This window comes from Fringilla coelebs (genome assembly GCF_963513975.1).
Source record: "Fringilla coelebs genome assembly, chromosome: 1".
Classification (NCBI taxonomy): Eukaryota; Metazoa; Chordata; class Aves; order Passeriformes; family Fringillidae; genus Fringilla; species Fringilla coelebs.
Window position 1 is genome coordinate 77,040,624 of NC_140028.1, and position 288,358 is coordinate 77,328,981.

The 288,358-nt window shown below is 35.3% G+C and overlaps 1 protein-coding gene across 1 annotated transcript; it reads right to left on the reverse strand.

Annotated features, from left to right (window-relative positions):
* Nucleotides 1-64,082: 64,082 nt before the first annotated feature.
* CDH18 (cadherin 18) lies at nucleotides 64,083-220,949 on the reverse strand (the record flags this gene model as incomplete). The annotated part of the gene is made up of 11 exons (XM_084216973.1): nucleotides 64,083-64,573; nucleotides 65,794-66,045; nucleotides 76,706-76,823; nucleotides 83,332-83,453; nucleotides 95,647-95,783; nucleotides 108,122-108,375; nucleotides 112,216-112,403; nucleotides 123,988-124,155; nucleotides 181,186-181,305; nucleotides 187,779-188,073; nucleotides 220,722-220,949. The coding sequence occupies 11 exons, from the start codon at nucleotides 220,947-220,949 to the stop codon at nucleotides 64,083-64,085; spliced, it is 2,373 nt and encodes a 790-aa protein (XP_084073099.1).
* Nucleotides 220,950-288,358: the final 67,409 nt, after the last annotated feature.

Below are 288,358 nucleotides of genomic sequence, written 5' to 3' on the forward strand. Positions count from 1 at the left end.
CTTCATTTTCTTTTCTTAAAAGTTTGAAAACCTGCTTATTTTTTTCTTCCCTTCAGTGGCTTAACTTCCTAACAAATCTTACCCTTTTGTATAGTTTATCTTTTCTTCCTCATCTTTTTGTTCTCAGCTTTATATCTAACATCTAATGGTGACCTTCATTTAAAGTCTGTACTGTGTTCAGTCCTTCCCTCACAAATAGTGCTGAGAAGTGGATTTTAACAAAGTAAAAGATTTCCTTTGCAGCAATCCATTAACTTTACAAAGGATACAAAAAAAGCTGCTTACACTAATGAATGTCACTAAAGAGATAGAAAGAAAAAGAACTTTTTTCTTCCAATTTATAACATATGTGTAGCTTTGCCATTTCGAGGCCACTAATCAAGTTTCTATCAGAGATACAAAAAAAAGGAAATTGTTTAAAAATGAAAATTTACAGGAAAAACCAGACTTTTTAGAAAGGTGATCTCTCTAAGGATTGGTATGAGGATTACCTGCATGACAATTATTTTGTTAATGAGGTTGTATCTTTTAGTATCACAGGAATCTTTTGTGTGTCAAACCTTTCAATCAGAGACTCATAGAATCATTTAGGTTGGTAAAGACTTCTAGGAGCACCAAGTCTACTGTTAACCCAGCACTGCCAAGTCTACCACTAGGCCATGTCCCTAAACACTACATCTACAATCTTAACTTTTAAATACCTTCACAGCTGGGGACTCAACCACTTCCCTGGACAGTCCATTCTGAAGATTAATCTTTTTGGTTGATTTTTTCCTAGCATCCGACCTAAACATCCACTGTCACAATTAGAGTCTGTTTCCTCTTGTCCTACTGCTTGTTTTTTTGGAAGAAACTGACACTCACCTCTCTACAATCTCATTTCAGGTAGTTGTGGAGATCAATAAGATCTTTCCAACTTTTCTTCAAGTAAATCTTATGTCCTCAGTCACTAAGAGCATTTTGTTTTAAGCTGTTCTGGTGACTTAAGTTGTCAGACAAACCTGTATTATCCTCTAGATTCTTCATTCCTGGAGGACTGAAACAAGGAATCCCTTTTTGGGTTGGGAGTACATAGAAAAGAATGGAGGACATAAAAAAGTATGGATGACATAGTGGTTGCATTATAAGCATGCCTTTCCATAATGAAAAATCTACATCTGTATCAAGCAGTTCCTAGATTTCTTACCCTTATGTAAAACCTGAGGAGATTATACTGTATGGTGCAATTCTTTTTCATGAAGTGAACTCCTAAAACTGCCTTCGGAAAGCCTGGAATGATCCAGACTCCAGGATTATCAGCTTTATCGCTTCAGTTTAAATGTTTAAAACTATTATCAGAATGGGATAATGAGGATTCCATATTGACAACATAATGCCCTGTTATCAGAATGGAACAGGCTCCCCAGGGAAGTGGCCAAAACACTAAACCTGGCTTAAGGAAGTGTTTGGACAATGCTTTTAGGCACATGGTGTGGTTTTTGGGGTATCCTGCAAAAGGTCAGGAGCTGGACTCAGTGATCTTGATGCGTCCCTTCCATTTCAGCATATTTTATAATTTTATGATTCGATGAAATATTTTTCCAATGTTGATTCGTTAAAGTAAATGTGAAATTACTTGTGCCTAAAATATCCACCCAATAGATAAATTCGTTTGATAGTGCTTAGCACAGAAAGAAGCTAAGATAGAAAGAAGCTAAGATAGGGAGATAGAAGCTAAATCTACAATACAAATCCCTACTAACAGAAGCATAAGACAGTGCTTCCTGAGGAAGTGACACTCAGCTTTACAGGAAAACCCACATCCAGCACTTTTCATACATGCTTTAGTTTTGGCTATTTTTCTAATATCTTTTTGAATAGCAAACCAGACAGTGAGATGTAACTTAATCCTCACAGAAGAGAAGCATCAGAGTGACTAGCAAAAGCTGTGAATCTAGAGAAAGCACCTCGTTACCTAAGGACATAATTTAAAAATGGTTTGAAAAAGCAGCATGATCTTTATGCTGGCAGGAAGGGAGGCTTTGGTTCATAGTAATGCTGGACTTGATTGGTTGTATGGCAGTTTCATCTCCTCTTCCACACACTTTGTTCTGCCAGGGTGTGTCTCCGTCTTTCAGCGTCCAAAACTATCAGCAGAAGAAAAAGTAGATGCTCTTTCAGCTCAGACTGCTGCTCGAGTGGTTCCCAGTGATCATCTTAATTGGATGTGAGATAAAGATTTTGAAACTTTCTGGGGGTTCCCTTCCTTTTCTACAAGATCATTAATTTTTTTGGCAAGTACCCATAAAAAACTGTATGGTATCATAAACCATGGGTCCTTCACTCAGATACTGAGTAGAAAATCAAGTTACTTTTCTGAAGATGGTCAGAAAGGAGTGGAAGGTATTTCCCAATAATCCCCTAAATGCAGGCAAAATTGCCTGTGTTTCCATAGGACATTAAAAAGTCTTCAGGTCATCCAGAAAAAGTTGTGTTTTAGTTAGGATTGAAATAAAATGTATCTTATCTCTTGAAGCTACAAATAGACCTGAAATGCGGAATTAAAGGAGGATGGTTCTAAGGAACTTCCTAAAGTATCTGTTATATCATTAAGATGTAGTTCAGATAGAACCACTGGAATTGACAGTGGAAATGGTATTTTCCTACTCTTCTCCTCTATCCCTCTTTGTCTTAAAGTTCATAGCAGGTTTCCATAGGTCCCTACAATCTATAAACTATTTCCAGTCAGTGTCTGTAAAAACTTAAAAGCACCGAGAAATATAGAGTAAGTGAGACAGAATAAGCACCATCTTTGTATTCCTCCCTTACAGAGAAGTAAAGACTGAAGTTGTTCCTGAGGTCCTGACTTCAAGGATAAAGAATAAAATCTCACACTTTCGAGGTCCAGGAACTTTTCTGAAAAGATTGAAAAAAAAAAAAAGTGTTTCATCCACAGAATCTTGACTGAGCAGGTAAAGAGTGAGTGGCTTTTCACCTTCTCTTAAGTATCAGATGGGAATCTAGAGGTAGAGGCAGAGCACTGAGGAAGACAGAATCGCTGTTCTGGTCAAGTTCATTAAGTGCTATTTCTTCATGATTCATATTTTGGAAAATGGATACAAAGAATACTAAAGCATTGAGAATAAAACCTATCCTGTTTTTTCTTGGAAATAATTTTTTGAGGGTACAAATAAAGAAAGCAATTTGCTGAAAAGTAGCTTTATATGGGGTCATGCTGTCAGGCCCCCTATATGTTAAACACCATTGTATCATCTTTAAAGAAGCTTGAAGAAAGGTATCAAAGACACCAGGTACATGTTCATGTCCCAAGACCTCCTTTGGGGATGAGGATAAATGAGAGGTTTTGTGGAGCCCAGCTGGTGTGCCCTGAAAACAGAGCCATAGTCCTGATTAAGTTTCTGTGATCAGGCATGATGCATGCAAGATTGTGAGTAGCAATTCTATTAACAGATGTTTGCTGAGTTCCAATAAAGACTTAAATGTCAACAGATTCTGAAAGATTATAAAGAAATTATTTGCATCATGCTAGGCATCTCAGTCAAAATAATGAATATGTGCTGACATCAGGGCTCATCTATGTCATCTGCAAATGCAGCTCTTACACAGGGCTTCTGTATTTCAAAATCCTCGGCAGTCCAATAGAAACTAATATTTTTTCTGATTTTTTTATTCCTTCTATAGGAAAAAAATTTGGACCATACTCAAACAGGGATCTATGCAGATTATTTATCGCCACAGAGAAAGAAAGAGAAAACCTTAGAGGTTTTCATTTTCCCCAAAATGTTTTTATTCAATTGGTTTTGGTTTGCTGTCTGTTTTCCTTGTATATACAACAAAAGAGATTCTCTTATCCAGTGGTAACTTTATTCTTTCACTAAAGTATGGATTAAAAAAAAAGAAATTCAATTCAGAATATCAGTCTTTTTTTCTTTGTCTCTCTTACAATCACCCCTAGAGCTAATAAGCTAATTTTATAAGAGGAGCCCAAACTATTCACATCCAAAGGAAATTGAATTTCATCCCCATTTACAAAAATATGTATGTACACACTTTGGGCATTTATTGAAGTTATAAGGTGAGTTTCCCTTGCTGAACATCCACCTGTCTCCCATATTTTCCTCAGTTTTTTTTTTTTCTAGAGTATTGTGTACTTTTTCAACTAAGAATACCAGAAAAAAATGTAATAATTATCCTATTTATATTAAATGACAGATGTTCCAAAAGCTCAGTCCTCTCCTGCAGGGTTTGGATCTAGGAAAATGCATCAGCTGCAATACAGCTGCAATTAGGCAGCAAAGATGCTGTATAGAAAAAAATAGGAATCTTGCTTCAATTTCTATATGTTAATTTTAACAAATGTCTTTTTCAGAACTTGTTTTATGACTATAAACAAGTACTTCAGTTGGAAGTGTTAGGTCTTACTTATATTTGTTCTGAGATAGGATGCTTTAAAGTCATCTTTCCAGGAAAACATGTTGGCAGTGTTCAAGGTAAAGAGTAGTGCCTGTAATTCATGAGTGATGAGGTATTTACTTATATTTTGTGGCTCCCCACTAGCAGTGTCATGCCATTGTACTGACTCTAGTCACAAAATGCACAGAGGAAATCATTCTGCTGCTAGAAAAGATTCTGCCAGCTTTGTCACAGGGAATTGCTTACTGCTTTATACCCTCAGGAAGAGGCAGATTCCTCTAAAGGTCTGATGAATCCCACGTGGTCTTTCCAAGCAGGACAAAACTCATTTATGCTTATTGCCTGCTAATTTTGCAGTGAGAACACAGGGCAGTCACCATGGGTCACACAGACCTGCAACAACTCATCACCATGATCCATGAACCTAAAAGAAAATTCTCACACTTGGATTGGAAAAGATACCATATAAAGTGCCTCAGCTCAGTACAGGGAAAAATTCTCTGGGATGTAGTCACACAATTGCAGCAGCAGTTTTGTCTCACATCTCAGCAAAAGCATAAATTTCTATATAAATACTTGCATTCAGGTTAAATAAACTTAGTTACCAGAACTGTTTGTCAATCACCATGTCTAGATTTGTAAAATACTAAGTGGATAGTTGAACTATAGCAAAATTGCCTCAACTAGTGATCTCAAAATGTTTTAAGATCACTATGGCTGGTATCCATCTGGTGTTGATACTGGGACTGTTACTGTTTACCATCTGTATTAATGGTCTGATGGAAAAGAAAACAACCTTAGGAAATATAAAGGTAAATCCAAGTTGAGGGTAGTGAATGATATGCTGAAAAATAGGGCTGTTGTACAGAAAGCCCTTAGAAGCTCAGGGCTGAATGTACATCATACAATCAAACAAACAAAGATATTCTTATTTTTATTAATTACCAATTTGATTTTTCTTTAGCATAATAAAATTCTGAAAATTATTACTCTTTGTTTCCTAACTATAATTATCCTCATAAAGAACCCATTTTATTTCTGTGAGATACAGATTATGTGATCTGCTAATACTTTCCCCAAAAATTGTGAAGCATTTGTCCAATTTCTACCACATTTAGCACAGAAGTAGACAGTTCACAAATATTAGGTTCCAATAAGTCTCATGAAAACCGGCACAGGAATATAAAGATTATTGCCCCTGCTGCAAGAAAAAAAGTTCAGATTCAGCTCAGCAGGGTTGCCAGGCACACAGAACATAAAAGCCTTCATGGAGGAGAAAAAGAGTTGAGGACAAAAGCTAAGGTGCTAGAAGGCAAGATTGGAGACAAAGAAGTAACAGTTTGAGAAACAGCTAAAAAGCCTAAGTATTACATTCACATGAAATTGGACTTAATCAGTTCCGCTCCTCATTAAATATCTTGGAGTTTGGAGTTTGAAATTTGAAAACTTGTAGCACAAAGTGAGGAAAATAACAGAAACAGACTAAGCTTACAGAAAACGTAAATAATTGACAAAGCAGAAACAAAGTATTCTCCCCCATCCACAAAAAAAAAAAAAAAAAAAAGATAAAAAGCCATTGTCATAAATTGGGTATGAATCCTGGTATTTCATGGAATCACAGAATATGATAAGTTAGAAGGGACCCTCATGGATCATCAGTCCAACTCCTGACCCTGCACAGAACACCCCAAGAGTCTCACCATGTGCCTGAGAGTGTTGTCCAAACACTTCTTGAACTCTGTCAAGGTTGGTGCTGTGAACACTTCCCTGGGGAGCCTGTTGCAGTGCCCAAACACCCTCTGGGCAAACTTGCAATGTGTGATGACTGAAGAATCCTGATCCTGGAAAACATATTGGAAGAATAAATAATTGATGTTACTATAGGGGCTCACTATGATAAAATTGTGTGAAATGAAAGTGGCAACACCTACACAATTAAAATGTCAGTATCTTTGAGAAGTTATTACTGACCTTTGAATCAGCCAATATCACCTCTGCCAACCTCCTATAATGGAAATCTTCAGAACTGAAGAACATTTGATTTAAATACAGTATTTCTCCTCTTAAAAGAGCGAAATGATAATCTGTGAAAGGAGTAGAATGCACACCTGATGCATAGGATTCTAGCTTTTACAAGATGCTACTCACGAAAAGAAATTTTAAAAAAACTAAAAAAGTATTCAGAATTTTGAAATTTGAAATCCCTTGCTATTTTTCCAGCACACAGCAGCATAGACTTTTAATCCTTTACATGCATTTCCTTTGCATGTTTCAGTTCTTTAGTCTGACAAGAGCAAACTTTCCTCTTTCTGGTCTGCTAGAAATGACATAGCAGCTATGAAAATGTACTGCAAGTATCAGACACCTTTTCTGATGAAATGAAAGCACAGCTTGATTCTCAAAATCACTGAAGTTTTTTAGCTCTGCCAGTTCTTGTCCTTCGTCCTCGGTAATTTAATTATTTTTCATGAGGAGATTCATCTGTTGTTTCTTTTTTTTAATGGCATTCTTGGTTCAGTGGGCAATTGCAGGGTTAAAGCTGCATCTGCATCTTCATTCTGGCAAATGTCTATCCATTTTGTGCACCCGTAATGAAGCATGCTTATTATTCCATGTTAGAAACACTGCAGCTAGCAAGACAGGAGAAGCAGATGTTTTCAGAAAGGTCTGGGGACAAGTAAAATGAGCAAGATGGAATTAGAGTCTTTGAAGGAGGAACCCAGAATGAAGATCCTCAATTCCTTAAGGCTTTGTTTCAAAAAAATAAATATCAAGGCTGCTTCTTAATTTAATACTGCAGGGTTTGAGCAGCTACCCTTCTCCCAAGATATTTAGTACCATCTTGGCTGATGAGGCCACCACAGCTTGTGATAAGAAAATGTTTAGTGAAGTAATGGGTGAGTATATGATTGGACATAACAGAACATTTAATTGTCTCTCAAAAAAACATTTTCAGCTTTCTCCAATCTAAAAAGTTAACCTTAACTGGTTTGAATTAGTTCTCAAAACTAATGTTTGAGGCAGTCTATATGAATGGGTAGGAAATATATTCAGATGACATAATGGACCACATGATTTAATTTAAAGCTCCTCTTCACTGGACTGGTTTGGATTATCAATATGGAAAATTTCAGGGGAGGTTTCCTAATAAGAATCAACCTTAGACAAATACTTGTCACACTCTCAAGCATTCCTTACAAGCCTATCAGGAATACTTCTGTGCTGAATTCAAACATCATCTGCATTAGTAAGTTCACACTGGTGCAATTTACTTGCTGTTGTTCCACAATGTACCTACAGTGATATATTTTAGGCATGTTTACCTAAGGCTTTCAGTCTTGTTTAACTCCCTCAGAACAGTATCAGAGCAGATTTCTTTAAAGATAGTAACAATTAATATTCTGCCAGGCTAAGCAGAATAAAATAACAGTTAGGGAAAAAAAGTAATCCTTGACAAAACCCCAAACTAAACCAGATGTTCACTGAACCAGATAGTAAAGCATGTTCATAATTCTGTCTTTGTTTCCAACCCATCATGGCAATCTCAGTATCCTGCAGAGGGATGTGTTGTCACTGTACAACAAATGCTCTAATTTTAGACGTCCTCAATGCTCTCTTTGCAGAGTGCATAAAGTCATGAGCCAAAGAAGAGTCAAGGATGTATGGGGACAGCTCCCATGGTCTGTTCTACAGGCATTCAAGTCAGGAACATGAGGCCAGTACTACATGAGGTGCTGGGAACACAGCTCTAGAAGAGGGAGAAGAATGACCTGCCTGGACACAGCCTTCTACAAATCATTCAGTTTGTGGGCTGCTCAAGGACTCAGATGAGTGTACAGACATAATTTATTTATCTCATGCATTTTTAGATGTCTTTTGGGGACGAGATAGCTAACTCAATATTGTTTTTCATGAAATACTCTTAAAGACAGGGAACAGTGATTTTTTTCTGGATTTGTCTTGATAGAGAGAATATCAGATTACATGAAAACATTGAAGACGCTGACTTTAGGGACATAAAGTCAGATATGTTTCTAATATTATTGCACATCAAGGTTTATTTATTGAGACAAAAATTAATCAATCATTTTCCCAATTGTTATCACATACTGGGGGTTTTTATTAAAGTAGTTATTCTGAAGGACAAAAGAATAAAACAGAAACTCCCTAGACAAAAAGGTATCAGAAAGGGAGGTTGTGGTGATGCAGTACAATCCAATACTTGCTTGAAATCTTATGGATGAAGCCCATTAGGGAGTGTCAGACAAGTAAGACCTCAACCAGAGATACATGACCTCTGGGCAATTTTAGTGTCAATCTTGAGTTCTAAATATTAACTTCCAAATTTGTTGTAAAGATAACTGAATTAGTATAAAAAAACTGTAACATCTTCACCCTGTATTCCAAGAGCGAATGATAAAAAGGTTAATTACTATCTACATCAATATTGACAAATGAGAAATAAATGCTTCTAAATGATGTGGCTGACTTTCTGCTTCTCCATTAAGTTGCAAATTATAATTGTGTTAAAATGCATTATTATGCATTAACATGTTTTCATGATTTTTCAAGGTTTCTAAGTAGAGTATGAGAGACTGAGTCCCAAGGAAGAGAATTGAACAGTATTTGTTCAGTCTTGCAGTGACAGAAATGGAAGAAAAGCGCAATCAACACTGAAGGTATCATAGGTATAGATAGGTATAGAGCTTTCAAGGACCTAGAGCAAACACACTGAGGAAACAGTCCTCTACCAAATAGCTGGTTTGGTTTTTTTTTTTAATTTAGTAGTAAGCTTTTTTAATTTAGTAGTAAGTTCCTTCATGGTGTGAAATCATGTTCACTTGATCTGGTCTCACTCAGATTTGGTTGGCTGATTGTTGTACTCATCCAAAGTTCATATCTGTATGACATTGTGATGCAATTCCAGACCAAATGCATTCTGTTGAAGCCATTGAAGGACTGTCAATGTCCCTGTCAGCCTAGGAGATTATTGTGAGAAAAGAAAAAAAGGACAAACAAACAGAAAATACCACTTTTTTACAACACAAGTGTTAGAAGCATTTGCAAAAGGGAGAAAAGCATGAAAAATTGAGACAGTAAAAGTCACTGGTAAGAACGCTAATGAGGACTCAATTAAGGCTCAGTAGTTGTAAATAATTGGAAACATCTACTAGTTTAATTTTGATAGGTACATTGAAGAAAGTATAGAAATATAAGGTAGTTAATGTGATCATCCTTTTTTTGAAGTTACAGGCAGAAAATTGTTTTGCAGGTCTTTCCATATCAGGAAGTTCTGCTTTTGTTTCTAAGAAATTATGCCATCCCTCCTAAAAATTGCAGTTTGGGTCTATTTTTGCTTTCTGCTATGTGGGTGGTACTCTCAAAGGGCTTCCTACAGAATGTGAACTGAAATTGTATGTTTCAGTTGTTTTATATTTGTTTGCTCTAGGTGTGAATTTTATTTAAATATTTACACATTTTCCATAAAAATACTTATATCCAGTTGCACTTGAATTTGAGGGGAAAGTTAAGCAATAGGCTATTTCAGCAATATCAAAGAATGTATAAAATATATAATCAAATATATTTTTAAAATTAAAAAAAAATACAAATAAAATTAATTTTAGACCTTTTAAAGTAGGTAAACTTGGAATTAAATTGCATATGTTTAAACATACCAAGAGAAGGAATCTAAGACATACTTACCTATTTTCAATTTTTACATAAATAATTCTGATGTATTCCTTGAAGTTCTGAAAAAATGACAGGAAGTGTGACTATATATACTCCCCATCATGTTAATTAAGAAAATTTGCAAGGACTGTTAATTTTGCTGCAGAAACACACGGCATTCAGTATTCATCACTATGGGGATTGTTGTTTTAGGAGAATGTATTTGTCCTGCTTGTAACAGTCTGAAAACATCTGAAAGATTGTCCTATAAGTACTGATTAGTTACTTCCCTTATCAGCAGTTACGGTAAAAAAACCCAAACAAACAAACAAAAAAAACTTAACAGAGAAAACAAAAGAAAAGCAAAAAACACCCTCTGATATTAGTGTATAGATACCAGCATATGTAGACATGTTTCTCAATATTGAAAGAGTTCTTTCCAAAGCAGCTGGTAGGAATTGTCCTATCATGACAACTACTGGAATCTGCCAATGTGGATAAAAAACGTGCTGCAAATGGTGCTTAGCAATGTCCAGCAGGCAAAGGATAGCAAGCCTGGCAATGAGGTGGTTTGTTTCATGTTCCTGTGTAAAGCACTGCATATTTGAAGTTACCTACTCCATAGCAAAGAACAGTGTTTTGTCCATTTGCTCATTATAAGTGGAGACACTCTGGCAAAACAAGAGAAAACACAGGGTATTTGGAAAAGAGAACCTTGGTGCTTGACCTCTGGTGCCAGAATTGCTATTGCTTCCAGCTGGCTCTCATTTTTATCACAAAATATATGGCAAGAAAAATCCTACAGTGCATGAAACTGGAGTTAGGGCAAGGAAGATAAAATAACTGCCCATAAGGCTCATCAAGAGAAAATCTTGCTGTGATTTTGAGAGCAGTGTGAGCTGGATGTGCAAGTGAGCACGTTTATGGCTCATTTATCAAGTAATGAACCATCATATGATGTGATGAACCTCCTTCTTCCCATCAACTCCACACAAATTGAAGAAGCTCTATAACAGGTCTTGTTTCTCAATGCTTTTTCTTCTTGCCTAAACTGTCTTTACTTTGAAACATTGCCTACTAAGCAGCACAAGCATCTCCTATGTTAAACATGATTACACTATTCATAAAATGAACCTTTCACAGACAGCTGCCATAGAAATCATATATTTAGATTTGAAATTGCTGCAATCAGACTCAACTGCAGTTTTAAATTCCAACAGAAGATAGATGCATTTTCCTCCTAGTCCTGAAAAACAGAATTCACTGCAGAAGAGCTATCTCAGCGAATGGCCACAATTCTAAGTGGAAAGAACAAGCACGGTTTTGTATACAACACACTTAATTTGCCTTCAAAAACCAGTTGCAAATGTTGCTCTCTGTGATGGGTGGTATCTGATCTGCTCACAGGTAATTTTTTCTAATAAAAAGCATGGCTGGGCAGAAGAACTCCTGTTTTCCTTGCTCTGACTGCTAACCTCTGCATCCAGCAAAACCCTCTAGAGAGCAAGGCTCAGTAATACCTCTGCAGAGCATACCTCACACTGCTCAAATGGGTGACTCTCCTATACATACAGGGAACAGGGAGCAACAGAAAATGAGCAGAAGAAACTGTAAGACCTAAAGAAAGACTTTGGAGAACAACAGAACAAATAAATAGGCAAATGTCAGAAGTGACAGGATGGAAAAACTGCTAGAGAACTGGACAAAGGGTGTGATTTTTGCTGAAACTCAGAAAAAATGGTTAACTGAATATAGGACTAGTTAAAATATTAAGAATGAAGTGAGGAGACAGAATAGGTATTCTCAGGTCATTTTACTGTTAAACTTCCCACTAATTTGTCTAAGTCTCTGTGTTTAGAAAAGTGAAATCCTTTGCTGCAACAAATCTTTATCTCTGGAGATGCAGAGCTGTAGTGCATTCAATTTATGGAAATGTGTATGAAAATTTTCTGCAGAATTCTGGCATAGTTCTAAAACCATGAACTTCGATAGGGACCTATCCCTGATATGTTTAGAAGATTAAGTGACAGGAATATAAAAATCACTTCCCCTTCAAAGGAAAGAGTTAGTGTAAATGCTAATCTTGTTTCTCTCCCATAAACACACCAGGAATAATTGATTATGTCATGCTGCAGTAGTCTCCCTCTCTGTCAGACAAGACAAATATCCCAGTCATTTCTCAAAATTCATTATCAAAACAAACAGGGTGTCTGACAGTAATTTATAATACATGACTGCAGTACTGTGGTTTGGCAGCACATTCACCTTAAGAGTTTCACTTCCTTCCTCTGCTTACCTTTGCAGTTCCCTTCACCCTCATTTTGTTAAAATAGTTGTAATGCAGACACCTGAATTTATCTTGGTTCAAAATACAAACTGAAGAATCAAGGATTGAGGAGGGTTAGTATTACTGTGGTATTCTCACTAAAATATTAACATTCCCTAGGTATCCATTTGGCCTCTGCCAAGAAAGAGTAAAGGGGATGCAAACTCAGTGCAGAGTCAGCACTGAGAAGTAGTAAGAATTTCTTTATTTGGTGCTGCTGTTGAGTCCCTTGGCTCACGGAACTGCACCTTGAGGTGAGAGTCACGGGACACTCACTTTGCAGTTTATGAAGTCGTGATCCAGGGCAACCCTGCTGGAATTCAGTATCATTCACAGTATGGTTGTGTACAACACCTATTCATGCCATCCTGCAGTGACTGATGGCACAAACAGGAGATGGAGGGGGGATTATACACCAAAACATTTAGACAAATTTGAATTTTATGAGAAAAAAGAATGCTTAATTTCCTTATTCCATCTTAAAAAACCCTCAGCTAAATAGCTGAATAGTCTTAAGAAAAGCCACTTCAATCTGATCCGTGATTTCTTTTCAGACAAACATCTGCACTAATAAGCCCCCATATATGTACCATAAGGATGTGGAGCTATGATGAACAGTGAATTTCTTGAATTTTTTTTTCTTTTTTTTTTGTGCAGAATAAAAATACCAGTACAAAGGGGTTTTATATCACCATATTTCTGTAGGGAAAGAATATATCACTAGTAAGGCAATTCTGTTCAGCTTTCCAACAACAAATCCAACAGTCCTTTCATCTTTCTCTCAGCTAATTTTTATGCCCCCTTGGTTAGCAAGGATGTGCTTCAGAGTGTCAATATTTGACCCTCTGTTCTTTTCAATTTAAAACAAGGTTTGGTGCTACGGATCTTGGCTATTTGCCTTCTGTCATTTGTCCTTCTACAGGCAAATCAGGCATCAAGTGTTCTGCCACTGCTCCCCAAGGGAAGGTGAAAATATTGGCATTTTACCTACCTTGGAAGAGGTTATGAGCAGTTAATTGTTCAAGATCCCATGCACGGAAGGCACAGTACAGATATAAATTATGAGTCTAGTTGCAGCAACAGAATGATAAAAGGCAACGGCAGGGAGGGAGCTGCTGCACAGATGTCTAATTGCTTGTATGCAACAGCTGTTGTAATTGAATTCATGACAAGACCCTGGCATTAATGCAATGATTCTAATAACTGGACAGATCAATGAAACATAAAGAAGGAGTTCCCATTGGCAGGACAAACTGAAACAAAAACTGCAATAAAATAACACACCAAAGAAAAGAGAAATACCACATGTACGGCATTATTAAAAAAATAAAAACAAAAAACAAAAACAAGTTTGTGCTATCAGCATCCCAAAATATTAGAATTTTCTTCAGTCTCCTGAGATCTAGAGTACCCTCCCATCTTTCTGAATGAGTGTTCTTACAATTTCTGAAAATCTTAAGTAGAACTCTGTGTTCTGGAACTGCTTTCAGAAGAGGACAAGTCAAGTCCTAGTTATCCTAACTTCACCCATGTTAAATGGAGAAGCAATCAAGAGCTCCTTGCAAAAAATATACATTGTAGATAACTTTCAGAATGCTCTTTGTTATCAATTTTCTTGACAGCTTTGATATAATGACAGTTTAGGTTTATTTTGAATAAAAGTTCTGAAAGTAGTAACTGAAATATAAGAAAAATTATCAAACATACTGTGTATAGAGGTACATAGTCCGATTTTCAGATTGTTTCTAAATGAACACATTTTCTTACTTGATTGTAATTGGAACTGCATTTTCTTAGCATAAAAAAAAAGAAGGAGTCAATAAAATGCAAATAAAGAGGGATTCAGTGAAATGCCAACAAAAAAGTATCAGTGAAAATGAATGAGCTGGAGTGTTCCTCCAGAGATAACATCTAGGATGTACCTAATTCATAATGTAAATTATTGTTGATCATGGATTTCCTAGTAAATACTTGCAATATGCAACTATAATTTTACTTTGGTCCTTGATTTTGCTCATTGTAAAACTTCATTTTCAAACCATATCAATGCCAGAAGCTGCATCTTATGTATTTAAAAGAAAACAGGAAACTGTATTATCTCCCCAAAAAGAAAATCTAGGAATTATAGTTTAATAGTAGCTTTAATATCATACTTTTTTTCCTTTTATTTTAGGAAGGAAATTATATCATTTTTCTGTGAAAATCTTTTATTAGTACTTATACAATAATGCCTTTTCCTCTAGTAGGAGGGTGCAGCCTTACCCCAACGCTCAGTGATGTTGTGCAACCATCAATCTACCAGCTGGCAGTACTGCTACTACACCTAGAGATGAGGTCCAGTTTGTCCAGGTTCCTTCTACAAAATGCTGTGTCTGGCACCTATTTTCTCATGACAATACAAATCTCACTGCAGAAAATACAATTTTGATTACCTAGGCTGTTTGCCTGCCAATGAGTAATTAATGCTGTTATCACCTAATCAGCTGTTGTTTAAATGCAGAATGCAAGCTATGTCCTTGGCTTTGTTCTTTTCACTCTGAACCTTGTAAAGACAATAGGCTCTCCAATAAAAATTTCCCATAGCTCTGACTCCTGAAGTGTCACTACACAGAGATCAGGAAGAGGGTGCCTTTTGGGAATTCACTTCTTGCTGTACCTAAAGAATTAAACGCTTAAGTATTTTGGTGTATGCATTTCCAAAGCTGTTTCTTCAAGACCTGCGTGAGAATATTTTTATTTGGAAGAATATTTTACTTACTGGTAAAGACTCCTTATAATACAAAATTATATTAGTAGACACTTCAAGGAACATTCAGCTCATGCCGGGAGACTGAATTTCTTCTGACATTATGCAGTTAACTTTTATTTTATGCTGCAGTCTTCTCACTTATTTCACTTCGAAGAGCAGCTGATGGATTAGCCATTCCTGTGCCTTTTCTAGAGTAAAACCCAGCACTAACAAAGCTGCAGTCATGAGGTCAGTGATAGCTGGCAGCAGCAGCAGCACTGGGGCAGCACACCCCAGACTGGACACTGGGCTCCCACAACACACTCAAAATATCTCCTCTGCAGCCAAAGACATTGCCTATCAGCTGTCTGCTCGGTTTGCAGCAACACTGGCCAGTTTTTTCACTGTGGATCATCCTCTTGTGCTCTAAGAAGCTTTTTCCACTGACCTGATAAAAAAATGGATAGACAACTCTAAGCTGTTTCTTTTCCTTTTTTTCTCCTAGAAGTAGAAAGAAAATATCTGTACAACAAGGAGTCCTAGTTGGCAGTGTGGAAGACCCTGAGGGAAGATCATATTTTGAAGTTTTCTCACATTTTGTCTTTTATCTATTGATCAGTCAGAATTAGGTCATTCTCAATCTCTCATGCTAGGAAAAAAAAAATACACCAAAATAATGAAAGTAACCTCTGTCATCTGAGAAGATCTGAGGCAGAACTTAGGTCTTCAATAACCACAATGACTAACAAATCTATATGCCTTAGAGATAGTCTGTCTCTCTCTCTCATCTGATCAATTAATTTGGCACATTTGAATAAATGTATTTTTATATAGTTTGAAATTTAATTTATTTATTTATTTGATTTTGGTAGTGGTTTTTGTGGGGGAGGGGGAGAGAGGGTTGTTGGTTTTTTGTTGGTATTTTTTTCTTTTTACAAAATTCTTGACTATTTCCATCCATTTTCCAGGGGGATACAAGCCAGGAGCCTTTTCATCATCAAGCATACAGACAGTTACTGCTGGGAGCCTCAGATCAGATCTGTCTGGATTCTTGGACTACAGAGGTCTTTGACAGCTTTTCACAGTAAGATGCACTTCACCTCATGTTCAAAACCCTACTATGTGCTTCAGTGCAGGTAACTCAGAGGGTCAGCCACCAGCAACAGGGTGAATTTTCATTATGCCTGGCCATAGGATGTGACAGTAAGAGCTGGAAGACAACAGTACCAAACCTGAGATTTAACTGATTAGTTGTATATATACCAGATATTTAATTGAGTTTTTAAATACTGCAGACTTCCTCAGAAAAGAGACAGGAGTACATTTCTGTTTAACTTCATTACTTATGTTGAGTTTATAGCAAAAAAGAGTTTTAATTTAGAAACACAAGTTAAATACCTAAAATCAGAAATATAATCCCCATATCTCACTGCTTCTCTGCACAAATACTTTTACTTAACTCTCTTTATTGAAGTAATGAATAGACTTCAAAATATTGGAAAAATCAGTGCAATTCAACCACTGCAGACTCCAAGAGCTTAAACAAAGCTCTTCGAATGGCATTGACCAAAAGGACAGCCTGTGAATCTTTCTGGGACCCAAGATGATATAATTTTCATTTTTATAATCAGATTCACAATTAGAAGAACTCTTGGTGGTTTATTATTTTGGGTTACAAAAGAAACCAAAATTTTAAAAAACCTAATTTCCCTATGCATGTAAAAAAATGTATCAAGTTAAGTTTCAGTTAAAACTCTGGTGATATTTCTGACACCTTGCTTTTCTCGAAGGTAAGTGTTTAGACTTATGTTTCCACCCCTACAATATTGGAAATTAAAAGTAATTCCTGGTGGTTGGAGACATATTTGGAGGTGTTAACAAGAACCACAGGTTTTTCAGTCTTGAAACTATTGAATCTGAATTCACCCTGATACTGTTTTTTTCACATCAGATCTAGCTTTACATAATTTACATTCTTTCTAGATACATGTTTGAAGCCAGGTATGTAACACTGGGAGTTTCTGATTTCCAAAACCAGTGAAAAAAATGAAAGCATAAAGATAGGAGTGTAAAAGAAAGACTCCACTTGTCCACGTATACAAGATCAACAGTAAGAAAAGCTTCCATCCTACAGGTCTCCTTTCAAATTTCTTCAGGAAGCTCCAGCAGCGCTATATACAACTAGCACTACTTGGAGCATAAAGTAGTCTCTTTTTTTCAGTCAAAAGACCCAGGGAGACAGGATTGTTTCAACAGTTCAAGACACAATCAATTAAAACAATTTGTGCTGCAAAAGACATCACACATTGTAGTGTGGAGGACTGACTAAACACTACTGCCTTCTCTTTCACAGTGTATTTCTTCAGTGTAAATCAGGACATTTGCTTTTATTAACGTGGAATGGATGATAGAAATCCAGATATGATGTTTTAACAGAAAGGGTTACATCATTATTGGGGCTTAGATTCTGTTCTGCAAGCATACATAACGAGTGGTTTGGTAATGATAATATTTGGCCAAATTACTCTTAAATTGCCTAATTTCGATGGGCAATTACTGGAAGAGAAAGTGTTAAGGAACCTTAAAACCATAATTGTGTGGACAAAGAAATAACCCCATAGTACCTCTGTCCTTTCATTTTTTTAATTAGGCTTAGAAATTCATTCAGAGTTCAGTTCCTGATGTCTGTTAATGAGAGAGACTCTATTAATTCTCTCCTCATCATTAATATATTTGCTTCAGACAGAGTTGCTAAATTTGAAGAAAGTCTCATGTCAAAGTTCAACTTCCTGACTTTTTAATTTTTCTCCAGGGAGGAAATGATATGTTCCAGGCTCTTACCAGGCTTGATTGATAACGATCCCTTGGTCAGTGTGCTGGAATGTTTTTGCTGTCACAAACAAGTGGTTATAGAAAACAAGTATTTCTATGAACAGGAGGAATAATGAAGCCTGACTTGATTTAAATTGATGTTTCCAAGGATTTTCTTACACTCACAAGAAGAGTCTCTATTGTGTGTTAGAAAATGTCCATATGCACCAGCATTACTCTTTGGTGAGTTGGGATGGAATATTTCCAGAACAGGGAGAGCTTAGCTCTGTTTAGGGTAACCTCTTGTATCCAGGCATATAGTTTGATAAAGGAATTTTTAACTCCATTTGTTCACTTGTCAAATTTAGGTAAAAGTCATCATCTCATATCTCTGATACCTGGCATGAAAGTTTTTGCGAGGAAAGGAAATATGCATAAATATTTATCTCAGCAAGGGATACAGTCTTGCAGAGACTTGCTTTCTTGTTTACTTGGAGACTCCAGCTTTAACCACCTAGCAGTGGCAAGGCATCTAATGGGATGCAGAAAAATTAACTTTCTAGAATAATCTTCCAACATTTCCTTACCATTAAATTGAATTTTTAAAAATATGTAATGCTTCATTTTTTTAGGTTTTTTTTGAGCTCTTATTTGAAGCTTTCCTGGAGCTGAAAAAAGGAATAACAAATCCTCCAAATCAGTGAGTCAAAGTTTTTTGTACTGTTAAATGGATCAAGCAAGTAACTCATTAAGCTAAAATTAATACTAAATATCAAAGCTAACAATCTAAGATCTAATTTCCTTATCATGGCATTCAGAGAAAAAAGCAAATATATTGAGTCTCCTGTACCTCATTTCCGCTATGTTGCAAAATACTAATTTTCAGTTCTCTAAAAATATGGAGCACATAGACTCTGTTGTCAGGTTTCACTAACTTAACTAAAAATTTACCTAGAAATTTTGCAGTGCGTATACATCCCTAAGATTTCATTTGTGAGACATCCTCAGAGACAGAAAAATAAGGAAATGTCAATTTTTTAAGCAAATGTTTAGAGCTAGCTGTTGTTAGCTGTTTAGGCTGTTCTTCATTGTAAGTTTGTCAGATCTCAGCTGTCAGTTTCTGTCCAAGCCATCCAGATATCTTACTATGCAAAACACAGAATCTGGTACCCTTATGGAGAATATTGCTTTACACGGGCATTGCCATCTATTTCACCATTTATAATTCAGCTACTATTTGATTAAATGAACCAACTCCAATCCTTTATCCCCAGCTTCTCATCTTGTCTAAGAAATAAAAGTTGCAAGTAAAAAAAAAATTGCATCAAGCATTTTAAGAAACATATGTTTGACTAGACGGTATGAGTTGCTCTGGCAGTTTCTGTCCCAAAATCACTAATAAACCAAACCACACAAAACAAAAAATTACCAACAATCCGAACTGATTTTGAAACAAAAGATATAAACTTAGAACTAGAAATTAAAATTCCAAAACAGGAGTATTTCCAACATTCCTTTGACTAACTTGCTTGGAATGTTGTTATTATTCAAGAGTTGTCTGCAGAAGAAGCAATCCATTTAAATCCTTGTTTCTTTAATTTTTTTTCCTTATGTTCTGTTCCTAGTTTCTGCATTTTTCTTTCCTTATAAGCAGTTGTCTGCATGAATGTCAGCAATTATCCTTATTTCTTCAAATAATACGTTTTACAACAGTAGACACAATTTCACATCCTCAGCTTACTTTTTTTTTCAAAAGCTTCTCAGGCTTTCATTAGAGGAGAGTGTGCAGACAGATTTTTTGAAGCAATTGAACTTAATATTTTATAAAAAATACTACAGCCCACAAGAAATGTTGCAAAACACAATTATAAGTTTTATTGTGACAAATCATAATGAAAACATTAGATTGGGGAATAAGAGCTTCACACCACCATATCTGTTCTGCAGACGCAGTATAAGAAAACTGATTTTTGAAACACTAAGCTATTTGACCAACTAATATTTTTGGCAATACTCTTTTGCATGTGCATAAAAGTTCTGCTTCCCATTCCTTCCATTAAATAGTCAAGAGCGGGAATATATAGCTCATTTAAATTTAAAATGCAGTCACTATATCTCCATGTCCCTTAACCACTTCTACCTCCTAACAAAGGCTGTAAATTTCAGGAATATAAATGTATCCTGAAATGGATTAACCACACTCATGAGGAAAAATCAGTAAATTACCATGTCTTTAAGATGGAGGTTATCAATTTTTTATGTGGGAAGAAGGTTACAAAGGAAAAATTAGTGAGGGGAAAAACAATAATTGAGTGGATTTTCCTAAAACTTTTATTTCCTCTTTCACATGTTGCCCAAATAAAGTGGGATAAGAGTATCAGACTTATTCTTCTAACTAGAAACGTTATTATTACCACAAATACCAATGCAGAATTTTTTTAGAATGCTGGAATTTGTTTTAAGCAATTTTTAAAATAATTTGCTTATAAAAGTATTATGAAAGTTGCACTTCATTTCCCTAAAACATCTGGCATAATGCTTAATAATTATTTTAATTTTTAGATTATGTCTGTTCTAATCTGTATTTCCTCAAGAGGGCTTAGAAAGCCAAATTCAGCAAGACCTTGTTATTTCATTTCAACTTATAATTGCAAACTGTTGAGTAAGTATTAGTGTCTGTTATACAGTCACTCAACTAACAAAGTATTAAAATCCTCCAGTTTCATTTCAACATAAAATTTGGGATTATTTTATCAAAAGTTTCTGATTAGTGGAAATAATTTGTTAGCTGTATCTGAATTAACTTCTCTGCTTTAACTGCAATCTTTTCAGTCAGTGACACTGTAAGTATAGAATGAAGATGCTAAAATATAAAAGAAAACAAGTATGTTTCCCCAGGTTTTTTTTTTTGTTTTTTTTTAACTTTATGCTTTCTGAATATGTATTATATAAGACAAATCATTTGGTCTCACAGTAATAAACAGTATGTGACAGATGAAAAGTCTGCATGATCAGACTAAAAGTTGCATCTTACCCAGTTTCATACATGTGAGAGTGAACTATAGTTAGTTAAGGAAAGACCCTTCTCCTGCTTTATCATTCTAACTTCTAGTTTGGGGTCTCCTAGAGCTTTAAATTTCACCTAGAGTTTTAAGTATAAAAGTCACTGTTTGGTCTCTCCTCCATGTACGTTTTTAGTACTTTTCAAAACAGTTTAGACTAAGCTGAAAGTGGGGAAACAAACTTTACAGATTTTTTAATATGTTCAAAAATTATTCCTTACTGCTCTTCTCTAACATGTTGCCTTTTTATATCTAACAAATACTCCATATCCACCTTCCATGCTGGCAACATTTAGACAATGCAGGCTTTCCTCAAAAAAATGTTCATTAAAAATTTATTAATTTTGTTGCTACTTCCTTTTTCCATGCCTAATTGCAATCAATACATATGAGCAGGGAACTGACATGCACATCAGCAGTAAGATAGAATCACAGAATCATTAGGGTTGGAAGGGACCTCTGGAGACCATCTAATCCAATCCCCCTGCCAAGGCTAAATCCCTTCGAGCAGGTTACAACAGAATGTGTTCAGGTTGGTTTTGCATGTCTCTAGAGAGGGAGACTCCACAATCTCCCTGGGCACCCTCTTCCTGCTCTGCCATCCTTAAAGTAAAGAAGTTCTACCTCCTGTTGAGGTGCAACTTGTGTTTTAGTTTATGGCTGTTACTTCTTGTCTTGTCACTGAGCACCACAGAAAAGAATATGGCACCATTCTCTCGGCACCTGCCTTTGAGATATTTGTATGCTCAGTCTTCTCCAGACGAAACAGTCCCACCTCCCTCAGAATCTGCTCATCAGAAAAATGTTTCAGAACCCTCATCTTTGAGGGGGCCCTTCACTTGACCCTCTCCAGTTGCTCCTTGCCTTTCTAATATTGAGGAGCTCAGAACTGGACACAACACTCCAGATGTGGCCTCCTGGCCACAAGGACCTCAAACTGGATTTTACTCTTCTGATCATGACCCTCTGAGCTCTGTATTCTATTAATTCTTGATCCACCACACTGTTCATTCATGTAACCCACTTTTCCTGGCCTTTCCTATGAGGATGTTATGGGAGTAAGTGCCAAAAGCCTTGCTGAAGTCAAGGTAGACAACATCCACTATTCTTCTCTCATTGACCCATTCTGCCATCACAGCCAGCCCAGCAGGCTGGACCTGGTTCCCCTGGCAAGGCCCAGTGATTTAAAACCTTGTCAAAACCCACGGTTGTTTAAACAAAGAGAAATTAAGTGAAATGGGTGCTGAAATTACCTGGAACTGAAGAGGACCTGTGGACAAAGTGACACATAATTGGTGGAGCCATCTACGTGCTTGACCTGAAAGAGAAGAAACATCGGAGCTGTGAATGATCTGGAGGCAAAATCAAAAGCTGAAATGAGCTGGAGACATCCACAAACTGGAGCTGTCCATGACCTGGACCCAAAACAAACAGAGGCTGAAACAACTAACCCAAAGCTAACACCTTGATGCCAGAGTTGATAACCAGAGTTGAATTCACTCTGAAGTCAGTCGTGATCATCATAAAGAAATGGTAGAAGTCAATTGCTCCTTAAATGCTTTTTCTGTTCAGTGAGCATCATGTCAATAGAAAGGTATACCAGTGAGCCAACGGATGAATACAAAAAGCATAGACACTTGTATCTCACAGTCTGGGTTTCTTCCTGTGTAGTGGATGATGTGAAGGAAAGTTCAATAGCATTTATAGAAAAAAATATGGAAACAGGTCATGAATTGTCTTAAAGAGACTGTCAACCCAGAGTAGCTTATGATTCTTCTGTTTGTTCTCTAGGATCAGAATAAGCTACAGACTTGTAAAGTTCAGCCCTTTGTATAACATCTATTTGTGACCTTAGTGAAAAATAGCCTATGATACTGATTCACTAAACAGAAATACTTTACAAGACCATGCATTAAAGGATATCTCATTTTCTTACTAGGAAGTTTCTAAGGGGCTGTTAAATGGTTGCTCGACTTTAAAGCTGACCTTGTTTTGATGGGATTTGGAACAGAGATCAAGGTAAATTGTTTTGCGACATTGTAGAAGACAACTGTTCTGCTAAACCTCCATTTACAAAACTGTTTTTCTAACAACTCCTAAATAAGACAGGAAGCTGTTAGTTTAGTTAAATGCTTCCCACAGTTCATCAATGAATTAGAGTGCCTATGTATAGGAAACTGCATCTGCATATCTATTTGTGAGATAGAGAGTAGTGTTGTATGTTCTCTGTCCACTGAAAGTTTTCTCTTAAAACTATGTTGTTTTCATGGAGAAATAACCCAGAAGATATAGGGTACAGGATTCCTGCACCAGTGGATTGGGGCGCAAATCAGTCTATAAAAATCAAAAAAATTTGGGAAAGATCTTTCAGATGTAATCTTGGTATAAAGAGTTTAAAGAATGATTTTCTTTCATTTCAGTTTCCAACTGTGTTTTTGGAGTATAACATTTATACTCAGCTGTCAAATAAAGGCTAAAATGCCAGACACTCTTGAAGTTGTTCAGTACATTATAGCTGCTGCTTCAACCTGTGACAAAACGTTTAAGGGGCATACAGGATATCATCAGACCAACATTATGTGTAAAAACCACAAAAAACTGAGACTGTCAAATACTGTATGCAGACAGATAGTGAGAATAGCAACTATCTCAGGACAAAAGTTGCTAGAGGCTTTTGATTAGACAAAAAAAAAACCCAAAAAAGAAAAATATTTTAAAAATCAAGAAAAACTGCCAATGCAGATTGAGAATAGAAGTGTTGATATATGTAATGTTATCAACAATGACTACATCTTTCAGAGGCTACAGTAAAAATATATCAGTTCAATATTCTACAGGCAACTTGAATGCTTTCTGCTCATGTTGCAAAACGAGGTGATGCAAAACATTTAGTTTCTGAATATGATAAGACACTCACGCTAACATACCTTGCCTTTCAGCAAGATTGCCTTAGATTTAATGCCATTTTATCTGTCTTTTGAAACTCACACAGAGTTTGTTCAGGCATTTTTGTAATACAATATTTGGACATGTCCTTAATGCCTTTTTCATGAGTAGTCTTCAAAGCAAAAAGAGCAGTCCAAACAAGGAGATGGCTATGGTAAAACAATCAAAGGGAAGAAATATGGAACATAATGTTCTTGATAAGCCAGCAACAAAACACCAGACATAACACAGGGAAGATTCTAATAGGATTACACTGAGACTGAGTTTCCAGTAGGGGAGAGAAACAATGGCACAGAGGAAAGGACACAGATAGGCTTATGCCTTTTATCTTTCATATTTTCCAAATTCTGTACTGCATTAGTATATATCTCTGAGCTTCATATAAAGTGTTAGCAAGTTCTCTTTACAGTTTCCTTAGACAAAACAATCCTTTTCCAGCCTGACAACCAAAGACACCATTGCAGCTTCAGGCTTAAAAAGTATAAACAATGGCAAATTGAGGAGAGCAAACTGGGAAGATGGGACTTCATAACCTGAAGCATTAATTGGACAATTACCCCAATATGTAAACAGAACAAAACTCATTAAAGTGTGAAAATATGTGATCTGTCATTCATCTTGGGTGTAGCCTCAGCTGGGCTCTTGTACTGCCAAGGTGTCCTTTGAAGGCCTTTTAATAAATACCTACTTTATTCTTTAACTCTGTCTAGTCTCTGTTATAGGTAGCCTCTCAAGGCATCAAGGCCAGAGGAGGAATACTTGCCCATTTGCTGCTGATGAAGTGTCAGTTTACAAGGTCTGTGTGGATATTTTCATTAACATTTGGAAATTTCTGAAAAAAAATATTATATATCATGAAATCAGACATACCTTAAAGGAATTTATTTCAGGCAAGGATAAACAGAGAGAAAGCTTTGCTCTTATCCGTGGGTCCTGACAGAGCCCTGTGTCAAGTGATGAGCTGTAGACATCTTGTATGTGTTCTTGCTCCTGCATAAGCCTTTTCCTTTTCCCCTCAATATGTCAGTAGTACAGTTTTTCTGTTGTGCACACAGTAGGCCAGACACGATCTGGGAAAAGTGATACTTTGTGACACCATGTTTCTTGAGATGAAGGAATGAGTTCTGCAGCCAGGTGGAAAAAAAATACCTACCTGCAAAAAAATTGGAGAATGTGATATAATTGAAATACTGCTAAATGTTAGTAATAGTGGGAAAAGCCATTAAAATCTACCTGTTCTGCTTGCAATTAATGGGTACTGAAAGCACAACAGAACATTACAGTTTGTTTGCTTTTGGAAATTTGTCAAAGGTCTTATCTACCAGAGAGCACCAAAGCAGAGACTTTTAGGAGTTTTCAAGAAAAAGAGCTCAACTAGTCCTTTGGGATGCAATGTGATGAGTGGAACTTAATCTGAAATTGGTGCTTTGCTACTATGCTGCAATGTAAAGGCTCTAAGATTTAGAAGACATTCCAAGCTTATCTTTTTTTTAGGTTATTCTTTCAAAAAACCAAAAATAATAAAGTAAATATGAAATTTTTTAATTTCCCCTGCATTTCTTAGTTTAATGAATTTGAGAATGATTTCTCACTCTTGCCTTCTTACTTATTCAATGCTATACAATATATACTAAGTCATTCTCCTATTCTATATTATTCTTTTTATTATGTCGTTGCATCTAAGTCCCCTTTAAAAATTCAGATAGTAAGAAAATTTACAGATTTATTCAGGAAAATAACACAGAAGGAACCAAATTGCATCGTAGCTCTTCCTACAGAGTTAGAAATACCTTCATTACAACAGCCAAAATAAAATATCATGCAGATGAAATTGAACTATGTGGAGTTTTATCAATATTATGAGGAAGAATATTGATAAAACAGGAGAGAAAGAGCAAGAGGATCAGTCAGAACATCTCTGAATGCTTGGTTCCCCAGATGGAGTGAAGAAAATTAGTTCAAGTTCGCAGCTTATGAGGGAGCACAGAGGTATTTGAAGACATTGCCTTCAGACAAAGGAACTAAGAGCTACTGACAAAAGAATAGACAGGCTTCCTTTTGTAGTGTCAATATTATGTTGCCTGCCATGCGTTAATTTAAGAATAGCTAGTCCATGCTTTAGAGTTTTTACTCTCTAACTGATAAATAGAGAGGATCAATAAACCCATATTTACTCTGTTGTTCAAATCTTTTGAACAAAACTAGGGTTTTGAATGATACTTCCTTTTTTTTTCCAGTTTAAATTACATCACAAAAATGAGCCTCCATCTACTGTTTCATACATTGTATAGATTTGAGTGTACCTTAAAAATTTACCAAAGCCTTTAAAAACGGTATTTCAGCAGGACTTTGTAGTTTAACTGCTTAGTTAGAACTGCTTGGTGTAAAATTTTTCAGACTTTTATGAATCTATCTTTTCTGCTTTTACTAGTGCTATTCCTGTGCCTCTAAGCACTGCAAGACAAGGAAATTAAAAATATTAATTACTTAATGATAGTACGTTGTTTCTTTCTTTTCGCCAATCTTAACATTATGACCAAATATTCCAAACTCGTCTATTTCTAGCTGATTACTTTTTCTTCACTGATATTCACCCTTACAAAGAAGCATAATCATCATAGGAGAGAAGCATCCTTTCTGCTTTCATTAAGTACATCTGAGAGCACTCCTCTTTGAAATCCTAGGAGGAAAAATGTCAGTGTTGCAAGGCAAAAAAAAGCATCTTATCTTTCAGAGAAGGCTTTCTTTCAGCTACTGACTGCTTGTTCCAGATTAATCTGAAGAATAAATGAATGAGCATGAGATTTTAAAGTTCTGCAAAATATTGGCTTGTATATATTTATATATATAATGGAACCCTATTTTTTTGTTAATATGTTTTATATAATGCTTAATATTTTCCCAATAAAAATTACCCAAACCCACATATATCCTATGCACCAAAATATTTTTCATTCCTAAGATACGATATAAAGATTTTCTGCAGTTTTTGAGGATTTGGGTGGTGCGTGACAGTATTTTTGTATTCTGGGCTAATATCATTGTACATCAGAATAAGTACCTTCCTAACAGTGGAAGTATACAAATAAACTATTTTTTTGATAGTACTTCATCCTCTTTTGATTATGTAATGATCACATGATTTACATAATTTAAGAAAGAAGAAAACAACCAAAACAACAACAACAAAAAACCAAAACCCAAGAGAATAGCACCATTTTATACGTACAGTACTAGCAGTACAAGCACATTCATTAATAAAAAGTGCCTTTTTTACTAGTATAACAACATCAAAGAACAACCAGAAATTCTGCACAGTTGCTTTAAAAAAAACATATGCACAGAATTTCTGCTTGCAAATTTGGATTACATTTTAAAACAGCTACAGGTTTGATATAAATACATTATTTCTTTCAGCTCCAGACATGTCATCCTCAGCTACCAAGTTCACTTTTGAAGACAATAAATATAAGAGGAAAATTATTATTTTTGGTGGCTGTTTTCAGGTTTCAACAATTATCTCTTAAGTAATGACTAGTTGAGACAGAAAGCAGCTTTAATGTGTTCCCACTAGAGCATCTAGTTCTGACTACTCTGTGATCCACCTCAGTTAAAGCAGACATTCTTAGTCTTTTTCTTCTAACTCAAAATCAGCTGCCAAGACTTCATGACACACGTATTTAGAGAAGACATCTCTTTTCAGAACTTACAAAAGTATTACAAACGGATTCTTTGCCTTCTTGTACCATATTTAAAATTTTTGCCGTTAGTCTATCTCTCTTGAACTCAGAAGACTAATGCTGAGATAAAACAGAGACACAAAATTGGGAGTTCTGACTAATTGCTTGTCAGAATTATTTGTAGCAGAAATGCAGCAGTTCTTGATTGTATAGTTTCATTTTAAAAGATTAATTGAGTTGTCTGACTAGTTGATTTCCCCTAGTGATTTTTTGAGGAAATGTTTTACAAGCAAGATCATGTAGCACAAAAAAGTTAAAACAGGAATGGCAGATGAAGAATAGATTTGTCATGGTCCCAAGAGGTTAATTTAGTTCTGTATAAGAACAAGAAAGTAGCATAAGAAAGTACTTTAATTTCTTGAAGTCTTTTTTAAAAAAATATTTTTAGTTCCCCGAACTATGCCCTTATTTATCTAATGAGATATGGCAGATACAAAATGCATTACCTACTCATAGCTACATTTTTTACAATAGAGCCATTGGCTTTCAAATTCCAGTGGGAATTGCAAAATAGTAAGCTGTAAAATAGTGAGCTAGACAAGTTGGAAAATTTAGATTTAGACTCACCAGAGAAATCTGAGTAAGTGAGTGATCTATATAGTCATTGACTGCAAAACAAATTCTGTTTTTTCCTCTGGTAGATAGTATTTGCTGCAGATGACAAGAATAAAATGCAATCACCCAAGAAAACATGCTGTATATTTTATCAGCTACAAAAATAATACACAAAAAAAAGAGCTTCTCAATAATTTTACTTTGCATTAACTAACTCATGCATCATTGTTGTTTTCTATTCTATAGTCCCAGGTAAAACCCCTAATCACTTCAGAGGCTTCAATTTGAGTCTTTGTCAGCAAATGGAATCATCTGTGAGCCACCCAGGAAGGACCTGCAATACATCTACTGATAGGCTACCTCTGCTCCCTACAAGTTCTGCAAAATGCCATTTGACTGGAACATTCAAAAGATCAATAAAGTGAAATACAAGCAGAGCAAAGAGCTACATTCGTATTAAACTGAAGATTTTCCTTTTCAGCTTAAACTTTTGCCATCTTTAAATTTGTTCTGAATATATAATAATTCAATTTTCTTAGAGAAAGAAAGCTCCTTTTGCAACAGAACTGTTAACATTTTCTAAGAAGACTAAGAAATTTTCTGCATGAAGGTTAGAATTTCAGGATCTAGGGGCTGAAAAAAATAATATACCATGATGAAAAAATTGTAAAGAGTAATATTTCCCACATACACACTCAAAAGGTAAAATTTCCTTAAGCTGATTTTTTTGTTTGATTGCTTTGAAAATACTTGCTTCCCCCTTATGCCCTTGCCATAGCAGAGCCCTGAATCTTCCTCTTCATCCAGTTGTATTAAAAAGTTTTTGCTGCTTTATTGTTTGAGATATTGTATATCCCAAGGCAGTCATATATACAGTCCTACAAATCTAGAGTGTTCAGTTCTATTTGGCTGCCGTGCACAGACTTGTCCTGTTCCTTATGCCTGATGATGATTCCTGATGTGGCAGGAACAGTGGCAGCCAGAACTTGAATTGCAATTACTCAGCCACCTGTAGGCATGTAGGTAGAAAAAAAGAAACCTTATACTACTACAGAGCACAGAGTACAGTTGTCTTTGAGTAGAGGAGGGTTCAGTATGTGGAATCTAATATAAAAAGGGTCAAATTCTTGAATCAAAACTCGTGTATGCCCCGGGTCATGACGGTTGGCTTTAGAGCCAGCTATCTTCAAGATATCTTGTCTAAAAATAATTGAACTCCTTTGTCTATAACTCACTAATATCAATTGATTAAAAAAAAAAGAAAATTAACACCACCATAAAAATCCATTTTTAAATGGATTAGAAACATAAGAATACCTGCTGGAGTTTTGTTAGGATTTTTTCTCTGTTCATTCACCGTTGCAGTGGATCTGCTCCTTTTTTCTTTGTATGAATATATTTTCTGCTTTCTTTGTAACAGTATCTCATCCTACCTCATAAATAAAGGCATCAGGGAAGCATAACAACCCAACCAATTAATATGCCTAGTGGCTAGTCTCTCTAGGACCTATGTATAAATAAGAGAAAGAGCATCATCTAGTGAATGATTTGGGACACATAACTTCAGCTCCTATCTAAAATTACTCCGTAGGGGAGCCTCTCTGCCTTTCAGCAGTATCTATGCATGTCAGGCACCAATCTCACAGTGATTAAAGTGAGCTGGTATGAAACTCCCCTATGCTTCAAGGCAATGCATGAAGCAAAAATCTTCTGCAATCTTAACTCTGCATTTCAGTTTCAAAACTCTGTTTTCTGATTTTTGATCAGTGGCTACCTAGGTTTAAATATGGGGCAGGGAAGTTATTTTGGGGAATTTTATCCAACAACTGCTGAAGTATGACCTGGTGGTTGCCTAATGCTGCTAGGCCAAGAGTGACCAAATGTTATCAGTATATTACCTCCACATGATATGTTGCAAAAAACCCCTTGAAGCAAACCCTGCATTTCTGCTGTCAGTATCAAAAGAACCAATTTCAAAGCAGAATTGCACTTTAACCTGGTTTTGTGAGGTCTTCACTCATGCACAAACATCTAACCTATCATTCCTGTAGTTACTTCTAAGACTCTAAACGCCTGGTGAGCTTCAGATCACGTATATTTAATTATTGAAGAACTGTTTTGTTCATTGACAGAAAAATGCTGCCTTTTCCCTTGATGTACTACAGTCATACTGTGACCTCATACAGAAAATGAGAAGGTGCATGGAAGTTTTACATAAGCCATGAAAAAATCATTATGCAGACACAGTACTGATCTTTTATTCCTTTTTCTGCCTGTTTGTGTCATTGTTTTCTATCTACATTTTTGGCTCAATCTCTTGTTTCTTCTGAATAATTGATTTTATGGTATCACATAATTCCAATGTATCCTCATTTCCTGCTTTTCCATTTAGATGCTCTCTTGTTTTTATTGTTTTCTTTCAAAATACTAAAAAGTCTTTTGCTTGTACTTTTTTTTCTTTTTCCTACAACCTTTAGTACTAGCCAAATAGCACCAACAAGTACTGCTCAGGGATGCTTGGACTAACAGTAAGAAGAGGAAAAGAAATCTTGGAAGAAAGGAGATAAATGCATTTTAATTTTCTGGGTCCTGTAAAGTTTCACCTCTGCTCGCATTTAATGCTCCACAGGCAAATGTATTTTCTTCCCAGAACCTCTACAAGTGTCTCTACACACAGTGAAGTTTCTGTCAAACATTCCAAGTGTCTGGCCTTCCAAACCAGTATGTGAAGGACATTTTCAAAAATTAAGGTCCTTGTCTGCCTACTCATTTCTAAAACATGTTTAGTTTGACTGCAAGAAGGTATTATTCCATCTCTGCCACTGATTGTGGAAATGGCTTATTTCAGACGCAAGTGGTTTGATATTATCAAGAATAGGTAAAGAAAACAGAGATAGTGCAGTGTAATTGTGGGCCAGATGAATTGTTTATACATGTAGTGCTATCACATGAAAAACATTTTAGTGCCTGAGTGCCTCCAGTAGTGCATGAGCCATGCATAAATGTTTTTCATATTTACCCTCTCAGCTTCAAGAGTCTGTCCATAGAAATGTTGCAAATGGGGAAAAGAATAGGTTTGAATTTTTTATGTGAGTGATAGATATCGTGGATTTGTTTGGTTTTTAATTTCATTTTTAAGAAAAATTCAAGGATCTTAAAATTTAAGATTTACAATATTTTAGACTTACTGGATCTGCCAGCCTAAGTTTTGTTTACTATATGCTCTCTTTCACTTCCAAATATTTAGTTAAGCAAAACTGTTGGGATAATGTCTCATTTAGTTTTTCTAGATAACATCAGGTCAGGCTAAAAAAAATCTAGACATAACTTGCATATAAAAGTAATTTTCAAGAAATGCATTCTGGGATTGGTACTATTGTACTGGTCATCTTTTAAGAAAGGAAATGAATTTTTTTGTGTCTTTTCACTGAATTTGGAAAAATACAATGTCACGTGTACATCCGTGTTTTGAATATGAGAGTTCATAACTTAGCTCATGCTGCTCCAAAGCAGAAAGCTCATAGAAAATGTACAATATATTTACTTCTCCTATTTTTTTTAAGTGGGATGATATCTCTCCAGGAACATGACATGCAGCTCAATTGAATCCCTTGTGCTCTGCATAGCTAATGGAGAATAGTCCAAGTGATTAATTAGTAAACATGTCACAGGCCAAGATTTGCAATTCCAGATAAGCCAAATCTGAATATTTAGGTGCTTTCAGCTACATAGGCATTTGAAAATGAGATTTGAAGTCCTGTATCAATTACATGTTGCTGTTTAATTTGTCCTAAATATTTTTAATTCTTTTGCCTGGAAACAGTGTGCAGCTTTTATCAAGTATATATATATTTTTTACTTTCTTCATTAGTATTTCAATATATTTATACAGACATGTTGAAAGAATACTGAACTTCTTCAAAATACGAATAGTTTATTAGAATTCTATGTATTCATTACTTTACATAGGAGGGCTATCTAGTTTAATCAGTAATTGCAGATATTTTTAGTATTTCATATCTGTCACAGTGCTAACATAGTTTCTGTATTATTATTTTTTGTTATGTCTGCTGACTACATCCTGACAAGCATGAATGTCATTTACTCAGTAAAATTAAGAAAAAATAATACAATAGTGTATCATCCCCTATCATTATTTCAATCTTCACACTGAGTTTTTAGGGACTCTCCTAAATGGAAGAGTTTTTATGGTCTTATAAGAGGCTCACAAGTTTTTTTCTGTTCAAAATATCAAATTTTCCTTTGTTGGGAAAAGCAGTGGGAAACACAGGTATGTCAAAAAGTTTTTTATGTTTAATGCTGGATCCTACCACATTATTATGAAACACGTAGCCAAAAAACAGATGAAAACAACAAATTTAACTGCCAGAAAGAAAATAAGTAAATTGTAGTAGAGTTTTTTCTATTTGGAAATATTCTCAAAAGGTCTATATAATGCATCAAATTTCTGAGGTAAAACTGAGTTACACAATAAAAGGTACAACTGATTTCTGGGACACAGAAATGCAAGTATTTGCAGTGACAACACTAGGGAGATTTTTGGAAGGTTTATGTAGTGGGTCCTTTCAGGAGCTTCTTACCACATTATAGTACTGGAACACAACACTGTATGAATTTAGATGTAGTATGACACCATAAAAAATTAGTTTCCCAAGCCTAGTACATTCTGTACTTTCTTAAGAAACAATATGTCTTTAAAAAGGAAATAAATGTTCAATTTTTATGCTTGGTAATCATGACAAAATTGAAACACAGAAATATTTTAGGGCTGGACAATCTCATAAGCATATATTGTTTTCTTTTATCCTGTTTGATCTGCTCCTATTAGAGCATTAACTTGCAGGTGGCTACGTGATGCATATGTAGCTGTTAAAAATTTTGTGTTGGTTTCTATCTTTCAACCAGTGAACCTATGACTGAAATCAAGAGAAGGAGTTTTCTTTTATCCTTCTGTCTTGCTTAAAACTTAGGGCTTGAGAGTCTATTAGAAGTACACAGTAGGTGCACATGGATAGTGATGGGAATTTCACTGCTTTCACTTCCAATATGCCCACTAGCCAAAGGCTGTGGTCTAGCAGAAAGCCAGTCCAGAAGGAAAGGCAAGATAAAACTCCCCCTGCCAGCCAGCAAAAAGGTGAGTCAAGCCTATTAACTTCTAGTGCAGAAACATTATCCTGGAACAACGTTACTGTCTTAGATGACGCAGTCACCTCTCAGCTGAATTCCTCTGCTCAAGTAAGTATGAAAAAGCAGTGACAACTGAATGAAACTAAATTCTGAGCTGCATTGGTGTCCATCATTAGATAACCTGCCCATTTGTTTTTTCATTGCCAGACACAGCTTATGACTCTGAATCATTATGGGTGACCTTTGTCTAGAAACATTTGTGATTTTCTGCATGCATATATATATATATATGTGGGTGTTTGTGTGTGTGTGTGTGTGTGTGTGTATGCATGTATATTATATATCTCGTGTGAATGCAAGTGTGTAGTAGAATAATCTGAAAAAGGAAAAGTCTGCTTGTAAAAGCTGGGAAGAATAATGTAAGAAGCAGCACATGGAAGAATTTTTAATAATTAGAGAAAGCAGAGGAGACTGGGACTCGTTCACTTGAGTCCTAGTACAGCAAAGAATTGATAAAAGAGAATAAAAACTGAAATAGAGAAAGGAGAAAGAAGAGAATGAACAAACATCCTCCAGCTCTGTTTACACAGACTTAGAACCAGTGCATAAACCTTGGATGAGATGATTTTTAGGACAAAAGCTAAACAATGAAACCTCAGCCTCAAGGAGGCTATAATCCTAAGAACATTTTTGTTATTAAAAATCTTGAAGAGGGGAACATTCCCAGATATTTTATGTTTCTTCATGTAGAAAAAAATCACTTTTGCAAATATGTTGGGTTTTGGGGAGTGCCAAACGTTAGAACTTTCCCTCAGCAAGATAAGAACAGTAAGATCAGAATGAGATGTGCACATTAGCACACATAGGTAAAAATATATAATGACATATTCGTGTCTGACTTCTGAAGGTTCAGACAGCTAAGGGGGATAAGGTCAATTCTGCCAGGTAGCTTAGAGAAAGCATCTCACCTCCTCTTCCTCCTCCTAGTCCTCTGAGTTATTCCAGACCTTCAAAATGCTAGGTGCTTCCTCCATGCTCCCTGGATTTATGTTCAAAAGTGTGTTATGAGCAAAAGCAGTGCATATCTCATACACAGAACTATGGATTTACCTGTGATACTGGTGGCATTATTATGGCTCCTATTGCCATATGGCAGCAGTCATTACTTTCTGAGGAAAAGTTGTACCTACACAACGCACCAGTAAGCAAGATTGCTCAACCAAAATAAGAGGAGAAATTAATCACACAGTTAAATTATTAGTAGTGTACTTTACAGATGTCACTATTACCTGAACTTCTTTCTCGCTGTCTGTTCGCAAATGGTTTCGGGATCCCTCAGGCAAGTGCAGGTGAATGGAATCCATAATGGTCTGTTAAACAATGTTTACAGTGGAAACTTCTTCAGGTGACCTTCAAAATTTTTTATTTTTTTCTTCTTTTTTTATGTGGGCATTTGTCAATATGCATCTTTTCCATTTGGTCTGCAATTCTGTAGTGTAAAAAAGCTTTTCTTATCATTGCTTGCTGGACCTTTGAGAGAAATGGTACAGGAAAGTAAAAAGAATGGTACTGTCATACATGCTATTGGTAAGCATTAGCTCAAATAATTAAGCATTGGATAAAGCCATTTAATAAAACAAGTTTGAATAAGTACAGAGATTAACAATAGTGAACAAAGTCCTAGTTTAACAGCAATCACCATTTTGTTTTTTTGAGTCGACTTTAGCCACACAAGTGTTTCATAGCTAGTGCAATAAAATATTAAAACAAGACAATTCCAGACTTCAATTTTACTTTAATATGGTTGGCACCTTCCCACGGGAGTGCAGAGTTTCAGGGAAGAGATTTCATTTTAATTCACTCAGACTTGTGTTCTGCTAGTAATATGCGATATTCTGTCCTAAAAATTAAAAACAAGTGGATGAAACTGTCTAAAGAAATCAAGATTTACTCATAGTCTTTGGTGGGAATTACCATTATAGGGAAGCATTCATGTTCTGGAAAGTTTCTGCAAATATTTCATTTGAGTGTGATATATTGTATCATCATCTGGACTTTAGTAATAATATAATCAAATAAACATTATTTTCTAAAAGGCCACTGCCATCTGGTGATTAATGCCTGTTAAAAGCACAGTGATATTTCTTGTCAAGTGAGCCTTTTCTAAATCAATAACACTTAAGAAAGCCCATCTATTATAAATAACAACCTTTTACTTATTCAGTGTTTTCCTTCCATTGAGTTTGTTGCAACTTTACTTACCATTTTAGCAAAGCTGGTCTGACATTCCTAACATCCTTGCTAGTGCATGCATAATTAATAGTAAGCAAACAAGTTCAGGAAAATTAATAATGACAACCAAAGTGCCAAGACCATTTGCTCATCTCTTTTGCCTGTACACATCCAGAAATCTTTCTTAGAGACTAATGTAAACATATCATGGTATCCGAGAATCTCATAAAAACAGATCTGTCTCCAAGAGAAGAAAAGATTGGAAGGGCTAAATGGAAAGTCTATGCTTTGGGTTTATCTTTACATATTGCAGCTCTGGAATAATTTCAGTATGAACTGTCTAAAAGGTTCCTTCTCTAACTTTCTGGGTCCTAGAAAGATGCCAATGTTGAGATATGCATTTCTTCATTTTTTAAATTCCTTAAATCTTAAAATACATAGAATTTCCACACGTGGGTTTTTGGTTTTTTTTCTGATATGTTTGTCTGTTTTTCTTTGGGATTTTTTTTGTTTGTTTTGAAATATTGATGATTGTATCTTTAGTTCAAAGAGCAGGGAAAAGATGGAGGACAAAATAAAAACAGAAAACATTTCCAAAAATCTCAAGATGCTGTTTAAATGCTTTGTGGTTTTAATGGAGGTCTTAACCCAAAAAAGTTTGGTAAAAAGAGTTCATGTGACAAAATCTACCTGGGTTGCTGGGAAATGGATTTTTGAAATACAAGACAACAGACACAAAGCACCAGACATCCAAGACAGATCAGTGAGCAGCTACACTGGAGGCAGAGAATTTGTAAAGGTGTGAGTAATGAAGTCTCAGTAGTGAGAGTGAGAACTACAGAAGGGAAAAATCTCTTTTCTATGGCCAGACCCTTTTCATGTGTTTTTGCATTGAAATGAGTTATTAAGGAAGGAATGGTGCCAGCAATGTCTGCAGTTTTATATCTAAATTCTCCTTGCCCACAGGTTCAGGTCATTAATCCAGTTAATAATATCAACAATAGCATGGTCTCATAGATCAAAATACTAATCTCTAGTGAATATATGTAAAGTGCTGGATTTATTTCTATTTTATTATGACTTCTGGGCTGCAGCAAACTATTTAAGCTAATATATTTCACCCAGAAGTGTATTCCTAGAAAAGAACAGATGACTGGCAAATTAAAGACTTTAATCCTTCAGAAGTATGCTTCTGTGTATAAAATTATAAGTGCATAAAATTGCAATGTTTTTACTCACTTTCAGTTCTTTGAGTGAAAAGAAAGACATGCCATTATAGCCTGTATGCATATATATGTGCCTGTATTTCACGTGTGATATTTGTAGCTTAAGAAAACAGTTTGAAAAGTGCTTCACTATAATGAAGACGAACAAACAGCAAAACATTCACAAATATCAACCTTAAAAAGAGCTTCTGGGGTTACATACTTGCATTGAAATATCCATCTATTCAGCTGGCTTGTTTGTTCCTTACTTTTGAAAAAAGCAACCAACTTTAACTTGATTTGGATAGCCAAATGAACATTTTATGAATTTTTAGGAAAACACTACTTTCTATAGTACTTCAGAAACTTTCACAAGTATTATGCATTTATTTTCTGATAATTATTTGCATAATTTATAACATAGATGTAATGTCTACATAATCTATAAACAAAACTTATGAGGCATTTTTGCACTTGCATCATTAATCTGACCTTATTCCAGGAAAGCATCACTGCTCATCAAGGCGGTATATCTGTCAGTCATACAGTTTCACTTGAGCTGATGATATTTAAATAAATGCACTTAGCATGTTATAGAAAACATGACATTGCGTTCATGTTGCAGAAAAAAATATTCATTAGAAGTTAGTGCAAACTTCTGGAGTTTAGAAAAAAAGGCAAGTGTAACGGTAAATTTTATCTGAATGAAACTGCTCAGCTCTCATCCCTGACACAGACTCTAGGTTTGATCAGATGCATGTCCTGCAGAAGTAAGCCAGTGCTCCTATCTTGCTTCTTAGGAAAAGATTCAATCTGCTGTGTTAAATAAGAAACAGAAAATATGGCAGCTTTGTCAAGTACAGTTGGTCTTACTATAGAACCATGCTCACTATTTAATATTAATTTTGAGGAAATAGATGACAGCAGACCAATCCATGGCCAGTGACAACTGAAGCAACAAATGTGTCCAAAAGATATGTCAAACTGTTTGTGGTAGTCCGAAAAGGAAAGAGGGAAGCTTGGTGGTAGACCACAATGCAGGGTGAGAAGTAAGAGGGGCAAATGCTTTTTCTGAGGGAGAAGAGTCTTGTTTTACCTTTCCTGCTCAGCTTATCAGCTCCCCTTACTTCCTGCTGGAGGAGTCTTCATCATCTCTGTGTTACAGAGGTACTGTTGCAGATTTTATCTCTTCATATATTTTATCTTCTCCATCGCTACCCCCCACTTTCCATGTAAATTAAATTAATGTCTCTATTGGCTGTGTCAGAGATTTAATAACTGTTCACATTACAAAAGATGCTTTAAAAATTTATTTTTACTTCTTTTTGTTTAACTACCTGTGCTGGAAGCTGAACAAAAGAATGGTTCAATTGATCAATTTTTAAAAAATATCTTGTCACCTGATTTTCAGTGGCAGATCACTGTAGCAGAAATAGTACATAGAGTAATGGGACATAGTCCTAAAGAAAGTATTTTAAATAACTCAGACAAAATTCAATCAGTGACAGCTTAGAAACTGAAGCTTACCAAAATGTGGGTATGTCAGAAGGACAAGAGTGTATATATATCCTTTTTATCCACATAATAAATTGAGCTCTTTGTGATTTGATTAGGTATAAGATATAGGGAGCTTCTTTAAAAGAATATGCTACTGATTTCATTGTACTGTTTAAGAAGTTAAAGGTTAATGATCATCCTCTACTGAGTCTCTCTACTGCTTTGTTTCAGGTAACCTCTGAACCCAAGCAAATAATTCCATAAATGTTTGTTTCTGAGGGAACAGCAAAGTGGGATGTAGGAGACCTAGGTGGAGTATTTTTTGGTTTTGTTTTATATATATTTTTTTAATGAATTAGTTATAAAGATCTTCTGAAAAGAGTTGATTGTCATCAATATTTCTACAGACTTTTTAAACTTAACCCAATGTCAAACTTACATCCTTCATATTCAAATTATTTTACAGAAAACATTTCTACTTCATTTTGCTTTACCTTCTCTTGCAATAAGTATATAGAGATTTGGTAGAAACAATATCCCCTTGCCTTACAGATGGTTCTCAGGGATCAGAAGGGTTGGGTGTGGCTGAGCCTAATTTCTGATTATTGCCTATTCATTACTACCAATCTGGTTGAGTTTAATAAAAATTTCATAATCACTGATTCATAAATCATGCAGTTTACAAATCCATTACATAAGGTCTGGCCAAGTTCCATGAGAGCTTACACAATCCAGATTCATCAGTAGTGCAGTTTATTGAAGCAACAGGGCAGCAAATGTTTCTAATTATTAGGCAGCAGTCAAATTTATTGCTATTGAAAATTCTATATATTAGGTATTCTTTTTCCTTTTGCTGAAATCGTATTTCCCAACAAGTTTCTAAACAAATTTTTTGTACCTCTATGTTCAAGGCTATTTAGTGTTCTTTAAATATTGCTGTATTAATTATCCTGGCTCTCACCCACTGAAGAAGAATTTGCATCACGTAGATATCATACGCTTCAACCAATCTTATAAAAAGTTTCTTTTTAATAATATTCTTAAATTACTCTGGAAGGATTTTCCCCATGATGTAGGCAGTTTCTATCTTGTGACCTGGAGCTCTAGTTTGTCATCTCAGATCTGGGGGGAGTGATGGGGGACTACAGAAGCTGCAAGTTGTTGATGGAAAATACATAAAGGCCGTAGTTATTTTCTACAAATCAAAGAAATTTTCTTTATGCAACAAACCTTTCAAGATCAGCTGGCCACTCAGGAGGTTAAGTGAATTAAATGTCTAGCTGTGAGGGAAATGAGAGTTTTCTATGCCTGTTCCCCCACAACCTCCCACTACACTGAAGGGTCTGCTTTAAATAACAACTGGCAGGGGTTTGGTTGGGTGTTTGCTCATCCACTGAGGCTTCTGTCTGATTTGTTTATGACTGTTTTGCATAACATTGTGTAAAATATCACTTGCACATAATTTTGTTTCTCCTTAGCTGATGCTAAAATAGAAATTAGCATGATAAATAGGATTTACAGAACACTAATATGGAGTCCTGCTGTTTTAGCTGGGTTTTTTTTCATATGAATTCTGAATATGAAGACACATGAAATCACAGTTGAAAAGTAGAGCTCCATGAATTTTGATTTTTTTTTTGTGACACGAAATGAAGAGATGACTATCATTACCATCAGAAAAAAAAAAAAGGGGAAAAAATATTTGGCAATTAATTTCATAAAACAAACAAAACAAGATGCTAGGATTACTGAGTTATTATAGCACTGTAAATCACAGGCATTTTTTGGTTGCGCTACATTTATGAAGGTTTCAAATTATTCAGGCTGTGTAACATAAAATATTTCCAGAAGTATACTCAAAACATAATGGTCCAGTGCTACAAGTAGTTTGATTAGCCATGCATTATAGCTCATTAAATGCAAGACCTAAGATCCTGTAAAACATATAAATCACTTTTTAAAATTATATTATTTATTCATCCATGTTTAAGTGCAAAAGCCCAAAATTTTTGCATTTACCAAAAACAATGACCTATTAGTTTTTCAGCATTAAAGGTGTAATGAGAATTCTCTGCCTACCTGCATGAAAAGTTCTGTCTTCAGATAATAATCAAATCTGCAGAAGTCTGACTGCTTTTATGGAAGAATTTGGTACTGTGTTGCTACACAGCTGCCTTTTGGTCTTTTGGATGTAAACAAAAGTTCCAACTAGGCAGTGATGGTGAGACTGGATCAATCAGAAGTTTGCCTGTGTTCAGTGAAGTTCAGTTTTCTGAACTTATACTACTCTCTTTATCCTAAGAAATAAAATAGCACTAATATTTTGGATAGCTTTATGACTGTATAAAGCTTTTACACAGATGCTTAATCTGATACGGAAGGCGCCCTTTAGTAGAACAGACACATTCATGTTTTTTTAAACAGCAAATTATAGAAACAGCTAAACAAAACCAGTCATATGTCAGAGATATATCTGGCAACAAGCAAAGGCTTCAAAAATAATTCTTGACTTTATTATTTGGACAGTTACAGAATGAATAATCCAAAATTCAAACATTTGACTGACAATATGACAAGTAACTTGTTAACTGTCTTGAGTTTATCAAGTAAATATCAGTTTTTAATTTTAAACAAATAAAAAGAAGCTTTATAATTTGTCCTGAAATCAACCATGGTTAATATTTTCAGTACTAAATGTTTTGGATTTAGTGTCCCATCATAAGTATCTGAGGAAGCAAGGACTTTACATTGTTCTGAACATCCTCTCTACCGAATAACATTACAGTCTTGGCCAGCCGCCCTCCTGCTGATCTGGGCCGAAACCAGGACAAGATTCCAGGTTTTGTCTTCTGAAAGCAAGGTTGGAAGCAGGCTATGAGCTTTGAAAAATGTAGGAAAAGAAAGAAAAGAAGACACCATTCAAATTATAAAAGGAGTGACCAGTGCTGGAACAGATGCCTCATCCACTTCCAATCATGTTTCTTTCCAATACACCTTATATTTTAATCTAAATGTTAAAAAAATTAAAGAATGCATCACCATTCTACTAAGTTATTGAAAAAAATTTAGCTGAAATTCAGGTTTTTGTAGTGAAATTGGGGATCATATCTTGTTGCTGGTGGGTTCTATATGTGTTATCATGTTATGTTGTGAATTCAGTGCTAATATGAATATTAAATTGCTTAGTAATTTACTTGGTGTTTTCTTCAAAAAATATGCCACATTTAAGAAAAAAAATTAAAAGGTAATACTCTGACTTTCTTTTCAATGGTCTATAATAATAAACAATAGGTCTTCAGCTGCAGAATGGGATCTGATGCCATGCTCAAATACTAGTATACAAATAGTATAACATAACAGAAAATGACACATCATAGATTATTGCTGGCTCACTGACTCAAAGAAAGAAAGAGGGGATATTAATTAAAATCAGTGATGGTTTAGACAGGAGAGTTGCCAGGGAGGGGGAAAGGTATACAGATAGATAATGTCGAGAAGAGTTCTAACATTGAAATGATTTCTTTCTGCCTCTAATAAGAAAATTTGGTCTGTGACAAGAACAGTCCATTAACTGACATGACCTGACGGGGCTTCTTCATGCTTCTAGCTGTATTATTAAGACAAATGAGAGGCAGAGAAACTATGACTGCATAGTCAAGCAGATCACACCTGGGTGCATGTGCCAGATTAATAATTTTCACACTGCCTGACTAAAAGAAAGGTTAAAGTTCAAGAAAGTCAGTCAAGCAAATGAGGGGATTATAGCTCAGGATGAAAAGATGGGGGAGAACAGGGAGGTATGATGAGTGCTCTTTTACCAGAGGAATTACAGACAAACGTAGTGTTTTTTATAAAGTATTTAATTTTCCTTCTTGTCTCAGGTAATTTAACAAATGAAAAAAAAAAAAAAAAGAAAAACAAAAGAAAAACAAAGTTTCAAAATTCCACTTCTTACCTCATAATTTAAGGTATTTGTCAAAACAATTACTGAGTTTGCTACATTTCCCTCAGTACATGAAAAAGAATGTATGCTTTAAAATTAGTTGGAGAAATGAGTGGAGGAAAATAAAATCTATATTTCTCTAGGACAGAAAAGAAAAACAATTACAATATAGAAAAACTGTAACTGTTCACACTTTTTTCATTATTGATGCCAAATTAAAATACTATTCACAATATAATGCAAATATTACATTAATTGTTGTGAAAATCAAATGAGATTATTGCTTTCTCCCATTTAGAGATGGAAGCTTAAAACCAGAAAGAAAAAAGCACAAAGAACAGTGTTGTCAACTTATTCATCAAAAGCAACAGACAAGAATCAGTGTATTTCTCTTATGTTGCATGATTTTTGTAGTTGAAGATGTGCTGCAGGGGTGGTGGCTCAGGTGCACACCCTTTTGCATAAAAGTCCAGAATAAAAAAGGAGATTTTTGAAAAGTTCCTTGTAACAAATAAAACTGCTCTAGAGTGAAAAATTATCAGAAACAACCAAGAATTTCTGAAAAGAAACTATATTAAAAGCACAGCTTCAAAGTACCCCTTTTTAAAGAAACATGGGAGCCCTAATGAGAGAGAAGATGTTTTTTTCATGAACTTCAGATGACTATAGACAACTTACAAAGTGGATAATCACATCAACTAAGAAAAAAATCTGCAGGATAGCATGCACATTAGGACCAAAAATCAAAGTAACCTCTTTGTTCCCTTCATTTGTCAAAATATTTATTAGGAAATGCACTGACAACTTTTATGAGATAAATCTCTTCCACAGCTAATGCTTCTAAACATTAATTTGTATTTCAAAATGAATGGAAGATAAGTAATATCTCAGAAAACTAGAAATAGTTCAGCTGGAGGATGAACAAGTTCACAGCAGTCCTCTCAAGAGGGACTTGGGGGTGCTGGTGGGTGAAAAGATGGGCAAGAATCAATCATGTCTTTTTGCAGCCCAGAAAGCCATTGGTGTCCAATCAGTGTGGCCAGCAGGGTGAGGGAGGGGATTCTGCCCCTTTGTTCCATCTTGTATGACCTCACCTGGAACACTGTATCCAGCTCTGGGGTCCTCTGAGCAAGGGAAAATGAGGACCTGTTGGGGAAATCTGGAGGAGAGTGAAAAAAATGGTTAAGGGAATGGAAAACTTCCCATGAAGACAGTCTGGGGGAGTTGGGGTTTCTCATCCTGGAGAAGGGAAGGCACCTGGGAGACCTTTTTGTGGCCTTTCAGATATGAGAGTAGGCTTTAAAGAAACAAAGAGACAAAATTTTAGCAGGGCTTGTTGTGATAGGATAAGATGTAGTGGTTTTAAACTGAAATAGGATCAATTTGAATTAGATATTGAGGGTGGTGAGATGCTGGTGTACGTTGTCTGTATGTGGCAGAAGACCTACCTATCCCTGGAAATGTTCATAGGCAGGGTGGACTGGGCTCTAAGCAACCTGATCTAGTGGAGGATGTCCCTGCCCATAGGAAGAGCACTGGAACTAGATGACTTTTAAAGGCCCCTTCCAACCCAAACCATTCTATGAGTCTATGATTTTGCCCGTCTGAAACAATCAAACAAAAAAATCAAAATATTATGTCTCAATCAGTTGAGGTCCAATTCACGGCAGAACTTTGAAGAAAATAGTCCTACAACTTATTTGTATCAGCCAAAACTCAGCTGGTGAAGATATTCCTCTGTCTATCCAATATTACACTATCTACAATGTATCGACTTTTATAAATAAGACTGGGATGCTCTTTCATGTGATATTTGTGGGCAGGTTAGGGGAACATAACCTGACTGCAGTCTCAATCAAATGCATGCAGAACTTATCAGGAAACTGTTCAGAGAATAGCCATCTGAACATCACAGTCAAAAGTACAAATAATGGATTGAGGGCTTTTATACAGAAATTGGACCATAATCCTTTACTATTCACTGTTTGCAAGCTCCGTAATGATGGAATAGCAGGTACGCTTAGCAAGTAGGCAAACTGCCCCAAAACAGGAGGTACCGAAACCTGTGTTAGACAGTATCCATTTTATTCTGTTGTTTACACAGTTGTTGGATGCTTTGCTTCCAATGCCTTCCATCAATGCTTTATACACAGCCATGCCACAGTCACTGATCTGCAGACTGTAACCCTTCTTTTTCCTCTGCACTTTAGTCACTGAATGCTCTTTCCGTGTAAGTACTACACAGAAAACCTTTCATTCTGCTTCTGTTTCCAGAAAGGAGGGATTTGGTATGCTGCAAATCACTTAACGAGCTTTTACTTTAGTAATACCTTGTTGGGCTTTTTTCATCTGATTCATTTTTAGTTTGTTTTGGGGTTTGGGTTGTTTTTGTTTTTGTTTTTTTTTTTTCATTAAAAGCCTTTAATATGGATTAACCTTTAACTGAAATCCATACTGAGTCACCATTTATTTTTTACTTGCATTCCTATATTAAAAAAATCAATAAAAATTCTAGAATTATAACATAAGCATGTAAAATATATTAAAGTACTAGTATATACATGAAAATTCTGTAACTATACAAAAGAAAAAAACCCTGAAACCTTTTAAAAGAGAAAAACATTGCTTCTGATTTGGTTTAGTATTTAGTTGTTCAAATTGGGTAATGGCCATGAAAAGAGAGGGGAAAAAAGTACCCTGATGACCTGCTAATAAACTCTAGATCCCGAAATCAATGGCAGGCAAAGGGTCACTGTCTAATCAAGCCAACTAAAGGATTTTAAAGCTTTCAGCTACTTTCAAAAACATGAGAGGCCACCAACCACACAGGAACAGAGTTGCAACTCTATTGACATAATGAGCAAAAACACCGTGTCTCCCCTTGGTGAGCACATTTGTAAAACAGCAAGGAAATTAACTGATGTTTCAGCACACAAAAATACTTAAGGAGCTGTAACTTTTCATGACTGTTCTGTGTGTCTATCTGACATCTAATCAATTCACAGTACCAAAGAAGGATATAGCAGGACAGAGGGTTTTTTTCAATTTGGTCTGTGCAAATCTGTACAATTAATTATTTCAAAAGGTACATTTGACAAATTTGTACTCTTTAAGTCAGTTAATATCTGAAAGTGGCTATGTTTTGCAGAAAATGAAGCATGATTTTTCTTAGGAAAATTATCTAAGACATATAAAGCAAGTTTTGAACTTTTATAGCGGGTTATTTTAAAATTTTTTAACAGGTCTGTACATATAACCAAGGCAATTATATCTAATCTACTTTTCCCTTGAAGTTTACTTTTGTCTTCAAGTTTAGTTTTATTACAGTGGTCTTTTCAACAGGGAAGGACAAAAAAGCAAAAAAACCCCAGTCAAATTAACACAAAACTAATTACACTCTAAAAGCACAACTTAAAAATGGACTTGCCCTCACTCAAACCGTAGGTGAATATTTAACACTTTTAAATACTGAGTATTACATCGGTATGGAACTTGAACACTTGACAGGTTAAGAATTTCTGTTGTCCCAGCTGACTGTCCCACACAGTTATCCCAATAATGCCTATAAACAGCCTTAGATACCTGTTACCTAGAGACACTGTTCATTCACAGAGAATGAGCACTGACTATGGACACCTCCCTTAAAGTTCCTAACTGATGTGTGCAATTGTCAGTGTTTTTTCAAGGGAACTAACAGACCTACCAGTCCTTGGAAAGACCATAATCTGAACAACTGCATTCCTTTGTCAGCTGCAGGAATAGATGTGATTTGACAGCACTCAACAGGTCATTTTAATGAGAACCCAAAGACAGGTAACAGTCTTCCCTTTATCACAGACAGTCAGCTAAGGATACAAGGATGAAGTAGGATACAACCTGCTGAATGAACTTTAGAGGTAGGGGGAGGAAAAGTATGTGAGTGATAAATGGATGCATCTGAATGTCACCTAACACTGTCTCTCAGATATAATGTTCTGAAAGTCATTTCCTCTATGGCAGTGGATCAACCCTGTGAACGATGATTTAAGGTACAGAAAGGCAGACTAAATATCTGAAGCTTTTATTTAGCACACTTGCATAGTGAAATTGAACTTATCCTGACAGAAGTACTAACAAATTTGAGTGAACTAAAACATTTTTTTTGAAGTGAAAGTTAGAGAATTTAACTCAAAATCTGAATTTCATCACTCGTGGAGCCACTTTACTATGCATTGTTGACTCTTGACAGTGTTAACATATAAAGCCTTTTCCCATCAGTGCAATACCTGAATTCTATTCAGAGAAGATATTTTTTATTTATGAATCTTGTTCAGAGGGAAAACATGGACTTTTAATTCAAGCTTCAAATGTGTTGCATGACTACTTTGCTAACACAACACATGGGAATAGTAATCTCCATCAAGTGAAGCAAAAATGACTGAAACTATCTGAAAAGTGTTGCAAGAACTTCTTTGAGCCTTGATCACTTCTGTGGAAAATATGAGGTAAAGGAAGCAATGTTTAAAATAGACCAAAGAAAGAATTTTTGATGTCTTGTTCTCTGCACAAAACTACATGTAATTTTATACAATATTCTCAGCAATTAGATTTAAAGGCACAAGAAAATGGTATCTCTTTCTATGCCTGAAATAAAATTTATGTTGTCTTATGGCAAACACCATTACAAATGGTGATGTACAGTAATAACTTACTCAGGAATTACACCATGTCTTATGTTCTTATTTTGTCCTGCACATACTTTGGAAGACAAAGAAATTTTTCAATACAGAGGGGTTTTTCTTGTGGGTCATAGTTTTTGTCATATGTTTTAGAGGCGCCTCTATCTTCATTCACACTGAGAAATGGATCAAACTTCTGTTTGTATTACTTCAGATTCAGTTTGAAGTTTATAGGAATGGCAAAATCTAATGGCAAGGAGAGAATGACTTTTCCTCTCTGCAGTTCTGTTTGGCTTTCCTGCCAAGCAAAAAACCATTGAATATATTCTCTGAGCTAGATGTATTAAATCACATCTGCTGCCCTCAAGCTATGAAAAGCGACAAAATAAGATTAGCTAGGTGTTGGATGCCAGACATCCACCAAAGCATCTCTATCACTCCCCTCTGCATCTGGACAGGGGAGAGAAAATATAAGGAAGGATTCATAAGGTGAAATAAGGACAGAGAAAGATCACTCATGATATACGGTCTTGGAGAAAAAACAGACTTGAATTAACGATATTAATTGAATTTATTACTAGCAAAAATCAGGATAATGAGAAGCAAAATAATACCTTAAATATCTTTCCCCCCACCCACCCTCCCCTCCATCCTCTTCTCAGTGACAGAGTAGTAGTGGAGTAGTGGTTACAGACAGTTCATTGCATGTTGTTTCTTTCTGCTGCTGATGGAGGGGAGTCCTTTCCCTGCTCTGGAAGTTCTTCACAAACTTTTCCAATGCATCCATACCACAGGGAACAGTTCTCAGCAACCTGCTGCAATATGGGTCACACTTCCATGGGATTCAGTTCTCAAGGCACAGTCCTTCAGGTCCATCAGGACCATTAGGTCATAATTTTTACCTGCAAACCTAATCCAGCACAGCCTCCTCTGTCCACAGGTCTGCAGGTCCCTGCCAGGAGCCTGCTCCAGCACAAGTGTCACACATGTGCATAGACTCCTCCCAGGCCTTCCCCTGCTCTGCCCTGGGTTTCCTCCATGGACTGCAGGTGGATCTCTGCATCTATGTGCTCTTCCATGGGCTGCAGGGGGACAGCTTCCTTACCATGGTCTGCACCACAAACCACAGGGGAATCTCAGCTCTGGTGCCTGCAGCACCTCCTCTCTCTCCTTCCCACCGACCTCAGTGTCTGCAGAGGTGTTCGTCTTGCATGTTCTCACCCTGCTTTGCTCCAGCTGCAATTACAACTGCATAATAATTTTTTTTTTCTTCTTAAGTATGTTACCACAGAGGGTTTGCCACCATTTCTAATTAGTCCAGCCTTGCCTGGAAGTGGCTCTGTCCTGGAACTGTCTGGCATTGGCTCTGTTGGACATGGAGGAAGCTTCTAAAAGCTTCTCACAGAAGCCACCACTGTAGCCTCCCTGCAACCAAAACCTGCCCACACAAACCCAGTACACTGGGCAAGTGTTGCATCATCTGAAGCCGTTTCTTGTCTGATCAGTAAACAGGAGGTTCTCATAAGTTTACAGAATGCAAGTTGTAAGCACAGTTAATTCAAAGGGCAGTCCAAAAGGCAGCAACATTCTTATTGGCTTTCATAGAAGTTAGCCTGGACAAGATATGAATGAGATGAGACAGTCTTTCGGAGATCACAAGGAGGTCTCTGAAAAAGGAATGGGAGGCATATTAAAATCCTGGACAAATCATGGCTGCCTTGTGTCCAGAGGTCCAGACTTTGACAGCAAGGGTGGGCTGCAGGGTTGATCCCTGGGTGAAGTGGCCAGGATTTGGGCCCAAGAGTGGCTGCTTAGTGGTGCCTATGGCCAGGAAGTGTGGGGCTGTGGGGAGATGGACACCAGCCCTGCTGCAGCATTTCTGGGACAGGGATGACCCTGTTAAATGTTAAATGTTAAAGGTTGTTAAATGTGCAAGAACACAATAACATAAATCATTATACAACTGTCTGCCCAAACTTGATAGTAAAAATTAATCATTAAATTTTTGAAAGCCTTTGAGTTGCTAATGGTTTATTTTCCACAAACTGAAGAATATAAGAAAAACAGAATTTCAGGAAGTGTTTTTCTGCTCTAGATTTCCTATTTGCTCATATTTCTGCCATGCCTGAGAGTCAAAGCATATGGCAAGTTAAAATCAAGTTTACTTACAAATAAAAAGAAAAACCAGCCAGTGGAATTGTATTAGTGGAGCCTGGACCTTGTCCACCCAGTCTTGAGACTAACAAATGAAATCAAGTCTTCTGTTAGACAGAGGTCTAAGTGCCAAGCAACATAAACAAATACTTCAGCTCCCAGGAGCATGGAAAAGCAGAGCTTCTTATTCCCTCATGCTCATATTCCATGATAAGACATCAACAGCTATGACTCCCAAGTGCTGAACTGTGTGACTTCTTTATACAGAAACCTCTTTCTCAGTGCTATGTCCCTAACAACAGTGTGAATACACTGCAGTTGGATGTGTGACTTACAGCAAAAATTCATTTAGAAAGCCTTCCCTGCTGGGAAGCAGTTTTGCTCCATCCAGCAATATACAAAAGGTAGCTCATCATGTCGAGCTGCACAAAATTTAGACCTCAAAAGAAGAACTATTCTGATGTAGGTCAGGCTTTCACTGTGCTTCTGCAGGACAGAAGACAAAACACTATCTCTTTTCACATAATAGCCTTGATGTATAGGCAGTTATCTACATTTTGTCTCATACAGAGTGGTTAAAATAGAAAATTTTTGAATAAAAAAATGTTTGAATCTCACACATCAGTCATATTTTTCACATAAATTATATTTTGTATGCTCTATAAATCTCTTAGGTAATGTAGAGGCATCAGTCAGGATTTAAACATAGATCAGAACTGTGGCCACCTCATTTATTTTGAAACAGATTAACTGCCTCTGAACACACACCACACACTGCCATTTCTACCCCAATATACCCCCAACATCTTGTAATGCAAAACAAATTTTCTCCAGGAAGGTAACAGGGTAACATCTTTGCACAAAAAAGAAAAATAAATTGAGTCTATTTCAAATGGAAGCGGTGGAGCAAAGGAGCCATCCCAGAACTAAGTGCTCCCTTCAGTCTAGTGATTCATACTAAAAACAGACACATACATATAAACACATCATACAGAAATAATCTAGCTCCAATGTTATTCCAAATGGATGAGAAAGAATGTCCCAATCAGTTAGTATGTATCACCAATCAGAATGACTTTTTTTTTTACGCCTGATGGAAAAAAAAAACCAAACCCACCAACCTTGCTTCTATCAAATAAACAGAATAGTAAAGATGATGTATTGAAACTTTTTAGTACAAGAATAAAACCTGTCTAGTTTGACACGAGTGCACAAAATTTGTTACTCTGCTATGACTCTGCTTCTCTCTTCAGGCCACTGTTTCTTACTCTTTATTCAAACAAAGTTTGTAATTTCACCATCTCTTTAATATGTTTAAAATTAAACAGTATATCAGGGGAATGTATGTGTGGTGTGACTCTGTGGGAGGGGGTATCTGATTTTTTGAGTAAAATTGGATCTGGAAGCAGAACTTTGTAATATAAGGCTCTTACCTTAGAGTACTCAAACTATTCTAAATTAAATAGACAGAGTTATTTATTTATATGATCAATATTTTTGCTTGCATTTTGTGCAAAGCACATTACATGCCTTATGCCTAACTGGGTTTTATGACTGTTTTGGTCAGGATATTGGTATGAGTTCTGTATAAATAAATAAGCTGTTAACCATGGATGATAGCTGTCACATTTGCAAATGACATTGACAGAGCTAATAAAATGCTGTAAGCTAGATACAAGCCTGGGTAGAATGATGAATTTTAAAGACAAGAAACAAATAAATCTTTGACTGATCAAGAAGGAAGGAAAAAATAGCTCACTGGAAAACAATCAATACCCCAAAGTATTTTTGTGTATTAGCAGTTAACTCTTGGTAAGTAAAGAATGCAATTTTCATTCTGCAAGAGGAAATCAGAATTATGTTTTAATGTATTTACTTGATATGTTTACACACAGAGGCCTCCATACAGCCATTTAGAGTCCCAATACCATACATCTATTATACCATAATCAATATGATTATACTGGCTTTTGTTAGATTAAATGCATGCCCTTTTTTTTTTCTCAGTAAGCAACAGGGTCTCTTTATCTACAAAACAGTATATTTTTATATAGGGCCTATAAAATTTTATCAGTGAATATAACTAAGAGTGATTTTTTAAAGAGCTTAGGCACTGGAAAAAAAAGGAATAACTATAATATAATCACTCACTAATTTGCAAGTAAGAAGTAAATGTGCTTTGGCCACACATATCTTTTCCTTCTGCATAATATGAATAATTGATTTGCTTATTACATGGACAATGTGAAATTTTTAAGTTCGTATGCTTCAAATATTAATTTTCTTTCTTTCAATTTGTCATATTTGAAGAAAAAGATTTGATAGTTCAAAGTATTCTTCTAAATTACCACTTTCAACAATAGATGGATTTAAATGGTTAGTTGGGTTTATTCTGAATTTCTCAAGTTTTAACATATATAATTGGAATATATAATTTCAAAGTTGGCTTTGAGGTATCCTAATACCAAAAAAACACATAACTGAGTTATTTTGCCAACAGGTATTTCCCAACAGTCTCATGCATAAAAGGAAAGAACCCCCTGAGTGCCACAGGTGATGTGATTAATAGTTGAGAAACATAGTGGTTCACATTTCTGCTTCTCTTTAAAAATTATTCTCTGAATATTTTATCTGGCTTGTCTGTAATCTCAGCTCTCAGTAATTTAATTAAGCAATGACTCACTTCAGAGCATTTTGAATGGGATAATAGAAGCCTTTGGACTGTACAGGGTGAGTGAAGGCCAGCAGTTCATTGACTTCCATTTCATAACTCACGGGACATTAAATGAACTTGTGGGTTCATTTTCCTGACTGGTATTATCTGTGGATGAACCAAGTCAGCTGGAGAAGGTTCATGAACTACTTCATGAAGAAGGTACATGTAACTGGGTGACTGGCAGATTTAAAAGATGCAGAAGAGGATGGAGGTAAGTATTACAAGGCTGGAAATTAGTTGATGGTTTCTTTGTATTCCAGACTGCTAGGCAGGACAATAGTTCAGGGCAACAACACCATAGCTAAAGAAAAAAATGCAGCTGTGTGACTTCCAAAGTCACATCTGTCATGGAAAAAAGACTGTGTCATCTCTTGACTTTTACCACTTGGTTATATGCCATGTGAAAAGCTATCTTATTTTGTTTATTTCAAATCTGTCAACTAAAAGCTTATTTTATAGTTCCTAGTTTTTTCTTTTCACTTTTCTATTGTAAAAAATAATAATAGTAGCTTTTTATTTATTTCCCACATGTCAGTTGTAATTTTGAAATTTTTAACCTATTAGATATTACTCCCATCACTTATTTCTTTTCCGTATGGGAGAGCCCTAACTTTTAAAAACTCCTGATATACATATTGTTTCACGACTATTAACCATTTTCTTGATTTCTGTGTAGTTTCTCTTGTTTTTTGAATGGGACCAGCCTGTTTTACTGAGTAGTTGAAAGATGGAATCACTCTGAATTTTTGAAATAGCATGACAATTTTAAATGGTTTTCTCTTATTACCTGATACATTTTAATATCAGATTTGTTTATGTTGGTTTTTGTCGCTACCTAGCAGATATTTAGTTAGAAATAGCAACTCAAAATATTCTCCACGAGTAATAAATTTATTCTGAGTTCAAGGAGCAGGTGCCTTTTGGGTAGGTTTTGCATTTGCCCATTACCTTGTATTTTTTCCATTTCAAACACAGCTTCAATTCATGTAGTTATAGTCCACTGATTGCTTTTCAAGTAGTCACAATTGGGTTTTCTAGATTATCTTTGGCTATATCAGACAATTCCCCCCCTAAAAAAATGCCTGACACTACCCTTTACACTGAGAAACCTTACAAAGTAGTCCTGTACTTTTTCCTGTTCTCAAATCTGTCTTTATGATCATGTAGCTATAAGTTTGATGAAATATTTTTGATTTTTATCAAAATCTTATTGGTAATCCAAATTACAAAATCATATTACCTTTATTCAAAGGCTTATTGAGTCCTTCAAGAAAACCTAGAAGATTAACCCTCTCTATAAACTAGGTTTACTCTTAACTTGGATATCCTAGGAATTGCCATGTCCACTAGATTTTGCTGTTTGTGGCAGTTTCTAGACAATTTCTAAGAATATTTTAAAAATAGAATGTGTAGGTTTTGTTCCCCAGGTTCTTAAAGTACCTAACAGAAAAGGATTTTCTAACCTGATGATTAAAGTTGAAATTCTAAATAACTTAGATTTAAGGTTCCAAGTTAGCATATTATGACTTGGAAGCTTCTGCACCTTTTGTTTTAGCATCTTCTGTTTAGAGCACATTTATATATGGAGAGATTGATTTCAAGAAAGCATATATGAACAGTGAGGTCTAATTAATTTTGGACTGGAAAAAAACATCAGCGCTTTAGTAATAGGCATACATTAAGGTATTTTCTTAAGGACAGATAGGGAATCAATGACAGAGACAGGAAAGTATATTTGTTTATAGACGCATCATCATTTCTTTTTATGGAACAGAATTTTGCTTTTAGTATACTTAGCTCAAGAAACAAGCATTCTTCTATTGCATTGTTCTTACATACAAAATATTTGGCCTTGACTCTATATCATTGCTTAAGAGATTTCTTATCAATAAATGAACTGAGGCTTCATGTCCATTATTACTGGATCCTATATGGCTGTTCCTCTTTCCTGTATGCACTGTGTAGTTATCCTTTATCAATTTCAAAAAAGAGTAAGAAGGACTTTTGCTCATCCATATATTTTCCATTGTGATTAACCAGATATATCAAGCCACCCAGAAGCATCAAGTTATTTGTTCGACTTCTCTCAAAAATGTTTCAATCTTATCTTCTCCTTAGTTCATCTGTCTCTTGGCCTTCAATTACAAAACATCCTCTATTTTATTTTTATTCATGTTGTTTCTGTCAACATTTGGATGAAACTGTTTATCAGCCTCTTGTAGATGTTAAGGTTCCTGAGGCAGCAAATTTCAGCTGGTGTTTGTTCAGCAGCAAGAAATTCAGATCCTTATCATCCACAAATTCTTTAGTTACACTGCAATCTGGGAACAACAGCAGTGATATAGCAAGGGTGGAAGCTGGAAATGGAATGTTGAGCTGAATACAGACATAATGCTTTTACCAAAAATTTGGATATGTCTGTTACAGGATTACTTGTCAAATCCCCAGTCAAACAGGAAATTCAGAATATAACTAGGAGCAGACAGGCATATGGTGATCATACTGAGTGACTATTTCTTTGGCACTGCCATCATGGAGGTTTTCTGTACCAACACTGAAGTGAAATTAGAAACAAATTTCCCATAAAGAAGTAGTCATTTACTGCTACCCATGTTACGTTTCCCATTTCCATGTCAAATATGAACTTTTGACCTTGCAATGAAATGCTCAGAGTTTCATGTTAATTTCTTGAAGTTCATTTATCCCCATACTCTTATTAAAAGATCTGTCAAGAATGGGGTGCTCCTGACCAGTACCAGGGACCATGCAGCCTGCACCATCAACAGGAACTGTCCAAGGTGCAAAAATACAGATTGACTATCACAACCCCTCACATTCAGGATAAATCCGTCCAAGCATTGATAATGTCTGTCATAAAATGCCTCAAAAATAAGGAGAGTCTTTTCACTTTCAGAGGCCAAAAGGTTTGTTTTCCACAGTAACACATTATAACAGCATCTTCCTGGCTGTCAGAATCATGTAGAACTCTACAAGACACCAAGTACTCTTTCCACTCACCTAAATTGGGATGTTTCTGTCATCTGACCCATTTTATCAAAAGGTGTTCTTCCTTTCTAAAATATAACTTGAGAACAGACAGTTTGAGTCCAAGTGTAAACTACTGTCCAAAGTCACTCACCTTTCAAATGGCGCACTCCATCTTTGCATGTGCACATTAAAATTGTTATTTCATTGACCTGACAGTTGAGAATCCAGTGTGGAGGTTGAATGTCCAAGATAACCTAAGATTTTTCTCTTTTTCTTTTTAGGAATAAAGCTTGGATAGTAAGCTAAATATAGCATGAGGTCACATATGATGCATTTACATTCTGTGTTTCATGTGATGTGTATATTTTTTGTGTTTTTATTTTTTTCACACAAGCTAAATAAAGTGTGAGCAATGAAGTCATATTAGACTCACCTAACCTTAAATTTTATTAGATTTGAAAGAAATAGAACAGAATCAGCAAAGGTTTTCTTATGTTTATCATGACCACATCTTTCTCCAATGCCTTCTGAGCTCTGAAAATATTTTGTATGTTCACAAATCAGACAAAAAGTAATAGAATCCTGTAAGTAGGCACATAACTCTTTTCACCTGCAGCCATTTGGGTAGCTTTTGTAACTCTTCCTGCAATCTATAAACTTTATCAGAAAAATTAAAATTCTGCTCCAGAAGTGAGGAAGTTGTAGCAGCTTTTCATTAGAAAAGCACAGTCCAAAACTTCCTGCAAAACAAATTAAATACTTTCAAAAATTCATGTTGAATTGACAAGACAAAAGCCTAGGCATACCATTGGGAATCTGCATGTATATGACTGATCCAGTATTGTTATTCACAATATCAGCAAAAAAATTAGCATAACCTGGATAATATAAAGAAAAACAATTAGAAACATATAAATAACTTTTAGTTATGTCCATTTAGTTATGTCCATTTTCCACTGGATTTTTTTCTGTATTTTATAATCTATCCCAATTTTATATCCCATATAACTTATGTTTGTATTAACTTGAAGGGGACTAGTCATAAAATATTTCAATTTTAGTTAATGAAATTTACAATAAAGATTGTAATACCCCACTGAAAAATCTGGCCTGTGTCACTATGTACTTCATTTTGTGATGCATTTCTAAAAATTTCTGGGTAATTGCATCTGTCCTGTGGTGTTTATTGTTTACTCTACTACCCTTCCATTTCTCTTCATACTTCTTATAATTCTCTTTCCTCCCTTATAAGTCTTTACTTTCTAACTCTGAAATCAGAAATCTTGCTTTTAAAGCAAGCAATTACTTAGGGAAATCATATCATTTTCTCTGTGACCACAGACACTAGGGTCTTGGACAATATAAGTGCTAAAACCAGCAAGATTTTGTAAGTTGTAATAAAAAGTTATTTTAATTTTGGAATATCATGCAGGAAAAAATCATAAGGAATTCATCTGTGACAAAGTCCAATCTAAATACTTGCCCCAGGGTACAAAAATGAAGACAGTACATCTGGCATCACATACCATTGAAAAGTATTTCCATTTTTCAGAGAGATAAATTCCTAAATTCTCTAGACATTCTTAACCTGAGTTATTATATTGCAGTGCTCCAAGCACTCAGTGCAAAAAGAGGGCCTTTGAGGAAAAAAAAAAAAACCACAAAAAGGAACAATAAAGCAGGATAGAAAGTGAAAAAATGTGTAAGTCATGTTTTCAGGATCCCTCATCCCCACAAATCTTGACAGAAATCAAGAATGTTGTTTTATTAAAAAATAATTAGTAAAAAAATCAGTAAAAAATATTTGAAACTTGTAATGTGGGATTATGACCAAGAAATAACTGAAGTGGGAGATCCTCATGTAACATCCTGCTTGAAGTCTATCTTGCACATCCATGATAAAGTGCTTTGACCGATTAATTATTGATTAATCATTGCAAGATTTTGGTGAGAAGTTCTATCCTGGACTTGGTCAAAGAACTGTCCTTTTGATAGTATTTCCATCAAATACAACAGAAGTGATTTCATAATATTCTGAGAAAATCAAAAAAAGAAATTTAGTCAAAAAAATGCAGTGAGTCTTACTGAAAAAGTAAAAAAAAAAACCCTATTGATAAATACAGATGAAATGGTCATTTGTAAAGGACAAAATATCAAGTGAGCATTAGAGGACTTTTTTTTAGCACTAAATTGTATGAAATGTGTTTATGAGGTGTTGGTCTCTGATACACTTATATAGCTTGAGTTTCTGCTTCACATACAAGATTTGAGAGTTTTACTTTATATTTCATTTCCTTCTCTCAGAAAATTTCTTGCTATACTCACACTTATATAACCAATTTAGCCAAAACTTAAGGGATACTTTGGCATCCTGAATTTAAAAAACCTACTAAAAACAAGTAAGAAAGGACAGTAACATAATTATTTTTATTGTTATCAATATCATATGGAAGAGACTTGTTTTTCAGAGTTGATAATTCAATTTGTATCATAAAGATATGTTTTCAAGTTTTCCTCTTTTAAATAGTTGGAGCAGCTAGAGATTAAAAAGATTTTGATCTCTCAATTACTATTCTCCATGTTACCATTTCTCAGATGAAAATTTATGTAGCACAAAGCATTGAAACTATCTGGAAAATGCAAGTTTGATTTTTAAAAAAGGTAATATAATTTGCAAGTAGTACAGATAATAAGCTATGTTTACTTCTTTTTGAGAAATACAAATGTGTTTTATATGACATAATCAGGATCATACACTTTTTCACTTCAAGCATAGTTTTTGATCAATAGACCTGAACTAGCAGAAACAAAATAGTTTTAATAAGACTGAGCTTTACTTTTCCTACACAAGCAGTGTTTGATTTTTGCCCAGCTCAATATCCAGTAATGAAGCTAGCTGTTAGATGTGTGTGCTTGAGACTTCAAAACAAGGCTGAATTTTAATTGTAGGTGCTTTGTACCCAGATCAGTTCCAGAAAATAAAGGGAAGAATTGCTTTTAAATCAAGGATATAATTCAGATTTAAAGAAATAATGCATAATCTTAAGAATAAGGTAGAGAGCAATCCAATTTGTTTCAAGACAGTTAATGTGGTAGGTAAAATTGTGTGTAAGAACTGTAGAATATCTCAGAATTATGTTGACACTGTTAGCCTGACAAATATATTAAAACAGACCCACCCCTGCCCAGAATTCTAGCAGAAGATGTGGCAGTTCTGAAATTTGAGCAGTTCACTTATTTACATGTACCTATACAGAGCTTTCTATTGACCTCAGCAGGTATTTGGGCATTGAACATGCATGATGACAAAGTCCAGTATGGTGGGATTTCCTGTGGACCCTGATTGTATTCAGCTTTGGCTAGGAATCTGCCACTTTCCAAGGTCTTTGTGGCCTATGATCCTCTAAGAGTGCTAATCCCAATGTCCATTTTTGCTTTGAGGGTATCCCTGCTGGATGAGTATATTTCTGCAGGTACTGACTGCCTACCAGCTCTGTTGCATGTACTTCCAGAACAGACCAGATTACAAGAAAGATAGTGTGGAAATTCTGTTGGATCTTTAGGATTTCCTTGGTGGACTTGTGAGGAGTTGCAAGAACACAAAATGCTACATGGAAACGTGAAACCCACAGAAGAAGTCTGCTAAATTTACAAGCCAAATGTTCTAGCTTTTGAAGACTCTCTGCACCTAAGTATAAATTATACATTTGCCACATGTGTAGAAGCAGTATAGACTCCAAACAAAAATCTAAATCAATTTCATAATATAGATGATAGAAAGCATTGTTAAGACAAAAAAATCAATCTTGAATATAAAATCTTATCTAAAATAGTTCTCAAAATTATTTCGAAAGTTTTAACACTTCAACTGAGGACTAAAACAAATACCACAAAACCTCCCTGAACTTGCTTTCAGATTCAGGCTGACAATATTTATCTTGCAAATACTATCTTACCAAAATTATTTTTTTTGGTGTTTGTGGTGAGGCACAGGTGAAAATTGCATAGTATGGTGGTACACAATCTAAATTGACTCATGGACAATAAAGTAGAATAAGTAGGGTTCAACAAGAAAATTCTACTTTTGTTTACTGTCCACCCTCACTTCATGCTTGAATTTTATGACAGTCTCATAAAGACAGCCTTGCTTGTAACAAGTTTGTTGTGACCTATGGTGTCATTATTTTCTGAGATGTCATTTGTTGATAAAGCCTGTTAATTCCTTTGAGAAAGAATTATTGATAGTGCACTTTCACTACATGTGCCTGAGCTTGAGCATTGTAAATGTCCTTGTCTACTTTTGCCTTCTGCGTCAACTTGGGATAACAACCACGGCCTTTACCACCAGTTTGGATTCATAGATGTGCAATTCCCCAATTCACTGATGTGGTTAATGTATTCATCCTATAACACTGTATTTCAGTTTCAGGACAGTGATGGTTGGAGAGGAACAGTTGCCACAAGTAAAAGTAATGAACCATTTAGCAGCTATACTGCAGTCTGTTGTAAAGTATCTTATGGTGTCTCTCTCCATCCCTATTCATCTGTAGCAATAATCATGTGAGACAGTCTTTGAAATGGGGCTCAATCAAGGGACAAAACCAGGCACTTCAGATCCAGTTCAAGTTCCCATACTGCTTCTGACATTGTCCTCATTAATACAACTGTGTTACACCTGGGTCATAAAGATGGAGCATCTGTAGATGTTCTGGTTCCTTGGTGAGTGTAGAATACAGGAGTGAAGGCAAAATAACACATTCTGATTGTGATGAGGAATACAATAACCCATCACCATAGCAAAGAGCACATTTTATTTGAAAAATACGAATAAAAGATTTTGTCCCTTTTGTTTATTAAAAGAAAATGTAACAATTTTCTATCAGTAACACTTGCATAAGGAGGTATACTTTACATTACTCTCTTGTTAAAAAAAATATATATATTTTTGGAGACTTTGGAAAAATAAGAATGGCCCAAAACTTGTAACACACTTCTAATGTTCCTTAGAATGCACTGTGCCATTTATATGTACTGGAAGTACAAGGTCTTAGCACTTTATAAACCACAAAGTAACACTAGGCAGCATAATTTCATATCCTTCTTTGCATTCAGAATATTCCCTTTGTCACCCATGTGTGAGTTTATGAGTTTGGTTAATTCCAGACTGGTCCAACACTTATATTTTCTAAAGGATGATTTAAAAAATTTTTAGACCACAAAAATTTTGTAATTCCTTTTAAATACCAGAAATAATACTTTCCCATAGACATTTTCTTTCAGTATTCACAATTTAAACAATTGCATCAATTAGAATTAAAACTCAAAAATGTTTGCAGTTATTTTAGTTTTCTAAAAAGAATGCAAAAAAATAAAGTGCATAACAGAGTGAAGTTACTTTCAACTTTTACAGCATTCTATGTGTATGTAATAAATGGTAACACTGATAAACAAATTAATTTGTTTTCAATGTATGAATCTTAATCTAACGCCAGCTGAATTCAAGCTCTTCTTTGTCTTTAAAGTGCATTAAACTACATTTTGACAGGTTTTAGTTTGACAATTAAGTTTCACACTTTACAATTCTTATACTGACCATTTTTCAGATTATTTTGACTTGTCAAGATTACAGCATACTGAGTGCCCTCACCATTACAAGAAAGAGGGTTTATTTGAAGGAATGTAGCTAATTATTTTGGTGGAAATGTACTATTAGTTGCATGGTTGTTGTAGAAATCAAATTGTAAATAGAAAAGCCCTTAAGTATCACTTTGCATGTGCCATTTAACTTTACTCAGTATTTTCAGTTTAAGTCAAACTGGCAGTTCTCAGCATTTAGTTGTTAAGCAGCAACAGGATTACTATTTAGGCTAATAGGAAAATATTTGAGAATATGAGTACACAAAAGATCCATGAAATCTTTAAGCATAGTCTATATAATCAGACTTAACCATAGACTGAGAAAAATTTTCCCACAATACTTTCACTGAATATATGCTGTGTTTAGATCAGCAATGCTACAAAATTAATTGTGCCATCCAGTGCTAATTTTCTTCCACTTCTATGAAGGTCAACATAGAATCTAGGTCAACAGTAAATTTTTCTAATATAGTTTAAATTTGGTTTTAGGATACAAAGGACCAAAGGAAAAAAAATGTGAAATTGGGATAATAAAATTTCAAACTTGTTATTTCTGCACTGTGAGGCCTTCTTCTGTGGCCCTGAAGATTTAACATTCTGTTATTTGTCATGCAAACAACACGACACTGTGATGTGTATCTGAATAAAACACAGTAAGCATAGCAAGCATGCAGACATAGCATGATAGAAAAGCACATTTGGCGATCACTGTGGATAGGACGTACCAAACAGGACACACCACAGCATCACAGAAGCAGCGTCTCAATAACCCTGCAGCGTTTTAAAGGATTCAGGTTCCCTGGGCTATGATGCATGTGCTGTATAGCAGCAAAGAGAGCACCAGGAATGGGGAAAAGGGAACTATTATTTCCCTTTGGTGAAAAGGGAAAATGGTGAAAAGGGAGATATTATTAACTTAAACTGACCATTAACATAAGGAATGGCTATTTGCTTGTGTCACTGCACTTCTGTTGCCTGTAAGCCTGAACATTCTGTGATGTAAATAAAAAAAAACAATGGCACGAACACTGCTTTAAACACAAAATACAATTGATTTCCCCTGCTTTGGTGTAGGGCCAGAGGGAATAGACATAAAGATGACTAATACCTAGCTCTCAAAACTATAATACAACAATGAATGCAATTTTCATGCAGCTGTGATACAAAGTATTATGGTAGTAGTAATGCTGAAACATTTTGTTTTTAACACGCTACTCATACAATATAAAAATTTAGATGTTGGCATAAAGCAAGTGTGACTCAAATAAAAAGAAAATTGCTCCTAATAAAATCACACAATACTAGTTGCTTTATTTGGGACAAAACTGAAACATATCCTAGTTCTACCCTCACAAAGACAATAAAAGACAACCATTCTCAGCTTGTGTTTAACTCTTACTGCATCTAATGTCACTCTACAGTAAGAATGCCTCCTTAAATGCTTTTCTAAAAGAGTCTGTATTTCATAAAAAGCATATAAAAAATTAACACAAATTATTAAACTACTTTCAAATCAACAGCAGAATATCTTAGGGTTCAGGTATTTTTCCCTATTAAATTTTCATGTGGGTTCAGATTCTGAAAGAGAGAAGAGTAATTACAAATTTTAAACAAAATAGTATACGAAAAAACGTTCTGGAACTACAGTACAACTAATGCTTTTCAGAATGTAAGAGTTGCTTACAAAGCTACTTGCTATTTTTTCCAGAAGGCTGTTTAAACCAAAAGCAGTCAACTACACCTCAGGAGAAAAAAAAAAAACTCTTCAAAGTAAACTGATCAGAAATTTCAGTCATGTCTAGGATCTATCCAACCATAGATTAAAGAAAAGAAGGCTTAATCATCTAGTTCACCTGTGTGGCTCACAGTAGATCAGCAATAAATATAGACCCTTCTTTACTAAGCTGAATATAAGTGGCACCTAAAATGCAGAGGGAGGAATCTAGTGCAGCACACAAATCTGTATCTCTGCACACCAGACCACAGAGTAAGAAAAAAAGTACACAGCTTCTACTCTGGACAGTTTTCCAATTAAATGGATAAACTCAATTTGCCTAAAGTGAAGATAGAATTAGAAGCAGAGGACTGTTGATAGTGATTGTGAGTATTATAGGTCATAATCTCTCATGGGATATTATGAGTTCCTGTTCCTCTCACAGTATTATCACCAGAAAGACAAAGAAAAGGTTAAAACTACAAACAAAGGAAAGGAAAAATCCGAATCTGCTAGATGAGGTGCTAATCAGGCTGCTATGTTAAGCAGAACTCTTTAGCAGTTCTGCTGCTGCAGTGCTAAAAAAAGAAAAAAATAATTGCTGGATTAGGTGTTAAGCAGCTCGCTGTGTTAAGGAGAACTATCATTTCTGCAATGCTACAAAGTTACTAATGTAAGAAATCAATTTGCTTAATCCATAGGAACCACAGTAATGGTATATATTTCCTTCACTGACTTAAAATGCTCTTGTTTCCAGGATGCTTGAAATAGGGAAAAACCATCTTGTTCTGCTGAGGTGGCAAGTGCTCTAAGAGAAATAAATACCAGTAGATTGAATTTAAAGGAAAAAAGCATCACCATCTTATTCTCCTTGCTTCACTTTTTGCTATTCCAATGTCTTACCAGCAGCTCTATTTTGCTTTTAGTCACACACAGAAATAGAAAAACATTGTGATTAAGAACTCTGGGTTTTAAACAGACTGTTGTAACTTCTGGACTCAGACCAGCAAAAGATTTAAAAAGCTTCAGCTCTTGACATAAGTGAAGCACAGTGAACCAAAAAAACACGTAGTTTAATGGTGCTGCCATTGTTGTTTTTATCGAAAAAGCCTATGCTTCATCTGCTTCACTGCATAAAGAGTACTTTGGGCCTATTCCATTTAGATGAATGATGCTCCCATGAAAAGAAAAAAAGAAAAAGCACAACACTGGAAACAACACTTCCTCTAGCACGGAATAACAGAGCAGGTCTGGGGTTATGGGCTAGAGCTGTGTTTGAGCTACAGATAATGATGTCCTCCATCTGTTAGCTGGTTATGGATGACAGGATCATGAAGGACATAATGAAATGACAGCTTCTCAATGCAACCTGCTAAGTCAATAAGATTGAACCAACAAAGGACCATTTATTTAAGAGGACAGGTGTGGCTTATCACCTCTGTAAAGGAAACAGACTGGCAGCATTTCTCACATTGATAGTAAACCTCATTGTCTACCTCATGTTGGGATCACAAAGCCTAGAGCGCAGCTAGAAATGCAACATCACAACTATCTGCAAGAGATTTGATCCTCTTTTAGCTCTCTTCTGAAACAGACATGACCATAAACTTACTGCAGCTTGGAGCTGTTACGCATATTGCAATAAAAATGTCATTTCTTGGCTTTACTTTAGGTATTGTTGCAGATAAAGTACCAGACACTTTAATGAGCAATTAAAAAAAAATACACAAGGGACAATAGATTTTTTTTTCTGTATTTTCCAAAATTTGACTTTCTTTAATTGGAGAACCCAGTTTCAAATATGAAAAGGGCACTTGTTCTACAGTAACTGCATACAACTTACTCAGTTCCAAGTACTGTATTCACTTTTTTTTTGTTACCATTGTTTCATTATCTGTCCAGTTGTTTAGGAACTTCTCTGTTCTGGGAATTACAACTAAGTTGTTCTTTCTGGTTCTATTTCCCCATAGAGTTCAGCTAGCTTCTTGAACTCAGGTCCCCAGTCTCCAAGGTAATTATAATCCTGGTCAGAGTGTGTCGTTGCTGAATCCAGAGAGCTGATAGACCCAGCTTCTGATCTATGACCCTCATAGGCATATGTCTGCAGGGAGTCATACGGGGGCACACTGGGGTCCAGATCAGCCTCTGCCAGTCTTTGATTAAGGAACTCCTGAACATCTATACTGTCAAGGCTTGAGGAGGGATGATGCCTGGACAGAGGCTTCACTTCAGGCCGAACATCCCTCCGGTATTTTAGCTCTTCAGCAGCAGACGGATTCCGCAGTGCTGTGATGTCAAATGCTTCCGTGTCCTCCTCTCCACCTCCCTCATCATCGTATGTCACAACATTTTCCCGGACATCTTCTTCTGAAATGATCAAAGGCTCCTTCTTGCTACGTCTTAGGGTGATGAAAAGGACCACAATTGCTAAAGAGAAAACTGCAGATATTAGAGTAGGTTTAAAGTTTACATCTGAGTATGTTACAGAAATAGCAGACACTAAGTAAAAAATACAGAGGTGTAATATTTTCAGGCTGGTATTTTCGGAACTGGTATTCAGGATCATCTGCTACTTAGTTTATTAGGGATCTCATAAAGGAGATAAATGGAGATAACATTCTTTCAGGTAAATGAAAAATGAGTAACTAAAGTTGGCATTTTTCAGAAGCAAAATCCAGGGCTTTCAGTGCTTCATTAAAACCAATGTTTAGCATATAAATTGAATTATTATGTAAAACATTTCTTTTTTTTCTTATGAATATTCAATTTTATGCAATAAAATACAAAATTACAAGAGAAATGTATAACTATATATTTTAAAACAGCCTTCTGACAAGAAAATACTGAAGCAAGCTGTAAAGAAAGTAGGTCTTAGAAAATGTAGTCTTGGGGGGAAAAGGTCTCAAAATATCCTCTTGCTTACACTGCAATTGCTATTATTTGTTTCCATCTCTGAAAGAATGCAGAAAATCACATGAGTAGCACAGAGTCATGTATGCAGCAAGTTGTGTCTCTGACAAGAAAAAAAAACAAACCAAAACCAACCATAATATCAACTAATGGGTAACATTGGAACTGGCCTGGAAAAATAAAAAAACTGAAAAGAATCAAGAGGAAATGCACTTGCAATGGCATTAATCTTATGAGTCTGCGTATAGTATCCTATGTCCCTTATCCCTGTGGATTATGTTGTGAATTGCTATCAGTTTATTCCACAAAGGTAGATAAGAAATATTCTTTGTAGAGAGCTAATGATGCTTCTTACAGCATAATGCATTTCAAAAAGCTTTGACCATCTATTTTCTATAATTTTTCACACTGTTCAAGACATGGCATTAGAGTTGTCTCTTTCTGAAATCTTTCCAAATTATGGAAAAAAAAGATCTCCAGTGCTAATTACTTGATAACATCTGAAAAAAAAAAAAATTCTACTGGATTCAAGATACTCAAAAATGTACTTTAAAGGCACTCTTCCCCTATTAACTCTAGCTAAACCTGTACCCTCTAATCACAGCCGTGTGTTTCTAATTGCCTCCTACTACCAGGCAACCACTGTTTCAAAAGCATACCATATTGAAACCTTGTGCCCTGCCACGTTCCAAGAGGCACTGGAGGGATAGCATTACTCAGTACTGCAAATGGCTCACCAAGAAGGATGACAATGCAGAGCAGGATCGCAATTAGAGCTCCTGGGCTCAAGCCAGCCGAGGAGAGGAAAGCTTCCGCGTGGCAAGTTCTCACTCGTCCGTCTCTCTCACAGGCACAAACCCGGATGGTGAGGGTGCTGCTGCTGCTGAGAGGGGGCACGCCGCCGTCAGAAATCAAAACTGGGAGGTAATAGATGTCTTGAGTGGTTCGACTGTATCTCCTTCGTCTTGTCAGAATACTGGCTGTATTATCTACAATATCAAAATAAGGATAACACTTCAGTGAAGTAAAAAATGAAAAAAAAAAGAGGTTACTTGCTGTTTTTTTCCCATGAAATGGAAGCATAGGGCTTCCAAAAACTAGCAAGCCCTCATCTATGAAAATGCTCAGTCTAGAATTAAGATTCGCCAGGAAGCCTTTCTGGTCAATAGAAGAAAAACGGGAGGAGTTGAAAAATAGCTAACATTATATAAATGAGAGTATTCAAAATTCTTGTATTTTTATTGGAATCAAGTGAACTTTGACAAACATTTTGGGCCCAATTTGCAAGTCTTTTCATCCTAGGTTATGCTGTCAGTATCATATGAACCCTTGTCAAATTGAATACCTGCAATTGTGAGGATAACTATTGGGAAATTTTTGCACAACACAAAATCCAAAATCCTCTTGACTCTCAGTGGAATATTAAAACTCCTTTAGTAAAAACTAAAAGAAGACTTTCATGTTTTAGTGTTTCTTAAAGGTTTTTAAGTTTTAGTAAGCTTTCAGAAAACATCTGAAAGGACAGTGACCAAAGACACGTGCTTTGAAAAGGTCTGGAGGAAGACAGAAGGCAAAGGAAGGCAAAGGAAGGGCAAATGAGTGGATATTGCATGATCTAAACTATTAGAGTTTAAAGATAAATAAAAAAAGGGGGAAATAGTGACATGAGACATTTTCACCCTTCTGTTATCTATGGTTCCATTTGTCAAAGACAGACAAGGAAAACCTCGTGCTTATTACACACACACTGCAAGAGCATTTGTAGGCACTAAGAAGAGTAGGAAGTTGCCATACATATCCTTCAAGTCGAAGAAACTAAGAGGCATAAAGAGCATGCAGGGGAAGAAATGCAACAATATATAGTTATAGCCAATATTCAAATTTGTAAAATTTATTTTCAGTTTGTTGTCACCACTATTTAATTACTAGCCTCTGAGTAAAAGTCCAAGATAAATTTTTAAAAAAATTGGAAACAGTGAGATTTTGAAACACAAGCAGTTATAGAGAGAGAGAGAGAGAGATGGGGACTGATAAATGCAAAGACACATTAGAAGAAAAAAACTGTCTTCTTGTATTGCTTGTGACATGGTTTCCAAATTGTGGGGTTATGAGATTGGAGTATTTAAGCAAACAATAAAAAGGTGATAAGTACTGAAAAATACATCTGCCAGGTTTATCTTCCTGTTACAAACAAACAAACAAATAAACAAGAAAATGTCTTATTTTTCCTTATTACTGTAGTTGCACTATTTAATGGCTTTCTCATAATCTATGGAAAAATGAAATCCATGCCACTGTGAAAATCTAGTGCAACAATATAGCCAGTGTGGCATATATTTGCCCATTGGACTGCTGCACACACATTTGAGTAAAAGAGTTAAGTTTTTTGTTTAAACTGGATACAAGATCTGTTTCACGTGGTTACTCTTCATACTATACTTTCCATCAAGACCTGTGCAAAATTTTAAAACATTAATTTTAACCAACTTTTGCCAACATTTTATTTTGCATGGCATCTGACAGTGATATTTAGAAAAACTGGTAATATTGTCCCACATCAGCATAATTTCACAATATATTTGGTAATGGGCTTCACACAAGAAATAGATATATGAGCTGGGAAGGGATGCAGTTGCTGATAAGCCAAGAACTCAGCACTGAAGTTCTTTAGCTTTACTTCTGTACATAAGTAGTACCCACAACACACATCCACACTTCCCTCCATTTTCAAAGTATCGAATATCCAGCATGGTGAGTTTGTTATAAATTCATTAAGTGTTCTTTTCACTTGGAGTGGGTACAATATAAGGTATTTATTTATTTACTTATTTGCTGTAGGCCTTGGAGTCCTGCTTCTACTTGTTTACATTATGTTTTGATGACTAATGACACCATTCACTTATTATACTGTTATATATACTGTTTTTTATATATATATATATATATATATATATATATATATATATATATATATATATATGTATATATGTATACATATATATATATATATATATATATATATGTATATATGTATACACTGTTATATATTCATTAAAGTTACGAAATCTTACTGGAACAAGAATGAGATGATAAAATAATTCTTTAATCTGAAAAATTGTGACAGAACATAGTGTTGTGGAAGACTATAAAATGTCCATAATATAACATACTTTGCAAAGTTATTTGCTACATATACATCCTGCCCCAAAAAATATTTTGCATTTTGTTTTTCTGGGCCAACTAGAACTCTCACATAACACCCAAGCACAGTGACTGTTATTAACATATATCAACAACCCTTCTCAGGCAATATGGACAAAAGTGCCATATTTTTTTCCTGCCTCAGCATTATTCCAACAGTCTGCAGATCCTTAAGCATTCCCAGATAGCCTCATGCAGGCACCATGACACACTGTGGCATGTAAATTCTTTTTGCAATATGCTAACAGTATGCTGTGGAGCTGCAATACAGCTTTTACATTATTTTGTAAACTCAAAAGAGAAAAACCCACTGATAATGAAGTCTGGGGTCCGTTGGGTTCTACACAGAGTCAAGAGGAGGTGCATGACCGAGCGCTGTGCTTGTTGCCTGTGACTTAAATTTTAAAAAGAGTGAATGATCCGGTGCACAGCTCCAGTAGCAGTGATGAAAATGATCGCTGACAACAAAAGCATCAGAGACTGAGCATAATGAAGAAAAACTGAGGAGTTCTGATCAGGGATCTTGCAGTAATTTTAGCACAGAGACTATTGGCAAAGATGTAAAGGAAAGAACATTGAGATGTGAGAATGGATGCTACAAGGGTAAATGTGGACAGATGGGAGGAAAATTGTGAGGAAAAAAATATTAAAGCTAAGAGAAAAAAGAAAAGAAGAGAAAAAAATGAAGAAATGGGAAAATGATACAATTCAATGTTACAGTGAAAAAATGTGAAGAAAGCTAAAATTAAACCTCGCTTCTCTGGGAGGAAGGCCTTGTCAAACAAAGAACTGATATTTTTATACTGTAAAGAATAAATATAAATTTAAAAAAGAAGACATTTTCTTCTTTCAGCGTTTTATTTTTTCATTCAATATTAAATTGTTTTTCTTGTGCTATTAACATTATACAAATAAATATAAGATCCAATGAAATATTGGTATAAGACACAATTAAGGAAAAAGGGAACCAGTACAAAATTTTTAATTTCAAAGAATTGCCATGTTGAATTTTTATTTTTTGTATTATCTTAGGTAATAAGTAGATTTCTGTAGAAACAGATGTTACATGACATAACCAGAAGTTTCTGTAATAACATACCCAGTGATAAACATTCTCAAAGAAACAGTTTAAAGTTTTTCCTTCTATGAAATTTCACAAATTTTAACACAAATAAAAAGTATGATCTTTGAGACACAAGCTTGGAAATTTTTAGTTCTCAATATCATCAGAGGTGTTATTTCTCATTATTTCTCTATCACAGATTTAGATACGGTAACTTAGTGCATTATGTGTACATATAAGTAAAATACTGGAAAGTATCTGAACTCTCATGTACTATTTTGTCCCATTAAATTTCTTAAAACATTTTACAAAGATGATGTCTAACATTTTTTCAAAAAAGGAAACTGTGTCTGATTTTCCAAAGGTCACTGAGAATCAAGCATAGCAGAATATTATCAAAGTCAATCATATTGCCATAACTCAGAAATTACATCTCTGATGCTCTAGTCAGAGCTCCATTCTTGAGGACAATCATATGCAAAGCTATGCCAACAAAATGAATGGAGAGAAAAAAAGTTTATTGCAGCCAACCAAACTGCAATATTGAAACTGCAATATTGATTGCATCCTGAAAACCATCCAACATTCTGGTGTTCTGAGCTTTCAAATTTTGATTGCTTTTGTTCCTTGTCAAAAACCATTATAGGAACGTGTTGAGTGAAGAGCTAGAAAGACAGTAACTTTTAAGAGCTTTGCACAGAACAAAAAAATATCTCCATCTGTAAAAGCTATAGGAAGCCAAGTATAGAGTCTGACACTGATGACCTAGAAAAGAGTTTATTGAAAAGGGGAAAAAAGTTATATCAACAGCAGTAGTTTGAAAGGGAGCCAGGGGGTTATGCAGCTCAAAATTTCTTTGGTATCTGAAAAAAAGATACAGCAAATAGCTGGGGAAGGCAAGAGTATAGGATAGCAGCAATAGCAATAGGATGAGGAGCACCAAAGATCTCATTCTTCTAGACCTGGAAGGAAAGACTTTTTTATCTCAATAGATTTAAATGGTGAACTTCACCCCTGAGGAGTATGATAAGAACCAGGACTCACTGGAGATTACAGGACTGAGTGCTAAGGAAAATTAACAACTCCCACATAGGGAAAGAAATATTTATCTGATACCTTGCGTTATACATTGCTCCATTTAATGATCTAAACTTTTGAATGACCTAAACTTACTCCTGTTTGGAGTCAACTAGAAGTTAAATTTTATCCTAAGTGAGTTTGAGGTTACCCACAGGAAATGCTGGATGGTTGTAACACAGCAACTCTTCACACTCTGAAGATGTCATAGTTTACTAATCCAGGCTGCACACTGTATACAAGGCTGTTATCACAGTCTTTTTTCCATCATCTCTGCCTTTTTACATTGAGTTTCTAAGCAAAATAAAGAAATGAGAGCATAGGAAAATCAAGGAAACAAAGATACAATGGTAAGGCCATGGAAGCTGACTGCTGGAGTGCATTGGAGGATGCTCATTTATTATTCACAATTTGAGAATTCTTTTGACGCATTACGCATTAAAAGCAGAGACAAGAGAAATGGAGGTAAAAGAAAAAAAAAGTAAAATCCTATTTATATCTTAAGGCATGTTTCAATTTTCAGTTCTGCTTGTGTCAGCAGTTCAGCTACTATAAATTTTCTGAGAAGTCATAAACTAATTAAAACCAAAGATATATTGGAATGATTTGCATTTCTTACACTTTTAAAGTTGGAGCTGTTAATTTGTTTATGTGAACTACATGATAGGCATTTCTGTTTCATTTCTTTATTGATAACTCTTGTAAATATTTTTTCTCTTTTGCTGTCTTCAAAGCCATTGCCAATGGGCAAGAAGCTATTATAAGTTTCTAGTTCAGTGGGTAGCAAAAACAAAAAGTAGCATAGAACTCATTTTTGGCCTGAAATATAGTTATTTGCTTATAGTTGGTTTTTGAATCACCAACAAGTTGCAGTCCAGACAAGAAATGCAGAACCTCTACACTATGCACTAAAATAACTTTACGATCAAATCTTAGAGCTAGATTTTTAAAAATAAAATATTTCAAAGATGTTCAGAGGCCTGAATAGGGAAAACGTCTTCCCTCTACAGTAGCTGCTCCTGGTTTTCTGTTATAATCATGGCTGAATTCCTTTTTAACTTCCATATGTTGATTCTGTGATAATACCTACTCAGGCATTCAATCCATTTACAGTAACAGTACTTATGTGGACTGTACTTACAGTCACCCTGTGTGATGTCAACTTTGCACTTTCTCAGAGAGCATTTCTCTCCGGTTACAACTTGTCTTCTTTGCAGGATGATATTTTATAGAAGGTCAGCAGTAATTCACAGCATCACATAACCAGAACAAGCATGACTCTGTGATGTAAATGAAAGCTGGAACTATGAGGGCGTTTTCCCCTTGTGATGGATTCCAAAGTGGGGGCTTCAACCCAACCATTTTTAATGCCACTTTAGATGTTCTAGAACAACTAAGTCACGGTCTGGTATCTGGCATACTCATTTGCAACTTGCAAGGCTCTGAAGTTAATTCACAGACACATTGTCCAATATGGTAGGAAATAAGAGGGGCAGAGTGATAAAGAGAAGATTCTGTAAGAAATTCACACTGGGATGGGATCAATTCCTCTCTGGAGGCTGTTCTCTTTCTAAATAACAGCAGTGATGAGAAAAATTGATCTTTTTTTTTTTTTACTATTTTTTGATCTGTGACACAGGGAAAAAGGTTAATATATATCACAGGCATGGGTGGATGAATACATTAAAAATTTCATTTTATACAGATGCCATTGAATTCATCATGCTCTAAATTTTACAGAAAAACACATCTCCACTTCTGTGGGTGTTAATGGATCTTCTGACATAAAATTAAGAAAATGGAATCTCCAGAATTATAGTATCAAAAAAATGGCATACCTTTATTCCAATTCCAGAATATTCTCCATCACTGGGCAATAATCAAAGGGCCAGATCTTTGAGATAAGTGGGCAGAGGGGAAAAATAAATTGCAAATGCTTTTGTGATATGAAACCTTTGTCCTGAAGAAATAAAAGAAGAGGAAAACAAATGCTAAGCATTCTCTAGGGAGGTGTTCTTCACTGAAAGTAAGCTAAACTTAGTCTCCTATCAGAAGTCAGCAATCTCAATTTATTGAAGTAAGAGAATGCACAGATCTCACTGGCAGTGTCGGGTGAATGTGTCCATCATCTGCATAAACCCCTCTTGTCTAGGAAATTTACAATACCACTAAGCATACCTGGAAAGCTGTATATCTACCTTGTGATTAAAAAATAGCACCAGCAAAGCAGTGCTTTACAGTGCAGAAATTTCTTAAATGCTCTAAGTGAACTGTTCTCTGAGGGGTCAATCTTTTTTTAATAGCTTGAAAAATATTATATAAGTTCTGAAAGAGAAGTGACTCTACATATTAATGCTTGGAAATATGATAATAATGACACATCCAGTTGCATTTTCCATCAAACAAACAAAAAAATTTGACAAATATATCCACAATTCCTTAGGCATACAGAAAAATATTATTATTTTTAGGATAAAAAAACCAAAAACAATTCTAGCATTCATAGAAATGGATCTATTGGGAAGAACTTCTGTTGTCCTTATTCTGATTTCCAAACAGAAGTTGGTTTTAGCCCCATATAGTTATGGGAAGTTTTTAATGGGATATGCAAAAGTAGATATTTCTCATTATGCAAAAAGTCTGAGTTTGTGATATTAGAAAAAGGATTACAAAATTATCTATGACAATATCCCAAAAAAGAAAGTGAGGAGAACACAGACAAGAATTAAATGAGTTATGTAGAATCTGATTTACATTATAAAAGCACATCAGGAAAAGTGCTTGGCTTCTCAGGTTTTAATAGAAATTGTAACAATTTTATAGGCAAGAAAATAGCAAACAAACCTGTTTTCATTAAAAGAACTTCATAAGTACAATTCTCAAACAAAAAATAAAGGCTTCTTCTCTGTGTTTGCTCTCTAAAGCTGCAGAAAATTATTACAGCTTAATGCATTTTCTTAGTATAACAAAGAAATTCTATTCCAGCTCTTGTTCTGCCTTGCTTACATAAGCATATACTGCATCACTTTATTGTCTGTTCTCTTGTTCCTACTTGTAAGCTTTTACTCTCTCTGAACAGTACTTTTAAAGTATGTAATAAAACTTAAATAGCAACAAAGAATCTCATGTACCTTAAGAATACAGTAGAGAAAACCTATCATACTCTCTATTTTCCTTTTTCTTATTTTTTCTTTCAAATGAAAATTGCAGCACAAACAGAATACAGAAAGGGGATCCAAGGAACTCTTAATTTTGCTGGATGTTATATTTCATATAGGCCTGTGAATCTGTCCTGACCTACATTTCCCTGAGAGTTTTAAGCTGTGCATTATGAGGGTGAATATTCTACAAATAGAGATTTGATATTGTGGAGATTTTCATTTAGAAAATGCACAAATTCAGGCCCAAGGGGTAAAAGTTTAACTGGTCAAATGATCAATTACAGGGACTGAAGCTTTAATACCTATTAAAAGTTTGCTGAAGCATGGAAGATTATTGAGCTCAATCATACACATGCTGGGATTGTATATTGCAGCAGTCTATACAGGTAGATAGGAACAAACTACAAAATCTTCTGCTTGTACAAGCCCTAGATTTCAGTCAAAGTGCATAGGTATAAGCATACATATTTTAAGATCCAGTGCACTGCTGTGGTGTACACTGATAATAAATGAATAGGGGTACATTCATGCAAAAGTGCATTTAGGGTCCAAGAACAAAACTGTTATTTTGGATTATGAAAACAAAGGGGGGAAAATGTCTATGGGTTTTTTTATGAAATGGAACGCTTTTCCTGAAGAAATAAAAGGAGAGGATGACTGAATTAGAAGGTGACTGCAAGAGAAATATAGTTTTGTAGAGACAGATGCAGCTACTACTAACTACCATTTTCTATGTGAAATTAAGAATTTGGGGTTATCATTCTACATTCTACAAAACATTATTAAAAATTCTCTTAAGGCAAATTTTGTAGGTTTTTTCTTTAAAAAACATAATAAACAAACAAATAAAACACTCCCAAAATACCAGCCTTTATACAATTTGGAAATCCAGAGCAGCTGTCTTCTGTTCAGAGCATTCTGATTATTTTTAATGCCTGATGCTCGAAAACATGAGTTTTCAAAAGTGCAAACTTGTCACAGACATAAAAGAAGCATTTCCTGCCCACCTTCTTTCTGCTATTTCCTATAATAGAAAGCAACAGAAAATCTGTTTCTAAATAGAAGTAGATGAGAAACATGAAAGCTGTAATTGCTAGATAACTGCATATTGTGCATGTACTCCATAGGTATTTCACTAATATTTTATGTATAGATTGTGTCACAAAGAAAAGGTCCCAATTAAAGACAATGTTTAAACAATAGATTCAAATTGCCTTGTGCCAAGCAAAATCATAACTATGTATTTACTTATAAGATACATTTCTTGTTATAATTTAAGTTAAGTAGTATTTTTTTAATTATATGGCCAGTTTGGAAGTTGCATTTTTGGAGTCCCTATATGTGTAAGAATGTTTATGCAAGATACTACAGGAAGTGCATTATTTTGTACTTCCTTAGGTGAAATAAAAATGCACAACAGGCTTTTGTCTTAAAAGACACTTTTTTCAGTTCCTTCCTCTACCTCCCCCCATAAAATCCAATTTATGGTAGTCCAAACGCTGTTTTCTGTTGATTGCTAAGTAATTTCTCACTGATCTTGGGAAAGTAAAAAAAAAAAAAAGCAGCAAGTGCTTTTATCCAAAGTTGAATATTTCTACCCAAAATATGACATTGCTGCATCAAATTTTTGTTAGAAGTTCATGCCCTCATATAAATCTGTGTAGTTAAATAATTTATGTAGCAATGAACAGACATAATACAGACCCAGCTTTAAATATGTTCAAAACCATAAAATATCTACTTTGTCACTAACCACAATTTTAGAAGAGCTATTGAAAAAAATTTCTTGATAGACATATCTTGTATTGAAATGAACATGCACATGTTCTCTTTCACATGAGATCACAGTGTAATACTCAAGGAGTTTATTGGAAACACAGACTAAAATACAGAAATATGTTAGTACCCCTCCTTCATTTGAGAAACAACAGTCTGGCTTTTTCTATAATGTTCCATCACAATCTGAGTGGGATTGATATATTAATCTGGGAAAATGCTGCTGTCTCACTTAGGGAATAGTTTTAATATATTATTTAGCCCTTCAATATTTATGATATTTATTAATATTGATATATATTTATTGATCTCTTTTGGAACTTGAATTTGAAATCCATTTATATATTCCAAATAAATAGAATGATTCTTTTTCTTCTGTAAGTATTATTAAACACTGGAACAAATTATTTAGGAAGATTATGCAATCTCTTTCCCTGACTAATTTTACAAACAGATAAAAAAGTCTGTAAAGAATTGTTTCAACATCACGGTATGTACCAAATGTAACAATGATGGAGCTAATGCATTACAGAGCACTAGTGATCTGCAAGATCTCAGAATGTATTCCACAGCAGTACTACAAATACATGACTGTAAAACAAAGCAAACCCCATACATTTCCACATAGGTGTACAAAGAAAGCCCCACAATACACATACACAAAATCTCAGGAGGAAAATTTAGACAAACATTTAAAGTTTACTCTTATTTTATCAGGTTGCAAAGTGGAGACCACAAGGTAATACTTGATCAAGAGCAAGGCTGATTTAGGTTTGAGTTTTGGTGGTTACACAGTTTTTCACTCAAGAAATGTTCAGAAACACTTGTTTGGGAGAGTCTGAGGGCTGTTTTCTGTCTGGGACTACCTGCTACGAATTTCTGATTGCAGTGTTTAGGAACAATTTCTTAGGAATGGCATGAAGAGATAGACTATCATCCAGGAACCACAGAAGGACCTGCTCTTGATGTCATATCTGTAAAAGTAAGCATGAATTCCAATTTTTATGCCCCTTAATTTTTTTTCTCCTTAAAGCAATAATTAGCAATAACCTTGACAGTACCCAATTAGTGCTATTTACCTAAAAGTAGAACAAATTTACATACTTGTCATTAATCCACTTTTCAAAGAAATTCCTTAAAGTATGAAGCATAAATGCTAAAATAGAGTAAAATATAAATACAAAATGCAATATATTATTATTCATAGTTTCCAATATATTGTGTACACATGTCCTTGATATCCAACAGCTCAGTGATGACATATCACAGTTTCTGTTTCTGTCAGGAAATGCATGGAAATTGTTCTGTTCAACTGAGACAGCCCAGACAAAACAGAAGCCCATTTCTTTGAGATTTATGTATTTGATTTACCTTCATTGTTCCTTAGGGTAAAGTTGGGATTCAAAGAAAGCCCTTCATCGATAGAAAAATGGAATCTTGCACCATTCGCAGAGTTATCTTTGTCAGTAGCAGCGATGGTCTGAATTACCTGAAATGAAAATTAACAGTGAATATGTTGAAATTTGAACTTGACCCATATAGTGTCTGACTTTAGCAGGATGCTCAAGTTTACCTTATTTTAATTTTCTACTTGACTGCTGCTGAATTCAACAGATGAAATGACTGGGTCATTAACTCGATTTCTCTAGCAGGAAATATTTTAGGAAGCACACTTCAGAGCCAAGTAAAAGCATCTAAAGGATCTATACTTCCTGAGGTTTTGATATGGTCAGGGCCTGGTGTAGAGATTATCACCATCCTGCTGACTTCCTGAATTACAGTTTTAGCTAAATGTCTGTTTTTATGGAGCCAAAATAAAGGCTGAACTGGGATGGTCTGTGTGAAGTGTCATCTGCCTGCTGTGCCAATAAGTGAATGTATTTCAATATTGGTAAGGAAAAACAATTAACTAAAATATTTCTGCTAATTGTATCTTTGCTAAAAAATTCCTGGCAAGAATCAGTTTTTAATTGCCAGAGAACAGAACAGGAAGAACAGAAGCCACTCCTGGCTTTAGTTTAGTTTGCCCAAAAACAACAGAACTGGATGTAGCCAGAACCACGTCTGAGAGAGGTATTTTTGAAAGGTAGGACCTTTGCCTTCGAAAGCCCTGGTGATTTTTTAAATTTACTTTCAACTAAAATTGATCTAAGCTCTTGGAATGTGGGACCAAACAGTATTTCTACCTCTGCTTTCATTTCCATGCTGGGTCTTGAAACTCAAGCGCTAAAGTGGAATCCAATAAAAGTTGTTCCTGTGATATAGGCAGTGAAGCCTACACAGACTGCTGCACAGAGCTGATAGATATCCTGAGGGAAACATAAAAGTGGGGAGGGAAAGTGCTCTTTTCATAAGAATTTTTCTGTTCAGTGTTCAACTATAGTCTGTCTGGACTGAACCTGAAACAGCACAGCACAGACTCCAGTGGCTTGGTCTGTTTTAAAACTGAAAGACACCACAGAGATCTCTACCTCCATTCACATAAGAGAGGCAAAACAAATTTATTTTTTTATTTTATAAACTGTCTTCTGGGTTGGGCTGGGGTAGAGTCAATGTTCAGCACAGTAGCTGGTATGAAGCTGTGGTTTTAATTTGTGCTGGAAATGTGTTGATAACACAGAGATGTTTCTGTCATTGCTGAGCAGGGCTTGCACAGCATCAAGGTCTTTTCTGTTTCTTGTGCCATCTCACCAGCAGGGGGGTGATGGTGCAGGAAAAGTTGTGAGAGGGCACAGCCAGGACAGTTGACCCCAGCTGAACAAATGGATTTTCCATACCATATGATGTCATGCTGACTTATAAAGCTGAGGGAAGAAGAAGGAAGGAGGGGACATTTGGAGCGATGGTGTTTGTCTTCCAAAGCCAGCGGTGCTACACATGATGTTGCTCTGCTTTTCCAGAGATGGCTGAACACCTGCCTGCCCATGGGAAGTGGTCTTTTCCTTGTTTTTCTTTGTTTGCATGTGCAGCTTTGGCTATACCCATTACACTGTCTTTATCTCAACCCACGAGCTCTCTCACTTTCACTTTCCTGATTCCATCCCACAGGTGGGGGAGTGAGCAAGTGGCTGTGTGGGGATGAGTTTTCAGCTGGGGTTAAACCATGGCAACTCAATAAGGTATAATGCTTATTCCATTTACCATATGGAATAAAGTATGCTGCATTGACTATACACATCTGAGACAATTAACAGTACTTATGATGGTTGCCAATAATATTTTACTAGTTTGTCATAACATTTTTTGCTGAAGTGGAGCAGAGTAAGATCAATCTGAAAAAAAAATCTAAAATGTCTATCATCATGCATATGACTTTTACCTAAGTCATGGCAATACTGGTTGAAAATTTTGGCAAAAGATAATTTTTCACTATTGAATTGTGCAAAGGTGGCACAACTGTTAGTGAAACTACCATGTAAAACCAGAAAGATAGGATTTTCTTAGTTATACATATTTAGTTCATAATGCTGAAATTATATGTGGCACAGCATGACAAAAAAAGGGGTGATGGAGCACTCTGTTCAAAATAATCGATTTTGGTTATTATTCAAATACTAAAAATGTAATTAAATGCCATACACATCTGTAAAAACTTCAGGTAAGACCATAAGAACAACATATTATTTTATGAAATATTTTTTGTAAATCTCCAGTGTTGTTTCTCAGTAAAATATAAGTCAATTTGCCATGCAGCTTCAGCTTTTATTTGACAGCATGGTGGATAAATTTTCATCCTGTTGCCCTATGCTACATAAAACATTCAGTGACATTTTACAGAATGCTGCTTCAAGAGCATGCCATTCTGCAACAAAAATACCTTTGATCAAGGACTCAGTGACACATGACTTGTGTAAAAATTATGTGGTTTTAAGATTAACTTTATAACTCAAAATATACTGTTGATATCCCCTGATTTCACACATGTAAATTCAAGTATTCCCTGAATTCATGAATGTATGTAAAAAGTATAGCGCCACATGGTAAAAAAGTGCTTGCTTTTTCACATAGAAAATAAATATTTTATGTTTACTAGGATAGGTCAAAACATTTTTAGAGACCTGTTTTTAAAGAAGAAGTTCACTCATTATCAGAAAATGTTTCCAAGACATTCATCCACCAGTGAGAAACAAAAGTACAGGTTACCTTGACACCCAAATGTACTATTAGCCCATTTCTAATTAATTGGCCAAGTACTTAATAGCCTATTAGCAGACCTTAACATGTACCATGCCAAGCCTGATTAAAATAAAAGACATAATCTCAGCTTCAGTAAAGCCCAGCTGACAACACTGACAGGATGAAACTGAAGGGTCATGATATTTTTTTAAAGGCAAGACACGATGAGTAAAAAGAATTTCAAGAACTGAGGAGAACTAATTGAAGAGGACAGAGAGCAGGTGTTAAATTCTACTCAGAATCATTTTAGAATTGAATCAATAAACAAAGAAAAAATATACACATGACAAGCACATAGCAGAGGCTTTCCTTGCCAACTAGCATTGATTTCCTTTTTGAAGATGGCAAAATGTCATTTTCCTACATTGGCTAAATTTCACAGTCATTCACAAAATCAGTATATGTCAAGAAGTCAGTATTCTCCAAGTCTGAGTGTCATTTAAGATCAAATCAGAGCTACTTTGTCTACTTTAATATATAATATCAACCAAGCTTCACTTGGAATCTGTTGCAGATACTTAGTCTATCTTCTCAACTATATGATTACTAAGCGACTAAAGCTGTCACTTCAGCCTGGAAATGATTGTCTTCTCATAAACATTTTCTTTTTGACATGACTTAGGTTTGGTCATTTAGACTTAAGGCTTTAGCATTAAAAACATGAAGCTTTTTTTTTTTTTTCCAAAAAATAGAGCAGAGGAGGGAAAAAAGCAGGAGGCAGACTCTGCAATTAGCTGATACTGTGAATTCACTCTGTAAAAAGTTCTTCTGAAAAAAAACAAGCAAACACAAAAAGTCTTTCAATGACTATCTACAGGTTAGTTTATCTCATACACGAAAATTTAAAAATAGATGTGCTGAGGAAAGCAATAGTGAATCTTACAGGACAGTACGACATGGAAGCCCAAGTCAAGCAGATGTCCCCAACAGTACCAAATTTGTTATTTAGGCATAAATCTTATGAAACGTTCTCACAGGATGATGGATAACTCAAAGTTCTACTGTCTTTTCAGTGATTTAGAACCACCCAGGTCTGAACCCTGTATAGCAAATGGAACACTTGTATTCTTCTGCAATCAGTCTATTTTCCCCTCCTTAATATTTGTTGAATACCATGTTATTTTTGTTGGTTTTTTTTTTCTTAGACTAGATTATAACATCTGAGCAAGACACGTACTTCTGCGTTTTGTTTTGGCTTCTGTTTAGTGTTACAATTTTTCTGAAACCTTGTTGTGAAATGCAAATAAAAAAATACTTCATTACACATATGTAAAAGAGCCCTGTTAGCTGAGGAATACAACGTCACGATGGTCCAGCCTTTGGTATTAAACTACAGCTTGTAGAGTCCCTCATAGTGGCACTAATCTCAGGTGTTAAACTGCAGTGTGGCCGAGGTCAGGAGTCATTCAGACATGCAACAGTAACTCAGGGAAAAGAACAAGGCTGGCCCAAACAGTGAGCAAGGGCTATTCTATCCCTTAAAGATCTTGTCCATGAATTATCATTTGAAAAACTACTATTGGAGAATTAAAACTTGGCTACAAAACATTAGCTACTTACCAGCAACAACAGCCCCAGCAGCCCCAGCAAAGAACATTTCTAAGATAGCTTCAGATTTGCATGATTTATCTTATTATTGGTTATAAGAGTTTAACATTAACTGTTCAATATTATATTTTTAAAATATCAGGAAAAGTTGAATCAGTTGCAACTAATGCTTAAAAGAGATATTTTTTCTCACATTAATTTTTTTACAGGTCCTAATTACTCTATATTTGCATTTATTTGAGGTTTTCAGAACATTATTTTTAATTTAATAAGCATTTAATAAGAGATATTCAATTGACAGACAGACCTACTTGGATTTTCCAGTGTCTCAATAAGAGCACTGAAGAACCCTATACAATCATTAGATAAGAGGGAAGGTTCTTGCACACATAATTGCTCTAAAGACAGGAAATATGATCTCTTCTGTAAATTGTATATTACACAAGGAGAGAAAGCCACAGTGATTTCCTGCTTACACTGGGCCACTTGTTTATCAGTGATCAATAATAAATGTATTTTTATAAAGAGCATGATTATCAGAGCACCAGATCTACTCATGATATTGAATTGTTCAAAGAAGAAAAGGGCTGACTTTAGACCTTGCAATACTCAGTAGCCAGGTAGTACAAAGACAGAGAAAATTCATTATTCGTAGACATAAAGTCTTAACTTCACACACATGATGGTGATCTCTGGTCTGGCTGTTACCTCTAAAGATATTGGTGTTATGGCAGGCATAGTTTTGTGCATTCCATGCTTACTAGTGGTTAAAAAGCAAAGTCATTCTTAGAAATTGCTATGAAAGTACTAAAGATCAAAGCAGAGGTTATCATATACTTTGAAGCATGAAATATCATAAGAATTTTAAACCACTGCATACCTGCATCTTGAATCTTGATTCTATCTCAAGGTGAATAGAGAGAAATTGGAGAAAGTTTAAAGGAGGAAAAGATGAATGATCAAAACTCTGGAAGGGCTTTAACTCCGATTGCCCCAGTTAAGTAGGACTGACTCAGTCTGGACAAGAGACAGCTAAGGGACAATGTGCTAGAGATTTATGCATGTCGCAGCAATAATAAAGAGAGATCAACTGCACTCCCTCTTTCTCTCCCAAGAGAACTGGTAAATATTGAATGAAGACAGTATGGAAAGATTTAAAAAAAAAAGAAAAAAGTTAGGTCTCATTGAAGCATGCAATTAAACTCCAAAATTCTAGGTGCATGAGGTAGCAGATATGAAAAATTTATGGTTTTTTGTAAAAGTTTTACAGGTTCATATGAGATGGTTATTAAAGGATTATTAAAAAATACACAAACCACATTTAGATCAGGAAATGAACTGCAAATTATCTGATACCAGGGAAGAATTTGTGGTAAGTATCATGCACACTAGCTCTTTTCTTATATTGTGCTTTAGGTGCTAGTTTTTGGCTACTGGTGAAGATAACTTTGATCAGGCTGCAGTCAGATGATGTATAGCATTTTTATAATCTCAGCTTTAAAAACAGAAACATGTCACTGTGCATTTGTGTACACTCTTTTTAAGGATTTGATGAAAATAATGTTATTACTATTAATATATTCCTCAGGAAAGATATGAGCTCATAATTGAAACACATAACCTGTGGAATAGTGCAAAGCAAGCACAGTGCTGTGAGCAAAACTCAGGCTATGCAGAAAAGGAAAAGCACTTTGCAAAACTGTCAAACCCTGGGTTGCAATGATATGCATCAATCATTGCAGTGGAGCAGTGGCTGGAGTATGCTATTCAGCTATTCAGTTGCAGTTCTGGCCATTCCCATCCTCATAGTTGTGAAAACCCCATTCAAGATCTTTTGTGTAACGACCCTTTATAGGCAAGGGCAGCAAACAAGCAAAGAGTGAGGATGGGAGCCATGCTCACCAGCCACTTCAGCGAGCTGCATTTTAAACATTGCTACTATGTGGCACTTGAATGAGAGATTTTAAATCTGCTGCATTCACTTTGTTCAGGATGGTGGCTTATAAAATTCTATCCCTTATCTGACAGGATTAAAGTTTTACCTGTCTTTACAGAAGATAGCTTGAGTATTTTTTTTGCAGCAACAAGAAAGAGATATTGAACAAATGCCAAAATTTTCTCCCTTTTGCCTCATGCAATTAAAATTTCAATCAAGTACAAAATGCTAAAGTGAAATCAGAAAAAGTTATGAGACGTTCCAAACTTCTGACATACGTGACATTAACAAAGCAATTGTTCTTTATCACTGGAAGAAATATAGCTGTGAGAGTTACCTGACCAGGCTTTGTATTTTCACAGACGACTACATCATAATCTCTGGCAAGCTCGGGAGGATTGTCATTGACATCCAGGATTCTAACACCAACTGGAACATGGCTCACTAGCTCAGGATTGTCTGCAAAACACACAGGATGGTATTAAGCCTTTTAAAATACTCACCATTGCATGTCATCCTCAATTTAAAAGTGGTTTATTAACACAATAACTAGATGAAAACTGGATGCAGCTACAGAAATTTAGGTAACAACATAATAAAACATCTTTGCTGTGCTTCATTAGCTGTTTTGAAAAAATAGCAATTAAAATGAGTGGGAAGTATGGCATGAGTCTTAAGTCACTTAAATCAAGTATAAGCTACTCTGGAAATGAAGTGGGAGGAAGCTGCTGGACTTATATTGTCACACTGTATGATAAAAAAATGGTCAATTTCTTGGTTATGAATGTTAAACTGTCATCACAGTGTTGAATTAAATCTAATGCAAAAATATTAAAGCATTTTTCTTTTTCCCAGTTCTTCAAAGGGTTTAGAAAGTAAAATGCAAATATAATTTAAAAAAAAATAGGCATATATAAACTTTTCCCAAGATTGAGTTTTGGTTTCTTACAAGTTACTATGGCATTTCACACAGTTGTTAGGAAGTGTAGCTTTAGCAGAAGAAAAGAAAGAAAGTTTAGCAGAAGTGAGCCTGGTTTTTGCACAAGAAAACAATATTTAAATACCAGTGCCTGAGGCTATGATCTGTACTTTCATGACAGCTCACCCTCAGAAAGATTACACCCTCAAAAAAACACAATAAATAGAATCCTTTCTACAAGAATACACTCCATGAGAAAATGGGAAAAACCACCCCCACAAATTCTTTCAGTCTGTAACACCCTTGTTCTTACTTCTAAGTACAAAGATAATTTTATTTTGTTGGAAGAATGATGTATTTAAACTTTTTATGCTTATCTACTACATGCTTTCTGAGTCCATAGAAGTATCAATCCATCAGATGACAAACTTCATCTTACATTCACCAGCTAAATGCAACTATCAGTAGAAGACAGTAAAGTCAATCTTTCAAATGGAATAAAATGGAAGAATGGGGTATTATAGATTGACGTTTTAAAAGTTCAAATATGTGGTCATGAGAAGGAAAAAATCAAAAAATAGAAATGTTAGTAGTCCAAGCTTCATTCATTGGTGAAACTTCATTCAACATGGTTATTTTGATCATAGTTAATCCCTGCCATGTTTCTGTTAAAAATGGTCATTTATAAAATGCCTTATATTTATCACACCTTTAATGATCTCTGCTCAGAATTCTGGAAAGCATTGACTAGACACATACTTGGCTTTAAAACAACCAGTGAAGAAATATTTGAGAATGCTGAAGTTTTTTGACAAATGGAGAGATTTCTCTTTTTCTTTTCTCACATGGTATACTAGCCAAAGGATCTAGGTCTTAGAAGTTCCTTCAGATTTTTCACATCCTCTTTTTAACTAACCTGTATATGTTCACACAATACTTTTGAAACTTAATAGAAAGATAAAAAAGTCAACAGAAGACTAAACTAACAGAGGAATGCTATTCCAAATTACCATTAGCATTAGAAATTAGAAGAACATGCTCAGAAGACATTTATAGGCTTGCAAATGCCATTATCTTGCTGAATCTTTCCTTTACTGTTTTTTTCATCTTTACCCCAAATCTATAAATATCTTTGTAAGAGGTGAACCAAAAGACAAACTGGACTATCTCCACTGTTTTTATGCAAGAATGAGGCTCTCTATTGCCATCTAAAAAACACCTTTAGTAGAAAACTTTGAGGAAAGTTTAAATGCTGGGGATATATAAGTGAGGGAAGAATTACACTTGACTGTCCACTAAGTATTTGGGAGAAGGGAGCCATTTATCTATCTTTGCTGTTTTTTCTGAAGGAAGCAATCTTCTCTCCAGGAGAACATTTGCAGTATGAGTAGTAATACAAAAAGATGCTTGTTCCTTTCCTGGAGGTAGGTCAAAAGATTGTGCAGAACAGCACAGGCAGTATAGATTTAACATTCCTTAGTGCTCACTTAAATGTAGCTTACAACTCTTTTAGGTAAGGTCCTCTGTTAATGCAATCAGACAATAAAATTAAAAAATCTTGCAATTACAATTACAGAATATGGTATCTATGGCTCAAAGAAACTTTGATTTTGAGGCTTTGTTGGGAGGTTCTTGAACATAATTTGTGAGGTGTGTGAACTAGAAAGTGGTCAACATGAAAGGAAGGACACAATGCACACAAAGAGAGAGTACATAAAACTTAATAAGGAGCTAGAGAGCAGGGATTACTGTAAAGGGTTAAAGCTTAATAAATTAATTTTTTACAAGATTCATAAACTATAATGAAGAATTTGAACATTTTAACATTACAGAAAACCGGGAAGAGTTTTAGCAAGAAGGCAACAGAAGTTGTGATTATCAGATAATCATAGGATCACTGAAAAATCTTAGTTGAAAGGGGCTTCTGGAAGTCACTGGTCCAATTTCCAGCTCCAAGGAGGGCCATCTTCAAAGGTATGAGAGGGAATAAAACATCCAAGAGGATGCAGAAAAAAACAGAGAGAGCACAGAGTAGTGGGTACCACAGATAAAGGACAGCTCTGTAAGCCTGGAGTATACTTACTGGGGAAGATCAAAGATTTTAGTCCAGTGCCTGACAAAAGGAGTTAAATATTTTTGTTTCAGTACAGTGCTGCAGACCTCTTTGTCCCACCTTGAATGTGTCCTCTTGTATGTCTGTCACTACTACCCAGAGCAATCTTACTCAGTCAGTTAGATTTGCAGTAGTTTTACAGAGATATTTTATGGAGATTCAGAAAGTTTACCTTTATTTCTTTTGCAGCTGTTTTACAGTATGAAGAATTTATAAATACCTCATCAGTTTGAAAGAGCTCTTTATGCACAAGGTAATATTAGTAACTCTCTGGAAGCCGGTACCTCATGGAATCACTGACATTTGCAGGCAAATTTCCATACTGACAGGATACTCACTGCAAAATGCTAATGGTTCAGTATTAACACCACTTATCAAAACAGTCTTGAACAGTGTGCATACAACCTAAATTTGCATGCAAGGCAACAGAACAATTTATAATGGGGGAAGAGAATGAGAAGGAATTGAAGGAAATGCGTTTATTTTCTTTTTCTTTTTTTAAGTTTTGATTTTGAGAATCAACCTATACTCCAGTCTTTCTCAAGAATACTATTCACCCGCAATCTCCAAACCAATCTAATAACTGGCACTTTTAATAGTACATTTTTCTTAATAAGACAAATTTCTTGCAGCAGTATGGCAGATTTCCAGTTTTAAGATAATCATTGCTGACATACATTCAGGCCTGTGCATCACAAAATATTCTGTGTCCTATTAGCATTATGCCTCAAGAGTATATTTTTCGAAATGAATGCTCTCTGTTTTAAGGGGCAACTGAAGCAGAAACACTGCTCTGACCCACCTATGCTAGGGACTTGCCTTCTTATGCTCAAGACTTTTCCCAGAATAAATAGTTCTTCTTCCAGAATACTAAACATCTGTAAAGTAAATAAATTTCATTATCCAGATCCTCATATTCAGAGTTTCCTTTCGCAAGTCCACTCTAAATACATAGAAGACCCAATTAACAGCCAAAGCCTTGTGAAGTCTTGAATCTTCTCTTCTATTAGTTTCTGTGGGCAAACTTTTAAACCCCTATTTAGGAAGAAAGATTTTTAATACAATTACTGATGTCTGAGAGTTTCTTTTCATGCTAACAAAATTCCCATAGACTTCATAAAAAAATATTCTACCTGAATGACTTTCAGAATAGAAGTCCTGACATCAACAATCTTTTGTGGGTTTATTTGCTTTTTGTTTGTTTTGTTTTCTTGGTTTTTAATTCTTTTTTTTTAGTAAGTAAGTTAGCTGTAGACTGGTTCATAGTGTTTACTATATAAGCCCATTTGACATCTTTTCAAAACCTTACAATGCAAACCAATACTTAGGAAATTCAGCTAGCTCTCTATACCATTACTTCTTAAAGAGAAGTACAAATGTCTCATCACATTCCTCTAATAAAGATTAGTTTAAACACATTAAAAGAATAAACATAGATCAAGGAAGGATAAAATATATTACCAGAAAAAAGCCTAAGTGATGAAAAAACATCCAACATGCAAGTGACAGTGGCAATATCAATAAAATACTGGGTTTAATTCAGGATGATGTATATGTGATAAACTAAATTTTCTGGCAAGGAGAAAATTATGCAGAATCTAAGAATAAGTTTAATGTTCCAGTCTTAATTTTAAGTAAGTGGTTACTTCTAAATAATGCTACCCGAAGATGGATAGCAAATGCTTTTATTTTTCTCTTGTAGCACAATTTAACTTTTAACTGATAAATATAAAGCTGAAGGCACTGCTCACTTCCCTTGTATCACAGTAGTAGTGATAGCAACAGCAACTTCAGAAGCAATAGTAATAATCATAGCACTGTAGTAGACCAAAACCATTTAGAGTTTTCAGGCTGGAAACCTTCTATATCTGTAATTCAAGCAAAATTCTCATAAACTGTGTTGGTGTTGCCTGATTAGAACAGGGCACCACAAAGCATATTGGTTCTGTGGCCAGAAATTACCATTTTGACATTTCTGTCACAAAGTTACAAAAGGGAAGTAAATGCCATATGATTCCAAATTCTATCCCTTCTCTTGAGCCCCTCCTTGGTAGCTAAAAAGAGCCATGCCCTAGCCCACTTTCAGATGATAATGCAGGAATATCTTCATCACTGCTTCTCCCAAAGAAACAGGAGAAGAAAATCCAGCATGCCTAGAAGCCAACGACTAAGCCAATGTAAACAGGGAATAAGCATTGAAATTGGAATTAGAAGCATAATTCCTTGAGCAGGCTGGAGAACTAACTGCTTTTCAACAAGTGTTAGATTTTTTTAAATAGCTTTTTTCTAGGCTTTCTGTATTGCATTGGTAAGCACATTCAAAAGAACAGCAGATGCTGCTACATCCACACGATTTTTGAAAACTTCCAGCAACCGTTATTCCACCACTTCTCTGGGCAGTTTGTTCCAGCACCTGGCTACTCTGTCACTGAAGAAACTTTTCCTAATATCAAGATGGAATCTTCCCTGGTACAACTTTAAACCATTTCCTCTTGTCCTCTCACGTGTTACTTGGTAGAAGATGCCAACCCCCACCTTGCTGAACCTCCTCTCAGGCAGTGGTAGAGAGCAATAGCATTTTCCCCAAGCCTCCTCTTCTCCTGGCTAAATGGTTGGATTCAATGATCCTAGAAGTCTTTTCCACCCTTAATGATTTTATGATGCGATAAGGTCATATTGCTGTGATGCATCAGTAGGCAGCTTGACAAGCTTGAAAGTAAACTGTGTATCATTGGTAAGTTTGGACCAGGTACCAGTACTGTGCCCAGCTCTCACCAGTAAAAAAGTAGCAGATAGTAGTGACAATTGGTGTAGAGACAATTGGTCATTGTCACTACACCATGACCAATACAGTCTCAAAACCCAGTAGTTTTGTTTTTAAAATCTACTTTAATCTCTTTCAGATTTAGGGAAATAGTTTTGTGGCAGATTCTATTTTCTGGGAAAAAAAAAAAATGTTGCCAATACCAAAACTCTTTCTGGGACTAAAGTAGAAGGCAGAATGCAAGTGAGGTCAAAGATAAAGAATGAAAGGGATTTTTTTTTTGCCTTGGTGAAGTCAGGGTTTATGGTAACAATTTTCTTTCTGTTCCTCTATTGTACCTATAGAGATAATCATATATATAAAAAAAACAATACAAAACACAGTATTTCCCTCTAATGAGAGTTAAAAAAAAAAAAAAAGTGAATTTCATTCTTTAAGTCCATTCTCTACTGCTACAAAAAATTACCAGTTTTGAAAAAAAACCAACCTGACAATAAAAATCACTATGAGGACATCTTATATTTATTGCAAGAAAAAATTCATTTCAAAGAAAAACTGAGGCAGGAATCTAGCAACAAACTCACTGGTATTAAACAATCATCCTGCTGTCCACCAGATACAAATGGTTAGGAGTTTATAAAACTGCAATAGCATTTTGTTCTGATTTAGATTATTTTCTTAAAAATATTGTAAAGGAAACATTTTCTAAAAACTGATTATTTGACACAAGCTATTAGAGTCATTCTTGGTTATGCAGAAAAATTAAAAATGAGAAAATAAATTTACTTTTTTTCTTTTTTTTTTTTTTTTTTTTAGTGTTGTATGACAGGAAGGCATTCCTCCAAAGACTTATTTCCTTCAGGCAGTGCATATGTTTCTTTCATGTGTTTCAAAATAAACAAAAAACAATTGTGTATTTTTGTCTTTTGATTTCACTTTTTGTAAAATAAATCAGCTTGCCTCATAATAGTATGAACAGAAATACTATGTATACTTTATATCTCCCCTCTAGCTTCAGTTATCCTTCTCCATATGAGAAGGAGTAATATATTTTAATATCCTACCCAAATCTTAGTAATTTCTTTTCTGCAAATATAAAATGGGAAAAAGAACTGTCAAATTCTTCTCATAACCTTGCTGTTTAATGATGGTAATATGGGTAGCAATATCCCTGTGTTTCTAAAGAACAGATATAACCACACCTCACTATAACTATACACTTTATCTGTTTATTTGTTGTAATTATAGGACTTCCATTATTTAGCAACGCAAGGGAGTTTATATTTCACTGCTGCATATTATTAGGTGTCTCTGTGGAACCTGTCTTCCTCTGAATTATGTGACTGTATGTTTCTGTTATTGTTTTTACCAAGAGTTATTAAAAAAAACTACTTATGTTACAATTAGAAAAGACACTTTAATAGTTTTTACTCTAAGTCTTGTAAAATGTCTGTTCCAAGCTTTTATTCTGGTGAGTTATCCCAACTTTTCACATATTTAAATTCTGATCAGGGTTTGTTGACATTCTATTTAAATGTGTTTAAAAGTTATTTCTTTGAGTAGTTTTTTGCAATTACTTTTTCCCTGTATCCTTTCCATAGAGCAAAGGGTATTGCATAGTTTGTCAATGAAGTACTGCCCTAACTCAACACCTTGGCATTTTTCCCCCTGAAGTTCATAAAGAATACGCATGGCAAAGTAAATACAGAAGATGTATAAACAAAGACAACTATATTTGTTTGTTTGTTTTTTTTTCCAGGAGATTTATGGTGGTTTTTTTCTGTAAAATCGACTGCATAATGATGTCTCTTCAGTAGTTTGATTTCTAATCCATTACAGTGTCAAAGCTCTATAAATACAGGTTCTTTTAATGTGGTAATTTTTTGCTGACTCTTGATTGGATTTCATCAAGTCTGGGCGATCTGACAGAACCTGGCATGAAACACCATTATTTCAGTTCTCCTCTTCTATGCAGCCTCTCCACAGCTTTACAAATTAGGAACTCTTTATTGTCCCTTCAATCACAAGTTTTTACACCTATTGCATTCAAGTTGGTTGTTTAAGCAAACAGTGGAAAATGGTTTGATTTTCCATTTTCAGCCACTGCAGAGCATTTTGGAGACAATCAGGAGCACCATAACTTGATCCCCAAACTGCTGATGGTCTAATAAATCCAGAAATCCATTCTAGACACTGATGTAATAACCAGCTGCATAAGAGAAATATGTGACAAATTCCCAGTTAAAAGGTACCTTTAAAATCTTCAAAATATAATCACTTAACTTGCTTTTTAAAATCACATTTCTAATTAGAAGCACTATTATCCATCTAAATGTCAGCATTTTATGAACTCCAATAACCTTTTGATATTAACATCACCTGAAAAACGTATCAAGAAGCTGGTTTGCTCAGTTTTCTTCTTTTATTTTCTTCTCCATATTAAAAACACAGTTCCCAGTATCAAACAATCACAGAATCATTGATTTTGAAGGTGCCTCCATAGATCTGCAAGTCCAACTCCTTTGCTTAAAGCTGCATCTAGAGTCTACCTTGCACTGGGCCATGTCCAGTTGGGTTCTGAATGTCTCCAAGACAGAGAATCCACAACCTCTCAATGTGACCTGCTCCAATTTTTGATCAATCTTATTGTAAAACCATATTTCTTATTTGGTTTAAATAGAATTTTCTGTGCTTCAATTTATGCACGTTGCCTCCTGTCATTTTACCAGATACTACTCAGATGAGTCTTTCCTGATGTTGATCATCTTTAGTCACCTCTTAGACTCCCCTAACAATTATTTAAACACATTGATAAGCTCCTTCTGAGCCTTCACATCTCCAGGCTGAACAATCTGAGCTTTTTCCGCCTCTCCTCATATGAAAGATACTCCAGTCTTCATGATTTCATGCTCTGCACTGGACTTAATCCAGTATGTCCGTGTCCTTTTTGTACTGAGGAGCCCAGGTCTGGGAGCATTCCTCATGTGGCCTCACCAAGGCCATATAGAGGGGAAGGATCACCTCTCTCAGCCTGCCTACAGCAGGTTTTCTCACCCAGAAAAGAATGATGTTTGCCTCTTTTTCCACAAGAGCACATCACTGGCTCATGCCCAGCTTTATCCACCAGGATCTCCACCATATCCTTCTTTCAAAAGCTGCCAGTTTGCCCTGCATGTGAACTGGTGCATAGGATTATTCCTCTCCAAGTGCTTGACTTTGCATTTCCTCTTATTAAATCTCTCTTCATGATTTAATTTTCCTGTTATTAAATCTCTCCTCTTTCCTGTTCAGCCATTTCTCTAGCCTATTGAGATCTTTCTGCTTGTCAACATGACAGTCTGATGTATCAGCCATTATTCCAGTTTTGTGTCATTTGCAAAGAGAGTGACAGTGGTTGAGAAAGCACTCTGTTCCACATACCACATCATTAATGAAGAGACTATTGCATCCTGCATGAGCCACTTGGAGTACTTCCTAGTGATTGGACTCTACCTGCTGTCTGGGCTGCTCGTTACAGCCCTTTGAACATGCCCTTCCAAACAGGTTTCCATCTACTTCACCCTTCAGCTATCTAGCCCACTCGCCTGTGTGTCTTGTTCTTACATGAATGTCTCTCAATCTTCTTTAATTCTTACCAGCTAGGGAGGTAATTTTGGAATTTGAATCACTTCGCGTCCTATCATTGAGTGCTATCATTATAATGAATTCTAATTGACAGATTCTATGCTAGTCCTTAAAATAGCTCAGCTTTAAGTGTTTCCACTTCCAGAGGGACAGACTGTATTCTTGGTATTATTATGCTATGACTGAATTTTTTCCTCTAAATCAGTCTTTCATGTGTTATAAAACATTGTGCATTTGCTCTGTACTTTTCTATTCTCATTACTCTTGTCAAAGACTTGTTTAAAAACCTTTACTAGAATCAAGCAAATTATATCTTCTCCCTCTTTCAAATAGAATTTTGTAATTTTTTCAACGAATTCTAAGAAGTCAATTAAATGGCAATAATTCTATGTGAATCTGTACTTTAAAGTATTAGTACTACTGTTGGTGTGACGCTCCTTCCCCCTGCCTCAGATTTAGTCACTAGATCCTTCAACATAAACGATAGTATTACTTTATCATCTTATTTCCTAATACTACAAAGAGGTTTCAGGAAGCACCAGTACTGAAACAATCCAAGTGAATTCTTCTGGACATGAAAATGCTGCTGTTTAAGAACAATGCATGTTAAAGAAAGAAAAGGATTGCCCGTTAATTTTTATAGTAATGGTGTAAGAGCACAAACAGAAAAAAGCCTGCAGATTATTACATCAGCATTACTCCCACAGAGCAAAGTGGTAGGGCTTCCTCGGATTTCAGAGAGGACATTTGACCAATGCAGACAGTATATATCACATACAGAGATGAAAAGTGAAAGTAAATATCTTGTGAAAGGTTGAGAAAGAATAAGGTTGAAGCGTGAAGTTATCACACAATTGGGGGTAGAAATGTAATGTCGATTCTAAATTTAATTTCTGTAAAATAAGCCCGGTTACAAATAGTGGCCAAAAGGATGATAGGCGGAAACCAAATTCTATCAGTGAAATATAGCACAAAGTGAAGAGAAGAAAACACTTCAAGAAACTAACTACAATCAACACTTCATACCCACAGAGCACCTCTTGTCATTGAAAGAATACAATCTCTATAGGCCTTGCAGGTTCTGCTGTGTTCTTGGCCAAGCAAATGCTATCTGCTGTGTCAGATAAATTTGAGGAATACTACCCCTACAGCTAAATAACACTCTTTTCATAGCCTTTGACTGATATTTCAGCTTTAGTCTTAGTTTTGCGATACTTTGTGCCTGAACTTAAAAGCAAAAACCATAAGACTAGATATGGGATAGATATCACCTAAAGGAAGAGCTTTGGCCATACACAACACATGCTCCTTGCTCCACCATAAATTCATTATAAGGTTTACAATGGATTTGGAAGAGAACAGTGTCATAATTTCCAAATTATTGCAAAAAACAAAATTGTTGAGGAAGTAGACCCAAGGAAAGGCTGTCATTTAGCTACCTGTCAGTCTGTCTGTCATCAATCTCTTCCTCACTACTATATATTCCTTATTTCATGAATGAATTGTTCTCCAACTGATGCTAGAGATTTACTTATTTTTTCAAACCCAGCTTTAACAGTAACAAAGGCAGTGCAAGGGACAAAAAATCAGATTTGTGTTTTCCTGTAACAAATTGCACCTGAAACAGAGACTTTTAATCAGAGCACCTAAAATTAAAAAAAAAAAAAAAAGGAAAAAAAAGGAAAAAAAGGAGTATAATTCTTATAATTTATTCCATTCTGTTTTAGTTATAAACATAATCCTCCTTCTTCATACTACCCTCAGCATGATACATGTACCAGCATGCTTTTGTTTATGTGAAACAAATAATGCGGAGAAAGCTATGTTTAGGTTTTATGCTATTGAGATTTCTTTCTGGAAAATAATTAAATTTCAATGGTTTCCAAAAAATGACTCATGAATACTTTTTTTTCAGTGTTCCAGTTTTAAATCTTTTTTTTTTTAATTAACAAGATGCCTCTGTTATGATTAGACTTTAATTATATTTTATTTCATGCTGAATTCAGTTTTATGCTGAAGCGAAAGAACATTCTATATATGTCAACACTATCAAGCACACAGGAGTGTTAGTGTTTACTTTTTCAGGGAGTTAATCATAAAATTCTAGATCCTATTATTTACTTTAGGAAAGTACTTAGCTCAAAATGTCAATTTATTTGTGAATGTAGGTACAATAATAGGAAATAATTAGTTGTCTTTATGAAATACATTCATGCTGTTTATTTTGTAGCATGTGCTAGTGCTGTAGTGGCAGAACAGATTAAATTTTAACCAAGAGATGAAACAGATGAAAGCAGACCAGGCTCAATAATGTCAGTGGAACCTGTTAGAGGTAAAACTTGAAAACTTGCATTTAATAACTGCAAAAAAAAAAAAAAAAAAAAGAGAAAAAAAGAATACACATGAAAGCATTTCACAGTTTTGATCAAAATCACTGCCACTGAAATATGGTATCATGAACAGCGCTTAGGAGGATTGAATCTATCAATCCAGAATGGCACTTTTTCTTTCTTCATTTGCCTTTTTGAGTTTTTTAAATTTAAAACGTTGACCATGGAAAAATAAAGACCCTGCAATAAAAAAGCTAAACTGAAAAGTTCTTTAAACTCTCCTTGCCTCAAGAAGAAGTATTTGTCTCAGACTCCTCAGCCAGATGGCTTTTGATCATTGCAGGGCTTATCTGAGGCAATGGAGATTCATCAAAGTTAGAGGACTTTCAAATGCACAGGGAAGTATTATATCTTGGTAATTTTCCTATTAAAAGCCCAGAAACATAATCAGAAACTACTAGGCATCTGTGAAACATAAATTAACATGGGCATACAATTGGCATGCAATTCTCTAAAATAGTTGATAGTTGATACAAGAAGGAAAAATTAATTTCTCAGACAGTACTAAATAGTGTTAACTTCTAAGACAAATGAATTGTGAAACACAAATGGGACAAGCTGAGAAATGTTGCTGGGTAATTTGGCAGCCTTCTGTCCCATGCAGAGAAATTTGGCAAATTCACACAGGTGGGCTCACATACGCATGTGATTTTGTTTAATTGCTCTCTGGAGTTAGAGTATTCACAAACACACAGAAAACTCTCCTTTGTCTGGATTAGTTAAAAATCCACCGGTGTTAAAAAGAACATAACATATTAAGGTAGTCCTTCTCAAAATCTGAGAGCGATTTTTTTCCTTCCTAATTTTTATTTTTCATACCATGTGCCAAATAAATTATTTACCTATCTCAGAAGCAGCCACTGTGATGTTGTACCAAGGTATCTCCTCTCTGTCAAAGATCTTGGCAGTCTTAATGGTTCCAGTACTAGCATCAATGGTGAAATACCTATCTTCTTCTGTGTTATGATCAATGAAATATCTATGAAGAAATATAAAAATAAATATATATTTGTTTCAGTATATATAATCCAAAGTAAAAGAAAGTTATATAAGTATTACTTTCAAGCTTTTAAAATCACAGGCATTTAAAAAAGCAATGTGAAAAAAATCTATAACTTGGAGTAACACCGTATTTAATCTTTTTCATAATCTTTTTTCTCTTTTGATACATAACAATATTTCCACTGTGAGTCACAAAGATATAAATTGCTAACAGGTAGCATTTTGCACAGCAGCATACAACCCTGTCAAAGGTAAGATACACATGTATTTTGACTAAAAATCATGAAATGGAAAAGCAGAAAAGAAAGCAGAAACTAGGATATTATTATTCGGCTTTTTTGCCTGTCACTGCAAGCCAGTGTGATCAGCCTTGGTTCCTGTCTCAAAGCACGCCTCTCTGACATTAACTCGATGACAAAGTGACACATAAGCCATTTGGAACATCACCATTACAGAGAATCAGAAACATCTGGCTCCCAGAGCAGCCATTGACAATACCCTAGAAACAAAACTAAACTTCCCTGCTTTGCTCCCTTGGCTTCTGGGCATTTTGCCTGGCAGGGAAACTAAAAGCCTTGAAGTGGGTAACGGAAGCAGAGGGAAAGAGAAGAGATTGACAAGACTTTTCTCAAAGCTGGAATTATTTACAATGGCTTTTAACAAATGAAGCAATTGCCCAACCTTTACAAGCCTTCCTGACTAACTCCAGAAAAAAATAATTTAAAAAAAGGAAAAAATTTTATTTTAAATATCATAACTACTTTTCCTGATAATTCATCATCCCTGATTTCATTCAGTGAAATTCCATACATATTTAATATATGGAAGGCATATAAAGGTCATAATGATTTATTTGTCCCATCCAATTGCTCTTATTTTTACATCACCAGAATGTAATTCCTTGCTAATAAAAAGTGGCACACATAAAAGTTGCCAAGCACATATTTCTCTCACAATGTACTTATTAATACCAGCTGTGTAAACAAAAAGCAAGAAAACAAACAAGTATTTAATTGAATTATATATTAAAGGCAGAGATGATGTGAAAAATTAAAATAAAAAAAGCACTTAGAAGGGAAAGCAGAAATCTGAGTGAGTCACCTTAGCTGGCCAAAGGATTGGAGACTCAGCAGAAAAGCCAGATAGGATTTGGTGACTTAGGGTAGATCTTCCTTATTGGAGAGAACCCATCTCTCCTACCTGCAAGTATTTACATCTGCCTTACAGCATGCTAACTTACCTTTTGGAACTCTAGATTTTCTTGCCATGCCTTAAGTATTTTCAGCAGCTAAAGAGAGTCTCATCCTACAAACATTAATTACTCTGGACACTCTTTGCTTATTATCAACATCAGGCACTGACTACAGTGACTATTCTGTTAGTCATTACTGTGCCATCCACAGAGCCATAAAAATAAGGCTATGTATTTTTTGTAGACAGTAGCTTAAAAATAGAATTTCATATTGGGCTTCAATGAGAAAAAAACTTAAAGCAATATGAATGTTCAGTTGCTGTTGTGTGTATACGACTTATGACAAAACGTTACCTCTTCTTCTGAGCAAAGTGCAGGAAAAAAAAGAAAAATATCTGTCCCCAAAATGAAGCTTGTGTAGAAAAGCTGATGTTTGACTTTCTGATGAATTGTGATCATCTAAAAATTAATTTTCATAGACATATTGTAAAAGATGGTCTTTTTTCTTTTTTTTTTAATGTGAACCTTTTTTTTCCTAAATCAGTTATTTAAGTGTGTTCCACAGAATCTCAAATCTCCATTTAAAGAATTTAGGATTGGATGAATAACTTCAATTGTATTTTCTGTGTCATTAATGAAAACAAAATAATCCTGCAGCAACTTACTGTACTAACACTTTTACATCCAATTATGCTAATGATTTTTTTTTTGGAATTTTTCCACAGTAGCACTTCCCTTTCATGTGCTAACTTTTACATACAGTTTGAAATATTCACAGATTAAAAATTCTTTTCTTCATCAATTAATGAATAAGGGAGTGGTACTTTCTTAGGTTTTCCCATGATTAAGATATTCAGTTCTCCTCCACTACTCCATATTCTTCCTTAAAACTGTTTTGTTCATCACATCTAAAGCAGGTATTTGCACTTCTGTTCCCCAACTTTCATTATTGTGTCAGTAAAACAAGTTACAGAAGATATTCCCACACAGTAGAAAACCTAGGAATGCTAGTTCTGCTTCCCACTGCTTTAAAAATATTTTGGTTGAGAACTCTCTTGGTAGAGCAACTAATTTTTGTCATTTAGAACAAGTTTCAATGTTTTTACAAAGTGCTGAACAATTTAGACCTTTATAAATATTAGTCACTCATTTTTCTACATGTTGAGAATAGAGACCAGATATATCCATAAATAGAGCACATTTTAGAGCCAAGGATGCTTTACTTAAGCTTTTGAATTTACTTCAGCTGATTAAAAAAATTACTTTCATCTGGATAATAGTGGAAACAGACAGTCTCTCCCTTCTGCTCCTACCCTTCCCTCCACATCTACTGATCTGCTTTTCGATCCTTTTTCTAGACCACAAAAAGATATAGTGCAAGTTTTGAATTTCAATGAGTGATTTCAAAAGAGATTTTTTACCTTAACCCAGTTGATGGTTTCTGCTCACTTAGAATGCATTAATTCAGAAATCAATTTAAAATATCCATTTGAGATAGATATTTATTTATAGACATTTACTCATGACAATGCCACGTGACTTGGCATGCTTATTACCACTGCACATTAAATCTGTACATCAGAGCTGCATGACACATGTTAATAAAGAGACTTAATAACAAGACATGCCTAGATAAACAGCTCTCCAAAAACTGTTTACATGCAAACCAGCAACAGAAACCAATCTGAAATAAACTTCATTAAAAAGAATCATGAATATAGAAAACTTAATAGTCACACTATCTGAAAATAATCTGAAAGAAATTATATACCAAAACTGAATACTGCTTACACTGGGAAATGCAACATGTGCCACGTTTTTATTAGGCAATCTCAGTGAATGAAGGTGCATTCCCAGTTTCATCCGTATCCTTCTGACCAAAGCAAGCCACTGGCTCTTCTGGCTTCATTCCTCACTTCCTGCCTTTTAGTGAAGCAGTGAGTCAGGGATGACAGATATTCCCCCATTTTTGTTGAAAACTAAAAGCATTTGCATTAATTAGGATATAAAGAGAAATACATATGAATGATGACCCTTCAGCAGAAGGTCTCTATGGAACATACAAATCTGATTTCAGTATTCAACCTGTCAGACTCCAATAATGCAGACTGTTTAAAATGGAGAAGAATTTCAAGTGTCCTAAAGTAGTTTAGAAATGTTAATGAACTCCAAATCTTTTTGGAGGGCTTCTGAAGCTAAAAGGCATAAGCATTTTCAGAATCTCTCTACCTAAATTATTGTCTTAGTATTAACATCAGTCTATCCTGGATAGACGCCTGGCATAGGCTGTTACTGTTCTGGAATGGCTCTCCCTAGTTACTGTGGTTTAAGGATGAACCGAGAGTTTGAACTTTTAAAATATTTTTGAGATTTTAAATTGTTTCTTTCTTTTTTAAAATCAAATCTTTAGCTTATCTTTTCATTGTGTTATTTTCATTTATTACCCTATTTATCAACTGCAAAAATGAGATCCGTTACATATTTCTACCTTGGCTGCCAATCTCATATTGATAATAAACTTCCAAAGACAAATTTCAGCCAGATGTGAATTCAAGGATCACAGTACTTCCTTGAACTTTTGAGATATAAGCAAATAGCCAGTTCTCAAATAACAAGTGAAGCTGCTTACAAAGAATTACTAAAAGAAAGTCCATGGGAATGGAACAGAACCTTGTCCAACCAATTATATCTTTAAAGACTTATCAATTAAAGTCAAGTGCTATTGTAAGAAAACCTGTTCAGTTAAAGATTTAAGCAAGAAATTTTACCAGAAAGAGATAAAGTACAGAAATTTTTATTTCATTTTCTAAAATGTCTTAGAAAAGGAAGAGTAAGCAACTGCATGGAATGAGAAAAGGAGGTATACCATGACAAAGGCCAGAGAGAACCAACCAGCTGACACCCTCTGTGTTTGACCAGCTGGTGAACAACAAGAAATGGCCCATGCTGGGACATAACTTGAATGTGTGCCTTTTATCTTCTCTCTGCCTCCTGACAGCAGCACTCATGAGCCTGGGAAGCAGCAGCAAGGCCTTGAAGCCAAATGAGGTGGTGGGGAGACATTCTGTTGCCGTGACTGTCTTGCACTACAATACATCCATTCCAGGGCCAATTTATTTCCCCATAGTTCAAACAAATTCAGCCAGGAGAGAAAAGCAATTGTGAAGTATGAGTCAGAAGTCATGCCAATCAGCAGGTAACCAATTTTCTCCCTGCAGCATGTCTGGTACATTAAGGAGACGGTCGATGTACCAGAGCTCCTTGGCAGAAGGCTGCTACTGAGAACTACAGCCTTCAACTGAGCTTTCCAGGTGTGAAAATTGAGTACATTTGAAGATAGCTTGGAGAAGGTATCCCCTCTGTTTACTGTTCCTTTGCTTTCTTTTCAAACTGACATAGCATAACTTTAAGAAAGATACTGTTCCTCTCACAGCATTTAAAGGAAGCTGATTCAATATGCTGTTCCCGCTGACATCTCTCTGGTGCTGGCTGCCAGCTGACATCCACCAGCTGATCAGCAGCACCTTGTGGTTTCCATACAGGGCTCCTGGCCCACCTCTCATGCTGAAATATCAGCTCTGCCAGAGTGGCAGTGTTCCATGTCCTAGTCCTAGAGATGTGAGTTGCAGGATCCCTGGGGACACAGGGAAATTCACAGCAGTGAAACACTGTCTCTCAGGAAAGTCCCTGAGAGGCAGCCCCTGCAGGTTTGAATTTCATGAAGAAGTCAGCTTCCTGCTCCAGTCCTTATTCCCATCCTCTAGCACACTGCTCACCTTGAACACAGGAAATTTGAAGCACTGTTCATTTGAATGAAATAAATGTCTAGTTCTTTCTAGACACTCATCATTTCTAGCTGGCAGTTTCTGTCTGCATGTGTTAATCAGTGATCATTTTTCCAGCTAATTTTGACAGTCAGTGTAGGCTAAGAACAGGCCACACCCTTCAAAGCATAATTCAGAATTCAAGGCAAGATAAAGGTTTGTCTTCTTTTCATGACTTTATGAATTTCTTCATAGGGTTATGACTGTCCAAAAACATTTCAGGTAGATGTGTTGATGGCAGAACTAGATCTTATTATATCCGAGTTGCTTGTTATTCAAAGAGATTAACATTCAGATGCTGATAAGCAATAAGGTGCAGTCAGTGTTACATGAGAAAAACTTCTTTTCCCCTACAAGCTAACTACAGCTACAGCTACTTCTACAGCTGTGCCTATTTTTGTACCTACCAGCCAAAAGAATGGTACTCTACTGACATACTAGCTTTTTTTTCTCTATATATTATACACTAAAGCAAATAAAACCAAGACTGATAGATTTACGCCTATTTATTGGAGTTGCATGACCCTTTCAAAATGACTATACTCTAGAGATGTTCAGACATGAAGGCTGATTCTAAAACCATAAAAGACTGTTAGTGCTTGAGACATTCTGAAGTCAGTAAAAATTATAGAAACATAAAGATGATGTTCTGGCATGAAAAATCTGTCTTTCTTGGTCAAAAAGTTGATCGGAGAGTGTTTCCTCTCTCCTCCATCAGGGAGAGATGGAGGTCGTTCTGGTTGATGTGGGATTCTGACCACTATCCTAAACTAGATTTTTCCTAGTCAGAAGAGCTGTCAGAACATCTTACCAGTTCCTGCTCGAGGACATGGACATGCATGTTACTGGAAGACCTAGGACACATAATCTGAGAGTATCAAAACTAATTAGAGGCCTCAGGGGACGAAGTAGAAAGAGACCTCTCACCTCAACACTATAAAGAAAGGTTTTAAAATGTTTTCTTGCTGTGAAGAGAGATGGAGAATTAGTGAAGAAATTGAAGAAAAATTGCCATCTCTCTCCAGCCATTCAAAGTAGGGTGTTCTTCTTCTGTCTCAGTTTACTGACAGGTTTAGAGAGAATACTGGAGGATTATGATGGTGTTGTGCTTTGAGGTCTCCTTTGAGGAGGGCAGATTTCTGCCTTTGTCTTCTCCAGTGCAGGCCTGGCAGAATCTGGAAAATCTCACATGTTCTCCCACAGGCATATGAAGGAGGGATGGTCACTCTACATGATAGCACTGATCTCAGCAAGCTACCCTAAGTACAGCCAAGAAAGAGTCCAAAACTCATTTATTCATAGCCTGGGTTGGAAGGGACCAGCCATGGATATCACCTAGTTCTGACCTCTCTGACATGGGCAGTGAGATCTTCTCCTAGACCAGATTGCTCAGAGCCCCATTCAACCAGGCCTTATATATTTCCAAGTATGTGGCATCCACAACTTCTCTGGGCAACCCTTTTCAATATCTTACCATGCTCACAGTGGAGAATTTTTGTTAATATCTAAGCTCTTTCAGTTAGAAGCCATTCCTTTTGTCCTGTCACTACATGCTTTTGTAAATTGTCCCTCCCCATCTCTTGTGTAGGCTCTCTTCAGGTACTGGAAGCCGTAATTATGTCACCCCAAACAGTCTAACAGTCCTCTCACCCAATCCATCTCTTCCCAATTTAGATAAAATTATGTTGTGGGGGATTGTGTCAAAGGCTTTACAGAAGTCCAGATAAATGACATCTGTAACCTTTCCCTTGCCCACTGATACGGTGACTCCATCAAGGCCACTAGACAGGTCAAGCAGGATGTGTCCTGCTGTACACAGAACAGCAGGAAACAAACTCACTTTATTCCTCCTACATGACATTCAAAGAGCAAGTAAGGCAAATTAAAATAACTAGGAGAAGGGACTTCTGTATTTCCAGAAGGGGAACAGCCTTATCCCTTCTCTCTACTGAGAGCACAGAGACTGAATTGATCTCAGAGAATGGGGGTGATGGAGGGGAACCTTAAAAATATAATTTAATTTTCAGTCCCTCCCTTTAATCCTTTCATGCAGTTGTCTTGCACCTCCCTTCAATTTGAATCACAAATTGAAGTTTTATTCTACCTCTAGCAAATTTAAACTTTACATTAGAAAAGAAGTCTAAAACCTGATTTTTTAGCAATACTTTATGTCTTTAAGACTTTGAGAAATAATAATAGGAAAGCATAAAACTTATGGATTATGTTCTTTCATCTATGTATAAGCATGCCTCTTAAAATACTGTTTACTGAAAATTAAGAATACTTTCTAAAGGCTGATGACAAAAATTATTCACCTTCAGGTGAATCTAAAAGATTAATATCTTTTACAATCAATGAAGCCAAAGTTAAAATAAGTTTCTCTACCTAATGGAGGAATTGAAGACAAAATTCCTACACCACATTGATTGTTATAATTATATGCACCTGTAATTGAATAATTTATTATTTTTTTTCTGAAAGAAGGAAAGAGAAGTTTGTCAATTTAAATCAAAGTAGGACAAGGGAAGTATGAATTTATTAGAGCCTCTACATACCAGATGTGGTGTTGGAAAGCAAGTTTTTGTACTCATTAGTATATCCATGTATTAAATCCATTATGATATATCATCCATTTTAAGGCAACAACATAAGACCCTTAGAAAAGTGGGAAGCAGGATCATAGCTGAGATTGTACTATTATTCTTCACCAACTTAGCACAAAATTAAAAGTAAATTTTTAGTACAAAATAAATTTTTAAAAAATTTAAATTAATTTTAGCACAAAATTAAAAAAAAAATAAATAAAACCCAAACCAAAACCAAAGCAACAGGTTTTTTTCTCAGACTTCTGTTCCTATAGCTGATCAATCCTTGTGAATAAAATACATTTTAGCAAGACATATTGCCACCTGGATGGGGGTCCAACAGAAAATTTACTTGAATTTCAAAATAATAGTGTAACAAATCAATCTTCCAAGGACCAAAAAAAAACCCCCCAAAAAACCAAAGTTGCTTTTAGCCAAGCAATTGTAGACCTTCTGAAAAGGGAAGATGCTTATCTTCCTTATCTTTTTGACTCTACTATCACAGGCAGTAGAATCCTGATCAGTACCGGACCTGTACCCCATTCACCAGAAATTTTCCGTTAGATACCAGAAAATGAAAAATTTTTCCCAGAAATGTAAGCAACCTAAGTTAAACATAGTAAGTGGGTGTAAAAAAAATTACTAGAGGGGGCAGAGGTCCTATCATTAATGCTCAAACCAGTGATTTACCTTCTGTATCACTGCATGACAAAGTAGCACTCAAAGGAGTGATCTGATGTTGCCATATATCTTTAATGGGATGTCTTTTTTCTCTAACACTACACTTAAGTGTATAAGGCTTTCAGTTCTTCATAGCCCATTATCAAACTGGGAAGTTATTGTGGGAGGGCTGGTCTGTGTCATGGAACAACTTTCACTATTACATCAGAACTGCAGAAAGTGTCATGGTCTTAAAACTATGTCTTAGCTCTTTTCTGAATCACTGCCTTGGAGGTGGCTTGGGGAACAGCTGAGGCATTATGTTTCCAAAAAACATTCCACTGGCAACAGACCAGAGGCGGTTGGAAAGCTCCAAGGATCATGTGGAGTATGAGCAGTGCCTGGGTGGACTCACCAGGCATGGATCACTACCTACAGGAGGATGTCAGGGTTTCAAGAGGCGCTGCCCTGCCCTGAGGCAGCACTAACAGCTGGGTGCCTTGCCAATTAAAAGCTGTTTGCACCCCTAATCTCCATGCAGGTCTTCTGTGTATGATTTCAAAAAGAAAAAAAGATAATTTCTAAGTAGATATACAGAGATTTAAAATGAATAATGGACTAAAAAAAAATTGTAATTAAAGCATTTAATAGTCATGCTTTCTTCCGTGTTGTGTGGGAAGATACTTTTCAAGATCCACTTGCACATCAGATATTATTATAAGACGTGACTTAACGCTGACCTTTTCAAGCAAAAAAAGATATGAGTATGGAAGCAGAATACTTGACAAAAAGCAATGAAAGGGGATTAGTTTCTCATAAATGTTCCAACAGGGCAGTAGTACCTGTGAATGAATGACAAATAAAGATGTTTTCTGTTGATTTAGAAAATAATTTTTTAGGTAAATTTTTAAGTGATTTTCAAACTACTTAAAACCCTTTTATATTTGAAACTAATACATGATGAAGTTTTACTATATTTATTTCTTATGCTTTCTATTATATCTTGCTTTTCATATTTCAGTAGAATAATAATTTATTCTAAAACAGAGCATTTTAAAAAGTTTCCCTGAAAATGCATTTCTGTCTTTTTAAAGAAAAAAACATCAAGCAACTTGAAAAGAAAAATCCTTTTGAACAGTCCAAATGGCAAATCAGATAAGTACTGAATAAAAAGACCTCACCTCTATTAGCTACATTTGTTATTACAGTTCTGCTGGGATTTAAAGACTAAAGCACTAGTACAAGCACTGGCAAAATGTCAGTGCCTTCTGAAGACTACTCAGCTCAGGAACAGGATGAAATCACTGTGAAGAAATTGCAGTGAGGAAATAAGGACAAAACCCACTTTGTCTCCCTCTATTGATAGCAGTAGATGATGCTATTTATTTTTGTGTTCAGTTCAAATAACTTAAAAAGATTTCAGCACTGTTAATTACCTTAAATACATTTCCAACCATTATTCTCTATACAAGAATTACTCCTGCCATCAAATTAACTGTTACTTAATCGGGCAGCGAACAAATCACAGCACTGTATCTCCTTTAGCAGATGAATAGCAAAGTGATATGGTTTCAACTGTGTGTGCCTAAATGCTTCATCAATCTCATATACAGCAGCAAGTGTCCTCACAAAGTGGAAAAGATGCACAAGTGGATTAGGAAAGACTGATAAGCAAATCGCTGCTCTGTATCTTGCCCTGTAGCCTCACAGTATTTGGAGATCTATCTGAGCCATTTGGATAAGTGCTGTTCTGCTACTCCCCTGCTGCACAGAGATCAGCAGGTCAAATCCTATCTGTACCTATTTTCCCTGGAGATTGTGGTCTGTGCTTTCTATGAAAGTTACACTGAATCTTTCTAATTACAGTTTTATAATCACTATTTTCATTTTCAATTAGCTAGGAATTGTGGGGAAAAAAGAAGAGACATGACCTCGTTACTTCTGACTGGCTTTCAGACCCACCAGGGTTTCAGACAAACAGTGGAGACATATCCTGCAGCACAAAAGGCCATAAGGCACTGCATGAGCACTCCTGAGAAATATAGCCCCCTCTGAGTGGCTCCTTTGCTCATCACTCTCGAGTGGAGCACGGGGCAGGACCCTGCCTCCAAGTGTAGCAGCAGCTCAGCCCATGCCGTCTGTCCCACTTCTCAGGTCACACCTCTTGCAACCCATAGTTTCGCAAGCTGTAGCCAGACCTTGAAACAGTGCAAAGCCCTTCTGTACGACATCAGTGTTTCTGTGTGAAGTTGAGGTAAGGGAAGGGGGATTGGAGCTGTCCATTCTCAGAGCAGCGTTTTCTGTTCCCGCAGCAGGAAGCTCAAGGAAAACTTGAGGGCACACCAACCCAGCCTGGTGTCTGTTTAGAGTCCCACACAGCAAGATGCTGGTTCAGGCCTCAGAGAATCAGCACCTTCATAAAAAAACCCCGCTCTCAAAAATGACATTCACTGTCTGCTCCACCAAGACAGATAAAGCCTGGCTAGGGGGTGGACCTGGTCACAATATAATGCCAAGGATATCTGAGCTGCCACTGCCCTTGCCAAACCCCATCAACATGTAACTGAGTGAGAACTGGCTTCCTTAAGATCTTCCTGGTTTGGTATGTCATATTAGCACTATATATTTTTCTCCATTGAGACATAGAGATATGGAAGGAACAATTCAAAAATATGTGCCAATTAAGGTAAAAACATGATAGACAAAAGTAAGAACAATTTTTTCCCTCAATTATATGAATAACATGGATACTTTGTATTCTGTCCTCAATCCCTGCTTACAAATTCAGGTTTGAGGGGGAAAAAAAAGCAAATACAACAAGCTCAATATTTGAAACTCTTTTTCCTTCTGATCCCTCTATCTTCAGATTACTGCCTGTTTCACCTAGAAAATCTACTTCCGACCTACCCAGGCTTTGTAAAAACTGCTGCTGCTTCCCTTTTGCCAGATTTATCTCTTTCTAGACAAAATTGTTATGGGCAACAGACAGCTGAATTATGGACCAGCAAGTCAAATATGCACTTGCCCTTCCTACTCCAAATTTCCATGACAGTAATTGGTCTGTGTTAATAGCTTCAGAATCACCGTATTAGAGCTACAGGAATTTGGCAGCTATTTTTAGTAAAATTTTATAATGTATGTTACAATTTAGGCACAAATACCATAGTGGAAATTTTTCAAAGGCAATAACTTGCCACTAAGAAATTGTATATATTGATTCTCTGACACAAAACATTTTGAATCTTAGACTATTATCACAAAAGAACCATAAAAATCTGATGTCTTCATTGCTCTGAAAAGATTGTTTCACATTACTATTACACATATGCAGCAGATTTCAACTCAGTCAAGAGACTAAATATTCCTAACTAGCTGAAGAAAAACTTTCCAAGGACATAATAAAATTATTTTTCCAAAGGCTATATCATTATGCCATGGAAAGGAAAAGCATCAAAAATATTTTTGTGGATATTTTTTGGAAACTTTTTAGCTCTACTGCCACCTTTGACACATAAAGTTCATATATTGTTCCACAAAATTCATTATTGCACATATTTGATTCTTTTGATGTTCTACTGAAGCTGAAGCATGTTACAAAACATTGGGCTCATCCTCAACCAAAGTTTTGCCAAAAATGATCCTGCTTGTCTCTAAAATGTATCTAAAGCTGATGTATCTAAACCTGCTGCTGTCTTGCACAAGCACCTGGGACAACTACAGTGCAGCAAGTGTGCAGATTTAGGCCAGCACAATGAAGACAGATGGGGGGAAAACAGTGCTATGATATTTTAAAGATTTACAGTAGTACACCACTGGAAAATCAGTCCTTTGCTCAGACCAATGATGGGAATTATAGTGCATACCAAATAAAAGCTAAGGTTATGTTACTAAATCTAATCTGTACAGACTGATCATCACACTGTTCCGACCTATGTTTCCCTTTAGGTACTAAAATAAACCGTCTTCCTACATTCCAGATCTCATTAACCATTAAGCTTGTGAAATTCAATATCAGGATCGAATAATTAATCCCTATAATTTGGATTTACTATACCTCACTAAACTGTTTGCAGCATCAGGATCATGTGCTGTTACTGTGCCAACAGGAGTCCCAATCTTTGCATTTTCGTAAACTTCCATGACATAGGAAGGCATAGTGAAGAGTGGGGGTTCGTCCACATCGCCAACGATGACCTTCAACATCGTTACATCTTTGAACGGTCCCAAGTGCGAAAAGCGGAAATCCAGGTGAGTATTTGCTCCTTCTATATTAAGTGTATATGATTTCTTTTTTTCATAGTTGAGTGGCTGTTGGAAGGAAAAAAAAAATCTCAGAGACATTCTGTTCTCCAGTTTAGCCTGCTAGCAACTTAACAACATCTTTTCTGTTTAACTTAAACATTTCTTCATGTTACTGGAAAGGGATGATATTCTCTGATATTCTGGCAGCCACTGTCATACCTTGTATGTAGAAGGATATAAATGAAGCAGGATGGTTTCAATTTTTCTCTGCAACAGAATATTGGAAAAGATACTGGTTTTGGAAATAGCTCAGGGTTTAGAATGAGCCTCAGATTCTACTTTCATGATAATGTAGTGTCTGGATTTTGTCACCTTTTGTTCTTAATCAGTAAATTCTAAGTTCTGAGAAAGGTAGAGACTGATGTATCCTGAATTAAAATGACTTCACATCTTAAATAAAAAAGTGTCATAGACAGCGACAGGGACATTAAAATTCTTTTGGGCATCTCTTTTATCCTCAACTGAATAAAAGCAACTTCTTACAGGAAAACACTTACTCAATGTAAGAGAGCAGATGTAGTCTGTCTGTTTCCAACAGTTTAAAAACACAGTCAAATCAGTAAAAGAAGTTGCATATGCGTGGAATTTATTTTTAGAACCAGAATTTTTATTTCCCTTATGGCTTGGCAGAATTCCACTGATACCAGTATCATTCTATGTGGACATGACAGTCTATCTAACAAAAACTCTTCATCCAAGTTTAAAATGGTATTTCCTGCCACCTGAAGGAGCGGCAAAGTAATATGTTAGGAAAGACATATGAGGAACTCAATATATGTGGCTTGTCACTATCAGTGGGAAATTTTTAGATGAAATCTAAAATAAATTTGACTGATGGTGTATAAGAAAAAATGTTCAGGTTTTATATATACTTTATATATTTGTTTGATTTCTCCTTTGCATACTCAAGGACAATTAATTAATTTTCTGAACTCTTACAGTATAAGGCTTTTGTGACTTTCACGTTCTCTGTTTCCCTTACCTGAATGCAAAGATAAAAAGTTCTAAAGACATGAAAATTTACCATAGCCTGGTAAATCTATTACTACTCAAGAAAAAACAGCTAAGTTGCTACTCAAGTCAATTCATAAAGAAATATACATTTAATAAATTTTAACTCAGATATCCATTAATTTACAGGGTTTTTTTGTTATGAGCAGCCAAGTATTGACTAGTGATTTTCATTTCTCTGCAGCATGCACATTCTAAGAATAAACAGGACTGCAACTTTATCTTTGATATCCTTTTGGAAAACTCAGTTTATATTGACAATGACTGAATTAACTCTTTAAGGAAGATTAATTTCTCTCAGAAAACACAGGAGGATTGACACAAACTCTTGTAGTAACACAAACTCAATCTAGTTCTTTGATCAGACAATAACACTTTTTTTTTAAGGGAAAAATCTATTCAGATAATCAGAAAGATCTGACATTTCAAGTATAGTATTTTTGCTTTCATTTGCTTTTTTTTTCTTCCTATAACATCTCAATCATTAGTGGTAGATATAAGGTGAGAGACAGACTTGTCTTGTGTCTCTAAATATGCAAAACATTTCTGTATTTACCTTAAAATGATCATTGTCTAAAGATCATCTTCCCCAGAAAGAAAGCAAAACATTTATATTTTAGATGAATTAAAGAGATTTTTTGTTCATGTTTTCTATTTTCCCAATTAATAATTTCCTTTCATTACAATTACCAACATAATTTCAGTATGTATTCATCGGCCAAACTGAAAATGCCAAATGTAGCTCAAGTGACCAGTTACAAGGCTAACTGGAAAATGCTGCTCTGCACTATACTGCAGTTTGAGTTTCTAATATGAAACTCCCAAAAGGAATCTCATATTAGGGTAACTATAACTCCCAAAAAGAGTTACAGAATTTTATGGGAAATAACTATCTGTTTCTTGAGCATTTCCAGTTTCATTTTACGAAGAGACATGGGATGGGCTGTTAGACACTTTTTCTGGGAAATCTGAATGACACTTGCTGACTTGAAGTCAGGAAAGTTCTAACACATTTTTCTGAGAATCATGACAAAGAGGGAGCATGATGACCATTCTGTTTTTGAAGGACACAGAGGATAATAGCTTTTACTGGCCTATTTTGTTTGGGTTTCCTCCAGTTTCTTTCTCAAAAAAGGAACTGCATAAGAAAAAGTAGAAATATTTCATGACAGTTTGAAATCAACCCTTTGTGGAAGGATCTTTGAGACTGAAGAATGGCTCCACAGGTCTGTCAATAAGAAAGATAAAGAAAGTACTGGAGGTTTTGGGTCAGCCCAGAATGAGACTAAAACAGATTCTAACACTCCTAGCCTTTGCATACAAATGGAGGCACTGAAAAATTTTATTTATCCAGCAGAATCTTACATAAGGGAAGCTTTAATATTTTGATGAGGACTTCAGGTCATTAGACACTAAAATATATTTAGTTCTGGCTTTTCTGATGTGCCTACTGTAAATTCTTCTGGAGAAGTACTAGAAGATAAATCATTCTATTTTACTGTTATGGAAGGCAGTGGTATCTGATATACAAAACCAGAATACTTCTGTTCTTAGTTTAGATTATTTATTTTAGTTGGGCTATCAAAATATTCAGCTTGAAATCCAATCTAAATTAAAAGCAATTACAGCAAACAGCATATAATATACTTATTAAACTGCATACAAGATCTGAGTTAAAAGAAAAAGAAAAAAAGAAAAAAAAGAAAAAAAGAAAACAAAGGAAAAAAACCCCAACATCCTCTTTCTAGTACTGTACAAAGGGATAAGGTATCCGAAGAAATAATGGAGGTATTATACAAAAATTTATGTAATTTTCAAGTGCCGAATTCCTTTCAAATGGAATTTAACATTACTTAAGCAAAACTTAAATCTTCTTGTCTTGATGTAAAAATGACCTAAATTATTTTCATGTGTATGTAAAAGAACAGGCAACATATGCTTTTGTCATTTTCTAAATTGCAGTGAAAAATTTTTTGAGGCTACTTTGGCAAAACCAGTAAGAAATGTTATTTAGCAGATTTTTCTATGTCTTTCATTTTGTTGCAAATTCTTCCTTTCTGCTTCATGTTTTAAATATGCATAAATGTTGTGGGTAATGAAAAGTAGCCATGGTGAGGATACAATACTCATTTTAAAGAAGAAGTAACAGATTACGGTTTCCAGATAAAACCAGGCCATCAGGAAATAAATTCAGTGCTATAAAAAAGACAGTTTACTTTTATATGGTTGGGTGGGTATTACATAACCTTTACAAAAGACACTGAGTTAAAGCTTTTTAAGATACTGGAAGAGGTCTTTTAAATATTTATAAATTATTAAAAAATATTTCCTTGAGGTAGAGCTATTTTTGATATCTTAAATACATATATATCTATTAGGAAGAAAAAAACCCCATGCTTTATGATAGTTTTTTTATTTATTCTCTTCCTTCACATTTTGTCAGTATTTCATTTATCCAACCATTACTCAAGACCAGAATTCATATCAGCAATTTTGAATATATACTCACTTTTAATTTTTAGGGTCTATGGATACATATAATTTATATCTACAAGACTCAATAACAAACCCATATAAGAACTCTCAACTGACTGGGACAAATATGGGAACTACATATAAATGATAACTCTGCGATAGCTTGCCAAGTAGCATTTTAAGTCTTTAGCACAATACTGGGTCATGAAGATACCAGCTGGAAAGTAAATCAAAGAATAAGTCTATGAAAACTGAATTACGCGTTCAGTTCCACAGATAAAATTTCTACGCCAAGATTCAAGCACGTTGAGGACCAAAAAGTATGATTTTCACCCAAATTTTATATCTTCTATGGCTTACCTTCTTCAGAGAGAGAATTCCTTCCCTGGTTTCTTTGTCAGTAGATATGGAGAATACCCCAGCGCCATCACCATTTATAATTGTATACTTCATGTCTGCATTTGAACCAGTGTCTGCATCATTTGCTTTGATTTTGCCAACTGCTGATCCAACTTGAGCCGACTCAGGAACATACAGTTGATAATGTTCTGAGGGGGAAAAAAAACAACATAATAGCTTGGACATTTTTTAGTTAAACTAAATTAGAGAACCATTGTCTACTTGATAGATGTCTGACTCTGGAAGAGTATTTACATATTTTGTTAAGTGACAAATAAACCTATGAATTAATTTAGATCCCTGAAAGAATTCAAAACTGAATTGCATTTTACTTGGAATGCCTTCATTCCCTACTCAAAATCCAAATTGCTTAACGTAGGATTTTAGTTTTCACAGCTCTTTCTGTAGATTGCATAATAAAGAAGTTACTTTTTAACAGTATTTTTACAACAGTATTTTTACAAATGCTCCATAACCAATATATATATATTTCACCAACTTACAATTAAATGCATGGTCAAGTGAGTACTTTTGAATTGAAAAACATGCTGCACTTTTCCCCAAAGTCCAATCATTTTTGCAGCATTGCATCAAAATTTTCAAAACATGATTTTTGCTAAAGAAAATTATAACGAATCTTAATGTTTTACCCTTTGCACAAAAATGTTAACTAGCATCCACAGTAAATGAAAATAAACATAATGGGTACAAAGAAGTACTACACATTTGTGCCCTGAAAAATTTTTCTCTACAACTCTGGCCTCCTTTCAGTGTTTTTGTAACCTGTTAGGTTAATAATTAGTGTCATATTTTTTGAAAGATAATTTTCTTAGCTGTCTCCATGTTTTTGTGTGAAATTTTCTAAAAGGTACAAAGTTTTCTGGTGGACAAGAAGCTGCCACGTGGAAATAAAAGCAGCAAAGAGACATAATGTCATTATGTAAACCTCAATCTCCAGCTGTGACTAGGCCAGAAAAACAGCTTAAAGAAGATTTCTCCAACAATGCTACCCTTATAATACAGCAGGGATGATGAAATCTACCAGAACTGAAAAGAATAATTCACATCCAATAGATGGTGTGCACATACCAACAACATACTAATTTCCCATCTAAAAAAACCTAACCCAAATTCCTTCCTTACAGTCTGCAGAGTTTACATCACAGCCCAACCACCAACGTAGTAAAAAGAGAAAAAAAACTTCTGCCATTACAGATCTTCTGTAACTCTCCCAGGTTCCTCTCATGTTCCTTGAAGGCATTCTGTGGCAGTCAGTGCAAAAGTGCAAAACTGAGTGGCAGGACAGCGGATCAGCGTATTTGAAAGGGGACATATAAAAGTTAACATATTGTTATGGTTCGCTGGGTTGAAGCCAGGTAGCATGACTGCAGAGGTGCCCTGGTTAAGCACGTAGAAAAAGAAAGGCAAAATTTAAATTTTTAAATTCAGAGACTAAACCTGAGGTATGGCAGAAACCCACTACTGGTTAAATGAATTGAGAAGTTCTCAACCTACAGAAGCTGCAACTGGAAAGGGAATAGATATCATCACTAAAATACAATTGCCTTTATAGCCACCTGCTAAAAAAAAATGAAGATTAATTATAAATTTATATAATTTCTTGCACAACAGTTCCTAAACCTATTTTTTGTTTTGAAGTATTTTTTCCATACTAGCCCATAGTACTAGTAAAGAACTAGTGGTGTGATAAGGATAGACAAGTGAACGAATCTTTGTTAGTCTAAAGGAAAAGAGATTTCATAGGAAAAAAAAAAATAGTTACTATTTTTTTGAATATCTTAAGGACAATAAGAAATTTCCAGCAGAGCAAGAGAAAAATTAGAATTTAACATGTAAAAAATAAAAATACCAACATTGCAACAGGACAATTACTTAATTCAATTAAAATTCATAGTTAATACTTTGATGCAATTCTTTGATATGCATGTAAAAGCCACCTACACAAATTTCCAAATAAATGTCCTGCAAAATTTTGTGCTTACAGATGATTTCAACTGACACTTTTGTATTGCAGGTTGCTTTATTTCATACATAAAATTATAATATTGGGATGAGATCAATTTCAAAATTTACTTAGTGTTAAAATAAATGCAAAATATGGGGTTTTGACACTTTTGCTCTTCTAAAAAGGAAAAGGTTAAGGCCATTAAAAATATGTTATATAATCAAGCCACATCAGGAACTGGATGTGCTGTAATTCATATGATCAGGTGAACTAATTGGAGATTTTCAAATAGTTGAGCTTGTTCAAATATGCAAATATTCACACACTATGCTCTGATTTATAAATCCACCCCAAGTGTTAGCCATCTGTTTCAGAAAATTGTTTTACTGATACCTGCTTCAAAGACTCTGAAATACTAAAACTTCAAGCAAAACAAATATTTGAAATACCTCACGAATTATGTCAGTTTTTGTAGAACTGAAATTTTAAAAAATATAGATAGAATTAAAAGAAAGCTGTTCAAAAAATAAAAAACTCCTAGGTCAGAAATGTCTTCCAACAAGTATTTAACCACTGCTTCATAGAGACAGCCTGACAATATCTCATACAGACATGAGCCAAATAGATAAATACAAAAAATACTATCTCAAAAAACCAAACACTCAAGAAGATAAAATTAAGCAACAGGGAGGTTAAACTATATTACAGACCTTTTTTTAGGCTAGCGGTGAAATTGGAAATGTTAAACACTAAATAGCTGTAAGCTATTGCTAGCAAGAAGAACTGACAAAAGGCTCAATCAAGCACTGGAACAGACTTCCCAGAGAAAAGGTCACAGCACCAAGCTTGTCTGAGTCCAAGATGGATTTGGACAATGCTCTCAGGTACACGCTGTGACTCCTTGAGTGCTCTCCATTGGGACTTAATGACTCACATGTGTCCTTTTAAACTCAGCGTAATCTGTGATTCTGATTCTATGAATGTTTCCTTGGGCATTGGATAAAGAAAGTTTGATAGGACACTGTAAAATATGGGATGTGTATACTGTGAATTTACAGTTCTGAATTGCAAACTATGAGTCTGTCTCAATCCTCTAAAACAATCAGTTGGGAAGATAGGAGCCCTGAGGATCAGGTATGATCCTCTAAACTTTTCCACCAAGTCTGACCATGTTGAACAGATTGTTCTTATTCTTTCAGCATTGCAGACTTCCAGGAGCTGTTGTGAAGCAGAAATCTTTTGGGGATGGTCTAATTTTTTATGGAGGAGCTGGCCTGTTTCTTACAGACCAAGAATTTTGGCTGATTCAGTTGTCAGCTTTTATCACATTCACTCACATGCCTTCCCTTTGCTCATGATATGAGGAATTTAATACTCTTTTCCAGGTCATGTACTGTGTAGGATACCACTTTGCAGGACTTTAATCTATGCTAATTGAAACATTTTCCAAATGCAAGTATATGATCTTCATATTTCAATAAACTTTATGGCTTCTCTGTCATTATACTGCAGAAATAATTTATTTATCTTTAGAAAAATATACTTTAATTTCAGCCTACAGGTAACCTCCAAAGCTGTATCTTACTCTCAGAAAAGAAAGTTCTCTCTATCTGAACCTCTCAAAAAAAATGTAACAGTATTTAATGAAAATCAGTTAGCATACTATTGAAATTATTGTATTTATTGATCTATTCTATTTTTTTTGACAATTTTAATTTACTTTTATAGGTTACAATGTCTTCTTGAACAGTAGACATTACCACATTTAACAGGGGGAGGAAGAAATGACAATACAGAACACCAACTTGGGAAAAAAGTGTTTATCACACTGGAGGGCAGGGCTGCTTCTCAGAGGGACCTGGGCATGCTGGAGAAATGTGCTAAAACAAACCTCATGACATTCAGAAATGGAACCAGGGAAGGAATAATGCCATCCATCAGTACATGCTGGGGCCAGCCAGTTGTAAAGCAGTTTTGCAGAAAGGGACCTAAAAAGGACTTTTCAAGGCTTTACTAGACAAGACTCTAAGTGACTTAACCTAACTCAACCTGCTTTAAGCTGGGCTTTGGGTAGGATTACTTTTTCAAGTCTCACGTGAACCTATGATCCTGTCATATCCAAAGGTATGTTTCATGTTTCACTGCCTGCCATCTTTGATAAAACTAAAGCAGAGCTTCAGCTGTGGACTGTGCTCAATCTTCCTTGGTATTTATCTTTGAGAAAGCTATTCTTCATTCACAGAGCTGCTTGTTTTCATTACATGTAATAGATTATTCTGGATTTCTCTTTAATAGCTGCAGTCTTTTTAGAAGCCTATTTGTCACAGTATGTCTTGGACATATGTCACATGTTCCTTTACTATGTTTATCTTTAATTCAATACTTCTAGTTTTATTCCATCATCATTATAAGTACAGAAAATTTTATGATGGCAGAAGTTCAGTCAATTTTATATCTACTAATTTTGATCTGAATATTCTTTTTGATGACATCTCTTTCATAAAACTAAACTAAGAAATTTTCAAGAGGTATGTTTGACTTACTTTTCTTCCCTGCCAAACCCCCCATGCTTTTGCATTTTCTAAATGTATTTGAATTATAAGTGACGGTACTTCTTATTTGCAAGTATGACAATCAAAAAAATTCAAAACTCAAACCCTTCAAACTTTTGCTTGCTTTGAAAATCTGTAGAACATAGAAACCTTGGGTCAATTGAGACAAAAAAAAAAAAACCCAAATGTTCTTCTTTGATGCAAGAGTCTCCTTTGGCTGAAACAAGATTTGTACATCTCAATGGTTCTGCTTTTTTACATCTCAGTGTAAAATAGGAGTTATGATTGCGACTAAGATTTTATTCAGTGATGAGTTTATGTTCCATGACACTTTGCCTTTAGAGACAGTAACTGAAAGTTCTTGAAAACTATCTGACCTCAGAATACTGAACTTTCAATCTTGGAAAACAAAAATATTCTGTCTTCTTGTAAAAATTGTGATGTTATGCTGCTCATAGCTAAAAGCAGAAACATAAAGAAAACTGAGTTTCTCATGGATTTTCAGATTTACTACTTGCTTGTAGGTATTGAATCCCCAAATACATATTTTCTATGCAAATGATACGGGAAAAGCAACATATGCACTCCATAATAATCACTAATGAGGAACTTAATTGTTGGGTGTGATCTGTAGCAGTCTCTAGAGGCTGTGCTCTGTTCAGCATATATTTTGCTATTTAAAGGAGAGCCACAGCTGCATCAGGCAGCCTGGGTAAAGCAGAGAGCAATAGCAATACCTGTAAAAGGGTTAAACTCCATTTGGACTGTTTGTTTTGTGGTTTGTATGCTTGCTTTTTCCTGGCACTAGTACAGCTAGGATTGTGATCACACTGGGGTTTAACTACGTAAAGGACATGAAAATTAAGGCTTTCCAAAAAACACTCCTCAAAATGGAGTGGTCCTGCTCCCATTTCTCTACTCTGAAAGAAAAACAAACAACATTCCCTCATTCCCAAAACCACTACAGTCTTATTCAGAAACCCTTGAAAAAACAAACAAACCAACACAAACCTGTGCGGTTTTTTTTCTGTCTAGAGTGTTTTGAAATTATTTTTATATCTACAATATATGTAATTCCTAACGGATCTGGTACACAAAAATCCTCACAGACAATACTCAGTAAATGAAATAACACTCCATGGTACTGTTATGAGTAGTGCTGATGCACCTAGGTGGTGCTAAAACTTAGTATGCAGATCACATACTTATTGCAAGTATTTAATCTGACTTTGACATACATATATTTTTCCCCCATCAAACTTCCTGTAATATTTGAATTCCATAAACAATTCTGTCACCAAATTTTATTGTCATGAATTTTCATTAAAGGAGACTTTTACTATAAGATATTCAATACTCTTGAAAATATATTTAGTTAATTAAATTTTACAGTCAAAACTGATTACAGAAATCACACTTATTCTGCTCAGGAAAGGGAACATTATGAGATTTCCATTAAATAACTCATGTCAGATTTCACTGACATATGAAATAATTTGGCATACCATTCTTCTTACAAAAACAAAAAGGAAGACAACTAAACGAATCACTGTAGATAACATTTTCCAGTCTATGGAAACATACACTCAAAGGTACATACACTTTAATTTCATATGTCTTAACTCCCTTTTGAACTTAATGAACACATCTCAAGTAACATGTTTCTCATGTGTCCAAGGCATCCCATAGATGAATGATTGTTTCTAGCACATTGCAGAGATACAGTATCTCTCTTACAAACAGAAAAATTTTAGAAAATCACTCAGCAAGTCGGTTTTACTACTCCCTAAAACAGCTTGTTGTTGTTGGGCAGCAGCCTTGCTAAGCAGGTGATTCTAAATACTTCTAGAAAATCAAGACCAAACATAATCCTCTGTTTAAAATTAACATATTCACCAGGTAATATAGGCACACAATAGCAGCTTCCCCCTTTTACCTTCACTCCTGGCTGTCACAGTCAGGGGGAAGTTTCTGAAAACTGACAGAAATAGAAACCTTATCCTGTTCTGATGTAACACTTTAGCCAAAAAAAAAAGTTAGGGGCCTTTGATAATTCTCTGTAAAGTCAGAAAATCAGTATACTGAACACCAGTACACACAGTACACACTGTACACCCAAAGGAAGTGTCACTCACTAGGCATCCACTTTGAAACCTGAGCACTGACCTTTGAAGCCTCTATCAATTCAACATATATCTACCTTTAAGAAGATGTGAAAAGAAAAATACTTTTCAACACCACAGTTATGTTGTTCAACTATTACACCAAAATGCAATAGTCACACAGATGAGAAGTGGTGAGCATGAAATAAGGAAAAGATATTAGTCTAATTATAATGAAAAAATCCTAATAAATAAGCAATGTTTAAAAATAGAATAATTTCTGGCCCGAAATGCTTCCTAATACTCACTGGATACTGGAACATTGCTAGATTCATCCACATGGAGAATCATAGACTCATAGAATGGCTTGAGTTGGAAGGCAGCTTAAAAACAATCTGGTTTTAACTGCTCTGCAATAGACAGGGGCACCTTTCACTACAGCAGTGTGCTCAGAGCCCCATCCAACCCAGCCTTGAACACTTCCAGGTATGGGACATCAAAGCTTTTCTGGGCAACCTGATCCAGTGCCTTCTGATACCTAAACTTACTCTCTTTCCCTTTTAAAAATGTTCTCCCCTTTCTCATATCATTACCTGCCTATGCAAAAAGTTTTTTTCCATCTTTTTTATAAGTCCTTTCTGCGTACTGAAAGGCTGCAATGAGGTCTCTCTAGAGCCTTCTCTTTTCCAGGTTGACAACCTGAGCTCTTTCAGATTGTCTTCATCCAGTCCTCCCTCTACCTTCATGGCCCTCCTCTGGACCCACTCGAGCAGGTCCAAATCATTCTTGTGCTGAGGACTCTGGACCTGGACACAGCACTCCAAGTGGGGCTGTGTCCAGGGTGGAGTAGAGGGGGGCAATCCCCTCCCTTGTCCTGCTGGGTGCAAGTCTTTTGATGTAGCCCAGGATGCAGCTGGCTTTCTGGGCTGCAGGTGCACATTGGCTGTTCATGTCCAACTTTTCACCCACTGGAAGCTCCAAGTCATTCCCCTCAGGGGTGCTCTCTCTGAGTTCTCCTATTCTGTTTTCATGCCCGGGATTGCCCTGACCCAGCTGCAGACCTTGCACTTGGACTTCTTGAGCTGCATTAGGTTCATATGGTCCCACTTCTCAAGTCCATAAATGGCACAATGAACAGTATCTAGATTATACTAGATGTGCAAAAAATCTAATTTAAGAAGGTACAGATGATCAGACGTCAGCAATCTTACGAGAAACCAGTTATTGCGTCCTTATTCTATTTTATATCTGAGTTCCTTAGGAAAAAAAAACTCTTGCAATCTTTTAACTCAATATTCTCCAGTAATTTTTAACCCTTGTCCAATATCAGGCAAATCTAGCAGAAGGACAGAATCATTATGATTCTATAAGCCTCTTAGCAGCTACTGGGTGAAAAAAAGAAGAAAGACCTGCTGAAAAAATAATCAGAATAAATTTTGCTTTCCTCGTTACATTTGGCAGGAGCCAAGTGGTAAAAGAGAAGGCAGATAGCCCTGTACTTGTCACCAGGTAGGACAGGACAGGCTGCAGCACATAGCAGTGGGGAGTGAGAGGGTGCTGACAGGAGACCACAACAATTTTGATGACAGGAAATCATGGGAAGTGGATGTACAACATGGAACTGGGGATTCAGAAAGGACCACACTGGAGTATGAATTTCAAAAGAAAATGAGTAGCAGATACTTTAACACTTAGTTAGCTGATGAGTTATATTAACAAGGCCAAATAGTGGATACCTTACTAGGACTGAACAGAGTTTATGTCTCCTAGGATGTGAGTTTACTTTTACAGAGCTAACAGGAGCATCTTCATTTCACATTCCTATTTAAACATGGCTGTGCACGTTTCATACAATGATATTGTAAAAAGAGAGGCCAAACTAATGCATATACATATGCATATACATGATTTCATGTTATGTTTACTATTGCCATGAAACGATCAAGCCTCAAAAATCAAGCTTTATAAAAATTGTTTTAAGTCATGAGTTGTATTTAAATTCTGCATTATCCTAAGGAACTGAGCTATTTGTATCAAAAACCAAAATCTACAAATTAGAATCTAGACCCAGCAACAACAGATCTTCTGCACACTGGCCAGAATGTAGCCATTAGCACTTGATGTACGAAGCATGACAGTAGAAGCCTCTGCCCAGTGTGATGGTCTTGATGCCATCAGGATCTCTTCATACTGAACCAAACACAAAAAATTTATTCATCTTAAGCAACACCAGAGAGAATTAATGAAAGAGAAGTATACAGAATAAACTAATGCAAGCTCAAAGTCTGATAACAGTGCCATTAGAAGACAGAATATCTTCTATCAAATTATGAAATAAATTTATGACTATGAAATTAGGGCCCTCAGTCATCAACCACATGTATCCATCAATGGTGAAACTAACAAGAACTGAGAGATGCAAAAATCTTCCTATGCAGAGCACTGTCTACGAGCTTACATTGAATAGATAGTTCATTTATTATATGTATCTCAAAAGCAAGGAAATTTATGATGGTGTAGGAAAAATAAGTTAGTATTATACAAAAGGCACAGGAAGTAATTGATAAGCAAAAAAATGTGTGAGGTTTCAGGCTATTCTCCTGCTGAATTCACAACCCCCTTCCTACTTTTGAGACATACTACTGTTTTGCAACCAGAAATTTTCAGCTGTTTCCTATACTAGAAATCAGACTCATAAAATTATCCAGTCCTGTTTCATATTATTCCTCCAAAATTTTCTTCATAAATTGGAAAACTGTTGCTCTTCTGTTAGGACTTTCTTTGAAAGAAAGCCAGGTCTTTTAGAATGAATACAGAAAAAAACACAATAAACCCTTTCAAGCAGATATATTTACAACATTTATTTCTAAGTTTTAAGTAGGGATTTAAGGTGTTTCTTTAAGGGCAAAATTCCTGCATATCTAACTGCATTTTGCATGTCTAATGAACACTGATTTACTAAAGCCAGAAAGCTATATCTTTTAAATATATACAACAAAGTGTATTTATAAATAAAACAAATAATAACAGCATCAATCAGATGTACTTCCCAGCACGCTCTCAAGAAAGGTACTCATACAGTTAGAATTAGATTCAAAACTCACAAGTATGTAACGGAGAAAAGGAAACTAACCAAAAGAAAGTCTGTGGTTTAGCTGAGGCTCAGCCTGTCCCAAGGGTTATGCACTCGATATAGGCAGTTTTGGTTAGCACTTCCCTTGAATTCAATTCTGAATGTGACAAGCCTCAGTAAGTCTCATTTAGCATTCCGTCTAATAAGGAAATTGAAGAGAAATTTAACTGAAAATCATGGCACACAAAGGAAACAGAGGAAAAATAAACAAAGAAGTTATTTTTTTTAGGGCAAGACTCATGTATATAGTTCATGATGGTAAAATGGCCTTTTCAAGATCCACTGCATTTTCATTCTTTATTATTAACATGTAGCTACTGCTCATTTGCATGGGGTGTTCTTGAAAAGGAGTAAAGAAATAATGTCACTCATAACTGTATATAGGAATCTTCTGTAAGGAAAGAAAGCAATGTTTGTATTCTAGAAGACTTGTTTTAGAAATAATATTTTATGTTAAAAAGAGTAAATATGAAAATAACATTTTATTCTGCCTTAATAAGTTTTCATTAAATGTGAAATGTTTTGTCATATTAGAATCCTTTAGAACATATAAATTGTAACATGAACATTTAAAATTTCTTTGATTTGTGAAAAAATATTAATACAGATAAAAAGATATGGCAATGTACATTTCTGCCTGCCTATCAGTTTGCCATCTAAGCCCTTCCATTCAAAATAAAAGAGGCCAGTTCTTGAAACCTGATAGATAGGGATCCATTCCTGCAGTCAATGAGTTTGCAGAAAACTTAGGACATTCTTTCTTTTTAATTTAACTCTTGTTCAGAGATAAGCCTTACCTTTTGCCTTTCCAATAGTTAGGAAGTATTAAATATAATGATAGATGCAATGAAGAATTTGTGGAACATAAAATCAAAAATATTTTACTTAAGGGTATATTTCAAAAGCTTTATGTTTTCAAGTTTTTGTGAGGCACAGAGAAGATACTCATTTCTACAAGACTCCTAATAATCCTACTTGCTGTTTGGCCAGATTTTATACAATGTGTATTACCAGGGAGCTCTGTTTTTCCTTGGAGCTTTGTGATCTCTACTATTGTTTAAAAATCTTTTAATTCAAACAGCTTAAGGCATTTTCAGGTGGATGTACCTTGACCTACCAGCCCATTATGTTCTACAATAGCTCATGCAATGTCTGAGAACAGATTACAACATTCTTGTTGGCCTTGAGCCAATATGTAGAGAAAATGCATTTATGTTCCAGAAGATTTTTAAATAAATTACTGTCTGAATTCAGAATTCCCACAAGATTCCAGCTACTGTGTCAGATCAATGTGTACCCAATGAGCTGGATAGAAATTTACTTCCTATTAGTGGTCACATTAAGATATTCTATTCTGGTATTTACTCTTCATATATTCATGTGATAATATTGTTTGAAATCAATATCAGCAATTCATTTAATTATGATAAAGTCAGGCTCCATCATTGCTCAACAATAATGAAAAACATCTTAGATTTTGACCATCTGAAATGTAATAATCGATCTTAAAAGTTTAGTTTGGTATAGAGAAAGCAGAAGAAAAAAATTTGATAGATACATATGGAAGCAGCCAAAGGCATGTTGGGTTAAATATTTTAATGAATTGCCTTTTGCTGTTATCTACCATAGGAACATCATAATTCCCTCATGGGATCAAAATCACACAATTATTGAAATATGCATTTAACAGTGGCTGGAGAACAACCCACATATGAGAACAGTATAGCTTTGTAAGCCATCTCAATATTATTCAGTGGTTAGACTGAAAGAAATCTTTACTAGTTTCAGTATTTTAGCTATGCCATCTCTGTGGTTTATCTGGAAATGCTGGAAAATTAAAAAATATTGGTGAATCCAAATGCTTTCCAAGCTGCCTTTTCCCCATGAATTTGACTACTAACTGGATTTCGCTAATAAAATCTTACTTCACTGAAAATCAATGTGATTTTCAAATCAGTTATATGTTGAAATTGTACATACTCTGAGGAAACCTGGGTGGATTGTCGTTGACATCTGTGAGTGTGATATTTACAGTTGTAGACCCTGACAGCCCTCCGACCTGCCCAGCCATATCTTTGGCTTGAATGACAACGGAATAATGCTCTCTGGCTTCCCTGTCCATATTGTGCAAGGCAGTCCTGATGACTCCTGTGAGGGAGAGAAAACAAACAAACAAACAAAAGATCAAGATTAGCTTGTTCTGTTCAAGCAAGAGAAAAGGCTGGGCATGACCTTTCTTTACAGGAAAGGTGGAGCTAGGTGGTTTCCAGTTTATGAAATATATATGTATACATGCATATATAAAACACAACTCCGATGCAGCTAGACAATAAACCTACTGGATAATATGAAGAAATTGAAACAATATTTATTAAATCAATTATTCTATTATTCAATAATCAATCCAACTTATAACATTCCTGACCCAAAGTTACATTGACAAAATAACAGTGTTTTCTCATATAACTCTTCAATTAGCTACTTAATAAAAAAACTAATGAATTGGAACCCTTACCCCAAGGAATAAGACGCAAGATGTTTTTTAACAAAAGGTAATTTCTTAATTAATATAACACGTATCTCTTAAAACTGCCCAAAAGCTAGATTTTCCTATTTGAAAAATCTCAAAAAAGTATTTTTGTTTTTGATACATGTCATTCATATAGATTTTTGTTTATGTTTTACTTAATTAATAATTGTAAAGTAAAAGATAAGATTTTTATTGTTATTACTATCTTAGAGAGAGAAAACCAAAATTGAATTATCCTAAAATTGTATTATCTTTTTATCCATTATCATGAGAATTGTTTTTCACATTTAGTTACCTATACATGTAGAAGCAAAGGTTAAAATAAAAATAGGGGGAGACAACGTGATGGGCACAGCTTCAATTAGGAGACATTTTCCACCTATGATGACACTTGTAAATTAAACCCAGCTAATTTCTTTGATCACAGACTGACAGAAAATCATGGAATTCAGTAAAGAGAAATGTCAAGTGGTAGGGAGCTACTACATCCTGTGGACTGACCAGCTGGGAAGGAGCTTTTCAGAAAAGAATCTGGTGTGGTCCTCAGGTTGAACATGAGCCGGCATTGTGTCCTTGTAGCAAACAAGGCCAGCATCTTCCCAGGCTGCATCGTGAAATGCATTGCCAGCCAGTTGAGGGAGGGGATCCTTCCCCTCTGCTCATCAAATCTGGAGTGCTAGGTGCAGTTCTGAGCACACCAGTACGCAAAAGATATTAATGGACTGGAGTAGAGTTACATAAAAATAAATAAAGAAATATGTAAAATGCCCAATTTATTAACATTACATTTTTATAGCACTACAATTTTAGCGTAACTTCTATTGGACTCTGAAAGTGAGCTCTTGCTACTAATAAGTAAATAGCATAGCACCATCAGATGTTGCTTCTGGGAAAATTTTAATCATATAATAATTACTAATGCAAAGAATCTTAAGAAATAGAATGTTACTCTTCAGGAGAACTTTATCTGCAGCACAATTCTCAAGCTTTCTTGACCCCCACAGTTTCAGATCATGTAAAAAAGTATTTTCCAGAGCATTATCTTTCTTGTATTTTAAAAATACTTTCTTTGCATTTCTTCAATAAAACCATTTAACCATTATTACATACAAAATGGAAAGTTTCATGTAGCTTATACCATTGCTTCCATTCATTTCTGAAAGCAAATCACACAAAAACAAAAAGATCTGTGCACAAAGAATATATTTTTTTAAGCATCCACAAAGTTTTAGAATTATTTTAACACAGTTTTGCACTGTACGTTACTTTCCATCAGAAGTGTAGATTGGGACAAACTGGCTAAAAACAGTATACAAGTCTGGTTTAGTTCATCAGTGCTTTTTTCCTCAAAATGATACCGTTTGAAACAGATATTTTTTTCAGAAATTGCAACATGATGTATTGAAAATAACCACAATTTATACACACTATAAATTTAGAAAAGGAAATTTAAAGGGTCATTTAGATAAAAGGAACTGCTGTAATTTAAATATGCATTTTTATAAAAATAAATATGGTTAAAGAAATCTGGTACTACTGTTCTGAAAATATATTTTACTGATAAATAGGAATATGGGAATGTCCTAGAACTGAGAATGTCCTTACTTTTTTGTCTTTTTGACTTTTCAAATGAATTGCTTTATTTTTTTTTTACATTGAAAGTAAATGTATCATGCTTATGCATATGCACATACATGTAAGAAATATAGGATTTTTTAAAAGAACCTCCCATTTCAACTTGTAACAGACCAAATGTAACATAGTAGAACATCCCTTCTACACTATCCTCCCTAGTATTAGCCACTTGCATTTTAAAATTCATTTAAACAAACTGAAATTCCCCTGATTTATGGTTACTTTTCTTTGTTTTCTTCAAGGGGTATGATGCTTAATCAAGGCTTGTAGATAGCTAATAAGGATTATGTGGATGACTAATCATGACTAATCACTTCATCTCTCTCACTTGCAGCAGGTTCCTCTTCTCTGAAAGATGAGACAATGAATTAGGTCAGGCTCTTAGTTTCAAAACCTTGTGTGCAAAGTTTAGAATAAGAAAACTAAAGTTTTGATGGGCTGAAGGCAGGGGTTGAGAGAAAATTTATCTCCCTCTTCTGCCTGGGTTTCAGATCCATTTATACATCCTGAAATCATATCATCAGTATGAGGTATGTAACTACTGTGAGGACTCTAATGCTCTGTCCTTGTCCCTAGCAGCTCCACCAACTCCTGGCAGTGCAGCACTAAAATCATGCATCATCTCAAGTTTCACTATTGATCCCAAAATGTGTAAGGAGAACTTAGTTGTCTTTTTCCCTAGGATAAAATTAAATGATCTGGCAGTTTCTTTTAAAGCAGGAAATGCTCCTGACTATCTTCAGTATGCTTGGCAGGGGCTGGTGTACCTCCCACAAGAAGACAGGAAGTTAATCTTAAGGAAGACATTTTCCTGACTGAAACATTTACCAAAAAAAAAAAAAAAAAACCAACCCTGAAAAAAGAAAGCTGTCACAAGTTTTTTTAAATTTGAACACAGCCCTAATTTTGCCTCATATTTTTTAGGCAGCACTGTGACCCTGTTAACCAAGTACTTCTCAGCTATGCCTTCAGCATTTATCCATCTATGGTAGGAAAGGAAAACAAGAAAATTAAAAAAAACCCAAGATGTAGACATCGTTACAGGTACACCCATACTATTTCTGGTATTAAATAAAGAATTTATACAGAAGTTTGACTGCTATGTCAAAAATCAAATACAACATATGGAAGGGTAAATCTATTGGAATGTTGCTGAGAAAAACACACAGGTTTGGACTTCTGCCCTCACAAATACTCACACCTGTTTCCATCCTAAAATTATGAGAGATGTTTTTTTTTCCCACATGGAAGGCTCTCCCAAGAAAACACATTTTCTTCTAATTTATTTTATAAGTTTATTCACCTCTAAAGCACACCAGTTCTGCTAGGGTTTTTAAATTTTATTCTTAATTTTGTTTGTGAGTGACAATTTCAATAGTTTTGAGAGAGCACATTTTCCAATTTGAATTTATCTTTCTTGACCATGTATGAGGAGAACCCTACTTACTTTCCAATTAAGATTTTAATAGTCTTTTTTCATTGCAACATTTTTATTTTTTATATGGAATACATTACATTGATGATTGATCTTTAATTGACTAATAAACCCATGGCATTTTTCCCCAGTGACAATTCCAAATGAATGAGACCAGAATTTCTGTAGAACCATAGAACCTCTTAATGTGAATAGGACCAATAAGGATAAGTCCTACCACCTGTTACTCACAGGACTAACTAAAATGAAACAATACGTCTTAAAAGTACTTTTACTATTTAATGCTATTAATTTTGATTATACTTTCTTGCTCTTGCCCATAATCACATTAGCCTCCTTCTCAGTACTGACAGTTCTTCACAACCTTTTGCAGTTAAGAAATTTCTTCATGATGGTCCTGTATTTATCCTCAAAGTATCAGATAAAACTGAGGAAAAAGAACTCTGAGATGAAATATTGATATGTCTACTATTGTGGATAGCTCCTTTTCTTTCCTTTTCCCCAACACCATTGGATTTGAGAAAGCCCTGAAAATAACTTCATTTTTGGCAAGTTTTACTTCCCTCTCAGGCTCTCTGAATTCATTCTTATTACTGAATTGCAGTCAATACCTTTTCTTTTATACCAAACTTTCTTAAAGACACTTATATGCTCTGCAGCATCTGACAATGTGTTATCTTTTTTAGCATTCTGTGAAGAACCATTTAACTTACATAAAAGAAAAGCTACAACAGAAGGATCCACTGTAACTGAGACTGCAAAAATCAAGACTTTTCTAACTGCAGACAAATACTAAGAAAATATCTGCCACAGCCAGGTGCATAGCTATGCATTTACTGAAGTATTTTACTATGTACTTACCAATTAGTCCGGTACACTTAAAAGAATTTATCTTATTACTTACATAAAATAAGAACTCATTTACATTCAGTAACCACCTCAGAATTTTTTAGTCATCTTTATTTTACAGCCTACTCCTGCATGATGTCTGAATTGCCCTGGATAAAACATGGTCTATTTTATTTTTTGAGCTCAGAGGTTTTCTATCCAGTGGGGAAAACAAAAAGAAAAAACAGTCACACAACTCCACTTTAATGGCAAACTATTTTGTCATGGGGAAGTAAGTATTTTTTTGATTGGAAAATTTTCATTCTGTTGTTGAAAGTTGAGTGTGGTCACTAGATATTTGATGAAGAGCCAGTAAGTCACATTTGACCTCCTATTTTCTAGTTTCTTCTATATCTGTCTTGTCATGATCATAGACAATTATGATTCAAATGCAATTCTAAATATCTATTTAATAGCCAACTAAATGTGGGAGTTTCCAATTTACTGAGAGATTTGAAGTATTGCAGATGGTAATTTCATTAATATTATTCTTTCTTTTGGAATAAAACCACTATTTTTATCACTGCTTTTTCTAGGGTATGAATTTAGCCTATTTTATTGTAACTTAATATTCTGAACATCTTGTATGTATTAAAACACATTTCAAATTCTAATATTATTCCACCTTAAAAAAGAAACACATTTTTTCCATTTTAAGACAGATACTGAAAAAGTCAGAAAATACATTTTTTTCCTTAAAATTTCAAAGTAAAAATAAAATTTAGAACTCTCAATAGATTGACTTGAATTTGTGATTTACTTCAAAATATAATTGTAAACAGAAATCTGCAATATAAAGCTTATGGTCCAACTCCACATTCTGAATTCTTCTATAGAAAAGATGTTTTTTAATCTAGCCCTTTGACTCAGATCTGCTTTATATAACTAACACTTTGTTCCTTTACAGAGACATACCTACACACTTCATGGATGAAAGTCACAGGATGTAGAAATGACAATTAATGATCGATTTTCTTCTCTGGTCATGACTATAACACTGAAAGACAGTATATCCTTCCTTAAATAAAATTACCATTCAAATTAAACACATTAATCTAAATTTTAAGAATAACTGCTAAAAAAAAAAGTACTGAAAAATATTTTAAAAGGAAAATAGTAAACATTTTGAAGAAGTAGGATAGAATAGCATTCATTTGGCATTAAAAGAAGGGGTGGATCGACCAGGCTGACTGTACTATAATGAATACCCCCAGAATTAAAAAAATCATTTAAATAATTGTTAGTAAAAATAACCTTCTCTAAAATCTTTATGAGTAACACACAGAAATTAAAAAGTGAAAAAAAATATTTTGCTGATACCTCATAAATTAAGGAATCTGAAAAAATTGTCTCTAACTGAGTGAAAAATACACCAATTTATGTGGCAATTGCATGGATACCAAAAGTAATCACACCACCTCTCAGTTTTCATAATGGAACAATCACATTAATTAAATTAAAGTTTGCTGCCGTGAAATCTCCAGAAAGAAGACAATAAATTCCAATGTGCAAGAGGCAAGTGCTGTAATCAAATGGATATCTATTATAGAAATAGTCATCCAAAATTTTTGCCAATGGTTGTTTTTTTGTTTATTTTTGATAGACACAGAAAGAAGTTGAATAGAATTGGTCTTACACGGATCCCTGTAAAGCCCTGGAGGAATCTCTCCCTTTCATGACAATTCCCTACCTCCCAGGTAGCCAGTTCATAGCCATTTAATATAAGCCTTGTTGCTGCTACTAATTGCTATCTATTATTGCTAACTAGAATTGCGTGTGGCATGGCAATTATCTTTTTGATATAACATGGCATTTCACAAAACAAAGAAATCATGTTTGTTTAGCATGGCCTATTTTCCAGAAAAACACATTGAAAGATATTACTGCTATTCCAATCTTTTTAATTGGCTGGATTCTTTCTAGCCTCTCCTTTTTTTTTTTTTAGTCTTTGCCTAAATTTGCCAGCCTCATATTGCAAATTGGTTTTGCTTGGCCTTCCAGAAAACTGACACACATTTAAATTCTGCAAACTTGTTTATCTACTTTGGGAGAATCTACTACCCTACCTAGATCTGGAACTTGAAAACAGTAATAGTTCCCCCATTAATCTAATTCTGTTCCAAAAAGAGTCAACAATTCAGGGTGAAGAAAAGTGGAAGTTCTGCTGGTTGTTTTTTCATGTGCAGATTCTTAAAAGACATCAAAAAATGTCTAATTTCTCAGAAACTATTTATCAATATGCTACGTCCTGAAAATGTGCAAGTAGTTTCTTTTGGAGTACAAAGTGCACATAAATTCCTACGATTTTTCAAACATAAAAATACAGTTAAGCATTCTTTCAAGCAAATTTCTCACCTGAGTGGTTTTGACCTCTTTTAAAACTGCCTTTCCATTTTTGAACAAACATTTTTTCTACACAAAATTGTTGAAGATGTGGTATGAAGAAGCAGAAGAAAGCTTAAAGACAGACTTAGAATAAAAACATTCTTGTGTCTTGGTAACCTGCCACTATATATTAATTCTCTGCATAATTCTGCATGATTAGGTAATTCAATTTTTATAGAAGACATCTTGGTGGTTTTGCACAGACTCATGAATTCTTTGGAACTGAAACCCAAATTACTGGCATTTCTATAGTTCTGAAGAAATATGTGCCTAGGAGCCAAAAGGATAAATGGTCAGTCAGATCCTCCACCTTAACCCATACGATGCTCAAACTCTGATGTGTTCCTGTCAATGGAGTAGGCATGTGTCTCAAATAAAGCCTGCAGAAGTATGATGCTACTGCTCTTCTGAAAATGTTTTCTTTTGAGAATTAAATGTAAAATGTACTAAAAAAAGCAAAGAAGAACCTGAACCTCAAGGGAAGTGGAACAGAATAATTGTTTGCTCAAGCTGGTAACAAGTGATGGCTGATTGTACAACAGAATGAAACGTTAAGGCCAAGATAGCTGTGGAACCTACCTAGATATAGATATACATGAATGGCATTTATCTTAATGCCATTTAGATATTGAGGCATTCTCCACAACAGTTTACATGTCAGATACTCAAGCAGAGGAAGAAAACAAATGATATCACTGTGGAGGCAAGGGCAAAGAATGCTGGAAGAGATTAAATTACTCATTAAGTGCAATTTCTTCAGATATAAACTTCTTAGAGGTGTATTTAATCCTTTGTGAGAAGGAACAACCTAATGACACATGACAAACAAAGCAATTAGGTAAAAAGGGGATGCATTCAGTAACCTCTGAACACAGCAGATTGGAATTAAGTACATGAGTCTTCTCAAAGGAAATCACATTTGACAAGAAAAAGCTTAAAACAACCTGAAAACTAATGACTTATATTCACAAACATGGAAATCCTGCTCTCTTAAAATAGGATAGACCGCTAGACTGCTAATATTGAAATTTTCTTCTTGTAATGTTACATATCTTCTGGCCTACACAAACATATATTTAATCTAAAGCTTGAATGAAAATGAGAAAGGAAGATGCAGATGAAGGTTAAAGCTACTAATATTCCAGTAATAATCCAAAGCTCCTTATTATTCCTTCAAAGTGAAAGAAAACAAAGATGGAGCCCCAGACTTTACTTCATAATTCCCATCTACTATTAGTAAATTAATTTGCTTTAATAGAAATTAATCTTTTTGTCTTAAATAAGTACGTAATAATATATCTAAATAATTGGGGATAATTAACATCATTGCCCATTATTTCAAATAATATTTTGGCTTCTTTTCAAAGTAGATCACCTTGATAAGAGGTCAAGAAGAGAGACAATGACTATAGGCATAAATACTCCCTTTCTAATAGGTTCAAAATGGTGTCCAGCTAATTAAAAAAATCTGAATTCAACATACAGTCTTGAAAAGATTCCACATTGGGACAAAATTTCATCTGTTGAATAATTTAATTACAACTGACTGCCAGGGTCAAGACATAAAATTCAGATTATCTGTTAGTAAGAAAACCTGCTTAGCCAACACACCAAGCATTTATACATAGGTTGTGCTCTTTCCTCCCTGTGATGCTCACTTCTTGCACACCCATGGAGCATTCTACTGAACTGCAGTGCTTCACTGACCTTTGCATAATATGTTAAGGACAGCATGGCATAACATATAATTTTTATAAGTAACTTAGGGTGCAACCTTACTGAGCATTTCAGCATGCTTATCTGCAAAGTGTGAATGAACTACATTGAGACTGGTGTAAATAATGAATGTGAATCATTTTTCCATCTCTCCCAGGTACCTGGATTACAAGGAAAACCATGCAGCTTATGTCCAATGACAGTGGCCATGCAAGCTAATACCTTTTTAAAGAAAAAATTTAATAAATTCAATAACCAGCAGAATTCCATTAATAAAAAAACTTCTTAATTGAGTAAAATGCTTTAGTGCTAGATTTAGTGCATCAGAGTGTAAATATGTATATATGATACAACAGCAACCTTAAAATATGAGTAATTGGTTTCCTTAGAGGTCCTTGAAAGAAAAATTCTAGAAAAAAATATTATCATAATGTTTTCTTGTAAAACAAAGTGAATGACCAAAAATTTTATACATTCTTTGAAGCGTCCATACTTGTATAAAAATCCTTATCTATTCACACAATAAAAAATATTAGTTCAAACTCTGCATAAGAGAAAAAATATCTAAGAACTGTACTCTGGATAAACAGAAGGCTGACCAAGGAACCATGGCAGATAACACACAGATATTTTTGAACACTGAAAATGTGTCTGTGGAAGCCCTAGGTGAACCACAATTTTCAGAATTTTCTTATGGACACAAAAATAATTGTGATATATAAATAAAATTTGAAGTAATCTTATAATAAAAACTGTGAAACGTTCACAAATGTTATTTTCTTCCATAGACCTGACATCCACAAAATCTTTGTGTATTAGGTGACATAATAGGTAGCTATTGACTTTTGTAGAGATTCAATCAGGAATTATTGACCTGAAGTCAGATCGATCCAGTCAGAGAAAAGATAAATCTCTACCTGGAAGTACAATAAATCTTACAATTGGCTGAAAACAGCAGTCTTTGTTGTTCATTTGTTACAGTACACTGCTATCAAGAAAATGATTACTGGATTACTGAATTACTGGTGTAACTTGTTGAAAAGAGGCATTCTCACACTACAATAAGATAAAAAACTTCACAATAAGGTCACACAGAACATAAAATATGACACAAATCAATTTTATACAGCTGTTTCTCTTTCTAATTTGAGTCAATTCATTATTCAATAAGCTCAAACAAAGCTCAACTTCTGCTGTACATATTAGCATTGAACACCTCTTGACTTGAAACAAACATTGCCTTAATTTGAAATTATTCTGAATTTAGAAAAATCAAAAATTTGAAAATACTAGCTCTGACTCTGAGAAACTCTTAGTGGAGCAAGAATTACTCAGGAATAACTGTGCATACATTTTATTATTTTTCCTGGAAAATTCATAACTTTTTCGCCCAGACTGAGAGAAGTTATACAACTTCATGAATCCAATCACAAGTACCATGATTTCAAACACCATATATTATGAATTTCCATGCTGAGTTCTGTAAAAAAAAAAAAAGAAAAGGGAAAAAAAAATCTTTACTTTTCTTCTTCCTACTTACCATTCTCATTTAAAATTACTCAAAAATGCATCAGTCTTTGTTTTGTACCTTCAGGTTTAATTTTCCCTACGAGAAAAGAACCACACCTATCAACCTAAGACTCAACTTACTTGCTCAGTCATCAATAAGCTTAATAAACAAAGTGCAAGAAAACAGATCAATAGCAGTGTCAGATAGGTTTCTTCATTCTTTGGGGTTCTATGTGGTGAAATTTTTTGCCTTCTGAGGACCTGGAATGATTTTAAAAAGTGGACCTCAATAGCCTCAGTCTGTCCTTTCCAAAACAAATAAAATTTTCTAAAATTATTTTCAATTTCTCCATTTCATATTAAAAATTCACAGTAGGACAATACAGATAAGAGGCCTACTTTGGTTTACAATTTGGTACAAAAGGTCAATGATTGCTCTAAGTGTATGTTCTAAATAATGACATGAAGATTCATTGACACTTATTCAAATGTACTTGCAAACCAATCATTAGGAAATAAACTTTCAGTTACAAAAAGCAAAACCATATTCCTTAACATGGCTGACCTTAAATTAATCTATTACTACAGATTTTAAATATAAATGAAAAATTAAAAAAAAAACAAAACCAATTCCCTATTCTACTAACATTTGTGGGGAGTAAGATTATTTTTTAAAGTTCATGAAGGCTGTTTATTTAAGATACAATCACCCACTTTGTTTAACTACCTATTGTAAAGCTAAATTATTATTCCTCGCCTAATTGTTCTTGAACATCACTCCACAAGCTATATAAAAATACCTGTTTCTAATTCTAATGACAAAATGAAACAGCAATTCAGAGCAGTATACAAGTTTTCATTCTGAATTATTTACAGCATTCTACTTTAATTGAATGAAGGACAGAAACATTTTTACCCAGCGTTTTCTTTATATATTTCTCTATAAGTCTATCCTCTAAAAAGAATCTACTATAACAAGTATTTCTCTGAAGGTGTTGCTCCATTTTCTAAATCTCTAGAATGGCCTGAAGTAATATAAAAAAGCATAAGAAATGTACATGTGTCTACATATCTGATATGTAATTGAAAAAAAAATATTTCATGTACTAGGAAAAAAACAGAAAAATCCAGGGTACCACGATGAATGGGGAGCTCCAAACAGAGTGGGCAGGAGGTTTTCAACGGCAGATATTGCACCTGTGATCACCTGCCATGTTTGGAACTGTCAAATACTTTTCTTGTCCATCCTCCTTAAGACCTTCTTGAAGCACATACCCGATGAGGGTGAGCCAGACTTCATATTGTCACTCTTGATAAATCCAGATACTTCATATCAAGGTAATGAAGTTATGCTGATTGACACCAGTAAAGAATCTTATCTGTTATTTTTAGGCAAAAAGCTTCTTAGTACGATTAGGACTAAGTTGTCAATCCATTAACCTAGTTGAGTATTTGCTCTACAGGTGTTACTGGTGATGGAAGCTCATATCAGGGAGGAGTGTCTTATATGAGCAAGCTTGCTGTTACAACTCCTGAGAATCTGGATAATAATCATGTTTTGTTTATATCATAATATTAATAAAACCACAAGCAAAGAACAAAATACATATTTGAATCAATGTTTTGAGGTCAAGAACAGGACACACAGACAGCATACATTTTTGGGCTATTTGCTTCCTCTTTGGAGCAGGCAACTGAATTAAAATCTCTCTACCTCTACTTTCCACCTTACATTTTAGACTCTTCAGAGTCTTTTACCCTCTTGTCTTACTGGAGAAAGTTCAGCATGCAAGTGAAGCACATTATCTGGTACAGAGTCACAGTGATGTTCCAGTATACAGCATCAATAATTTTAGAAAGATTTGCAAGTTGTATACTTCTACCAATGAAACTCTCATGGAGAAATTTGAGAAAAGATTTAAGTAAAACTGTATGAGAGTGAAATAAAATTCTGACCTCCTAAAACTCAGCTATTGTAAATTCAATCAAATACTGTAAATTAAATAAATCTAAGTCAAGAGACAACTACAGAGAACCATGTATTTCCTGAATGTAGGACAGTTATTTGCAAAAAATTAGTTTTGGTAACTTAGGAAATCAATAATTAAAATGGAGCATGAGTATTTTAAGGAATTTCACATTTTTACAAATGTTGTAGATATTTTTCTGCTTCATTTAAGTATCTCTTCTGTTTCTTTAAGAAAACTTCATATATATAATTGTCCGTGATGTGAAAATGGTGCACAGTAGCTGTTTTAGTATGAGCAGACATTGCCCATTTGTGTCAACAATAATTTCTTTATTCTGTTTAGAAACTCTTACGCTTATAAATTTTTTTTAGTGACAAACATTCTCCTGTGTATGGGAAAACCTACAGCTTGACCTCAGAGGATATACTATCCAAAAAATTATTTTAAATACTTCCAAAGACATAACAAAAAGTTGCATTCTGATTTTCAGGAGACGAAAAAGTAAACTTTAAAATTATATCTTGACATGCAGAAAGCTTTCTCATGGTGATCCATAACAGTAATACAATATCACATAGGGTTTCCTGTGAAATGTGTTACAGAAGTCATTTACAGAAAGATTGAAGAACAGAATTTTAGTACCCTTTTTTAAAGATTTCATTTCTCAAAGGAAAATGACACACATATCCTCAGGATCTTAAAATAATTTAATGGCTGATATATGCATACTTTTGAAAAGACATTACTATATTTCTCTGCTTGTAACAAATTCTCTTTTTTCAGGACAAGATATTTGATGTTACTAAAACTTTTCTCAGGGCATTACATCTACTATTTTTGTTCTAATTCTGAAAAAAATTAAAGCCTTAGAAAGATAATTTTCTTTACACAATATCAAGATAATATAGATAAAAGGGGCAATTTTCAATTGTAAATGCCTTAAAAAGGTCATTTAAAAACATGGCCTGCAATTAAGTGTGCCCACTTGTCTCTGAAAAATCAGCCCTAACCCTGGACAATGATGTTTCAAATAATTTTCTTCACACTTAGTTTATTGGACCTATAAAACTGATTTGCAGAAGAATAGAAAGGATTCAGTCTTTCTTTGTAAAGCAGAGGACAGCAATTATGTTAGGGAGAAAGAGGGGTTTGATCATTTATTATGTCCTGGCTAATACCACCGCTTATTTACTACAGAAAATTTATTACTGCCTAAGTGATACTGCCAAATGGCAGAACATTTAGTGCAAAGTTCCAACAGTCCAGTGTTGGTCTATTCTTTGTCAGTCAGTTCATCTTCCCTGTCAGTGCCAGGTGACAGACAAAACCAGGAACTTCCATGTCCAGGGAAATGAATGCACGGCCACGACAAACCCATTGCTGCACAGACCAGAAAATGAACTGACTACTTAGGCACACACTTCTGACCCACAGCTCCTTCCAGTGTTTATGGGCAATACATATCATGAGGCATAACAAATATTTAGGGATGATTAAAAAGCAGTCCAGGCTAGCTCCAGAGCAGCCCCTTTGATCCATAGAAATGGTCCCTTCATATTTTCACGTTTTAGAAAGGTGCTGCTCAGACTATGACTGTTGCATAATGTATGTATATAATTCAAACATAGATTACTATTCAATTTTGATTCCAGGAAAAATGCTGTACTTTAGTGTCCAGAGACACGCAATATCTTCCCTTGCACTCTCTAGGGTTGCAACTCTGTGCCTTTTACAATTTATTTGAGCTTTGCAAATCCAGCACATAGGGAACCTTTTTTGAAGTCATTGCAATTCCACATAAGTTTTTTAAAAAACATTTTTGAAAGCTATTTCTAGTAAAGGACTGAAGATATGTCTGTGTATGACAGTCCTGCATAAACACTATAAATTCTCATAAATCTGTCAAAATGGAATTTTTTTCTTTTCTTTTATAATACTATTGCTATTATACAGGCATATAAAAAGATTGACTTGTCACACCAAGGATTTATGAATTAAAATCATACTTGATAATGACACAAAGGACATCTTGATAATTATGTATCAGTTTACTGAATTTACTGAACACTATATTCAAAGGGACATATTGAGCAAACAATGAAAAAGTATATGAAGAACTTAACCTTTCCTCATACTTCAAAATGTGTTTAATTTTTTTTTTAACTGTCAGCCCTGCAGTTATGAAGTCTGAAAGCTACATAATGCTTTTTTGTATTTGTGCCTCAGTATTAAGGCACCATTTTCTCTGGAGGAAGTATTGTCTCTTTTTAGTGGTGCAAAATAGAAAACAAACAAATATATGAATATACTATGCAGATATATTTTTGAATAATACAAACCAAATGATGATACCTGATGTTCTAAAAGTGCTTATGAAGGTGCCTATGAATTTCCTCCAAATTTCAGTGTCCTTCAGCTTCACACTGAATAGTCTTGAGCGTCACTTAACATGACCTTCTTTAGGAACACATTTCAAGAAATCCTCTGAAATATTCTAAACATTTTAGTACAGATTTTTTCACATAAGAACTCTTATTAAGGTTATTTAAACACTGCGCCCCACCATCAGCTGTGAGTATTTCTGTATGGTTAAAAGGACTGCTTTTTCTTCTTGTTCATTTTATTCTGTGGCTATCTATCTTAGTTGGCAGTGTGGTGATGTTCCCACTTCTCTGTTTATGGACAATAAAATGAGTTTAATACAATAAGCTTTTACTATTGCGAGAACATTGACTATAGCATAGAAATGCAAGAGTTCTCAATAATTTATCCATGCTCCTTTCATGCTGTATATGTGTGTATACCTGCGTAGTGTTTAATTGTTTCCTCCCTCCTTTTGAACTGGGGAAACAAAGGTTATGAAAAGAATACATTTATCATGTGACAACCTAGCCTCTAATGTTCAGATTTACATAAATTAGAATCATAAACAATGATGTAAAACTATGCTAAAAACTTAGACAAAAAATAAGGGCCAATTTCTAATCAATGTTTCTATCCAGTCTGGGATTTTTTCGATGTGCATTCTATATAACCTGTCCAAAACTTTAGCCCAACAGGCTTTAAGAATTCTGTGCATTTTTCCCATACACAGGAAATCTAACTAGCTGATGGTCCCAGTGAAATATATTCCAGTTTAGATTTACTGTTGAGGTACCAAATAGATGATAAGCACCTATACAGCCAGGGAGTAAAGAGATCTTCCACCGTAAATTGAGTCTTTAGATGCTCCATGTTTTGGTGCATCCTGAAAGTAAAGAATTTACTGACAATGCACAGAGCAACTGCAATTTGTACATGTAGGTGTCTAATACAGATGAATATATACTTCTGAAAGTAGCAGATAGAAACAGAAGACTCCTTCCTCTCACTGAATGACATCTGGGTTTATTGCCTCCTAGTATATCTGTGTTTTGTTCTTGAACTGCTTTTCCCAGAAATCCATTCAGCCCATTCGTTAATGATAGCTCAGGAGCAAGTATCTTCTTTCCAGGCTAGGCTAATTCTTGCATCTTGCAAGAATATTTGTTAGTCTCCTCAATAGCTCTTGGCTGATTTTTTTCTGATATGTTATAGACTTAAAAAATATAGAAAAGTTTGAATTTCACATTTTTAATGAAACAGTTACATTTTCCCTGCAAACAAACCCCAAACAAAATAAGTTTCACTTTTCGTCCAAGATGATAAATAATCATTTTACTGTAAAAATCACTCTGGAAGCAATGAAATTATTATAGTCTCCCTTCTCCAATATATTTATGAATTAATCTTTAATTTCTACGTGAATACACTCTACAAGGATACCAGTTTAAAACATTAAATCTTACTTCTGTATAAAGTATAAAGTAAAAGAATCTGCCAAGTATAAAATAAAAGAATCACAGAGAAACAGGACTTCCTCTCCTAAGGAAATTTGAACCATTACTGGCACATGTTGATCTAACAGGTTTTAAAGACATCTTTTAAGAAAATTGGCATTCCTTAACAGGCAATGCATTCCAGTGTTTTAAAAAATCTCATTAAATTTTTTTCTAATGACTAGCCTTAATCTGTCTAGTTACAGTACAAGTTCATTGTCGTCTCTTGTTCTATCTTCCTTGAAACTGAAATTCAGTGAGATACAGATGGGTAAAAATACACATTGCTGACAATAAATATATTTTGTGGGGTTGTTTTTTAAATTTTTTAGTTTTATTTTTTATTTAAAAAGAGATTCAGAAAAATAATTAAGTTTAAGATAAATATCTTGCTAAAAAAATCTATATATAAGAATACTATAATTAGAAAGTTCTACCCTCTTTTTTAAAAGTTATTTAATGAGAAGCAAAGCTACTTTTATATGGTTTTTTTACAGTGCACTATCTATAACTATTTTTCACCCCATTCATGGCTGTGTTAACTGCCAAGAATTTACTGCACCATACACTACAGTGTCACATACAGCTTTTGAGCAACATTGAAATAATTTTCCAGACCATTAGGTGCATTCCCCACTTAAAAGACTGAGATGCTTATAGTAATGCAGAAATAATTCAAACAAGCACACACAGCTGCAAACCCGTCAAATAGCAAAACACCGGAAGGAAAATGAGTTTTCAGTCTTCACTTATAATCCTCTACTTCAATGCAGTGTTTGTGTTTAGGATATGTATTTCCTGATCAGCTGGCATATTATTGCTTGACAACAACAGAGTATTTGCAAAGCCTAAAGAATGGAATCAAATTCTGGTTAAATAAACTGACTTCAGAAGGAATTTTGAAGGGAAGTGAAGGACGAGTCATCACATGTTTCAAGTCTAAATGATTTGTTTTCTGTGGTTTTGTGGAAAATTGTCCTAGTTGCTATGGAATTGCTTTAAGTTAGTGAAGAACTGATAAGGCTTCTTTGAGAAAAACACAAGCTGGACCCCTTGGTGGTCTCACACTAGGCTCAGACCAGGCCTAATGTTGGAAGGATATCTGGGGTGAAGAGGAAGCTGAAAAGCCTCTCAGTGAGGCACAGAAGAGCACCCACATACCTGTTCCAGGTATCAGCCTCCCTCCTTCTCACTGGGCACGACAAGAGTTTGAATCTGGTCCTTCAAGGAGATTAGGATGCTCACAGACACACAGTGGAGAAGGTCAGAGAGCCTTTACTGCTGCTTCAGCAGGTAGAGGAGGAGCAGTGTGTTTGTTTTACCTTTGTATGAACTGTAAATTCTGACTGAAAGTAAATAAGCAAGTAATGAAAACCCTCATTAAGCCCTATTGATATATTAACTTTCACACTCCTAAGAAAGAAAATGAAAAGAGAACATGCCTTACATGTATAAGTCACAGTCACCAAAACCCCACCTATAGCATGTGATTGTTCCATCCCTTTGGTAAGGGTCAAAAATTATCATATAAAAGAAGGAGTTTAGGATAACAAGACAGAGAAGGGGAAAAATATCTCTGCTGCATCAGTATGAATTGATGGACTCTGTCTCTCCCCCTCTTCTAAATGGACACCTTTAGGTGAACTTTATCCCTCCAACTGCCTTGGAATAGACATGGGAATACTTGTAGATATCTATATATATATCTATATCTATATATAGATATAGAGAGATATATATATGTATAGTGCTAATACCTCTGTTTCTATATTTTGTCTCAAAACATATAACACTCTGTTGTAATGCATTTATCACCAGCAATCCACAACCTGCCATTCTGTTGCTTCAATGAACTGCAACATTTGTGAACCTGGATTCTGTAAGTTCTCATTGAACCTGGACGGATCTTTGGCATCAGATTGGCAAACTGCTCTATTTGTGAATCTGTGAATCTGTGATTGCACAAGTTCCTATTGAATACAACCACACCTATAGTGGCAAAACTGCAGTATTTGTGAATCTGTGGTTGTGAAAGCTATTGGCTATAATCAGAAACTAAGCCCAGCTTTATACAGCCCCTCTAATCCCTGAGAACCAGCTGAAATGCAAAGGTTTTATTTTCTGCTACATTTCTTTACCCTTAATGCAGGTATAAATATATACTTTATACCCTTAAAGAGGTATAAAACATATGGCTACTTTTTGTGAATAAATTAATAAGAAAGTAAACTAGAAATGACAATTATTTGTTTCATGAACAATTATGGCTTTTTTGCCATTATCTCCAATCACTTCTGCAGTGATTTAAAACATGAAAAGGAAATGAAATATCTTGCCATTATCTCCAATCACTTCTGCAGTGATTTAAAACATGAAAAGGAAATGAAATATCTTGACATATACACTTATGAAGAAACAAAGAAGCAACACTCAACTTTGTGCATGTCTAAAATTATGATGAGTAAGAAATCCCCAAAAGCATAATTCCTCTGCAGCTTTCTCAGAGAGAACACCTACTTATGCTGCTTTAACACTAGGGGATTTACAGATTCCTCCAAATTTCTGAACACCTAATAGTTCATGTGCAAAACACCCTAATTATTATTTTGCAAGGGCTATACCAAAAGTTGAAACACTGAACATTTTAGGCAGAAACCTTAATTTATGACTTCAAAAGCAATTCCTTAAAAGTTTAAGAAAAAAAAAAAAGTTTTTAATGACTGTAGCCTTTACTCCCTGGTTTCAGACTATGGTTTCTGCTGCCTGTGGGAAGAGGACCTGGGGGTGCTGGTTGACAGACAGCTGAACATGAGCCAGAGTGTGCTCAGGTGGCCAAGAGGGCCAATGGCATCCTGTTCTGGATCAGCAATAGTGTGGCCAGCAGGAGCAGGACAGTGATTATCCCCTGTACTCAGCACTGAGGAGTGCACACATCAAATTCTGTGTCCAGCTCTGGGACCCTCATAGCAAGAAGGACATTGAAGGGTTGCAGCATACCCAGAGAAGCACAACGGAGCTGGTGAAGGGTCTGGAGAGTGAGTCATATGAGGAGCAGCTGAGGCATCTGGGCTTGTTCAGCCTGGAGAAAAGGAGTCCAAGGGGAGCCCTTATCTCTATCTACAACTACCTGAAAGCAGGTTCATCCTTAAACCATAATTACAAAATACAAATGGAGCCACCTTCTATTCAATTTAATTATTTTCTGCTCAGTAGGAAAAAAAAGTTTACTCCCAGATTTGGAGGACTTTCAATCTTCCTTTCTAGTAAAACCTTTATATTACTTCTCAGCTATGCAAATATGTTTGCATGAAGCCGTTAGCTAGATATGTCAGAAGCTGCAAAAACATCAGTTATCTATACTTCAGTTACTGACAACTAATCCTTTGTGGACATTGAGGAAACAGGGAAAAAGTGTCTGGCTAAGACTCTTGATGTCCTGTCTGATATATATCAAGTATATTTTAAAAATATTTTTCAATGTCTATCAAAGTTTGAAACAGCAAAATATTTCCCCATTCATTTCCCCAGTCAGAATGAAAAATAAAACGGCTTCATGAATTTTTATGAGAAGAAAAAATAAATCCTAAAGATTGCTAATATTGAAGATGTTCCTTTTAAGTCCTTTTTTTAAAATTAAATTGGATTCCCACTAAAGAACATAAAAATAAAATATTACATAGACCTTAAAAAAAAAAACCAAAACAAATTATTCACAGAAAGAGTGATTGGAATGGGTTGCCCAGGGAGATGATGGAGTCACTGCTCCTGGAGGTGTTTAAGAAAAGAGTAGACATGGCACTTAGTGCCATGGTCTAGTGGACAAGGTAGTATTAAGTCATTGGCTGGACTCAATCATCTCAAAGGTTTTTTCAAATCTAGTTAATTCTGTGATTCTGTGATTCTGTATGAAATGTTTTGATTTCAGTTATCCAGGATTAAAAAAAAACCAAAAACATATCTTCTAACGTAACCATTGTCAACTGTGACGGAAAATTGTATATACACAAAAGCTTGAAAGGGAATTTTTCTTTCAGAAAATTCTTATTTTTATGTCTTGATGACTTTGTGGGGAAAAAAAAAATGTGTGTGTGCATAACTAAAATGCTTGACTATTGCAATTTCCTGCCAGAGGTGACTGTTGGAAGCTGTAAATTTTTTTTTTTTATCTAGTACAGAATATAGCATGCAGCCTTGAAAAACTGTTCAATCATCATGCCTGTCTTTCAGGCTGACTGCCTAGAATGTGGTAGAATAACTTTATATTGTTCAAGTAATTTTTTTTAAAAGCCTTTGATAGCATAGCCCCTAGCAATCTGTCATACTTCCTTCTTGAGTCGTGTCCTGAGAAGGAACTATGCTTATATAAACTTGCTCTCTACAGATCACAGCTAAATCTTCTTCTGTAAAACAACAGGTGATGTTATCTGTGCTGACACATTTGCTTAGATTTGTCATTCCTATCACTTCCACTTCCACTCACCCTTCCCCATCTTTTAATTATAATAATTTTTCTTACCAACCATAGTATTTTTCAATAAGCCATCTCTGACTCTCTCAAGTGTGCTGATTGGGAGTTTCTCAGTTTTTAAATGGTTTGTTAAAACAGTAAAACCATCGACACATTTGGTTGGAAGTGACATTTATAAATCATATCATCCAATCTCTCTGCAATGAGCAGGAGATTTTAACATAGATCAGTCTGTTCAGAGCCCTGTACAAACTGACCATACAGGTTTCTAAAGGTAGAGCAATCACCACTTCTCTGGGCAACATTTTCCAGTGTTTCTCCACTCTGACTGTACAAAATTTCTTCCTTATAGCCAGCCTGTATCTACCCTCTTTCAGTTCAAAATCATTGCCACTTGTTGGTTTGCAAGAATTTCTGCTAGAAAGTTTCTCTCCCACTTTCTTATTAGCCTTATTTATATACTGGAAGGTTTCCATAAGGTAGCCTTAGACTCTTCTCCTTTCCAGCCTAAACAGCCTTTCCTCACAGGAGAATTGCCCCAGCCCTCTGATCATCCTGACAGTCCTCCTCTGGACTCATCCTAACAGGCCCATGTCCTTCCTGTGCTGGGGATGCCAGAGTTAGATGCAGTACAGCAGCTGGAGTCTCACCAGAGCGAGCAGAGGAGCACTGCCACCCCCTTTCACCTGCTGGACAAGGATGGTTTTTGGGCTGCAAGGGCACGCTGCCAGCTCATGTCCAGATTTTCAACCACCAGCACCCCCAGTAAGGGATACATTGTCAGGACAAAATATTTTTCTTAGAAGAGGTGAGACATAATAGAAGTTGCACTGGAACATGCAATATTTGAGAAATATAAATGTATAACCAGAACTTAGCTTTGCAGCTAGATTCTATTACTGTCTCTGAAAACAAATACTGTTCAAAGCCAGAGGTGCAAGACACAGTTTAAAGCAAGCTGGCCTTTAAAGTGATTCTATCAGGAATAAATTCAGCATAAGTGTAGCAACATAAATCTGGAAAAAATGAAACAAAATGAAAATTCAAGGTCTGCATAAGCTTACTGCTTTCTGCAGAACTGGACATGAAGTGCTTTACAAATGCAAAAGAAAAGACTCTTCTCTGTCAACTTTAATACTATCTGTATAAATTAAAGCATGTACAGGTTTCAAGTGGGAGGGATCAGACTTGAAAAGTCATTTTATCTTGTTTATTCCTTTATACATGTCTTATTTCAGCAACATTTGGGTTTATTTTAACTTTCCTTGGTGATATATGTGTACTTTGTAAAAATCATAAAGATTTTTTTGTCTTTTTTTTTTGTTATTAGCAATGCTCCCATGTTATTTATTAGAATCTGGAAGTATGCTAACAAGAAAATGAATGTGTTGTCCTCCACCCCACCCTTCTTCCCTTCCTCACCACCCCCCACCTATGAGAACTGCATTTACAGAATATGTTTTCTTTTTCATCCATTATAAGGGCAGGGATGAAGAAACTATGGGTATTGGATGCTGTCAAAACACACAGCAAGAGAAGATGATATTTTAAACCAGCAAGATCAGTCCACAGAACTCTGCTCTGTACAGTGCAGCTATTGTATGTTTGTCAGAGAAAAGAAGAAATGAAAAGGGATTGATGAGGGATGTATGAACTTATTCTCCACTAGACCACAAAATACTGGAACTGAGTTTTTGGACAAAACAAATTTGGTATTTGTTTACAGAATACATAGCATCTTAAGCAGGTATTGGATCTTATATAAGCATCATTTGGATAATACACGATATCAGCTACTGGTTGCTAAACAATGCTGACAGAACTTTGCTTAGAAAAAATGGCTTTCATTTTCTAATACCATAGTGATAGTTTCCAACTAATTCTTAGTACTAAAGAACTTTTTTTTTTACTCTTTTCATTTTCTCTCATCTATCCTCTGCTTTTCCTCCTAAGCCAGTAATGCCTTTACTCTAAAATCCAGTAAGTTAACCAAAGGCAGACACTGGCAGATACATTCATCATACTAATTATGTGTTGCAGGCTATGTTTCTCTCATCAAGTGCCTCCCACACATTTGACAAAAACCTTTCAAATGAAGAAGAAGAAAAATGAAAACAAGTCTCAAAGCCAAGCTGTGTGATTGAGAAAATCACTTAACCTAGTGTCACTGAACTACAAAATCAATTAATGTATTCTATCATCTTTAGAAAGTGCTATCTAACAGGAAGACTGCAACAAATTATACCAGATTTCAATGGAAGTAATTTCTTCCATTTAGGATTAGAATGTACATAAATTGACCCACTCTCTATATGCTCACAGCATAAGAAAACAGGTCAGTTTTCTTCTGTAAGCTTTTCAAAAAGGTTTTGAATGGCATGCTAGGACAAACCAAGGTATAATTGGAATTCTGGTTCAGGAATCCACAAAGGAATACTTAACTGAGGTGTAATTTCTATGTAAAGTAACTTCCTTAGATGCACTATTGCTACATATCATTGAAACTGTAGAATTGATCGCACATCTAAACAGATTTAAAGAAAAATTCAACCCACACAGTGTCTTTTCAAGTAAACAAATCTTCACAGTTATTTCATTACCATATTCAGTATCTCTGTTTTTTTTCTGCTTTGGCTTTGCAGATATGAGCAATCATATCAGTATCAATTAGATGTCTGATTCCTTTTTCACACCACTTTGCCAAAATTCCCCTGAAAGTGTATCTAGGCTTCACAGTGTACATACACCACATTGTGTGGTTTATTCCTTGTCCCTTTTCTCTATCAATTTGTAAATACAGTTGTTTTTATGGTAAGCAGAAGCAGATTGCTAATATGGCTTTTTAAAAAATTGTCTAAAAGCCAGGAAAAGAACTTTAATGGACTCTCAGTGGGGGTTTGTGTTAGATGCTTAGCTCCAAATTTTGAACATGATTGCACTTCTATTTTACTTTGAATATTGTTGGAAGGTTTTCTGTTTCTCACTTGTTTCTGAATGGAACTCAAGCAGATAATTTTTAGCTGCAACTCCTCACAGCAAAGATACAGACCATCTAAAGAATACCTGCTTTTATTTACCATTTTAATTTTCTGAATTTTCTAATATAGCGTTTGTCAACTTAAATAAACATATGAAGTTAAAAACTGGTAATTTTCAGTAGGAAATCTTGGCTGAAAGCTACACAAACCAAATGTGGTTTTGCTGATGCATATAAAGTGCTGCAAAGCCACCTGAAATAAACTTTCCTTGGGTGTTAACTTATCTAAGACACTGATATCTAATTTACACTGTGAAGACCAATATTCTGTTGTGCAAAAGAGAAACTACTTGAACACTGACTTCTTTGCATTCCTTTCTTCCAAAAAGGGCCTACACTTTTACCTGTTGCCAGAACCCATTTTCTTCCAGTCACTTCTATATAATATAACTGAGGAGATTGCCATTGACAGGTTTCATTATGTTCTTCAGTCTTCACTCTCTCTTAAATAAAGAGAAAAAAAAAATACCACTGCTCCATACCTTATCTTGGTAGGCAGGGCAAGGAACAGAATATGGATTAATTTCTTCCCCTGGCTCCTTAAGTGCCACACCTGGGGATAGCTTAAATGTATGATCCACTGACATTGTATATGCCTAAATTCATTGCTAAATAAGGAAGTACACCAGTCTGCCTTTGATTAGTTTTAAAGGACAGCTACCTCACTTGGATTATCTAAACTATGAACAGTAAAATCATTCCTAATATAATAAATATGCTAAACATCCCAATACAGATCAAAAATACATCCAAATAAGTACACATTTGGCAGACAGAAAAACACAGAAAAGACAGTAGATTTCAGAAACCTTTGTATAAAAATTTTGAATATGTTATTTGTGCATTTCGTGTAGTTTTCCCTTGTGAAGACAGTACATTACTATCCCAGGAATGGAATATAAGCAGAGCCAAACAACTTAAAAATTCTGACAACATTAGATAGTCTTGAAAAATGTCACAGGGGAGAAAAAAAGAAGACCATATCCAAAGGAAATGTAAAAGTGCAATTTTTTGCTTACATCAAAAATAAGCAATGGTTTATGGAGCTCTGTAATTCCTCCTTCATTCTCCTTTCTTCTATCCCAGAGGCCCCATATTACTGTGACCACCATCCTAGATAAAAGAGCTTTGACACAACTTCAGGTGTCTGCCAGAAAAGAGTATTCCCAAGCATCAAGGATAGATTCAATTTTTCTGCAGTAGTGAATATTTATATGTTCAAAGGGGATTTGCTGCAGTGGAACAAGGAGGGAAATACTGCTATATATATTTTTGTTTTGTTTTGTTTTTTTTGAAAGATTTTTTATATTCTGTCAAAAATAAGGTTCACTAATCTGAATGAATTGGTAAAACAAGCAGTGCATTTCAATTTATGCACAAACTCTGTTCATTCACTTTAGTCCCAATCACTCCTGCATGAAAATCCTGTAATTACATTCCATCCTATTTTGAGCCATTGTATCTATTCTTTACATACATACATACATATTTAGACACAAGTCTCTACACACTTCTTTTCCTTCCTTTTGATACTGTTAAGAAGTACCCTCTATAAACCTTTACATAAGTATGGAAGTGTGAAATGGTAACTGTGAAAAACTATATTAGGATTAAAATCCTTACATCTTTGTGTTTTCTATGTGAACATCTGCAGGAATGCAAAAACAAGGCATATGAAAAGTCTATGTGATTGATTGCTTAGCTGTGAAGTGGATGCCACCCACATCAACAGTTGGCAGTGAATTTATTCTTAGTACGAATAGCTTGCAAGTCACATTTATGTTGGGCTGTTTCCTCTGTAGACAAACACTGTGCAGAGCTGATCTTGTTTACTGAGACCTAATGCCCCAAAATTTGTTTGTTGTTCGTTGTTTGATTTTTGTTGTTGCTGTTCCCATTTGTTTATTTCTCTTCCTTTAATTTTTTAAGCTGTGATAAGATATGAAGTGACACAGCGGGAATCTTTATCTTAAGAAAACACTTTTCCTAGTCAGATGAGGCTCCATCTTTTTGAGAACTAGCTACTTGACACATTCATTGCCAGGAATGAATTCTTTACACACAGGGATGTACACTAGAAAAATCAGGCAATAAATCTAAATGCTCTCCCTTGATACAAAGGAGAAAAAACCTCAGTACTAAAACATTAAAAGTAAATTATTTACTTTTGTGTTTTTATTACTGGTAAATGCATACATCTTGGATAGATTAGCTAAAGAGAACAGTGCAGCTTACTGGTCCTATTCTTTTTGCCAGTGAAGGTCTGGTCTGGAATAAATAATCAACAAACTGACAATGTCATGGTGTAAAACTACTTGATGGATCTTTAATTTTTCCACCATGCTGATGGAAAAGTTATTCCTATGAACAGAAAGCATCACTGAGAAAACAGAAACAAACATAGATTTATGAACTATTTTTAAAATGCCTATTGACAGAATACACTATTTATTTTCTTAAAAGCTATCTATTTATGTGGCCATACCATAGAACTGAAATAAAGATATGCTTGATAGAGACATAAAATATCTCTAATTTCCCTTCCTGTCCTGCCTTTATTGGCATATGGTAAGGTTTTTAACACCATAGGCTGGTGGGATTCTGTGCAGCAGCAGAACTGGGCTTCTGCAAGAAAACTCTCAATATAGAGACATCACTCATACTGTGAGCAGTTTAAATACTTATTCCAAGTAAATTTTTCCTGTATTCTTTATGACAGTTCAGATAAAACTGGAGAAACAATGGCATTACACGTGAGTAGCCTGTTTCACATTTCTAGTGCTGCCATTTCATGTGCTGCCTGATCATTGCAAAAAGCACCCCTACTACCAAGCTATGTAAATTGCATACAACAAATCATGTACTTGTTGAATTATTTTAATTTACTAATCTTTCTATTCTATATTCTGTAACTTTTTTAGAATTTTAATGTATTATTCTCAATTTTTTTCCCATGAATGTTGTTCTTAGTCTGTTTTCTTATCAATGCTGATATTATTGTCATATTTAATGATACATTTTAAAAAGTTTATCTAAATGTCAGTTGAAAATATTTCTGTAAAGAGCATGCCACTTTTACCACAAAACATAAATATATGTAAAGTTCTTCATAGTTTCCTGATTGCTACTGGGGGCTTTTTTATTATTTGTAGCAGAATGCTTCTCAGCTATTCACAAGTACTAAAAAAATTTTGGTTGGAGTAGACCTCTAAGAACATTATGTTCAACCATGAAGCCAGCACTGCCAAGTCCACCAATAAACCATGTCCCAAAGTACCATATCTACATGTTTTTAAAATACATCCAGAGATGGGGAGTTACTGCTTTGTGTCCTATTCAGTGAGGAGATTTTTTCCTAATGTCCAATCTAAACCTCCTCTCATGCAATTTGAGGCCATTTCTGTTTGTTCTATTTTTTTGTTACTTGGAAGAAAAGACTGACCCACACCTTCTACAACCTTCTTTCAGGTAGTTGTAGAGAGTGACAAGGTCTCCCATCCTTTTCTCATGGATAAACTCCAGCACTCCAGCTAAGTAGCTTGCTCTGCAGTTCCCCCTCTAGCATCACTTTGAGTTTGTGTGCTGGTTTTATCTGGGTTCCAAAGCCTTCTAAATAACATGGATAACTTGGATACTGTTTGGCTGAGAGGATTTTCTCTTCCCTGTAAAACCTAAGTTGTTGAAGCCATTGGTTTTGGATTTTTGCTTATTTGATTTTTGTTTTGTATTCTTGCATTGTGGGGTTTTTTTTGTTTGTTTATTTGTGGGTTTGCCTCTTTTAAACTCATGGAGGCATAGAAGAGCTTGGGTTGAAAGGGACTTTTGACAAGCCATCTAGTCCAAACCCCATGCAATGAGCAGGGGCATCTTCATGCAGATACTGTCCAACCTGACCTTGAATGTTTCCAGGGATAGTACATCCAGCACCTGTCTGTGCAACCCGTGTTAGTGTTCTACCAACCTCACTGCAAAAAAAAAAAGAAAAAACAAAAACAAAACAAAACAAAAAAAACCCAAAAACCCCAACTTTCTTATAGCTAATCTAAACAAAATATGACATTTTATGTAATCTGGAAATCCACATTAGTTAACACTTCCATATGTAACAGACACAGAAAGCAATTTACTTTTTGCTACAGTCTTTTTTTGGGTATTTGAGGACTCTTATGATTTATTTTCCCAGTCACTTCCTTCTGCAAAAATAAGGGCAAGGATCTCAATATGTCTTTTCAGGAAATGTTCCCTGAAATATTTATTATGCTTGTCAGCTTTACTGGACCCTTATAGCCACCATGATTTTTTGGGTACCAAGAACCTGGTGCAAGACTCAAGTCAAACAAAATAGAAAGATTATTATAATGTGTCTTCTAGTCATTTAATGAAAGATTTTTGTAAGGGGAGTGTTACAATGTAACACTTGCAAGAGTTCCCTGTACATCTTTCAGTCACCCTTATATTCTAAGTTTCTACTAAATGAATATTTTGTAACCTCTGTGTTAAATACAGTACTGAATACTTTTTTTTTTTTCCAAAAGGAAATTCCAACTAAAATACAGCATATGGGCAGATATTTATGCACGTGTGATGAGAGGTAACTTTTACATTCTCATTCAGATATGCAATTGTGCTATCTTCTAAGCAATGAAATATCTTTTCAACTGATGAAGAGAAACCATGCCTCTGGGATGCTGTAGACTTTCCAATGGGACAAAAAGTGACAGAAGTACCCATTTCCCTCAAAGGGCCATAAAGGAAGTCAAGATCAAATAGCAAAGATGCAGAAGGATATATTTAACTAGAAGAAGATATACAAATAGTAATTTCAGAAGAAAAACTTTCTATAGGAGAAGGAAAAATGGAATTAGAGTAAAAAATGTAAGCCATGATGAAAGACTTATGTTTTTGAGGATTTTAATGTTCCACAGATTCATCTACTTGGGCATGAAAGAGAAAAATTTTAAGCTTTTAAACATTTTTTCCTTTGGCATCTCTAATGGGAATTTTCTAAAGCCTTTCAAAATAGTACATTCTTCTAAGTATAACAAGTAAATGTGGAAGAGACAAGAAGTTCTCCTAGTTAAATTATTAAATTAAATAATTTAATTTGTTTATTATCTAGGTCATATTAAAATTTCTTAAAGTGTAGAAAGCTGAGCTGTAAAGTTCTAGAAAAGCCATGGAAAATAAGAAACTATGAGCTTAATTTGGTAAAAAAGAGCAGGCTGGAGATCAATGTTCCAATGTTACTCATTCATTCCTTCAGCTCCAGTAAAATGTAATCAATAAGGAAGTATTTTTTTTTAAACTCATTCTAGACTGTTAAAGGATAAAAACTGTGGGCTGTTGCATATCTGCAAGGTATTTTTTATAAATAGGGTTTGAATTTCTTCAGCAAATTTTGAAGTGAAAAACATTATACTTCAGTCATTCAAGTGAAAATACAGCTGTCACCCAAACTAGGTTTGGACCAGCGCATTCTAAAGCCTATTGTAATTCTCCCCTCCATGTTAACTGGGCATTTGTGTACTCATCTGCTTTAACTTTAAATACCTTCAATAACTAAGCTTGAGCTGGTTTGTCTAGATTGTCTATCAAACTAAGAGAACTAGATATTCTAGAATTCTTTAGCTGTTTCAATGAAATGAGAACTCACAGAAATTCCCATTTTCCCAAAACATAAAAATATTTGATGCTGACCAGCTCAGACAAAGAAAGGTGGACTTGAACAGTATTTACATTCTGTGGTATTTTAGCATATGGCAATTTCTCAAGTGTTCCAGATAACTCTGTTAGAGTCCATTCTCTCTGTCATTTCCCATACTGTTTGTTAGTATTAAGTAATATGCAATGCTGATTATACAATTCATTCAATCTACTGATAAGTTTTTGTTAATTTACTGCAAAAGGATCATAAAAATATCTAACACCCGAACAAGATTGGACACCATTTTGTCAAACCTACTCGACAACATCTGTTGCTATTGTACCTCCCAGAAACAGCTAAGAAAATCTGAAAGGTGAATAGCTGAGGTTTGCAGGAGTATGGTAGAACAACTTCTCTTCTACAGCAGCAATAGACCAAAGTTCCTACCACAGAGTATAGGAACCTCAATAATTGAGGCTACCCAGCTGAGAAAAAGAGATCAACCCAGTGGTCAAGGTCTACCCTGACACTGAAATTTATTTTCTTTTCTTTCTTGCAGGATGTTCCTTACATAGAGATGCCCTTCAGAGAAACATAAACAGGCACATAGTGGCTGTGGAAAGACTTAAATATTATCAACATATGTAATTACTTCTGTGACATCTGAGAGGTTACAAGTTAACTTGTCTGCTAGGTGTAAATGCTACACTGGTCTACTAATATGTCAAGAGAGCTGGGAGGTGAAAGGGAAGACCCAGTAGGCATACTTCATGTTGTTATCAGGGATGTAGAAAAATGCAAAAGGGATGCTCTGGTGGATTGCTCATGGCTTCACAGCAATGAAACTGAAGCCCAGGGTCTCCATGGAAAACTGTCAGGTTGATATACAAAACCTGAGATTTATGCTCTCACTATGTGGATGATAGTGTAGTGTAGAGAGGAAGAATTTTTGCAAACTGGAAGTGGGGAACCTTTTGAGACAAGAGAAACCTGGGCAAAATCATCAGTCTATACTTTAATAGCAATATAGCCGTGCTGCTGGCACTGGAAACTAAAAAGATCAGAGAACACCAACTCCTGCAAGAAGTTTTATAAAAACTTATAAAAAACTTGGGCAGAAAGGTGAAAGATGAGCCTTAGTGCAGAGAAAAGTATAGTAATAAACTGCAGAAAAATTACCTAAACTCTACCTATGCATACTTGTGGTTAAAACTGAGGAAAGCAAAGGTTTTAGTGTATGTTGATGGGTTTAGATCACAGGAATAATGGCAGCTGAAAAAGAGAATTAAATTTCCAACATATTTGTATATGTATTACGAATAGAAGAGAGGATGACATTGTGCTACTCATTAAATCTTAATGTGTCCATATTTTAAGTACTGAAGAAGTTCTGGCCTTCAAGTACAAAAACACACATCTTACAGTCCAAGGAAAGTCAGGAACAGAAATGAACCAGTGGATTGATTGTTCAGTGTAAGTACTTTACAAAGAGAACTAGAGAGGCTCACATTCTTTGATCTATTGACTGAGAACTGCAGGAAGATATGCTCAAGGCTTATGAATGGGAAAGCTAATGCATTTTGCTGCAAGAAAACTAGGATTGTTATATAATTTTGTTTGCTTTTTTTATTGTGCTATTATTCAGTATTTCTATCAAAGACAAAGGAGTGTTCAGTGAAATCTCAAAGTCAGAAGACAGCACTAAGTTCTGCTGGGTAATAAAATGTAAGAAAATAAACACTAAACTATTGTTCAGAAAATTCAACAACATCATAATTGAAGACAACAAATGAAACTCCTGAGAGAGGCTGGTTTGAAAGAGGTAGAAATTCCTTCTTTAAAATGCAGGTCATGAACTTATCACCACAGAAGGATAGTAGCAAGTTCAGAAATTGCCAAAGTTACAGACAATAGATTCATAAAAAGATATTGTAAAGACTAGGGCAATGTGACAAACCCTTAAAACCCTAACACAACAGCTGTGGATGCTGGGAAAGTATTATAAGAGCAAAAGGTGCCCAAGTTACCCTACACTCAGTTTCATCCCTACTGTCAGAGGCAGAATACTGTGCTAGATGGACCACTAACCCAGAAAGCTTTTATAATACCTTGATTATTTAAGATGGCTTTGTTCTATAAGGTCTTCTATTTTACATTTTCTCAGTCAAGACTGAATTATTCATGCATTCATGGTTCAAGTAAAATAAAATCAAATATATCTAATAAAGTGCAGGCTTAGGTCTGAGAGGTAAGTTCAGTTCTAAGAGATTATGGCAACTTTTGCCACAGGCAGACTTACATAGATTTTCAATTCCACTCACTCAGGAATCAAAAACTCTGTGATGTTTTATAGTAATGTTAAAAATACTAACAAGATACAAGATAAAGGAATACACACATACACCCAGGGAGAAAATAACTGAAGGTTTAAATGTCATGAGTGGGCAAATAAAGAACACTAGAATACTAAAAACAGAGGACAATCTGAAAGAAGATTTGATCTAACTCTTTCCCTTGGGTAGCTACTATGTGTGACATGATAACCCAGGAACTTTGTTTTCCAGAAGCAGCAGAAGCTGGTACAGAAGCATTTGAGAATAAAAACACATCACAAAATTACAGTAAACATGGCAGAGTTATTATATAGGACTTCAACACAGAAAACAGTTATTAATTTTGTTGAATGGATTTGCTTGTTTAGTTCACATGTATTTAAGTCTTCACTCTGCCAATAATCAATGCAAAAGACAGCACCAGTTTAATCAGAAAGAAATTAATTTGGCTGGAGGTGAAAATCAGAGTGTGAAAGGATATTGAATTCAAAATAGAAATAAATTGTACTCTCTCCTTCTCTCTACATGTTTCTATTTACATGATTTAGGGCCATACAATCCTATTATTGGGAACTGAAATTTAAAAACCATGTTTTATAAAAAATGCTTTGATCCTAGGGACCACTAAGTTCATAACTTGAAGTAGCACGTCTTTCATGAAGCAAAATCTTCTAATTTCTTGCCTTCTACTGTTCAGAAAATGAGTTAATGACAAAAGCTAAGAAAATATTGAAAATTTTATATATCAATTTTTGACTGCATTATAAAAAAAAATATTAGATTATTATTATTTATTTTATAGTAAATTACTAATTTAGGATGATTATGACTTTTTTATGGAGTACTGCATCCAGCTGTGGAGGTCTCAGTATAAGACATAGAACTTCTGGTGTGGGTCTAAAAGAAGACCATAAAAACTTCAAGAGGGTTGAAGCACCTCTCCTGTGAGAGCAAGCTTCTAGTGCTGAGATTGTTCAGCCTGGAGCCTTGCTGTGGCCTTTCTTGAAGGAGGCCTAGAAGAAGGGTAGGGGCAGATATTTTAGCCTGTAACAGCAAGCTGTATCTAGCCATGGGAGTTTAACATTTTCACAAATTCAGAAGGAATAGAGGATACAAGAGAATAGATTAGATTATTTCAGATGGAAGGGACTTGAAATGATCATCCAGTCTAATTGCCTGACCAGCTCAGGGTCAACTAAGTTGAAACATGTTATTAAGGTCATCATCCAAATGTGTCTTCAATACTGACAGGCTTGGGGCATTGATCACCTCTTCCAGTCGAAACCTTTCCTTGGCCAGTTTTGAACCATTCCCACACATCCTGTCACTGGTTACCAAGGAGAAGAGCTAAGCACCTACCTCTCTCCTTCAGCTCCTCAGGAAGCTGTAGAGAGCAATAGGGTGACTCCTCACCCACCTTCTCTGCAGACTTGACAGAGTTTAACTGCTCAGCTGCTCTTCACAAGGACATCCCTTCCAGCTCTATCACCAACTTTTGTTTCCTACCTCTGGGCACCTTGAAAGACCTTCACATCCTTCTTAAATGGTGGGGCCCAGAAGTTCACACTGTACTCAAGGTGAGGTCACACCAATGCTGAATAAAGTGGGATAGTCATGGCTTTTACTGGCTGGGGATGACCTTTCTGATGCACCCCTGGATGCAGGATCAGTCACCTCTGGACTGCCAGGGAACACACTGCTGACTCCCAGGTCCCTTTCCACAGAACTGTTCTCCAGAAAATCTTCTTCCAGTTTGTACCTGTGTCCAACATTGCTCCATCCTAGCTGCAGAATCTGATATTTGTACTTGTCAAATTTCATCCCATTACCCACAGCCAAAAGCACCAATCTATCTAGATGACTCTATAAACCTTCCCGTCCCTCAAGAGAGTCAACAGCACCTCTCACTTCGGCAGCAGCGGCAAACTTGCTAAAGGTGCATTCATTGCACATGATTGATAAACAGATCAGACAAGATTGGCCCTAGAATTGCACCTGAGGAACATCACTGGTGACCATCAATGAGTCACCAGACAGATACAACCCCATTTACCACCACCCTTTGAGCTCTGGCCCTTCAGCCTGTTCTTCCCTCAGCACACTGCAAACTCGCTCATCCCACAGCTGGGGACTCCTCCAGAAGGATGCTGTGAAGGACAGTATAAAAAGCCTTACTATGGACACATATACTTGTCAACATTCATTTGATGCAGCTGATCCCTTACAATTTCAGTGTCCACAAATGAACAGTCACTGTCCCACACTTGTCTGCACCTCTCTCTTCTTCCTTTGACTTCCCAGTGTATTTTTCCTTCCGTAGCTTTCATGACCACACTTCCACAAATTTCTGAGGAATGCTGCTTTTCAGCAGAAATGTTTTCTTTAGAGATATATTTTCAAGGAACTATACTTTGAAATGTTAAAGATGTTACTCTTTGGAAAAAAATTCCACTAAGGATACAAAGCAAATGTAGTTACCAAATAAATAACAAATCTTTTTCTGAGGGAAGGCTTTAAAATTATTTTTAAAATTGCAGTTCCTTGTCATAATACTTTTTTTTTAAATTGCATTTAAAAAAGTTTTCCAATTTGCTGTCTGATTATGGTTGTGTCCAATCAATTATTAATAACTCACCACTCATTTTAGTCTTGTTTCAGTAATTTAAAACATTTTCATTAAACAGCTCATTTTAAATGTAAATATTATCAATTTAATTAATATTAGATATTTGGATACTCTTTCTGAATATAGAAAATGTGGCACATACCCACTGTAATAATAACAAATGGTTCTAGAATCAGGACAGTTTCTTATAAATGCCACAAATGTCCTTTGCAGAGAAGAGCTTATTAATGGAGGAGAAAACAAGCCCACCTTTACCCTTCAATATAAAATATTTCATGAATAGAAAGTGGAAAGGGAATCTGAGTTGGGACTTCCATCTCGTGGGTATGTATTAGTTATCAATAACAGAGCATTTTTTTGCTGTTAAAATTCTTCTAGTCTGTATGGAAACCGGCAAATCAATTTAAACAGCAAATAAATTTTAGTAAACAAAGTTTTAGACAAACTAATTTCAAAATGGAGTTTAAAAAATTCTTTCTGAAGGTATCAAAACAATAATATTGCACTGTAGAATATTTTCCTTCATTTCTGGAAAAAACAATCATTGCTGCTTCCATTTTTTTTACCTGAAAGTTTAGTTAACAATAACAGTCTGGTCATTTTAATTATATTCTTCATATGCAAAGCATAGGCTTGAACATCCTAAGCATAGAAAAATACGAAACGCCATCTCCTACCTAATTGTCTACTAGATAAAATGGACAATGAAATCATCATCTTTCCATTGCCAGTGTTGTAAATCCAGTCCTAAATTTCTCAACCTTATCATGAATGAACCAAAAGTAATCATATATTTGGTGCCACAGGCTCTGAACCAATGACTGAACAAAAATATTTGATGGTTTATTTCCACTGAAGAATAGTGTTGGAAAAAAAATGGTTTGACATTAATTTCTTCCATCCTTTTCCCAACTGATTCTGCAATCATACAAAATAAACAAATAACTCCCTTAATGCTAAATTATCAACATTGGAAGGACCAATCTTTTCTCAGGGACACTGCAATGTCTTGCTGTTTCATTGGTGGCTACACTGACTTCTGATGTAATTTGGAGAAGCTAAACCGAGACACATGATCTATGCAAGCATAAAAAGTACTTAATATGTTCTTTTAGAATTAATTGCACAAGATATTTTTCAAAATTAAGCAAAAGTGTAACTAAATGAGAGAACAAATAATGCATTATTGCTTTTGACAAAGCAGTCAAGCCAACAACTATCACAACACAGTCATGACTTCATAGCTGAGAAAAAAGGTTTGGTTCAGCTCCAGCTTGCACTGCTGTAATACTTACCATTTAACGCATAAGCTTGAGTTTTGTCAGTATCACATCCCCCTCCTACTGCCTTGGATGCACATCCCAAAATAAAGAGATTTCTTCATCAACATGCAGTGATAGCAGCCAAAACCACCGCTCCATAGAAGAGCAGATTTTCCTTATGTTACTGGTATCAATTCCAAATTTGTTCTCTATTAGATAATTTGGCAAATGTGCAAACACAACAACATTTATTATCTTTATATCGGTGAAATAAGAATCAACAAAGTGGTAAACTAAAGGTGTATGTATCTTCATATTGGGCAAAAAAAACACTCTGAATCATAGAATCATAGGATGTTAAGGTGTTGGAAAGGGCCTTAAACATCATCCACTCCCAACCTCCTGGCCTGGGCAGAGATACCTCCCACTAGACCAGGTTGCTCAAGGCCTTATCCAGCCTGGCTTTAAACACTGCCAGGAAAGGGGCAGACATAACCTTCCTGGCCAGCCTGTTCCAGTGCCTCACCACCCTTACAGTAACAAATTTCCTTCTTAATATCTAAGCTAAATTTCCCCTCTTTCAATTTGTACCCATAACTCCTTGTCCTATCACTACAGCTCCTGACAAAGAAATCCAAGCTATTGTTTTTCAATGGTCTCATTAAAATTGCCAGTCATTCACCTGTCTGGTTAACAAGAGTCACAAGATGAAATCACCTACTATTAAAATAAAATATGAATGCTAAAGATGATGGCTGTCATGAGGTTTTACAGGAGCATAGGTACTATGATAATTAAGAGCAAACATTGTAAAATCAGAGTAGTCAGATCATGCCTGGGATATACTAGCATGACTCTATTGGCTTTATTAGTATTGTGAGCTTTTTTCTTATTTCTCCAAGTGAAAATGGAAATAAGTCAACCCTTTTTAATGCAAAAATAATTAGACCATTTTGTACTTGACATAAAAGGCCCACAGAAGGTGGTGAGTGAGAATGATGATGTTCTAACACATTTTCCAAGAAATCAATAATCAGTGATTCCTTAAAATGACAGACAAAATCACTACCTGGGTATAATTGGTGTAATCTACTGTATGTTCCAATCATACCAAAACTTTTCCTGACCTGCTAGGATGCAAAAGAGTATGCAATTCCTCATTACCAAAGAGAAGAATGTCATGTCCAATTCGGACCATTTCTGAAGAAATTAAATTTGAATTATTAATAACAGAAAAGGAGAACATTTATATAATGTGTTTAACAAAAAATGTGCTGGGATTGTCAACAGCAACAAATAAGGTAAGTGTCTGCAATAAAATAATGGATGCTTACATGGCTCTTCCCATGTTAAATAGCCAACATAACAGCAGTAAGAATGAAAATGGGGTATCTGGATATTGGCTATGTATTAAATACACTTCCTGTCATCAGAGAATATGTCAGGAAATAAGATATCAGAACATTTAGTATGATCCACTTTGTGTCCCTATAAGGACACCCAGGAACAGGAACAAGAACATTTTTTGGTACCAGTGAGATATTTCTTTTGTACCAGTTCTGATAGGAAAAGATTTTTTGAGGGTACACGGTTTCAAAACCAGAAAATATTAATTTCAAAGAAAGGTATTGTGCTTATATATACAGTCCTAATGTCTTCACAGATGTAAAGAAAATGATAGAAAATATAGAAATTATAATGAAATACTCCAATTCTACTTCAGATACTATTGTCATCCATTATTTCATTTTGTCTTGCCTAGACTAATACAGTCATTTCTTTAATTACTGCAAATTCCCATTTTTTAATGCAGGCTCTCGAAAGGCACACAGTTCAGATTTACCTCCAAGATGATTCTTATTTTTATTCAATATCTCATTAAAGATAGTTTTAGCTCTTGTAGTCCTGAAAATAATAACTTTCTAACTTTCTCAAAAGTATTAGATCTTTTTTCCTATCTTCTTATTTGCCAAACACAATTTCTTTCTTAAATATGGTCATCTTGTTACTGACAATATCTGATATTCCATCTTTTTGAAAGAGCTTTTGCACGCTTTTGTACTTCATGATTTCTTTATTCTATAAAATCCCTGCATAGTGTTTTATCTCCTATTAATAGCTTAGAAGGAAAAAATTTCTAAGTCTAATTAAACAAAAAAAAAAAAACAACCTTTCACTTGAAAGATATGAAAGATATCAAGACTTCATGAAGTGTAGGGGTTCACATGTGTAGGACCACAGATTGAAACAGTAAAAAAATCCACTTGCATTGTCTTAATCCATTTCATATACATTAGGGCATTAGCTAATGTAAACACAGGCTAGTATTAAAGCTAAGCATGCATACAACTGTTTACAAGATCAGAGTTTTATCTTAGAGTTGCAGAAATTAATACACACAAGGAATAACAGTACCCAAAAAAATCTACATTTACCAGTTCAAACAGGTCTGGATTATGAAAGACATGAACTATGTTTGTTTACCACTGATAATCAGAGCTATTTTTTATTATATTTCTTGATTTATTCTATCATGCTGAGTATAAATGTAAACACAATCTCATTTGAGAGAGTAGTTCTAGGTAGAGATTTCATAGTAGGTATTATAATCACATTATATTGTACTGCACAGTCTCTAGTAAGGGCTTTGATTGCTATCTGTTATTGGCTGTTCAAGCCAACAGCATCAAAATAACAGGTAGTCTGAGGGAAATCAAAAGAGAATTCAGGCTCTGAGATGATTGGTTGAAGAAACAGGAGCACAGATATCCTTTAACAAGGAATCATATTGATAGGAATAGGCAAATCCATAAGGTCAGTGTGTGGCTCTGAGGCTGGTGTAGGCAGAAAAATTTGGGGGTTTTTGATCATGGGATGATCTATTCAATACCAGTCCACTGACAGCTTGTGGCTTTCTCAGAGGAGGAAAAGAGTTTTAGCAAAAGAGTAACAGAGCTCATTGACAGAGCTTGGAAGGGCGAAAGGGAGAATACCAGGCTTGCTAGTGGTGAACAAAAGGATGATGGGCCAAATCTTGATGACATGAGCACTAATGGGACATCTCAATCTGCTGCACAAGGTGTTGTCTACAAAGTACCACACCTGAAATGTTTGTACACTAATGCACACAGCATGAAGAACAAAGAAGATGGGCTCAGAGCTTTGGCCCTGTCCTTGAGACTTGATATCACTGATATAAGTGACACCTGTGCGGGTTAAGTCCAGCAACTAGGTTTCCCTGTTGGATTGTCACAGGCTCTTTAGGAGAGAAGAGGGCAGAAGAGGAGGAGGGTTGGCATTGTATGTAATAGAAGGGTTAGAGTATAGGGAGGTCACAGCTGTCAATGGCACAGTTGAGAGCCTCTAGATAAGAATCAAGGGACAAATAACTAATAATTTGGATGCTTTTGTGGGACTCTACTATAGAATCCCTAGCCAGAACAATGACACTGAAAAATTAACCTTTGAAGAACAAAGGGACACTCCCAAGTCAACCATCCTTGTCCTTATGCTGGACTTGATATCAACTGGGAGCATCACACTGGCTGGTGCAACCCAGGCCAGAAGATTCTTAAAACACTTTTTAAAAGCTTTTATGGAGCAGGTCCTAAAGGAGCCAATTTGGAAAGATGCTTTTCTCAACCTGCTGCTTGTCAACAAAGAGGCTCTTGTAAGTGAAATGGTGGTCAGCAGCCATCTTGGCCACAAGGAAGATGAAATGAACGAGTTTAAAGTTCTTGGTGACCGTAGGAAAAGTGCCAAGAAAAGTTCAGCTCTGGACATGAGGAGAACCAGCTTCAGGCTGGTCAGGGAACTAGAGAGCAAAGCCCCTGAGAAAAAGTTTTTGGAAATGCTAAGGTTCATCAATGCTGGTTACTTTTCAAACATCACCTCCTAAGGGCATAGGATCAGGCTACTCCCAAATGTCAGAAGTCAAGCAAGTGAGGCAGAAGGCTGGCTTGGCTGAATAGAAATCTTCTCTTGGAAATTAGATGGAAAAGGAAGATGTATGCCCTGTGAAAGCAAGGTCAAGTGTTGGAAAAATACAGAGATACTGCTTGTCACTGTAGGGAGAAAAATTATGCAGTCAGAGCTCGAATAGGACATTAAGCTGGCCACAAAAGTGAGGGACAATAAGAAGAATTTTTCAAATATATTAATGCTGAAAGGCAGTGTAGAAATAAAATCTGCCCATTACAGGATGAGGATGGGCATCTCACAAATAGGGACATAGAGAAGGCAGAGGTGTCTAATACATTCTTTGCCTCTGTCTTCAACATAGATCCAAGACAACCAAGAGCATCTCTGTGCCTTGAGCTGGAGGACCATGGTTGTAAGAATGACCAGCAACCTGAACATGAGCCACCACATGCCCAGGTGGCCAGGAAGGCCAATGGCATCCTGGCTTGTATCAGCAATAGTGTGGCCAGCAGGACCAGGGCAGCAATTTTTCTTTGGCACTTTGAAACTTGTGTTCAGTTCTGGCCCCCTCACTACAAGAAAGACACTGAGGTGCTGGAGTGTGTCCAGAAGACAGTAAAGTTGGTGAGGAGTCTGGAGGTAATGTGTGGAACAGTTGAGGGAACTGGGGTTCTTTAGCCTGGAAAAGGGTTGGCTGAGGGGAGACCTTATTACCCTCTACAGCTACCTGAAAGGATGCTGTAGCCAGGTGGGCTTTGGTCTCTTCTCCCAGGCAACCAGTGATAAACAGGAGAAAATGGCCTCAAGAAAATGTCCCATGCATCATGGTGGGTTTAATTTGGATATCAGGAAATTTCTTTGTGGAAAGGGTTTTCAGTCTTGAGAATAGGCTGCTAAAGAAAGTGGCTGAATCACCAAAATAAGAATAGATGTGTCACTTAGGGTCATGGTTTAGTGGTGGAATTGGCAGTGTTATGGCTGGACTAGATGTTCTAATAGATCTTTTTCACTTTAAATAAATGTATTATTCTAAAGGATTCTAAATAATTCTATAATCATATACTAGTTTCTTTCCCATTTGGATTTTGGCTTTGGTTTTTGTTTTTTTTTTCTTTAACTGTGGCAAAAGAGTTATTTTGAGCATCTTACAATTTGAGCAAGTTTGTACTGGGTAGATTTTGTCAATTTTTCAGATTCATCTCTGATTTCTAGAGCTGACCTACTGCAGTTTCTGAGTCATGTTATCCATGAAGGCCTCCAAGAATAGACTTTTATGGATCTTAATAGTAAGCCTATGGAGCTTTTGCTGAAATAACACAATCACCAGACATAACAGCTATATAATAGACCATTTCAGCTTAAATAACAAAATGCATCAAAGACTATATGCCTCATAGTGGAACTGTTACTTAACCTCAACTATAGGTATTGTTATAAGCTCTTTTCAGAATACAGTACAAAAACCCCAAATATCTGAAAGCTGATGCTTTTTTCCAGTTAGGAGAATTTCTACCTTACATAATTAATTCAGAGATAACAGCAGTCTAACCTACCACCTGCCACTAGCAATTTCTAACTTTAAACATCTTACTTCTTATGTTATGTTCTCAGCATTACACCCACATTTCCAACAAGCAGAATAGCAAAATTAGATCATTGTGTATTACTTCATCAACAGTTACTGAATCATGGAACATAAACTAAAAATATATATAAGACTGACAAATAAGAAATATATTCAAAAGACAAACTATGAGTTTGTCTGAGGGTTTTCTGTAGAAATTATTTTTCAAAGATAAATGCACTTTCTAATACACAAGGATGCTTTTCTGCTTTTTTTTGGGGAGGAAAGCAGGTGGTTGAGTGGAAAAACTTCTTCCTTCTCACTTTTCTGCTAGACAGGAATCCCTTCCACTTAACATCGTACACTAAACTATCTAAAAAACATTGTGACAGCCAATCTCAACAGAAATTAGTGCAAATCAGAGCTTTGGTGTTGGATCAGATAAACTTAATTTAATTATTTCATAAGTAAAAATTTATACCTACTAAGCACACCACTAACAATTCCATTTTGATTCAGAAAAAACACCATGTTTTACCACTTCTTGTAACATAGTTATTCAAATTATCCTCAGCAATAAACAGTCATTTTCAGCTAAAATTATAAGGATAAAAAAACCACTCCATAATATTTCTTAAAATATGTTATCATGTGATATTTATAAGGAGATTGAAAAAAAAGAAGGTTTCTAAAAATATCTTTCTTCTTCAAATAGACTTGACTTTTTTTCTGTTGGTATTTCTTATGACTGGCAGAAGAAACTGTAACAAACCAAACCACACATAAAGACAATAAAATACAGCTCGATCCTGCATTTTTGTCTTAAATATTTCTGCTTCAGTACTGAAAGGTTAGACTTCAGAAGCTTAATACAAATTTCACTGAATAGCAAAAGAAAATCCCTTTGAAATGAACAGAGTTTAATCAGATTTTCTACCACTGACTTTTGTTATAGCTAAGTCACTGAAGTAGGCCATCAATGGGCAATGAAAAAGGAGCAATGCCATCATATTATATTTTGGATTACACCATAGTGCACTAAGCCATTCTCTCAGAACAGTATCATTATCTCTATCTATCTATCTATCTATCTATCTATCTATCTATCTATCTATCTATCTATCCATTGCTGTGAAATTAAATCTATATGAAACTGATTTGGACTGGAAATCAGAAGACCTTGTACAGAACCAGATAACATTAGAGTGTTGCACAGGCACTGGGATGATTATCACCAGAGAGAAGACCCTTTTTACCACGGATACGAGGACCAGTGATCCTCATAAGGACTCCCTTGCCATTTGATGTATGCTGGAAGTCAGATGTATGCTGAAAGTTTCAGTGTCCACGTTATAAGAAACTGGCTCGCACAAACTAGTGCTGACATGGAGTGTAAGAATCATGTAGGTTGGGAAACCTTTAAGATTGATGATCTTAAGAGCTTTAAGACTGATGATATGAACATGACCTGCTTCTTTCCCCTTTGACTGGTCAAAAAGAAAAATGCCATCAAAGCCTTTTCCTGCTCTTCTGTTCACTCTCTACCAGGCAGGGTCTGTGAGCAGAGAATGTCCACAAAAGCTCACAGCTGCAGGGAACACCAGTTCAAAGGCTGGTTGGTCCCTCACAAGTCTCTGCCCCCAGATCCTGCTTGCTCCTGAGGACTGGAAGTACAGATGTGGTCAGGGGACACTGACTGGTCAGAATGTGCTGGACTGTCCTTATGCATATGTAAATTGAGTGAGCCCTGAAGAAAGTCCCAGATATAAAGTGAATTGGGATACTATGTCACTCTTGGAGAAGTTACTCTGATATTCTTTTGAGCCACAGGAAACTTGCAGCATGGCCAACATCATTGGCTGGGTTTTAAAAGTACCACAAAAGTTGCAAGTACTGCAAAAGGCATGTGTCTGAATATTCTTCCAAATCCTACATCCTGTAATAAAAAATATTTTCCTCTCTGTATTTCCACCATTTCAACTCATGCTCTACAAGGAGACGTCATTTGTCATAAAATGAATGGTGCAAAATTCCTAGCAATTGATAAAAGACAGATATGCAGAGAAAATGTAAGGTAGATAAAAAAATCCTATGCCTAACATGAATTTAAAACCACTGCTACTTTTTTACCTATTGCTTTTCATGTTCTTACCATGTAGTAAAGCCCTATCAAAAATGAAATTTTTACTTCTAATTTAGAATCTTTTAAGTAAAATGGCTGACTTAGGAGAAAATGTAAAGGACATTTGGTTTTGATTTGTTATTCTGCTTCTACCTAGGAATATGTGTCAGCAGCTACATGAATCATTTTTCATTTTGAGGCCTTGAAATTCACCCTAAGGATACCCATCAGAAAGAAAGGATCTTCAGAATGAAAAGAAGAAAAAATTTAAAATATCACTGTATTATGGCTGTCATTTGGCAACATCTGTTAGTTGTATTATTAATTGAAAATGAATTAAGAAAAACAAAACTTATTAGATTTTTACAGGCAACCTAATGCAGTACTTGATGAATACAGTAGATAACCCACAAAAAAGGTTTGTGGAGGTTAGGGTGTTCCTAAAGTCTTGCCAGGTAGAAAAAATTCCTGTGAAGCCAGATTAATCCACTTTCACATGAAATATATTTGTGGGCATTTCACCTCTTGTATGGTTAGCTGGTCAAGAAAAATAGTCAGTTCCATGTACCTCAGTGTTTGATTTGGTGGTAACATGCATCTAATATACAAACCACTAACAAGTTCCTACACCAGGAGGCCATTCCTATGAGAAACCAGAATTTATAGCTCTTCATAGCATGTTCTTTAAAGAACAATGCATCCTAGAGAAACACATGGATGGTAAATATGTATCACCCTCTTTTCACCCTGTACCAAAAAGTCCCAGACTAAGCAACTATATTTAAATTTTCATTAAAAAAAAAATCATTTTATATCTGCTCTTCTTTGAAAAGAAGCAACGCCAGAAATGGATGTTCCAAAATTTATTACAATTAACAGATGCTGATTTTAGATATATTTGCTTAATTTTTTTTCAGCAGTCCAGATTAAAAAAAAAACATTTGCAAGTTCTTTATCATGGAAAAACTATCAGCAGAAAAGAAGGTCCTACCTCAAGAAAAGCAGAAATACAGAATTTACAAGAATGATGACTATTCAAAACCTATGTAAAGAAAAAGAATTTTAAAAACTGTTACACAAGTTAAATTAATTTGTACTACAAGTGCTTCATATTGCATTTCACTCACTCTCAGTTTCCTGAATTAATGGGATATTAGCTGGACAGGAAGATGGCATGATATATGTTATTACATTTTTTAATGCATTGTATTATTTCTAATAGCTCAGCATACATTGCAACTGCTGGTTACCAGAGCATTTTGAAACTCTTGGACAGTGTACTGCACTACATAAATATGAGGTTAGAAGAAAAAATTTGTGTACTTTAAAAAAAAAAGTATTTTTCATCAACTTTTTTCGTCATCAGAATCAGAAAATGAACTAGTTAATATATATTATCAGGATTATTGAGAATCTCTTAGAGACAGTATCAGACCTGAAACAAATCTAATCTGCTTACTAAAACAGAGGATTATAAGGAAAAATCCAAAAGCACGATTATATAGGAGTGCAAAGTTGTGTTGAAAAACTTAAAACTTTGTTTATTTGCCTAATTTAAAGCAGTATTCTTTTTTTATTCTCTTCAAAAGGGAGAATTTACCATAATGGCAAATTCCAGAAATTCACCATAAAGATGTCCACTTTGAAAATGGGCTCCTCTTTAAAGCACAGAAGAATATTTTAGCAAATGCGAAGGATTACACAAATAAACACCCTTGTATGTTCTTTCACTGATGCAGTTATTTTTACAGATGAATTTTACAGATCCATTTTGCTATGAAAGTAACTTTTAATCAGAACTGGTAATAATTGGATTAAAGCCTAGACTTGGGACATCCACTGAAGGGAAAGGTTCTACGCAGTGATACCCGCTGCTGCCATTTCAAGTTGAAGACAAAGAAAAAAGAGAAAACCTCATCATAAGAGAGATTTCTTAGGAAGAAACAGCCTTAGCTTCTGAAGTCCCTCATTGCATTTTCATCTTCAATTCAAGTAAAGAGAAGTCTAACTGACATGGTGGTTGGCTATACAGGGAATTGTTGCATTTTCTGTTTCGACACTTTTAGGTGCAATCTATTGATCTAAAATGTATTTCTTGAAAGAGCAGTTTGGGAGAGAATAAAATCTCATTTAATCTACCAGCTTCCTTTAAGATAGCTCCCCTGATAGCTATATCTGCTTCTGGGACTGCTAGTGCTTCACCAAATTCCAGACAGGTTTCTACTCTTGCACCTTTCCTAGTGTTACAGATAGAGTTGAACCTTTCCTTGAAAACATCATAGGCATGCTTTGAAAATACTATTCAACAGAAATATTGAGAATTAGATAAGGAAATAGGAAGGAACTAAGGTTCAGCTAAGGAAATAAAAAGAGGATCAGCAACTTTAGAATACTTTAATATTTAATCATGGTCATAAATATAATAAAAAATTTCATCTTTAGTCCTGAAGAGTGTACCAAGAAAAAAAACAAGACAGAACTATGTGAAAAGAAAAAAAATACATCCTTAGGGACCTAAATTGTAGACTGCAGACAGAGCTGAACTCCTCTGCAATGGCTAGTGAACACAGATCTGCTTCTGCCTCTTCTAGTGGGAGAATTTTCAGGGGCTTTACCTCATGCTTAAAATATTGCATAAGGAATATACTGACTGCAAATTTGAAAAGCTCTGGGGTTTTGCTGGTTTTTTTGTTTTTGTTTTTTGACTGAGGAATGGATTTTAAACATGTTTTTTAAAATGTGAAGAAAAACATCCACCTTACAAAAGTTTGTCCTTACAAAAGTTGGTTGACAAGCAGCACTTGCAACACTGTCAGTGCACTGGAGGGGCTGGCAGCTTCTAGGGGCCAGGTGACAGGGGGTCCTAGGATGGTGATGGCAGGGCCTGGCAGACACAGCCTGTTCCACCCCCAGCCAGGGGAACAGGAGCAGCCCCAGACCCAGGCCTTGGCACCTCCTTGGGGGCAAGGACCTGGGGACAGGGACAGACCACCTCAGCCCGGCTGACACATGCTGACTAATCTAATTCTTATAAAAAAACCAAACCAAACAACTAACTCTTACTATCCTTCACAAATCAAGTCACAGTATGTGGGTGTAAGCAGAGATAAGTAACAAAAACAAAACGAAACAAAAAACCAAACCAAAACAAAAAACCCCAAAAAACAAAACCAGACTCTTCTACTGGAAATAGTTACAGAGCCACAGGAAGTCTGGTTATAGTCTCTCCTAAATTTTAAATTTAGAAATATGATGGCAACTCATAAAGGCAGATACAAAGAAGTGAATTTGCTGGTTTCTGTGTTTGATCAGAGCATATCTTCAGTCTTACAAATCAGAGAAAGCCTATTTGTACTGCTTCTGCTGCTGCTCCTGGGCTTGACATAGTTGGCAAGGGAATGAAAACACACTCCGGAGCACATTCAGAAAAGATGGACACCACCAAGGGAAGTGGACTAAATTTATTGCAAGACTTGGCATTCCCCACTCACACAGGCAGTGATGGTGGGAAAGCGGCAAAGTTGAATATTCAAAAGAAAAAAAAAAATTCAAATAGAGAAGATACAACTGGCAAATGTTGAATTTCCTGGATAGATCACAAGTTTCTTGCTGTTTTCTGAAAGTAATTTATTTTTCCCTTTCTTGTCAGATATGTACTGAATTTTACAGTCCCCAAATATCATCTTGGTGGTTATCACTGAAAAACTGGTGTAAAATTGGTTTATATACATGTTGTACTTCTTTTTTCATGTAGATGGTCAATAGACATGGAGGTTTTGTTAATTTTATAAAATTTTTGTTCAGTTTCTCTTGAGAAGCATCTCAACTGCAGACTGATATTTTTGCTGGTTAAGATTTCTTGAGGAGCATTTTCTTTATACATATTCTTTTGCAAATCATTTTCATCATACTAGTTTTTTGTTCTGTATGGTTTATTACAAGGCAAGATGTTATCAGACACATTTATTCAAATTGTAACTGAAAATGTATGCATTTTTCTAAGAGATGAGACTGATGGGAAACCAGATGCATACATATTTATTGACTTAATGTAGATTATTCATGAATTCTGAGAGTAGCTATGTTTTTAAATCACAGGATTTATAAGAATTACAAAATAAAATAAACTTATTAATAAAAATTATATGGAAGAAAACAGTATCCTTAATAGGTTCTATATTTATAATTTCCTTTTCACATGTCTACCACTACTGGTCTGGTCCACTCCAATGTAAATGAGTATAAAATATCAAAATATGGAAGGCAAAAATGTGACCTCACTGAAACTTATTATTAAAGCAATAGTATTATTAACACAATATATCTGAAGAAACTCCAACAGATAAACCAAAAAACTAGAACAATATAAATCAGAACTATAAGAAATTAGGTCCATAAAAAAATATTTAACCAGTGTATCGCCAACCATAAGCAGACATTTTAACATTATCAAATTAGTAGATAACAGCCCCTCAATAGAACCTTAATGACACTTTGCCTCATTTTCACTGCCACTGCAAAGTTCCATTGTCACTTTAGCTGCATTTCTGAAATTATTATTCTAAACTATAGCAATATCTGTAACCGTTTGTGAAAGGGAAAATTAAAATGGAAAAGGGAAAAGTGGATCAAGAAGGAGAGATAAGTATGAATTAGGATGCCCCTGGTCTTAACTTAATGCCTGGTTCTGTATCTTCATTTCCCTAGCGAAAATTTTAAGGGTGTGTTTGGGGAGAATTTTTTTCAATGCCTTGGTGATTCTTTCTTCTAGAACTAGAGATGTAAATAATAACCCCTTGTCTAGAAAAAGGACACCCGTTACCTGAATTAAAGACAATAAAGTCACCGTCTTATTTCACAAAAATAAAGACTGGTCTGTGAAGGTATTGTCAACAAATGGACTGGGGCAGAGCCTTTTAATAGTCTAGTGCATTAATCTTCTCAGTCAGTGTCCTGATTCTCATCCCAGTTCAGCTAAAAATTATAGTAATGTAATATTTGCTTTAGGGTTAAATCTTATTCATTCCCTTTCCCTAAAGTTAAGCACACTTTATCACACATGTAATTTTCATACTTTGTTTGGATGGATAAGCCTTCTATGTTTAAAAACAGAGGACTTAAATTATTGGCTCATATCTCCCTTGTGTAAAGTTCAAAGACACAGAGATAAACACATGTTTATAAAAATAGTTCTACCCTAGAAAAACAGTCGTTTTACATGTACTTACAATGTAATGTTTTCCTTATCTCAAGATCTGTAACTTTTTCTAATAGATACAGCATGCTATTTTAGACCTTTAACATAGAGCAAACTCCTTACAGCCCTCAATACCTCTAAAAAGATGTGAATGTCTGGAAATATGAAAAGCCAAGCCTAGGAAACATTAAGATTAGGAACCTTTTCCAATGTCTAATAGAAAGTAAAAGCAAAGACTTTAAATAGTGAACAGAGAGCAATTTTATATCTAACAGAAAGGCTGTAAGGATGTGGTGACAGGATCTATCCTACATGATCATGGATGTCTCACTGCTTTCAGTTCAGGACTTTCAGTCTGATAACACAAATAAAAACAGTGCTTAACCTGTGTGCTGACCTTGATTGGGATAGATAATTTTCTCCATAGCAGCTTGTATGGCGCTGTTTTGGATTTGAGACACAAACAATGCTGATGACACAGGGATCTTTTAGCCTTGTCAAGGAGTGCTTACAGCAACATGGACTTTTCTGCTTCTCACACCACTCTACTATTTACAAGGCTGAGGGTGCACAAGGAGCTCAGAAGGAACATACCTGGAAGAGCTGACCCAAGGGACTTCCCATATCACATTAAATCACAATCAGCAAGAAAATTGAGGAGAAGAAGGAGAAAGAAAGGGCATCTGTCGTCCCTGGTCACTGTAATGCGTGGTGGAGCTCTGCCTTCCTGGGGAGAGCTGGGCTACTCCCTGCCCATGGGAAGCGGTGAATGAACTCCTTCCTTTCCTTTGCTTGTGTACATGACTTTTACCTTCCCTATTAAAATGTCATTACCCCACTTGCATCACTCCTTTTCTCTCTCCCATTGCATTGTGTGGGGAGAGAATAAGCGGCTGTGTGAGGCTGAGCTGTTTATTAGGCTTAGCTCAGATTGAGATATTATTATGTTTTAAGTGGAAAAACATGTTTGTGTGTTTACAGATGAAAGATTAAAAATATATACATATATAAATAAAAGCATATCTACCAACAAAAGGAACCCAGTACAGTAGGCATGGTTAGGAAGCCAAGATGATATAATCTAGAAAATTGCCAATTGCCAATTAATGGCTACAGAAACACAAGTGGGGTTTTTGGTGTGGTGTTTCTTTTTTTTTTTTTTTTTTTTGGGGGGGGGGGGAGGTGTCTTTTTTTTTTATTTGAGAAAAACTTGTGGCTGAAGAGCAGAAAAGATGTTCCAGGGTAGTTGCTCACATCACCAGATGGGGAAAGAGTAACAAACACAGAAACAAACAAGAAACAAGAGAGCAGAAACCAAGGAAGAGTTTCTGCCCTACATCTGAACTCAATCTCCAAAACACATGGTTCATCTCACAGGAGAAGAAAAACAAGGTTAGAACGTCAGGCAATCTTCTTTTCCCAGCTTGTCTGCCTCCTATGCCTGCCCTTTTTAACTATATGATTGATGCTGGTACAGAAAGCGTTGGTAGATATCAAACAAAGAAAATACAGTGCCAGAACACTGTTCTCAATGAGTGACCAATGAATCTTGTGCCATGCAAAGCCTGCTCCACAAAGTTTCTTGGAAGTGGATGCTAAAAATTGCATAAGGATATATAAGAGGGTTGATATACCACCAAATATCAGTCACCCTAAGAGAAACTGAGCTAGGTTGAACAGAGCATTCTGTCCCTCCTCTCTGTACACTTTTGATTAGCAAAGGACCTTCTGCATTGTTTTCATGATAATGGAAAACAAGGTCTAAGTAACAAGGTTTTTAGTTGCACCAATGCCCTCACACAGTCTCTAACTGTACCAAAATGTTGTCCCCAGAAACCTAAAAGAAGCAGTAGATTGTTCTGCTGTCTGATGGCCTGACTTATTCTTCAAATGAATCTTGGGAAAATAGTAAGAGTTTATCAATATTTTGAAAACAAAAGAAAACTCTGAGAATTAAGTCCATTGTTCAGAGAAGTATTTTTTAAAGTGTCAGAACTGTAGGTGTAGAAAATCCAATATTTACTTTAAATTGAAAGCAAAAGACATTACAATATTTACTCTTAGCTGAGAGCTGACAGATGACACTCTCAAACAAGTGTTCATGACAATATTTTTAGATGATGCACATATTTCTGTTCCTGTAGGAATGGAGGAGTGCACTGTACAGTACCTGATGGAATTAGAAAAGCAAGGTAAGACTCTTTTAAATTTTGAGTTTGAATTCTTAGTGATCCTCTTGTCAGTGAAGTGCAGACATTGGAAAAGGTCTACACTAGAGATCTATTTCTGTTACAACATTTCAGAAATTCCTTGAGGGAAATCAAAACTATGAAAACCTGAATATGAAATACAGTTATTAGAACTTCAAGATAAAATTTCAGTACCTATGCACAAAATCATGTGATTTTATTTCTACACACTTTTAGAAAAATGTATCACTCATTATAATAACTAAACTTTCAAACTGATTCTTCACTGTGACCTCCCCTTGATACTGAGTAGAAACCAATCACATATAATGAAGTTGGAGTTTTCACCAAAAACTATAAATAAATGTTCTGCAATGCAAGCACATGTAAAATTCTGAAATTTCATCATAAGTATTTCTTTATCTATCTCAAGCAGAATGTGTCATTAGCAAAACTTTATGCTTGACAACCCTTTTGGTGAAGAATTTTTTCCCAATATCTAACCTTAACCTTGCCTGGCCCCTTTGTGGCCATTTTCTCTAGTCCTGAGTTGTTACTTGTGAGGAGAGACAGACCTCTACCATGCTACATTCCACATCCTTTCAGGCAGTTGTAGAGAGCAATCGGATTTCTTCTGAGTCTCCTTTTGTCCAGCTAGGACAACCTCATCTCCCTCAGCTCCTCATAGGCCCTTCACCCAATTCATTGTCCTTTACACACATGATGTACAATTTCAGTTTAAAAGCCCATCTGCAAATCTGTAGATAGATGAGGCTAAGTTCACTATAAGACTTCTACAGGAGCCTGGGAACTGGCTGTGGTGCCTTAGTCATGGTTTTTGGGGGTTGTCATAAGATATTCCTTCAGAGCAGAAGCATTCAATTTATGTAAGATACTGCTATAGCAGTATCTACCATATAAAGTCTTTTAAAAATTTCTGGAACCTCTGAGCAGAAAACAATGAGATAGCTAAACACACTTAATTCTCATATTCACTTAACAGTCCAATATGAACTAACCTGCATTTCAGCAGGGAATGACTAACCCCAGTAAATGTGCTCATGACACAGATGTCACTAAGATATTTCAACTAAAAAAAGTAAGAATTCTTCATAGAAAAAATAGGGATGCTTGTTCAAGAAAGTGGCAGAAATTGATTTCTGAAATTATTTTCTTAAGTGGTATGATTTTCTATGTATGCAGGGACATAGGGTCATGGAATATCTTATCATTATTTCAATTAGGACAGTAGATTCTTATCTGGAATACCATGACAGGCTGTTCTACTTATGCATGAAAAGAGTGCTCTTCTTTTTTGAACTGGAAAGTTTATTCAATTTGTCTTTACATAAATTAGCTCGTCTATTATGAGGAGATGCAGTAGTCCTTAATTCATTAAATTAATAACTGATATCTCACTACTAAAATAACTTTATTTAAAAATATTAATTAATTATATTTTTAAGTAATCATGCTTATTTAGCAATATTAAACTTGCAGATAAGTTCATAAACAATATATTTTACTTGTTTTGCAGAGGAGTACACATGCAACTTTAAAATTACACTCTAATTATTATAATGGCACAAAACCTGCCATTCCCTTATGAACCATGGCCAAGAACTTCAAAAAAATGTATAAGAATGGTTACAGATGTGGACAAAAGTCTTGAACTTCCAGGGTGGGTAATTGGTGTTTATGAGGCTCATCTCTATGTTTGGAAGCACCTATTCAGCCATTGACTGTGTTTATTTGCATTTGTATTGTGCTGTCAGTCAGGACCCAAACTAGATAATCAGTGAGGAGGTAATTTCTTGTAGGGATCCTTGAAGCTATTGTTCATATCTTGTGAAGACAGAAAACAGAAGGAGATTGACACTTGTCTCACACTTCATGATTACCCCAGACTAATTTGCAGTGACAACCTTTGATAAATAGAAATATGTATTTCTTTACTATTTAACATCTTAAAGTAAAAGAAAAAAAAAACAAACAAACAATCTTATGCATTACTAAGATCTTTGAAATATTGTTGCTGCAACAGCAGAACATTATAAATACAAATAGAAATATCTGAGGTTTTTTCCACATTCAATTCAATGACAAATGAGTTTTTCGTCCTGCCAGTGTCTACACTTAAATTCAAAACTGCAATGAATGAAGGTTTTATCCCTTACTTTATAACAGTTGCAGCAGAACTGCTGATTTGAAAAGACATATGCCCTACACATTGCTTCATTCTGTATATGTGGTTCAGAAAGACAGATGCACCTGCAAAGAGCTGTGTGGAACTGACATACTCCAGATAGGATTTACCATGTAAGCAGGGGAATTGGACTACAGGTTTCACTTTCATTCCCAAAGCATGTAGCAATAGAAAGTGTGCTGCTATAGCTGCAACTAAAAGCACACAGTCTAACTTGAGTTTTCCTCAGAAAACAAAAGAGCTCCTGGGACCGTGTTGCCAGTCAAATGTTGGCTGCTGCTGTTTAATGAGACACACTTAACATAAGCAAAGAACAAGCAAGGATCAATCTTAGATCAAGTTTATGGATCAGAAGACCTCATGGTTTGGGAAAGGTGGAATATTGAATTTGGAGTTCAAACTCCCTGGAAAAGACTTCATGTGTATTTAGGCATTTCAAAAGATGCTCAGAGTTTGAAGACAGGTAGTGGAGGGGATGCATATGAGAAAAGGTTGGAGTAGGAGAAGGGAGAACCAAATTAAAGAACTAAGTATCTGAATAAATTATTTACTCCCTGTTAACTAAAAACTTTGCTTTTTATTTTGTCTTGACAGAGAAGTTAATGATACTCTAAAAATATAAGCATTTCATGTTTTCTAGGGTTTCCTGAATATTTTGATTTAAGAAAACATACACTCCTATATGCATAATCTTTGCAAATATACATAAGATCTAGACATTGACTCCTTCCCTCTCTTTTGCCCTAATTATTAGTACATTATTATTTTTAAAATTTCACCAGAGTGTTTTGCTACAGTTGGGGAGGAAAACAAATAGTAAACACTAGAGGCTGTTGAAGGTAATTATTATTTACATAACTAGTTACTATTACACTCCACAGCTAATTACCAAAAGTAATTAATAAACACAAATACAGAGCAATTCATAGAAAGCCATTCAATATCAAAGGGTTTTGAAAGTCTTAAAACTTTAGGTTATGCATTTAAAGTAGTTTTGACATTCACGGCCAAAATTACATAGTTTCAGCAAATTTCTCTTTAGAGAATTCACAATTTTTCCCCAGGGGAAAACAAAACAAAACACAGGTCTTAGAGCAAATCAACTGATAAACTAGATTGTTGGTAGCCTGATGGAGATGGTGTTGCTGCACCTTCCTGTTTTAATCCATGATTTAGAAGCAATGTGAGGTCAAGCGCTGTTCCCACAAGGCACATAACACAGATGCAACACGCAACGGGTGACACGCAAATGGGAGAGCTCAGCACTCAAACACAAACAGCACAAACTGCCTCATTCTTCTCCAGCTGACCAGAAGGAAGGATGATTTATAATTAGAAATATAGTCACAAACTCAGCACGGATTGCTCCTGTAATTTGCCATACTTGGTCTATTCAGTAGCCAATACCTTGCACTTGGTGCCATCTGGACATCCAACTCTGGGGCCTTCAGCTGCCCTCCAGCTCCAGTTACAGATCCCCTTTTTATCCTGGACATAGTCCCACATCTCCTCTCAACCCAGTACACTTAGTGATCCCCCACAGCCTTGCACGCCAAGTACCTTCAGTAGCAGTACCTGGACCCCTTGGGCCCTCAGTTCCCAATGCCATGCAGCTGGCTCCTGGCTCCCTGGTCTCCCCTTGCCTCATGAACAGAGATGAACAACTACAAACAGGACTATAAAATCACATATCACACTGCTGCTCTAGACTGGTCTTGGCTCCTCCAACAGCTGACTCCTGAGCTTTCTGGTCTGGATATTTGGCCAAATGGATATCCATCACCCAAAACACTCACTCATCCAGGTTGTTAACCCTGTAGTAATACCATACCGACATAGAAACCCGTGTAAAACACTTACAGTCTGCATTTTCCAGTTTGCTGACACCAGACCCCTTTAACTCATTGTCCTGCTCCAGCTGCTAGCACTTAAATCTCCACTCACACATGCATGCAAGAGAGAGACCTTTTACTCAGGAAATGGAGTTGGAAATGGAGCATAATAAAACACAGAACAGACTGCTTATCCAGGGCAGGGCACGGCCAGATAATAGTGCTGAGCGATGCCTGTTTGCATATGGCTGGCCCCTTTTATCCTCTTACCTCTCCATTCTCTCTTGCTTTTCTCTCCCACTCCATCTCAATCATCCCTTTCTCTCTCTATGATCTTTCATCTAGATATCCAAGAGTAAGTCTCTATGATTCCCATTATCTGCATCTCATGTGTCCCATAGCCCTGTCAGCAGTAGCTTTCTCAGCTGGAAGGGGGATCAGGGCAGTGTCTCCTTTTGATTGCTCGTGATGGGTTTCAGCCCTGGCCCATAGGGCTGAGGCTGCCCTGGGCCAACCCTAGGAGGAGCTCAGACTCCGGTCTGTTTAGGGCAGGGGGTTTTACTCTCCCTGCACTGCTCTTCTGCACCACTTTGAGTGTGTAGAAAAGAGCCTTTTATCAGAAAAGCTGAAAAAGCTCTTCTGCCAAGAACACACTTTTTTCCTGCTTCAGAGTTTGTAATTTGGTGCTCTTCCTTCATTACACTTTAAATGTATGAATACTATAGCCTTATTCTATAATCTTATTTAAACTATTCTAACCTAAGCTTCTAAAAATCCATAACTTTAAAGTCTTCAGATATTAAGTTGTTTAAAACCAAGTATAGGCAGTACTAAGCTAGAAGTAGCAGATTTTTAAGATGAGTATTCACACTAGAGCTTGATATCTATTTCTGATAGCTTCAAGAAACTTTATCGATCATGATACCAGATCCTTAGGCTACATAAACAACGTTCAGTCATGAATATTGGGACCTTTCTCTTTGCCACTTTTGGACCTCCTTTGTTGTAAAGGAAATTTGTGCATGCAAGTGTGAATTCAGAAGACTTTCAGATAAACTAAAGTTAAGCTGGAATTGAACAATTGAGTTATTAGGAAAAAAAGGTCACAGAAATGCTTTCAAATTCAGAAGAGTGATGTTTTAAAAAATGAGTCTTAAACCCCAAAAATTCAAAGTGAAATTTTATGCTGAAAAATGCTATTCATCAAGACTTTCCCATCTTTTCCAATATTCTTCTTCCCATTTCATCATGCTAAATTAAATTAACTGCTATTCTACAATTATAAAAAGACAACTTATAAAAGCAAAATTTTCCTCCAGCTTTTTTCACTGTTGCACTATTTCTCTCATTTTCACTTTTTCATACACTATGTTATCAGAATAGTTTTCATATTTTAGACAAATATCAAAAAGAGTTTATGTTCATAGAGTGTTATTAAATCCCTGTCAAAGCCTAAGGCTTGAGGAATGCAAACACACTACCATCTGTTTCATTATAACAATACTATTTCCTATATGATACAGACTTGATACAGAGAATATCCATTATGATTCTTCACTTACCAAATAGCAGCTCTAGACTACAAGTTCTACACCATTATAAAAATAAAAAAATGCAAGCTATTGCTTCAGAGTGCCTTAATAGTTTTAGAAATATGAACTAGTTATATTTCTAAGGGTAAGGGGAATGTGAGGACTGTACCACAGATTTTCCATTCCAGGCCCTTTTAACATGACCCCCCCAAATTTATAGAAAATTTTAGGCTGAAACAGACCTTCCTCTGAGGGTGATGGAGTTTGGTCTCCTAATGAAAGCAGCACTAACCTCAAAGCTCTCTGAGATGGCACAGATACACTTCCCTTGTAGTGAAACCAGGGTACATCTCCAGGTACCCCAGAGACCAATGCACACAAGGCAAGAAACTTAAGTGCCAAAACAGTAAAATTGAAACTTTTTACACAATAATCATTTCACTTCAGCATATTTAAAAAGTCATCATTATTCCCTACAGTTAACTAGAGAAAACCACACTGTTCAAGGTGTTTTATTTTTTTTTTCCCCTCAGTATTAATGCTTTGATATAGGCAAGGAAAAACAGATAAAATATTAAATAAAAATATACTCTCCTAAATTATATTTACCAATTATTGAGGACTTCAAATACACACTTAAAATGTAAATCATGTTAATATAATGATCATAACAATGCTCTTCAAAAAAATCACAAACTAATAACAACTCCTACCCCCAAAAGAGATTTTTCCTCTCTTTAAATAAAATATTTTGGATACATTATACATTACTTACACTTTGTGGAAAAGAAAAAAAAAAGGGTGATGCATAGAGTTTAAGCATAAATATTTCAGTTCATTCTACTTCTCAAATCATAGAATGAATTTTCAGTTAAATGGCAATCCTGCAGTTTTATAAAAAACACAAATTGTAATAATTTATACTGGCACATGTGTTCACATGTTGAAGAACACACCCAATAACCCTCCCAAGCCTATTCTTCAGACAAAACAAAGCATTGAAAATCATGTGTTAGGCATACTTGAGTCACTTCCTAAACAGAAGTTTGAAAAGATGAAAGAGTGCTATTGCAGTTTGGCTGAATGGCTCACATCATGACATGATGCAGAATTAATTCTGTACACAGCAGGCTCATTTTAGTACTCAGCAAAACATAGCAACTTATAAATTTCATAGTGCTAAAGTAAGCAGCAGCCTAAAAAAACACTAAGAAAATAAAGTCCACATGTCTGCATTGTGTATATTGCTTTTCACCTACCAGACTTAATTAACTGCAACATAATAGCTAAATCACTTCAACAGAAATATAAAATACCCACCTGTTTTGGGGTCAACAGAGAAATATGGCTGTCCCTGAAGAATACTGTACACTACTCTGGCACTGTTTCCATATGTGGGGTCATCTGCATCTGTGGCTGTCACCTGTAGAACAGATGTACCTGTATATACAGGAAAATAAACATTACCTTGCAATAAATACAATCTTCCAACAAATATTTTCAAATACAGTTTAAAAAGACTCTGAAGTCCTCAAGTTCTAAAACTGAGAGATTAATAACATGTTATCACCATATAATTTTTTAAGGAAAAATAGTTACACTAATTTGAAAAAATATTGTCTTTATATGTGTATGTGTAAATTGATTACACACAAACAAACTTAAACAGAAATTACAGAGGTGTAAATATAAATAGTAACTACATAGCATGTATATTTACATATGTTCACACACATAGATCCCAAACATGGGATATATTGACTTCTAAATAACACGGACTTATGGACTTCAGGATTATCTTTATCCACAAAACCAATTAATGTTGAAGTATTAAAAGGAACTTGTATAAATGCCCCCAAATGAATAAAAGTTGCTAAATGAATAAAAAAAAAATCTAGCTATTGGAAGGCATCAAAGATGTGAAAATGAAATAACTTCTAGAACCTTGCTGGGGATGCAAATTAGAAAGATGAGTTTAAAAGACAATTATTTTTTATGTTAGTAATAAAAACTATTAGAAGAATAAAATCACTAGGTGGGATAAGTTATGAGTAACCTTTTTTGAGAAAATAAAATGCATAAGCACTGCACAGATAGAAAGGACAGAAGTGATTTTTTCACTTTAGTGTATTTTTCAATGCATGTAATGATGAATCTTTGCTGTCAGTGCCAAACACTTCCAGTAAGAAATCAGTAAGTGTAAGATGGTGAGTTAATAAAGGCTCAGACTTCATTCTGTTTGTTTATCTTTATGTGGACACAGCTTTATACAGGCTCCTTGGTCCAGCATTAAAATATCATAATAACAACAGAACAGGCTGCCCTCACATAACTCTGCATTTGAAAGCAGATTCTCATCTAAATTAACCACTGAGGTATCACATGGACTCTGAGGTGTTCAATTTCACATTTAGTGGAGAGATGAAGTATGTTTTTGAATTGAAACCCTTGATCACCTTCATTTGTTGCACTTTGATTTTCCTTATAGAACTGTTTCAGAGCATGCTAACTAGATTTCTTCAGATGCAACTAAACCAGGAGATGTGCTTTAGAAGCACATCTGATTTATTCTGACTGCTAATAAGCACGCAGTCTCAGAGACCAGGCAAGAGCAAATCTAAAATAAGATTTCACAAATGCATATGGCATGGACATCAGTTCCAGTTATTCAGCCTCTTAGATCAATTTCTATTGCACAAAAACATTTCTTAATGTGCACGCCCTCTGTATATTCCTGATTTAGAAGTATGTAAAGTCATGAAGTCTCACTTCAGGTCCAGCAAACTAAGCAGCAAACCTTCACAATTTGGTTTCTATCCTCTGAGATACTCTTAGCTCACTTTCAACAAGATAACTTGGACACCAAGAGCTGCTGCTTGTATCTCTACTGATAGAGATAGTAAAACTGTAGGCAAATGCTCTGCCTACTTAAATATAGTGTCTTCTGGTCTCTGAAAAGCCCAGGTGTATACAGTCTCACAGATAAATGTATTAACCAACCAAGTATAAGGACACTTGGATGACTTTGAAGTGGAATATTGTAACAGAATCAAGCTGGAGCTAGTTGTATGGTCACAATTATTCAGATGGTAATGTTATAGATAAATGAACTACTGTGTTTGTGTTCATGTGGAAAGGTAAACAAATGTGAAGGAAAGTTTGTATATTTTTTCTTAAAATGTTCTAGAAATCAGTTCAGGTGTATTTATTTGCTATGTAAATATAGAAGAAGAGGTCACTTCCAGGAACAGACATTTCCCCCTGCTAGCCCATGACATTGAAATGCTGTAATGATATATTTGTGTAGCTCAGTTTGCAAATAATTTCTAGCTTGAGGGGAACTTGTATGGTTCAACCTGGTGGAATCACTGAGGATTAATAGGTTATGGATGCAGAATGATTTTATTTTATTTTGCAGTTGTGTAAAACAAAAGCATATCCATTCAACTGGTATAGTCAGTCACCTACCAGAGTTTACTATCCAGAATGCTGGGCAACCTCAGTACCTTTTTGTCTACAGTTTTTCCTTTTTCCAGGAAAACAGTTACCAACAGTGTGAGTTTCCATTAGCACTTTCCCCCAGAATTCTAGCAAATCAAGATAGGTCTTGACCTTGATAAAAGTATTTCGGCTATTTCAGAAGAAAAAAAAAAAATCAGAAATATTGTGTTTTCATAATTCTCTCCTTCTTTGAAAACTTTCTTCTCTCTCTTTATTTTAAAACAGTCTTAGTGCTTGTATAACTCATTGATGTGAGAGAAAAGAAACAGAACCAGTGAAAGGCAGCATCTGACATAAGCAGCCAGCTGGTCATTATGGCGTGCATGGAATGCCATTGTATCCTAAAATTTGCCACAGTGATTTTCTAATACAATTGTATCTCTCTCCTAAGAAACACCTGATAATAGCAATTTAGTATCGAATAATTGCAAAGTGTTCTTATTCTACCTGAAAGAACCCTTAGAATCTTAAATTTTAACTCAACCTCCCAACCTACCTCAAACTCTCATTCAGTGGAACGTAGCTCTTCAGAAGCTTAACTTTTTCACTATCTCACACAAGCACACTCAGCATTTTATAAGATATCCCCATACCAGCCTTTTGCCCCTAATTTGCTGAGCACTGAGGAGAGGCAGCTTGTGAAAGCTGTAGGTTAGAATGCCTTGCAAAAAAAAAAAAACAACAACAACAAAAAAAAAAAAAACAACAAAAAAACAACCCACAAAAAAAAAGGCAAAGAGGGTACTTTTGTCTTCCAGCTACTCCTCTCAAAGTTAGCATTATTCAGGCTCATCTTCACAACAAGCAAATCAGAATTCTGGATACATATATATAATTTAGATGCAGCATAATTTTTTGTTGTTGAGATAGGTGTCATTAAGGATTTAGATAGAGAATTACACAGTACTGTTCTCTTGCTATTTTAAATGTTAAAAAGTCAAAAAAAAAAAAAAAGTAATCAGCTACAAGAAATAAAGATCTAATTTCTCTGGACAACACAGGAGAGATATAAATATCAGACCCATACCTTCTATTCTTCCTTTACTAATTTACTGTGAAAGTTCCTGTCAAGAAAGTTTTGCTATGAAAGTGTTTTGTCACTCCAGTTAGGAAATAAAAACGACATTTTTCCCCCCGCTGGAGTCTCTGCTTATTCAGAGTTCAACTAGCATTTCATATGCTTTCCAGCTACATTTCAGAGCTTACATTTTGGGCATTCTGTTTTCATAGTTAATGCTTTATAAAGAGCTGTAAAACATGTCTATATGCTCTGAATACCACTTTGTATGCTTTGTCCTTTTTTTTTTTCCTAGTATTCAAAAAATAAAAGATTATTCGATTGGGTAACAAAATTGTATTTTATTTCAAAATATCTCCATTTGGTTTTTATCTTTTTTTTTTTTTAATTTATAGTTTGCAAGAAAAAATTTTGTGAAGTTGTATCTCAAAGAAAAGCTCAAAGGGAATATTGCAATTTGTCTCTCTGAAGACAAATTTTGAATTTTAAATGAGGCAGCTCCATAAAATACATCTGTTGAGAATGCAAATATTTATGCATTTCTTTTCTTATTTGTCTATACTATTGAATCTCAAATGGTTTAATATTCAACAAAAAACTTAAAAGAAATTATAAAAAGGTGAAGTTTAATAAATGCAGGGATTCTCTGCCTAACTAAAGGAGTTCTTAGTACTGTCAACAAAATGTGATTTAATTTCACAATACAGGAGGTTAAATAGGCACTTTTAATAAAATTCATATTTATGAACAACATTGTCTTCCAGATTATCTGAAATTATGGCTACCTCACATTGGAATAATCTCAAAAGGACCTCGGAAATGTCTACTGTCCCTATTAATTTCTTAAGTAGAATTTATTTGGAATACTCTTCTTATCAGAGAATCACAGAATTGTTAGGGTTGGAAGGGTCATCAGGGGGTCATCTAGTCTCACCTCTAAAATATCTCAGCACTAAAAATTTAGCATGGAGTGTTTCACTCATTTTGCATCTGACAACACATCTGAAAGTCTTTTACTGACTGAAAAATATTCTTATTTTCTTTTAATTTACATAAAGATGACTTTCGTAAACCTTAGAGCAAACTACAGAGATCTCAGTGTAACTGATTTTTTCATACTAGAGAAGAAATAATTTCAGATATAAATTTTGGTTCTTGAGCCAAATTTTATGGAAAAGTTTCACTGAAGGCCAGGAATAGACATTTTCTTTCATCTCTCCCAGAAGAGTACATAAAGCATAAAGAGTATGTTTATTTTGTGTCACAGTGAGAAAACTGTGGTCTAATATTTGCCAAAAAAATTAACAAAACTTTTCTCTATTTACTTGTCAGTGACTTGAAAAAGAAAAGCCATAAAGGTCCTACAGCTTTTACAACTAGATTCAATTCAAGTGTGGGGAAAATACCAGCTAGAATCTTGAGGAGACAAAAAAGAATCTGCTGCTGAAACTAAGCAAAAAAATGAAGATCAAAAATAATGCCATTTAGCATGAGAACTGTTGCAGAAAGACAATAACTTTGAAAGATCTTTGAATGATAATGTAAAAATCAGAAGAAATATTCAGAGTGAGACCTCCTTAGAAATTCACAGAATAACATCAACAACTTTAGTTATGTATAGACTTCACAGCTAAATGTCAAAAACTATGCTAATTATAGAACTAATAAAAGTGATAGAGGTATGTCCATAATTTGATACAAAGAATGTATCCTGTGGAAGCAGTAATAGAATTAGTCTTCCTGAAATTGCAGACAATAAAAATGCTTTCAGAATGTGAAAAATACAAACAAATCAATAGGAGAATAATAAATCTGCAATGAAAATATAATGTATACCTACAACAGAATGCCTGTATGCTAGGATATGAAAATTCAGGTTTATTGACACAACACAAAGGCCTTGTGGGACAGATATTTTAATGATATGCCTCAAGTACAACCAGTAAATTATTTTATTTATAAAACATTATAGTGGTTTTGGTTTGCTAATTTAAAATTTTATTGATTTTGAGGTTTCCTGGTTAACGTACTAATGAGTGTGGTGGTTTTCAGCATCAACATCAAAATGTTTTATGCAAAACATAAGCATCAATTCTCTATTTTACTAGTAAAGCTTTATTGGTTTACCATAATTCACTCTGTTTTACAACACAAAATATCATCCCAGATTATTCAAATCATTCTTTGGAAAACAGTACCACGAATGATGCAGTTGAATAGTAATACCAGAGTCTGATTACTGCAGAATTAAGGCTAGCATTTGTGGAAGAATGCTCAATATTGAGAAGATGAAAGAAAAAAAAAAACTTTCATGAATATAATATAAGCAAAAAAATATTACATCAGCTACTTTTGATTTTGAAGATAATATTGATCTCTCTTCCATTATCTTTCCTCCAATGCAGAAAATAAAATGCCTCTAAAGGTGAAGGAAATAATCAATTAAAAGGGTTTCCATTAAAGACAAAGAAAACCAAAGAAAGATGGAGTTACACATTTTTGGAAACAATGGTGGTAAAGGAAATTAATTCCTCATTAAGACAGCTTGTGGTGTAATGGGAGATAATTGAGATAAAAGCTTAGATGATACTGAAATGAACTGCAACTCTAGCAGTAAAGCTTTGTGCCACAGTGAATTATCAAAGACAGTTGAAGAGGTTTTGTACAGAGCCAGAATATTATTACTGGAAGCTCTATGCATTCACTGCAGTAATTCACACAAACATGTATTGTTTGCATTGTCCTGGATTTATGATACTGCTCACAGAAATGCTGCACTTTTGTACTTCTAAAAAATTCTGTTGGCAATTCTTTGATTAGAGGAAAGTTATAAACTAACTTCAGCACCAGAGAAGTATTAAATGAAGAAAAATGATTGCATAATGCAGCAGAATAAGAATATCTGAACTATGTAGCAGGGAAAACCAAAGATTGGTATCTTTTTGAACTTCAGTTCCCTTTATAAGAAGCTTGATAAATAAACATATGTCTAAAGTAATCTGGGGAACTACTGTTCCTCTGTGTTTAATTCTGTGAATTGTATAGACTGCTTATGTAAACCTAAGAGAATGCCTTAGAGTTTGCAGTTGATTGAAGATATATGAATAAATTTTATTTTTAGAATGGAAACTACAATTTGACAATGAATGTATGTTAAAGCATTCAAGATTAATAGTGACTCTTCTCTTACAACCAACATGTGTGTGTACATACTGTTTTCTTACTGTGAATGTCACAAGTAACATATGGGTTGTATTTCATGTCTTCTTCTCATCTTTTTTTAACTCCAATATATTTAACATACACTCAATGATGTGATGATAACTTTGACAAACAGTATGTGGCATTTGAACTTGTTAAAAGACTGTTGAATAGCACAGTTTGTTTTCCTTACCCATTTCAGACATCTCTGGCACAGTAACAATGTATGGTCCATCTGTAAATTTTGGTGCATTGTCGTTGATATCCTGCACTTTGATAATGAACTCAGATTCGGGCTCGAGTGGCTTGTTTGTCCGTCTATCAATAGCTTGGGCGTGAAGCACATAGTGTGTCTTCTGCTCTCGATCTAGGCTTTTGGTTGAATGGATGTCTCCAGTTGTGTCATCAATAATAAATATAGTCCCTGCCCCTTCTCCAGTAAGAATGTATTTGACTGATCCATCACCTTTGTCGGAATTGGAATGCAGCTGCAGAATAAAACACATAAAATCATATAAAATTATATACATGTTTCATAAGATATAAAAAACTATAATATTACAGTCAGCACCCTTCTAGTTTGTTTTCACCTCTCCCAGTTCTTGCCATAATTCCTGATATGCTCTTTCTGGCAACACAGTCACTTTGTTGAGGGTAATTTTCCAACCAGCGTAGTTAATTTCTTAAACTGGGATTTTTTGGGTTATGTATCCATTCTAGAAAACTTCCCTAAGTCAATAATATTCTAGTAACTGCAATGGTTTTTGTTTTATTTGGTTTTGGTTTTTGTCCTTCTCATTGTTTTATACAGCACTCGTTGCTTGAAACCATGTCTTAACCACTACACCAGATGCATTCCCACTGAGAATTGTCAACTGCACTGATGGCAATTCAGTCCCACCTACATTTTCCTCTGTGGCCCCAAGGAAAACATCATTTACTGCAAAAGGAAACTGCACACTGTGCCAGTGCCAGTAGCAGATGTCTGTCCAGAATTACTCTACTCCACAACAAAATATTGGCATTTTCTTTGGATTTTGTTTGTTTATTTTTAGCTAGAAAGTTATCTAATTTTATTGTGCTTAGGGTATTTATAGTTAAATGATGAAGTTTGACAGAAATTTTCAGCATTTTGATTGTTCATAACACCTTGTGCTAAGAAATATAAATTAAATATATTGTAGTCTTCCTTTAGTACAGTAAAGTTTTATTTTGCTGGGACAGTGGAGGGTGGGTAGAAAGAAAATCCAGTAAGTAGATTGGTATGTTAGAAGATAACATGAAATGGATACCCATTGTCTCACTGTTCCTAACCTGACTTTAAAGAATTGCCTGTTTATAACCAAATGAACATGTGTTCTTTGATAAGAAAGGGTGATTTTTACATAAACCGAGTTTTGCGGATTTGCTTTTTTTTTCCTTTGAAACAACTTTAAAAACATAGTGCATTTATTGAGGAACATAATAAGAACAAAGTGATAACACAGGAATGAACAGCCTCAGGTATTGTGCAGTTATACTGTGATGTGAAATCAGAAGGGAAACTTTTTTATTTTAAGACATACATTTTTATCCTTATCCTACTGCCCTGAATATTTTTTAATATCTGCAGTGTGTCATTACGAAATTTTTATATAGAACCTGAGAAAAGCAGAAAAAGAATGACATATTTTTAACTCATAGGATGCATTTCCTGTTTTCATTCTCAGTTCAAAAACCATAAAGTGTTGAATAGAAAGAAAATAAGAATTGTATGGTTGAAAATATTTTTTTTTTTTTAACTTAAAACATGAGATACAGAGGTGAAGGTGCTTTCTCACACACTAGGTGCATCTTTTTTTTCTGGGTCTTTGTCTTACCTTTGAAACTATCTTCCTTGTTTTTTGTAAAATGAGTAAGCATATGGTGCTTGATGATATTCTTCATCTTTTTTAGTAAATTCATGAAATTTTGGTGTTGCACATAATTTATATCTTTTATGGGAGGAGGCTTGGAAGAGGGAAATTTAATAAATTAAAGTTTTTCAGCTCATATAAATTTTAACAATGCACTTCAGTCAATGCACTATATACTTATCTGAGTCACACGAAGATCTAACTGAATAACCAACACAAAACTGAGTCACTACTGTGGACCCCTTTTCATATCTTTCTTAATCAAAAAAAGAAAAAAAGTAGCAAAAGGGTCTGTTTGTTTGGCATGCTTTTGTAGGGCAGCAGGACAGTCTAACACATTTCATTTACAGTAGTCATTGGAAAATTAATTGCTTCCTACCCTAAGAATAACACTGTATTAACAAAGGAATAATTCACTCTATATAAAACACCAAGAATCCAAACTTCCTACAGTCAAAATGTTATTTGAAGTTATTTATTTCTAAAAACAAGAGAAGTGGGTATTCTGGGATTCTAGAATATGTTTACTGATACTTTAATTTCTCAAAAACAATTAGAATTGTAGGATCCTTTTGGGATAAAATGAGCCCTCAGTGCTAGTGTTTGTAAATGCCAACAGTAAAATGACAAATTTGATGAGTTTATAAGGAACTCAAAACTAATCCAAACTGAAAAAGATCTGAAAGCTTTCCATCATAGTTCTTTCCTTTTGCCTCTATGTAAAAGTATATTCAAGTATACCAAATAGAGATCCCAGAAAAAAATCACCACATCTATAACTGGAATTATGAACGCATGAATCAATTAAAAAATTGCTAGGAAAGAAATACACAGAATAAGGAATTGCTGTAGAATATAAAAAGTAAGGTTCTCCAAAACACCAAATATCAACATAGGCATGCTATTTCAATACCATACTGCGGAAAGGCACATTCACAAATTCATCATGATGGCACAAAATGCATGGACCATTTCAAAAATTAATAACATTATTTATTTTTTTTATCGTGAAGAAATCACTCTTTGTACTTGTCATCAGTGAAGAAAATACATATTTATTTTGAGTCAGAAGGTTTTTACATCTAAAAGAATAGTTAGGAAACATAAAAGATACTCAGCTGCTTTCATGGTCAAAAAATTACATGTTATTCCTGCTAAACATTGTGTTACTCAATAAGCTTCAACTGAAAAATAGAGGCAAGAGTGTCATCAGAAGAAAAAAATCTGCATATTAATAATTACTGAAAGCCTTCCATTTACAACAAGCTATTTTAAACTGTAGTTGTAAGGCAAAAACTGAAAAGAAGTAAAAGCTAAAAGAAGTTCCTGCTTCCTTACTTCCAGATATGTCTTACGTTGCTTGAAATATAACACTTTGATTTATTCCTTTTAACTCCTAATGCTGAATCTTAAACTCACAGAGGAGGATTTTGCATAGCAAAATGGCATTTTCTTTGTCAGTTGTTTATATTTCAGTTTTCCTGCAAAGTAAAGATTAAAGAACCGTTTGTCTTCTTTAATTCTTCCATCTTAGTACAAATTGGTCCAAGAGGAAAAATATCAAGAGTTCTGTCAAATGCTTATTTGCAATATGTGTTGTGCTGAGAGAGCCCCTGGGAATCCCTACTTCAGACAATGTTTACTAGATTAACTAGAGATTTATGTCCCTGAGCATGGTGCACTTCTCTCTTTTCTCTCTGTACTATGAAATCAACTCTACAAACAAGAGGCTTACTCCACAAAAACATTTCCAATTAGAATAAATGTGGTTCATCTCTTAGGTTTGGGAGAGTGCATTTCTGCTGTGCTGCCCATAAGAGTTTCTAAAAGACATTGAGGGGGCAAAATCTAGCTGAACAGTAGCGGCCTTTCTCTCTGCTTGGAACTGCTATAGCTGTTTCTCTTTCAGATTAATTTGGCACAGAGGAGAATGTCACTAAGCAATGCAAATGCAAGCCAACCCAAGTTTTGTTCAGACCTAACTCGTGTGACCTGGGGAATTCTTCTCAAACCAGATCCCTAGAAAGGATGTGCCCCAGTCACGAATCACTGTGGGAGTCTCCAGTGTCCCAGTCCCAGGGAGCTTCCTCACTCTGCTGATCTCTGACAGCAACATCTCCAGTTCTCCAAACTGCAGTCAGTGAAGAATTCTGAATTCCCTGCGGAAATGTGGGCTCTATTCTAAGTCATGGGCTGGCTTCTGCAAACATTAGCACTGGTTTGGTTATGCTGAATATATCTGTTTAATATTCTGAATCTCTCCACAACCAGAAGCTGCCAGAAAGTATTCAATTTTCATCCCCTTTGGTCATTATTCCTGTCCTTATTTCTCTGTGTTTTTAGGGAAAAGAGAAGCTGAAAAGGATAGCAAATGGACATATCTGGAATATTCCCTTTGTCAACCCAGTGACCTACACTTCTTGACATATTTAATAGCAAGTTGCATCCAGGAAGATTTATGATGGTTCCTCAGTCTTTAAATATCCCATATCAGCAGTGTATGACTGATTTTGCAGAACAGTAACCAAGGTGTCCCCGTTTTGCTAAGACTTCAACATTTTTCTTCCATCAGTCCTTTTAAAAGCTCATTTTCTTTTCAAATTCCTGCAGAAGCTGCAGAAGGGCTACATTAATCAAAGACATGATTTGAAGATAGATGCAAATATTTCAGTTAATAAGTATTTATATTCTTATATTAATTTTGACACTATGAATCTTTAAATACTTTTTTTTATGCACTAGCATATTAACTGCTCTAAAATGAATTCACAGATTGAAAGCTAATTTACCCACCTAGTAAATTGTTGTTACTGTTTGTAACTGAAAAATGATCAAGTGGCTAAAGCCTAATCACAACCACAAATATCAGGTGACTGCTGCTTAGTCACTGGCCCTTTTCACTACCAATCAACTTCATACATCTGCATTGTATTAGCTGATGCTTAGGCACTTCATACATCCAAATATTTAAACATACCTACTTGTCAAACAACTGACCACACCGAGCCAGAAACTACTAGACAATAGGAAAGAGGCCCAATGGGAAAGAAACACGTCAATAGGTACTTCCAAAACCAAGACTCAATCCAAAAATTGAGAAGAAAGCCAACATCCTACTTCTCCTGGGAATGCGGGATGTTAACAACTCACAGTCATCGCCATGCTCCCCTGCACTTGCCTCAGGAAAACAAGCTGCAGCCAGGAAACCATGCATGGCCAGAAGAGAAAAAAGCCTGGATAAGAGGGGCAATTGTAAAGCAGAAGAGTTGTCTGTTAGTGATTTAACTGCATGACTGCTTCCTCCTGCTTGTTTAGTTGAAAAATCTGCAGTCTTGGAGTGCAGTGTGGGTGGCATTTTAAGAAGACTGCTTATGACTTCTACAGTATTTTTAATTGGACTACCAATAAATTCTTGACATATGATCTGGATATATCTTGTTCCAGAAACAAAAAATATTATGAAGAGATTGCCTTTTATGAACTAAATTAAAATCCAAGGCTGATTTGAAAAAATCAAGAACTTGCACTAATCTAATTAATTTAATCAAAGTAGAAGTGGTTATGTACATAAATACTTGAAGTATTGTGAAATAACTGGAGATAATTAAAATTATTGTTGCCAAATAATAAAAAATAAAAATAATTTGTACAGGATTCCAAAAGCAAAACCTGAGTTATGGTAGTAACGACCATAACTACTATTATGTCTTGAATAAATATTGTGTTCTGTTCAGAGACCACCATATTCATTCAAGGAAAGCAGCAGAATCTCCCCTTCTTAATTTTATTGTCACTGTCAATAGTTTACCTTGACAAGAGGGACCCAGCACAACACTACCGGAATAATGTCTACCAGTGAGTGCCCAGCCTAGAGGAATGACAAATATAGCTCAACATGAGGTATGAGCTTTAGCAACACATGGAGAATTGTATCAAGTTACTCTGCTTTTGTTACACAGAACGGTTTATTGCCTCACTAAAAACATCCAAATGTAGAGAGATATATAAAGAATTAATGGCAGAGCACTAGCACACTGTGTAAAAATATTTTAATCTTCCCTCTAATAAGAACTACAATCATACCAACTTCCTTTGACATTTATATAGACAAAATATTTAATTTTAAAGAAATGTTACAGTAACTTATTAGTGGTAAAAACTGCATTTAAAATTTTTCTTGATGGTACACACTACAAAAGGAGAGTCTAGCTGATACTACTGAAATGTTCATTGTGTCTATGCAGTAAAAAACATTGTCAGATTTGCTGCTGACTTGCTTCCCTTGGTCTGAGCTATAATATATATTTTAATGAAAGATACTGCTCTGGGCAATGTCACACATTTTGATGGAATTTTCAGAGGGAATCATTAGCCAAGGAGATAAGTGTACTATCCGTAGCAGGGTCCACAAATTGACAAAAAGTTATTCCAAACCCTTGTCAAACAGAGAAAGAAAATAGAAAACGGCAATTTCCCCCATCTGCTGAATGAGTTTTCTGAGATAGAAGAAAAATAATTGCATTGCAATCATCCAGGAAAAACACAACTGAAACAATATTAACTTCACAATATAACACTATAGCACACAAACATCTGTTCTTGCAAGATGTTTCTGTTTGCAAGAGGCTTCTCTGAAGTCTGCTCCTTCGCTGCAGCCATTAGGGAGACTGCAATGGCAGCAGCATGCAGGTGCATAAGCAATCACATCTGAAACAACATCAGGCATGCTAAAGCAGACACAAGTGGTCAACATTAGCTTCTATTTTCTCTCTAAACAAAAGAATTTCAGGGAATGAAAAAGAAAAAAAAAAGTAATTCTAAAACAACACAATAAATTTTTATATATAAAAAACCTATCATTTTGTTTTCAAAGAACACTGTATATTTTTAAGAAAAATAGAATCCCAAATCGTTCTTTTAGTGTACTACGTGTCCAGACTATGCATCTTCCCTATGGAAGAAAAATAATTACACTCTGGTAAAGTTTTTATCTGAGCTCTCTTCACAGCAGTAAGCTTTCATTTCAGACATCTTTTACTTCGGCAAATGCTGTGATGGGCATAGAATCTACTCTATTTTTCCTGGGAACTAGGATTTACATAGTACATGGGTTTTAGAGGTTTTTAAGTTACACAGACTTGAACAGAAGCAAATTACTAAGAAATAAGAAAAAAATCATATTTGGTCTTCAGTTTTCAGTGCCTCTTCACAATTACTGTCACTAAATATAACTTTAAAATCAATAAATCTGTGATCATGGTGATAATTTAGATTCCTAGATCCATTCAGGAGGACCATAAATTTGACAGTTTGAATCCAAGTGCCTTGATAATACATTGCTACTCAAATAAGCTTTGACCACACATCATCATCATTGAAGAAGAATGTTTTGCTTCTGTTTGTGTTACTAAATCATAATAAAGTGATGATATGCCAGCATAAAGCACTTCTAAAAATCTCACCATCCCTACAGATGGGCACAAGCAGTAATGGGAAATAGAAGCTTTTCAGTACATGGAAGTACTCTTGGGCACAGGTCCTGCAAATCTCTCACTTACTTAGACCACTGAAGCTCTTCTCTGTCTGTGAGTGCCTCAGCATTCAGCTACACAGTCACAGATGCATTAAATCTCAAAGATGCCAAAAAGCAGTCCTAGGTACAATATCATAACTTGCATTACCTGCTCAAGTCAGCCTGCTCTCACATGAAAGGATGTTTGCTTAAGACATTGAAGAGGTCAAGGTCAGAAAAACAGTAAGTACTTAAAAAAAACAAAACCCTGAAAAACCCCAAGAGATGCAAGAGTTTGGGGCTTGGAACATCACTGATGCAGTGAAAAGCTATTCTTCACTGAAAGACATTGTACATTTGTGACAATAATGGAGTAAAAGTATGTGTAAAAGCAGCGTGTTTCCACACACTCTTTCTACAGGCTTTCTACAGGTGATTTTGACCTTCATTTCTGGTGCTTCTTTGGTCAAGCTACTCTCATTGCACTTTTTTTTTTTTCCATGTGTACAAAGAGAAAATCAAACTCTTCTTTTTCTTTCCATTTCCAGTACAGAAGGCAAAAAGGGCAAAAAATCCCTTGCAATAGGGTATTTCAAAAAGAAAATATGTATAACTTTTACTGAACAGGAATGCCAAGGTAAGGATTATTTAGGATTTCTCAATATGTGAAAAAGCTATTAGTTCTCTAAAACCTTGATCAATGAATTTTGTACTATGTGTGATCTCCATGCATAGAGCTTCTCCTGATATTGAGAGTGACAGAAATAGCTCCCTGTAGCACATAGGTGCAAGTGTAATAGTACTCAAACTCTTCTTGAAAGTACCATTTATTTGTTTGCTTGTTTGTTTGACAGTGCTACAGCTAATACTGTTTGCTCCACAAAAGATCTGAAGACAGCACATTAATTTTTAAGCTCTGGGAAAACAACTCTGCTGTGTACTTTTGTGATATTCTAAATGACTTCTTTTTACTTTGCTCTTCCTAAGAAATACTGTAAAGAGAAAAAATAAATGTGTGATTTTTCTATGTAGTATTTGTGAGCCAGGTAAAATCAGCTAGAGGAAATTTTTTTGCCAGGGACCTGCTACGTACTCAATTACAGAGTTTGATTAGGGAAAAAAATATTATGAGGAAAAGATCAAGGAGAGATAATTAATTTACCAGTTTCCTTTTATCCCATTCTTCCACAAAACGTTCACACATTTTTGAGTTTGATGTCTTTGAAGCTAATTTGCTGAGAAATTTTTAAGATTGTGTAAAGAAAGCAGGTTAGCTACTGTCCAATGGCTTGTACTTCAGGCGAAAAAGTGTTTTCATTCTGAAGAAACTGAAAAGAATGCACTACTATGTGCCATCAAGGACTGCATATATCATTGTTTAAGAAGGATTTAATCTCCATATTTTTGTGAACTCACTATCGAAGCATAATAATGCATTTTCCAGGTAAAATATATACATGCCATTATTGAGATTATTTTTTTCTTTTGGTCACTTTATTTGTTAAGACTTCTCATATACTGTTGAAATATTAGGAAGTAGTATCATAACATTGAATATCAGAATATTAACTCTTTGGGGTACTGATTCACTGCTTATGCAGTATTAAACCCTTAAAATCATATTCTGGTTTTTCATTTGGAATGTCATTTCATCTCTTTCATGTGGTCTACAGCTTTTCTTCTTGTTGGGTTAAATTTATATTTGTAAATAAACTGCTTCTGGATAGAGTTTCCATTACAACTCTCACATCTGATCACTCTTCTTCTGCATCTCTCTTAGAAGAGAGTCTCTTTTATTTTTTTTTTCCTGTTTACAGACAGTTTCCTTTTTCCTCTAGTGTAGAACTCTTCTTGTTTGCTAGAAACAGAAAGTACTATATGACACAGCAAAAAAAAAACCCCACCATTATGTTGTGGGAGCGTTTCCATAAATTTGAAAGATCACCTGTGCCTCAAAATCCGTTGATAATGAAAAATCCCAGCTCTGCTACTTTGAACATCTTTGTTGTGTAAGTCAGAGGGTTCATGATCAGAGCAGAAGCCTTTCCACAGATATGCCATGTCATGACTACAATAACAAAGTGACAAAGTGATCCTGACTGTTACAAAAATGACTATACTTCCACAGGTAGGAATAAAAAAAATAGAAACATATCAATGCTAGTGAATGGGGATGTAAACAACTTTCCTTAACTTTACCATGCTTTTTGTGGGCTGTTATAAAAACTTTTTGGATTTCATATGTATGTAAACTGGGGAAATGTAAGAATCTTTTCCGTGTATTTCCCTACTTCACACAAGCATTCCCAAGAATAAATAGAATTTCTGAGCTCCAGGTTTTTTAATCAGGTAATTCTTGCTTATTAGCACATTTATTTCAAAGTGTTACTTCTTCTGTCTTTCTAGATTTACCACCACAGTCCATAAAAACTTGAACTGCTACTAATGCAAGTTTTTGGTTTTAAGACATAACAAACCCCTCATTCTCACATTTACTTCAGTACAACTTCCAGACTAGTAAAACACAAGCTCTGAAAATGCTTTAAAACAGTTTTATATTACAGTTAATGACTGACTAGTGTTTTGAAACAGCACTAGTGTAGAGGCCTGGTGTAATGTGTAATATTTTGCTGCATTTTGCTCCTGACAATATACTTGCAAGTTCTGCATGAAATTTTTTCAGGATAGTACGGACAATTTCCATCTTTTTGTGGACAACTGCCATTCTTCATTGTGACTGACCACACACATTATTACAATGAGAATACGAAAAATATGCTAGACTTTTGAAATAGCAACCAAAGAGACCAACCCATCCAAATTTCTAGAGACTCACACTTAAATTTGGAATATACTTAATTTGTCCTGTGTTTTATCCATGAAAAATATGTTTTTAAAAACAGCTGTAGTATATTTTTCTATAATGGAATGTACAATTTTCTCTTTCTGTACATGTAAAGAATCCCAGACATGATGTTTTGTTCACTGCTATCACTTACTAAAGTATGGGATGAAAAGAAATCTGTTAAAATTTGATCCTTCTCCAGAACCAGTATTCAAGCTATATTAAAAACCAGAACCGTACTATTCACACTTCAAGGCAATATATTTCTCTCCTTAGTGTTTCTTATGGTTATGCTGGTACATCAATATAGATGTAATTTATTGAGACTATTTCGAAGATTACTCCTTCAGAGATGCTCTGACATCTTCTCCCTTCTCCAAAACTGCTCAGGAAGAATAGGATTACAATCCCTAAAGGTATTGGTTTCCAATAAACTGTTAAGTACCAGTGATTCTTTAAAACAATATGTGTATAAAATAACAGCGAAAGTAATATAAATATAGTTCATTCTGGGAGGCCATTAAGATGTTCACTACACATTTTTTACTACGCATTCAATTACTACACATTCTTGCCAGCAGCACAAGAGAGTGTCAATACAGAGCACTATAGTCTACTTTGGATGTAGAGTTTATTCACTAACACATTTTCCATAACAGACTGTTTTCTTTACATTTAAGCGCTTCAGGAAGAAGTGCCCATATGTCCCAGCAGAAGATCCAGGGCTATGATTCTGATGTTCCAGTGTCTTTTTTTTCCTAACCTAATACTGTGAGGTCCCAAAATATTTATTCTTTTTCAGAAAAAAATGAAAATAACAAAACCATATTGCTTGATATTTCAAACACCCACTGAATACAAGTTTTCACTTAGTCATCCTAAAGTGAGTAAATATTACTCATATTGCTAAAATCCTGTGTATTCCATGTAAGGAATAATCTATCAGGTTGCTATATTCAGTGGTGCTACATAGTCCAAACATAAAAATTCAGGGCAACAAAGATGACTACTGTTTAGGCAGCAGAAATAAAAATCTAATTTTGACAAGAGGTCAACTTTTTTTACCCCCCTCAAAATATAATTTTCAAATTACATAATCAACTGGAAATATGTTCCTTCTGACCCAAACAATGTTGTGCTCTTAGAACTAAAGAAGACTCAGACAAATGTTAGAAACATAGTAAATATCACATTCTCTGAAGGCATGCTCAAGGAAACTCTGGGTGAAACCAGGAATGACTCCTGCTCCCCACCTCTTCTATTAATATAAATATAATTTTTGTTCAGACACAAATTCACCTCCCTCTTGGACAATTTCACATATGTGTGAGAGGAGCAAACTACAGAATAATATTCAACATCACAACAAAACTGACAGTAGGAGTAAAACAAGAAAGATTGTATCAAAACAGTTCATCTGTAAATTCCAATGAAGTATATTTTTTCTTTCCTTAGAAGGACAAATTCCTGACTTGATCTAACTTGTAGAGAGAGAAAAAAAAAAATCTACATTCTGAAGGACAGACACTTATCATTTCCCTTAGAGATTAGTAACAGTATCACTGAAGTAGTTTTACTTGGGAGTAACTTTTTAATCTATCTGGCTCACAACTAATTCCAAAATAAATTATACCAAAAATACTGCATATGTCTTCTGTGACTTGTCATAATGGGTAGGAGACTGGCTTCAAAACTACATTTTCTTTCATTACTTAATGCCTGACTTTTTGTACAATACATAAAATCAGAAAAAAAAAAAGCATTTTAAATATTTTTATATATGTTATCATCAAATGGATGCACTTAAAAAAATCATACTAAGAACTTACTAATACAAATATCCTGTGGTCTGAATTACAAAGGTCATTTTGGCTTACATACAGGAGAAGAGTTGTTTCCTCTTTAGACTCAGATTGTGTGAAAATAAAAAGAGATAATGCATTCTATTCTGAAGATGAGACCTTTTGAGCTAACCAATGATGCTCCTTCAGCTTCCAATGGCAACTGCAGACATCACATAGTTAAAATTCTACTTAGGCAATACCTAGTACCAGTCTCCAAAGTTTTAATTCACACCAGGTCATGAATGGCAGGGTAAGATGGTTCTCAGAACATTAAATGGTTATTATTTAATGAATTGCTTACTTAAGTTCAGCTGTCTGTGTAAGGTCAGGGCAGGAGCAGTGAGCACTCAGGCAAGCTGCAGAGTCCTCAGTGGTACGGGAGATCAAAGGGAGAAGCTTTCTGAAGACTTCTGATTTTTCAGAGCAGATTTACTTTTTTTTTTTTTTTTTTAATTTTATAAACTGGAGATAGATTGTTGTATTGAACTTTTAGTCAAAAGAGGGAAATACCACTCCTCAGTCCAGAATATCACAGCCTTATTTGATGAAGTTCTTTTCCTCAGGGTATCTTATATCCCTCTATGTTTTAAAAAGTTCCACCATGCCTCTTCACTTTCCCTTTTTACGCTATGTTCTTGTATGCATCCTAGCCTGTAACACTCTTGTTTGCATGCTCCATGTGCACTGCAGTTCCTACAATCCCACCTCCTGCAGCATTCACACTGAATGCACTGATAGACTGTCATGTCAAGGACATATGAAAATTTAAACAAAGGGTTTTGGCATTTAAGTTTTTTGCTGAATGATATGGAGAATTTTGGAAGGATTGGGTGCAAAACTCTGCAGCGAATAGAAAGTTATAGAAACATATGCATGTTTTCAAATGGAAAAAAGTCCAAGACTAAATATGTATGTTTAAGAATTAGGGTAGCTAATGTGGAATTTTCATTAGAGTAAGTAATTCAAAGTTAAGGAGCCCTTTGTTTCAGGATCACCTATGTTTCAGCTTTTTCTAAACAAATCCAAAGGCTCCATGGACAAGCAAAAAATGCATTTTCAGTTTAAAAACACAACCTGCCCCTTCTCACCAAAACATCCACATTTAGTTCTGTGAAAGACAGGTGTACACATATTTATATATACAGTGCACTTATAATCTCAGTGAAGTTGAGAAAGACAGCTTAGATTCACATGTATTTTAGAATACTTCACTCGCATTTTGTGGGTTTTTTTGGAATGGGGAATTCATACATTTTCCATAATTCTACATAAATTTCTAATGTAAAGAAGAAAGCTTCCAGCAGTCGTCTTAAAGCATATGATATGGCTGTGATAACAGCTCTGCAGAAAAACACCAAGGACACATTCAGTAGAGCATGAGTTTGCCTGCCATTTATTTCCTCTCTGGAAGTGGTCCTTTCAGTATCATGCTGTTATTGAAATTAGCATGTGAGGGGAATAGTTGCTTGCAAAATTCTAAAAATGCTCAAGGACAAGTGAAGTCTTGTGAAAGCATAATTTAATTAATGATAACAATACAGAAAGTGGTTTCACAGCCCACAGTTGGGATTAGTACTCTTAGTTTCTGATTAATTCCATTTATATCTTACAGCAGTAATGTTGTTGCTCTGCCTCTGTCTATGTAGGTTTACCTCTTACATGATATGCACCTTGTGCTTTATTTTATGAGTTTTTAAATTCTTTTCCTTCTCAAGTAAATAATTATTTTTCAACTTCCATTTGATTTTTAAATTTGTTCCAGGGAAAACTGAAGGCCTGTGAAATAGGAAAAAAATTCTACCTGATATTAAATCAGTAAATTTCTTTCTAACAAATATGAATTTTTCTCACTCTCTCCTGAGCCATTGCAAGCACAGTTTACTGTATATGAATGCATCTAACAAAAGATTTCTCACCTGGCCTTCAATGTAAGTTCCAGTATGTATTTAATAGGCAATAAAAGATTTTTTCCAGAGTAGTCTGATAATGAAAAATACCAATTCTGGACAATCTCTCCAATAATAATGACAATATTGACAATAAAAATATTATTTTTTATGGTAGAGGAATAATTTTTTTCACAACTCTGTTCCCCTGACTCATTCAAAATGAGGAGAGAAGTGATATTTCAAAACATTGGCTGGTGAGGTATCTGGGCTAGATTATCAGAAATACTCCCTATTAACCAAGTATTTGAAATAGCTTTTTTTTTTTGACACTCTTACAAAGAACTTCACCAAGGAGCCTCTGCATGGAAGAGGCACCTCTCTGAGCAAAGGACACATTGGCTCGGGGGTTTCAGGAAAAAAATCAAGTGGGCTCTGGAATGTCCAGCATTAATGTTACCACACCAGGGAATCTTGTGACATTTTCTGATGTCCTAATAATAACTAGAGACCTAAAAATCATGCTAAGATAGATAAAAGTTCCAATCTGATCAATTCTGGATATGATTTCATTTTAGTTTGCTGAATAAGATTCTACTTATTCTCCTAAAACATTCCCAACTTGATAATGTAGTTTCAGTAGTTAATATACAAGTAACTCTGGCTTATGGACAATTGCCTTAGACATAACAAACAAACAAACAAAAATCACAAAAAAACCCCCAACCAACCAAAAGAAGCAAAAAACTGCCAAACAATAACCCCAAAATAGAATAAAAAGCAGAAAAAACCCCAGCAGAACCACACACCCCCAAAAAAATCCCAACAAAAATGAAAACATAGGAGAAAATAAATGAAAAAATGAATAAAGAAATGAACAAGATGATGCAAAAGATTACTGATTAAATGAGACAGAGTAGACAAAACTCTGTTAAAAAAGGTTTAGTCTTAGCTGGTCCCATAGCAGGTTATCATTATGGAATGAATGATCTTTTGATGTTTCTTCCTGACCTAAAATTCTGTTGCTTTCTCATTTTTAAAAAGCATTTGGCTATTGCATGCATAAATCATCTCCTTTCAATCTGTTATCCTTCCTTGATTAGGGAAAGGTAAAGGTTCAATTCTATGAATAAATTAGACTCTAACTTTTAAAGGTAGCATTTATAAAGGGTAGAAAAGGGGTCTATTTTTTTCAGGGAATCTTTATTTCATTACACATCAGCAACACTTAATTTATCTTGCAGACAAGAGTGCTGAAATACTACCACAACATATTTTCATGAATCAAACAAAATCTGCAAAAAAACCCCAAGCATAGAAACAAGGCAGATAGTTTCTACCTCAAATTTCAAAAGAGGTGTAAGGCTTGAAAAATAACAGATTTATTAATTTCCTTAGATTTCTTGAAATAGCTATTTATATTTATGTTTAGGATTAGCCCCATATGAATAAGGGGCTTAAACACAGAAATAATGCGTGATCATACCACTAATATTAGAGAATTATCATGCGTTAGTTCTCAGTTAGAGAATTTATCATGTGTTAGTTATTTGTCTTTCTGAATCATATATATATACACACACATAAGAAGAAATATTCTGCTGTACTCTGCAAACACACAATACAAGGTCATCAGAAGAAATTAATCATTTGTGGAAAACACAACAGAATTTTTTACTGAAGTGACACTAAGTTAAGGATGAACTTTTAAATAAAATAGTATATTTTGAACTCATAGAGTTACATACTTGTTATTTGTGTAATTCTATCTCCTGCCCATCATTTCAGAAAAGTCGGGAGACTTCCCTAAATACTTGGGGATCCTGCCATTTCGAGGAGTTTCATATTTTCACATTTTTAAGCAAATAATAACAAATGCTTCTTTCCCCTTTAGAGCTACAAAGCAGAAAAGAAAGGAAAAAAATCTAAAGCTCTTGGATATTTGTACACTGCTTAATACTCTAAACCCAGTATTTTATTTTTTTTAACTTTTTGTAAAAAAAGGCAATATTAAAACTGTGAAAGGTAATGTCAGTCGGTAGAACTAATAGATATTAAACTAATAGATGCTATTAAAAATGTAACAGTACTGAGCCTTATTTAATTAAAAATCCTTTCCATTGTTCTGGAAATCCAAAGATCTCAGAGACCTGACAGTGTAATTTAAATTATGGTTCAATTATGGTAAAATTATGGTTCAAAATTGCAGTGAGTAACTAAATGGTAAATAAATGGTGAAGCTAAAACTGACTTGAAGCCTTACTCTCCTTCCACAGTCCTCATGCTTCCAATTCAGGCTGTTATTTCCAACTTGCCAAGTTACTTTGCACATAATTGTTCTCTCTACCTGTCTTGTGCAATGACTCACTACTGATCAGTGTGGTGCTGTTCCAGCTGCCCTGAGCTATGAGAGAATGCACTTCTGCACTGCTCCTCGTGGCAGTCCGAGACCTAAGAGTCTGCTCAGGGATTTAGCAGTACTTTTTAGCAGTGCTATCTGCTGTTCCACCTTCTGACTCCAGTTGCTGCCTCCCTTCACTGCCACCCTCTACTCAGAATACCATATAAATTCTTAAGGCAGAAGAAGAGGAAAAATATTAACAGTAGTTTAACTTATTTCAACATGAGGAGCTTTTGTGAAATGAGGAAACAATAATAGTAAGCATACAAAATTTAAAGACACCAATACACAAAATAAAATAGCTCTACAGAAGATAATCCAATGTAAAAATGTCATCTCAGAATCTGACCCATAAAAATATTCTTGACACCTTTGATAGAATGAGAAACAAAAAGGAACAGTGAAACCTATATAGAATGTGAAACTGGCCTTCCTGTTGCATGTCTGTTTACTTTAAGCAGGAAAAGAAAAACTCTCCTCCTAAAATATGCATTTAATTTTGAAGTCATATAGTTAAATTCAGAGTTGAACAAGGCCTTATTTCTCCTCCCTCATGTAGAGGTTCATAAACATGTATGAATAAATGTCTTTGGTTCTCAATTTCCCTCCTTGTCAGGAAACGAAGTTTGCTATTAAAGGCCATAAATCAAGACATTTGCAACTCTCCTAATCAACAAACGTGATAGTTAATTAATTAATCAAGTTCTATTTGTTGTATGTATCACATGCACAATTAATCCAGCCACACAGCTTCTCAGTGTGTCCTCTGCTGGGCATCTCACCTCTGCAGAATGCATGAGAATTGTTGCTTTACACTCGAAAAATCTCCGTGTATGAAAAACACAGATTCTTTTATGCATTACCTCATCCAGATCCTGCTACTGCCACATAACAAAACCTATCAAACAAAAGTCAATTCCAAATTTAGCTTTTGACTGTCAGCTGAATATTAGCAAAACCCCTAAAGCATTGCTTCGATGCTTAGGAAATTTTCTGAAGTTAGGATTCTTTGAAATTCTCAGAAATACTGATTACGATAAAGCCCAAAACTTTAATATTTTAATTTCATTTTTTCAGAACTCTAATATGTCAGATTTTCAATTGTTTTGTTTTAACTTGAAAAGGAGCAAGGAAAAAAATAAACCTTAGTGATCTGCAGATATGGGACCTTCAAAAGAATTACAAAAATTGTTCTCCATAGATGTTAAATACAAGCTATCCATTTTATTCTCATAGGTAAGCATTTTATTCTGTTTCAAAATTCAAATGTCTTTTATAATACAAAGCCTAAAGACATCTTCTGGCAAAAGGGACAGAACTTAAAGCACTGACCCAAAGCAGAAGGCATTCAAAAAAGTGATGGAATATCTTAACCAAACAAGTTCACTGTCATTTCATGCCTGAAATCTGGCTGATCTGAGATTACACTCTACAGACACAGCATAGTGACCCCTTGGGTCTTTCTACACTTGCACATTGTCTTGCTCCTATAAGCTCTGTTCTGTATTTCCAATGCACTTTTGCTCCACACATGATATTAGTGCCTAACAGAAGAGAAACCAAACTCTCCATGACACCTTATAACCACTTATGCTTCCATAAAACATCTTACTATAAAAATAGCTAACTCATGTTTTCCCCTCGGGGAGAGCTTTGCACACTTAATTCATAAGTGGTTTCTGTCAAAAATTCTTCAGAGGGTGCATGAAACAAACACCAGCTAGGACACAGATTTCAACATACAATTACATTGCATACAGTTCCCTACAAATGTGTCAAAATCATACAATACAATTTAGAGAAAAAATCCAATTATTTAGTATTTACATCAGCTGAGAAGCCAGTCTGTGAAATTCAGATTATTGTCACATTAGTGTGGTTTGATATAGTTTTCTCAGAAACTCAATGTAACTGCATAAACTTCTATAATACGTTAATGTTACATTAGATGCTCTTAATTATCATAGGAGATGCTACACCTACTCTCTAGAAAGCTGCAGATCTCCAAGACTTAAGTGCTTATACTCTCTTAACAAGACAATAGAGATGCATCTTTCTCTCTGCACAAAATCTGCACAAAGAAGAAGAAAACAAGGAAATGGGAGGTGCAGAGCTGCCTTTTATGCTGCATGACTACCTGTTAATTATAGGCTTCAGTGGAGTGATGAACACTTCAGGGTAAAACTCTGCTTGTTGAAAAGTCCCTTGTTTTGTGTTCTTGGTTTATGCCTTCAGACTTATTAGATTAGACACTGGTAGTAAGTCTACATCTGTCTGATGTAAAATACATTTGTCTGTTGAGGTGACAAAATCCAGGAAAACTGAAAGCCACTCCATGTGTACACATTTTTAATTTTTTTTTCCTTTTAATAAATATATGCTGGAATGGGGAGAAGGGGTTTTTTGATAAATGGTGAACTAATCTTAAAATTAAGATTCAGAAAAATGCTGTGAAGGTGAATTAATTGATATCTCCCATTAATCTTTGGATGCAAGACTGTAGGTGATACAAACCAAAATCATTCACGTTTTTCCTATCTTGCTCCCCATTAGCAGTACATGTAGCTGTAATATATAAATGCAATATATAATCTTGAAACATACATTATCTTCTTATTTAATACTTTTCAGAATGAAAAATATTTGAAGAAAGGTGCGTTGAATAGCTTGCCTTCAGCTTCAAGTACCTACATACATAATGCTCACATATTTATATAATCTTCCATAAAGTGCCAGTGGAATAGCAGTAATGTGAAGATTGAATCCTCTTAGCCTCCAAAAGACCCACAAGAAGTTAGAGCAAGGTGATCTTTTGGAGTTACACGTGAAACACGGCAAAGAAAGATAAGAAGAAGGAAACATAGCCACAGATCACTGGAAAGTGGAAACTGCAATGTGAGAAATTTCAGTAAGGGAATGGAATCCAGCTGAATAATGAAGGCTGAGGAGAAAGCATTTCTGCAGATTATGAACATATTTTAAAGTTTGCCTCCCCTTCCTTGATAGTACTGACAATGGGGGAGGTATGCAGGTGTTAGAAAATATAGTAACTGGCAACAATTCAACAGAGGGGAATACCATGAGAAATTAGGAACGTTTCAAAACAAGTTTATTCAAGGTAAATCAGAAGGGCTGAAAAACTGGAACACTCTCCCACACAGAGAAGATTCCTTTTCTGCAGTTGGTATTCAAGAACTGAAACATTACAGATAATTTTTTTGGAATAAGAGCATTGTCTTATTCCAATTATAAATTCTCAGGCTGTTGGTTTTAATTTGCTTTATTTGCTTTTGTTTGGTTTAATTTGGTTTTTTTTGGTGTGTTTTGTTTGGTTTTGTTTTGGTTTTGGTTTTTTTTTTTGGGGGGGGGGGTGAGGGGGGAGGAGGGGAGGAGGATGGGGAGGATACTTATTATAGATATCAGAAATGGGTCTTCAGTTCTCTAGAAATTTGAAGTTAGCTTACTCAGTATCCACTAGGCCAGAAGGGAAACTCCTACATTCCCTCTGGGATGCCTGTGTGGCTTTATACTTGCATCACATTTCTACCTAGGGTTTTCTAAATCATGGTTTGCTACAAACAGCTGACAGAGAAAAACATTTCTACTTAATGTCTTTTCTGTGAAGGAATCAGAAACATTACTCTAACCACCTGATTTCCACTCAAGATCATTTGTATATACTGCCTAATTAGGTCATATGCATTCCTTCTGCACCTGGAATGGGGAAACCCTGGATGTTTAGACAGACTAGGGAATGAGATGCTGGAAATCAGTGCTGCAGAAAGGGCTCTGGTCAATGGCAAGTTGAACACGAGCCAGCAGTGCCCTGGCAGCCAGGAGTGCCAACCCTGTCCTGGGGGCATCAGGCACAGCATGGCCAGCTGGGCAAGGGAGGGGATTGTCCTGCTCTGTTCTGAGCTGGGTCAGCCTCACCTCGAGTGCTGGGGGCAGTTTTGGGTGCTGCAATGTAAGAAAAACATTGAGCTATTAGAGATTGTCCACAGGAATTTACTGAGATGGTGAAGGGCCTTGAGGGGGAGCCATATGAGGAGCAGCTGATATCACTTGGTCTGTTCAGCCTGGAGGAGACTGAGGAGAAATCTCTTTGCAGTTACAACTTCCTTGAGAGGAAGAGGAGGGGTAAGCACTGATCTCTTCTCTGTGGTGACCAGTAATAGGACTGAGGGAATGGCCTGAAATTGTGTCAGGGGAGGTGTAGGCTGGATATTAGGAAAAGATTCTTCACTCAGAGGGTGTTTGGGCACTGGAACTGCTCCCCAGGGCAGTGGTCACAGCACCAAACCTGACAGAGTTCAAGAAGTGTTTGGACAATGCTCTCAGATACACGGTGTGCCTCTTGGGATGTTCCTGTGCAGGGCCAGGATTTGGACTTGGATAATAATAGTAGGTCCCTTCTAACTCAGCATATTCTGTGATTCTGTGATTTTATTAACCACTGTAATAATTATCAATATCCCTATTGAAGTTAGAGAAATATACTTGAGAGATGCAGATGTGTCACTTTAATAAAAACTATCACTTTCTGCAGTTGATTCACCAAGAGAAAAGTAATACATAATAGATGAAAGACATTATTGTCCAAGGTAAAAGTTAATAGCTCTTTAAGTAAGAAAGTGGCCACAGCTAAGAAGAAATTACAGATTTTTTCCCCCTAAAAGTGTTGTTTTGAATAAATATATAGAAGGAAGTGAACTCTGGATGTCACTGGTTTAGGGTTCATATACAGAGGCTTCTCAGTGGGGTCTGATTTTCTGACAGTACCTATACCCTAAAGTCAAAACTGGAAAGAAACAAATCAAACAAGACAACAATATAATTTAATTCCTAAGCAGTGCACTAAACTGGAGCTACTGAGTATCACTAGCACTTGTGAGACAGAAGAGTTTTTTTGGTTGGGTTGGATTTCCCCCCCCCCCAAAACTGTTGTCATGTTGTCAATATTTAAAGAAATACTACCATATACTTCACATATTTCAGCTTTCACCTGTAACCTACATTAAAATTTTACATGATCCTTATGGTTGATGATTTAAAGAAGCTTTGAATGAGTAAATTGTCAGTTTTCTTAATGAAAACTATTCCTTGTTCTTGGAAAGAATCATGTCATTATGCTTTCATGCAATGTGGATAGAAAATCGAGAAACTATTTCTTCCAAGTAAAATGTAAAACAAGACTTTTTAGTGGTCTTTTCGACATGTAGAGAGAGGAAAGGTTTTCTAAGAAAGGACTATGGACTAGAAATTCTGAATTCATCACTGATATTCTCTCACACAGTCAAGCTTGGAATAATGTTTAGTATCATAACAAACCCTTGTGATATAGGTGTGTGACAGGCAAAAGTGATTTTTGTTAAGATTTCCTGAGCTATCTCTATTTGTGGACATACTGCTCTGATTTATTGAATGCATGGCCTTTCTGTCAATGTGCCATAGTTTTTACCTGATGAATAACCATAATTCATTATAGCCGCATTGATGTGGTATGAAATGTATATGCTCTACGAAGCAGCTTCACCAATTTCAAACATGAAAAACTGCATTGTTTACTTTTTAGGCTGTCAACATTTCTTTTTTTTAGCTGGTCTGTTTTGTTTTTTTTTTTTTTTGCTTTGGGGCTTTATGGTTTTGGCAGCTTTTTTGTAAGACTCTTACTGCTAATTGGAGGGAAGGGAAAGAAAGTAAAAAACCATTCCTGATTCATATTACTTAAAACTGTCTAGGCCACTACCCAACCCACTTAATTTTTTTTCAGCCAGAAGAGACCTCCCCTATTCAGATGTTTGTTATACTACTTCCAAAGTCATCCTTTCCCATAAAAGATCCTGTACCTAGAAAGACAACAGCTATAAAAGAATATAAAAATTCCAGAAATGAAGTTGCTAACTGAAAATATAGAATTTAACAAATAATGTGGCTAATAATCTAATTAGTCTCTTCTTATACAGAGACTGTCCTATATTTTACATCAGCCTGGTAGCTCTTCTCTGAAATATTTCTTTTGCTGTGGAAAGAGATAAGAATATGACAACCATATTCATATTTTGCATTTGAGGTACAGGTGCACTGTGGTTTTAAAGAGGTACTGGTGAGGTTTTTTTCCTTCCCAGTGAATTCTAATATTCAATTTGTCCACTGGATTGTTTCCAAGCACTTAGCTGATGTAGTTTTATCTTAGAGATCATAGAACCTCACAGTCCTTTTAATGAGTGGTAGCTGTTAATGCAGTTAAAACTACTCAACTCAGTTGCTGCTCATGTGCCTCATTCTCTCTTTATCTGTACTGAATTTTAGTAATTCTTGGAAGATCTTTCTGCTAGACTTCATTATGATTGGTCTTTCTCTTTTTATTCTCAGGCTTATGTAATTAATAAAATTTGTTACCTAGCTATTTGTCACCTACCCACTTCCCACAAATAGTTTATAATGCTAAGTGGTATTGCTTTTCCTCACATGAAAGTTTTGGCGATTTTTTGGAGATTGTTTTTTGTTTGTTTACTGCGTCGCTATAACTGCACACTTTGGTCCTTAGGTACCAAAGTAGTTTTACATGTCTACATACCAAAGTTACTTGGTTAGGTGTTTCTTCCTGGATTACTGCAGCAGGAATGTGTGATAATTACTGTTCATTTGTTGCTTTTCTCCAGAGTCTCTCCCACAACGCCTCTGTTTGAGATTTCACCTTTGATACATTGCTCATAAAATAACTGTTCAAGGTCTCCTATAGAGATTCAAAAGCATTCTTTTAGCTTTCCTGCAACAGTCATGTTTTGTTTTCTTTAGGTGTTTTCTGTTCCAGAAGTGTCTTCTGTTACAGCAGCCTCTGATAGGCTTCCAGATCCTCATGTTTCTGAAGAAGAAATTTTTATCACCAGTTTTTCCTCAAATTCACTTTAATGGGTTATTTTGCTTTACAATTAACATGTAACATTTATCAATCCTTTCCATGTGTCTCATTTGGAAACAGACTGTTTTTAAAGTCTATGCCTTTATTTGCCCTCATTACTGTATGATTTGGTCATTCCAACCTCCTTTAGCCCTTCACGTCTTTCTGTTGGGTATTTTGCATAAGCTTCATGCATTACTTAAGTTTTGATTTAGTTCCTCTTTTTTAGATTGATGACTAGATAACTTCTGAGGCAGACAGCTTTAATGCTTAGAGCCTTTTGATATTAGGGTTCAAGCTCAATGTAAAATTCGACCTGTGTTCCAGGGAGTAACTGAAGTCTCCCATCATTGCTGCAATTTTCCTGTCTTAGAATTTATCTGAGCACCCAACACATCATCAGCAACATTGTTATTTCAGTCAGTGGGATAGTGATGATGTTCTCACAGTTTTATTATTACATCTGAAACATCCATACAGATGTTAGATGCTGTTTGATTTGTTAAAAGTTATGTTGCCATGATTTCACCCAAGGTATTTAGATAGAAAGTATTCATATATCTAGAGTGTGCAGACATTGCTTCTGTAATACTTCCAAATTCAGAATTACACTTCTTTAACCCGCTATTGACTTTTACAATTAAGATTTATAATTAATACTAAGCAGTAATATATATATATATATATATATATATATATATATGGTAATAAACACTTATTAAAAAGCTTATATAAAAAAAGGGTAAAAATCGACCAGGCATTTCAAAATGGATTTTTATTATGGAAATGTATATTTTTTAATGGAAATTTATATTAGTTATAAGCATTTCTATTTGCTTTGCAAATGTATAAAGAAACTCTTTCCTGAATAGGCTTTCTTAATGTAAAGGAGGGTGTTTGTTTGTTGGATAGCACCTCTTTTATCAGTAGCACAAGAATGTCTCAAGTGGGACCTTTGAACATTATGAAAAGAACTCTTCACTAGAACTGTAATTATTAGTATGTCTTTCATATGAAACCTTGAAAAGCTCTCTTTTTTTATACTGATAGTTTAAGTATCCATTATTAAAATTCACAGGAAGACAATAAAAAATCCCCACTTTTTGGCAACAGTTAAGGTTACACATATCTGACAACAAAACAGATAAGGACATGCAATGATCTCATGCCACAAAAATTAATTGTACACTAATCCTGACTTAAATACAAAGTGTAAGTTTATGAATACAAACTATTAACTCTTATGATTGGATTTTTTTTTTTTGTTTGTAATCTGATGAAAAATTTAAAAATATTAGAATTAGCTAAAATGAAGACCTGACAAAAATGTTTAAATATAGGTCAGCTACACCACTATTCTTCAGTAACAGGTTTAGGACAAGCTCTTCTGGTGAGTTTATTTCCCAGGACCTTTAATGACAACTTTTTGCAGAGAGACATTTCCGTAACAGTTCCATCTCCTGTCTTGAATAGCTCCCTACAGGCAACCTGTCTTTTAGAAAACCTCAACAAAATTCTAGAGAGAACAGACTTTTTAGCAAATGGTCCCAAGATCACAGGAATACAAAGATGACTTTAAAATTATTCTGCTCTAATCTCAGATGTAAAGATTTATCACTGCTCAGGTTCTTGTCTGTAAACCATTGTGCATAATCTGAATGCAGACCTCACCTCTGAACTTTCTTTCCAAACAAAGATGCTTAAGTTCTTCTTATTGTTATTTAAAGTATATTTAAATTGCAGATGATAAACTTGAGGGAATATTTATTTAAATGAGAACTAACTGCTTGCCAAGGACCAAAGAAAGCTAATCCAGCTAGGCAGAAAAAAACCAAAACCAAACCTAATCTGAAATAATGCTTTCATTTTTTTATGGGCTGTAGTTTTCCACTACAATAAGGAGAAAAACCTACTGTATTTTAGAAATTAAACATTTACAAAGACATTTCATCTCAATATTCATCACTGTGATTTTAGTTCCATAGACTGTGTGTTATATGATTAGAAATGACAGAGAACTTTAGATTTAAACCTTAGTTCTCCTGCTTTACTTGTTATTGTCTCACACATTTTTGTTGCCATTAAAAAATGTGCATGTGTTCTAGAACCAAAGAAATTACAATTTGGCATTAGATACAAATTTTCTATGAGACTTGAAGGATAACATCTACCCTTCAAGTGATATGTAATTTTACAAATATATCCTGAATTATATATTGAATAGCAAATTGATGTAGCAAAATCTTTTAAAAGACAACAAGGAATCTGGGAGTTAAAAGTTACACAGACAATGAACACAAATGAGCACCTCTCTTAAAATAAGGTGAAGAAGATCCTTGAGAAGCAACTGACATGCTAATTCACACTGGAGTTTATCAGCATACTTGCAGCTTCATTATCTATTGATTTACAATCAGATGGTAAGTATACTTTAAAAACAAAGTTACTAAGATCATAATTAATATAAAAATACGCAGAATTATCTTTGTTTCCTCATTGCTACATCTGATGTATGCAATTGGTCTACAATCTCTTTTTTTGTTTGTTTTTTTGTTTATTTGTTTGTTTTTTTCTGTTTTGGGGAGTTTTGTTTGTTTGTTTGTTTGTTTTAAAACAGACACCAATTATATGGCTATTTTACATAGTTTTCATATAAAGACTGTCAGAGGCTAAGAGGCTATGTATTCAAAGTATGGCATGAGTTAAAGATGCAATTACAGAGCAAGCATGTTGTACCACATCAACTTCATGGTGAGTCAGTCTTGGCTGACTCCTAATCACCAGCCCAGCTGCACCCTCAGTCTTTCTTAAGATCAGAAAGGAAGAAAGTGAGATGAAACAAAGTTCATAGGCTGGGAAAAAATTGAGAGATCACTGACTAGTACCTATAACACATTTAACACGAGGAAATTGAAGTTAATTTCCTGGCAATTAAAATAGAGTTGCAGGTTAAGGGAAAAAAAAAATGAAAAAAAAAAAAAAAAAAACTTTCCTCCACACCCAACTTTTTTCCAGTTCACGTTCAGCCCTGACTGGTCTCTCTCTTCTCTCCCAAGAGGACAGGCAGATGGGGAATGGGGCTAAGCGGGCAGCCCATGGCAGCTCCCCTCTTCATCCTCTCTCCTCACATTTCCCTCCTCCAACGTTGAGTCCATTCCCAGAGGCCGCAGGGAAAGCCCAGCCCGCCCGGGCTCTCTCCCGGCCGCAGGGCCATCCCTGCCGGGTCTCTCCCGGCCCCGTCCCTGCTCCCGCTGTCCCCTCGGGGCTCGCAGGGCTGTTTCTCGCTCCCTTCCCCTGGCTCAGCCCTGCCTGCCGGGCAGCGTTTTGCCCTCCCTTGCCCAGGCTTTCCCCGGGGCTGAGGGGCTCGGCCGTGCCCTGCGCTGGGGCCGCTGCAGCCGCCGGCACCGCCTGGGGCCGGCCCGGGCAGCGCCGGCACGGCCCCGGCACGGCCCCGGCACTGGGACGGCCCCGGCACGGCCCCGGCACGGCCCCGGCACGGCCCCGGCACTGGGACGGCCCCGGCACGGCCCCGGCACGGCCCCGGCACGGCCCCGGCACGGCCCCGGTACGGCCCCGGCACGGCCCCGGCACGGCCCCGGCACTGGGACAGCCCCGGCACGGCCCCGGCACTTCAAACAAATTCATGACCAAAGTAGGAAAAAAAAAGAAAGGTGGGAACAAGGCTGGATTTTCTCTCAAAAAATTTCTGCTAAACCATTTAAATGAGAAGTGGCAGTTCCACACAGAAGATGTTGGTTTCATCAACGTCTTTGTTCAGTGTAAAGAAGATTGGCTGCCGGTGTGGCAAATTCATGAAAGAATAAGAAGTAAAACATATATTAAAAAAAAAAAAAAATCAAGTTCTTCAGTCCATAATAACTTCACGGAAGATTAGATCACCTTGACAAAATTATTTTGAACCATTAATTTAAATAACAGTCTTCACATAGAAAGCTCATGTTTTGCAATGTAGAACTGACAGACTCCATAAAGCTTCCTTATAAAAACAGTTATTACTTTGACATGTTAGACTTAATGTAGCTGTTTTGACATAAAAGAGCCAGTTTCTTTTTGGTGCAATTTCATGTTCACTTAAATGAAGTTAAACAAGGTAAACACTTTATCCTATGTCTTTGGACTAGGACTGAACTTCAATATGTTCATGCTTTTCTGTTTCTTTGGTTGCTCTGTCAAGTCGAAATGCCCCTGACAGTGCCATGCTTCAGGAAACCTTAGATATAGCTTGGCACACTGGAAGAAAATCAGACTGACCTGGCTGATGAAAGCTCTCTCTTCTCTTGGATTGGATTTTCTCCCAAATGACCTTTAAATATTTGGAGATGCCACTTAAAAAATCCCCAAACCCAAAAACGTAAAGGTCTACAGCATTTTGAGACTTGTAGAATTCAAGTAGTATGCCTTCAACTTTAAAATGTGAAACCAAATGACATTTCTCAAATGAAGGTAGGAGGCAGCAAAGTTGTGTGTACAAACAGATTTCAGGACAAAATAAGCACATATGCATGCCTTTTTATTTGGGAAAGTTTTGGGTTTGGAAAGAATATTGAGTTAGCTTTTTTGTAAAAATTGCAATAGAAATGGAGATGGCTAATGTGATATAGGGACATATAATGTTGTGCTATACTGACATCAGGTTTATTATTCATGTTGTTCTTGCTACTACATTTTCTCTAGGTGTAGAGGAAACTTATTTTATATAAATACATTATTTGTGAAAGTAGCAACCCAAAAGATAGAAAGTGAGATGCATGATATTTAAGAAGTTGTTTTTGTTGCTGATGACGCTTGTCTACCTTACAGAGGCATGAAAATGGCTAACAAATAATGTGCAAAATATTTAGACTATGTCATCCAAAATTTCCTTTCAATTTTCTCTACTATAAAATAAAACTCCTTTTTATCAAAATAAATTTTGGAACTTTTTGCTTGTGCTAAAAATGCTGGAATGTCTGATTTTTTTTTTTTTAATGTAAACCTCTAAAATGGGATAAAAATATTTTAATTGTTAAACTCCAACCTTGTTTTTTCCTTGGCACTTATTCTAAAACAAATATGATATCCCCTTACTGTCATTAAATCACAGATGGGAAATTCTCTTGATCTGGTCAGGGAAGATTAGATTCACTGTCTTGTATTAGAACTAACTTATTGCAATAACATGTCACATATTACTTGGAAAAAATAATTTTGAATGACAAGTCTGTTATGCTGTATTTATGTTTTCAAAAATAAAATTATGAATTAAAAGAATTGCTATCTTGTAAATACAATCTAACACCTGGGATTCCTTTCCTAATCTAACTTTCAGTACAAATAGTTCAAGACACATTAAAAATTGTTACTTTCTTGTCTCCTTTCCTATAATCACACTCATTTCTAACTGTTCCATACTTCCCTATCTCCTACATCAACATTAATCTGAAACTGTTTTTGCATTACAGGCAAACATATAAGAACTAAGTGAAGTGCCATCCCCAAACTAGGGAAGAAAAAAGCAGTTGAAAACCAATGCAGATCTGAATACCTGAACAGTCATTCTTACTTACTCTTCAGAAGTCATCTGAAGTGGATTAAGAGGTATAGGTTTGGTATTACAGAGATCCAAAGGGTTCACAGATAAATTTTCAGTTTTGTGCATGATACTCCTCTGCTATTCAGTCTTAATAGCATGACTCACTCAGCCCCAAATCCACAGTGACCTTCATGTTATCACTGCTTATTTACTTCCCTCTCCAAAGAAAAAGAACAGCAAATGTGTAGTTATGACTCGCTTCCAGTGCAACTGATTTTTAGAAATATTGTTTTAAGAAGGAGCAGACCCTCTGGAGACAAAGGTGTGGAGCTTCAAAATTAAGAATGTTGTGGAAGGAAACACATAGTCTTCTTCACTTATTTCCTAAAATTCTTTATTTGCTATTTTTTCCAAATGTTGATACATGAGTTATCTAACCTAGAAACATGCAGAAAATGCAAGAGAAATGTAAATTATATCAGCTATGACAACTGAGAGATGTAAAAGCTTACAGTACTACAGCCCAAATTTGTTTAGATTTTTGCAGGAAAATATTAATTCCTCTGAGCTGGTGCAGTAGGTAACTGACTCATCAACAGGTCCTAGTGCATTCACTAACCCTGCCCCTTTCTGCACTCATGGCTATAATTTCATTAGGAATTTTAATCAGTGACACACAAAAGACAAGAAGTCTCATATAACTGAAAGCTCAGTCTGTGCATTCAAGTTACTTATCTGAGGCAATGATATTTTATCTTCCTTTCTCAAATTTCCACAGATTCTGCATTGCAAACACACCCACACAGACACACACACACATAGACATACTTGCGCCTGCAGGTCATTAGGCTCTCTGGACTAACACTTCCAGATACCACTGATCATTCAGAAGTTTTCCAGAAACCATCCAGAAATAATTAATAATTTTGGTGAAAGAAGTCATTGTGGTTTTAAACACTTTAAAGAAACCTTTTAAAATACAAAGCTATTTTTTTGGGGTTCTTGCATCAGCGAAACATACTTTGAAACACTGAAGACTTACCCCACATGAAACATTTAGGATCCAGCTCAATAATCTGAGAATCTCAGACAATATCTACAAAAGGATCATTTTCCATTTCTATAATAAGCTAATCTTTCCAGGACCTGTGCCTCGCCATGTTCCTAGAAAAACCTTGTGAGTATGGTTAATAGGGATGAATTCTATACAGAATTCTCCAAATGACATTTTCTTGGAGAAAAGGAAAAATGACTGAGGAATGGGGGGATGCTTGATATTAAAATATAATGATAATTTGTTGTCCTAACACTGTTTTTATGATGATGGCAGTGAATTAATCCATCCTCTTGACAGTCATTTCACAGAAAGAATGAGAAAGCTTACCATCTTCATTGCAGGCCTACCCTGTTCTTGTCCTCTGTGCATTTCCATGACAATGACTGTGAGCATTATAACACCATTGTACATAATGACTCTGCTTTCTGTGATGTTACTCCCAAATTGGGTGTGAAATATGTAAAAGGACAGATCTGAAATGGAAGAACTCTCACCAGTGAAGCAGACTAGTCTACAGAAATAATAATTGACAGAATTGACAGCATGCTGCCACCCAACAGAAGCCTGGAATTGAAAGGCATTGACTTCCTTTATAATGGAGTGGCTTTGTGTGAAAATTACTTGACAAATTAAAGGCATGTAAAATGAGACCTTGATGAGGTGTGTACAATTTAATGCAACATTAGTAAAAAATCTATTTTTCTAAAATATCTGTTTTTTGTTTAAATTGCCAATACTGAAATTCTGCTAATTACTGATATTATGACAGTCTCAGCTCAGGCTTCCCCCCGCCAGCCTTTCTTTTTTTTTTTTTTAATTTTTTAATTAAAAGTATATGCCTTAGCTAATATAATTGATGTTTTCTTCAAATCAGGTCATCAGAATAGTCACACCAAATGGAAAATTGAGTACAGTTACTTTCAAGTTCCACAAAGCTTTTGCAAAGACAAACTTACTAATGTTGTGAAGTACTCACAGTAGAAAATTATGAGCACCAGAGGGAATTATTTGAGGAAAATAGGAGAAAAACTGGTAGGTATAGAGGCAGAAATGTCCTCAAACAAGGCATGCAGTCACATTTTGACCACAAAGGATTGAAAGAAATTCTATTCATTGATCTCTGTAAATGTGGCATTAATAGAGTGGTCAGAGGATGAAAGGAAATATATAATAGCATCATAAGAACATAAAATTGAAAGGGACCATATTTTAGCTCACTGAATCCAGGCTTCTGTGCTGGCATGCAATCATGTCTATAAATGCTTTCATAAAGACAAATATGCTGTACTTTGAAACACCTTCAGCTTTTATTTTTTTCTCTTCCTGTTAGTATCCTCTTTCAGAATCTGACTTATTCTTGTTTTCATTCTAAATTTACTAAATATGAATTCCAAATTAACTCATGGCTACCAAAACCTTATTTTTTCAAGTAAAATTGCAATCAACCTAAATAGATTTTATTTTTCATTGTGGTTTATTCAGAGGTGTATTTATAGAATATTATGTGCCTTCTTCTATTATTTGTGGAATTAATTAAACAAACATATTTTATTCTCCATTACTATTCCAGCCATAATGTTCAATTATTTCTGTACAGCTTCACATAGAAATCCATTTTTCTTGGCTAAAAGTAACCAGAATAGCAAATAGTTCAACACTATTTTCCACAATGGCTTCAGTGCCCTTTATCCCTTTTTTTTATATATCAGCTTTTGCAGCTTAGTAACACATTCACCTTCTTTAAGAAATGACACTAGATCTGGTAACCAGCTCTTTCTCTTCCTCTCTCAATTACAATAAATCACTAGTGTATAACAGAAATTAATTTCATTGTTCTATATTCCCAAGGTTTACTCTTTATTTCTATAGCCAAACCATATTCATAATATCTAGCTCTTTTCAGACAATGTTTTGATTCTTCTCCAAATCTTTGAATCAACAATATTTTTGCAAAATTTTTTCTATTCCAAAATCATTTATGAAAATGTTAATCGGTGTAAAGCAGTCTGAAGGCATATTTCCTCATCCACTTACCCCTTTTCAAAACTTCTCTTTCAATGCAAATATTTACCTCAATTTAGAAAGGTCCTTTCTCAGTTTAAATTTCTTTCACATATCTCAATAATTTTTGGCCTTCTGAAATACTTACTATTTTACTAAGTTTGGCATTATAGAAATTTTTTTTCAGCCTTTGTGTTAACAGTCTCTTGAATACAGTTGTTCCACTTCCTATTTTTAGTTCAGAAGATACCGTTCAAATTTGGAAGCCCTCACTACCAGACATCTGTGATTTCAGAGGCTACTGGTTCCCTTGCATTACTTTCTGCAATATAATTTTCAGAATTTCTAATTTCAAGGGAAACTAAAATGGAATAATTCTTTTTCCCATGCCCTCTTCCTCATTAACCATCTTACTTTACCCTTCATATTCTATGTATTTCTCTGATTTCATTTAGGAAATTAAGACTCATGTAGATTATTTAATAAAAAAATTCTATCATCATTCAGCAAGACAGTCTTCAAGGAGAGCAAAACTTCCTCTGTCATATATCATGGGTTAAAGTTATATGGAGAGTTGCGTGTTATTTAATACAAGTTAAAACCCAAGCTCTACAGACAGCATTACACATGATGAATCAGACTTCAGCTGGCCAGGCTTCAGTTCAATTACATTATTCTGAACATTATGTCTGAAGCTCACTCTATATATCAGAATTTAAATGCAGGGCTTGTTCTCACAGACTTCTGAGGAACTCTAACAAGTAACACACCTTGTATCTCGTAGTACGAAAAAAGCCACAGAGGATTTCCTTTTGGAGGAGACCTTTTCCACCCTACGCTCAGAGTGGAATGAATACCATACGGAGCTTAGACTGCATTTGTAATGTTTCCTGAAGCAGAACTCAATATAATTCTGAAATAGTCTGGAAAAGCCATTAGCAGTGACCCTATGCATTTAGGATTCTGGAAATTGATGTAACAGGATCAACTGCACACACTCTGTTTAGCTGAGCTCAGAACAAAAACTGTTTCATCATATTTTAGTGTCTTCATCCTATATACTTTCATTTATCCTTTTGATAATAAACACAGTATTCACATGCAACTGGCAAGTTCACTGTAAATATATGTAGCAATCCAAGAGGTGTCTTCCCTTAAAAGAGGAGGTGCCATCTAAGGAAATAAATGATCTGCCTCTTATCAGTGCCACATTTCAGGGAATGGAAAAAAACAAACCAAAGCCAAAAGAGAACCTTACCTTTCCTACATATTGAGGATCTGGTCCCATGTGTTCTTCTAAAACAAAGAACTGATTCCACACCCATCCACGCTTTGGACGATGATGCACTTCTGTTTCGCCTTCTATGTGTTTGGTTTGATTTCTTGTCACCTTGATGGAGCCATGGTGAGCAGCTCCATAACACCTCTGTACAAAACAGAGACAAACTAGGACTGGGCAGATACAAGATGTACTTGTAATTCTCATTGTAGGATAAGATTCCTGTTCAAGGTTTTCTTTCTCTTGTCCTTTTCAGCTGTAATCCTTCAATAAGTTCCCAAGAGTGAAGGTGAAGTCTGCTTCAGAAATACAGTCCAAATTAGGTTTTTCTGCTTGTTCATGGTTTAGCTGCCCATTTGGGAAAGCTCAAATTATATTTACATTATGAAAAGCTGACTGGAAAAATTGATACTTCTTCTGAGGTCTTCACAATAGAGTTCCACAGCCGACCATTTTCTATCTAATATGAAAAGGAAAGAAAAATACTTACTCATCACTAAAACCAGCAATTTTCAGGTTTCTGACCTTAGATTACACTCAAAGTTGTACTAAGCACTCAAAGACTGTCATTGGAACTAAAATTCCATTTCAATGCTTCCTCTAAAAGCATTTCCTGATTGTTTATGTTAAAATACAGTAAGACAGCATGGCTCCCAGAAGCTGTAAAAACGCTCATAATTAAAACCTGGATGATTCAGAATAGTTCCTTTGGCTTTTACCTACAAATCATTGACCTGCTCTGGCAGTAGAACAAAATCACTGCTACAATGTCATTAAATAATGATCACTAAATAATTTCATATGAGTTTTTGATGTTCTATACACCACACCAGCTTGATGAAAAATACCTAGTCATTAAAGGGTTTTGAAAGAATGCCACCAAAATGGGATTTTAAAATTCTGAGTCAATACTAGAGCATACTGACAGGAAGCTTCAGTCAAAATGTACATTTTTACACCTTGTGCTTTATATAAATTCAAACCAATATCATTTAGAACATCATAAAATTATGTCATACTGACAGAAATTTCATGCTGTTTTGCTACCAGTATTTTCAGTATATTGACAGTATTTTCTCAACCTCAAAAAGGAAAATGTAGCCTCTTTTATTACAATAATAAAATGCAAATATATGCGGAAGTTGTACTTGGAAAGTAAAATATTTCTTCAACCTTAGAGAAACAGTTACATTAAAGTAACCATTTGTTCAGTTATCTGTCAAAGATTATCTCCATATCAGTCAGTCCATCAGTAGTCTGAAAACATGCAACTGAAACTACAAAAATTGGACTCTCCCAATATTGGTCTTCTTTGAGTATCATAAAGCTACATAAACAGAAACATTAGCTACATAAACAGAAACAAAATTAAACTAATTTTGTTCCTAGGTTTCATAAGAACCCAACAGAATAAATTCAAAATCCCTAAAGAAGAACCAAAAAAGAATTTAGAAATCAGACAGAAACAATATTCCAGTAGAAGAAAATTTTTTAGGTGTCTTTTGGCTGAAATTTTTTTGAACTTATGTATCTCCCAAGTCCATAATAATAATGGAATCCCAAACCTCTTAGCTGAAGACAATTCCTCATCAGAACAATGGAAGAATACTTCAAGACTACTGTACATTAGAAATAGAAAGGATCCATTTTCCATTGCTAGTACTCAGTTCAGGAGAGTTTTGCTGAAGTGAAGGAAGAACCTCAGTCTCTTGTGGTTGTGCAGGAGCTCAAAATGAAACTCTATATGGCATTTTCAATGGAAGAAATGAATTTTTAGACATCTAGCATTACCCTACTTCTTGCTTCCAAAGCACTTCAGTCTCCCCTCAATCCCTTTGAAGTCCAAGACACCATTCCCTTAAAATTCTGGCATTCCATCTCTGAAAAGATTTATACAAGATGAAGAATTATTGTCTTTTATAAGTTCAAATGTGATTTAAAAGGATTTTTTTTTCACAATTAAATGTTGTATGATGTCTAATTAGATCAGGGATAAAAATCCAGCCGTTCTGGGTCTCACATTTGTTTCTGAGTATATTATGCTTCTTTCTTAGTTTCTTTGCCTTTCTGCATTCTTTGCTGATTCATGTTAGAAATAATTTTTTTACCTTGAGGCATGCAGTTTCCTTTTATAGATTTCTTTATATACAGATGATCTATTTAAATAGATTAGTCATCATACTTTAGATGTACATTAAAATTAAGGAGTGTCTCACAAAATATTAACTCTTTAGTTTTATCCATTCAAGTATTATTTTTCTTCCCTTTGTTTCCATCCTGAGAAATGCCTGGGAGGCATTCATAAGACCACCAGCTGCAAGTAACAACTTACAAATGGTATGTAAAGTACATTGAGATTTCTCAAAATAGCGCATTTAAAATGTATTTTAGATTATTACTACTAAACTTTCTTTTAAAAAATCTGTGGGAGTACTTGTGATGGAAAATTCTTGCCTCATAAAAATGCATATATGAGTACAGAAGCTACCAACAAATCAAAATTTACTAAAGAGAGCTTTGTTTTTCTTCTCTCTCAGAAGTCATCTATAGGAAAAAAAAACTAGACAAATCAAAGCAACCAAAATGGAGCCTGCAAACTGTTATGCCCCAGTCACAAATGAGCCAGAAAAAATATTAAGGGCATACTATATTAATAGATATAGATATAGATAGATATAGATATAGATATAGATAGATATAGATATAGATATAGATATAGATATAGATATAGATATAGATAGATATATGTGTGTATATGTGTATAATATATATTATAAATAGTATACATTTGTATTATAATATTAAATATAATATTCAAATATATTGGGAGAAAAAAAAAGATAAAATACCACCGCAAAATATGAAGGGCTTTTTCATCTTAAAAAAGTTCTGTTCATCTTAGCATTAACATTAACTAGGAGGCAATGCATTTTTATTTAGTAAAACCACTATTTTATTAAATTTAATTAGAAGATTTTATTTTAAGCACCTGAGCCCAAACAAAAAGTTTTAAAATCCTGTATTCTGAACCAAAAGAATAATAGTAGTAATAATAATAATAATAATAATAATAATAATAATAATAGTAGTAGTAGTAGTAGTAGTAGTAGTAGTAATGACAGCCACCAGAAAAAAACATTGCAATATCTACTTCCTGTTATACTCAGAAGATCATGCCTTCAACAGTTCCTGAACTGTACATGAAGCCCAAAGTATTATTTCCCCAAAGACAAATTCAGCAATCAAAAGAGGAGGGGGTTTAAGTGTCGATTCTTTGAAGTGTTTCACCTCTGGTAAACATCTTTAAAGCCAAAGACTAATTAATGCTCAGTTAAAGGTCTTTATTCAGCACTCTCCTACTAAATATCTAGAATAAGCATTTAAAGACCTGACACCCACCCCAAAAGAAACCTCAAATCTACCTTGAAGACAGCAGGGTGTGTCTACAGGGGAAAGTTCAGATGGAAACAGCTCACACAGTTAATGCAGAGGAGACAGTCAAACAAAGACTAGACAAGAAACAGAAGAAAAACAGAGGAGGAAAAAAAAAAGAACTTTCTGAAATCCGTTGAATTGAAGCTAACATACTGAGATGCTGCCTGCTCATTGCTCTTGTCTGCAGCTTCAGAGTGTGTCTTGATTTATGGCTTTTGTTATAAAGATTCATGCAACTGCAGAGTAGACTTGTGTTATAGTCATCTCCTGGGAGCCCTCATGAAAATGAGCTGTGTAGCTCGAGAGACTGTCAGAGTGAGTTAAAATTAAAATAAATAATTAAATGAGATGGGAAAGTTCCACCAACATTGCTGGAAATCATTACAGCACAGTAGTTGCTGCTTAGAATAAGAACCTATAATGAATTCCCAGGAAATTAAGAGGAGCGTAGTGATGCAAAATGTGTATGCTTCACCATGAGGGGATGCATCTTTTGCAATGGGTACTTGCCCTGAATCTCAGCGTCCTCTGTCTTCCCTCAAACTGAACCCCATTTGAACTCTTCTGAACAATCAAGTTTTACAGATGCACATTTAGCGCAATTCAACTTATCTTTTATGCATCCTTTTTAAGTTCCATGGTGACAGTGATAATTAGCTATGGAGCTTGTAATAAATTAAATTGTTTATTTGCTTTCTGACTGCTCTCTGCCCTCTGCCCTGTAAATCTCCTCCTATCAGAGAAAAAAAAAAAAAAGATTATCCAAATCTGAACAGTTTCAAATCACTATCCTTTTTTTATATATACAAACATCCCAAAAAACTTTATGTCCTGATTGCCTGTGTTTATTGTTTATTGCCAATATTATATCCTTGAGCACTGCAGAAACAATGGTGTATTCACCTGGAGACCAAAGGCAGAATAATGCATTAGTGTTAGAAAGGAAAATTGAATATGATTTTTTGTTACATCCTTTGAATAAGAGTTCAATAGATTGCCAAGAGAACATACAGTATTCCTGAAGACCACAGGTAACTGGCAGATAAAAAAGTGACATTTCTAGGTAGATGAAGGAAAGTTGTTTATCTGTAGTTGATCTCCATTCCCTATTCCCAAGGCTGGTAGAGCCGAGCTATGGGAAGTTGCACAATAAACTGAAGCACCAAGTTCTTCTCAGCCTAGGTAATAGAGACACAATGTAAAATTGTCCGTCTTCTGCACATGCCAGTCAATCTGACAGAAGAAGTGACAAAACTGTCTTGGAATGCATTAAAACTGTATTATATGTTACTATCTTGCCTTTTTGTTGTTATAGTTGTACCTAAGTGTATGAGACTGAAAACTAAGAAAACTCTAATTAAGAAAATGCTCTTGAAATAGTTAAATAGTGATTCCAATAACCAAAAATGTTTTAACTATAGTTCTATATTGGCAGACCTTCTAGGAATGGGAAACTGGACTCCTTTTTTATTCAATAGCACAAGGAAATTTCCATTAATTGGTAAGATTATTGCATGAGATATCAAACTCCTAAATTATTGCAAAATTTATTTGCAGACATATTACTATTCTGAAACATAGTCTTTATCACTCTGGAAATTTATCTGTTTCCTAAAGAAATAGAGAGAAAAGAGCATTGAATGCCCCTCTCCTCACCTCTTTAAGCCAGCCATTCTAGCTGATGGCTGTACAGTATCAAGGGGTGCTATTTCTTGTTGTTTCTTGTACCACTCTTTCACATTTACACACAGCATTTGATAAAGAGCATATCTATTCGCAAAAACCCAAAAAGTGTCTATAGTAATCTAATACCAACTATTACCTTACCCATTAAATTATTCTACATAAACTCCCCTTCAGAAAATAAATAGAAACAACAACTTCAAGAAAAAAAAAATAAGGGCACCTCCATGAAAAATCAGTTCTTTCATATATGGCACCAGAAATTCTGTTGTAGGAAGAAAAGGTGGATATAGGAATCAAAAATACCAACTAAAAATCATACATTATATTAAAAAAAAATAGCATGAGAAAAAATAGAAAAATATATAAAAGATTGAGAAATCACTGGGAAACAAATCAAGAGAAGCAGATTGGAAAGTTCAAGTGGAAACAGCTGAAGCTGTTAGAGAAGATGTGAAAAATCCAGGAGTACAATATCTATGAAAGCTAAGAAATATATTTTATACAGTTCAAAATAAAGACAGTTTAATAAATAAAATATTAATTGTTAACAAAAATCATGGAACAAAATTCCACAAGGAATATATATTTCTGGGAATTGGTATGCTGAAAATGGCAAGGGAAGTACAAAGCTTTCATTTTCACATTTCATACCCAAAAATCTCTTCTAACTTTCACATTTTCACATTTAATTCACAGTAAAGCCAACTGCTAACAGATTTGATATCAAAATGTTTTTAAAAATATATGCCATATAAAGAAATAAAACAGTATAAGGACAACTGTAGAGGCTTAATGACTACTGGTTGTTATGCAGTGTGTGCAAAAAGCTGGGATATTCTCAGATTCAATTTACAATCAGAGAAACATTATATAAAATTAATTACTTAGATGAGTGCATCACTCTTGCTGTCATTGCCCAAATGAAAATGAAGAAAAGAAATGCCCTCCTTTTTATTTTTTTCTCATCTGTTATCTCCTATCTACATACAAGGAGAGAAACAGTCATACCAAAAGCTCAGAAAGAAACAAAAAACAGCAGACATATCCTGGAATACTATTAAAGAAAGAGAAATCACATATTCCTGGGCATTCTAAAACAGCAAAAACAAAACAACAGAGAAATCTTTCTAATGGTTAAGCAAGCTAGGTGGTCCTCTGAAAAGAAGTTTACATAACAGAAAGACAATTTGGCATTACAGATGTGGGTTTTACATGCCCCAATGTTGTGATTAGACACCGAAGAATAGTCACTGCCGAGGTAAAAATTAGTTTGTCTCCCCGTGGGATTTTTCAAAGGTAACAGTAGCGTTTAGCTGCAGAGTTAACATTGAGTTGTTTTAAATTATTTCAGATAGCAAAGTGTGATGGATTTTTCAACACCATCCTGACTGACATACACACCTCAAATAATCTACACTTATGAGAGTCCATTCCTCTTACTGTCTTGGAGCTCCACAGAAACAATGCCAGAAGACTCCATTAATTCTACAGGTTGTAGCACCTAGGATTTTTTCCAGAAGTGTTCACAATCCAGACTATTTTTTAAAGTGTAAAAGTTTCTCTTTTTCCAATTTTTCTTCCATTTGAGGCATATACTATTTTAAAATATTCATTTTACTTTCAGTTACATACTACATAAGGTTTATTGATATATTTTTCTAAACTAATATTTCTTGTTTAGTGACTCCAGTAGCTTTGAAGTAAAAGAAACTGATATATTACTATTCTGTAAAGACTACAGAAAATAAAGTTTAGCCATCTTTTTGGATTAACAATTATAAAATTATCAGTTTATAATTATTTCACTAATTTTCAGAGGCTAAATTGACAGATAGTGGGTTTGTTCATATGTTATATGTTTGGTTTTAGACAGCTTTTACCTAAACCTTTAATCCAGTACAAGTATGGACTCTTCTTTATTTCTAGCACATAAGGTTAGTCAGATCTTTTCCTTTGTAAAAATATTATATTGTGTTAACACTATCATGAGACTGGAAAATGAAGAAGATAAGACCAGAGATGGCTTTCTATTCAGCATTAACACCCTGAATTTTCTAGGGCTTTTTGTTGTTGTTTTTGTTTTGGGTTTTTTTTAGTTCTACTTTGTGAAGATGAAATAGAAATTTCAAACTTTCCTTTAAAATCCTAGCTGCAGCCCTAGCAATCAGCCAGCATTGGTTTGATTCAAGTCCTAGATAAAAGTTAATTTTTTTTCTTTTATTTTTATCTCCAGTATAAGAAATAATTACACTATTCAGAGTCTAGACTGCCTGTTAACTTAGTATCATTGAAAATTTACCTGATTGGCTGCAACAGGTTGCATCAGTTAAAGCTGGGGTCAAAAAAGAAAATAGACATCATATGAATAAGAGCTTTTGCAACCTCATTACTGTCTACAGCTTCCTCACAAGGGGAAGCAGAGGGGCAGACACTGATCTTTCTGCTGACCAGTGACCTGAGAAAATGATGTGTACAAGGTCACAACCACCAGAGGGATGGTTGGGCACTGGAACAGCCTCCCCAGAGAAGTGGTCACAGCACCACGCCTGTCAGAGTTCCAAAAATATTTGGACAATGCTCTCTGGCACATGGTGTGACACTTGGGGATGTCCTGTCCAGTGCCAGGAACTGGAGTTTGATGGTCCTTGTGGCTCCCTTCAAACTTGAGATACTCTGTGATTCTACAGTTATTAACAGAAGAAATGTCACATTCCTTACAGAAGGAGGCATGAACTGTAGTTCCGATTTTGTTATGAAGAGAGTTTTAAGGACAGCCTAGCAGCACCTGCAATTAAAAGAGCACAGAAATGCTGAACCAGTGCAAGCAGTTCTGGCCAAACACCTTCCCACCTGGATTAAAGGAGATTAGTCATGTTTTTTATCTAGATGGACTTCACTGGGAAAGAAAACCCACTGGAATCCTACCTAGCTGTACCATGAAGATGAACAAAGTGTGAAGAGCCAAAAGATTCTTAGAAGATAAGTAGTTACCAAAAAAAAAAAACCACTCAGAAGGTTTTAATGTTGGCAAAAGAAACTCCTGAATATTTACTGGGCTAGCATTTGATTTATGATTCCTTTTTTGAAAAATAAAATTGACAGTCAAGATGGTTGTGTACCAATGTCTTAAAATAGTAGATTTAATAGAAGTTCACAGAATTTGTAAAAATAAATGTGAAGTCATGATCAGGGTACTTTCTTCTGGGACTGTGCATAGCTTATCACTAGGCACAAGCTTTAATGGATTTCTTAATGGATAGCATTAACTGAAGCACCACTCACAAAAAATGAAAACCAGCTGCATTACGCTAGGTGACTAATCCAGCACCTTACATGGCCAAGGATATTCATACTGGTCCAAATAAAGGATTCTAGGCATAATGAGTTGAAATATGATTAAAAAAATTTAAAACAAACCATCACAAAACAAAACAACAAACCCCAAACCACAAAACCCTCTAATTATTTAAAAAAAATACTCAATGAAAAATGGTTTTGTTTTAATCAAGAAAAATGATCTTTTTTTTTAAAACTTTTTGAGGGGGTCTAGTCTTTTTTATATACAAAAACATTCAATTTCTATATACAAGCAATCAATGCTCCATAACAAAACACTATCAGCCCTTGAAATTTGCATTAAAAGAGAGTTTATCATTGCCAGACCACAAACAGATGGGTCCACACAAGATCCTCACCTGCTGAAAATTTATCAGAACCACTATGCAGTCAAAGTTGTATTGTCATAGCAGAATTTTTAAAAGTTCATCTAATTGATGCTTGGTTGTGCAAGATGCGATGATGTTCAAAATGAGCTGTGTTCTGCTATGCTGTCTTTTACACTGAATGTGAGTGGTTAACTGTAGAGATGATTTAAGACTCCTTGAATTTTGAAAAAGTGTTGAAGATTGTGAATGCCATGGGACAGAGAGAGAGAAACAGCAAACGTTTCTCACAGTGGCTTGTGAGAGTTTCTAGGGAGTTGTAAGGATGTGATAACTTGTTAAGTATAAACAATCTGCATATGGTGTTTTTTTACTTTGTCTTTCTGCTCTTCTCAAGGACAGTGTGTTAGGAAGGTGTTTTTGTTAGTTAGCCAATCAAATAGAATGCATGGCATCATTCTATAAAAACTGCATGGTTCTCTTGAACAAAGCTTTCCTTTTGCTCCTTCTAAAATACTGCCTCCCACCTGTTCTTGTGTCATTCTTGGCACAAGAGTGACAGAAGATGGTTATTAGAAAGCATTCTTATACTCAAAAATCAGTACAGGAAATTATTAAACACTACAAACCAATGGATTTGGTACCCTATTGACCAAAGAAATTTTATGAGAGTTAAATGAGTTATGAAACAGGCTTTTCTTGAGCAAAAAGGGATCTGAGAAGTTTGCAAACAGGATTGAAAAAAATCTTAATCTGCAAACAGCACTGCATATACACAGGCAGATAATGAGCACTGCATGTACACAGGCTACAATGAACGTATAATCTAAACATGACATTAAAATAATTTTAAGGGATTCAGTACTGGCCTCAGTTGGCATAAAAAATTATTTTGCCTATCATACACAGGGATATGTAAACTACAGGATAAAAGAAATGGAATGACATAACCAATGACTGAAGAAATATTTTTGCAACTATACCCAAATGATTTGCACAGAGAGTGACTGTCAGAAGCACAACAAAGTAACAACACAATTAGTCAGATAAAATCCAGCCACTGTTTCTGTAAATATAATTGCACACACAGTCATGCTAGCCATTACCTGCTGTGAAAGGAACAACTGTGAAACACAGAGACATGATTCATTAATCTGACTCACATCTCTCTCTGTTCCTCAACCAGAGAGGAAACTATCTTCATTTATATCTGAGGTCCATGCACTAGTCAAGGATAATACAGGTGTATGAGGCAGTACAAAGGTCCCTTTATATTCCCAAAGCAGCAGAGGCTTTTCTTCTGTGCAATTTCTCTTCCCAAGGAACTTGCTAGCAGAAAAAAGATCTCACTGATTTCTTGAGTCATTCCTCCCATATATTAAGATCAGGTCACCAGTTAGGGAACAAAGCAAATACATGAGACACTGATGAGCAATTACTTAGTTTAAATAGAAAGAACTTGCAATAACCCACTTTTGTATAGTCCACATGTACTGTTTGTCCTAACAAATTATTTCTCAAAAATGAATAGCAAGAGCTCCTCTGAGCAGTGTGGTGGCATCCCATTGACTAGCAAAAAATAAAGAAATTGAATAGAGATCTAATGAAGATGTTTGAGGTTTCAGAATCAGTTAAAGGCATTTACCTCTTGTTCTTTGCTAGCAGTTCAGCACTGCACTTTAAACTCCTTAAAATCATGTACACTATTAATAATAATCTTGTTACAGAAATCTTAATAATACATAATATACAGTAATTTTATGGGGGGTTTCTAGGCTGCACACAACTGTTTAACTGCAAAGAAATTTGTTATCTGGATTAGGCTAACTGAATAACTGTTCAGAAAACAGCAAATATGGCAAAAAAAAGAGGCAATAGAGAAGGAAGAGACAGAGCCAAGAGGAATGGTTCAATTTCCCAGAGACCAGTGAGAGAAGCAGATCAATTCCACAGATCATCCCAGAAGCATGTGGGGGTCTTTTGGACAGTCTTGCAAAGTGCACACTGCCCAGATGACTATCTGAGTAGTACTCTTTAAAGCTGAGACTACCTAGGTAATGCTACCAGAGATACTGAACTTCGGTGTACTTGTAGAAAAACTAAGGCAAATAAAGAAAAGGTAATTATAGGCACTGATTATAACATCACACTTTAACTCAGATGTCCTTAAGTCTGTGATTTCTCCTGTGACATTTCTTTGGCCCAACATACTAGAATCAGTGTTAACCACACAACCTTGCTACTCTGCTGTCTCCACTATATATGCATATTGTACGTGTGTACCTATGTGAACGAAATTTCTACAAGCTTCCACCTTTCAGTAGTCACACTGGTCTGTTTAAATTTATAACTAAATCTTCCCTGATTAATTAATTTTTGCTCAGTTTTCAATTCCCAGTACTCAAAGCTATGGATAGAAAAAAAAAAAAAAAGGTAAAAAAAAAAAAGAAAATACCACAACCAAAAACCTCAATCATTAAAAACTGTTTATAGGCACTATCAAGGAGAACTTCTTTACTGTGAGGGCGACCAAGCACTGGAAAGAATTGCTGTGGAGTCTGTGTACTCTCCCTCCCTGGAGATATTCAAGAACCATCTGGAGAAAATCCTGTGCAATGTGCTCTAGGATGACCCTGTTTCCCTGTTTGAGCTGGGAGGCTGGACCAGGTGACCCACGGTGCTTCCTTCCAACCTGGCCCACTCTGTGGTTCTTTAATCCTGCATTTTTTCTATCAGAAAGTGAAAATTCTCTTGTATGCATGCTGGCTTGCATTGTATACATATATGTATATTTTTTTCTTTCTTTAAGGAGAGGGGAATCCATAACCAGGATGAGTGGAATGTCTTTTCTGTCTTAAGAAACTGAGGATTACACAACATGATATTTGTAAAACAGGTAACAATAACTATAAAAATGATGATGTACTTGTTGAATAACAATGTTCAGTTATCAGTGGAAGTCAATATTGACATGAGGAAGACAGTGACATTTCTTTGCGTTTGTCTGACTATTTGATACCTTGTTGTTTCTAACATCTATGCATATCATCACAACTTTTATTCTCAGAAAGGCAAAGGGACACCAAAACAACAACAAAAAATTCAATTCTTTCAATTTTGATTCATGTAATAGTGTCTTTGAACACATAATATTTCATTATATTAATTAATTAGTGCTGTTACATTAATCTTTAAGAAATTAGTTTTAATCTAATACTAAAACACACAAAGTCATGTTCATTCTCACTCATCTTTTCAGAGAAGAAAGACTTATTTCCATTCTTTTATTTCAGATAGTTCTTTACTGTTTTACCTAAGCCTCTTTTCTGAGGCAGAGAGCCTGTTCTTCATTCCAGCCAAGGTAGGTTTTTATAACTTCTATGTTACTCCTCCATTTTATTTTTTTTTTTGTCTAGATATAAGTTACTTCTGTTCTTCCTTAAAAAGTTCTCTGTTATTCTAGAAAAATTATTTTGAATTTAAACCAAAGTTTAAATTCAGACCTTACTAATGGTCTTCAGATTAATTTTAGTTTCATATAGTGGACAATTTTCACAAAGTAGCTTAAGACTTAAAGAGCAAACTGTATTAAATATACTAATCCCACTGATAACCACAGACTTTGTATATGCAACTTTATTTCATTCTTGTAAAAATTTTAGCTGTCAGTCTTGTTCTGAGAACTTCACAGGAATGTATAAACAGGTAGACAAATGGAGATTTAATGTTCAAGCCACCAGCAAATCCTCAGAAACAGAAGGGAAGAAGAATCTAGGTTAATCAGTAGGATCATGTCTTAGGTTCTGATTGAGCAAACAAAAAAAGAGTTACTTAACTCTAGGCCTATTAAAGAAAAGCTCATTCACATTAATTGGCTTGTCTGACTAAAACTTATCTTAGAACATTTTAAATATTATGTTATTGTTGTTTTATGGTGCTAGAAGAACATCTTCTATGCACAGATAAGATAATATGTATAAATTCACCAGGAAAACTTAAGAATGCAGAATTCAAGTTTCAAAATGTGTTTGTCTTACATTATCACAATAGTAGTCTAATGACAAGTGAGACCTTGTAATATCATTTTGAGATTGTTCATAAATGCATGGTACTGTTCATAAAGGTATGATATGTTATATGAGACTTTCTACTGTGAGTTGAAGACTTTCAAGAAATCATTCACTGTGTGCTTAATAGAAAAAAAATTGCACTCTTTGCATTCAGAGAGAGCCTTGAACCATAACTTGCATGTTTTCTGGAGTCAGCTTTTTTTCTGCAGGGAGCAGGATGAGGATTTGGTGATGTTGAGCATCACTAAAAGAGCACTAGAAAAAGAACTGAATGACTAGCAAAATTGCACTCTCACTTTAAGATGGAAAGCATTTCACAGCAAGGATCCATATCTGAGCAAGGACTCGTATCTCATTCCCATTTTGAGCCTCGTTCGACAGTTCTTACACTGTGTGCAGAGTACTCTGTTCAAGCAGGTTGTGAAAATGGTAGACCAAGATACCTAAATAAACATGAAAACTATCTTTGAAAAAGTTGTAATAAGTTATATCCTACTTATGAAAGTAGTCATTCTGCAGAGTTACTAGAGAGAGAATAATTTAAGGAGAGATAGAACAATGAAAAAGAAATTTTAAAGTGCCACAGATTCCAGGTTTGGTTTTGATTTTTTGGGGTTTTTTTGGTTTTTTTTTGTTTTTTTGTTTTATTAATGAGACTTGGAATATATAGAATGAAAACAAACAAGACAAATAATAACTATAATTGTGTACCTATAATTTCATCTGTAATCTGCTACTTTTGATTAAAGTTAATAAATATTTCACTGTTAAGAGTACATGAATTGCCACATATTCTAACATAGAGCTACTAGATATGGATTGGGCTGTTTGTGAAAACCTCATCAGCCTTTAAGAATAAAAAGGGTTTGGTTATCAACAAGCAACAATCTTCAGCAGAGGACAGATCATTATCAAAAAAAAAAACCCAAAACCAAACAAACTAAAAACTACTCACAGTGATTAGAAAAGCTTAAAATGCTAATAAAAGTTCATAAGCCTGATCAGATGCAGATTTAATAGCATTAAGGAAGCTTTAAACCTCTTTATTCTTCATAGAGAAATTGTTTGCACTGGAGGCTAAGGCAACTTAGCAAATAGGAGACTAAGGGGCCGCTCTTTAACCCCGGCTGATCTTTAACCCCAGATGATGTCTGATGGGATAAGAGCTTGTGTAGCAACTGTCTTCCACCCCAAACCCCATCCTATATTGGCAAAACAGCTGTGAAATATTTTGTTTGTTTGTCTTCCGAGGCAACATCACTTTTCAAGGAGCGGAACAAAGCTGCATTTTTTTTCATGGTTATGAAATCACCTCCTACACACCATCCTAACCATCATCATCATGCAGCTTGCTGTAAATTTAAAACTTGAATATACATTTTGTTTCTAAAACTCTGAATTGTGAGGTGCTGACATTATTTGGTTTGTACACATCTTGAGATTGAACAGTCTGTAAAAGATACCTGTGCCAGATTTCAGCAACACTGACAGGTGTTAAACACTTGTGCCTTCCCCTTGCATGAAAATGAAGGGCTCTTATATGATTATTGCAGTTATGCAGATTTACGCATGAGAAGGAAAAGAGGCACATGAAAAGATACACACACTGAACAAAATATCCAGTAAAGAATATTCCAGTAAAGAATATTCAGTGCTTAATCCAAAAGTAATGAAAGTAAATAATACTGAAGAACTAAAACAATTCTGAATTGACTGATGAATTATTAGAGTGATAACATTTTGTAGTATTTCCCCTAAATAACTGAAAGCAAAAAAGGCAGTAATCTGTTTTACTATTCCAAAGAATTAAATATTCTGTTTTTGTAATCTAGAGAACTATTTCTATAAGGTATGAAATTTATAAAATAGTGCGTTCTAAATTTTCTAGATTTCATTAGCTTTTGTAGACATTTACCTAAAACTTTCTACCACATTTCATGAAAACAGATATTCTTGACTTCCGTTAATTATACAAATAGAGAGAAAATAGTAAATAGGAGTTCAATGTTATACCGCACTAAAAACATTACTCTTGGAAAACACTGGGGAAAGGACTGAAATTCATTAAACTGCAGATTTATCTTCTACAAGTGTTTTAAAAAATCAATTATATTGATCAGTTTGGACTCCAAATTTTAAATTAATAAAAAGTGTGTTGTGTGGTTATTTTTTTAGATTTTATATTTCAAAATCTGAGTTTAAATTTTCTTTAGAATCAGACAAACCCCAGTTGAATTGCATAATGTATATATAATTAAAAAGAAAAAGGGCAAAAAATAAAACAAAGAAGAAAAATGTAATCAGGAACTCAAAATACTTCCAACATAACTTCTTGATGTTTACATTTCCAGTTATTCTGTCTTTAAACAGGAAATACGTGTCAGAACAATTCTTTTTGTGAACAGTAACTCTGCAGCTCTGACAGCAAAGGACAGAGCTTGGGCTCCACAACATGACCGAGCGTTGGGTTAAAAGCCAGTGCTGCCTGCATTGTGCTCAGACACCACATGTACACTCATACATGTGTAAGCCAATTTTCTAAGAACTCATCCCAGTGTATTTGCACCGTACCAGGGATTTTGCCAATCGGGGACATATCCCTCTGTATAAAAAAGTCAAGAACAGACCAATATATTTTCAAGAGGCAGACTTCATTTCAGCCTGTATTCAAACAAATGTCTGAGAAATATGGCCTGCTATGAGGAAACAAGAGTTTTAATGCATGAACAAGAACATTTCGTATGTAGTTTTCCCATTTAAAAGAGATTATTAAAGGATAAGTATATGCTATATATAGACTGTAAGATGCCCTTAACATACCTTGGATAGAAAATCATTCAAATATGCCATGTTCATAGACTACTGAAAGAAACAATTAACTTATTTTAGCTAACAGATAAAAACAAATGCAAAGCACTAATATGTCTCAATAATATCTGGTCTGAAACACTACCAAGCCGTAATTTCTTCTAGAAAATATCCTATTAATTTTTACCATACTCTTCAAGTCTTTTGCCTTATATGTACATGAAAGAAAAGCAATTTTCTACTGTCAGTAACTAAATTTTACCAAAAACTCAATTATATAGCTAAACATTTTGTGGATTGTAGTGGGTTTTCCCCTCCCTTTCATCTTCTACCCTTCACTATTTTTATTATATAGACTGTAATAAATCAAAATAATTTTTTAATGCAATCTGGTTATATACACACCCTATCATATTGTAAACACAGGCATTCTAAATACATGGAAAAATCTCTCTGCATTTCTAAATATCACTTTCTGCTGCACATCTATTTTCTCTTGATAGCAAAAAAAAAACCAAACAAGAACCAACACCATGTCTTCATAAGCAATATTTTAGAATAAAGATGTTATAGACAGGTGGAGTCCCATCTCATCTACTACAGTTGCTTTTAGCAATAGTGTTATGAAAGTAATGCACAAGAGACCATACTTTTTTCTAATTCCTTTTTTACTGCATTTTCACCAGGGAGAAAGGAAATGAGACTCCAGGGAAGCTGACTACACATGGTAGTGGTAAGACACAACCTACAGGATGCGAATAATTTGATATGTACAAAACTAAATGACTGAAAGCAAACAATTTACAGGACAGTTCTAATTCTATCTATTTCAACACTTGACCATGAAATCCAATGCATCAAAAATTTACATGTCAAAATACCATGAACCACCAGAATAACGTCAACACACAAAAAATCCAGCTCGTTTTAGTTTATCAGTATTTCTTAAATAAACACAGTAACAGCTATGTACTACTGATGTCAATATACTCCCACTCTGCACAATTACAGACCATCAGAACAACTGTTCATCACTGACTGAACACTCTCAGTAATCATGAACCTTCTCATATGCACAGACAAGGCCTCAAACAGCTAATGTCAAGGTAATCAGTCTTTATCCCTGACACCAACTCACTCATACGTGTTGTGTCCTGAAAACTAATCATCAGGGAAATACGGGAGACAATGTTCTACAGGCCCATAGCACAAGTACTTTGTAGCATCTCTTCAATTAAATTCTTTAATAAGAGCAGAATTGGTGCCAAGTGTGTAGGAAAACCCTTAGATAGTAACTCCTCTGATCCTGCTAGGCAGGGCAAGATTTTTACAAGTAACCTAGGATCAGAATCTTGTTTCTGAAATTAGATCATCAGCTATTTACTGCTCACAAAATTCTGGTAAAGGGATTATAAGCCCCGCAGTCTTCATCATTCTCTCCAACATACTGAAATCTCTTGGTTTCACTTCTGTGATACTTGCAAGTCAGTGACTGCTGTGTATGACACAGCCTTGACATCGATTACTAATACAGTATTGCAGCTACATCCCCATGGCAACTTGCTTTCAGATAATTTCTTAAGCCACATTTCTACCAGCCACAAGAGATGTCCTGTAATATCACACTAATTCCTAAAATATGTAATATTTATTTTCAAAAAAAGCAAAACACACCACTTATTGTTCCATTAAAATCCCACAACCCTTCTAGCTTGTGTAATTTATCAGTTTTCTCACTTTTTCAGTTCCGCCCTTCCTCTCTAGCAAACCAGTATTCATTACTCAGGAGCTGAAGTAAGCTTCCATCCAAAACCCAAGGAGACAGCAGAGGAAGGCGTGCAGTCCCTCAGAGGGAGACGTATTGAAGCTAAATTTTGTGGAAGGAAGAAGTTTGCAGCTAGGCAAGACAGAGGATTTCCTTCAACACTCTGAAATGGTCAAATTTGTGGTCCACTTCTTCTGGTTTTCCTCTCATTTCCTACCATCTCAATTCAACCTAGTTCACTTAATGGACAGAAAACCCTTCATCTTTTTTGGCTGAATCAGTCTTTCTCTGGCTATTGTGCTGCATATAACTTCCCAAAGAAATAAATGAGCATCAGACATGGTACAAAAATTAAAGAGAAAACATAGCTGGGAGCCATAAATATACTTACTAACAGTGCACAGGAAGATTGATTAGACTGGGTCTAATCTGCTTCCTTGGTACATCCACATAAAAAAAAAAACCAAAACTCTATGCTCTTTCCAGCTAGTCCTATTCTACTAAAACATGACACTGTTCTTTTAATTTCCTACATGATGTTTGCTGCTCTAAGAGGATCAATATTCTGGGTATTCAAAAATGTGCAGGGAGCAGTTTGTTCCACAGTCAGGGAGGTCTTATGGCATTCTCCTTCCCTGCATTTGTGTCTAAACAAAATACACTAGAGTATATTAAAGCCATGTTCATATTTCCTCAGCTAACAAAAGTACAACCTAGTGCTATGAACTTCTGCCTCAGCTGCTGTAATATTTTCAATTGCAAGAAAAGCAAAAATTTCATTTTAAACTAACTTGTTCAATAATCAAACTTTTAATATATTATATACTAAGTGTAAAGTTTAAATATTTTTCTTGTGTTACTATCCTCAAACAACAGCTTAAGCGCATAATACACTCACAAATACATTTAAATGCTTCTAGAGCCGAGCTTCACTCATTAGTGGTCATTAGGATAGCTCAGCTTCTCACATCCAAATCTATCCTGTAATATTCATTATTATATAGTGCTTTTTGCTACAGAGATATTTTCTGCTGTGGACAAATTGAAAGCAGTTAACACCTGCATTTTGAAATTGAAATTTTAATTTGAGATGAATCAAAAAAGCATTAAAATTAACAGACAAGCATGCTGCAAACAAAGCTGACAGTCATTTTTAGTATAAAGCAGAGCAGCGTTTTTAATAGCATGCAAATACTGTTGACAGGCATGTCTTTATTCAATTAGTTCCTAGTTTCCAAGGGCAGAGTAGTGTGCACACATCCAAACTGCGTTTTCTAATTTTAGAGGCTTTGTATATTGAATATTTCAAACTACTTAGTATCCAAATCAATTTAACAGAATGCCACTTAAGGTACTTTTCAGTTTTGGCTTTCAATAATTTACGAGGTATACCTCAGCACTGCTCATGACCTGATCCATAATTACATCCAAGCAGATCTCTCAGCCTTCTTTTTGAAGTATTTCAGAGTAGTTATACTTCTAGGTGTGCACATTTTTGTATTATAAAAGTGTCGTACCAATCCATCTGCATATCCTATTTACTTCTGTGGCTAAAATAGCAGGTAAAACTGGCACTTACTGTTCAATGGTTACAGGGCACTTCTCCACTCCTCCTTTTCCAAATGGTTTGCCAAATCAAACCTACTGCCTCCTCAGCTGCTGGGAAACAAAAACAAAAAGCCCACACACACGTCAGAATTCAAGGAACTGAGGGAGAGGGCATTTTACTAAAAAAATCTCTCGGGAAGAGGAAAGAGCAGTGTAACGGTGGTACTAACACCAACTTTTTCTCATAACAGCTAACAAGGATGCGAACAAAAAATCCTTTCTCAGGAGTGCTGTAGTGGGACACAGTTAACATCTTTAGGTAAAAAGAACAAAAAAATACCAAAAAATTATATTAAAAATATAAAAAAAGAAGCATAAAGCCAGCTTGTTTGATTTTTTACAAAACTGTGAACTATCAATAACTCAACAATTAATTATATTTTTTTAATACATTCTCCACTGGTCAACTATGTTAAAGGATTAGCCAAGGTTTATCTACAACCATATCAGTATCTTTTTTTTTTGTTTGCAAATGCAAATGTTTACACCTTGATACAAAATTAAGCTTCTTTGAAAACACTTTTGCTTTATTTATTTTTTATATAAAACCTGAAAATTTCCACTGGAGAAAATGCAATTAAAAAAAAGGCAATTGTAAGAAACACATTTTCTGAAGTACCTGAAAGCTGCTGATTTCTTAGCATTCCCCAGAGATTTCAGTAAGCAATGCAGTGCTAACATTGGCTATTCAACAGAGTTATTAATAGCTGTATTTCTAGCACAAATAAAATGTGCTGATATTACTCCTATAACACTAGTGTGATGAAGGACCTGCAATTTACAGTAAGCCTCATTTGCAAAACACCAGATAGCATCTTAAAAAATTAAATAGTCATTTCAAACACAGTATATATTAGACATGCCACTGTGTTGAGCACCATTCTGTTTCACAAGGTATGTAAAATGCATCATGACTAAAACATGAAATAGGAACAGTTTGCTGTCTAAAAGTCAGTATCATTCTCACACCTCTTGTCAAGACCACGCCAGCTACAAAATGTTTTTCTATTCACAGTAGCTGGTGGCAATACTGACAGACAACATGAAGACAGACCCCTGTTGCACTGCACAATCACTCCTTACACACTGCAAAGAGACAGCCCCTGTTCTGCATAGGTGGAAATGTATTTAAAAAAATGTATTTTTGAAGAGAAACCTTCCCTGGATGAAAATGGCTTATATTTCCATGTTACAAGCAGAAAAATGAAGCACGCCAAATTTCATGGGGTAAAATATACATGCAAGCAGCAGTCAGATAAAATGAGATCTGAACCTCTGCTCACTCTACTTGAGCAACTCTACTTGAGCAACTTTGCACAGGGCAGAAACACAGATGAGCTGCTACCAACTTCATATCCTTGCAAGGCTACAATTAAATTTTTATCAAGAAAATATTTTTTTATTTATTTATTTTTCATTGGCAGTAATACTTTTTTCAACTTTCTGTTATTCACATTTGTATTCTTGCACTGCAGGAAACCTGAATTTAGAGATGAGAGATCCTGTAAAAAAAAAAAAAAGCCTCTTTTCTGAAGATAGAGTACTTAATCAACTGCTTAATTAATTTGCCTTCCTCACCTATTTCAATTTAATGCCATAATTCTCATCTCCAGAATGACACCTGCCTGTACAGCTGTTTTACTTGGCATTTCTGTGTGTGCTCAAGTCCTGCAAAATGAAAACAGAGTTGGAGTTGGGACAAAATGGAGGGGCACAAACCAGGACATTGTTGGAGATGTTTAATGCTCTGATTCCCAAGGCTACTCCAGGAAAAATAAAATATTATTGCTACAATATTGCAGAAGAGACCTGAGAAAAAATGTCAAGGAATAGAAAGGGTGAAATACTTTTGTATCTTCTTTTTCAGAACTGCTAGAGAGAAAAAGGAAGGAATTTGCAAATCACCAACAGAAAAACAGAAGAGGAAAAGTAGGGCCATGGGGCTACCGACCAGTTTTGCCATTAGATCACAGGGAAAAGCACAAGTGAGATATCCTGCAAGACTCCTGTCTTCCACTGTACATAACATAGGGTTATTATAAGAAAGGCGGTGACAAATCTTTTACTAGGGCCTGTTGGCATTGAAAAAGGGATGGTGACTTTAAACTAAAAGAAGGTAAATTTAGACTGGATGCAAGGAAGAAGCTTTTTACAATGATGTGGTGAAACACTGGATCAGGTTGGTCAGAGAGGTTGTGGATGCCCTACCCCTGAAAACATTCAAGGTCAGATTGGATGGAACTCTGAGCAACCTGACTTACTTGAAGACGTCTCTACTCCTTGAATGGAAGTTGGACTAGATGACTTTTAAAGATCCTTTCTAACCCAAACCATTCTTTGATTTTATGATTCCATGATCTCTGTGGAAACAACGGTTTACCTTTAAGGAAACACTTTGCTAACAAACTGGTTCAGGAAAAGAAGGGAAAAAAAAAAAAAAAAGGTTATCAGAAGAGTTGTAAAGAAGATCAGTAGCACGTGAAGCGGTAGGACATTAGAGCAACTCAATGGACTTAGAAGGCCAAGACAAATTTTTTGAATGATAAACCTCAAAAGAACAATCCAAAAAGGCTCTCCAGCATTTTGGTATTTTCTTCTTTTTTTATATCACCAAATCATGAAAACAGAGTGGGCCAAGCAATCGACCCAATAGAACCAAGCTCTTAACACTCAATCTCCAGCGTCTGGACCTCAGCCACCTACATGTCTGCCACCTTCTGTATGTCAAATACTGTTGGGTATCTTTTGCAGTAAGAGAGCCTGAATGAAGAATTGTAAACCATTTTAAAACTGTATAACCTGCTCTTCTTTCAGCTTTTAAGTACAAAATACTATATAGTTCATTTGGCAAATTATTTCTGAAAAAAAACAATTTAATATTGGAAAATTAGTAATAATGAAAAAAAAATTATGTATTTATGTTCTTGAGCTCTAGTAAAATAAAGCATGGCTCATTCCATCAGTTATTGTAGAGAAACATTCACCTTCTCCCAGTGACAGCAAGAGATATGAGTTTATAACTCTGTCTACAAACATTAGGGTAATTCCTGCAGGTTTTTTGGGTTGAGGTCAGTGATTTATCTGTTTTTTCTAAAATGAAAATGGGCTCCACAATTTCTACTAGACACTATTGCAGCATCAAGCATCATCTGTCTAATTTTTAAAACAACCCACTAATTTTGCTTATTTCTGCCTGGTCTCCAGCTTGCCTTCCTCATCCTGCATCCTTTCTTTGTTGTGTGAGAGTTTACTGATATTATAATCAAGACTAGATGCTTACCCTCCAGAAATGGCTTAGCTTTACTGGTGCATATTTTATTCTTGGGCAGAAATAAAAATCTTATAAAGTAATTTCAGATACCAATTATTTTATTTGAAAACATCCATGTGTTGTGTCTCTTAGAAGATGCTGAATGTTCTGTATTCCTACAGATGTCTTTCACAGTCTTGCAATTTGTGTAATTCTTAATGAAGAATATAGCTAGTATGAACTGTCCATCTGCTTTGTATAATTATTAATATTTTCTCAATTGTTCTGTTAAAAATTACAGTGTAGCGTCACAAATCCAGTTACAATATACCTAATTATAATCTCTGCTAACAGAATGATCCAAAATGGTCCTCTGGAAGTCTGAAATGTTTCTAAAATTTGGGTACAGGAGAAAGGAAAACAGCTTAACTAACAGATGTATTTCCAGTGCTTTCTGAGGAAAGACTGCTTATATATTCATCAGTCCCTCCAGTGTCTGACAGAGGTAACTTTTAGGAAACAACTTCTGGAACCCAAATTAACTGCTGAAATGCTGTTTCTGAAAGGGTTATTTAAATTACTTCTTAAGTCATATGTCCCACTGTAAAGAAGTTATTATTACTAGGGAGAAACAAAGGCTGTATGTGTTTATTCCTCTCACTTATGATTAAAGAAAAAACCAAATGTCTGAAACAATTCAGTACATCTTTTGACCAAGTGCTAGATAAAATAGGGTGCAATCAAAGCCTTGACTTGAACTGTGAGAGGCTTCATTCCTTGAATGGCTTCAGTAATTGCAGTGGGCTTACTGGAGCAACAGGGTAAAGCTCATTGTACAGAGCAAAACACACAGCACTAAATTTTGTGGTCTGCTACACACCTCTGAGCAGAGAAAGGAGTTATATTTTAACTCATATTCCAATTGTGCCAACAAAAAAAGCTTCTGGTAGATTAAGAAAAGAAGTAAAGTTCAACACTACCTTCTGTGTCTTGAAGAAAATAAAAGATACAGATAACAATATAAAATAATATGACATATATTATCAACTAAGTTTGAAGTGGGCAAGACAAGGTTTTTCATTTTTCTCTAATTCTTGCCTGAGATGCAGCAAAGTAAGATCACTGAGATCATTTTCCTTTAGCAAAGCTTAAGGTTGGAAGCTTTCAGGTCTCTGTTAGGTGCTTACATCTCCCAGTGTGATGTTCTTGTTTCTATACTTAGCTGGAATCCCACTGAGCAAATGGATTGCATGTGCAAGAGCAGAACAAAATCAGGCTTTTAGTGTGACAGCTTTTCTCCCTACACTGGCTGGGAGAAAGGAAAGAAGATTTGAAGTATAAAAGAATAACTATAAATCATTTCAGGGAATATATTTACCAAGCAAATCTGCAGCAGGTTTTAGAAAGCCATTATCTAAGGTTTACACATAATCAACATTAACTATACACTTACACAACATAAAACCATTAAATTTCAAGTACAGGAAATAAACAAGTCACTTACAAGCTAAGTAAGTCACTTAACTCTCTTTTCAGTGTAGTTTAGTCACTGTGAAAACAGAACAAATAAAATTAGCTACCATCTGACATCAGTATTTTTAAATTCTCAGAGCAAGGGAAAAAACCAAAGTACATTGATATAAAATGCACTGTAACCTCCAAAACCTTTAGACTGTTTTTGCATTCCATGCACAGGAATCTTGAAACCCAATGGCACTTTTTTTTAGTGCCTTATGCTATGACACTGAGACATGAACACATGGCGTAGGCAGACTTCTAACTCCATGGATATAACACCCACATGGCCTGGAAAACCTGTGATTTACAACACTCTAATAGAAAATCAGGCAATGGTCTACAAAAACTTTCTATGAAATGATTCAAACCAAACATATTTCTGATTAAGTATTTTGCCTTGGGGTACTCAATGACTTCTGCAGCTCTGTCTTTTTTGGAAAACTAGTCTTCAGGAATCACAAGCCTCTTTTTCTAATGGTGAAGTCTGGAGTAAGGAAGACATTGGTTGTCTTCCACCAATATTAGGGAAATTTTAAATAATCTGAACATACACAAGCCCATGAAGCCTGATTGAAAGCATCCACAAGTACAGTGGGAACTGACTGATGTTATTGTGCAGCAACCGGAAGAGGTTCTTAAAGACTGAAAGAAAGCAAATATCACTCCAAAATTCAAGAGGGACAAGGGGAAAGATCCAGGAATCCACAGATTGATCAACCTCATCTCCACCACTGGGATGGTCATGGAGCATCTAATACTGGAAAATATTTCCAGAAACATGAAAGACAAGAAAATTATCAGGAGCAGTCAGCATGGATTTATGAAGTGGAAATTGTGGTTAACCAAGCTGATTCCCTTCAATAATGAAGAGACCAGCTTGGTGGCTGAGGGGGAGCAGTGGGTGTTGATTACCTCATCCTCATCAGGGAGGCTTTTGACCCTGCTGTAACATCTTCACAGAGAAGCTGATGAAGTATGGGTTATGTAAGGGCAGTGAGGTGGATCGAAAACTGGCTGATGGACTAGGCAGAGAGGGTTGTGGTAAGCAGCACAAAGTCCAGCTGGAAGGCAGTGCTGTACCCCAGGTGCCAATAGGGGGGCTGCAGTACTATTTAGATCTTCATAAATGACCTGAAAAATGGGACATAGTCCACTCTTCTGGGGATTGCAGGTGATATAAAACCAGTGGTGGGTGGGGGGAGTGAGAGATGAACCAGATGGCTGCACTGCACTCAGTAGGATGTCAACAGGCAGGAGAAATGGATAGAGAGCAATGCCAGGAATTTCAGCAAGAAAAACCACCAAGTCCTGCAACTGGGGAGGAATATGTTCACACAAATGACAGATCATTCAGAGAAAAAAAAAAAAAATTAATGCCCAATTCCCTTAGGTAGGTGCACGGAATATGGTGTATGCTGTAAGTACGCTAGGTGGTCTCTTGTACAGTCGATTGTATCATGCTTGAATTCAAAAACAGGAAAGTAACTCTTGGTTTCTGCTGCTCTATTAGGGTTTTTTTGTCACATATTGAAAGTTTTCAAGTGACCAAAATCCCTCTGGCAATGAATGCTAATGAATATAATGATTCATGTAATGACATGACTTAGCTTTACCCTTCAAGAGCCAGTGCTGCTCTGTCTACAGACCAAACATTTGCATTCTCTTGATACAGAAATTGTAAACTAAATGTGCAGCCTTGTAGGGAATTCCAGGGACTTTTCAAGAGGGAAAATCTTCTGTATAGCTCTGATGATGCAAACCCTTAGTGAAAAATAGACTATATGGCTGAACTGAATGATTTCTCTACATCAACGATTTTAGACCTTCAAGAAAAAATTGTACCAAGAAAGGGATTGGTGAATGGTTCTGATATTAACAGTACAGTTAGACAGTAATTCAATCAAAATGCTTCAAGTTCTCTGTGTAGGTTCTTCAGAATTAGACATCCTAACATGGTTCAGGCAGGCATTCTCAGCAGTAATGCCAATAAATAACCACAAACTGGTAATTTCTTTATCAACTTTTTTGCACATTTTCATATATCATGAACACTTTCTGCTGTTTCTTGTGCTCCTGTTAGTTTACTTTCACATTATATGTAGATAGGGGTGATCTCAGCATGTAATACATCTGGTCCTAATGAAATGTTATCATTCAGTTATTCTACAGAGATCTTTGCAACACACAGTTTTAAAGTATAGATTGTTATACAGTGTTAACTCATATGCAAAGAAATGTAAGAGGCCACCAAGTGTGCTTTGTAAATTACCTTACAAAACCTTATGAGCAAGTGTAATTTGATGTTTAATACAAGCAGAAATAGTGTAAGGCTGCCATTTTGACAGCATATATATAATTCAGCTCAAGGAGTGAGGAACAAATAATTTGATGCTAGGCTTGTACAGCAAGGATAACTGCAATGCCTCCTAGTTAGCCTAATTAAACTATGTGGTCTAGACTGTTTTGAATGCTATAGACAGATGCTAGCACTTGAATTAAACCTTAACTTTGCTTTAGTTGTGTTTGATTAGTAGCAACTGGGTAACAAACTAGCCCTTATTTAAATGTGTCTAAAGTCTATGAACTGCATCCTGGAACAGCCTAACAAGAACTCCAGACATAGATTTCTTCTTCTTTCTCTGGGGCTGCAGTGAGGATGGATATAGAAAGTTGATACTACAGGGCCAGTGGAAACAGAAACATCTCCTGGTGACTGCTGTTGACCTTGAGGAATCTCTGGTACACAGTAAGATTTTCTGGTAAACACTTAAGCCTCTGGCTTTATAGAAGTAAAACTGTAATGGATTTTGCATTGAGGTTTGACATCTAGATGCTTTAGAACAAATAATAGAATTATAAATGGCAGTAAAGGTTTTAATCAGCTGCAAATATTATTCTTTAACACTAATCTCTACTTTCCCTAAAACAAGATTTACATCAAAGAATTCAGAAAAAGGTAAGCAAAAACTTATTAATGGGCATAGTCAGAGGTGGCTTTCTAAACTTCTTTCAATCTCAAATGCACAATTGTTCTGTTGACAGAAGCTTTTCAACAAAAAATGTCGATCTGATACACAAAAATTAAATATTATAATTTTTGTGCATTTAGCAGGGAAAAAATATTTTTTAGAATGTTCTTCAGTGGTGTAAAGTTTTCAAAGATCTTTGTGTAAATCCACAAACCATATACTGACAATCTCAAAGTTCTTACATCCTGCTTTCACAAGGGCTGCGATGCAGAAAGAAAGGACTACTAATATCAATTCAGGCTTGAATGATTAGGGGACAGACTCTAAAATAATTCAAGATTATTTTAATAAAGATCACTTAGATAATAACTAAATAACATTACATAAGGTAGAGCTAAAAAATTCTTTCCTGTTTCTAGAAAAGACCATCTGCAAGGATAGTTAACTCGCAAGGGTGGCTAACTGGGATAGCTAACTAAACACAATTAGCCTTTAAAGAGGTTAAGTTCTCTTAGTCCCGCTTTCTTATTTTTCCTTTTTATTTTATAAGGAAAAAATACTGTTTGGTTTTTCCACCAAACAGCAATCTTCATTAATTTTCCAGTGTTTTCCATGCAGTCCTAAAATCACATAAAAAATAAAGATTTGCAAGGAAGATAATTTAGTGGCTTGACATGGTGCTTTTCAATGGTGGTCACCATTCTAATCTTGAGGATTGGAAGTAGCTCTCATTTTTGTGTTAGGAAACTGCCATTTCAAACCACAGATGAGATTCCTTGTATGCTCACTGTATTACTTCCCTTTTCTTTGCTACAGTCATGACACATCCTGTTCCTATTTAAACAGTGTGCAAGTCAGATGGAGGAACCTGGTAATGAGTTTTCTTTTTAGCTGAACATAGAGTTGCAGTTGGGATGCAAACGAGATATTGGGTTGAATCCACACCTTGGAAGTTAACCTATCCTCCCTCATAGTGTATATTCTAACACAGAGACAGCCCTCAGGAAAAGCAAATGCTTTTGCTCAAACAGTTTCCCAAATAAGGATTTAAAGACATTATGTCCATAATTTATGATCAAAAAGAAGGGACAAAATGTTGACCAAAGACTTGAATAGCCAGAAACAAAATATGCTGGGGAAAAAAAAAAAGGCAAAAAAACCACACTACCCTGCAAAATGTATTCATTTACCTCTACATCATGTATCAATTCACAATTGTTTAGTTGATTTTTAAGTTAATAGGCAGGGACTGCCATTCCTCTTTTGAGTATTTTAACTCCATCAACAATTTACCCCTGAGCCTGAAAAAAATAAAACGCACAAAGCTTGCTCCAGCTTCTCTTGCTGTCTGGGTGGGTTTCTCCATAAAATGATTCCCCATCACTGAAAATCATAGTATATTCTATGTCAAGTTCAAGGGTTTAGCCTTATAGCTCAACAGAGTTAAAAAAATTCAATCTTAATTTCTCTAATAGGGCAGATTCTAAAGGTATTCCCTGTTTCTACCAAAAATGTAATTCTCTCTGATCCAGAAAACCATTCCTTGCCCTCAGCTTGCATCCCCATCAGAGCCGGACATTCCCATCTCTCAGTATAACTCAAAGATAAATGCCCTGGAATTTTACAGCCACATCTGTGACTGAAATTGCTCAGGAAAAGAATTTGACATTCTTTTTACAAAAGCCAGAGAGGCTGCTGGTTCACACAGCATGAAGCTGACTTGAGCTCGATGAGAAAATTGTCTGCCAATTTCAAAATTGTCCCAACCATCGACTAACTCCTCCTCTCCACCCCACCCTCAATGATTACTGCAAAGTAGTTGAGTCAATCAATCAAGTTTAGCATTTTGCAAGAAGTTATTAGAGGATTCTCAGGTACACCACACCCTGACTATCATGTCTGAAAGTCATTAGCCTGCAATGTTTTGAGCAAAATAGTGCAAACTGAAAATTGCAGAATACATAAGAATAAAACTGTAAAAAATAATCACATGCTGCTTGATGTTAGAATAGCCCTTCAACATGTATAATTATAAGACTATTTCTTGTTTCATCTATGTTTAAATTATATTCATCCCATGAAGGGCATGTTCTTAGAAAATTTCCATTCACTTATCGAACTAAGTTTCATTGGCTTCTAAGTATTTATTTCCTCTCAACTGTATCATTACTTTCATGTAACTGTCAGCTGAATATGTTCAAATATGTAATTTTAGGCTGTACTATAAAGAAATCTGTGAATAGGACATCTTCCCAGCAGATTTTTTAACTGACAGCTAATGGGAAGTAAAATTATAGCTGCAGTCTGATCCTCTGTCCTGCACAAAGTCTCACAACAAATCTCACAGTAAGGTCATCTCCCTCAGTCCATCTCTAGGTAGAAAACAAGAACACCACAGCCATTAATGTGTCCCTGGCTATAATTTTGACAATTTTGACAGTCAAGCCTCTAAGTTTTATCAAGATGATATTGAAGTTGCAGTTAACAACATATAAAAATTTGTATCTCCTCTACTTCAGTATCAAGAATTCTCAATAAATTTCTATAAATTCTTCTTTCTTTTAATTGGCATAAATAATGCTTATACTCCTTTACTGACATAGTGTAAATACATATGTGAACTTCAGGCACATTGAAAGAAATAAAGTTTTATTTACAAAACTGTGAATGGCTGGAGACTAAGTACAGTACAATCACTAGAGTTAAAGAGAAACAGTCCTATTTTGTTCTTAATAAAGAAATAAACCTCTGGTTATTATTTTTGTATTTCCTTAGAGCCCAGAATTCCTGGCAAATTAAGAGCATTGGAATATTTTGTCCAGATAAGAGTACATTACTCAGTTCAATGGATTAAAAAAAAGCCACAACAAACAAACCAACAAAAAACCTCAATGCCTCTGTTAAAATCCATGTCAGCCTTAATTACCACTGGAAGTTTATTTATTTATATCCTCAGATATTTCTACTAGAAGAAAAATACATTTATACTGCTAGAAATATTAGTGACTAAGAATGCTTACTGGAAATTCACTTTCAGGTTTACCAGGAATATTTTTGTTATTTCTTACTGTTTAAATAGTGCAGTGAAATGACAAAGTGATATTAAAATCCTGGCTCTACTTCCAATAAAGTCATAATTTTTTTTAATAAGAATGGAGGAAATGGTTTTCACTTAATGATCTTCTGATGTAACAAAAATATTTGTCATACAAAATGCTGTATTGATCTTTTAGGAACTGTGAAAAATCAAAATATGGTCAAAAACCCAGCACTGTCTGATTGGTTTTCATTCCATTAACTTGTGGACCCATCATAAATAATTAAAAAATATTGAATTTTTTTGACAGTAGAGTTCAATTCAGATAAATTCAGAAGCATCTTCAGTGCTTATCTTGATACTTCTGCATACAGCCCTTTTCTGAAAAACAGAAGGTAAAACTCAGGAGCTCCTAACAAGAGCTTTTCCACACATCTTTTGTTATTTGTGCTAAAAACAAAGTAGTAGTGCTACATTTCAATTTCTATCTGGTTTCTCAGATACAGTAAAGTTTTACATTCAAACAATAAAACAAACTTTTAGATTAAAAGTTAGGTACTTTAAATATTTATTTTATACTCATGACACTTTGTTCTTTTGTTTTTTAATGGTCTATCTAATTTTAAGCACTGTCTATAGAGCAGTACAGTTATGTAGAGTTATGTAGTCTCATGGGACCTCTTTTCAAAGTAAGGACAAGGAAATCAGGTTATTCAGGTACTTGCCGAGTCAAGTTTAACATATCTTTAATATGGAGATTGCACACCACACTGGGAATCCCATTCCACTATTTGATTGCTCTCATTATATTTATGTTTTTCTGACCAAAATTTCTCTTGCACCAGCTGTACCCATTGTATTTTGCTATTTTGTCATGCACCATTAAGAATCCATCTCCATCTTTGTACACTTCTCTGTCATTTAGGACATGAAGAGAGCAATGAGACCCTCCCTGCAGCTTATCTTCTTAGGACTGTACAAACCCAGCTCCCTTAACCTCTCCTCATTCATCTTGTACTCCAATCACCCCCACCATCTCAGCAGCTTTTCAGTTTCCTCCAAGACATCAATGTATTTTATGTAAATGGGGTGCTGAAACCAAACACAACACTCCAGATGCAGTCCCAGAAGTGCTTAATAGAGGTAGAGGTTTACCCTCTCAGCCTACTGGCTTCTTTCTTACTAATATTCTGCAGAATGCAGTTGTCTTTCTTTTCTTGGCTTTCTTTATCAAGACCTGCCCATGACCTTCTCTGCAAAGATGTTTTCCACCCTGCTGGCACCAAGCCCATACTGCTGCATGGCAAATTATTCCAACCTAGATCCAAGACTCAGCATTCACCTTTGTTGAAATTCATGAACTTTCTGTCAGCTTGACCTTTTTCATGTCCTTTGTCATTAAATCCTTTTCCCCACTGAGCAATGGGCCCAATTTTCCTAGGCTGCATTTTGCTGCCAGTGTACTCACAAAAGTCAGTCTTGTTTCTTTTATAGTTCTTGATCCAACTGAGCTACTGCTTTCCTGACCTCACCTTTACACACTTGGGCAATGCCTCTGTTGGGAATAACCAGGAAGCCCATCCTATATTCTATCTATTCTATCTTCTGTGTACATTCTAGTTTTGCTTATCTTCAGTCAAGATTATGCTGTTCACCCCTGTGGGTCTTCTACAACACCTATGTGGCTTCTTTCTGCTTGCTGGCATAGACAACTCTAACTGCTGACATTGTCTTTAAAGGCCGATCAGCTCCCTATGGTGCTTCTGTTCTCCAGTTCAGACTCTTATTGGATCCTGCCAAGAAAATATATATATATATATATATATATATATAAAGTTCTTCCCTTTTTTTTTTTTGTGAATAACAGGTCTGCAGAACATCTACTGTTCTACTGTTACTGGCCTATCGTGGCCCATCCATTACTTGTGTCAAGAAATTGTCTTTAACTAACAACAGGCATATCTTTGCTTGCGCTCTGTCATGTTTTGTTGCCCTTCCAGCAAAAGCCAAATTTGGCAAGATTTTCCATGATTTTTTCTAGCCTTGAGCCTTCCTTAAGCTGGTCAGAGAATTCATCTGCTCTCTCTGTTTGGGCATGTGGTTTGTAGCAGATACCTTCAACTATGTAAGCGAGGCTGGTCTGTCCCATGACCATTACTGATGCCATGGGACAGCTCTTCACTGGCTTGTAACTGCACCAAGATGAGGCTCTGTGCAATCAAGCCACTCCTTAGCACAGATGATTACAGCTGCTGCTAACATAAAATGTCACAATGCTCATTCGTTATGAAAAGAACTATTCATGCTCTAATTATCTTGTCCGAACCTCAAAGACTGTTCTAGCTTCCAAACACTATTCCAATTCAAACAATCAGTTTTTATCCTATAACTCTATGGGAATAGAAACCTCAGGTGCTGGGTTTTTTCCTTCTTTTCCTTCACAGCTTAAATACCATGAAATAACACATTTTTTTTCTTGTCTCTCAGTGGATGAAAACATCAAAACTTTTAAATCTATTTCACATATAATATGACAGGTAACATTTTACTCAGAGGTGTCATATAGTTAAACACAAGTGACATTTGTATCTGCTTCTGTGTATGACTAAAAGATATAGAACCATTCATTTAATCTAAACTGGTTTGCTAAATCCTGCCAGGTACATCACTTACCTAAATCACCTGGCTTTTTAAAATTTGTTATACCATTTTATTTTCTTTTATTCACTCAAGCCCCTCAAGTGGCAGGCAGATGGTCAGCTAGAGAAATAAAAAGGACGATGGAGGTTTAGTTGTGCTGGTTTACTTTTTTTACAAATAAAATATTTTTCAGTATATATACAATTGGGATGACAAATTTGGATTTATATAAAACAAGGGAATAAATAAAAGGCAATTTAAACAACAATAAATAAATGTCCCACTGTATCTTTTTACTGCTCATACACTGCATGTGCAGATATTCTCCCATGAGAAGTGCACATAGATACTTTTTTTCCCATCTTCTCTTTTATTCCCTTTTGCACACTAATTTAAAAATACTGAGGCCTTTTTCAATAGAAATATGGATTATCAAGATGGAGACTTTTGTTATGATGCCTCAAAGTTTTTGTAACTCTTACAGACGCTAAACAAACTCACAGAACTAAATTACCAGAGGTCATCTTTGGGAGGAAAAAAAAATAAAGAAGACTACTTTAAATTTGGTTTCTGAGTCTGGAAAGTACAATGAAATAATGTGTTAGGTCTTTCTTGCATGCAAAAGAAAAAATCCGCCTGATGTTATGTTTAAATTTAAGCTGGAATTATAAAAGAAATTTTTCATTGCCAGAAACTGGAGCTAAGAAAGCACACATAACAGAGGAAGAAAGCATTGATGGAATGTTTTTCTCTCACACACTTTCAGAAGGAGCTGACTAGCCTACAGGCCAACTGATTCTTCCAGAAAAGATATTTTAAAATAAAAAACAAGAGGAACAGAGTGATAGAATGGGAAAAGGCCACAAAAGTGAAAAAAGTGCAGGCTGGAACACATAGTCTCAGTCTTTGCTGTTTGCTTACATTCTGTCTTGGATGACCAAGACCCCCTGCATATGGATCTATACAAATATACAAATATTTGGATCAAATATACAAACATTTGGTCTGTGGACTGGACTTTGCAGCTGGGCTAAAGAGATAGTGAGCATGGCCACAGTTTTAACTGAACCCAAAATGCATGTTTAGATCAGACAAGTCTGCTCTGAAGTCTAAATGCAGAATTGCTGAACCCCATTAAGATCCTCCCTGGGGTTCTGCAGCACCTTCAGAGGCATTGTTAGTGGATAAGAAGCATGAAGATCACAGCTGAGGAAGCTGGATTTATTTCAGCTCAAAAATGTCAGCTAGGGAGAGAAGGATCACTACAAATTAGCTCAAATAAAGCTGGAACTTTAATCAAGAAAGAAAGAAAAATTATTTTGCATGGTCTTCAGTGCACTTTTTTACCATATCTGCAAAAAACATCGCCATAAGCAAATCACCTCAGTCACTTTTGAGTCCACAGATTGTCCTATTTATAATGAACATAACTTGCATGACTTTAAATGTTCAGTGGAAAGCCGTGTACAATAATAAGCTCACAGAAGAAAATAAATTATCTCACATATACATTACTTGATGAAATACATTGACTTTTTCAAATAATAAGGAAGGTTATCAAATGTGAGATGCAAAGTGCAGCAACCATGCAGAGAGGTCAAACTATGTAGGCTTAGCCTTCTGTGTGTTTGCTTCTTTGGACTCACTCTAAATTACAGAAATAAAAATTAATAATTTATTGTACCTATACAGGAATACAAGTTCTCATTCAACTAAGCTAGCACGCACTTCTTGTTGTTTACTTTATTTTTAAAAGGTTTATAAAATATTAACAAAGGCATAAAAAAATTTTAAAAGAGCAGTTTTATTTTTAGGTCTGATATACTCACTTGAACATTCCACAATAAGTAAAGGGTAATGCTAATCATGTTTTCCCTACTTAGAAAAGATATACCGACTTAGATACTTAGATATGTACAGTGACTTGTACATAATCACAGCCATATGAGTAAGAAAATTTTCTCTTGTTCTTAAGGCTCGCCATTAAGGGAAATTTTAGGAACAATAGTGTTCAAGTCTTAAGGACAAATTTCACAATTTGTGAAAAAAATCTGCTGCTGTCATATTTCCAGAAACAAGGTATATGTAAAACAAAAAAAATTCTTCGAGAGGTAAATAACTTTTTTTGCTTTAACTTTAGTTTTTCCCCAGATTGTATTCTGTTACAGAAATAAATATTTATTTTGTCATGATAATATCTCTTTATCATCTAAGTCTGCATAACAGCAAAATAATCACATTGCAGGACAACACCCGAAAATACAACAGCACACAAGATTCTGTTAATGTGTTAACTCTAGCTCACAAAACGAGTTCAAGACAAAAATATCCTCCATCAGAAGACCCATCTCCTCTCAGCAGCTTTTCTTATGTGCATTCATCATATATGACTTTAATTTGTGTGACAGCTGCTGTGAAATGAGGTTATTAGAGAAATATTCTCAGAAGTGGTGCTACTTGCTGAGGGAAAACAGCGTGGTATTTTTGCTTATTTGGACAAAGCAAAGTGTCTTATGTGTGTAATACTAATTCACCAAAGTTACAAAACATAGATATAAATAACTATTTGTTTGGATTAATGTCAATTACTTGGATAGGCTGAAAGAGTCCTTCAGATTTAGCTGTATAGAACTGAGAATACTGAATCAAACTAAAATTGGAATCTCTCTATGTAAAACAGCACCTGTCTCCTTGTTGTCCATACACATAATAGTGGAAAACATGGAACTGGGAAAAGGTCAGAAGAGAAGGAAAAAGTGCAGATTTTTAAAGAAGCCACTTATTTATATCAGAATATAATTCTGATATCAATAAATGGCTTATTAAAAAATATTTCTATCTATCTATGTGTATCCATGATATATCCTACATCAATTTTATGCAGATTTTGCCTTCAGGCTGTATTTATATTCCTGCATATAAACAGTTTTTCTGTACCTTAGAGTACAATTCTCAGTACTCTCTCTCCCATTTCTTCCATTCAAACAGAGCAGAAAATATAGGGGCACTCTGCATTTGAATTGGAGGGCTCAGTTACAGGAATATGTAATTGAATTAAAGATACACTTTTTCCAGTTAATTCTGATAAAGTGGTTCAGTTGGGACTGCAGCAGTGTGTTTCCTCCACAGAGAACCCTGCTGCACTTTTCACAACAGAAGGTTCAGGACAAGAGTTCATCCTGCTTCCTCAGGGAGTCGGGTCTTAAAATCAGAACCCTGGATCAAAAGGGGTTCCTTCAACTGAGATCCACCTCAGGTCATTTAAAACCTGTCCTTTGTTAGTCATTTCAGGAAGCTGAATGAGCAACACAGATCCTTAACCTGCTTCAGCAGTGACCCTTTCTATGAAGGTGTGGGAGTCATTACTACAAAGGCAGCATGGCATGAGCAGGCTGAGGCACAGACCACTTATTTTAGTGCAGGGAAGATTTTCCCAATGTTCTTTTCTCTCTGTTAACTCAAAACAAAGCCAGCTGTTTTCACATTGGTTTAAAAACTGAATGGCCTTTGAAATTGAAATACTGTTTATTATTGTTACTATTTAAGTTTACCTTTTTTTTTTTTTTTTTGCTCCTGTGACAGTTTTTTAAGGGAATTTAAAAATTAGGACCCCTTTTATACACGTATACATCAAGGCCCAGTAGAAAAAGGTCTTTCTTCTCCTCAGGCCACTGAAGCAAACTCTTCATGTGTGAAATGCAAATGGAATAAACAAATTCAAGCATAGGATCGGTAAGTATCTGACACTGTCCTTATGACAAAAGGATCAATATAAATCACATTCTATAAAAACATCTTTGATGATTTTGTGTGGTGAGGGTTTTGGGGTTTTTGATTTTTGCTTCTTTAAATACCAAATCTAAAATACAATGAGACAATCACACAGGCAACAACTAATCCTTCAGCTTTCCGTGTTTACAAATATGCATGGCAGTTTGTCTATAGACACGCAAAAAGTAGCAGAGAGAAGAACCGAAAATGGTAATAAATAAGGGTCTGTGAGAATCAGATTTCTACAACATCAATAAGCTTCTTAATGCCTCAATACCAGAGAATCAGAGAGGTTGGAAGGTACCACAGTGGGTCATCTGGTCCAACCTCACTGCTCAGGCAAGGTCATCCTACACCACATGGCCCAGGATTGTGTTCAGACAGTTCCTGAATATCTCCATCATTTCCATAGTTTCTTGGGTGGAGTTATGGAACTGCAAACTCTGGACAATCAATTAAGTCAATATAGGGTGAATAGAATTCCAGTGATGGGGCTGCCAAAAGAGATAAGCATCTCTTTAATGAAGGGGAAGAGCAATCACAGACACTCTTGAGGTGACAGCTGTGGTTTTGATGCCTATAATACAGGGGGAAAAAGGTTGTTTTGGGACAATTAGTTTACAGGGTATTTGTATGCCTAATTATTGTGATTGGTATGATTTAGGAAGCATCTTATTTAATCTTTTTTCTATATAGCCTGTAACTCCAAAGAACTCGAGAAATTTTTCTATTAATATTATAATAAACATGGTTTAAAAAGAGAAGAAAATGGATTGATTTGAATTTTATGAGCTGGTGGAGAAAACCAGGAGTAAATGCTTGTTATGTTGTAATCAGTTTTGTTGGTATGATTGACTTCAGTAACATTAACATCCCTGTTTCTTGCAAGTTTTGTTTTCTTCCTCCCTCAAACAAATTCTGAAGAAATAGCTCACAGCTTTTTAACAAATGGAGGAGAAAAGACACGTCAGAGCAAAATAAATTACTTGGTTCATAAAATCCTTGATTCCTCGGAGAAAAAAAAAAGGCATGCAGAGGAGGAGGACCCCTTACTTTGTGCTTGTGTCTGTGAAAGAAATTTTGCGTGAAACTCAGGAAAATATAGTATATGTGCAAATAGCCAGTGAAGTCCTAAACATTTCACGGATATAAAAGCAATTATTTTTTGAGATTTTGCACAGGTAAAATCCCCACTTTCTCTTTTGGTCATGCTTACACTTCCAGATGGACTGAGGAGGGGATAGGAATGGGAGGGAAGGAAAAGAGTAAAATCTGATAAAACCCCATGTATTACATGGTTCCTCAGGGTTCTAGGTCAAAGGAAATTGTTCCTGTGATGCCAGGAATCATGGCTGAATGTCCTGTGGTCCCAGGAATTTTGGAAATTACTCTTGGCTGACAGATAAAAAGGAGCAAATCTTAAATCCCAATAAAGCCAAATTTCTGTTCATATTAACTAAGAAGGCAACCTGCCTAGATGTTTTTTTCTGTAAGAGTTCCTGCAACTGCTTTATCACATGGTGTGGGATTTCAAAAAAAAAAGAGGAAATGATCAATGAAGCTTACTATGAGCTCAGAGAACTTGCATAGAACTAAGCTGAGCAGATGGAATTTCAGCTCTTGGCTGAAGACGGCATTTCGATTCAATGATCCTATGTTCTTCAAATGTAAGTCTATAATATTTAATCTTGTGGTTCCTTGAATTGCAAAGAAGGTATCTTAAAACATAAGTCTGCAGCATGGATAGAATTTTTGCGCACACACATTATATAGCAATAATTCATTACTTTTTATTGGTAGTGTACATTCTCTTTTACTCTTATCTGCCTTGAAATATTTCTGATTCAATCTGGGTTATAGGAACACAAAATCCAGAATAGAAGCTCAAAACATTACTACATAAAACAGCAAAAAGTACCTACCTTCCAAGACAAAAAACTTTCATTTTAAACTTTTATTCGCCCTTTCAACTGCCTTATTTCTCACTAACACATTAACACTATTCTAAAATTAAAGAATATTTCACTCTTTTAGAAAGAGTGAAAAAAAAAAAGTGAGGAATTTATATGTTTCTATCAGTAGCAATTTAATCATTCCATCATGTTAATCCCTGTAATATTCTCTAATATTAAAAAAAATATTTTAGTATTATGTGGAGGCTGAAAAAAATGTTGCATCCATGCCTGTGAAACTGTAAAGTTAAGGGATTTTAGTTTTCTCTTCATTTGGCCTGAATTCCCGATTTTTTCGCATTCTTTTTTTTTTCTTTTTTTTTTTTTTTTTTCAATTACTAAGCATTTGCATGGAATACCGTCAACCTTAATAGTTTTTAAATAAGCTTGTAGTTTTTAAGGTTTTTTATAAGTAATTAAATAGATGTTGTTCCATTCTATAATTTAAGATATTGAGGAGCAACAGCTTAAATAACCATGAAGGGTCATAGCCAAAGTAAATTCATTATCAGAACACTGTATTTTGCCAAGGAAAAAAGTGAATCCCACCACCTTCAAAGAAAATTACTACAGAGAATGGGTCCCAGGTCACAAGGGGTCCCAGGTCCCAGGTCTTTTTATTTTCCACTCACATAGCCACCAGCTGAATCAGGTGAGAATGTTTTTGTTGTAGAATGCTTGAATTCTGTATAAAATTGCTGGTGTATATATCTACATTAGAATGTAACCTTCTTAATTTCATTTTTTTTTCCTAAAATATTTGAAAATACATTTTTAAGCCAAAAATCAATAATTTGATTATTTAGATGACTAGAAGCTACATTTTCCAGTTTTTGTTTTGTTCTAAAACAATATTTTCCCATTTTGACCATCAAAAACAGAAAAAAAAATTTAAAAATCTAATGGTTCTAGTACCAGACATGAAAACTCAGAGTACTGATTTTACAGTTGATAATAAAAAGAAAAATCAGAAACTTTAAATAACAACAAAGAATATCTAATTCTGTAAAATATTTCAAATCTCTTATGCTTGGAAAGCCCTTCCTCATTGAAATCTTATAATACCAAGTAATTATTTTGCCACAGGCTAATGGTAAGGCTATATTTATTTATTCAGTAATGTACAAGAAAGTGCAATAATTTTCAAAATAAATAGTTGTATTCTGTTAGACCATTGGAAGTCAGAGAAAAAGGCAATAAAATATTACAAGGTGGGAAACATGTACTCCATTGTAGAAATAGCTAATCCTGCAAAACAAAACTCTATTTTTAGGAGATGAATAATCAAAGAAAAAAAATACTATCTACCTACTTTGTTGTTTTTATTTGAAGCAAATGTTTTACAGACATATATAAACTTAGAAAAAGAAATTATTTTCAAATATTTTTCCTATTGAGAGCTAGGATGTAACTTTATAAGGAATGTTCTAATTATATTGATGTTCTGATAAGAGAGAAAATTGGCTTCCACATGAAAATAATGCAGCTGTAGTTTTCTGTCAGGTTACAAGAGAACACCTGCTTTTTCTATAAGTGCCTCCATTGGCATTAGGCCCCTCTACTACAGCTTGGGATTTTGATGGTGATCACAGCACCCTACCACAACCCCACAGTGCTCCATGCTCCAGAATAAATGGCCCAGCTGGATAAGTGCCCAGAGCTTAAGGTATCTGATTTCTATCTTCATGATTAGTGACAAGGCATAAATTGAATACTTAAAGGAGTGCAAATGTTCTCAGACTGATTCTTAGTATGCAAAAATCATCCTACTAAATTATCTTCTTGGCTGACATTGTGAAATGTGTGATCTGGCAGAAGGTACAGCTCTAGCTTTGCTTAAATGAATGCATCAACTTTCACAATGTTGTAGGAATGGAGCTACAATATTCTGTGATGGTTCTGAAGATAAATTGTGTCAGTGTTGCCGTGAGTTTTTTCATGCCTAGGATGCAGAAAAGAACAAGACATTTGTACAAAATGCTCAGTTAATTGCAGAAAAAAATCCTCTCTCCAAAATAGAACAGGTTATTTAGTATATTTATTGAGGAGGCAAATAAATTTGACTGCTGTGACATAATTCACATTTTCTCAAATAATAATTTTATAAAGGCATTATGTCTGTTTCTGCTCCCCCATTTTGCTTTGGAAGGAAACATACCTGCACAAAACCATGCACTTCCTAGAACAGTCACAGTAAATAGTCAACTCAGCTATGGATAAAATTGAGTTGCACAATGAGGAGTTCACTTACAGTACTAAATGCATAGCCCAAACTGTAACTCTGTTTAAACTTGAGAAAAGACTCAGAGATAGCATAAGCCTTTAGAAATATACTAAAAATATTTTTAAAACCAATGGAACCAAAAGAAAAACAACAACAAAACAACAACAGCAACAACAAACCAAACCAAACGAAACAAAAAAAAAAAAAAAAATTAAGCAAGTAAACCTCTGGGAATTTTGGAGCACATGATATGTTGGCTACTCTCTGCAGACATTGTGAGTGAGAAGTCTTTATAAAAGCCTGAGAGAATGTTGTAGAAGTGATAACTACAAGTTAGCCCATCATATTCATGAAAATATGTGATATATACCAATAAAAAAAAAACACACAGAAGAATATCCCCTTGTTGATATCTATCCATCCCTTCAAAGTTTCCATTGTCACGACAAGATACACCATGTAGACTACATTTTTGACTTAGTGTTAGCTTGGCTACCCTGTCATTCAGTAGAGGAACAGTAAATTGATGACAGGGGCTTTTCAAAATTTGGTTAAAGTGTTACAAGTAAAGGCAGAGTAGTTGATGATCTCAAAAATATAGCTGAAACACTCATTGACCTTGATTCTCTTCATTCTAATATGTTTGTTTCTATTACATTTGATGTAATACAGTACTAGCACCATGACCTCTCTCTAGAATCTTCTTTTCTCTCACCTTTAGTATCAAGGACAATAACTCATAGAAGTAGGAATAATTTTCTCTTTCTACAATCCTGCTGGTATTACAAGGAGTACTCAGGAAATGAATCTGTTTTGAAACACAAAAAATACATTTTTTTATATGTGTGCATTTTATAGAAAACCATGTTCATTCTAAGTATTTAGGATATGAGGATTTCTCTTACCTTTCTTTTTTTTACTAAATGAAAAATATTGAATGTGACCTTACAAGTTAAACTCATGAGTTGCAATTACCTAAGACATACTGCAAGCAAACACTTGTTTTTATTGGTTGCTATGAAAATTAACTGGCAGACTTATTTCATAGTCCTTTCTGATTGCTTGCTTCTTTGTTTTTTCTTCTTAATAAGAAAATTGGTCATAAATCACAATCATTCTGCAAGCTATTGTTTTTGTGTGGTGACAACTTCTGGCTGACATAGAATTTCCCTATTTCCTTGTTTCGATATGTCCATTTAGTTATGCTGGACAAAAAACCCCAGCATATCCAGGACTATTCTTATACTTATACTTATACTTATACTTATACTTATACTTATACTTATACTTATACTTATACTTATACTTATACTTATTAATCTGAATACTAATTATTGTTGTGTCCCAGAAAGAAATATCCAGCAAGACTTATACTCACACATATCCTCCAATCATGCTCCCTTGCTAAATCAGAATGATTTATCCCCCTTTATTTACCCATTAAGACTTCACAGTGGCTCTCACTAATCTATCTTTAACATATTGTGCAAGTACAAATCCAACATCCCTTTCTCACCTCCTGAAAAGAAGTCAATGCTACCACTCAGTCTGGTCAAGTAGAACTTAAAGTTCTTTAATAATGACAAGGAGAGGAAACTGAGGGCTTTATAATACTGTCAAATGATGAGGAGAAAGAAATAGTCCAAGATTTACAAAAATTACCTTGTTTTCTGAAGAACAAGGAAGAGTCTCATAAGACCTATAGTGGCTGCAGATACACAAACAATTTTTTTAACAAGGGAAATGCTTTAAATTCCTTTCCTGTAACACCTTGCAGTCCATTGCAAATTTTCAGGGTAACCTTGTCAATAGTCTCAATGACAGGAGCTTAAACTGTGTGATGCATTAAGCTCAACACTGTAGGATCCAGAAAGTATTTCACAAGTAGATTCCAGTGCAAGTATATTTTGTTAATGATGGCTGGATATCATTCTGAAAGACTGGGAAATCACACATACACAAGAACCCCTAACAGCCATAATGCCGTTTTGTTTATAAATATATACTTAAATAATTATGAAAAGCACAGTCACAACAAGTTTCAGGAGCCCTTACAAACCAAACCAAAAACATAATTTACATAAGCCCATGTTCTTTCCTGAGACATAGAATATGAAGATTGAAAGCATGGCAAGTCTGCTACACCCAAATAATTTTCAAAAGCCTTAAATGCATCTGTTGAACACATCAGCAGAGTGATAATGAGCACTCTGGTAAAAGCTCAGTAAGTCAGTCAGACCCTACTGAGACAGATTGGAGCTTTTGGTTGAAATGTACCTACTACCAAGAATTCTGTTTATTTTATATTCTCCAAACACTTGTACCATGTTTGTCAAAGCTATTTAATGTAAATCAACTCTTTAGGAGCCAAAAGCACAGCCAGAAAAATCTTTAACTGTACAGCCAGCAATAGTGTTACACAGCCACTACCTCAGTATTTGTAAATCAAAGTCGTAATGAAAGACTTAAAAATTAATTTGAAGATATTGCTGTTGCAAGAAGAAAAATAAGGAGCAATACAGAGATCTGCAGCAAGAAGAAAAATATGGAGCAATACAGAGCTCTGCTGAACAAATAAGCTCATGAAAACCCAAGTTCCTAAAGTAAGCCTGATAGAAAATATATTCTGTCCAATGCTTTGTGCATTAAACTGATTGTTCTCTCTATAGCAGATGATCCCAATCACTGAGGCTATTCCATTTTGTACTCTGCAGTAAGCTCTTACTGCAATAATAGGCAATAGGCAAAAAAAAAAAAAAAAAAAAAAAGAACTACAGCGTTATTATCCAACCATTTATCTCACAGAAAAAGCTGAGGGTTTTCACTGTTTATGTCCTGGGGAAAAAACAAAGATACTCTGCATGAACAGTATTTGTACAAGGGGTGTGGTAAGACTGACTTGAGTCAAGGATGTCACTGATGGCCAAAAAGATCACCTCTGTCCTGGGGAGCATTAAGCATGGTAGAGCTGACCAGCTGAAAGAAAGGATTTTCCTCTACTCTGCACTGGCACGACCTCACTTCATCACTGTGTGCAGGTCAGGGCTCTACAATATCAAAAGGATAAAAAACCCAGAATTTGTTCAAAGGAGGGCAACAAAGATGATGATGAAAGGCCTAGAAGGTATGACTTAAGAGACTAGGTGTACTCTCCTTAGAGAAGACTGAGGGATGCCTCATCCCCCTGCTGTGAGGGGGAACAGAGAGGGACTTGGTGATCTATCTCTTCTCTCTTGTCTGGTGACCCAGAGTGAGGGAATGGCTTAAAGCTGCATCATGGAATGGTCAGATTGGCTATCAGGAAAAAGTTCTTTATTGAGATGGTGGTAGAGCACTGGAAGAAAGTCCCCAGGGGAACCAGTCATGGCCCCAGACCTGCAAGTATTAAAGAAAGAGTTGGTCAAACCCTATAGGTATGTGGTTTAAGTTTTAGGCTGCCAGGAATATTTTCTGTTTTGAGTTAGGAGCTGGACTTAGCAGTCTCTTCCATCTCAGGATATTTCCCGATTCTGTGAAATATAATGATTTTAAATCCTTATACTTCCTTTCTTAAAATGCCTCATGTGGTTGATAAAATTATGTGCTCTGAAGATTTTAGGTTCTTTTTTTCCAGATACAGGTTTTACTGACTGCTTTTGAAAAGGGTGCTATTTCACATGAGTAGAAAGCAAGACATTTTCATGTGGTAAAACATCTTAGTTATTTATGTAAACCTCCTGAATAACCAGTGTTGATACATTTGATTAGAATTGATAGTTCAACAATTGCTGTTAAAACAATATTCTCAGATGCTAAAATGCTTTACCAATATTTTTTGTGTATTTACCAAAAAATACAGTTCAGGATTAGAAAAGAAAGCAGCCAGGTGTTCCATTTCAATTCAGATTGAAATGATGGAAGTGATATCATTATGCAAAAGTCTAGTTGGAGATTCTAATGAAAAATATTCTAACATTCTAATGAAAACCAATTCCCAAAACAGAGAAATAAAATATATGATCACAAGGACATTCAAGGTTTCTGCTCCCTGAAAACCAGTCCACTTATGACCAAAGAAAGAAGTAGTTGGTGTCAAGTACAATAAAAACCAAAATGGAAAATATCAGGTATTTCTATACAAAACAAGCATCACACTGACCTTCTGGCTTAGAGAAAGTGCCGGCTTATTGAAACTAGTTACAACAGAATCAACACCAACTGGCCATTCAAAGAAAAATTTAAAATTTTATTAGAGACTGTTTCCTGGTTATATAATTTAAGTACAAAATAATGAGTAACCATGAAAGTTTACAGTAAACAGGAAAGTTTTAAACTCCGACTGTAATTAGGAAGATGAATAAATAAATAAATAAATAAATAAATAAATAAATAAATAAATAAATGCATGTGTTAATGTTGGTAAACTCACATACAAGAAAGAAGGTGGTGGAAGATGTTTTTAAGAATGGCAAAATTAAGTAAGTCCTTAAGTCATGTTTTCAAAAAAAAAAGCTTATTACTTGAATTTGAATTTCAGAGCTTCGAATTATTTCAATGTCTGATGCTCTTTGCTACAAGTACAAATTCAGATTAATGCTTTGCAAGTATTTATATGCTGAAATAATCCTAAATCAATGTCTTTTATAGCACAAAATTCCAGCTCTTGGAGTCTGAATTTTTGCTATTTTCATAAATATTTCTGGTCAGGCATTAAAATGAAAATATATCCACTCCCTACACAACCTTTTGAAAAATGTATTCATTTTTCATTCTCTATCTAAAATAAGACTTTCAGAGCTTGATTCTGGTACCTGAGTCTTTCTTCACTTGTCAGCCAGTCTGTGAACCATAGTGTGGAAAGTGTCCCATCATCTGCTTAAGCACAACCTATCACTGAAGTGTTGAACAAACTACTATTTAAACTGAGCTATCTGTAACTTCTGGGCTACCCTCATTTGGTCTTTAGGAAGTGGCTATCAGATAAAGTTTTCCATTGGTATGTTTGGGTGATAGTGAGATGTTATGCATGCTATCAAGACATTGTTAAGTAACTCTTGTCCATATTAACACAGACTATTTATAATTCATTGTATTGAATATTGAACAGAACGATTTGTTTGTATCTAAGAAAAAGATATTCTTTTTTAAAGGAATAACTCTGTAAATAATATGTTTAAATAGGTATTTGACTGCAAAATTGTGTTTCACATGATGTAAATAATGTTTCCCTAACATTTTCCATAAGATATTAAAATTCTTATTTTAACAGTCCATAAATTCTCATATTTCTGGCAGACTCCTTCTGTTATGTCCACATTCACTCCCTGCATCTGGTGTCAAAGATTAAAGCATTTCTACTTTTGCTGAATGTTGAGTTTTGTTTTCTGTATTTAAAGCACATTTTCTTACTGTTTTCTCATATCAGAAGGTTCTAAACAATTTCCATATCTAGAATTTGATTTTAGTTATCAATATTCCATTCAGAATTATATTCTACTTCAGCTTCTGAATGATAAATTCTAATTCATTCAAACTGCAATTCTAAAAGTTGCCACATAGCTGTTCAGCTACTTGTAATATAAAAACATACTGTAAAAGAAGAAAATAATCACAATAATACTCCAGAGGCTTCAACAAAATCCAATAAAGGAAATAACAAAATCTCCTTCCACGTGTACTTGCATAATTGAGGAACAATTTACCATTTTGGGGAAGCACTCTGGCATAACATTGAATGGCTTCTAGTCCAGGAAAGAGTACGAAAGAAAATTCCTTTCACAATTTTTCACTGGTAAATTAAAAATGACAACAACAACAAGAAGACAAAAAAATCCCCAAAAACCCCCAAAACCCACCCAGAAAAAAACCAACCCCCTCCCAGACATGAAAGATATTTATAAAATCATACTTTTACGGCAGGAATAGCAAAAATGCATCATTTGAAGTCCTTTTTAATTGCCAACCATCTTAACTTTGAAGACTGTCCCTTTGTGATGCAATTAACACCTTTTTTTCACAGCAGCCCTGGAAAGATCAGAACTACATAGCTATATCATATCATATATAGCTAAATCAAAATAACTTGAGTTTTTTCCCGATTGTGAGATATTTAGTAGAAGGTGTTATCACACAGCAATCTTTTCTCCTAGAACTAGTACTTATTTTTATAAAATTGATAGGATATTTTACATCTTTGAGCCTTCTAGCCATCTGTGAAACTTGGCAAGAACTGGCCAATGGTTTAAAAAGTTGTTAGCAGTGGAGGAGGGCAGGATAACAGATAGACATACAGACAGTATATATTATTAGATTAGGTGTTAGACCATACCTGAATTAGACTATGTGTGTTAGCAATGGTTTTATTACTTGAGACTTTTCCATGTCTGTTAGGAATCATCTCCATATGCCAATAAAAAGTAATTTTAACTAAAATACAGATTGCATCTCTTGCTTCTGAGTGTCACTGTATGTGTGGTTCCCCTCCTTACAGAAGAAGCTCAAAATAAAATCTGTAAACGGAATCCAATTGTATTAAATTATCTCAACTCAGGTGTCAACCAAACATATGGAGCATGCAGCCACATTGGCTGAATTAAAATTAAGGTTAGGTCTTTTGGATGCATTCCTTCTACCAATAAAACATAGCCTGTGTACAACTAACTACTGTCTGATCATTACAACTGCAAAATAATCAGAGTATTGCTAAGAGCTGCAATACTCAATGAGCACCAAGGATGTCTGGTGCCTAAAGCAGTCTGTTCCCTATCCAGTAAAGGACCTAATTATGATCTTTATTATGCACAAGCTGCTTCTAGTAAGTGACATTTGGAAGTGGGATTAACTAGGAAATATATATTCAGGTCCTTGCCAAGAAACAAGTTCTGCTGGTAGAAGAAACATCATCTGAAATTGTATTTCAATACTGCAAAATAGTTAAACAAATGATAATACTATCTGCCTCACTTTGTTCATTAGCCAGTACAAACCTCATAAATTTTATACAGTTATTTGAGCAATCAGTATGCACTATCTCAAGTTATAATTATCCACTAGATATTAGAAGTTTCTCTGTTCCAGGCAATTTAATTGGTTGAATAATGTTGGCTCTCTTTCATAGTGAGGATTTACAAAATTTCTTCAAAATACACTAAGACAAACTCTGTTGTTCCTTAATATCCAGGTAAAAAGGTAAGAATATAGGATAAGAGGATTATCATTTTTCTGTTTCTTGGAGTAACATTTAGACATATTGTATATTTGGGACCCCATATTACTGACAGCACCTTTTTTTTTCTTTCTAAGAAAGAAATCATAAAAGTACAAATGGAATAATGTAAAATTTATTAAGGAATAAGGAGGGTTAGGTATGTAAGGTGCTCCTCATAAATCAAGTCTGTATAAAGATGTATGACTGAATGACTTGAAGAAGATGCTAACAGAAGACAGCATCAAGAGAGTAGGAAAAATAAGACAATCCATGCTGTATGGTTAGTCCAACAGCTCAGGTGCATAACCCCAATACAGATTTACACACACAACTTTTGTCTAATAAACTGTTTATGAGCTGTGGAAAAGGAAAAGCAGTGTTATAAAAGAAAAAAAGGTTTTTGAAGGGTGCCAGGATATGCCTAGCCTTCAAAATTTTTCAATACAAAGATTTGTTGAATCCCAGGATTCTGTAGGGGTCAGGAACACTGACTTTAACTAGTGTCTGGAAGAGGCATTTAAACTTCCCTCTCAAATGCTATTTCAACAATATTTTCTATCTACTCTCAGTGAGGAAATATTCTCAGAAATAAACCTTATATAGGGTCATAGAGAAGAAATTTGCAGAAATAGCAACTACAGCAGAGCTAAGTTAATAAATTGGATGTTCCTGTAAATGATTTTTAAGTTTACACTTTAATTTTCCACCTCTGAAAACTGACATAATTTGCAAACTTTTTCTGCCAGAGAGCCTGTGGTGCAACTCTTTTCATGTAGCAGCATTTGTCACAATCACAAGCTTTTCAGGCAAAACAAACAAACAAACAAAAAAAAACACCAACAAAAAAACCCCAACAAAACCAAACTCCAGTCTGTGTGACAAATAGCAGGATATTTAATGTGAAAAATCTGCAAATCACTTCCTTCCTAGTTCTGATGACTCACAAGACACAACACAAAACCCTTTTCCCATGTATAGGGACACAGCAAATGGAGAATAGCATCTTTTAAAAGGTGCAAATTAAGTGTTTTCATTAAGATCTGCTTTTCAGAAGCAGCACAGTACGAAATAGTAGCATGGATTCTGCATATCATTCAATACATCCTCAGTGTCTTTTCATAACTCACTAGTCTCTTTTTGAAGATAACCAACAACAGGTCAAGAGGAAATGGGCTCAGGTTGCACTAGGGGTGCTTTAGACTGGATAGTGGGAAGAAGTTCTTCACTGAAAGGGTAGTCAGATGTTGTAACAGGCTGCCCAGGGAGTGGTGGAGTCATCATCCCTGGAGGGATTAAACAGACCCAGAGATGTGACATTCAGGGAGATGGCTTGGAAGTGTCAGGGTAATGATTTGAGTCAATGATCTTGAAGGTTTTTCCAACATAAATCACACTCTGACCTTTCAAGCCTTTCTCTAAGAAGTTATATACATACCAGCTGTGACTAGAGGCAATACAATGAAGAAATATTTTCTATTAAATAAATAAAAAAAAACCCAACAATTTTCCGCAATCTTCTCAGCTAATTCTCCCATTCACATATTACAGAAATCTGTAATGTCTTTCTGATGGAGGCCAGCCCTTCCAGAGACACTTCTATCCCTAGATCAGTAAAAGGTAGCCTGTTCTTTTCCTTTCACTGAAATTTTCATTTTACTGCCATGCTGAGTGGCACCATAAGGCATCATGCTGACAAATACATTCAATTTTCTGTTACTCCTGATTCCATTGACAAACATTTGTTTTCCACACCAACTATGCAGGTGATTTGGTCTCTTTGGTTTCTTTCAAACTCAGAAAAATTAGAGTTTTGATTAATTTTATCACTGTGCTGTAATTATGACAATAATATCAAGTCCAAATGAAAGCATTAGGAAGAGGAAATTAATGGAATTTTAAGTTTTCAATTGCATTTTATCTTCCTAGCAAAAGGAAAACTAGCAAATTATGCAATGTGGCACACAGAAATTAAATTATCAAGAAGCCACTATGGCTTTCCGTTAGTCATTTAACAAAAGATATGTCGGAAAGTTTCAGAGTTCTTATTATCAGTAATGTGGCTGTTTATGAATATTGACATTATAAGTCATTCATTAGTCTCAGTACTAGGAGGGGGTGGGATCAAATTACCTATAAACTTACTTAGACTGCAAAATTTTGTTAAGAATTTTGTATGAATTAATTCTAAGTAGTGTCTTTCACAGCTTTATAAAAGAAATTATCTTCTTTCTTGACTCCATTAAAACATATTTACTGAGTTATGGACTCCACAGCATGAAAAATTTAACTGATTGAGTGAGTTCAAATAACTAACTATTGATTTCTCTTGACTTTGAGAACGTGGTGACATCTGTGGGCAGACATTTCCAGCTTGGTAATATTTAAAGTGGCTCTGCAAAAGGAAAGACAAAAATCCTGTAATATCACATCCCTATTAAAACTATGTCATTGTGTTGCCAGTAATGTTGAAGGAGGTGATCCTTTCTCTCTGCAGAACACTGGAGTGACCACACCTGGGCTTCTAGGTCCAGTTCTGGGCTCCCCAGTACAAGAGAGACATGGACATATTAGAGAGAGTTCAGCAAATGACCAAGAAGATGGTGAAGGGACCAGAGCATCTCTCCTACAAGAAAAAGATGAGGGAACTGGAACAGGTCAGCTTAGGGAAGAAAACGCTCAGATTGGATCTTGCCAAGGAGTATAAATATCGGAAGAAAAAGAATGAATAAGAGGGAAACACTATTCTGAGTGCTGCCTGGCGACAGGGCAAGAGGCAAGAGGCACAAACTTAAAACCAGGAAATTCCAAATGAACATGAGAAAACACATCTTCACTGCAGTAAGGCAGGTTGTGCAGTAAGGTCAAAAATCTTCTTCTGTGGAAATATTCACTATCCAGCTGGACGTGTTCTGGGAAAGGTGCTGTAGCTGACCATGGTTCTGCTGGAGGAGCAGACTGGATGATCTCAAGAGGTCCTTTCCAAACCACATGATTCTTTGACTCTCTAAATTTGAAAGGTCTTCTCTCAAAGGTATTTTCAGGCACCCATACACACAACACCCCACTAAGAATTGTATTTAAATAACAAATGCTCTAAAGAACTATGAGACACAGCAAACAGAGGCTCTTAATTTTAGTTTCACCAGTACATTGCTTCTCTCCTTGCATTGTACTAACAAGGGCCTGTAGGTGGTATCATAGTGCAAACAATGTATAAAAGAAGATGTTAATAGCCATAAGGTGAAATATTAAAAAAAAAAAAATCTTGGCCAGCTTACCATCTGTCTGTGCATGTATCGAGGCAAAAGTGTGCAAATGCACTGTTTGAGTTTTCTAATTTTTTAAGAACATCTCTATAAATCTCTAAGCAATAATGATCCAATGATTATGAGCATGCAGTATAGTGAAAGAAAAAAGTCTTCTGAAAAATTTCTTCAGTATGATCAGAATCCAGGTGAGGTTGCTCTAAGCTTGGTTGGCACATGCCAGAAGTTTTTCAAGCCATGCAGACAAGGTTTAGAAGTATACTTCTGCACAATACTTAACTGTACCACAGATAAAGCATCAACAACAGCTCCTTACTGTGAGCTCCAGGCAATTAATTAGATTGTGCCTTTGGTATAATTAGGCTGTTAGACATTGCAGAGCAGCTGCACTAAGACTAATGTATACTATTCCAGCCTAACAGAACAGGAATAATCATTCTGATAAACCTGACTCTTCAGACGAAAAACATTTCTGAGGTAAAATAGAGCCTAGAGCCCCAAAGAATCTGTATATTTGAGAGTTTGATGTAAAATTCTCCCCATTTAATCTCCTATATTTCAGGCTCCCATTTGCAGCTCTACTCCTACTTTTCTAGAGGAAGATCTAGATTTCATTTTGATCAGGTGACTATAAAATCTGATATATGGTTTCAGCAGTAGATGATTAAACAAAAGAGAACAACATTTAAAATAAAGTGGGTGAACAGTGAAGATGTTGAGAATTGTGGCTAGATATGTCTGTGATCTTTTGTGACTAAACAAACCTTTTTTAGCAGAAATATATCTCATTTGTATATATGCACATTGAAATTTCCATATATGAAATTCCATGCAGTCGTTGACATAATTTAATGCTCTTTTTGTCATACCAGTCAAAAGAGACAAGAGCTTCAGAAGTTGACTCAAGATTCTATACAAATATTTGACTCTTGAACTGGGAAATCTAATCATCTCAGACATTTCTGATCATGAACATACCCATTGTTTTTAAATTACAGTTTTACTAGACAGGGGGGAAAAAAATCCACATAATTGCCCTAACTACACTTTCAATCATGTGAATCTATAATTAAAGCTGCATGTTTATGCAGTTTTATTATAAAGCCACTTCAAACATGAGCAAGTTTTCCCCTTTGGTGGGGAAAGAGAATTAAGTAAAACAGACAACTTACTTAGGTTACCACTTCTACCCACACTTGCAAAAAGGCCACTTGCTGAATTATCAGAGTAGCGCAAGTTATGTACTTATTTTCTGTCTTTTTCTGTGTACACAAACATTACATCTCAGACACCATTTTGTGACAAAAACAGATAAAGGATGACATGAAGTGTCGACACCTTTCCATATGGTATTTACCAAAAAAAGAGATGCTTTTATATATATGGAAAATATGTCACATATACACAGACTAGATTGTTCTTCAGCACCAGCAATCAACGGGGCTAAGAAAATCTATTTTACATGGGCATGCCATCCTAATCAGTAGTAAGTAAATACCTTGCTGACAACATATAAGATAATTGGGGAATGAGAAGAATATAAATTGTATTAAAAAATTAAAAGTTTTAAGGCATAATAAAATGTGCTTCAAAAGCCAAAACATGTAAACAAAGGGAGAGTGATTAACAGAGATTACTTTGAACATTTGGTATAGACTGCATCATTTTGCTGGCCTTAAAGCAAAGTTTGTACAAATCTAATCTTAGTTTGTACACTAAAGTACAAATTCTTTTTATCTTAGTGTTTATCTAAACTCAAAACCATACTGTTTTCACTTAAAAAAAAGAAACAAAATACAGGTTTCTGATATATGAGCAGTTCATTGCACTTTTGAGAAGACACAGTCAATTGTGAAACTGTTAATACGTTCTACAAGTTAGGTAAGAATGTATTAACAAACCACATATATGGTTAAAAGGCAACAAATTGAATTTAGATAGACATCCTTTCCAAATGTCAACTGGTAAATCATGTCAGGATACAATATATTTTTCACCCAGAAAACGAGAGCAAGGTGCACTTTTGAAATGTCTGTGTTTGGCTGTACAGCATGTAATTTGAAAGAGCTGTATTTATTACCTACATTCAAGCAGAGAGGTAAAAAACACCATAAATCAACACAATTCACGGTAGTATGTATCAAGCATCTGATTAACTTCATTACACAAATGTTGACTGTCTTTCTTTCAATATTCTGTTCATTTACATGATGGAGTAAATCCATACAATGAGTAAACACCATACAAGATTACAGAAGCATTGGCATATGCTCCTGAATTGCATCCCAGCTGCGTGGCACCAACACTGAGAGTGTTAAGGTAGGAGCTTGCCTCCTGAACCACAGGCTTTTCTGAAATATATATCTCCATCAGTTTTACCCTTCCTTTCATGCAGTGGAAAAAATCTATGCAAAATAAAAAAATCTGCAAGAATGTCTGCAGCCAACATAATTCATAGTCAGTCTTTATTAGCCATAATTTAAGATCTGCTGACAATAAATCTGTGATGCAAAACGCACCTCTGATTTGAAAAAAAAAATGGTGCAGTCTATCATAAAAGGTGCAGTCCCTTATTTAGATGCATCTAACACATTTAGTATTAAATTATCCTTCTTTACTATCCTAATGAGAAATGTTCAGGTTTTTTTTTAACAGTGGTGGGTGCTAGTTACTCAAAAATATAGTTTGAAGACTTTTGAAAAAAATAATCAAATGATTGGGCTAAATCTCCTAGTTCTAGATCCTTTCTAATACATTTCAAAGAGTGCAATGGTCTGATTAACCAGCACAATAAAGGAAGAAATATTTAAATGAAGAAATATCCTTGTAATAGTCCAATGTGTAATCATATCATTTAGCATTAGTATAAAATATTAATTACTTTTTTAAAAACACCATTAAGAGTTATTTGGGTGATTGCTTTGTGGTTTTACTTTTGTTAAACACAAGAAGTTCTTCACAGAGTTACAAGAAAGCAAACCATTCATTGGTATTTCCCCTGGAAGTGCCTTGCACAGCAAGTCCTAAGGCCTACTCTAAGACTGTAACTAAAATACTACAATGTAATTTCAAAACTTTATTCCTTCTGACATAGGGTATTTATGATAAAACAAAAATAAATCAGAAATATACTGTAGCCAAACCCTGAAATTATTACTGATTTTAAAATACCATGAAAAATATTCTTCCATGTATTAAATTTGTTTTATGCAGCAGTGAGAGAATACAGCAAGGTTAATTTTTCTCCCTTTCTCTTTTTTGATTACTTTTCTGCTCTTATTGACACAGTCTAGTACATTCTATATTAATGACCAAACCAAGAAAAGATTTCTAGATTATTAGTTACTTTCAGATTTTGAGACATACTTCTCTTTTTTTGCTCCTTACACAGAATTAAGTTTCAAGAATTTGGGTATTTTGAATTTCCTTCAGTGCTAACCTTATTCAAGACTTTTTTTTCTTCAAAATATCCTGTATCACAAGTCAAGTGAAGTGTACCCAAGACAACCTATGTTCTACTGTAGTGAGTCACATTCCTTTTTCTTGACCACTTTGACCAAAAATTAAGACAATGGAGGTGGATAATTTAAACTTTCAAAGATTCTACAGAAATGTAAAAATCTTTTCCTATGTCCTGAATACTCACACAAGTTGTTGCATGTTTTGCACATATTTAACAATCACTGCAAGACTTTATTCCCCTGCTAAGGTTTTTATACAAGTCCTGAAAGCAGCCTACATGTTTTTTTTAATTTTTGAAAGCTCTAGAGAGATCCCTTCTTGTGGTAATCTGCAGTCCTCAACCAGGACAACACACTCAACAGATCCAAATTCTTCTTTTTTTCTTTTACTTTTTCAAATAAAACCAAAACACAACGAAACCAACAAACCAGTAACAATAAATCTAATTATAAACATTGTACTTGTAAAAGAAAAAATGCTTAACCTCTTTATTACAATGTTAAATCTGAACTACAGCTGACTTGCTTTAGGCTCTTCTTACATTGCTGGTTGTTTTTCTCAGACAAACCCCTGCCACTGTATAAGCACTGCTAATTTTCACAGACAAACTGTATTTTGGACTTAGGTCCCACAAACTTAATTTCTTTCCTTTTCAAGATGTACTCTTGAAAATAGCTTCTAACCTATCCAGAAGACATGCTTGACATCTTGACATTTTTCACCCCTTGGCATTCCTTTAAGCATTGTTTCACCTCTTCAGATGTGACTTTGTTAGACAAGGTTGTCCTACAACAATAATCAGCCACTTCAGGATTTGTGATAATAGAAAAGGAAAAAGAAAAGCCTTTCTTCTAAAAGGTATTACAACAAAAAGATCTCCCATGGAGGAAAAAAAAAGCAAGATTAAAAAAATTAATTTTTTTTTCACAAGTTTTAGTTGCTAAACCACCTATAGTCAAGGAACCATCCATTTGAGAAGAAAATATGACCTTCCACTCTGTGCCTTTTATCTTGGTCATGCTTTGTGGGTATTTTTATAGATCTAACAACTGAACCTTTCCATTTCATGTCAGCTGTGTCACATATATTGTAAGGAAAGAAGCTACAACACTGAGTCTTAGATGCACTTTTAGCCTTTGTCACCAACTTGCCAGCAGGTTACCCAATTCTGATTCTCTGCAGCTTTATCTGGATGTCCAGCATTACAGCCTGACTTATTCCACTGCTGGAACAGAATTAGACACACTACATAAAGTTAAGAATCCATGAAAGTAGAGATCAATGCCTAGATCTTTCTCTCTTTATGATTTTCAGTAAGTCTGTAACACTTATCAAGTATGATCAGTAATCACTTTTACAAAGGGAATCTCTCAGATCTCTGGTATGAAACTAAACTTGATCTGTACAATAAACTTTCTGTGATTACAGTGATTGTCAAATATTTGTGTTCTGAAAAACTGCACCCTGAGTGCTAACATAAGCACTGCTGTAGCAAAGTAAGGCATAAAAGAGATCTGAGCCAGGAAAGAAATCTCCTACAATTTTATCAGCTTCAACCAGTTACCTGTATCTACTGTTAAAATAAATGAAAGTGTTACAGTCTCTCAAAAGTGTACCTTTTTAAGATATAACTTTTTTTTTTTCTTTCCTGTAATAACTAGACTGGTACATGTAGCTACAAAACTTTTCCATTATTTAATGGGTCAGCTCTAGACCCATTAGAACTTGGAAACTATACATACAAATTTAGTGACTTTAATTTAAAGGATTCTTATATGTATTAAAAATAATAATAATATGGTGAGATAAAAACACACAGCACCTGTGTCTTTCCATATATTTTTTGTGAGAGTTTATCAGAAAGTCAGCCTTCACAGGAGCACATACAAGCATATGTCCACCAAGGTTTATACCCCTTTTTATCTTCCACAGTAAGCATGCATTTCTGGAAGACATGGCAAAGAACATATTGCCACCACATCAGTGGAAGCAAACTATGACCAACACCTCAATAACTTCCAGGGTAATATCTGACTAGACATGTTTTTGAGGAGAAAAAAAAAAGTAAATCTTTAGATTCAAAATTATTTCAATTGCCCTGTGACCTACAGACACAACAATGACTTTTGAAAATGATGCAGAATTTCAGGTAACACCAGGAACTACCCAAAAAATAATAATATTAATAATAATAATAAAAATAAAAATCTGAAGAGACATTTCTTACCATGTTCTCAAGCTATTTCCAAGTTACATTCTATGCAGCTGTTTTGACCTCACTGATGTTGCATCAGGAATTAATAATCAAAATTTATGGCTCATTATCTTCAGAGTAAATTTTTGGGAGACCTGTTCATTAAGCAGGATTCTTTCCTCAGTTCTCTAAATTTATTTAAAATAAAAACTAATCTCCTATTGAGGCATCACTGCCCACTTGCTCACAGGATAAAAATATAATGTTACAAGGAAGAAAACTTTCATTTGGATCCAATCACAGCAAGACAAAAAGCAAAAAAGAAAATCCAGAAAGAAATATTTTTATCATCAAATCTCTGACATATTTTGCTAGTTTTCCTCCCATCTTTTCACACTTCTAGAACTACACAGTTGTTGCTAGCTTTCTTTTTGGCTGACAGAGTCAAAAAGCAAAACGTTACCATCCACAACATGCCCCAGTTGCTCATTAGCATCTTTCTTCTCACGGACCCTCAGGTCCACTAGCTTAACTTCATGCACAGTCAGAGCTGGTGCTGATCAAAATGTTTAGTATCAAATTAAACTTGGCTTTTCAGTTCAAGATATTTGACAGAAACACAGTAAGGAGAGGATACAAATGCAATTCTACTGCTAGACAGGTGGCTATAATAATTTCTGGCAGGATGTAGTGAAGAGCAGCCGAGGCATGCTCAGAGCTGTAATCTTTCCACCAAGCTCAGTAGCAACCAAGTCAGCATTTCAGACCACAGCCTCAAAGTTTTGGAGACAGATGAGAGGAAGAAGTGGCAGATAATCACAGACAGAACACTAACCTCTTTTAGAGATTGGCTATGGCTTAAGAAAAAAACTCTGTCCTATGGAACTAAGAAATGAGAACAAAATCCCTCAGTTTTCTATGTGAGCTTGCATTTATGGAATAATCAAAACCAGTAAAAATATGGAACCATGAGAAATCTCACAAGGCATGTGGCAGCATGTAATATACTACATCCTTACAAGATAAGATTTTTTTCCAGGACTGGCTGCATTAATACAATGCTACAGGAAGTAGCCGATGTGAAGCATTTACTGAACCCAACAGCATATAAAATTCACTAGGGAATTCTGCCCCTCCTTTGGTCTTCCTATGGTTAGAAAAGCCAGCTCCAGAGCTTATGTGTTGGGTACACATAAACCCTGTCTGTGGGAACCCAGTTGTTGCCAAGTCCCACAGACCCTGGGTAAAAGACAGTGGTTCACCCCCTTTGGATATTCATCTAACAAAGACTGATCATTAAACATAAGCAAATGTTGACTACAACACAAGCTAAAAATTTCTCTCTTGCAAGAGAGGAAACAGCAAATTCACCTTCTTCTGGGGCTCCAGACCCATGGTTTAGCCAAAAATATATGCTTCCTCTCTACTTCTTTCAAATAAAATTTAGTCTCTGCTAATTTCCCAACACCTAAAAATAAAAAAGGAGATCTTACTGAGACAGCATTGGAACTATTCATTTAACATCGTCACTTTTCAGAAACTGGATTAGGAGTTGCTTGTAGTCCTAGTTCTGTACAAGAGATCATAAATTTCAGATGGGAATATCAAAGGCACTTGCAAATGTTAACTCAGTAGTTTTAACCCTTCAAGTTACATGAAAGACAGGCTGTCATTAATTAACACCAGAGAGATGCCACGTTTCCTTTCTCCATAGTCAGCAGTCTGTAATACATTCAAAAATAAAACACATTGCTTCCATGAAAAAAAAAGAAAAGGCAAGAGTGAAGCTTTTACTTTTATAATTTCTGTCGGGATAGAATACACTCTGATTTTTATGCTGGGAAGAAAACAAAAATCTAAATTACCATTTTCTCTCAAAAAAGTAGAAAAGAACTTAGGTGTCTCTATGAGGCACTACAACACCAAAAATGATATACTCCTGAAGGTATGTGCTCCTTCCAAGATATAGAAACATTTGATTATTTTGAAATAGCTGGCCAGAGCTGGCAGTTGAGCTCAATTATGATTATATCAGCTGCCAGCTAATACATTCAATATTATTTGAGAGAAGATGAAATATATTAGTCCATGCAAATCAGAATGGAAAGGCCTCTCACTAAGCTGATGCTGAGCTGCACCTTGTCCATGAATAGGTCACACATTCAAGATAAAAAAATCTAATGCATTAAAACTAAAGGATAAAATCAACTTAGCAGATATATTTAAAAGTCCTTTGTTTCAAAAACACACTCCTGTAGAATTTAAAGCAGAAAAACCTATAACATGGTATTATATTAATGTAATGTCTGCATTGTTTTCTGTGTCCCTCTGCAAGAGACCTATTTTCTCTACACTATTTAGCATATGGTGGGAAGAGATAATAATAAGGTTGTTAGAGATTTCTCCAAAGGTCTCACAATGCACTACACACGTAACATTTATTTAGGATTATCAAAAGCTACACTGAAAATTAGGAAGTTATTAAACATACACAGAAATGGAGCACTAGAGTTGGTCCTTTAGGGCAGTTGATGCTTCCTTATGCTTAATGCCAGCTAGGCCCCAACCCACTAAGAAAAGCACTACAGATTAGTATTTTCTGCCAGGCCATGCTGTAAATTAATGCTCTTAATTGTACTGGCATGGTGCTCGAGGGGAAAAACTAATTCTAAACTCAGCGAAATCAGAAGAAGGACTTTAATTCTGCTCTACTAAGCAAAAGGGTTATCTTAGATAAGGAAATATTTTAAGCACACAAAGAATGTTTCTGTCATCATTATTTTCTAGAATGATCTGGTGTCCATCTGAGCAATTTTGTTTTAAGAGCTTAAACTTCATTCCTTCAGATGATACTCCAGCGCCAAGCAAGTTTTTTATCCTCCTGGTCATCAGTTCTTTTTTCTGTATCTTACCCCAAGATAACAAAAATATTTTGCTTCACCTTCACAGGTTCATCTTTTCCTTTGGCCTTAGCGATGTAAAACTCTATAAATCAATTCTGCTCTTGCCATTATGACAAACAAATTACTTACCCTTCTTTTGCTCCAAGTCTTGAATTCTTCCATTCACTTATGCTCTTGCCTCTCCACAAATACTCTTACCTCTCAGAACTATATTTTTTTGGAAGAAGGGCATTTGATTTAATAATCAGTGCACATAAAAAAATATCCTTTAAAAAATGGGTCTATTTCTCTAACCTGCTTTCTCCAATTACTGAAGCTTGAAGTGGATGTTCACATCCAAAGTGACTCGAAATGAGCACTTAATAGATTCAATACATTTCCAAGTCAGGCAGATATAGTGCTGAAGACTTAGAACTGAATTTATCCCTGTGAAATCACCAATAGCTCCACAGAACTCTAAAGATTGCTATTTCCAAAAAATAGCAAATGATAAAGTCAAAACTTACTGCAAATAAGACTGCAGCATGAGCAATAAGAGTAAAACTGTAGGTAGAAAGGACTTTTGGAGACCCAAAAAGTCCAGATTCCTCCCCAAGGTATGGCTACCTTCTAAGTTTTATTGTTTTTTTTCTGGGCCATGTCCAGATGAATTTTAAAAACCTCTAAGTCTGGAGGTCTCTCTCTGAACAACTTGTCCCAGAGCTTAACCTTGCTCCCTGTGAAAAGCCACCTCTTCAAATTCACCAGGAATCTCCTTCATTGACCCTTGTGGCCACTGTCCTCTGCCCTATTGCTGTGCACCTCCCAAGGGAGCCTGACTCTGACTCCTCTACTGCTGCAACCCTGCAGCAGCCCTTTCTCTTGTCTCCTGGCAGTACAACTGCCAGAAACTCAAGGCCTCCCACTCATCACTATATTTTCTTGACCTCCTTCTTCTTTTGGAGCCCTAAAAATTTGGCACAGCTGTTCCATTGCCATAGAAGAGGAGAATTCTGTGCCTCAGCCCTACTGCTGTGCCTGCCCTTCCTTGCTGTAAGGGTACTTTCTACCTCTAATCCATATCCCACCAGATCCCTGTGCCTTTTGACACGTGACTATTGGCAGCTGGGCCCTATCACTACACTGGGTAATCCTAAATTAGATGCAGACCTTCTGCTGAGCTGTCTTTGAGAAACATATTTATACAGAGTTTTAAAATGATACTCCTCTCCTAAAAAACCAAAGCCTAAACTAGGTGAGACAAGTAGGTGAGGCAGGATAAAAGTTACCTGTTCAAGAAAGACAAGTCATTAAAAAGGACTGTTAAAAATTTGGGATGGATTCAGAGGGATTGTGAAGGCAAATGAAAATTCAGGAGCTTCTGTTTAAAGTGTGGGAGACAGATAACCGAGAAACTCAAATGCAGAAATGGGTGATAGAAATAAATAAAGCAATAGTATTAGAGGGCTACCTGACTGTAAGGCATAAGGATAAAAGAATGATTGAAAGCAAAATAAGATTATGTACAACCTTAGGCCTGCCACTCATGTCTTCATTCAGCTATTTATTTTTTCACTTCTGAGATTCCAATTAGGCAACATCAAAGATACCACAAGGTACTTTAGGTACAAAAAGGTCTTCAAAAGGAAAAGTAGTACGCCAGTGTGTCTGTACTATCTGTCAAGGAAGAGTTCAATAAGCCTCTACTGCACTTGAACAATGAGGAGTGAAAAGTATGGCCTTAAAATATAAGTGATGGGAAGAAATAAGCATGTGCCTGAAAGGAAATCTCAAATTCATCATCCTAAGCTTTCAAAGACAAACTTTAAACAAAATGGAGAGGGCTGAAAATACCTATTCATTTTGCTTGTGAGAAAAACCAATCTCTCATGCCTTTAGGCAGTACAGAATTATGTGGTCTTTTGAGCTGAAAAAGTGCAAACTGTAGAGGATCAGACTGAATAAATGTTAGGATACCAGTCTCACAGGGCCTTTGGGAATCTGTGCAATAACAATATTTTTGAGATGTCACACATAGGAATGGTGCATTTGTTGTACTTATATACAACTTCCAGAGAACCCAAATAAAATGAGGATGTGTATGCAACAAGGAATAGAGTCAAAGACAAAGGAAATATCTGCATGGGAACATGTAACACCTATAAAAAGACCCATCATTTTAAGGTAAGTTGTAAAGAAAGAAGGCAAAACAAACAAGCAAAGAAAAAAAAACCCAAACCACACAAAAAAACCCACACCAAACGGATACCTTTCAACTGGGCTATGCTATAAGGAATACTACGTGGAAAAACATTAAACTATTTCAAGTGTTGAAAAGTTGGTCTGGTTAGTAGGGCTCTTCCCCCCAGTTTATGTCAAGATTTGACATGCAGAATTCATTTAGTCCTTATAGCAAGAAGAAATCTCCTTGTCATAACTAAAGCAGACACCAGCAACTGGATGTGGAACAGTTTCCTAAATCTGTAAAGTTTATTACAGCATTACTGCTATAGCTGTTGCAGAGTTGTAGATAGGACGAGTTGTATCCTATAACAAAAAATAAAATGTGTATATATATATATGTCTGAAGAAGGACTTTTTGAATAAGTTCTCATGTACGACCTTGTTGCAAAGACCTGCCTTCCTGAAGACAATTTCTTGGTGCACTTTATTCAGGCTGCAAGAATGGCAGCAGCTGTGCAGAGGCTCTTTGGTCTCTGTGATGGGAAGGTTAATACCAACAGAGTCCACCTCCATTGCAGAATTTCTTTCTGTGCTGTTCAGCAGAAGTATCAATAAAAAGCTGAAGCCCTTGGCTGAGGATCTCAGTATATCTCAAGGTTAAGATTCAACTCAATATGCAAATATGTTTTGCCCTGGTGAGCCAAAATTAGGCAGAAGATAGGTAGAATTTTCAACATCTAGGATATTGCTTATAATATCATAAAAAGTCTTTACAAGCCCTGATTATTTGGTATAAGCCTGTAATCCTCTTTAGGAGTAAGATATCTACTGCATAAATACCTTCTTGAGGGGGAAAAAATAAACTTCTTTATGTGGCAAACTGTAAAACTAACTACATCTTCTTGTGAATAAAAAAAGAGATAAGAAGGCATAAAGGAGTTGACTCTAATTGACACCTTTCCTACAATAATCTGGAACAATAAAGAAGAGCAAAAAACAGGTTTAGTCATGCCCTTCGTTTTTTGTATCATATGCCAAAAAAAGGTTTCAATCTCTTTCTTAAATGACATACTTTTACTTCCTTATTGAATTCTTTATTTCATCTCTTTTATCCTTTTTGTCCTTTTTAATCAATTGCTAAAACTGGTCAGCAGAATTGCACATCAGGTACACAAGACTTCCTTTTATTGGCATGAGATACATGGGAGACAGGAGCTGAAAAGGCCAGTCATTATGTGCAGTCCATAAGCTATCATTTCCTGCAGACAATGTATGTTCACAGTTATAGCAGGAATGAGGCCAAATTTGGTTTAAACTATCCATTTGAAGTTCCTTTTTTCTGCAATTATTCAAAGTCCATCTTTGTTCCAAATATAATGTTCTCTAATGTCCAGACTCTACAAAAATGGAGCAAAAGAACTTGGACCTTTAATGTAGCTACAGCTAAAATAAAGGCAGAAGTAAAAACATAGAGTGGGCAGTGATAAAAAAGTCATTAAATAGTGAAAAGACATAACGGAAAAAGTGGGGAAGTGGGAAGATAAGAACTCAGCAGGAATAAGAAATGCCCCATCCTCAGATGCCATGGAGGTTCACCATTACCTTCCTGAGTGGTAACTGTCTGGTGTTCAGGGACTCAGCATGACCTCACATTGAAGTAATCAGGCATTATAACATTCTGCCTGGGAGTAGCTTACCTATCTAATGTTTCTAACAAAAAATAAATAATTGCTGTGTACTCATAAATTCAGTAAATTTCTGCTTGCGAGCCTCTAGGGATGTTAAGAGTTGTTCAAATAAAAGTGTCACAGTAGAGAAACAGTATAGAAAAGAAAAGAATGGTTTGATTAAAGATTTATCCATCAGTATGAATTTACTAACACTGCAGTTTTTAGAATAAGAAAATTAAGTTGACCTTCAGGTTTGCAAAAGATAAACAACTTTGCCAATTCAGAATATCAGTTGATATTTTTTAGTCTCAATGTTGATAAAACAGTATTTTTCAAACAGCTGCCTCATTTTTGAATATTTATTTTGTGGCAACATCATGAAAGCATAGAGAAGAGCAAATTGTTTCCTTTAGGGCTAACACTGTATTTAGATATTACAGAAATGTCATTATAAAAAGCTTTGGTGTCACAGCAAGATCACCAGCAATCTACAAAGATTGACTAGACAGACTGACAGGCTAAAGACCTTGTCTACAAGTCAATTTGTATGACATTCTTTTTCCAGTTCTCATTTTCCTGAACACAGTGTTATTGCCAAAATGTTGACAATCTTCAGAATACAAAAAACAATTCTACGTTGATGTGCCTCTAATTAGTTTGCAGGTGCTATAAAGCTACTAAAATATTTACTAATACTTTTCAAAAAACATATACCTGAATCTAATAAGTGTAGATTTTGGGGTGGAGGGGGGGGGGGGGCAAGTACCAAATGACATTAATTAATGAGCTTAAATTTTAATGATTTCGTCAAAGTCCTGAACAAAAAATTTACAAACTGCCCTTTAATACAAGACTGTTTTAATGAAACCACTAATCATTCACCTGGTATAAAATATGAATCCTAAATATACAAGCATCTATGTTTTGTGATTTCTCCAAAGTTAAGGAAAGTAATGTTCTGTTTTTAAAAGCAAAATTATATCTGCATGTTGCAAAATGTATGTTCTCACAAGTCCCGAAACTCTTAACAAAATCACTTAAATGTGTATGGAGACACTCTTTGAGTTTTGCTCAGTGTGGGAGTCACAACAGCCATTAAAATATATTAGGCTCCACAATCAATAGAGCAAGGGCTCATTATAATATAATGAGTAAAATATCACACAATGGTCCTGTGGAGGAAACTCACAGCATTTCAAGAATGTTATACCTCTCTTTCATAAAAACGCCCATTAAAGAAAACAAAAAAGAAAACAAGCAAACAAACAAAAATCCAAACAAACATAAATGGGGACATCTCCTGTCTCAGTTCAGAACTAGAAAACTGAAAGGTATAGCCATGCCATAGCATAGCCAACATGCTACAATAGTGTAACAATATAATCCAAACTGGCTTCAGTAGCACAGTAGGTATTAATAGCTTTAGGAAATCAGTCATCACCTGACCTATATAGTCAGAAAGAACTCAAGTTCATTACCCTTCAAGTCACAATGCAAGGCTACATAGTCAGTTGTCTTCCTGCTGGCTTTCCTTGTGAGGTATTTATAAAACTCCTGAAAAGGTTTTCATCTAGGAGGCTACTTTTCAAAGGTTCTTACAAAGGAACATCCCTCTGGTCATCTTTTCCATTCATCTGCCTCATGGCTAAAGAAAGATTATCAAAATAATTTTGCCCTATTTTTCTTTCCCTGCATCCAGACTGTTGTTCCCCCAACTCTCCCTGCTTTAGATCCAGAATGTGACAAACCTCCCTATAAAATGACATAGCTCTCTAAATCCAGGAGAAAATTAACCCAGGAAAAAAAAAATTACGAGAGAAAAGCAGCAACTTGTTGGCTGAATAATTTTGCATACATTCTCTGTAAGCTCCTTTATGCTCTCTGAGGATCAATTCTCTGGTAACACATATCCATCCACTAACTCCTCCTTAATAGAGCAAGAGGTCTCCAACATTATGTTTTTCCCTAGTAGTTTAAAACATGGTATTAGAATGATGCAGTTGATTGAGTGGGATCTGAGAAATATAAAGACCTCCTCCAGGAAAATATTCATGTAACATGATCACTCCCCCTAAGTCCTCTAAACCTAATGTCCAATTTATAGCACACAAATGGCGTGCATGGTCAAGCCAATGCATCTCTGCAGTCCCAGCAGAAAGTTGGGGACTGAACCACAGCACATGGCCACTGTGGAACCCACTCCTTATCTAAAAGCTGTGCACAGTCTGCATGCCCACAATGGTAAAAACCTAGGAAGAGGAACTGCTAAAAACCTAGGAAGAGGTACCTGCTCCTTGAAGGGAGTTATGGCAGCCAGTCGCATGATCTGTGCCAGGATCAGTAGCTATCTTCCCACTCGGCTGCCTCTTGGCACAATTCTGGTGCACCCACTCTGTTAATGCACATGGAATTGTATGCCTTGGACAGCTGTCCTGAGAGTATGCAAGATAACACTGGAAGAAGCTCAACCAGCTAGAAATGTTGAGTTCCATTTGAAAACATGTTAGCTTGATGGTTGTCTTGACATTTTCCCCAAATCACTTAGAAGGGTTTCTAGTACAAAGCTACACAGGATTTGAAAGTGTTAGTTACACATTCATTAAAAATGAATGAGTATAAGAACAAAAATTATGCTTTTCAACAAGTTTTCTAGAAGAAGTTTCTTAGATGGTTCATAACTTAAAAAAAAAAATACAAAAAAACCAACTAAACCTGCAATGCTAAATGGACTGATTATTTTACACCTTCTGTCCTGCAAATAGAAAAATATTTAAGATCTCTCTAGCCTGAATAGTCAAGATAATAACTCTGAGCTCAAATTCACTAATATGAATGCAAGAATTCATGCTTTAATGAACAGCAAATATATAACAAATTTTCTTCATCAGCAAAGTGTGTGGAAATTGCGTGTAATAAATGATGCGTAGCTTTTTTCTTGATTTTATTACTCCAGTAAGAAAGCTTATTATTTATTGAAAGACCAAATGCAAAACATACAAGAAATAGTGATTGAGGACTGTAATCCAGACATAAATTACTTTCCCAGTGTTTTTATATATTGGCAGTTGCCATGAGCAGTTAATGGCTAACATGCTACAATGCTCATATGCCCTAGTTTTATTTCAACACTCCTGAAAGCCAAGATTTTACATTTAGAACAGTCAGCACTTCCCAGGTGCTAATACAATACATCAGTGTTAAAAATACCTTTTTACAGTCAAATTAAATCTTTCTTACCATTGAATGAACTAAGGAACTACATCCCTTATAGTAACTACTGTTTTCTTCAAATATGCACAAACACATGCATATGCACTCCAACACCCCAAAAATTAATAGCAGCATTACTGGCTTGACACCATTGCTAACCTACTAAATTTTTCACTAATAATAGAAAGGTTCTCTACCGGGGGAGGACTTGTATTTTACGGATAGAACAGGACTCACAGAGACCTGAAACCTGCCTCTGAGTGCCTCAAACACACTTATGCAATTATAGAGATTGTATTCATGCTGTTATTTTTTTAAATTATTTGTTCTATCAATTGTCATATCATCAACAGCTGATCAGGACTGAAAGTTTGACTGAGTACTGAAGCTTGAGATATGGGATTCAGTTTTCAATTCACCCCAATATGAAGCGTCATCTTAAGTCTCCTTCATACAGCTGCCCAATACATAAATGTTTAAAAGTAAAAGAACAAGATTATTTTCTCTGGGCAAAGTAAAATTACTGAAAATGAAAGCAACCATAGTCTCTTGAACCAAAAGATTTTTCTTCACAGCTTTCATACTACCCAGCAAGAACAAGATGTAAAATAAACAGAATTCAAATCCAAATGTATGACTTTTGTAGGACAATATATTACTGATTTGGTTAAGTTGACTAATCAGAGAATTCAAATAAATAATTTTATATAACAATGAAAATGCACATTTCCATCTGTGACCATGAGATATCTTGGGCCAAAAAATTGCTCTGCCTAGGGCCATACAATGTTACCAGTACTTTTTACATGCTTTTAGAGTAGCAAAGATTGTACTTTTTTTTTAAGTTAATTTTCAATTGTTTGTACTTTCTCAAAGAATATGTGTGTACCATTACCATATATACACCCAGAACTGTGCTGTAAGAGCTTAATGGCATTAATTACGAAACAAAACAGTGCATGATGGAGACACTGGAACAGGCTGCCCAAGGAAGGTGTCAATGTCCCATCCCTTGCAGTGTTCAAGGCTTGGAGTAACCTAGTCTAGTGAAAGATGGCTAAACCCATGGGAGGGCAGAGCAGGTTGGAGTTGATGTTCTTCAAAGGTCTCTTTCAACCCAAACCATTTCATGATTCTATGATACACCTGGAAATACCAAAATGAGGA